Source organism: Schistocerca gregaria, chromosome 2, assembly GCF_023897955.1.
Source record: "Schistocerca gregaria isolate iqSchGreg1 chromosome 2, iqSchGreg1.2, whole genome shotgun sequence".
Classification (NCBI taxonomy): Eukaryota; Metazoa; Arthropoda; class Insecta; order Orthoptera; family Acrididae; genus Schistocerca; species Schistocerca gregaria.
In genome coordinates, this window is record NC_064921.1 from 619414588 (window position 1) to 619664839 (window position 250252).

The 250252-nt window shown below is 41.1% G+C and overlaps 2 protein-coding genes across 2 annotated transcripts in view; both read left to right on the top strand.

The window, feature by feature from the left end:
- Window positions 1–2668: 2668 nt before the first annotated feature.
- On the top strand, window positions 2669–112161 carry LOC126334598 (sialin-like). The gene is made up of 10 exons (XM_049996991.1): window positions 2669–2840; window positions 35842–36083; window positions 51657–51887; window positions 63479–63563; window positions 68769–68989; window positions 71738–71884; window positions 76631–76763; window positions 85888–86043; window positions 94200–94285; window positions 111430–112161. The coding sequence occupies exons 1-10, from the start codon at window positions 2828–2830 to the stop codon at window positions 111658–111660; spliced, it is 1545 nt and encodes a 514-aa protein (XP_049852948.1). The 5' UTR covers window positions 2669–2827; the 3' UTR covers window positions 111661–112161.
- Window positions 112162–173459: 61298 nt separating this feature from the next.
- The window catches only part of LOC126334599 (odorant receptor Or2-like), a 119426-nt gene continuing 42633 nt past the window's right edge, over window positions 173460–250252 (top strand). Inside the window, exons 1-5 of the mRNA XM_049996992.1 lie at window positions 173460–173768; window positions 178918–179318; window positions 198557–198664; window positions 211431–211530; window positions 230703–230807. Coding sequence (XP_049852949.1) covers window positions 173460–173768; window positions 178918–179318; window positions 198557–198664; window positions 211431–211530; window positions 230703–230807 — 1023 coding nt within the window. The remainder of the gene's footprint in view (window positions 173769–178917; window positions 179319–198556; window positions 198665–211430; window positions 211531–230702; window positions 230808–250252) is intronic.

Here is a 250252-nt window from a genome sequence, read left to right on the forward strand (position 1 = left end):
AACCAGTCAATGGAAAGGTTGAGAAGTGAAATCCATGACGGTAAGCGTTTAAGAAACAAATAGTTTCTGTCAGGAGTGCAATGTTCCTACGATGTGGTTTCCTAACTCTGCCGCGAGAGTTTACGTTAAGTTAGACACAAGTGGACATTTCTAGTAATAATGTAACTGGAAAGTAAAAATGTCCACAACATGAAAAACTCTCGAGATTTCTTTAACATTTCACCTTCTCTACTCCGCAATCAGAGGTAGATATGATCAAATACACAGCCAGCTGGTTTGGATACTGATAATGGAAAAGGCAAGGTCATCACCATAATGTGGTTACTAAGAGAAAAAACTGCTGATTACCAGACTTTGTGCCAAAATCCTCTGTTAAATTCGAGACCCCCTACAGTGCTTTCTGCGTTCTTTTCACATCAGTACATAATTAAAGATCAGCTTGTCGTTAATGTGTGCGGCCTGTATTTATACCATTGTTTAGTCAACATTCCTGAATAGCATCTAAAAGTTTAGTCTCCGAGCTCGCCTTTACTTGCATAATGCAAAACGTCCGAGGTAGTCGATCCATAACTTTTAAACAGTGTAAAACTCTCATGAATATGCCAGACGGATATTCAGCTGAAATATCGTGAAAAGATGTCATCCGGCTGCAAAGCCGAAACCTCACGAAAAATATTTCAACATTTTTATTTGATAATTTTTCGCACTGTCCATTGGAAATGCCAAAGATTCGGGTAATTTAAATGAAACATCATTGTTTCCAATGTAATTATAAGTCTTTGGAGTCAATTGCGGCGATTAGAACGCATAAAAGTAGTTACTTACTGTCAGTTGACATGAAAACGCTAGTACTTCCTTAGTACCTAAATGTTAACATCACCAACGAAAAATTATTAGAAATTGTTGTCTAATTTAAATTAATTTTGGCACTGTTTCGGTTCCCAGAACGAATTGTCACTCTGACCTCTTGTTGAGGAGCGTGCACTAGTGTGGAACTCTCCGGGACATTAAAACAGGGTACTGAACCGGAATTCGAACATACTACTGGTCAGTAGCCATTATTTATTCCGGTTTCGTTGGAACAAGCTGTGTGGTGTGGTGGAGCGGGATGTGAGTTCGAGATCAGCCTGAAGATGCCTAAGTAAGGCGAAACGCGTAGTTGATAAATAAAAAAATAAAACTGCAACCAAGATCTTTTTCAGCTAATACTATTAATAACACTGGTTTGCTGATTCATGAAACAGATGGACTGGAAGAATTTCCAGTAAAATAAATGCAGGAGAATATCTAATAACGAATAAGAAAACAGGAGTTCGGGAGAGCAGTGTAATGAGCTCATTACCGTAGCCAAGATAGACAAATGCCAATTCCCACCACATTAATGCAAATTTAGATGCCTTCTAAATCCGTTGACAATAAGGAGACTGAAAGGATGTATGATGAGATAAAAGAAATGACTGAGACAGCGAAGGGAGGCGAAAATTTAAGTGCGCTGGATGAATAGAATACAGTAGCAGGAAAATGTCGAGGGGAAGAAATAGTAAGAGAACTTGGACTGGGGAAAAGTGTGGAAGAGGAAACCGCCTGGTAGAATTTTGCACAAAGAATAATTTAATCATTGCAAGGAACTGGTTTAAGAGTCGTGAAAGAAAGTTGTACACCTGAAAGACACTTGGAGACATCGGAAGATTTATATAACGCAATGGAAACTAAAGCCTTCTGTGCTGTTTATGCTTCTGCTAATATTCGTTCTGTTTATGATGTTTTTACACGAGTATATTCGAAGATTGGAACCAGCAAGGCCGAGAGAAAATTTGACAGACAATTTGAGGAAACTTCAGCTGTTTATTTTTACTTTACATGTCGGTGTCTTAATTTTTCGCGTGTGCTTTCACATTAATCATGTTGAATAGCAACATCAGGAGTAAGTCTATTTATATCACCTGCCTCATTTACTCATGTATCGAAATAATCAATTCCACTCCCGAATAGTGATTCGAGGAATGAAAAAAAATCAATAAATTTTTTTCGTAGGTGTTCCATGCCTTCAGTTTCTTCTTGACTTACTTTGTGTACATCGTGTCATCCAGGAAGCTTTACAGAGGTACTGGAATTTTAGTCCTGTTGCTGATTGTTTTTTGAACATACCAGTTACTTTGTACAGAATGTTCTCATCATACTTATTTTGATCAGATTTCTTACGTTTTGTTGGTACAGCAAACGGCAGTTTTCTGTTCCTTTTGGTGTTTACCGAATTGACAGTAAATCGGGCAGTGTAGTCCTCGGTGTTGTTCGAATAATTTACGTAGTCTACATTCAGCAGATGCTGCAAATTAACCCTAAGGCCATTGGAAGAAGGGAGATTGAACTTTTAGCTTCCCGGCGACATCGGGAAAGGGGTGCAATCCAATTTTCATGCAGGTGGGAAAAGCGGCTGAACGAGCCTGCCATTCCTGCAAAGCCTTTTAGTGAAACCGCAGAAAAGATAAATAAGGATGACTTGACTGGGTTTGACACCTGCTACTCCCAAAGAGAGCCCAATGTCTTAGGCAGTACTCCACTTGGCAAGGCTTTTCATCACTAGAGAAGGGTGCGAAGCCGCCCGCGTTTGTGCATATCTGTCTAGGCCGTGGCTGACGGGCTGTGATCCCGGTTATTTATGGCGACTACTTAAGGAATAATGTTCAACGGAAGAGAACAGACCCTTGCAAATCATTTCTAGAGATTAGACACGAGCGTGCCACTTTGCTTTGCCACTGGATGTTCGTCTTCAGTTCTGGCTCCCCACTGTTCAGTTCATCTTGCAAGCTGAGAGGCTCATCGCACCATGGCGTCCGAAGGTACGATCGTCAGTCGGATTCCTCTTCGCTTTCTTCCTGTAATGGAATAGTTTAAAGACTGTTAGGTTATAACTCATCCACATCGCTAAATTTGTGAGGTTTATCGACTGTGGAACCTAAAATAAGATTCTTTCCTCTGGAATCTGCAAGAAGGAACTGTCCGCCCAGTTGCAGCAAAACAAGAGTAGTAAGGCTGTAATCTAAGTGGAGCTGGTCGCAATGAAGACTTCGTCAAACGGGTAGAGCAGTAAAAGGGAAAATAAAGATTTCAGTTGGCTACATCATAACTCGTTTTGCAGATTGATCTTAAGGGGACGATATATACCTAACAAATAATTTCCATTGGTCCCTTATGTTTACATAGCATTTTGTCTCATGGTACAGTATATTTTTTATATAATATTTCCCGTTTTATCACGAGTCATCCATGTGTTTCAACCTGTCCTTCACCGTTCGTCTCTGCATACCTGTTACAGTAACAAACACTGCAATGATGAAAGTCTTTTATGGACTCAACAAGTCGTTGGGAGTTCCCTGCAGAAATATTGAGCCGTACTGCCTTTATAGCCGTTAATAATTCCGAAAGTGTTGCCGGTGCAGATTTTGCGCACAAACTAGCCTCTAGATTACCTCCCATAAATACTCGATGGGATTCAGGATGGGCTGCATGGGTGACAAATCATTCGCTCGAGGGGTCTGTCCAGAATGTTCTTCAAACCAATCGCGAACAATTGTGGCGCATTGTCATCTATAAAAATTCCTTCGTTGTGTGGGAACATGAAGGCCATGAACGACTGTAAATGGTCCCGAAGCAGGCGAAAATAGCCATTTGCAGTCAATGATCGGTTCAGTTGGACCATAGGTCCCAGTCCATTCCATGTAAACACAGCCCGCACCATTATGGAGCGGCCACCAGATTGCACAGTGCCTTGTTGACAACTTGGAGTCTGCGCCACACCCGAACCATACCGTTAGCTCTTACCATCTAAAATCGGGATTAATCTGACGAGGCCATGGTTTTCCAGCCGTCTAGCGGCCAACCGATGTGGTCACGGTTAGCTGGCAGTTCTGACGTAAAACTGCTCTTGCCTTGTTTAGCAGCGTACAGACGATATTTTGTTGGATGTTTGATTATAACTCTCCTACCTTCTAGATTTTGACATCAGCCGTCTGGCTTTCAGTCTTCCCTTTGATTTTAGTATCTTTTAAGATGTTTCATAATTACTGCTGTTTCTTTCATAGGGAAATGATTCTTTGTTCCACCACACTCTGACCCTATTGCTCGAGCATACATCCCCTCCAGTTCAGCCGTTTAGTCCTACTATGTGAAAATGCACAATATCTTTTGTACAGGACACATATTTTTAAGTGTCTGTCATCCATCTACTCTTTCTTCTGACAAATAGCATCAGTTTTTTCTACGACTTTCTCTTGTACAACCTGTTTAGATGTCACTCCCATTCACTGTGACTTTGTTTCTTGTCCCTCTTGTTGAATTTACTAAAATAACTGCGCTGCTAGCTTTTCATCTGATCTCTACATTCCAGAATTGTCTTCTTTCATTCTTTCATTGATAAGTTCGTGTATTTCGAGGGGTACCCGTGACGTTTAATGACAGATATACATGTCTATTCATATTTGAGTGGGAGGTTTAATGCTGTTAGAAAAGAAAAACATACCATTTCAATCCTGAATGTCTTATTTCTGAAAGGTATTCGTGAAAGAAATGTGCAGTAAAATGAGTAATTTAACAAAAAAAATACTTTCTCATACTTCATGCATCGTTATATTTGTCAGTGGTCTGAGATTAAACTCGTGATTACATTTCACACAATTATTGTGAATCAGCATAATTTTAAGCAAAATCGGTTTTCTGCTGGGGCAATACTGCCATTGGAATTCCCATCAGTGATGATACTCTCAGGCGTCAGTAATAACAACATACGTTTGCGCTGTTTACTGAAGTTAACATGTCAATAAGATCATAGTGAAATAAACACGAAATACGTTCAATTGTTGGCATACTCTTTTTTTCATTTGCCCATAGAGGTGATACTGTTTTCAACCAAAACTTCATTTTGTGCCACTGAAAATTTTTAAAAACGGTTAGTTATGTATAATGAGTCATGGAAACCATTGTATGGATGAGAAGTAAACGTTTCTAGTTGAATTTTCACCTTATGATTAAATCATACCTTGATCATACTTCTTAATTCTAACAACTGGAATTAATTCCGTTGGCATTTGTCTGTAAATATTGTTGAGAGAAAAGCTTTTTTATTCATTACGGTGCATGTCCAGTTCAACGTGAAAAAATACTGGCGACGTCCAAGCTGCAAATAGCACAGACATAGTATAAATCGTTTCCGCTTGTTATTGCATATGACTACGAATAATTTTTCTAGATGAAATGGAAGTAATCTGAAATGCAAAATATCAATAGGATATAACAGAGAGAGGCCTATAGTGCACGAACTTACCAAGTACCGGTACACTAAGGTAAACAGAAATGTGAATTATCCCGTAAGAGAACAGTAACCAAACAAAATATTTGTGGCAGTTTTTATAGAAACAATTCAATTATTCCGGCGAACACGAATTAGCTTTTTATGATATTTCCTTGCATCACAATAAACATCTGTGACAATGGAGTGCGCATACATAGTTTAGTTAATACGTCTCCTCTGGAGCGCAGAGTTGTAACATCTTGTATAATTATGTAACAGGGATTGTATGTAGTACGTATGTTAGATAAGCTGTACTTGTGGCGTACTCACAATAAATGGACACTCAGTGTTGGCATCCCTGATGGTCGTGTATTTTCAAAGAGATGCAATTATAAGAGTGAATAATGATAGAAGACGTAATGCTGCACAAAAAAATCTCATGATCCCACGAACAGGTGTATTGTTTACCTGACAGTGTGACTCACTAATCAAAGAGACCTTTTGTACTTATTGTGTTCAACGGAGGGATATTGACAGTGAAAAACGTGTGATGATGTATTCGATTTGCTGCTGTCCCTAGCAGTTAAGTCGTATTATGCTCATTCTGCAACTGAAAATTTGCATAGGAAGACTGAAGATACCAGAATTTCATCATGCTGAAACGTGCTGTTTTATTACATGTACTTGGCACTACACATTGATTTATTTGTTTGTTCTTTGACAATTTATTGTATGAATTTCGTGCAGTAGAAAGGCGTGAACTTCGAATAGTATTCATCGTTGTACAAATATTGGTACCAGAAGTACCGTGTTAACCCAGCGCTGCTTCAGTAAAGAACGGGAACAATAATAATGGGCTGAGTGTTATTCCCCATCGGTCTTAAAAGCTGCTTAGGCGACAAACGCATGAATACAACACTCCCTTACGGATATTACTCTGATTTGTATTTCTCTGAGATCATTAACAACTAAGGCAGTAAATATTTGTTATATCGTTGACAATTTTGAGACAAAACAGTTTCCTGTAAATATGTATCCAATTTCCAGCCACGTATACGGTTACATCTTTTTATACACGGTTATAAAAAGCATCCAAATAACTTACAGATGTCATTATTAACTGAGAAACAAACGTATAAAATTCATCATTTGAAATTAAAGCTTTCATAAATTCCACTACTGAGTTCAGTTCATATTTTGGTTCTCTCAGTACAGACAAATATTTATCATTTTGACATTTTAGCACAGGGGAGAGTGCTATCATTAATGCTAACGGCCATTTAGTGTGTTTTGATTGTTTCAACTTTGGATTTTATTCATCTCTCTAATACAAAAGTCTAATCGTGTATGGTCCAGTGTCTTTCGTAGCCAAGGTTAGTCATCGTCTTGGCCACCTTTTAGGAAATATTATCTTCTAGCTGTCTAACTATTTAACAAATCACATTGTTATTTAATACCTTTACAAATTACGTATTCATTTGTTATGATTACATTTTAGTTTCTGATTCATCTTACTCTTTGTTAATTACCTATTATCGCTCCAAATGAAAGAAATACGTAAATATTGTTATTATTAATTTTTCTTTTTTTGTGTGTTATAACAGTTTAATGCTGATGATTTTAATAACTGGCAATCGTATTTCCCTAATGGTAAATTTTATGGTGTCCATCATTGGAGGTAAAAAATAATAGGTCTAGGGATTAACAGTGTGGACAAATAACCAATTATAAAAGTGAGTGCAGGCGATTTCGTCCTTCGGCATCAGCTGCTGGTACAGACGTGCGGAGTCAATCACGTAATGCATTTTCTGTGGGTCGAAGTCTTCACAACTTGGAATTTAGAGATCAGTGCCTGTCTCTTGAAAAATATTTTGCCATGTAGACACATATTTCTGGCTGTCAAGACAGGGTCCGTGATACTCCGTTTTGGGCACTGCCCTTCTAGCCATCGTCATTTGCTCAGTGGCACTACCCGGTCACTTTGTACGCATTGCGCCCAAATTTTAACTGTTCACCACTTCTTGTTGGAATACCCCTTTTTTAACAATTTAAGTTCCACTTTGGGTTTGCCGTCTGATTTATCAGCCGTTTTAGCGAATGACGCGGGGGTTGTCGACCGCGATTTACTTTTTATCAGCCGAATAAATGTGGTGAAGGCCATTTAATTTTTAGTTTTGGACCTCCATTTTTATATGTTTTTTTAGCCCTTTCTCTACGTGCCTGTTTTTAGCTGTCTCCTGTTCTGTCATTGGGACTGACGTATAGTTGTTGCCCTCCTCTCTGTGTTCGTATTCTATAGTTTTGACTTGGACGCGTATGACCCCAGTTGTTTTTGCGCCCTAAAACAAAACAAAACAAAACAGTGGGGAGTTTGACTGCCAGTCGCGAAAGATAGGCTTCGAAAAATAATGAGGTTTAAACTTGCTGTTGTATGAAACTGTGAAAATTTTAACCTTGAATTCCATGTTATCTTAGGAATGAGTGGTTGAATCTTTGAAAATTTTGTGCTCTCGTCATCTGAGAGGTTTTCCAGGATCGATACCATTCAGCAAATATCTTTTAGGTTAGAGTAGTTACAAAGCGTGAGGCCGAGATAGACATACAAGAGAGGTATTCCTTCCGTGATTCTACCCTTCGCTAACTTGCCAAAAGCTTCGTTCTCTATGGTTCGGGAATGTTCTTTGAGCCAGAAAGATTTATATGGAGAACTTTTATTGCTACTTCTGTTAAACTGGCGTTCTTAGAAAGCGTCATTATCAGTCACAGTTGAGGAAAAGTTAACGGGTGAAATTGAGCTGAACTCAGTAACAGGACAGGAGTTCTCATTTGCTGAGCATGCTCTTGAAGAAGGCCACAGTAATACACAATCACAACTTTAATTCCTAGCAGCCTAAGTGCAATCTATGGTTAAGTAACGAAGGATCATCAGGTGCCTTACGACCTTCCGAGAGCAGTTCTTAAATTCACCAAAATTTCGAAAGATTTCCTGTCCAGTGGTCAGAGCGCCCTTTAACAATGTAGACACACCAGTGCATTTAACCCGTCTTTCAAATACTGGTCACCAAGCCGTGCTCCAAGAGGTATAAAACTGATGTCTACTTTGGCCGCTGCTAACCCAACGTCAACGTTACCAGAACATTTCGGTACCATCGCGTACAATCCGGTGGTCCGCTTGTCGTGCAGTGCGCTGCCGCACAATAGGGAAGTGCCGCAGATTCACACAACCAACTAACATAACGAGCTCATTGCGAGTGGTACACCACCCTCCATAGGCGTTCTATTAAGGCTACTTCTTTTTGGCGATTTCAGTAATTTTTGCTTTAACTCGCACAATTTTAAACTGTAATCAGTAATTTTACCCTATACTGCAACCCTTTTCTTCTTCCCGGCAACGTTTTTCAACGACAAGGGGTCCTTATCCGTCCACATCTGAGTTTAATGCAGTACTTTACTCAAGCTAAACTTTCCCACTCTGCATATAACCTTTTGTGTCTATGACGAATTAATTGCTCATTCAGACTTTAAATTTAGCTCTTAGGCCGTTTCGGTATCTTGCTGAACCCATAAAAACAATGCTCAAGTTGTTAGTTTCCCTCAGTTTCCTTTATCAACTAATTTAAAGAGTTTAGCTGTTTTAGAGTATTTTAAATTATTTAAATTTCAAAGCACGTGCCACCTCCCTCAGCTAAACAGCAGTTAGCCCGTTCCAGCTTCTCCAAACTGTTTATAGAAGAGAGCTGATTCGTTCCCTTAAACGTCAAGCAAGGGAGATTAAATTAACACACTGTTAGTTCTATAGACCAATGGTGATGAGGTCCTCGAGGATACAGAGAAAGATAGACAGTGAAACGTTATGCAACATCTGCACAAGGACATAAAGTCCCACCAGCGCGCACCTTGTTTATAGCCTGCCAACCATAACATCCAGATGTTTGTCAGGCTGTCATTTGTCAGTGAATTAACTGTGAGATCTTGAATTAGCAACTGAGACAACGTACCGTAATAGAACTCCTTCGTATCTATTTTATTCTAGAGTCGGTTTCCCTCACACTGTGATAATAGCATTATAATAATCAGTTTTTAATCGCGTCCTGAACTTCGGTAGCCATTTGTTCTTGGGACTGATGATTATGTCGAAGTGTATTTCATATTATCGGCGCTAATATAGGAATTAACTGCCTGTGTAACTGCATAAGCTCTAACACACAATAGTCAAACAATAGTGATGTAGGTTTTACAGCGGTAAGCCAAGCCGTCATTGCAGACATATGTTGCGACTGAGGGAGTTGGAGTTACTTTATGTGCAGGAGGCCGAGCATGGAGTGTGGAAGGGTGGTCCACACTATGCACAGATACATGAGTGACACAGGGGTATCTGTGATAACGTGTGTTTGCCTTGATAAGTAACAGGGCTATGAGGTTGTGTCAGTGTGTCTGACTGAGCATGGAGTGTGGAAGAGTGGCCCACACTACGCACAGATGCATTAGTGACACAGGGGTATCTGTAATAGCGTGTGTTTGCCTATATAAGCAACAGGGTTATAAGGTTGTCTCAGTATGTCAGACTGATGTCGGGCATCAGCGCGAGGTGCAAGGAGTTGCTTCTGAGCCCCGTCAGCGAGCTGTGACATCGGAGCTGCAGGTCAATGAGCGGCAGCCGTGTTGTGGAGGCGGCAGTGTGGGGACAGCTGAACGCCGGCCGTCCCTGTTTCTGCGGTACAGTGCGGCCATTACACCTCAGCGCCCTCACAGGCATCACGTCATGCTCTCAGGCGAGGATAGTCGACTATGTGGTACAGGACGTCGGTTGTTGTGAGTACGTCGGTTGTTGTGAGGACCATGGTTTGACCAAGACTGCAGTAGATGTTCACGAGTTGGCCAGGTGGCTGTGCAAATGCGCAACACCTGGACAGTGTGCGGATGACAGCTTGCCGATCATCCGCGGCTGACCGTCAGTGGGAGGGGTGCTGGCAGAATGCCAGTCTTCCCCTCATCTGCGATGTCCCAGCAGGCAGCAACTTCAGACCATGGCTATGGTTTTCATCAAGTTGGCTGCATCTCAATGTTGAAGTCAGCAAGCGAATGACAGGCGGACCATCAACAGTCAGCTTGTCGTGGTTTCACTCAAACTCAATAGATCATCATTCTATCTCTTCTGGCAACACGTACAGAATGGTGGCACGACCAGATGTTTCTTTGACCTCCGAAAGCTCTGTCATTTGAAGAGCCGAGCCCACGCCCATGACCCGGTGGCTGGGGGTGCATGATCGAACTGGCCCTCGATAATATAAATAAATGTCGTGTAACTAGGGCCTCCCGTCTGTAGACCTTTCGCTGGGTGCAAGTCTTTCGATCTGACGCCACTTCGGCGACTTGCGCGTCGATGGGGATGAAATAATGATAATTAGGACTACACAATACTCAGTCCCTGAGGAGAGAAAATCTCCGACCCAGCCGGAAATCGAACCCGGGCCCTTAGGACTGACATTCTGTCGCACTGACCACACGGCTACCGGGGGTCGACGGCCCGCGATTATTGGTGTCGTCAGTGTTACTTGCCTCTGCGTGTGGTGGTTCAATAATTATTCTGGCTCGCCGAACTCGGGACTTTCAGCAACGTTTGACTATAGCAATGGCGCTCTGGCGCTTGAAGTTAGAGAGTGCTACTTCATACTGTCCTGCTACGTCGTATTGTGGCGTTTACGCTTTTGCTATTCTCGTTGAGGGGACTGTGTGGCAATGCTCACCTGGTGCCCTGTCTTCCGCTACATGGACAGTACGCCGTGTGGACATTCCAAGTGCCACACTGACCCCGAGCTGGCTTCCTCCGCTCTGAGCTTGTTTGGTAGAACTTAAAAAAATTAAGCTATACACTCTGCGGCGCAACGCTCCTCAAATGGTTCAAATGGCTCTGAGAACTATGGGACTTAACATTTGAGGTCATCAGTCCCATAGAACTTAGAACTACTTAAACGTAACTAACCTAAGGACATCACACACATCCATGCCCGAGGCAGGATTCGAACCTGCGACCGTAGGGGTCGCGCGGTTCCAGACTGTAGCGCCTAGAACCGCTCGGCCAACATTCCTCCGTTCTTCCAATAATTTCGTCCCAAAGTTTGCCTTTGATCATTCTCTGCAGAGATTTACATATACACGGTGAACATTAATATAACCGACAAACTGCAGGGGCGGTTTACTGTCTGAGAATAGAGAAAAAAGGTCCTACGAAGATATATTCCGAAATGCATCGTTGACACGGTAGATGACGCTGACGAATGACACTTCCTCGACGATGTGTCGTGTGTTTCAGGCTATGTAACTGACGCAGCTAACTGCAGGCAGCAGAATCGTCCGGTATTCTTATGGAGAGCAAACCGAGATGGTGTTTGTATACAGGCAATCAGATGGAAACGGTCGAGAAACAGCACCTAGACAAGTACCCTCATGGACACCAACCCCACCAGGCAACATTTAAAGCCCATTTCTAGCGTTTGTGTCATCACGGGTCCTTACAGACAAACGAACGAGCAGGGAGGCTGCGGACTGTGCGTCCACCAGATTTGGAGGACCGGGTTCTAGAAGGTACTGAGACGATCAAGCTCCAGGCAGGTGGCCCGCCAACATGATGTAAGCCAAAGTACGATTATGTGTACCCCACTTGACATTGCATCCCTTGGAGGCCACTTTGAACGCATGTTTTGAGGTGGATGCGATACAGTTCTGAACTGTTTTCTGGGACGATTTGTTGTCGTCGCACACACACCGTCCATTTCCGTACACATGTTCACAGGACTTCTTTTCCTCCATTTCCAGTCACGAATACGTCCCTGTATTTCGTCGGTTTTATTAATGTTCACCCTGTATAATTGCACACTGTATTCACTCACTAATATTTTTGCTCATATGATCTGACCAATATGGATCTTTTTTGTTTCCTAATTCTATAGCATATAGTTTTGGTTTACTGAACCCATTTCACAGTTACACTATATTATTCTTATTTCCGTTACTATGTCCCGTCAGAAATTTACAATTTTCCTTATTCTATGCTCCCGGGTTATGTCAGTTAACCATTCAACAGATACCTTATATGTCAGCAGGTCCAGAGAATAGATACTTCTACACCTGAGACAAATGTAAAGTACGCAAGCCCACCCGGTTAAGGGCGCGGTCTAACGTACTGCTTTCCGGGCAGTAAAGCGTGCCGGCCCCCGGCACGGATCCGCCCGGCGGATTAGTGTCGAGGTTCGGTGTGCTGGCCCGTCTGTGGACGGTTTTTAAGGCTGCTTTCCATCTGCCTCGGCGAATGCGGGCTGATTCCTCTTATTCCACCTCAGTTACACTGTCGACGATTGGTGTTTCCACGTACGCATACACTAAAATTACCACGCAAACACTTGGGTTTACACTCGTCTGGTGTGTGACGTTCCCGGAGGGGGGCGGGGGGGGGGGGGGGGAGGGAAGGTGGGGGGGGGGGGAGGTTCCACTGGGGCAGAACCGCACAAAAACCCTGGGTTCGGTGTGGGGCGGCTGTGGGGTGAGTTGACTGCCGTAACTTGTTGTGGGGTTGTGAACCGCTATTCATGTAGATGTAGAGGTAGATTCAGAACTACAATCGAGACAGTCTAAAAAGATCCCTGCCAGCTTGCAGCGCTGTTGCCTACTTTCAACTGCGAAGCACCAATGGCTGCAGGCGGAAACAGTCTATAGAGCTCAGGCAACATTGTGGCGATGTCATAAGATGTTTACAAAATCGCGTAACATTATTGGTTAGCCTTCTGTGGGCGCGGTGTTTTTCGCAACGAGATCGGGCACGGTGTATCAAATTTATCATATCGCTTATTCACCTGATTATTTATTAAATTTCACGAACAAAACACACAATAAATTAAATAGTCTTTAAAGAAAGACAGAGAAGACAAAAGAGCACAACAGCAATAGAAATAGTTTTCATTCAGATTTCTTTTCGTCAGTGTTGGACTGTGGTAACAAATGATAACATCGCCTTTTTTTCACTTGCTTCTTTATTACATTTCACTAATTATCTCATTATAAATGACAAATATCTTTACAGAAAGGCAAAGATGACATTGTAACACAATAACAATGGTACCATTACTTATTCAGTTGCGTTATCGTCACTTTTGGACTGTAGTAACATATGAGGATTTTTACCCCAGTCAGAACAAAAAAAGTTCAATGTGCATCAAACAGATTAGTTTTTGACACATTTTACAACAATATTTTGTATCTCTTTTTCTTACTGTGCAGGTATTACACGCTTTCCTCTTGCTTACAGTTGTTTTTTTCTCCTCTTCTGCTTTCGTCTTCTGCTTCACCTTCACACGTTGGCCTATAATGTTATAGCCTCAGTTGAAGATCTCTGTGAACTTCTATGGTGTCCAAACTTCTTCGAACCAAGTGAGGTAGAACTAATGCGTGAGATAGTTGTTTCAGGAATCCTTTTCTTCTGATACAATTCTCATGGTTGGCACAATAGATGACTTGTGCATTGATTCCACTCATATTAATCACTGCAAAAAATATAACCGTGGGTCTATGGCGCACGTTTGTTGCAACGTTGTACGAAGAGGTCAACTTACCTGTAGTGCCGACTCCACCTTTGGTGCTATTATACATTGTTACAGTCGATGGCTTTAATTGATCTCCATTGTCAGCATCTACTGAACTATCGTCATGCAAACTTGATGCTGGGATCATACACTTCCCCATTTTAGAAACTTAGGAAACTAGAGTACATCCTTTCTTGAAGCCAAAAAGTGAACTGTTGGCAGCTCTTCGTTTATTGGTAGCAAAAACTCCGGAGGAATCTCACGCCTGTTTTTCTTCATAGCTCCACCAAAAGAAAGATTTCACCTTCGTAACTCTTCTATCAAGCCAGTACTAGTAAACCAGTTGCCTGCGGTTACATTTCGACCTGACTGATAAAGAGGTTCACATAGTCACAGAACAACGTTGGAAGGTTTATTGCTTACGTGATTTAATCGTTCTGGTTGCAACCCAGCGTATATTCCCAAATTATACAGGTAAAATACTTGGGAATCCACAAGAGCATATATCTTAATCCCATATTTGTTTGGTTTGCTGGGTATATATTGGTGAAAGCTGCACCTTCCAGGTTCTCATCTACTGTAACATTGTCTCCGAGGGTTTAGGATTTCTGCCAGTTATGTACAAATACAGAAAACATTTCCCGAATCTCTGTTATCTGGTCTAATCGTCTCCTTTCTTCGCGAGTTGCGCGCTTGTCAAATCTAAGACACTGCAAAATGAATTTGAAACGTTTTATGTTGATTACGAGGCGAAATTTCTCAATGTCATCCCCATCAGTTCCCCACAGATCCTCTAAGCTCTGTCCCTTACTTTTGTTTACTCCAGCTAAAAATAAGAGACCGATGAAGGCTTTCAATTCAGTAATGTCTATTTGTTTTAAATCTCTCTCACGCTGTAAAGAAGCTTTGACGCTCTCCATGTACTGATTTGTACACAAAACTATAACAGGCAAAATTTCGTCATCTATGAGGCAATTCCAGGATTCCAAAGACGTTCTCGCTGCTTTTGCCACACCTATAGGTCCAGGTAACTTCCGAATAATATTGTGGGCCCTGAATCGTACTCTGTGCGATGGTGGAACTTTATTCCATTTTGTCTCTTTGTCCATTCTAATATAGTTATGGCCGTTTTCATCAAGTACATCCTCGTCATCTTCACTGTCTTCTTCCTCTGTTTCTGAATCTTACGGCCGGACTTCAACTATGTCATCATCATCTGTGTCCACTTCGTCTTCAAAATCCTCTTGAAATTTATTGTCATCCTCTTGGAATAGCATCTTTTGGATTTATGCGACATGATTTGGGTCTAGGAGGTTATATGTCTTACTGTAGCTTGCCATCGTGAAGTATATCCCACCTAAAATTCCTATAGAAAACGCAATCGGGCGCGGTGTATCAATTTGATACTTGATACTCAGACAACTAAACGCTACTAAAAGAATGTAAGTGCATTTTGCATTCTAAATTAGCTTTCTACTACTTACTAAGTCATGTTGGTAATCAAAGAAATTACCTGTCGAAATGTAACGGGAACAGGCGCGGTATATCAAACGGAGCAATCAGCAGATATCTCGACAAGAGAGCAGTCGCGTTAATACTGGAGCACACAACAATGGGAAGTGGTCGGAGAAGGGAAGCTACCAGCGGGAAGGCGCCAGTGCTGCCAGATGGAAGGGTAAGGAAATTCAGAGAAGCTACTGCAACTGTCAGAAATCAACTTACGCCGACTTCTCAGTGTTAACAGACTATGGAATGAATTACAACACTGTTACGCTGCAGCCAACAATAGCTACCTGACAGCACTATCTGTTGGGTAACGTCGGCTGCAGTAAAGAACAGGTGACTACCAGCTGCAGTCTTCCGACGTCCGCCGATTCAGAACTATGGAGCTTATCGGCCAACTTAAGAGTTGACACACTTCATATATTTCAATACTTTTCTGACACGTTCACCAACACGACAACAACAAAAATCTGCGAATCTAACTAATACAACAAACAAAACTACGAAGTCCTCACTATTGTCTGAATACACCTTGTACACCAATTTCTAGATTTCCCAGTTATCTTTCAAAAAACAATGTAGCCTGGAACGAGTCCCCAGGTGGAGCTGGCAAACCACAGGAAGTTGACTAAGGCAAGACTGAAAGAGAGAGATCCTAAAAAGTACGCTGGTACTCAAGATGGAAGGACTAAAAGGAACAGCATTCCTTTCATCTACATGCTCGTACAGACATAGTTTGCAGACTAGTGTTTGATGAAATATTGGTGATTATGAGTGCACGTTTCGATTTTATTTTGTGTAAATTAAATTCTGAAACTAATTTCACGACATACATACTTTTCAAATTTTTGGAAATAGGCTTTCCGAAGGCAATATTTTTCTGAACTGTAGTTTCTTGAACGTTATGCTAAAGCAATGCGCCATACATTGACTGAAACCAATATTTGTTTCAGCTACATCCATAACCACATGATTATCGTATTTTGCAATTCACACTTGAGTGTTTGGAAGAGGGTTCAAAGAACCGTTTCTTACCATAGTTCCACTCTCGAATAGATGTAGGGGAATTGAACACCTAACCCCATGCGTGTAAGCTCTGGTTTTTCTTATTTCAATACGGTAACCGTTCCTCTCCATGCAGGTAGGAGCCAGCAAAACAGTTTCGCATTCAGAGAAGATTGGTGACTGAAATTTCATGGAAAAATCTCGTTGCAAAGCTCCATAAAATCTCTGAACTGTCTGCAACTTTCTGCCACAATATTTCGGCGCAGTCTGGACCCTGCCGGCACACGCGTGATGTATCCAGTTGGCACTGCGCTGCTTGAGCGCATGCGCTTCTGTTCGCTAATCGATGCGCTGCGCTGCGTGCCCTTGGTGCTGAAAGCTCGCCTCGTCGATATCAAATCGATTGTCTCCTTATGTTAAAATAGTACAACGATGCAGGCTACGCAAAGCTCGAAGTTTTTCTACGACACGATACTATGCAGAGTTTAACTGGAACCCGCCGTCTCGATGGATAAGGGACTCAAGATAGTCGCATTTCCTCTGATTCGCTAGTGATGGAGTTCCATAAGCTTGACGTATGGTCCACAGCTTTTGTTTCACTGTATTTCATCAAATGACCAGTGGAAATATAGTGTTGGGTGAAGGTGGATTTATGGCTTGGAGTTGGCGAGTATGACACCGATGTTCTACAATGCCATCCTGCATAGTGCGCGTCGCTTTCCCTAAGATCTACCGCATTCGTACGGAATCTGTAAACATTTGCATTGCGCAGCTCCAAGTCTTCTTTAGCAGATCCCAGTAGCTCCGAGATTTTGGAAGGAGGCCAAAAGACAGCTTTAACTTTATGTCTCCTTAATATTCTGGCTATTTTTGCTGAAACATTTCGCGTATACGGTATATAAGCGGTCGTTTTGAAGGCCTCATTCTCTTGCTTGTTCTGTCATTTGTACGTCTGCAGCTCTTTTTGTACTGGCTGTGACGAATGTTCATTATTCATGAATATAGTTTACAGGTGGTCCGGTTCCGTTTGCAGATATTGGCGTCCGAGATGGTATATGCTCAGTGAATGCCCATCGGTTATGCTGAATGGTGGTAGTAGCTCGGAGATAGATACATGTGTGGGCGGCTTTCGAAACACCGAATGCCCAATGTCATCTCCCGTAAGTCGCACCTAGACGTCTAAAAACAGCAAGCAACTATCTTTCATGTTTTTTATGTCTGGAGTTCACATGTTGAAGGAACTCTCGGAGATTGTCCAAACCATGAGACCAAACCATAAAAGTGTCGTTAACGTATCGCCAATATGCTGTTGGTTTTACAATTTCCGTAAATGGATTGGCCAGCCGGGTAGACAAAGGACTCCCCACGGCAACACCATCAGATCGTTCAAAAACGACGAGCGTTCTAAAAATCTTAATTCACCTAGCCCATACCATGTCGGATGCTGATAATCTGCAAAAGGAAGTGGACCACCTGCAAACTGTCTTCCTGGGCAGTAAATGTTCATCTCAGCAAGTACAGAGAGCTCTACAGACGTACGAACGGAAGGACAAGCAAGAGGATGAGGCCTTCAAAATGACTGCTTGTCTACACATTTTGGAAATATTTCGGAAGAAATAGGCATCGTAATATTAAGAATATAGGAAGTTACAGCAATCTTAAGTCCTCCTTCCAAAATCTTGGCACTAATGGGATCTATTAAAAAGACTTAAAGAGTCGCGCAAGGCAGGTATTTGCGAGATTCCGTGGCCGTGCTGCATACGTTGCGTAAAAAAACGATGCGCTCAGTGCAGGATCGCATTGTATAACGTCAGCGGCATACTCGTCTCCTCCGAGCCAATACGAGGGCAACCATTAATTACGTGAGCTCAAAATGAGGCGAGGGGTGTGTCATGAAAAATGCCACCAAATATCATTTATAGTGGAGGGGGAATGAGGGGACGAAAATCTCACGTTAATCTTTTAATCAGAGAATATAAATTATTCATTATTATAACAGATAACATTTTGTTTTATATAATTAATTCCGAGCATAGACAGTCTTTATGGCCTCTCTGAACTGAACTGAATGCTTTACACGTCTACTTGCCCGGGATTCTCCGATTTGAAACAAGTGCTAGATTTCATACCGGAAGTACTCTGCTGCCCCGGTTGAAATCACTGAGAGTCAGTCGTGGTATTCTGCACCGGATATAAAGCCGATGTCATTGTGTTCCAAATGAATTTCATCTACATCTACATCTTCATGTATACTCTGCAAATCACACTTACTTGGATGGCAGAGGGTTCTTTATTATTACAAGCTCGAATAATGCGCGGAAAAACAAATACCTACACTATGGGATCAAAAGTAAACATACGTTTATCATATTAGGTGCATGATGCTGCCATGTACTGCCAGGTACTCCATATCATCGACCTCAGCAGCCATTAGACATCGTGAGAGAGCAGAATGGGACGCTCCACGGACATCGAACGTGGTCGGGTGATTGGGTGTCACTTGTGTCATACGTCTGTGCGCAAGATTTCCACACTCCTAAACATCCCTAGGCCCACTGTTTACTATGTGATAGTGAAGTGGAAACGTGAAGGGACACGTACAGCACAAAAACGTACAGACTGACCTCTGTTGACTGACAGAGAGCGCCGACAGTTGAATAGGGTGGTAACGTGTAATAGGCAGACATTTATCCAGACCACTACACAGGAATTCCAAACTGCATCAGAATCCACTACAATACTATGACAGTTATGCGGGAGGTGAGAAAACTTTGTTATCATGGTCGAGCGGCTGCTCACAAGCCATACATCAAACCGGTTAATGCCAAATGACGCCTCGCTTGGTGTAAGGAGCGTAAACATCGGACGGCTGAACAGTGGAAAAACGTTGTATGGAGTGAAGAATCACGGTACACAAAGTGGCGATCCGATGGCCTGGTGTGGGTACATCATCTGCCAGCGTGTGTAGTGCCAACAGTAAAATTCGGGGGCGCTTGTGTTAAGGTGCGGTCGTGTTTTTCAAGGAGGGGCTTGCACCCCTTGTTGTTTTGGGTGGCACTATCACAACACAGGCCTACAATGATGTTTTAAGCACCTTCTTGCTTCTCACTGTTGAAGAGCAATTCGGGGATGGCTATTGCATCTTTCAACACGATCGAGCACCGGCCTGTGGCGAAGTGGTTACACGACAATAACATCCCTGTAATGGAATGGCCTGCACAGAGTCCTGACCTGAATCCTATAGAACACATTTGGGATGTTTTGGAACGCTGACTTCATGCCCGGCTTCACCAACTGACACCGATACCTTTCCTTAGTGCAGCACTCCGTGAAGAATGGACTGCCATTCCCCACGAAACCTTCCAGCACCTAATTAAACGTGTGCCTGCGAGAATGGATGCTGTCATGAAGGGTAAGGGTTAGCCAACACCATAGTGAATTCCAGCATTACCCATGGAGGGGGCTATGTGTAAGTCATTTTCAGCCAGGTGTCCGCATACTTTTGATCAGTGGTGTATATCTTTCCGTGCCAGCTCTGATTTCCTTTATTTCATAATGATGATCGTTTTTCCCTTTGGCCTCAACAAAATATTTTCGCATTCGGAGGAGAAAGTTGGTAACTGAAATATTGTGAGAAGGTTCCGCCGCAAAGAAAAACACCTTTGTTTTAGTGATGTTCACCCCAAATCCTGTATAATTTCAGTGACATGCAAAACGTGCTGCCCTTCTTTGAACTTTTTCGATGTACTCCGTCAATCTTGTCTGGTGAGGATCCCACACCACCCATATCGCGCAGCAGTACTTCAAAAGAGGACGGACAAGCGCAGTGTATACAGTCTCTTTGGCAGACCTGTTACATTTTTTAGGTGTTCTGCCAACAGAAGGCAGTCTTTGGTTTGCCTTACCCACAACATTCCCTATGTGTTTTTTCCAATTTAAATTGTGGTTTCTAAGTAGCTGGTTGAAGTTTCGGCCTTTAGATTTGACTGATTTATCATGTAATAGAAGTTTAACGGATACGTCTTAGCACTCATGTGAATGACCTCACACTTTTCCTTATTTAGGATCAATTGCCAATTTTTGTACAATTAAGCTATCTTTTCTAAATCGATTTGCTGAATTTGTTTTGATCTTCTGATTAGTTCAAATGGTTCAAATGGCTCTGAGCACTATGGGACTTAACTTCTGAGGTCATCAGTCCCCTAGAACTTAGAACTACTTAAACCTAACTAACCTAAGGACATCACACACACCCATGCCCGAGCAGGATTCGAACCTGCGACGGTAGCGGTTGCACGGTTCCAGACTGTAGCGCATAGAACCGCTCGTCACCCAGGCCGGCTTCTGATTAGTTTACTAGACGATAAACGACAGCATCATCTACAAACAACCTAAGATGGCTGTTCAAATTATCTCCTAAATTGTTTATTTAGGTAAGGAGCAGCAGAAGGCCTATAACACTACCTTGGGAACACCAGAAATCACATCTATTTTACTCGACGACTTTCCTCCAGTTACTATGAACTGTGTCCTTTCTGAAAGGAAATCACGAATCCAGACATATAACTGAGACGATTTTCTATAAGCCCGAAATTTCACTACAAGCCGCTTTTGTGGTACAGTGTCAAAAGCGTTTTGGATATCTAGAAAAACATAATCGATTTTTTAAAAGTAATTCATAATGTTCGAACACAATATATGTTCAAAAATCCTGCTGCATATCTATATCAATGATACGGACCTGAAATTTAGTGGATTACTCCTACTGCCTTTCAGGAACACTGGAGTGACCTATGCAACTTTCCAGTCTTTGGGTGCGGATGTTTCTTATGTTAACAGTCGTATATGATTGTTGAGTATGGAGCTACTGCATCGGCATACTCTAAAACGAACTTAATTGGTATGCAGTCTGGACCAGAAGACTTGCTTTTATTACGTGATTTAACCCTTTAATACATAGTGTAGCTGATCAGCTACAGACTTCATTTCTCCGATGTTTCCTATACTGAGCAACATTTTGTAACAAATTCGTTATGTAGTTCAGTGTACACAAACTACTGGAGCTGCTAGTAGTTCTTCATAGCGATCGTAAATGGCAGGATGAACTGAACCAATTCGACAATCAGCTGCGTGGATGTACTGCTGTGTGTTTTGGCGGAAAGTAGAGACTTTGTTTGGTGTTTTTGCACTGATGTGTGGGTTTTAAAATTACTTTTTTATTTTGAAAACGTAAGTAGATATGGTGTAGACAATTAATTCGAGTGTCTTTACGATAGATTTGAAATTAGGTCTGTTTTTGTGTTTGTGGCAATTGTCTACAATAACGCTTTGTTAATTTAATTAAAATGCTTTTCAATACTTTTTTCGTAATGTAGGCACTATAAACTAAATGTGGTAATTTTTACAGCTTGAAATAAAAAATCGCGCATTTTAGGGTTAAATTGCTTCACTACTCCGAGGATATTTACTTCTAAGTTACTCATGTTGGCAGCTGTTCTTGACCCGAATTCTGGATTGTTTACTTCGCCTTCGTTGGTGAAGGAATTTCGAAACTTTTTTAAAAAGGGCATATGTTAAACGGCAAGCTGGAAAGTCGAATGAGACGCACGAGCAAGAAGTTAATCATCTGTGGAAGGTGGAAGGAAGATACGCTGAAGTTCACTGACAAAAATTCTCTTATTAACCTTATAAATCAAGACATTGAAAAGTTGCCTAATCATACAGTTCATAGGAATGTACAAACAATGGTGTCTTTCATCAGCAAAGATAGTAAAGGTTTAGTGATATTTAATGTGTAACATACCAATAAAACATCAGTTTCTTAGGGACCCAACAAAACCGTTAATAGACTTTTGGGGACGCTTTCTTGTTTGTCTGTCTGTCCATCCGAATACTACTCAGAATTGGCGTATTTAAAATAAAAAGTGTTTTTAATCACATGTTAAAATCACTGTTTAAAGCATTTTAGGGGGCACCAAATTCATGTACTTGAAGGGAAAAAATCTTCTTTTACAAAGCGCCTACCATTACGTTGGTCTATTGATTGTTCATATGATTTTGAAACGCATCCCTGATGATTTCTAAACATTTTTGAACACATTATGAGTTGATTTCTGAACGAATCATAAATTGATTTTTGAATGCGTGCATAGTGTACGCAAGGGGAATCCCCACGTACCAAGAAATAAAGAACTTAACGCGCAGAGGACAGGGCTCTAAGAGCTGAGCTGAATAAACCCGAACGCGTGAAAACCAATCGTTGTTTGTTTATGTGATTGACTGGTATGCGAACGATCAGCCTTGTTATAGTTACTAGCGAAATCCATAGATTCAGACTACCAGAGTGGAAATAAACGACTAACAGGAGTAACAGGTAAGAAAGATGACGTATCATCTTTTCAGTGTATCCAAAAAAATGAAATTATGGCATAAAATTTTTGCCAGATCTCTACACTACTAAGCGCCTGTTGTAGAGTCCCCGGTTAGCATCTACATAGTTTTATCCCCGGAATAGTGCGGAAAACGCGTTGTACCAACGTGTGTAACGCCTAACCGGAGAATAAACGTGGCCGTCGAATGGCGCTAGCTGCGCAGCATTTGTGCACCGCCGCCGTCAGTGTCAGCCAGTTTGCCGTGGCATACGGAGCTCCATCGCAGTCTTTAACACTGGTAGCATGCCGCAACAGCGTGGACGTGAACCGTATGTGCAGTTGACGGACTTTAAGCGAGGGCATATAGTGGGCATGCGGGAGGCCGGGTGGACGTACCGCCGAATTGCTCAACACGTGGGGCGTGAGGTCTCCACAGTACATCGATGTTGTCGCCAGTGGTCGGCGGAAGGTGCACGTGCCCGTCGACCTGGGACCGGACCGCAGCGACGCACGGATGCACGCCAAGACAGTAGGATCCTACCAGTGCCGTAGCGGACCCCACCGCTATTTCCCAGCAAATTAGGGACACTGTTGTTCCTTGGGGTATCGGCGAGGACCATTCGCAACCGTCTCCATGAAGCTGGGCTACAGTCCCGCACACCGTTAGGCCGTCTTCCGCTGACGCCCCAACATCGTGCAGCCCGCCTCCAGTGGTGTCGCGACAGGCGTGATTGGAGGGACGAATGGAGACGTGTCGTCTTCAGCGATGAGAGTCGCTTCTGCCTTGGTGCCAATGATGGTCGTATGCGTGTTTGGCGCCTTGCAGGTGAGCGCCACAATCAGGACTGCATACGACGGAGGCACACAGGGCCAACACCCGGCATCATGGTGTGGGGAGCGATCTCCTACACTGGTCGTACACCTCTGGTGATCGTCGAGGGGACACTGAATAGTGCACGGTACATCCAAACCGTCATCGAACCCATCGTTCTACCATTCCTAGGCCGGCAAGGGAACTTGCTGTTCCAACAGGACAATGCACGTCCGCATGTATCCCGTGCCACCTAACGTGTGCTAGAAGGTGTAAGTCAACTACCCTGGCCAGCAAGATCTCTGGATCTGTCCCCCATTGAGCATGTTTGGGACTGGATGAAGCGTCGTCTCACGCGGTCTGCACGTCCAGCACGAACGCTGGTCCAACTGAGGCGCCAGGTGGAAATGGCATGGCAAGCCGTTCCACAGGACTACATCCAGCATCTCTACGATCGTCTCCATGGGAGAATAGCAGCCTGCATTGCTGCGAAAGGTGGATATACACTGTACTAGTGCCGACATTGTGCATGCTCTGTTGCCTGTGTCTATGTGCCTGTGGTTCTGTCAGTGTGATCATGTGATGTATCTGACCCCAGGAATGTGTCAATAAAGTTTCCCCTTCCTGGGACAATGAATTCGTGGTGTTCTTATTTCAATTTCCAGGAGTGTAGGAATAGTTACAGAATTAGTTGTGACAAAATTGTTTGTTAGAGCGAGGAAGGAGAAGAAACGGGGACATCACATAAACTATATGGAAAAATATGACGAATCCAAATTTATATAAAAATTTCGTACTACTAATGTTGCTTTCGGATCTCGTGCTTGAGGAACTGGAGCATAAGAGTGAAATGTAAAACTATTTCCCAATCTAAAACTTTTTGCTTGTAATAGGCCTAATGGGCACTTGATATTGGCACTACTTGATTTATTCTGTCGTGCTATTTGTGTAAATTAAGTTGATAAAAAAACGACCGTTTGTGCCAAAATAGTGTCGCGTATTTGGCTTGTGTTACATTTGCTGCAGTATTAGAAAGGCCTATTTCGTTTTATTTAGCAGACAGTGACAAAATAGACGTAATCAAATCGAGAAACCACATCACTCTCGGGTACTATTCATATTAATAGCTTTTTCAGTATTAGACAATGGCATTTTGATTTTTCACGTAGCAAAACGTTTGACGAACTGTGATGAAGTAATAGATTCTGTCGCTGGAAGGAAGGCACGCCGTGTAAAGCTGTAGCAAGATTAGAGAGAGAGAAAAAAAATGCTGGGGCCTGAGGATTGAAGAAATGTGTACAGTCTTGATTGTCTTTACTGGTTTTATGTTTCCTGTATTTAATTTATGTCAAACAAAAGAGAAAGTTATTAGTTAATAGGCAATAAAGAGTGCAGATGTGAAGAGTTCTTATTCTCCTGGTGTCGCAAATAATCCCACACATTATTAATTTTTTTTTTTTTTTTTTTTAAGCGGAGGGCGGGGGGGGGGGGGGGGGGCTAGGATGTCAGACCGGCCAACTGGGAGTAGGAGAGGCGCCACAGGACATTTTAATTTCCTCTCTCCTGAATGTAGGTAGATGACTTTCATCACTAAATATACACGCTTGAATTCCACAGAGCGAAGTACAGTGATGTGCGATAGAAGAATGCTGTGTGAAATGGGTGGCACGTGCTATCTCTCGAGTGAGAAGGGGTGGGGGCGCCACTATCAAAGTTTTTGCACCAGTTCGGAAATATCATAGACCCGGGGCTGATAAATGCCACACTTAACTTACTTACTATCAAATGCATGACACTTTCTTTCCCATTTCTCTATAATATAAAATGAACCGCACATCTTTTAACTTTTTCGGTGTCCACCATCAGTCCTGTCTGGTAAGAACCATGCAGCAGTACTTGGCTTGGCTTGTTTTAGGGAAGGAGACCAGACAGCGAGCTCATCGGTCTCATCGGATTAGGGAAGGACGGGGAAGATTAGATTAGATTAGATTAGTTTTTCGTTCCATAGATCCGTGTTGAAGAGATCCTTGTGGATGTGGAACATGTCACTTTTTTTTAAGCTGAAATGACAATACTAATAGTATAAATATATACAACACATCATTTGTTTCTATTAAAAAATTCGTCAATGGAGTAGGAGGAGTTGGCCACTAGTAAGTCTTTCAGGCTCCTTTTAAACTGATCTTTATTTGTTACTAAATTATTTATGTTTGCTGGCAAATTATTGAAGATGAGTGTTCCTGAGTAGTGGACCCCTTTTTGAACTAAAGTAAGTGCTTTTAAGTCCTTGTGCAGATCATTTTTGTTCCTGGTAGTGTATGTATGAACTGAACTGTTTGTTGGAAAAAGAGATATATTATTTAGGTCAAATTTCGTTAGGGAGTAAATATACTGAGAGGTAGTAGTTAGTATACCCAGTTCTTTGAAGAGGTTTCTGCAAGACGTCCGTGAGTTTACTGCACAAATAATACGCATTACATGCTTTTGGACTCTGAAAACTTTTGTTTGACTTGAAGAGTTACCCAGAATATTATATCATATGACATTATGGAATGAAAGTATGCAAGCTTTGTCACTTTTATGTCCCCTACATCTGCTAACACTCGAATTGCGAATACAGATTTGTTAAGGCATTTCTGCAGTTCTGTGGTGTGCTCCTCCCAACTGATTTTATTATCAAGTTGTAATACCAGGAATATAAGACTGTCAACCTCTTCTATCTGCTCTTCTTCATACTTTATGAATATGCTGGGTGGAAACCTCTTACAGGTTCTGAATTGCATGTAGTGAGTCTTTTCGAAGTTTAATGTTAATGAGTTGGCTTTAAACCATTTATTAATATCCATGAAAATATCATTAGCAGATCTTTCTAGAACTACAATCGACATACTATTTATTGCAATACTTGTGTCATCTGCAAACAAAACGAACTCTGCTTCTGGTAGTGTAACTGATGAGAGATCATTAATGTACACAAGAAAAAGCAATGGCCCTAAGATGGATCCTTATGGGACACCACATGTAATTTCTTCCCATTCTGATGATGACTGATGACTTAATTCACTAGTCCCTTGCACTGACACCCTTTGTTTCCTGTTAGCAAGGTATGACTTGAACCATTTTGCAGCACAGCCCGTGACACCATAGAATTCTAATTTACTTAAAAGGATGTTGTGGTTTACACAATCGAATGCATTTGATAAATCACAGAAAATACTTGTTATTTAATGAATTAAGTACATTTTCACTGTAGGTGTACATAGCCTTTTCGATATCAGAACCCCTTCAGAAATCCAAACTGTGTTCTTGATAATATGTTATTTGTGATCAGATGCTTGAGAAGCTGCCTGTACATTACTTTTTCTAAAAATTTTGAGAATGCTGGCAAAAGTGAAATTGGTCTGTAGTTTGATGGCATCTCTTTATCCCCTTTCTTGAATAGAGGCTTAACATCTGCATATTTCAGCCAGTCAGGAAATGTCCCAGTTATAATCGACTGGTTACACAAGTAACTTAGAATTGTACTAAACTCACAAGAACATGCCTTAATTAACTTTGTTGATATTTCACCGTAACCACTAGAATGCTTTGTTTTTAAAGATTTTATTATGGAAGTTATTTCTTTTGGTGAAGTGAGTGACATATTCATGTACCTGAAGCTATTTGTAAAGGCTAGTTTCAGATATTCAAGGGCATTATTTACTGATCCTGACAATCCCATTCTATCAGTAACGGATATAAAGTACTTGTTAAATAGATTTGCCACACTATGCCCATCGGTTACTAATGTGTCATCTACCCTTAGTGCTATTTGCTACTGTTCCTTTTTGGTTCTACCAGTCTCCTCTTTCACTATATCCCAAATTGTTTTTATTTTGTTCCCTGTCATTGCTATCTTCTTCTCGTAGTGTGTTTGTTTAGATGTCTGAATTACTTTTTTAAATATTTTACAGTATTTCTTGTATTTAGCTAAATCATCAGCATTGGAGCTATCCTTGGTCGACAGATTTATTTTCCTTTTTCTCTTACAGGAAATCTTTATTCCTTGTGTGATCCATGGTTTTATTATAGACTTCTGTTTAATTTGAGTAACTTTTAGAGGAAAACAGTTTTCAAACATGGTACTGACATTGTTCATGAATGTGTTATATTTTTTATTCATGTCATGAGCACGATAAACATCTTTCCAGTTCATATCTTTGAGCAGTTTTCTAAAACACTCAATTTTTGGTTGATGGAATACTCCCCTGTACTCAGATTTAGTAGTCTTGATAATCTGCTTAGAATTTTCATCTAAAACAAGGAGCTGCATGTCATGATCTGGCAGTCCATGTATTACAGGTTGTATGATATGATTTTGTTCCTTTGATTTGTCTATAAAAATGTTATCAATGGCTGTCCTTGAGGATTTAGTGATCCTAGTTGGAAAGTTTACAGTGCGAGTTAGATTGAAAGACAACATTACTAACTGCAGTAAATGTTTACTGGAAGATTGAATTAGAAAATCTCTATTAAAGTCACCAGCAATCAAAATTTCTTTGTTTCTTACTGTTAAATAACCCAAAAGAGCTTCTAGATGATTTATGAATAGATTATAATTTCCTGCAGGTGCTTGGTAAATAGTTACTATTATATAGGATGTGTTATGGAATTCTACTTCTGTTGCACATGCTTCTAGATGCTGCTCTAAACAGAATTTATTGATGTCAATGTTCTCGAATTTATGGCAGTTTTTAATAAATGTGGCAACTCCTCCTCCATCCATATCTACTCTGCAGAAGTAGGAAGCTAGCTTAAATCCTGAAATGTCTAACATATGTATACCAGTGGTCACTTGATGTTCAGAGAGGCAGATTATGTCAATTTGGTTAGATGAATTCATTTCATCAATAAAAATGAGTAGTTCATCAAGTCAGCCGTGCCCTTTCAAAGGAACCATCCAAGCATTTGCCTGGAGTGATTTAGGGAAATAACGGAAAACCTAAATCAGGATGGCCGGACGGGGGATTGAACCATCATCCTCTCGAATGCAAGTCCAGTGTGCTAGCCACTGCGCCACCTCGCTCGGGGCAGCAGTACTCCAGAAGAAGATGGACAAGCGTGGTGTTGGCAGTCTTTTTATTAGTGTTTTGCGTCTCCTAAGTATCTGCTAATGAATTGCAGTGTTTGGTTCTCCTTCCCCGCAACATTTTCTGCCTGTGTCCATTTTAAGTTGTTCATAATTGTAATCCCTAGGCATTTAGCTGCACTGACAACTCTTGAATGTTTGTGATTTATTATGTAAAAGGAATTTAATGAATTTTTTTAGCACTAGTGTGAAGGACCTCATACGTTTTATTGTTTAGAGTCGGATGCCATTTTTCGCACCATGCAGATATCTTGTGTACATAATTTAAAATTTGTTCTGATCTTCTGATGTCTTTCCTAAATGGTAAAAGACATCATCTGCAGAAAACCTAAGAGGATCGCTCAACTTGTTTCCAAAACCGTTTAAAATAAATTAATATCAATAGAGGGCCTCTAACTCCTTCATGGGCAAACCCAGAATCACCTCTCTGACAGGAAGTCACAAATCGAGATACACATCTGAGACGATACTCGAAACACGCAGTTTGATTATAAGATGCCTGTGAGAAACAGTGTCCAAAACCTACTGGAAATCTAGATGTATGGAATAAACTTGAGATCCTCCTTCCATAGCTAACATTACTTTTAGTGCATAAAAAGCCAGTTATATTTCAAAAGAAACATTTTCTGAATACGTGTTGTTTATGTGTCATTGTATGATACTGTAGGGCCTGTATTGTTCAGAAACATGATACAGAGACTGCAGCCATTACGAAATACATAAAATGTGTTCACAGTTGCGAATATGGACAGCCACCAGTTGTATAACAGAATGACGACAACGAAAATTTGTGGCGGACCAGAACTGAAACTATATATAATTGAATGTCGCTTTCTCGGTGTTGGCAGATAAATACAATGTTGCGGTGCCCGCGTTGTTCAGAAGTATGATGCAATGTTCCTTTGGACATGCATACACTGCGGCAACTACAGCTGTTTGAGTCATGGGAGCTGTGCACACAAGCAACTTTTGCTTACTTAATTACAACCCTGTATTTTGAGCCAGCATCTTTGTTCTCGTAGTTCAATGTCTGCACTAGCTCTACTAGTCTGGTCTCTTTACCCGAGAGCTTCCATCTTGTTCTCATAGTTCAATCTCTGTACCGCAAACCTGCCATCTTGCTCTGCTGGTTCGATCTCGAGATCTCCTGCTCCTCCAGCTTTGTACCTATAATTCTGTCTCTGACCTCCTGTTCCATCATTTTTGTTCTCATTGTCCGATCTACATACGCAATGACTTGGTTATATGTAATTTGACACTGTCGGCTTTTGCTTACTTTGCCTAATTTCATTCCATAATGTCATATGGTATAATATTTTGGGGTACCTAACTCTTCAAGTCAAACAAAAGTCTAAAGAGTCCAAAAGTGTGTAACACGTATTATTTGTGGAGTAAATTAACGGACGCCCTGCAGAAACCTCTTTGAAGAACTGGGTATACTAACTACTGCCTCTCAGTATATTTACTCCTTAATGAAATTTGTCCTAAATAATATATCTCTTTTTCCAACAAACATACAATACCAAGAACAAAAATGATCTGCACAAGGACTTAAAAGCACATAATTTAGTTCAAAAAGGGGTCCACTACTCAGGAGCACTCGTCTTCAATAATTTTCCAGCAAACATAAAAAATTTAGTTGCAAATAAAGATCAGTTTAAAAGGAGCCTGAAATACTTACTAATGGCCAACTTCTTCTACACTATTGACGAATTTTTTAATAGAAACAAATGATGAATTGTATACACTCATACAATTAGTTTTGTTATTTCAGCTTAAAAAAAAGAAAGAAAAAGACACGTTCCACATCCACGAGGATCTCCTCAGCATGGATCTATGGAATGAAAAATTAATGTAATCTAATTTAATCCTATTCTTCAAGATATTTCATAATGTGCAAGAACGGGATACAGTAGGTTTGGAAGCCCTATTGGAAACTGTACATAGTATGGATCAAATTATATGATTTATCATCATTAAATAAATATTATAAGTGCTAAATGGTTCTGTGATGTTTTCAGACTAGTTCTCAAGCTCACAAGCTCGCCCCTAACCATCTTAGATGAACTAAAGGTTAGAGATAAGATTAGATTAGATTGGTACTTGTTCCGTAGATCATGAATACAGCACTTCATAATGATGTTGAATGTGTCAGGTTAATAAAAGGTGTCTATACAAGATATTACATTACACAAAATATTACATGACACTCCATATTTTTAATTTTTTTGTGTGGGGGTTGGGAAATTACCCACTTACTATATACAAAAATTCATCAGAATAGAAGGAGCTGCCAGTAAGAAATTCTTTTAATTTCCTTTTAAATGCTATATGGCTATCTGTTAGACTTTTGATGCTATTAGGTAAGTGACCAAAGACTTTTGTGGCAGCATAATTTACCCCCTTCTGAGCCAAAGTTAGATTTAACCTTGAGTAGTGAAGATCATCCTTTCTCCTAGTGTTGTAGCCATGTACACTGCTATTACTTCTGAATTCGTTCGGATTGTTAATAACAAATTTCATAAGTGAATATATATATTGTGAGGCTACAGTGAAGATTTCTAGCTCTTTAAATAAGTGTCTGCAGGATGATCTTGGATGAGCTCCAGCAATTATTCTGATTACACACTTTTGTGCAATGAACACTCTTTTACTCAATGATGAGTTACCCCAGAATATGATGCCATATGAAAGCAAAGAATGAAAATAGGCGTGGTAAGCTAATTTACTCAGATGTATATCGCCAAAATTTGCAATGACCCTAATAGCATAAGTAGCCGAACTCAAATGTTTCGGCAGATCCTCAGTGTGTTTTCGCCAGTTCAACTCCTCATCAATGCATACACCTAGAAATTTTGAATATTCTACCTTAGCTACCGATTTCTGATTGAAGTCTATATTTATTAATGGTGTCATTCCAATTACTGTGTGGAACTGTATATGCTGTGTCTTGTCAAAGTTTAATGGGAGCCCATTTGTAGAGAACTACTTGATGATTTTCTGTAAAACATCGTTTACAATTTCACCAGTTAATTCTTGTCTGTTGGGTGTGATAGCTATAGTTGAATCATCAGCAAAAAGTACCAGCTTTGCATCTTCGTGAATATAGAATGGCAAGTCATTAATATATATTAAGAACAGCAGAGGACCCAAGACCGAACCTTGCGGCATGCCATTCTTGATTGTTCCCCAGTTTGAGAAATCTCCAGTTTTTGCATATTGTATGAAATGTTTATTTCAACTTTCTGCACTCTTCCAGTTAGGTATGATTTAAACCATTTGAACAGTGTCCCATTCATACCACAGTACTTTGGCTTATCTAGAAGTATTCCATGATTTACACCATCAAAAGCCTTTGATAGATCACAAAAAATCCCAACAGTTGAAAAACCCTTCTGGAAACCAAACTGACATTTTGTTAAAACTTTATTTCTACAAAGGTGTGAAGCTACTCTACAATACATTACTTTTTCAAGAATTTTGGATAAGGCAGTCAGAAGAGAGATTGGGAGGTAGTTTTTGACATCAGACGTATCTCCTTTTTTATGCAGTGGTTTAACAGTGGCATACTTCAGACTATCTGGGAAAATACCCTGCTTCAGAGAGCTATTACATATGTGCCTAAAACTAATATACCATCTGCCAGAGTCCGATGAACAAGTTGCAGTGTTTTTTAGAAGTTTTCATTAATGCTTCACCTAGCCGAGAACCATTTTAAGGGGGAAGAAGATAATGTGTTATGTTCCACACTAGAAAAATATAATTGAAGTTATTGGCTAGCTTTATATTAGCTGTGCTTTGTGAAAGTTTCAACATAGCTTTATGTTTGAACAGGCATGGCTTGTGGTTGCCATATTGAGAAAATGTGTGATATTTACTGATTGCAACTATGGTGCCAGGGCTTTCTAAAATATTTACAAGTTATATCTCATATTCTTTTCATAATCAGCTATTAAATAATACTAAGAGCTAACTCCAAGATAAATCTACTTCTTGTTTAGCTGCTGTTGTCGCATTTCCCAACACTTTTGCATAAGGAACCACACAAAAAATGACATGTTCTCAAGACAACTTTAATGTACTGTATCACTTAAATTACATATTTTCATAAGGCACAAGTACAACTATGAAAAACACCAAATACAACATGTTACTTTCATAAACACATAGATCAACAAGGTGGCTGCACGATTTGCTTCTGTCAACCAGTCACATAACAGGGCCTGAGATGACACAAAAATATCACTATTTGATCATGCAAAATGATAAATGCTGCAGATTCTTCCTCATTTTCTAGTAGGAACTGGGTATAGAATTATTTTACCACTTTATCAAATGAATGGTCACTGAATGTAGTTATTCGATGAAGTTTAAACACTGCATATAACTTTTCTGTTGAAAGACGCAAAATGTCGAGATCACCACACTTAGATATTGTTGAGAATATTGTAACTGAATGTTACTATTAACACAACCCAAATATCCACAGCAGCAGAAAACATGTTTGCTGACATTGTTCAATAAACTGGGTGGCCACTGGATGCTTGAACTATCAATTGATACACTTATTTGACAGGGCAGCACTATAACAGATACTTGGCAACAAAATAAGGAATTATCAATAACATTCCTTTAGAGTGTGTTACAAAAGGTATTTAAATTTGGTGTGGCTTGATGTGTGGCACTTCCATGTCCTTTACCTAATGCAATGAAGCCTAAATAACTTTGCAGTCTCTTGGCAGTCTATGATATTGTTGCTACAACTAAAAGTAATATGGTGGACACTCTTGTATAGTACTAGTTCTTCATAAATAGTAATTACAAAGTCAGAATGTTGTATTCAGAAAACTGTACAGAGCTGGCTGCATGTTCTGAACTGAACTGTCTGACTGGTAGACCAAAACTGTGTGAATTTCTGCAGCGTGTCCTGTCTTGAGCCTGTCAGTGGAAGGATTTCCATCTCTGCCTGTATAAGGTGGAAGTAATGTAGTGCATGGCAGACAGCAATCCCATTGGCAGCTGGCAGCACTATCGTGAATAAGTACACTGCATAGATGGACATATTGTGGAAGCAGAAAGTGGTCAGAGCTTGTGAGCGCAGTCTGGAGGCCTCTGCTTGTTACTGAGAGACTCCAGGCAAGTGGTCGTGCCTGTGTGGTGGTGGTCTCTCATGGCATCTGCTGTGTAACTTGAAGCCTGGTACACAACATACACTATGTAAACATCATTTTTAAGTTTGGCTTATTCTCAGGAAACAGTTCATATGTTATTACTTTTTTCCACTGTCCCAGTTTAGTTGAGTGTAAACAGTATATTTCATTACTTCTGCCCACACTTCAAATGACATCATTTGTATGCAGGGAACTCCTGACAAACTCAAAAGCACTTGTTTCTCATTTCAATGAAGTGATTTTCTCTTGGGCTATATGGAACTATTTTATGGTGCAAGATGCCTTATTGGAAACTCAAACTATCAACCTCTTGATTGATTTGTGACACATTCTACATCTTAGCAAGACACTCATAATGTGGATCCGTAGAATGAAAAATGAACAACTTAAAAAAACAGAATTACTACTCTAATTTCTTATCAATCATTGAATCTATATCCTGCATGAATGTAACACAGCCTCTTTAAAAAATCTTTTCAAACACTAAGCTGCATTCTATTTGCGCTTAATGAAATGCTTTGTTCTCCATAACTGTATTGTCTTTAAACATCAACAGTAACATCATTTCCCATGTAAATCTGTGTGTACAAGCACATCAACTGATTGTAATTTTGTATGACTGGGTGGAATTATTTGGTAGCACTGGAAATATGGAAATGTTGTTAGGCTGGAGCCTCCCGTCGGGCAGACCGTTCACCTAGTGCAAGTCTTTTGAGTTGATGCAACTTCAGTGACTTGCATGGTGGTGGGGATAAGATGATGATGATAATGACAACACAACACCCAGTCCCTGAGCGGACAAAATCTCCGACCCAGCTTGGTATCGAACCCGGGCTCCTTGACATGACAGTCTGTGGCGCTGACCACTCAGCTATCGAGGCAGACTGGTAGCACTGGATGAAAATGGTAGTATGTGCACTTTACCAATAATACAGTATTTACACAGAAAGATGTGATCTTTGAAATACATCTTGGAATTTGGAAACTCGTTTAATTTCTTTGGTATTCTGGTGTAAGTACCCTTATTTCACATGAAACAAGGAGAGATTCAAAAGCATCAGTGTTTCAGCAGCACTTATTATTTGAGATAATATTAAATTTCGGGTCTGATATGTCTCTCTCTCTCCTTATACTCTTTACAAATGTACATATCTTATTATCAGACAGATGTTTCATACCTTTATGAAGGGCTGCACCAAAGGGGATCAGGTTATGTGCTACCTATTGCACATTTAAAACCTTGTTTATGTGTTTCTCCTTCCACTACTTTTCAGTGTAATTCTAAATACTAGTGCTCCAAATTCAATAGCAGTAATACACATCCTATCACCAGTATGAACAGATTAAGTCTCTGGAAATTCTTCATACATTAGTGAACCATGAACACGGACTGGCTTTGCATATCAGTATATATATACATTGATAATTGTGAAAAGAAAACAATCATTTATATGCTATATGGACAGAAGCTACTTACATATTGTGTTATTAACATGAACTTTAATTCTTAAATCTAAATAATAAAATGATTTGCAGCAAGAGTGATTAATAAGAATTGATTTTAATTTACATTTGGTAACAGTAATGCATACCTGGTGGAACAATTCATAAAATAAGGGAAAGGCAACCACTTCCCTACATCAGATCGATGCTTGGAGCACAGTAACATGTAACCGAAAACAGCATTTACTGTGTGTGTGTAAGTCACATGTATTTGTTTATGATTACATAATTAATTTTGCAACATATAATTCTTTATGGAAGACAGACAGAGCATGAATGAACAACATTTTCTCATAAAAGTGCATCAGTGTTCTGTTGTATGGTAGCTTCTGAAAGAAGTTGAAAATAATACATAAAGTGAAAAATGTACAGGATTAGAAATTGTTTTGTTTGTTTAGTAATGTAAGAATGTTGTTCATTGTTTGTGGATTCTCAATAAACAGGTATGTCATGCAATACAGGCTGATATTGAATTAATTTTTTCAGGGTGCAGTATCAATGCCAGGACAGTTCTTTGGTATTTGATATTTATTGGTACAGCAGTTAATTACATGATCCGCACCAACATCAACATTGCTATAGTAGACATGGTAATGAGGCGGCCATCAAATCCTCTGAGTAATGCTACTAATATTGTCAGTGAATGTTTCAACCATGATGACGTATCTGGTTCAGAATCTGCATCAAACAGCAGCAGCTCTTCACCAAACAAAATTGATGATGGACATGTGAGTACACCACTCGTATTTCATATTCTATTTACATCAAATGCTACTAGCTCTACAGGAAAAACACAGAATGAGTCACCTAAGTTATTTGTCTGTAGGCTCTTCTGATGGGCTGAAGATATCGTTTTCAGTATTAAATATCCCATGGGAAACAAGTCAGCATTGCTGCCTGATGGTGCAGGGTGATTAGCTTTATTCCAAGAGATCACATAAGATGCTGTGACACGGAACATGATTACTACTGTTTTTTAGTAAAAACTGCAAAGTTAGGATGAAAAGAAGCAGTGGTGGTGGGATGTGAACTGTAAATGTGATATCCTGTCAAAAAGCATCCACAACTGTACATTTATTTGCATTTTCCCATTTGTTTGGCTTCATGTCACATTAACTAGTAAGCAAGTGCTCAGTAAATAATGTGCCACTTGTAACAACAGCATTACTGATTGATTATTTTGATATCAAATCTGTTGTGATAAGCTGTGCTGTAGTAATGGATTGTGTGTCGCACAATGAGAATTTTTTGCTATTCCTTTCTACAAAGATTGATTAATTATGTCTTTAATTAGCTGCAAGCTATTTGAAATGAGTAGCTACAGAGTATCTAAATTGTAACTCTTGACAAATGGATCTGTTTTCGGACTGTGGTTTTACTGGCTGTTAGCTTTCACCAGTAGTGTATGGGTTTCACTACTACAAGGTATGTGAGAAAAGTAAAGAGATTGACTTTTTATGTATCAAATGTTTTACTTTTTTCAAACAATAATATTGTCCCCTTTGGCATCTATATACTGGTGGAGCAATTTTTCGCTTTGTTGGTAACAGCACTGAAAGGCTTCAGTTGGGAGGTCCTTTAACCTGTTGATCACATTCTATTGAATATCTCTGGATTCCTAAAATGATGTCCTTTTATCCAATTTCTCAATTTTGGGAAAAGAAAATAGTCAATGAGGTGAATAGGGGGACTGTGGAACAATGAGAATGCCTTTTGGGGGGCAAAAATACTGTGATGGAAGAGGCTAGCTGAACTGGGGCATTGTCGTGATACAGCATCCACTTGAAAGTTTCTTTGAGTTTTCTGCCAGATCCCAAAATCAACTTTATTAAAATTTCAGTGATCCAACTGTTCATCATCTTTAGGAAAATGTTGCTGCTGCTGAGACCTGCTGAAAACAGATACCAAGGCTGCAGATCGTCATCCTATATAATCCTCCATATCATACATAGTGCATGCACCACTCATTACAGTTGCTGACCTCCAAGATGGAACAGGTGGCACCACCCTTAATGGAACACTGGCAGCAATGGCGTATCACACTGAAGGACTGTTTTCCAACACACAGGCTGGATCCACCAAAAAAACATTCTGTTTTGATGCGAGCTAGTACAGAGGTCCATGTTCTGCTAAGAAAAAAGCCAGTGTCTGTATTACACAAGTTGTCTGACAATCTAATTTGAATTGCTCTTTATAAACACTGTCCCAAAAACTGGAACTGTCGAACAATCTAGAAGTGTTGGAAACTATCATCGTCTTGTCAAATTTTGTTTTCCTGTAACCAGTTTTTACGGCTGTTTTAGCCTCATATGATGATGATGTTTCATGCACCAGTCCTGAACAGTGTGAATTAAATGACCAATGTTGCCTGCCCACATTGACATAAAATTTTATATATGCCAGGCTTCCTAACCCCAAATCATCTTTCACAGAGCAAAGTAGTGCCCTAATCTTGAAAGGTGGATGGAACACACTCTAAATGTTAAAACTCCTTAAATTCTTCCAGTCTTAAACAATATGCCACCAGAATAAGGAATAATGGCCACAGATCTGAGGTCCTCGTAGTGCGCCACCAAGGATGGTCCAAAGTCCACAGCATGTATCATCTGGCCTCGTGGACGTGATGCTCTCAACATGTTTTCTTCAGCTATCTTCATTCCAGCATTAAATTTGCCATGGAGATTGAAGGTGATGGAATGCTTCCATTTTTGACATCATGGCTAACAAAAAACATAATGGTACTCCAAATCATCTTTCACAGAGCAAAGTAGTGCCCTAATCTTGAAAGGTGGATGGAACACACTCTAAATGTTAAAACTCCTTAAATTCTTCCAGTCTTAAACAATATGCCACCAGAATAAGGAATAATGGCCACAGATCTGAGGTCCTCGTAGTGCGCCACCAAGGATGGTCCAAAGTCCACAGCATGTATCATCTGGCCTCGTGGACGTGATGCTCTCAACATGTTTTCTTCAGCTATCTTCATTCCAGCATTAAATTTGCCATGGAGATTGAAGGTGATGGAATGCTTCCATTTTTGACATCATGGCTAACAAAAAACATAATGGTACTTTTGGACACAGGGTTTATTGAAAGCAGGCACACATCAAACAGTATCTGCATGCCATCCAACGAACCAATGCAATGGCATCTTTAGGACTCTGGTACACAGAGCATATGCCATTTGTGATGCAGACAGTTTCACCCAAGAACTTGCACACTGGATGGCTGTTTTTGAGGAAAATGGACACTCTGAGAAGCAGATTTGTCAGGCTACAGAGTTTGGACCATCCCCAGAGGTGCACGAAGAGGAGCACAGATCTCTCACCTTTATTCCTTATGTTAGGGTCATATCATTTAAGACTGGAAAAAGTTTAAGAAGTTTTAAAATTAAGATTATGTTCCATCCACCTTTCAAGATTAGGGCACTACTTGGCTCTGTGAAAGATGACCTGGGTCTGAAAAAGCCTGACATATATAAAATTTTGTGTCAAGGTAGGAAGGCTTTCATCAACCATCCATTTTCACAGTTAAGGAAAGGTGAATGGAACATTGCCATTATACGAGGCTACAACAACTGTAAAAATCAGTTGTAGCACAAATTGCTTAAATGAGGGACACGGGATGACATTTGACAAGACTATGATAGTTGCCCATACTTCAAGTTTTTGGGGCAGTGTTTATAAAGAGGCAACTGAAATTAGGTTGGCAGACAACTTGACAAGGCATGGCTTTCCTCTTAGCAGGTCATGGAACTCTGAACTAGCCTGCATCAAAACAGAAAGTTCTTCAGTGTGGTCAGCCTGAGTGTTTGAAAAAAGTCTTTGAGTGTAATATATAATTGCCACTTGTGTTCTACTAAGGGTAGCACCACCTGTCCAGTCTTGGAGGGGAGCAACTGCAATGAGTGTTGCATGCACCGTATACAGTGTGGGCACTGTGTATGGTGCAGAAGCCTATATAGGATGACACTCTGCAGCATTTGTATCAATTTTCAGTGGACTCAGCAGCAGCAGAAGCAGCATTCTTATGGATGTGGCGAACAGCTGGATAGCCAGAATATTGAATCAAGTTGATTGTAGGATACAGTAGCAAGCCTGAAGAAACTTCAAGACTTGTTACGCCAGGAAAGTCTATGAAGTGACATAAAGTACATCGATGGGGAGAAAATGGTGAAACTTGTACAGAAGTTGGATAAGCTTTGGAGAAAGAAAGGAAAGCTGTTCAATATACTTACTGTATTACTGATATGCCATGATAAAGGTATTATTCATAACTTTGCTAGATTTGTTCTGTTTATTAATAGTTAGAAGGCTAATAGGATTAGAACATGCCAGTCAAGAACTGATAAGAGAATGGATTTGTTTTATCCATAGACTGCTGGATATTATTTCCAAAGATCTATTTTTACTTATATTTGGAATTGTCATTGCAGCTTTCAAGAAATGTGTGGGAGTGGATACATTGTTCCACTTGGTCACTATTGGATTGGGCACATACGAATGCCATTACCAGTCGGTCCTCCAAATTTGAATGGCTTCTTTTTCATACTACAGCATCAGAAGGGGATAAATGTCAACTTCGTATGGTTAATCTTTCTAATAAGGTATTCAATGGGCCCACTGTGGTGGTGTTGGAGAAAGGTTGGCAGACAAATTGATTAATGAAAACAGTGGCTTTCCTCTTAGCAGGAAGTAGGACTCTGTACTAGCCTGTATCGAAACAGAATGTTTCTCGGTGAAGCCAGCCCAGTGTTTGAAAATAGTCCTTGAGTGCAATATACCATAGCCACTGGTATTCTACTAAGGGAAGCGCCACCTGCCCAGTCTTGAAGGGCAGTATCTGTGATGAGCAGCGTGTGCGCTGTGTACAGTAGGGACCCGTATATAGGATTATGATCTGCAGCCTGGTATCAGTTTTCAGTGGGACTCTGCAGCATCAGCATTCTCCTGAAGATGGCAAACAGTTGGATCACTGAAATATTGAATTAAGTTGTTTCTTGGATCTGGCAGCCAAACCGAAGAGACTTTCAAGACTTATGCCAGGAAATCTTATGAAGTCACAGCATCCCACTTATTTGCAATGTCCAGCCTCATTCGATTCACCCTTTTTCCAAGCCTTTCTAGGACATCTTTGTAAAACATTTGATTGACAGTTTGATCTGGAGGAACAATCTCACAAAAGCATGCACCTGTTCGACATTTATGTCAGTTTTAAAATTGAAGACTCCTTGAGTGACTTTCATCTTTGACGTGTTCTTGGCCTTCCAAAAATTGTTTTTGAAATTGACAAAATTGTGCTCTTGATAAAGAATGTTCCCCATAGGCCTACTTCAACTTTTCAAAGTTAAAGCTCTTGTATTACCCAAGTTTAACAGAAAACTTGATGGCATAACATTTCTCTAAATTCCACTGTTACATTTTTGTAACACACATCAAAAACACAACTTCACTGATAGCGGTATCAAAAATCACACATTGGCTACACAGAACTGAAACTTGGACTGAGCATCTGGAAGGAAGAAAAACACTGGTCTACACAGGCAGAACAACACAGCATTGTCAGATCACTCGCGGTATTGGCAGTCTCATTACTTTTGTCCCACAACTCGTAATTATACTTGATGTTATTATTTGAGTGCACATGTTCTTCAATTATTATTCATGTAGAGCTTCCTCATTATGGTATATATCATACTGCAGCATTTATTCATTTGTTTATTTGAGGTGACACGTACCTGTACTGATTAGAAGGGATTTAACTCCAAAGTTGTACTTACTGATGCAGTGAAGCAGAATAATAGTTCCAGCAGGAATTCAATGAGTGAAGGCTGAAGGATACACTGTCTGATCAAAAGTATCTGGGATCTCCTGTGTAATGTGGAACTGACCACTAGATTTCACAAGAGGCAGAGTTGCCAGTATAAAAGCAGAGTTGCCAGTATAAAAGCAGGTTTTGCCAGTAGAGAAGCAGTAACAACAGAATGGATCAGTCAGCAGAACTCAGCGATTTCTAACGTGAAGTATTCATTGGATACCAACTGAGTTATTAGTCTGTAAGGGACATTTCAATCTTTCTGTAGCTTTCCAAGTTCACTGATGGTGATTCAGTGCCAGTGAAGTGGAAATGCAGAGCAACAATCACAGCTGAAATGAAACCAGACTGTCCTTATGGACTGACAGACAGGATTGGTTGTAAATTATTGCATAAGTCCTGACTCATATATGTTCAGTGCAAAACGACACTTGAGGTGGTGTGAAGAGTAGCTCCACTGGATAGTGGATACTGGAGTGATGAATCATGCTATAACTTGCGGTAGCCCAATGGAAGGGTTTGGGTTTAGTGAATACCTGGAGAATGTTACCTGCCATCATGTGTAGGGTCAACAGTGGAGTAAAAAGGAGGTTGCATTATGGTGTGGGGGTGCTTTTCATAATTAGGGTGAGGTCCCATTATTGCACTTATGAAAACACTAAATGTGGAAGGCTATTCTGTGTACAGTAGAGGAACAACTCAGAGACTATGATTGTTTGTATGAGTGTGGCGATGCAGCCTTCAAAGCAGGATTTGTGAGGCAATGTTTTGTGGACAATAACTGGCTTGCCCAGAGTCCCAACCTGAACCCGATGTAACACCTCTGGGTGACTTAAATGCAGACTTAACTTCCAACACCAGTATCCAATTGACAAAATTGTGCTCTTGATAAGGAATGTTCCCCATAGGCCTACGTCAACTTTTCAAAGTTACAGCTCTTGTATTACCCTGGTTTTGGGTCTTTAGGTAGAACAGGTGGCAGTTCCTCTGCAGACATTCAGACACTTCACTGAAATTCGAGTTCAAGCAATCATAAAAGTGAAGGGTAGGCATACCCTATTTTAACGTCTACTGATGAATATCCAAGTGCTTTCAATCAAGTAGAGTATTATCAGCTTAACAAATGTATGGTCATGATTATCTTAGTCACCGTCAAATTTATTAGTTAACTGAAAATAATTTCCCTCTCTTGTCAGATCACTATTTTCATTAGGTGACACACTCACTAAGGATAGTAAAATTAGGATGCATTTAATGTCTTGACCAATTATATTCCATATTGTTGAAACTGATTTGACCTAAGTGCCGCCTTACAGCTTCAGTTTCATTTATTATTTTTAGACCTTCTTTAATTCGTTTCACCTTGTAGTTAGTTTTTTTTTTATTCCTAGCTTTTACCAGTTTGTCTGTTTAAGTTATCTTAATAAAAACAGTATAGTTATCTTTAAAATTTGCAGGAGAGAATACTTTGATCTGTTTGGTTTATATGTAATGGTATTTACTGTACGTACCATTAAATCCTTCCATATCCATGTCATTCGTCCTCTAAAATTTTTGTACTCTCATTTTTTATTCATTTCAGCAAATACTGAATATAGCTTACAGTATGTAAATGAGCTTTCAAAAACTTATGTATTTGTTACTGTTCCTCTCCAGCCGTATGCTACTTCTGTTTAAAATCACCAACCATGATATGTCTAATTTTGTGCTTGCTTCCTCCAGGAATCTATCTTGATATTAATCATTTTCATTGTATATGATCATTTTTGTCTTTTTTTCTTACATGAAAATGACTGATTATTTGTGTAGAAGTCTTATTTTCTTTCCTTCTGAGGCTCCATATTACTTTACATATAGTGGTATTTAGATCTATATGATTTTTTAGTTCTCTGTGGTCAAAATTCCTCTAGATCTTATCAGAAAATATATTATTTAAGTTTGAAAAAACAAACTGCACTTTTATTCTACTAATCAAAATAAACACAAATTAGAATAAAAAAGCAGTTTATTTGTTTTTCAGCCTCAAATATGAAAGTGTTCTACCAGGAAGTGATGGATAAATCCATCAATGTATAGTAAATATTTCCTCTGAAAGAGATCTATGGTCAGTCACCTCCAGGCTGTACTGTATGGCATAGCAGTGCCAGACAATCTGGCAAGTCACATGGGACACCTCAGGTCTCACTTGTTTTGCCCAAGGGCTCTGCTTACTTGCTTGGAGCCCCTTAGGCAGGTAGCACTCAGAGCTAGAAAGGAAGTCAACGTGCACTTGGTATGTCTGCCAGAGGGGCCTCATCTGAGATGTGGAGTTGGTCTTGCCTGTGGATATTGAGCATGCAGGATGCAGTCATCTGCACAAGCAAAGCCCGCAATTTGCAGTGTTGTGTCGAGAGTTGATCAGGGTCCTATGGTTTAGAGTTGAGTAGAGGGTCGCAACCACAGGCTTCATCAACTCTGTGATTGTCTTGGCTGCAGATTTCTAGACCTGCATTATTGTGTGGGGATTTGTAGGACTTACTTTGACAGGTCAGGAGTCCACTATACAAAAGTAGCAGCTACTAAGATAGCAGAGTACCTGTGAAGTGCACATGAGGGTTTTTTAGGCTAGACAGTAGTTTGATGTGCTTTGATGAACACTTGCCTGTCAATTCACAGCAAGTGAAGTCAGATGACGTTCAGAATAAAGACATTTTGACTGTCAAAATTTTAACAGTAAACTGTCAGGAATGTTTTCACACTCACATTATTCTTGGGACCAAGGTCCAGGTGAAACCTGAAGTGGATAGCTTGAGATATTTAGCAAGTCATGGAATATATACCAGAAAGACAGATTACAGACCATTGGAGGGCCAGTGTCCATTCCAGTTGACAAAAATATAGTCTCTTTTGAGGTCGAAGTTGAATGTGACAATGATATTATCTGGTCATGTGTAATAGGTGCAAGTTAAACCAAGTTAATTGTCACAGTTTCTTACCAGTGTCCCGACTACACTGTGACAGTTCTAGAGTCATTCAAAGAAAGTCTATGGTCATAATAAAACAGAAAGAAACTTCCACATGGGAAAAATATATTAAAAACAAAGATTCCAAGACTTACCAAGCGGGAAAGCGCCGGCAGACAGGCACATGAACAAAACACACAAACACACACACAGAATTATGAGCTTTTGCAACTGGCAGTTGCTTCGTCAGGAAGGAAGGAAGGAGAGGGAAAAATGAAAGGATGTGGGTTTTAAGGGAGAGGGTAAGGAGTCACTCCAATCCTGGGAGCGGAAAGACTTCCCTTAGGGGAAAAAAAGGACAGGTGTACACTCGCACAGACACACACACACACACACACATATCCATCCGCACATACACAGACACAAGCGGACATATTTAAAGGCAAAGAGTAAGGGCAGAGATGTCAGTCGAGGCGGAAGTACAGAGGCAAAGAAGTTGTTGAAAGATAGGTGAGGTATGAGTGGCGGCAACTTGAAATTAGCGGAGGTTGAGGCCTGGCGGATATCGAGAAGAGAGGATATACTGAAGGGCGAGTTCCCATCTCCGGAGTTCGGATAGGTTGGTGTTGGTGGGAAGTATCCAGATAACTCGGACGGTGTAACACTGTGCCAAGATGTGCTGGCCGTGCACCAAGGCATGTTTAGCCACAGGGTGATCCTCATTACCAACAAACACTGTCTGCCTGTGTCCATTCATGCGAATGGACAGTTTGTTGCTGGTCATTCCCACATAGAAAGCATCACAGTGCAGGCAGGTCAGTTGGTAAATCACGTGGGTGCTTTCACATGTGGCTCTCCCTTTGATCGTGTACACCTTCCGGGTTACAGGACTGGAGTAGGTGGTGGTGGGAGGGTGCATAGGACAGGTTTTACACCGGGGGCGGTTGCAAGGGTAGGAGCCAGAGGGGAGGGGAGGTGGTTTGGGGATTTCGTAGGGATGAACCAAGAGGTTACGAAGGTTAGGTGGACGGCGGAAAGACACTCTTGGTGGAGTGGGGAGGATTTCATGAAGGATGGATCTCATTTCGGGGCAGGATTTTAGGAAGTCGTATCCCTGCTGGAGAGCCACATTCAAGGTCTGATCCAGTCCCGGGAAGTATTCTGTTACAAGTGGGGCACTTTTGGGGTTCTTCTGTGAGAGGTTCTGGGTTTGAGGGGATGAGGAAGTGGCTCTGGTTATCTGCTTCTGTACCAGTTTGGGAGGGTAGTTGCGGGATGCGAAAGCTGTTTTCAGGTTGTTGGTGTAATGGTCGAGGGATTCAGGACTGGAGCAGATTCGTTTGCCACGAAGGCCTAGGCTGTAGGGAAGGGACCGTTTGATATGGAATGGGTGGCAGCTGTCATAATGGAGGTACTGTTGCTTGTTGGTGGGTTTGATGTGGACGGATGTGTGCAGCTGGCCATTGGACAGATGGAGGTCAACGTCTAGGAAAGTGGCATGGGATTTGGAGTAGGACCAGGTGAATCTGATGGAACCAAAGGAGTTGAGGTTGGAGAGGAAATTCTGGAGTTGTTCTTCACTGTGAGTCCAGATCATGAAGATGTCATCAATAAATCTGTACCAAACTTTGGGTTGGCAGGCTTGGGTAACCAAGAAGGCTTCCTCTAAGCGACCTATAAATCAAACGGTCTCTTCCCTACAGCCTAGGCCTTCGTGGCAAACGAATCTGCTCCAGTCCTGAATCCCTCGACCATTACACCAACAACCTGAAAACAGCTTTCGCATCCCGCAACTACCCTCCCAAACTGGTACAGAAGCAGATAACCAGAGCCACTTCCTCATCCCCTCAAACCCAGAACCTCTCACAGAAGAACCCCAAAAGTGCCCCACTTGTAACAGAATACTTCCCGGGACTGGATCAGACCTTGAATGTGGCTCTCCAGCAGGGATACGACTTCCTAAAATCCTGCCCCGAAATGAGATCCATCCTTCATGAAATCCTCCCCACTCCACCAAGAGTGTCTTTCCGCCGTCCACCTAACCTTCGTAACCTCTTGGTTCATCCCTATGAAATCCCCAAACCACCTCCCCTACCCTCTGGCTCCTACCCTTGCAACCGCCCCCGGTGTAAAACCTGTCCTATGCACCCTCCCACCACCACCTACTCCAGTCCTGTAACCCGGAAGGTGTACACGATCAAAGGGAGAGCCACATGTGAAAGCACCCACGTGATTTACCAACTGACCTGCCTGCACTGTGATGCTTTCTATGTGGGAATGACCAGCAACAAACTGTCCATTCGCATGAATGGACACAGGCAGACAGTGTTTGTTGGTAATGAGGATCACCCTGTGGCTAAACATGCCTTGGTGCACGGCCAGCACATCTTGGCACAGTGTTACACCGTCCGAGTTATCTGGATACTTCCCACCAACACCAACCTATCCGAACTCCGGAGATGGGAACTCGCCCTTCAGTATATCCTCTCTTCTCGATATCCGCCAGGCCTCAACCTCCGCTAATTTCAAGTTGCCGCCACTCATACCTCACCTATCTTTCAACAACTTCTTTGCCTCTGTACTTCCGCCTCGACTGACATCTCTGCCCTTACTCTTTGCCTTTAAATATGTCCGCTTGTGTCTGTGTATGTGCGGATGGATATGTGTGTGTGTGTGTGTGTGTGTCTGTGCGAGTGTACACCTGTCCTTTTTTTCCCCTAAGGGAAGTCTTTCCGCTCCCAGGATTGGAGTGACTCCTTACCCTCTCCCTTAAAACCCACATCCTTTCATTTTTCCCTCTCCTTCCTTCCTTCCTGACGAAGCAACTGCCAGTTGCAAAAGCTCGTAATTCTGTGTGTGTGTTTGTGTGTTTTGTTCATGTGCCTGTCTGCCGGCGCTTTCCCGCTTGGTAAGTCTTGGAATCTTTGTTTTTAATATAAAGTCTATGGTCCGTAGCACATAAATACTCAGATCATGCAATACTAGCTGAAGGCGATTTTAACTACTGAATATAGACTGGGATGTGTATGCATTCATTGCAGAGATTACGGAAAGACAGTCATGAAAAATACTTTCAACACATTTTTTGGAAAACTGTCTAACGGGCATGTGAGAACCATTATTTACATCTACATCTGCACTCTGTAAGCCACCCTGCATCGTATTTTGGAGGGTACTTCTCATGCCAAGGTCAGTTCCCTCTTTTCCTGTTCCAGTTGTGAATGATTTGCAGGAAAAAGATTGTTAGTAAGCCTCCATGTGACCCCAAATCTCTCAAATTTTACCTTCATGCTCTTTTAGCAAGATACATGTCTGAGTCCAAGCAATATATTAGTTGACTCTTCTAGGAACATAAAATTTGGAACTTTAACACTGAACCGCACCATGATGCAGCAGAACTCCTCTCTTGCAGTGTCTGACACTGTATTTGACTGAGAATCTCTGTGATGCTTCTACACTTTCTAAATGAATCTGTAATGAAATGCACTGCTCTTCTTTGGCTTTTTTCTGTTTTGTCTATCAGTTATGTTTGTTATGGATTGTAGACTGCTGAGCAAAATATTGATATTGGCTGAATGAGCATTTTGCAAGCTGCCTCCTTGGTGGGTTTACTACATTTTGCATGGATTCTTCCAGTGAATCTCAGTCTGACATCTGTCTAACCTGTGATTAGTTTCTTACCTGCGATTAGTTTTATATGGTTGTTCCTCTTTAAATCACTTCATATGGGTATGCCTAGATATTTTATGAATATGATGGTGTGAGTGATTGTTTTGCAATCATATAATCATGCAATAATAAGTCTTTCTGCCTGATGTGCACAATATGTTACATTCATTTATGCTGAGAGTCAACTGTCAATCCCTTTGCTTAGCAAAGATCTTCTGCAAGTCTTCCTGCATTTTGCTACAATTTTCTAGCATTATAATGTTTCTGCAAACAACAGCATTAACTGCTAAAAGTCTCATGGGACTTGCACCTTCATTCACAATGTCATTTATGTACAGGATGAATCACCTAAAACTTGCACCACAGATTTTGTGGAAATGGAAAGTACTATTGATGTGTGGTTTTCACAGAATGGATTGGTAGTCAGGGGCTCATATTTTTAGCCAATCAATGGATTATAAGAATACTTAGAAAGTGTATTTTTGTGCAATCATACACTTTTTGAAAGAAGCAATGTGTATTGACAGTAACAACTTAAAAGTATGGTAAATCAGAAGTCAGTGGTGTTTGTTGCAGAAGTCTAGTGCAAGTTGTTTATGAGATATCATATTTTGAAAAGTTTCTGTACCAACACTTGTCTGTGCCATTCACCCTGCGTAGTGGTAGGTATGATGTTGTTATGTTTGCTGGCAATGTGCTTGTGTGTTCCTTGAGTGCATTGTGACTCGCTAGTCAGTTAGTGTGTGGCATTTCAAATACTAGGTCATGAGAGGACAATGGGATGTACCGTGGGCATTAAGGATACTCCAGATGTATCATGTATCTTGTTTAGCAATGAAGCCATATTTACCAATCATTTTCAATTAAACTACCAAAACATGTACTGTTGGTCTGTTGACAATACCCACTGGCCATATCAAGTAGAATGTCAGCACCTATGCAGTGTAGATGTATTGTTCGCGATAGTGAACCATCAGCTCACAGGCCCATTTTTCATAGACAGAATGGTGAATGTGCCCAAGCATTGTAGCCTCCTGACAGACCATATTCCATGGATGTCAGAAGAAGTTACTCTGCAGACTAGGAGGAAACCTGTGGAACCAACATGATGCCTGTACAGCTCATAGTGCATAAGGTACTATGGCATGTCTTCACAGATCACTGGATTGGGTGCAGAGGATATGTACCTTGGCCAGCCTATTCCCAGGATTTTACACCTTTTTTCTATGGAGAAAGCTGAAAGGACATACCAACTAAACTGAATGATGCCATTGCTGGTGGGCATTTCGAACACAAACTGTGGTGATCAGTTGTCATATTACTCTTCAGAATCCACATAGCTAGTATATGCACTTTTGTAGTTCTTTTGTGTGCTACGACAGGTATTGTACAAGCATTGGTGTGGGAACTTTACAAAATATGATATCTCATAAATGACTCGCAGTAGAATCCTGTAACAAATGCCACTGTCATTCATATTTATCCTAGTTTTAGTTTATTAATGTCAATAGGCATTGTTCCACTTAAAAAAGTGTATGTTTGTAAAAAAATACTCTTTCTAAGTATTATAACAACCTATTGACTGGCTAACAAGCCCATGACTGTCAACCCATTCTGTGAAAATTGCACTTCAATAGCACTTTCCATTTCCACAATGAGTGTGATCCAAATTTTAGGTGACTCACCCTACCTATTGTGAATAGTAAAGGTTCATTGGGATTCATCCAAAGTTACTTTTACATTTGAAGATTTCTCTCCACCGAGAATGACATGGTGTGTTGTGTTTACTAGAAAATCTTCAATCCATTGGCCCAGCTGATCTAACATTCTATATGCTCGTTCTGTTCATTAGGCAGAAGTGAGAAATTACACTTTTAAAAAAATTAAAAAAAAAAAACACTGTCTAGGGCATCTCCAGACACATAGTTGCTGATCATCAGGGCTCAGTTCAACGTGAGACTCATCACTCAAGACAATTCTACTCCATTCAGTGACATACCAGGTCGAAGATGTGTCTGGAGACACCCCAAATGGTGGTGGGGCACCAACCTGCAACCTGACTGTTACTTGCCCTACAGCCCAAAAACCAGGATTGATGGTCTTGAGTACAACTTCTTTTTGTGGCAGGACCCCTTCTGTAGTCATCAGCAGCATCTTTACAGCACAGCAGTACGATATTCTACACATCATTTTGTTGCCCCTTCTGGAAAGCCATCCTGGGCTTACATTTCAGCCAGCACATGGCGAGAGTGTCTACTGTATCTCTTGGTGCTTGCCAAATCCTACCTTGCCCAGCAATTTCACTGTGTAGCTTCCCAATTGAGAATGTTTGGAGCATTGTGGGCAGGGCCTACCAATTATATCAAAATTCAGATGATCTAACACCCCAATTGGACAAAAATTGGCTCAGTATCCCTCAGGATGACATCCAACAAGTCAGTCAATCAATGCTAAGCCAAATAACTGCTTGTATGAGGGCTAGAGCTGGACCAATGTGTTATTGACTTGCTCAATTTGTGTAGATCTTTCTCTTGAATAAATTGTCCAATTTTTCTGAAATTGTAATCATTTGTTTGTGTATACATCTACATCACATGTCCTGATTTCCATCCAATTTGGATAATTCTTTCATGGTGTCTCTTTATTTTTGTCTTACAAGTGTCAACAAACAGAGCATCAACCTGCATTGATTTTTAGAAAGCACATTTAGTATTTTGGCCTCCCTGTCATCCTCCATTTCAGTGCCATTATGGCCACAGTGTGCCTGAACAGATGACTTTCATCTGTTTCACTGATCTAAAGTAATACCAAAACATTTCAGGTTTTTCTATCAAATTGGTAGACAGAATTTTACTTTCTAATTCATTAAACATTTCACAAATGTTCTCCTTACAGTAATTTTGGTTTCATTCAGTTTTTGTTCATCTGTGAGGCTTTGTCTGTGTTTAAATTTTTCAGTGAAATTCTCTTTGCTTCCTTAGCAGTTTTGTAACGGAGCTGTCAAAAAATGGAGGGTCTTTCTCATCCCTCAAAACTGTGCTGGGCACATATCTTTCTAAGGAGTATTGACAATTCTCTTGAATTTTGTCCATTGATGCTCAATGTTGTCAGTGCTGAAGATGAAATATTCATGTTGACTACTCAGGCAATCTCAAATCTGTTTCTTGTTATTCTTACTAAGCAGAAATATCTTCTTATCTTTCTCTTTGTTCATATTTACACTCACATTCAGTGATTCTGTAATGGCCTTATGGTTGGTGAACCCATGTTCAATGATAACTGAGTCTAAAAGTTTAGGTCTGTTGATAACCAGGGGATCTGATATGTTATTTTCATCAGTTGGTTCTCTGTTTAGCTGCTGAAGGCTTTTAGAACAATTTCACACGATTCCCTGCTCCTAATACCTTTCTCAATCGCTTGTGGCTGCCTGTCTATAGCCAGTAAATTGAAATCTGCCTAATACTATAACATGACTAGCAAATTTTTCATGATACATCGTCCAAGTTTCTTCTTAAATATTCCATCATTACTGATAATGCAGCAAGGGGGGAGGGTCTGTAAAAGCATCTGATGACCACTTTTCAATGAAATGAAAGAAAAGAGACAAGAAATAAAACAAAAGGAAGAACTTGAACTAGAACAAATATTCACATTGGTGACATTTTCACTTGCTTGAAAATGAACGTTTGTCCAGCAAGTTCAAGATTCAGCATTTTCTTGCACATCTAATCACACAACTATTTTAGTGTTACTTTTATATAATAATGTGGAATGATAAATAGATATTATGTTGTGCATACTTTCATAGGATTATTCATTTATGAGTATTATTTGATATAAAGCTCTCATGACAGCAAATCAACTCTTATTTTTCAGACTCGATATGATTGGGATGAGTATCAGCAAGGCATGATCCTTGGGGGCTTTTTTTCTTGTTACTGGTCATCTCAAGTTCTTGGTGGAGTCTTAGCCCAAAAATTTGGAACAAAGAAAGTGTTTGGGCTGTGCACATTGGCTATTTGCCTACTTTCTATATTGATTCCAGTGGCTGCAACCATTGATTATAGAGCTGTTGTAGTAATCAGATGCATGCAGGGATATTTTGGGGTAAGTAAAATAACCATTACCATATATGATATTACCTACTTTTTTACCAGGGTACCAGATCTGCTAAATGATTATCCAAGATAATTTTCTACTGCATACATGAAGATAAACTTGACACTGATTTTTAATGTTAATATATTTAATTATAATTAATATTAACTGATTAATGCTATAATCTGCCATAAATTTAATTTTTAATTTCTGCTGCACCTTTATCACATCTACGAGAGCCATTGAATATAATTCATTCTAGGTAATATAAAATGTAAAAAGAAGCTATAATCTAAAATACAGATAAATGCACAAATATTGTATGACTTTTGATATTAACAACCATTTTATTATTTGGCATGGGAAAAAACATTCATTCACCATCGAGGGGAAGTGTTGAACTGTAGACAGACACATAAAAAAGATCTTTAGCATTGTGAAACCTTGCTACAATTTCCATCTTATATTTATTTGTTTTTCTGTAATACAAGTAATACATATACCCTAAGTAAATTCAGTTGTTAAATTCTTATCTGTGTTGCTGTATTTAACTAAACTTTGTAATTCAATGTGCAGACAAGACTGGAACAAAATCAAATCAGGAAATATCATTTTACCCCCAGGGGGTGATTACCACCAGGCTGGGAACCACTGATCTAGAGGAATTATTTGTAACCACTCAGAATGCTAACCCTCTCACTTGGTTCAGATTCACTAATGACATCTTGATGATCTGGACCAAGGGTATGGACACCCTGTCCACTTTTATCCAGAACCTCAAAACCTTCTGCCCCATCCACTTTCCCTGGTCCTCCCCAGCCACCTTCCTTGATGTTGAGCTCCCTCTCAAGGATGGCTACATCAGTACCTCTATCCACATCTGAACTACCAACTGTAATGGGGAAACCTTGGCACCCCAAAATTGCCAACAATGGTTTTAATGGAAAGACTGGATCCCAGGGTTTTATATTGTCAGTAACATTTATTGAACACAAAATGATTAACCCATGAAAAGTCCCAAAATTAAAACAAACAATGAACGTTACATGAAAATATAAAGGTTCTTTAAACTCAAACAAAGTCTGCAATTCTAGAACAATTCAACAATATAAGTGTCCAGGTATAAAAATAATAATTTAATTTAAAGGAACTTCAAAATTTGTAAATTTGTTTAAATGACTTTAACAATAACTCATTTTAGTGGGAAAGAGATCAGTAAGTGACACTCCATTTCACATGAACCAATGAACAACAATTTTAGAAATCAACAAATGTTCGAATGAACAATGACTATTCCCAAAATTTATTTACAATAGATAACAAACCCATAGAAAGAACAGGAGGATGGCAGTAAAGGCAAGAACTCGATCCAGGAAAATGAGGGGATTACAACCCCTGTAATTAAAATAGTTTTGAACAATATGTGATAATTGGCATTAGGGGGGCATGTGACCCCCATACTCTTAGTGAATACCACGGATGAAATTCTTCATGCACACCAACATTTTTAAGAAACTATGAATGTTTTCCCTTTTAGAATTGTAAAAATTACAACCACAGTAAAAAAAAATATACCAGTCTCAATATACAGCCTGAAGGTATTGGTAATATACAAAATTAAAACCCTTTACTTAAGAGTTTAGTGATCGTGTGGAGAGCACAAGCTATTAAAGCAAACATTCCAAAATAGTGCCAATGACTTTGAGGGGTAGTGAAAAACGAATGAAACTTATTTTGTATATGAATTCTGTGCACAGAGTGTCCTCTGATAACACCATCACACACAACAGTAGACACAGTTAATGCCTCACTAACGCAACTGCTCAACAAACACTGGAGGAAAAAAAACAGTGTACCGATAGACTACGGGCAAGTGAAACTAGGATCACAAGCCTCAACCAGTTTTAAACACTCACAGTTGTGCACAACAGTACAAGGCTCCCAAGCAATCAAGTTTAGCACAGATACCTGTAGTTCTGAGCATGCTTTAGTTCCAGACACTAGGACAAAATTTGAAACAAAAAATCTTACCAGCATTATCTGATACAAGATTTGTGCACTGTTTGAAACCACAACCCAACAATAGGTTGCCCAAAAATTCCTTAACAACCAGTGAATTAATCAGCCACAAAACCAACAATACTCATCTTCTTGCACACTGCACCTGCCAGAGGCAACATCTGTCTATTAACAGCCTGACATCTCTGGAGTGGGGCATTTAACAAAAGCATTCTACAGATTGCTCTAAAGTCAAGATACCACTGATAATCCAACATGAAATGCTGTCATCTGAATGAAGCAAGTTGCACACAAACACAGGGTGGCATCTGACCTACAACTGATCTAATATGTACACAATGCTTGGTGTCCTAGTACCCCTACCTGCTTCCCACATTTCATGGCAACTGCCGTTTGGACAGGGCTCATGCTTCACTGGACAATAACACATTAAATGGCCACCATCACTACATCGGTAACAAAATCTGGCTTTAGACTGATCGAGCAAGGTGCTTCGAGACTCCCTCACATTGGCATAATGACAAGAAACAAACTCATCAAGTTTCTCATGGCTTTCATCAGCAAATTACAACCCTTCAATGGTAGGCACCAGGCCATGCAGTTCCACTAGAGTTGTCAGCTGTGCTACAAAAAATCACTTATGAGTGGTCCTCCAGTTTCATATCCTCCAAGATATTCTGTATGATCTCAACTTTGGTAACCTGAAGTTCTAAGGCAGAAATAGTCACATGAAACCCTTAAACAGTATCAGCCAAATGTTCCTGAGATGATTGCACACACCAGAATCCTAATGTTCAAACTCAATTTTAATATGAGGAGGCAATTTAAGCTGGATAACCCATTCCCTCAAATTGTGCAGGAATCCCTGGCTTTGTAATATGTCAGAGACACCATACCCCACAAACCCCAAGTTAAGAGATACAGCAGTTGGATGATAAGCTGCTGTGAAATACATTAGGCATAGCTTGATATTTGAAACAAACAGTTAACCACAAGAAAAAACTTGACATGCACAAGAAGCTCAATAGAAGGTTCAGTAATTCCTTGCTATAAATGAACAAAGCAGTTAGGTAACCTAGTATATTCTCCAACAATTTACCTACACACCATCCCCTCTCCTAATTGATCAATGGTCGGTGACAAGTGATTAACAATCCCAGCCTGATCTTTGCTCGCTGCTGTCCCTCATCTAACGTGAGGATACCCACGGCTACCTGTAATGCTTAATCTGATGAAGCAGTTGGTCAACTAAACTAATCTCCTCAATATTTAATTGCAGTTATTTCAAATCTGTGAGATGATTATCCCAATACATAAGTTGGGCCTGCACTCAATACAGTGGGTTGACTACCTTCAAGAAATGCTACAATGTGGCACAGCTCGACAAGGACTGAGGAACAAACGTCAGTTGCTGAACCTATTTCACCAATGCTGTCAGTCAGACTTGTGGCTCAAGGCTTCATTGAGAACAAGACATATATGAGTTGCCAGATTAGCCACACTTGTTCCACCAGGTTGCCAGCTTATCTTGAGCTCCATCTGCAGTTGGTCACACTCAAGAAAAGATATACCTAGGCGTGTTATGGTCTCCATAATGCAAAGTATATTTCTAAAACAGTAAAATAATAAATAGAATCTTCTACAATGTAATGAGTACAATTCAGAAAGCATTAAACAGTAGCTCAAGATATCTACAAGGAAAAGGAGGACCCCCTCCTCACTGAGCAAACAGACTCAGAGACAACCATCTGTAATGGGGAAATATCAGCACCCTAAAACCACCAATAATAATTTTAATGGAACGACTGGACACCATGGTTTTGGATTGTCATTAACATTTATTGCACACAAAATGATTTATTCACAAAAAGTTTCAGAATTAGGATGAACAATGAACTTAACATTAAAATATAAAGACTCTCTAAACTCAAACAAAGTTTACAATTTTGAAACAACAATTTGATAATATACACTTTCAGATAAAAAACAAAAAGGAACTTTTTCTTTGAATGACATTAACAATAACCACATAGTGGGCAAAGGACCTGTAAGCAACACTCCATTTTACATGAACTATTTAATAACAATTTAAGCAAGTAAGAAATTGTCAAATGAATAATGACAACTACCAGAATTTATTTAAAACAGATAGCAAGCCCAATGAACCATGAACCTTGTGGTCGGGTGTCCTACATGACTCAGCAATACAGATAGCCATACCACAGCTACAACAAAAACAGAAGTGTATGTTTTGAGAAGCTAGACAAGTGTGTGGTTCCTAGGGGTAGCAGCCTTTTCAATAGTTGCAGGGAAACAGTTTGGATTATTGACTGATCTGGCCTTGCTATGCTGTTACTGCAAATAGCTGAAATCATGGAGAAACTACAGTCCTAATTTTTCCGGAGGGCATGCAGCTCTATCATATGGTTAAATGATGATGGCGTCTTCTAGGGTAAAATAGTCCCCCATTCAGATCTCTGGGCTGGGACTACTCATGAGGACATTGTTATCAGGAGAAAGAAAACTGGCATTCTATGGGTTGGAGCGTGGAATGTCAGATCCATTAATTAGGCAGGTAAGTTAGAAAATTTAAAAATGATAATGGATAGTTTGATACTAGATGTAGTGGGAATTAGTGAAGTTTGGTGGCAGGAGGGATAGGACTTCTGGTCAGGTGAATACAATTATATAAATACAAGGTCAAATAGGGGTAATGCATGAGTGAGTTTAACAATGCAAACAAAAATAGGAATACAGGTAAGCTACTATGAACAACGTTATTGGAGCCAGGATAGACATGAAGCCCATGCGTACCACAGTGGTACAAGCTTATCTGCCAACTAGCTTGGCACATGATGAAGAGATTGGAGAAATGTAAGATGACGTTAGAGACATTATTCAGATAGTTAAAGGAGGCAAAAATTTAATTGTGATGGGGTACTGGAATTCAATAGTAGAAAAAGGAAGAGAAGGAAAAATAGTAAGTGAATATGGACTAGGGGCAAGGAATGAAATAGGAAGCCACCTGGTAGAATTTTGCACAGAGCATAATTTAATCAACACTAACACTTGGTTTAAGAATCATAAAAGTAGGTTGTACATGTGGAAGAGTCCTGGAGACACTGAAGATTTCACATTGATTGTATAATGATTAGACAGAGATTTAGGAACCATATTTTAAATTGTAAGACATTTCCAGGGGCAGATGTGGACTCTGCCCAGAATTTATTGGTTATGAACTGTAGATTAAAACTGAAGAAATTGAAAAAAGATAGGAAATTAAGGAGATGGGACCTGGATAAGTTGAAAGATTCGAAATTGTTAAGAGTTTCAAAGGGAGTATTAGGCAACAGTTGACTAAAGCAGGGGAAAGGAATACATTAGAAGATGAATGGGACCTTTAGGAGATAAAATGATGAAAGCAGCAAAGATAAAATAGGTAAAATGACAAGGCATAGTGGAAATCCTTGGATAACACAAGAGATATTGAATTTAATTGATGAAAGGAGAAAATTTCAAAATCCAGCAAATAAACAGGCAAAAAAGCATGCAAAAGTTTAAAAAATGAGATTAACAGCAAGTGGAGAAAAGCTGAGCAGGGATGCCTAGAGGATAAAAGCAAGGATTTATAAGCATATTTTACTAGGGGAAAGATAAATACCACCTACAGGAGAATTGAAGAGGCCTTTGGTGAAAGGAGAGGTAGCTGTATGAATATAAAGAGCATAGATGGTAAAACAGTTCTAAGCAAAGAAGGAAAAGCTGAAAGGTGGAAGGAGTATATGGAGTGCCTGCAGAGGGGAGATGAACATGAAAGCAATATTATAGAAAGGGAAGAGGACTAGATTAAGATGTGATACTGAGAAGAATTTGACAAATGTCCAAAAATTCTAAGTTGAGACAAGACACTGGGGGTAGACGACATTGTGTCAGAACTACTGATAGCCCTGGGAGAGGCAGCCATGACAAAACTCTTACACCTGTTGTGCAAGGTATATGAGACAGGCGAAATACCCTCAGACTTGAAGAAGAATGCAATAATTCCAATTTCAAAGAAAGCAATTGCTGACAGGTGTGAAAATTACTGAACTATAAGTTTAATAATTAATGGTTGTAAAATACAAACATGAATTCTTTACAGAAGAATGGAAAAATGGACAGAAGCTGACCTCGGGGAAGATCAATTTGGATTTTAGTGAAATGTAGGAACACATGATACTGACCCTACAACTTATCTTAGAAGATAGGTTAAGGATGAGCCAACCTACATTTATAGGATTTGTAGACTTGGAGAAAACTTTTGACAATGTTGACTGGAATACTCTCTTTGAAATTCTGAAAGTATCAGAGATGAAATACAGGGAGAAAAGGGCTATTTATAACTTGTATAGAATCCAGGAAACCAAAAACATTTTGAATAGGAGTTTACGTTCAGGGAGAACTGTATAAAACCCATCTTCCGACTAAAGACAACAACAACAAGCCAAAAGGGGTGCAACAATACTTATAATAATTTGCCCCTAGAAAGAACAGGATGATGGTAGTAAAGGGCAAGAACTCAATCCAGGGAAATGAGGGGATCACAACCCCTGCTTAATAAATTAATTGTGAACAATACATGATAATCACCATTAGCTGGGATAACAGACCTCCATCCTCTTAGTAAATATCATGGGTGAAGTTCTTCAAGCACACCAACATTTTTAGGAAAGTGTTAACATATGAACCTATTTTCTTTTATAAATTTAAAAAGTACAACCACACTAAAAAATATACCAGTCCCAATGTACAACCTGAAGGTATGGTAAAATACAAAATTAAAACCCTCTTCTTTAATACAGAATTTTGTGACCATGTGGAGAGCACAAGCTATTATAGCAAACATTCCAAAATTGTGTCAAAGACTTTGAGGGGTAGTACAAAATGAATACAACTTATCTTGTGTATGAATTCTATGCACAGAGAGGACTCCAATACATTGTTGCACATAGTCTATACTCACAATTAATGCCTCACTTGTGTGACAAATAGAGGGACAAGTAGAATACCAGTAGACTATGGGCATGCAAAGTGAGGATCACAAGCCAAAACCAAGCTCAAACACTCATGCCTTGTATAGCAGTACAAGGCCCACAAGCAATCAAGTTTAGAGTAGATACCTGGATTACAGAGTTTGCATTAGTAAATATTAAATTATGTATACCCCAAGTCCGTATACATCAAACTAAATTAACACAACTAAGCCCATAACACACCAAAGAATCACTATGCAATGACACAATTTCAACTGAGTGTAGAGAATACAAATTACAAACATATAGAGGGTTACAGCCAAATCAAGGGAACAAGAAATTTAGATCTTAAAACACCTTGGTCAAAACCACATCAGAATTGCCGTAAAACAAGGTTCCTAACATTGAATTGTAGATCTACCTTACAGTCGTTGCCCTCCAGAAAATATCTGGTGGAATACAACTCTGTCAGCAATACACAGTGCTGCCTGTAACAGACTGAGAGAGGTTAAGACACCAAATATCCACAATGATCACAGATTTTCAAGGTAAACCCTAATGCGGATAGCTTGAGTTACTATTCAGCACCATTCTGAAATTAATGGAATGAAACACTGGTCCAGACAGTAAATTATAAGTACGAATTCAGAGTTCAGGAGCAAACAGCAAACTGCACTTGCAACAACTTCAGGATAAACACACCTGCAGATTACAGGCCAGAAAACATGTTCAAATAAAATTTAAGCACAGAAAAATCATGTTAAAACATTTCCAGGATTCCACGTCTGACAGCATAAATCCTCCAGTTGACTGATAAGTGAACCAGGTCCACACTGAAATAGCCATAAATGGCCCCCATGCACCTTGGCTCCACATTTAGTCCATAACACACCACAAGTACAGCCAATGGTGGCCAAATCAATGACCACCTCACAAGACACTTGCTAGGCTCATACTTCTCTCACCTTTCTCCAGTGACCACTTTCCTCTCCACCAGAGCACACAACCTCCCGCTCAAGCTGCGACTGATGATCAAAGATCAAAACAGAGGTTAACATTCCTCTCACGACTCAGTATCACCCAAGACTGGAGCAACTGAATCATGTCCTTTGTCACAATTCTGGCTACCTCTTGCCATGCCCTGAAACAAGAAAGTGTCCTCACTATCCTCCTCACCCGTTCTACTATGGTATTCTGCCATCCACCTCATGCAGGTTAGGCATTTTAACTGCACTGCCACAACATATACATTCCCAATGAAAAACACACACTCTTTTGAGATTGTGCAGGCAGCAAATGAATGCCTTATGGATCATCCCCAGCTTGTGGTTCAATCACCACCAAGGGGACAGAATTCTCTTTAGTCCTTAACCTGCTGTCGATATCATGATTCTTCACTTTCAGACATGTCAATGGCCTCTGAGCAGCCAGCCACACTGCATCAGCATAAGCAGTGTGGTCTCCCATATTGTCCCAACTGTTTCACGACTCCCTAACTTGTAAACCGTCCAGATTACTGGGCACACTGCACCCATTATGGAAGGCAACTCCATGCCTGGCCTTGCCTCTCTCATCATTTATCTGTTGTCTCCAATGTTCTCCTGCTGGATGCAGAGATGGATATCCACCAAGTTCTCATCCTGACTACTTTATGCCAGGATGTCCTGGAAGTCCCTAATTGGGCACATTGGGGTACGTCACCTGTGAAAGCCCTTGCCTGGCAACATGCCTAATGGCCAGTACTGAACAAAGATGTGGAGGTTATGGTGTGCAACTGTTCTGCATGTGCCCAACATCAGACTACTCCACCTCAGTCTTTCAGCCCCTGGCTCACACCCTGTCATCTCTGGACTTTGCTGGTTCGTTTTTGGGCTCTCTGTCGATCGTTGTCATGGATGCTTTTTCCAACTACCCATAAGTGATTAGCATAGCATACATTGCCACCACATTGAATGTGTTTATCCAGGTTCTTGCCATTGACAATGGGTCACAATTCACAGTGAAGGCCTCTGTATAGTTCTGCAATGCCAATAGCATCAGACCCCTGTTTAGCCTAGTTTTCACCTATCCCCTACTGGTGAGGTGGGCTGATGGTGTGAACATTAAACAACTAATGTTGAAAGCATTGGGCACATCCACCACCCCAGTGGCACTGATGGTGTCCCTGAGCAATTACAGGACCACCCTCCCTTGTCCATGACCACAGCCCGTGGAGTGCCTCTGTGGGTAACAGCCACATACTCTCCTCCATCTCCTGGCACCACCGCCCTCAGATGCTGGATCCAGTATGCTGGTAGATACCCCCCACCCTCCCCCCTCAAGAGTTCAGCAGTCTGGGCACATTCATATGGAACGAAATCTTCACGGATGCCAATTACAGTGGTTGCCACCCATGGGTTGCATCTTTTGGTAATTGATACTCCAAGAGGTTTGGAGTGTTGACACACTAACTAGTTCCATACCCACAACTGACTGCACCACCGTTGGTGGGTCACTTGGAGTTGGAGTGGCTGCACTAGCAAATTTGTCTTCCACATGGGTACACTTTGTACTCAGGGCGCTGTTGGCTGTTCCAGTGGATGCAAGTGGGGAGGTAAGGCCCTCACTGCAGCATTCCTCCACTCAACAGTTATTTCCCTTACTGCCATTTTGCAGCACATTGCCTGATGACCTGCATTCCTTCTCCTAGCTGACACACTACTCTGCTAGGATATGAACTATACCAGCAGTTCACCTTCCAAAACATCACCTAGGGTGCTTCAGGCCCTGCACATCCATGTTGGGGGGGGGGGGGGGGAGGGGGGGGGATTTGGCATCCCAGCCTGACAAGCTTGAAAGCCCACCAGAACACTTGGACCTAGACTACAGCTCCTCGGCAGCACTGCTAAAAATTGTGAGTGCCGCTCTGACCACCTGCTGTGTGTGGACCACATCCCCCCACACTAACTTACCAGTGCTTGTGGCCACACTATAAAGCTAGCAGCACAGGGGCCTGGAGCTCAGTCATGTTCTGACTGCACTCTCATATTGTTCATGTTACTTATCATTGTTTGGTTCCTGATATTGCTATGTCTAGGGTCTTAGTTTGGTTCAGTCTCTGCACTTGTTATTCCACCATGTTGTCTTATTTGGCTGTCCATCACTGTTGTTGTCTTTCCATGTTTTTGGCAATTCATTGTCAGCACCCTCAGTCAGTTGGTCAGTGTCTCCTGGTAATGTCCGATTGTGATATACTGTCAGTGGCTCAGAAGGGAGTTCAACATGCAGCAATGAAAATTTCTGATCATTTGCCCAATAATATAAAATATCTGAAAGGTAGCAAAGCAAGTTTTAAATATAACCTAAAATAATTTCTTCTGGAACTCCTTTCATCCCATTGATGAATTTCTATTTAAAATTAGCAGCTGATAAAAAGAAAAAAAATCTTTAAGTGCAGTTGCATGAATAGGATTATAAAATAATATGTTCATAATGTTAACACTAATCATGTATACATATCCTGAAACCTGACTTTTCCCACATCATTTTGAGAAAATAATCATTCAAATGACCTATGGACCATGTAACTAACTAACCAACTGACTAACTAACCCACTCAATCTATGCACAATCCTTGTCCATCCTATTCCACCAATGCATCGAACCCTTGCCCCATGTCTCATATCCTTGTCATGTACCTAAATGCAGGACCTGTCCCATACATCCTCCCTGTACCACCTATCGCCATCCTGTCACAGGCGTCTCTATCAGGACCATCTGTGAGAGAGGTCATGTGATCTATCAACTTAGTTGCAACCAGTGTGCTATATGCTATGTGGGCACGACCATTAATGAACTGTCTGTCCACATGAACAGCCACTTACAAACGGTGGCCAAGAGGCAATTGGACCACTCAACTTCAAAGACAGCTTCACAGCCTGTGCCATCTGTATTACTCCTGCCAATACCAGCTTTTCTGAATTGCAGCGTATCCTTTGGTCTCATACTGTACCTGCATGGTAGTTTCCCCTTCTCTACTTCTCTCCTCTCCTCCTCCCCCCCCTCCCCACCCTACATGCACACACATCCACCACCACCACTAAAACTAACAGCCCACTATCCTGTCCCCACCATACAGCATGCCCCTTCCCACTCCCACAGGCAGCACTAGTATTTTTCCCCATCCTTCTCCTGCTATCCCTCCCTTTTCATTTCCCATATGTGCCCTGTACCCCACAACCTACCCAAACCAAGATGGCTTTCTCACCTCGCCGCTAGGCGTTAGTGATCAGAGATGAAAGTGGCTTTGTGTGTGTATGAGTTTTGAATGTGTGTGCATTTTGTTTTGTCCACATCTGATGAACAAGTTATTCCAGTAGCTGAATCATAGCTAGCTCTCTTTTCTCAATGTGCCTGCGTGCCACTCAGAGCCTCCTCTATGTGGTGAGCAGCAGTCTATTGCATTTTCATATTTCTGTAATGTTTCCAAATGGGAATCTTAACCAGAGTCTTACCTTTATGAAACAAAATAGCCTTAAAAATTCTGATCAAACTGCTTGTTTAATGACCACTTCTGTTCTTGGATTTTAGGGCCATGCACTACCTTCATTGCACTGCATGACTGCTAACTGGATACCTCCAAATGAAAGAAGCAAGTTTGTCACTGCGTATGTAGGTATGTTAAAATTTCTACATATTTTTTATAGTTATGGTAGCTGATTACTTGAGTCATCTGCTATTTATCCCAGTCTTGTAGGGAACGATATGGATAGGAATTAAATATGTCTTAAGTGGGAAAACAAACTTAGTTTATTTAAATGTGGTGCCATACCCTCACAGTAATTTTTCCTAAGTAGTAAGCCATATCTGTATGAAGTTCTGCACAACTATTCTTGCATCTGACTCCTCTTCCCTCTCCCACTGCCACACCCACCCCTAGGCACATAGTAAGTCGTACACATACTAAATTTGGTTATAACTGGTGCTAGCACTCCAGAGTTTTGCTTCACATGTTACCCCTTCTTAGTGCCACCATCACCCTTAGGGGTTAAATGCATCAGGACTGTCACCTGTTAGTGCAGTAACCCCAGACACCATGGGTTTGATGCTAATGTTATTTGTTTATAATTATTTTATATCTCACTACCGTACCTATGTATCTGGATGCTAAGTGTGTCTTATTACATCCCTATTTTTTCCATTTGGTATGTGTTATATATTTCAAGTTTGGGTGAATTTTCTCCAGGAGCTCCAGAGCTAAACACACATTGTCAGTACTTTGCTAGTCTCCTCCTCGCTCTCACAAATAGATGTAGCTTATCCCTACACTATTTTCTCCTGCGAAGTATGCGTAGTAAGCTGTATGTTTACCAAGTTTGGTCATTACAGTATTGCTCCAGACATCCAAACACACACACACACACACAAAGAGAGAGAGAGAGAGAGAGAGAGAGAGAGAGAGAGAGAGAGAGAGAGAGAGAGAGAGAGAGAGAGAGAGAGAGAGTTCTCTGTGGAAAATCCTTGGGAAATTCTCTCATGTTCCATATCAGTTTCTTTCATTGTTAAATTAAACTGTTAATAGAAATGCATATGTTAAATGCTGTGCAAATTTTTCTTGAATTACACAAATTTTAGAGGAGTCTTATAAGAACACTGTTCCTAAATTTCAGAATTGTTTGTACTTTCGTCAGGGAGAAAGGAGCGACAGGTTTAGGGAAGTTGGCAAGGAAGGGCAGGTCATGCAAACTCAAGATTGAGAGGGACCCAGCTGGTGTGAGCACAAGATGAAGGTTAGGAATAGTATTTTCATTTTTAAATGTGTCTCTTGGCAGTACTTGATTTTGCCCCCTTAAGATAAGGCAAGGTCAGCAATTCTGACTCCAACTAATTTTTCTGTTTCCTCTAGTGAATTATGAATTCTTCAGTTGATACAAATTTTAAAGGTACAAATTTATGCCCCAGTATATTTGGTGTGATGTCTAGGAAGTGGCGGCTGTATGCCATAGCAATGAAGTGGTATCTTTGTGCCATTTGATTATAAGAAATCAGGACCATAAGCTGGCTGGATGAGGGTCAACAGAATGGCAGAAAGGAGCTACTGTGTTTGGATGTGCCCATGGCCACATTGTAAGTCAAGTTGCCTTATTTTTTGGTATATTGTTGTATACCCTTCAGTGATATCTACGAAGTACTTTGTACCACTCATAGTAATGTAAAAACAGTAGCCGTTAAGAAGATCATACCTGACATTGACCAGAAATAGCTGTCACACTTTGTCAATAACAGTCAGTTTTGAACCAGAAAGAGATTGCTGCTGCCAGTGATTACAGGTTCATCTCAACCAGTTTCCAAGTGAATATTGCAGAGGAAACTAAATACAATGGTCTTTTGGCATCAGGTACTTTGCAAAAGGCCGTTATTCTCAGTGGCACATAAAATCACATGTCATTGATTAACCAAATAACATAGATACTGACAGTAGCTGGTTGGAGGTGTATGTAGTTTGATGAGTCACAATTTTGACTCTTTTCAGTTTATGCAAGGTGTAGGGTGTACTGACAGCCTATGAGGCAGTTAATCGATAATATGTGGAGGACTTAGTTCATGCTGGAAGTAGTTCTGTGATGTTATGGGGGAGCAGGGGTTTAAAAACACAGTTTGGATCCATTCATTCAGAGTACCATGAAGGTGAACTAGAATGTTTGTTTCAACATTTTCAGCAACTGAGTGTGTCTCTTTCTTCTACAGCCTAATGATGAGTATGGACACTCTGATGTTACGAGATGACAACTGCAGTGTTCACATGGCCGCACACAAAAGTTTCTAGTTTGGCAAACACTGAGACACCCCACTGCAGCTCAACTGGCTTTCCAAATCATCTAGTCTTAATGCCATAGGTAATGTGTGGGACTATCTGGAACAGCAAATGAAATAAAGCAATCAACATCCTTGCAGTTTGGTAGCTCTGTGTGGCCTAATCATGAAAGAGTGGCCTCAACTGGATAGGGCATACCTGATGAAACTTGTGGACTCTCCCTCAGCCCCCACAAACTGAGGCCATTGTCATGGACAGAGGTAGTGCTACACAATATTAACATGATGTTTTGTTGTGATGACTAGTTTTTTGAGTGATATTCTTAGCAAATCCAAATTTTTATGGTATGTGTACTTCTGCATTAGTAGGAACTACAATGACAGGAGGCAGTTTGTCTAGATCAAAAATAAAAACTCTTCCTTCACAGAGATTGGTACTCATGTTCCCCATGGCTCTATCAATGGATCCATGTTTTTCAATACTGATGCCCCATTTCATAGATCAGACCATCAATGTTCTACTGATGACACATTAACTAACATTAGAACATCTAACTGTAGATAAGCATACACAGGAATTACTCAGACTTCCACTCCACCAATTCTTCTAAAATAGATTACTCCATACTCCAGTGAAAACACAACAACTTGTTTTAGGGTTATCCAAGGGGATAAAAATATATCTTTCAAACTTTTGCAATGCATATTGATTTCAAACTTAATTGGGCTGAAGTTTACAATGTGCCTGGAAGAAGACACACTACAACCCTATAAACTGCAGAAATTTAGACATGGAGTTTGTAAGAACTGCCTTAGAGCCAAAACACTGATGAGCCAAAATATTATGACCATTTGCTTAATAGTCTGTTGGCCCATCTCTGGAAACCAATACAGCAGTGATTCTGTATGGCATAGATTTGAATAGTAGGTCCAAGAAGTAAGTGGCACCAGGTATTTATACAAAAGTTATACAATTCTTGTAAATTATGGGACAGTAGTTCTTGGGCACAGAGTTGGCATCTGAAGCTTGCTAGGTGGGTTCCATCAGGCTAAGATCAGGGGAATTTGGTGGCCAAGGCATCAGGGTGAGCTCACTATCGTTCTTGACAAACCACCGTAGCATGAGTCTGGCTTTGTGAGTAGGGCAGGTATTCTTCTGGAAGATGCCATCACTGTTGGGGAAGGTGTCTAGCATGAAGTAATGCAGGTAGTCCACAATAATATTCAAGCAGTCTGCAGCAGTCAGGGTGCTTTTAGTGAGACATGGAAGCCCAGATGAATGACCCTTAAAAAAAATACTTTCCTCAGCAGCCTGTGTCCATGCTGTGGTCTTTGTTTCGAGCAGCTATTCACTTCAATGAAGGCATATCCAAACGTGACCATCAATCTAGTGAAACAAGAAATGTTATTCATCCAACATAGCAACACATTTCCATTGACTCATAGTCCAATCTCTATGATCTGGTGCCCACTGCAATTGTAACTAATTATGTACCTCGATTAACATGGGAGCACATATGGGTTGTCTGCTGTGGAGCACCACGTTCAGCAGTGTCCACTGAGTAGTGTGCTCTGAAACACTTGTGCCTGCATCAGCACTGTATTCTGTCACCATACTTCCCACAGATTGCCATCTATTCTGCTTTACAGAATGGGCAACTCTCCAACCTTCATGTTCTGTGAAGAGACATAGTTGTCCAGCACACTGTCACCTTTTAGTTGTTTTGCTATCCACAGATGCTCACAACAGTAGGCAGCAAATGGGTAAGCAGCTTCATGCTTTCTAAGATGCTTAGTTCCACATGTTCTGCTCTGCTTATATAGTGTCCTTACTGTATCATGTGCTTGCAAAGTCACAAGACAGCATTCAGATTCATAGTGGGTAAATTCATGATGTTTTTCCTCATGAGATTATTTTGGGCTCTTCCAGTCACATATTTCATGTGGGCTTCTAGTTTGGGAATACACTGCTCACATTACCAGCATTTTAAAAATACAAAAATGTAAAGTTTAAGTCTTGACCCAGGCAGTACTGTTTCCATCTATTTTTAGTAGACTCAGGCTACTGATTGTTGTAAATCTGTACATTGACACCTGTCTCTCTCTCAAAATAATTTTGTGAAATCCAATGTCATGGAACAGATTTGTGACTACAGTATCAGAACAAGGCAAGCCACAGTATTCAAAGGGACACTTGCAAAAAAGTGGGAATTCATGCAAAGTGAATTATCCTGAAACCCATATCGAAATTGCCATACCATTAAAATCTCTCTCAGATTAAGTAATTCTGTTTTATAATGTAAAAGAATTCTATGAACATAACAATGCTGATATCAGTTTTCAGGTTACCACAATAACTAAAGCCGTGGCCTCACTCATTCTTCCAGTATAAAGCAGAGTACAGTAATTCAGTTTCGGAGGAGCAAAAAGAGACATAAGAAATATTTTATGAAATTATTCCTGTTGCTTGAGCTCCACTTTAATATTTTGACTCTTCAAGTAACTGATTTACGGGACTGCGACAGTTTTTGTTGTGGTGTTTGCATAACGGTTACACTTCATGGCACTGTTCCAGGAATCAAGTGTGAGTCAATAATTCTGAACTCAGTGCAAGGATTGAACCAGTGACTTTGGTAACTTTGTGACAACACAGATACTGATTTCTTAGATTTGTTCCAAATGGCATTAAACTGCAAGAAATACCTGAATGTCTAAAGGGTATAATACACATCAGAGGCTGTTGCCAGTATAGCAGCAAATAGAATAATTAACTCTCACTGCTATCAGGATGCTCACAGTTGCATAAGAATCTAAATTAAATGTATCAAATGCAGCTCCCTCTAATTGCATCATGGTAAGCTTGTTAGTGCCAAACTGCTACTTCCTTGCACTGTTACTCCCTACCCAAACACTTACTATTACAAGTTTTACAGAACATAACTTCTAGGTCATCAGCAATTTATCTGTTCATTTTACCTATTTAACCTTTTAATTATTTTAATTTCTGATTACTTTTTTTAGTGATTTGTATCTTGTAGATAGCTGCATAAATAATTGTTTGTTGCAGGTAGCTCTGTGGGGGCTGCTCTTACCTACCCTGTGTGTGGTCTCCTCATTGCGTGGTTTGGTTGGCCTGCTGCATTCTACAGCACAGGGGGACTAGGGATAGTATGGTTTGTAGCCTGGATGTTCCTTACGTATGACACACCTGCCAAACATCCACGTATTAGTGAAGATGAGAGAGAATATATAGCAACAAGTTTAGGGAAGACTATTGTCAAGAGAAAAGTGAGTGTATTTTGTTCATGAAAGTAAGAGACAAACCATATTAGATTTCAAGTAAGAAAATGTCTTTTATTTCTGTTTTATTTGACACTAGCCCATTATTTGGTGGTTTGCAATTAATTATCTATTCCATTGTCAGATTAGATAGTAAAAGGAATGAAATCCATTCATAGTATAAATACAAGTTTAGTTTGCCTATGTATTTTTAACAGATAAATACTGCAACAAATTATAAAGTAAAATATTTTACAAATCCATTTAGGTTTACCTCCAGGGTTTCCCAGATAATGAGTGAAATGTGTACAAAGTTTCTTTAAACTGCTCAACCTACTATGTTTTATATGTCATTACACAGACACCTTTGTGGGTAAATTGCAGTCAGGACTGTCAATAATCAGCCTTGTAACCACAGTAACTATGGATCCAACACTAACTCTGACTTCATTTAGTATTTTGATAGACTACCTCCTTTCCACCCCTTCTAGAATAGCTAGGGGTGTGCTACTCTCACAGTATTTTTCCTACATAGGAGCTCATATATGTACTAAATTTGATTAAAATTGTTCCATGTTTGCAAAATAATGTTTGTATGTCACTCCCTTGTATCAATTCTCACTCCCACCTCTAGGAATGTTAGGTGTGTACTAATCCCACTTTTTTTCAGCCAGCTAAGCAACAATAAAACTGTGGATTTGGTATTAATGTAGTTCATTTTTGGTTATTTTTAAATTTCATCTCATTTGCATCCTCACCCCACCTGAAGGGTGCTAGGATGTCTTACCTCACTAATATATTTTTCTAAATAGTAATTCTAGTAGGTACAAAGTTAGGTTGAAATTGTTCAACTTTACAAATTGGGTGGCTTGGGCTGTCTGACCTATCCTGTTATTGTCTGTTACTGCTAATAACGTGTAGTTTGGTGGTGTAGGCCATCACAAGAGATTGCATACTAAGTTACCACAATAAACATGTGTGGGCAGATGCAAATCTCAAGCAATAATGGAGATGAGGCATCAGGGTCATTTCAGGATTTGTGTATGGGCAAGAAATGTTGGTGAAACACTCACAGAGCCATGCACTTTGCCAAACAGATTAACAAATTTTTGCACAGTGAATTACCAGTACAACTTTAAAATGTTACCCCTGTAGAAAGACAATGACTATAGTTTATGCACAATGGGGCACCATCTCACTTTCCATGTACCATATGGCAGTATCTCACCTCAGTGATTCAACAGTGGCAGATAGGTTGAGGAGACCCCTAGCAAGACCTTCCCATCCAGTGGACCTGAATTCACTGGTTTTCCGGCTGTGGAGACATTTAAAGGTATATGTGTATACCCAACCCATTGACAATGTGCAGAAATTGCAGAAGTGTGTGACCAATTCATGTGAAGCAATTTCAACTGAAGACAGGCATATTTGAAAGAGTACACGATTCACTGTGAAGAAGGGCTGAAGGATGTGTCAGGGAGCATGGTAACTACTTGCACCTTTGCACCACTGCCTGGCTTGTGTATTTCTGTGTAACAGACAGATAGGATTAAAAGGACAGATGGTTTCATATCTCTACAGGATAAGAACAGTGTGGACAGATGGTAATTAGATTGTATTAAGTGTGTAGGATGTAATATGTATATGAGGTCTGGCTAAAAAAAAAAAAAAAAAAAAAAAAAAAAAAAGCCAGATTAGGAATATAAAATTCTTTATTTTTACTTGTTCGTAACCTTTACATTGTCTCCTTCAAACTACCCCCACCCCCAGCCAATACACAGCTCCATGTGAATTTTCCACTGTTCAGAGCAGTGTTTGTAGTTATCTTCTGAAAGCACATTCATGGTCTCCGTTGATTTTTCTGTAATGGCTTTAACTGTAACAAATCTTGTTGTTTCAATACAGATTTTGCTTCATAAACAGAAAAATGTTACTTAAAGCAAGATCTGCTGAGTAGAGCAGATGTTGCAGCACAGGGATCCCACGCTCATCCAAAAACAACTTGGCAGGCATTAGGTCCTTGGACACCATTTTTGCAGAAACTTCCCTCCTGTGAAAGTGTTCATATAAACTCTGTCAAACTATTTTCGTCAGTTCTTGCAATACCAGAAACTGCACAAATACTCAACTGATGGTCTTTTCAGATTAAGCCTTCTGTTTTTTCCAATGTTTTCATCCTTTGTCGACACTGAAGGTCACCCTAAACATGACTCATCTTCAGTCTTTTCTCATCCGTCTCTGAACCATATAAATTAAAGTGCATGAAAAATATTTATTGCTGAACCCTTGTTTCAGTAAAGAATGAGCTTCAATGGCAGGATTCCCAGATTTTTCTCAAAATTTCACATTAATCTGTTACTCTTTCCAAATTTTTCTGATGGTTGTGGATAGATAGTCTGACTCAAATGAAGGCCATGGCTTGACTGAGGGGTCAGCAGGTGAATGGGTGGTGGAAATGGTAAGAGGAGATGTCACATGACTTGTCAGTGAAGCGTCTAACCTTGAAGTTTGCGCTGCTTGACTACTTAAAAATTAGTCCAGCTATTTTTTAGACAGTCCAGCTATTTATAGAGATCATAATATGGAAAAAAAGTAGGATGGTGTCAAAATAGTTAAAACACTAAGTGAAATAAAAGAGAAAATGGTTTTTGAAAATACACATGAAGAAATATTATGATCTTATTTTATTACAGTTTTTAAAGATTTGTATAATCTGTTTGGACCTTTTAGTTATATATAGCATTATTTCCCTTGCAGCCACCAATTCCATGGGGTAAAATTCTAACATCAAAAGCCTTCATGATGTGTGTTATTGCTCACTGGTCCATTAATTGCGGGCAGTTCACTTTGTTGACTCATGCACCCATATTCTTCAAATACATCTATGGGTGGGATGTAAAGAAGGTAAGTACAACATTACCCATACAACAAGTTTCACAAAATGAACAGAACTGCTGGAAATCAGATGTAAATAGAATATGCTGCCTGTAAAGACTGTTAGTTGACTATTATTATACAGTTCTATCATTAGATTTCTCATAAAAACTGAGTGAGAGTGAGTCAATATATTTAGCCATTTATTAAGAATGAGCCACTCTGGTGCTTGTTATTTTTTATGAAACTTGAAATCAACAGCAATAAGTTCTACATTTTGTCATCAGCCTTTGTTGTCTATTGAGGAAATTTGCCTTATTTCCAGTATTTAGCTGTTGTAAATTAGACACACAATGAAAGATATCAAATATCTTGTGAAAACCAACCTAGAAAATTCAGGACACCTCATATCAGATTAGTATCTATGAACACTGTATAGCCTTCTTGGTATAACTCCTATTGACATTATGAATATGAATTTATACCAACAAGAGCTTACCAAGTACTTGTACGGTTTCAAGAGACCTAGAAAAAGCTGAATGGAATGTGTTAGTAAATAAATAAAAATGCCACTGCCAATGCAGGAAAATGTTTCCTAAATTAATTAACAAATAAATAATTTGTTGAATTTTTCTGCTAAATTATACTCCCACTTCCAAGGAGGTATACGTCACATGTTTCCTGGGTAATGTACTCAATTCTCAGTGTGTTGAATGTGCAAGGTAAGAGGCAACTGCCTCATGTCTCAAATCCAGGACATTCCAGCAGAGGAAGAAAATGGATAGAAAATGAGACAGTTCAGGTGACACTGAGATGGCAGCCATACCTTCCAAATATACTGGCAAGGAGTTAATTGCTCCTCACAGGAGAAAAACAACACTGTTCATAGAGGCCAGCACTTTCTGAAAACAGTTGATATTAGAACAGTTATTCTTGCCTAAACTGTGCATAAAATATGTTGATAACAATTTGGTCAGAGATGTACACTGCTCTCTCATTTCATCCACAACTAAAATTGGAAGAATCATAAATATGTGCTATAATAAGAAGCCCAGTGTACCACTCCCACATTAGGATTTAATAAGTAGAGATAGAAGTGAAATTAAGGCTTTATCTTTAAGACAATCTTGTTTTTCTGTCACACTTGCAGTCAGTTGATGATAGTTTCCAGCAAGCAGGAGCCCATATAGCGGAAAGCTCTAATAATGTCAGACATCAATATGGGGCTTGGAAGTCAGCTACAAAATTAGAATCATGGAATGCCGCAAAAATATTTAGTCAGTTTAATATTGGGATGCATAGTCATTAGTAGTTTGTTCTTAAAGAATCTGTGACATGTTTGTTCATACATGGGTGAGTCAAATGAAAACCTTAAATTTGTAATAACAAATCGAAATTTGGCACCGTTATACTGTTAGTTGGTGTGTGTGCTACAAACAGCATAATGGCCTGTGGGTGGCAGCATAGTGCAGATGCACACATACTGTCACAGTATCAGTATAAAGATGGCCGCCTCACTTGCCACTTGCACCAGGGAAGAACTTTCTGTTATTTGGTTTTTGCTTAATGAAGGTATGAAACCTATTGAAATTCATCGACAAATGAAGGTTCAGTATGGTGATGCATGTTTGTCACAGCAGCAAGTCTACGAATGGAGTAGGAGGTTCACAAAAGGTGTGACTTCAGTGGAAGACGCTCCTCATCCAGGTTAGGCACAACAAGTTGTGTCTCCACAGAACATTGTAGCAGTTGAAGCTATAGTGAAGGAAAACTGCCAAGTGACACTGAATGACATTGCAGCATGTTAACAGATTAGTCATGGGTCAGCACCCCGCATTGTGCATGATGTGCTCCAGTTTCACAAAGTGCCTGCAGGATGGGTGCCATGGCAGCTGACTCCTGAAATGAGAGAACAACGTGTTGATGCTTGTGAAGAACTTCTTCGGTGCTTTGAACGAGAAAGTGATGGCTTCCTTGCAAGAATCATTACTGGGGACAAAATCTGGGTTCACTTCCACCAACCGGAAACAAAGAGAGCAAGCAAGGAATGGCGCCATTGCTCATCATCAAAACCAAAGAAGTTTCGAACAGAACCGTCAGCAGGGAAGCTTATGCTGACTCTCTTTTGGAACAAAAAAGCATCATTTTTTAGCATTACATGTCTCAAGGGACCACTGTCACCAGTGCATCATACACAGATCCCCTAAAAATCACCTGCGGCCTGCAATCAAATCAAACTGATATGGACATGGATTGCTGTCAGTAGGTGTCCTTTTGCAACATGACAATGCAAGGCCCCACACTGCCCGTACAACAGTTGCAACAATCACAGGCTTACATTTTGAGTGTCTTCCTAATCCACCATACTCAACAGGCCTTGCTCCAAGTGATTTCTGTATGTTTAGACCACTCAAAGACGAAATGGGAGGAAAGAAGTTCCGTTCTGATGAAGAGGTGCACCAAGCGGTGCATGAGTGGTTGCGTGGACTACCAAAAGAATTTTTTTCTAAATGAATTTATCCACTTTGTAAGTGCTAGAGGACTTGCATTGAGCGTGGGTTAGATTATGTTGAAAAGTGGGTACAGCTTTGTACAACTTCTGCACAATAAATAATTTTTTAAAATATATTTAAGGTTTTCATTTGACTCACCCTCATATAATGGTCATCCGTTTAGTCTTTGATAACAGTGGAAAGTGAGGAGTGAGAATATCATGATATTGTTACCTAAAATGATAAGAACTAGGAAAATGGTTTCTCTACTAACAATGAAAATGAAGACGATCACAGTGAAAGTGCTCCATATTTAAAATCCATTAGGCACTACTTTATCTAGTAGATATAATTCACCAAGAAGTCTACAAATCTATATACTGTTATTTGTATGGTCTGTGATAAATCATGATCTATTTAAAATCCAATAAACTGCAGTTTGGAAAGAACTGCACAGTAAGGATGAGGTGATATAGAGAACCAAATTTGATGAGTTATTAAACTCACTAATAGCTGAAAGAACATGACTGCTAAATAACAAGCCACCATGCCTCGGATCATGTGCTCCAGCAACACTGCTTCTTGGAAGTCTTAACTTGTCCTTTTTCATGTACTATTAAATGAATATCTTCATGCAGGATGCAAGGGAGGGAACAGCAATTCTGAGTGTTATTCAAGCTACCAACCTCCAAATATCACTTGGCACAATTATCTGCTCTAGATATAAAACAAAAAAAGTCATATTAACTATCTATGCTCTGAGAATGAAAGAAGGAAAACAATCCACAGCTGAAGATGAAAGTAATAAAACTCTAAATATAATAAGGAAATACAATGCCTGATGAAAAAAGTGGAGCACTCAGAATGGGGATGTAAACAATATGAAACTCCGAAACACAGTTTTAATCTGCCAGGAAGTTTCATATCAGGGCATACTCCACTGCAGAGTGAAAATCTCATTCAGGAAACATCCCCAAGGCTGTGGCTAAGCCATGTCTCTGCAATATCCTTTCTTTCAGGAGTTCTGCAAGGTTCGCAGGAGAGCTTCTGTAAAGTTTGGAAGGTAGGAGGCAAGATATTGGCAGAAGTAAAGCTCTGAGGATGGGGAGTGAGTCGTGCTTGGGTAGCTCAGTTGGTAGAGCACTTGCCCGCGAAAGGCAGAGGTCCCAAGTTCGAGTCTCATTCCGGCACACAGTTTTAATTTGCCAGGAAGTTTCATATCAGCACACACTCTGCTGCAGAGCGAAAATCTCATTCTGAATATGAAACTCCATTGGCTGAGAAAAAATATGATTCAGTGATTATAAAATTGAGACATATATATTAAAAACAAAGATTCCAAGACTTACCAAGCGGGAAAGATAGGCACAATAAAATAACACACAAACACACACCCAAAATTTCTAGCTTTCGCAACCAACGGTTGCTTCTTCAGGAAAGACGAAAGGATGTGGGTTTTAAGGGAGAGGGTAAGGAGTCATTCCAATCCCGGGAGTGGAAAGACTTTCCTTAGGGGGAAAAAAGGATAGGTATATACTCGCGCGCGCACACACACACACACACACACACACACACACACACACACACACACACACACGTCCATCCATACATATACAGACACAAACAGACATATTTAAAGGCCCCTTCAAGTCTTCTGCCTGAATAAGGAACCACAGGCTCTGAAAGCTTGCGTAATTATAACTTACTTTTATGTGTGTATCTGTCACCGCTTGGTGAGTAGATTTTTTATCCATCCAATTAAAAAAAAATGTTCTTGATGGGAGACACAGATGTGAAGGGATTATTATGTGCCTGGTGCACAGTACAGCAAGCTTTCCTTGTGGTGGTTAGACATAGTTGATTGGAAACTCTGTCAGGTGATGATAATGCTATCTAACACTAGTATGCAGTGTCTCCAGTCCTTCACAGCCTTCAGTTAAGATGTAATGTTATATCATGCCTCTTAGATACCCTATGAAGCTTACTGAGAATGCTAAATACAAACTTTGGTGGCTGTGCTGTGTCACAGAGCATTACATCTCTACAATCATTCACCTACCCACAAATGGTGTTTACATGTTCTAATTTACAATGGCATCTGACCATGGCTTCTGGGTGCTTCACTTTTTGTCAGGCAGTGCATTTTATTTTTATGCTTCTCGCAATTTTGAATATATAGTTTTATGTAAAAATAAGTGTGCTCTTCATTTTTTATATCTATGTATTAAGGAAATAATTGTTGCTTTCAGTTTGTAGTTGTGGATGGCACTACCATCTGTTGCAGGCTGGTGTTCTCTCTGGAGTGCCTCATGCTTGCAGGATGATGTTTGCATTCCTTATTTCTGCCATCTGTGATTACATGTTAGTAAAAGAAGTTACTTCAAGGACAAATGTACGAAAATTTGCAAATTTTGTCTGTAAGTGTCATTTTTCTGCTAATAACATAAATGATAACTGTGTATAACAGTGAAAATCCACCCAAAATAAATGTAACTTTTCTTACATAATCTCTTCCACTTAAAATTTACTTGCAGATTAAAAAATTTTCTACACCAATTATTTGAGAACCTGTAAATTTGGTGTATAAGCACAAAGTTTTTCTTTGATACTATCAGTGGCTTTTTATAACAGTGAAAAGTCTATACAGATTACACTACACTGAATGGATTTAATAGCTTCTGAGCTTTGAATTCAACCAATTTCTACTTAAAACCACTGAGTGTGAGAAGAGGTATATGTACTCCCTTTCACTGCTTGAATCTGAAAGCATTAAAAATGATTGATAAGTTTGGAAGATGGAACAGTAATAGATTTTGATCACAGTACTCTATGATTCACTCTAACTGCTTTACCTCTGTCATTACAGTACAGTGTGCATTCTAGTTCTAAGGCCTCCAATTTTTTTTCTGATTAACTACTCACCCTAAATCGATGAAACTGGCGTTACTTCTCAACGTAATCGCCCTGCAGACGTACACATTTTTCACAACGCTGACGCCATGATTCCATGGTAGCAGCGAAGGCTTCTTTAGGAGTCTGTTTTGACCACTGGAAAATCGCTGAGGCAATAGCAGCACAGCTGGTGAATGTGCGGCCATGGAGAGTGTCTTTCATTGTTGGAAAAAGCCAAAAGTCAGTAGGAGCCAGGTCAGGTGAGTAGGGAGCATGAGGAATCACTTCAAAGTTGTTATCACGAAGAAACTGTTGCGTAACGTTAGCTCGATGTGAGGGTGCGTTGTCTTGGTGAAAAAGCACACGCGCAGCCCTTCCCGGACGTTTTTTTTTTGCAGTGCAGGAAGGAATTTGTTCTTCAAAACATTTTTGTAGGATGCACCGTGTTACCGTAGTGCCATTTGGAACACAATGGATAAGGATTACACCCTCGCTGTCCCAGAACATGGACACCATCATTTTTTCAGCACTGGCGGTTACCCGAAATTTTTTTGGTGGCGGTGAATCCGTGTGCTTCCATTGAGCTTTGTTTCTGGATTTAAAAATGGCATCCATGTCTCATCCATTGTTACAACTGATGAAAAGAAAGTCCCATTCATGCTGTCATTGCGCGTCAACATTGCTTGGCAACATGCCACACGGGCAGCCATGTGGTCATCCGTCAGCATTCGTGGCATCCACCTGGATGACACTTTTTACATTTTCAGGTCATCATGCAGGATTGTGTGCACAGAACCCACAGAAATGCCAACTCTGGAGGCGATCTGTTCAACAGTCATTCGGCGATCCCCCAAAACAGTTCTCTCCATTTTCTCAATCATGTCATCAGACCGGCTTGTGCGAGCCTGAGGTTGTTTCGGTTTGTTGTCACATGATGTTCTGCCTTCATTAAACTGTCACACCCACGAACGCACTTTCGACACATCCATAACTCCATCACCACATGTCTCCTTCAACTGTCGATGAATTTCAATTGGTTTTACACCACGCAAATTCAGAAAACAAATGATTGCAAGCTGTTCAAGTAAGGAAAACGTCGCCATTTTCAGTATTTAAAGCAGTTCTCATTCTCGCCGCTGACAGTAAAATTCCATCTGTTGTATGGTGCTGCCATCTCTGGGACATATTGACAATGAACGTGGCCTCATTTTTAAACAATGCGCATGTTTCTATCTCTTTCCAGTCTGGAGAAAAAAAATCGGAGGCCTTAGAACTTGAATGCACCTCGTATATAGCTTAGGATGAGTTAGAATATGTATTGCTAATTAATTCATTATTAAAATGCAACATTTTTCATTAATTTATTTGATTTATATATTTTAGTACCATAAAACCTTACACTATTTTCTTAAGGACCAAATAAAGAAAATGCTTTTCTTTCATCTGGAAGTAAAATATTAGTTATACAGAACTGAAATAGGAAACTTGTATATGCCATGTAGTTCCATACATAACAAATATATACAACCACTTGCTTGATGAAAGATCCACACCAAAAGACTGGATAGTTGCACAGGTCACACCAGTATTCAAGAAAGGTGGTTGAGGTAATCCACTAAATTACAGGTCCATATCATTAATGTTGATATACAGCAGAATTGTGGAACATATATTGTGTCAAACATTATGAATTACCCCAAAGAAAATGATCTATTTGCACATAGTCAACATAGATGCAGAAAACATCATTCTTGGAAAACACAACTAACTCTTTACTCACACAGTGTTGAGCGCTATTGAGTCCGTATTTCTAGATGTCCACAAGGTTTTTGACACTGTACCTCACAAGCGGCTTGTAATCAGATTGCATGCGTATGGAATATCATCTCAGTTATGTGATTGGATTCATGATTTCCTGTCAGGGAGGTCACAGTCCTTAGTAATTGATGGAAAGTCATCAACTAAAACAGAAATGATTTCTGGAATTCTCCAAGGTTGTGTTGTAAGCCCTCTGCTGTTCCTTATCAATATAAATGATTTGGGAGATAATCTGAGCAGCTGTCTTACATTGTTTGCAGATGATGCTGTCATTTGTCATCAAGTAAAGTCATCAGAAGATCAAAAGAAATTGCCAAATGATTTAGAAAAGATACCTGTATTGTGCAAAAATTGGCAATTGACCCTAAATAATGAAAAGTGTGTGGTCATCCATATGAGTGCTGAAAGGAATACATTAAACTTCAGTACCATGATAAATCAGTCAAATTTAAAGGCCGTAAATTCAACTAAATACCTAGGAATTGCAATTACAATCAACAAAAGAACACAGAAAATGTTGTGGGGAAGGTGAACCAAAGACTGTTATTTATTGGCAGAACACTTAGAAGATGCAACAGATCTACTAAAGAAGCTGCCTACACTATACTTGTCCATCCTCTTTTGAGTACTGCTGTGTGGTGTAGGATCCAGATAGGATTATCAGAGTGTATCAAGAAAGTTCAAAGAAGAATACCATGTTTTGTATTATCGTGAAAGAGTGGAGAGAGTATCACTGACATGATACAGGAATTGGAGTGGACATCTTTAAAACAAAGTTGTTTTTTGCTGCAGCAGAAGCTTCTCATGAAGTTTCAATCACAGATTTTCTCCTCCGAATGCAAAAATATTTTGTTGATACCAACCTACATAGAGAGAAGCAAACATCATAATAAAATACAATAACTCAGAGCTAAATATAAAGGTGTTAGTTTTTTCCTTATGCTCTTCAAGATTGGAATAATAGAGAATCTATTGTGAAAGTGGTTAGATGAACCCTCTGCCAGTTACTTAAGTGTGATTTGCAGAGTATCCCTGTAGATGTAGATAGACATATTGCTCCAACCAATCAGAGTGTCTTTGCTTATGCTGCTCACCTTGGCTGTCTTTGTTGCTTCCATTGCCCTTATGACAATGTACATTTCCATGTATCTTGATGTGAACTCATTGATCAATGAGTTCACATCAAGGTGCATAGAAATATACTGTCATAAGGGCGTTAGGTTTTTTAAAATTTTTTTATACAAATGCCCAAATATACTGTAGAAACTACAAGAGTGCTCTACCTACCATAATGTTTGACACTGATTGCTTTCTACTAGACCAACAACTGACCAGACAGGCCACAAGTAATCTAACCACAAGTAAAACTCTTCTCAAGTGACCAAATGTGAGATTATCAATACCCACTGATTCAAGTTAATTTTAATTGTCTGCATCATGCTGTACATCAATGGCTTTACTGTGCCATATTCCATGGAATAATTATCATTATTTATTACCTGTCTAACATCATGTTCCTACATTATCTCCTCTGTACTTTAGTTGCAGTAACCTCCTGACAACAACCAGTATTTCCTTACCAAATGTTGTAATTAGATTCAGAGTAGTAGAACACCAAACTACTTCTACATCCACAAGCACAGTCTTATCAGTTACTTTGTTCATGACTGTTTTCCTCTGACTTCTCTCTAATTCACAGCTCAGGATTTATTTTTATCTTTGAGTCATCATGCCGATAGATTCTGCAGTATAATTTGGTAAATAATTTCTCCATGTCTTCTTGAACTGAAATCCATTGCCTCCAGTCAACCACATCAGTTTTATTTCTGTGTTAGGTCATTATACAAAATGTTGGTCTGACTTTGTTTTGCACAGAGTTTGTTTTCATAACTTCTCACATTTACTCCTATATATTTCTTTCATTGCTACATATTTTCATATTCCATTATATGAGTCACTATCTTAGGTGCTAGTTGATCCATCTTTTCCTTAATCCCTTGACTTTTCAATTTCTTATTTCCTCTAAATATTAATATATGAATAAAACTGCCACAGATCATATGTTAGTAGTAGTTTATCCTGTAGTGAAATAGAAGTGGATAGTTCCCGTGAATTATTATGGGTGGAGGTTACACTCAACAACCGAGCTAGGTTAATAATTGGCTCCTTTTACCGACCTCCCAACTCAGCAGCATTAGGGGCAGAACAACTGAGAGAAAATCTGGAATACATTTCACATTAATTTCCTCAGCATGTTATAGTCTTAGATGGAGATTTCAATTTACCAGATATAGACTGGGACACTCAGATGTTTAGGACGGGTGGTAGGGACAGAGCATTGAGTGACATTATGCTGAGTGCACTATCTGAAAATTACCTTTAACAAATAAACAGAGAACCGACTCAAGATAACATCTTGGACCTACTTATAACAAACAGATCCAAACTTTTCGACTCTGTAAGCGCAGAACAGGGAATCAGTGATCATAAGGCCGTTGCAGCATCCCTGAATATGGAAGTAAATAGGAATATAAAAAAGGGATGAAGGTTTATCTGTTTAGCAAGAGTAATGAGGCAGATTTCAGACTACCTAACAGATCAAAATAAAAATTTCTGTTCTGACACTGACAATGTTGAGTGTTTCTGGAAAAAGTTCAAGGCAATCATAAAATGTGTTTTAGACTGGTACGTACTGAGTAAAACTGTGAGGGATGGGAAAGCCCCACCGTGGTTCAACAACAAGGTTAGGGAACTACTGCGAAAGCAAAGAGAGCTTCACTGCAAATTTAAACACTGCCAAAACCTTTCAGACAAACAGAAGCTAAACGATGTCAAAGTTAGCATAAGGAGGGCTATGCGTGAAGCGTTCAGTGAATTCTAAAGTAAAATTCTATGTACTGACTTGACAGAAAATCCTAGGAAGTTCTGGTCTTACATTAAATAAGTAAGTGGATCGAAACAGCATATCCAGACACTACAGAATGATAATGGCATTGAAACAGAGGATAACATGCGTAAAGCTGAAATACTAAACACCTTTTTCCAAAGCTGTTTCACACAGGAAGACTTCTCTAAATCATCGCACGAACGAAAAAATGGCTGACATTGAAATAAGTGTTCAAGGAATAGAAAAGCAGCAGAAATCACTCGACAGAGGAAAGTCCACTGGACCTGACGGGGTACCAATTCGATTCTACACAGAGTACACGAAGGAACTTGCCCCCCTTCTAACAGCTGTGTACCACAAGTCTCTAGAGTCGAGGAAGGTTCCAAATGATTGGAAAACAGCACAGGTAGTCCCAGTCTTCAAGAAGGGTCGTCAAGCAGATGTGCAAAACTCTAGGCCTATATCTCTGACATTGATCTGTTGTAGAATTTTAGAACATGTTTTTTGCTCGCATATCATGCATTTCTGTAAACCCAGAATCTACTATGTAGGAATCAACATGGATTCTGGAAACAGCGATCGTGTGAGACCCAACTCGCTTTATTTGTTCATGAGACCCAGAAAATATTAGTACAGGCTCCCAGGTAGATGCCATTTTCCTTGACTTTTGGAAGGTGTTCAATACAGTTCTGCACTGTCACCTGACAAACAAAGTAAGAGCCTAAAGAATATCAGACCATGAGTGGCTGCATTAAAGAGTTTTTAGCAAACAGAACACAGCATGTTGTTCTCAATGGAGAGACGTCTACAGACATTAAAGTAACCTCTGGCATGCCACAGGGGAGTGTTATGGGACCATTGCTTTTCACAAAACCTAATAGATAGTGTCGGAAGTTCCGTGCGGCTTTTCACAGATGATGCTGTAGTATACAGAGAAGTTGCAGCATTAGAAAATTGTAGCAAAATGCAGGAAGCTCTGCAGTGGATAGGCACTTGGTGCAGGGAGTGGCAACTGACCCTTAACATAGACAAATGTAAAGTATTGTGAATACATAGAAAGAAGGATCCTTTATTGTATGATTATACGATAGTGGAACAAACACTGGTAGCAGTTACTTCTGTATAATATCTGGGAGTATGGGTACAGAACGATTTGAAGTGGAATGATCATATAAAATTAATTGTTGGTAAGGCAGGTGCCAGGTTGAGATTCATTGGGAGAGTCCTTAGAAAATGTAGTCCATCAACAAAGTAGGTGGCTTACAAAACACTCGTTCAACCTGTACTTGAGTATTGCTCATCAGTGTGGGATCCATATAAGGTCAGGTAGACAGAGGAGACAGAGAAGATCCAAAGAAGAGTGCCATGTTTCGTCACAGGGTTATTTAGTAAGTGTGATAGCATTACGGAGATGTTTAGCAGACTCAAGTGGCAGACTCTGTAAGAGAGGCGCTCTGCATCACGGTGTAGCTTGCTGTCCAGGTTTCAAGAGGGTGCGTTTCTGGATGAGGTATCGAATATATTGCTTCCCCCTACTTATACCTCCCAAGGAAATCATGAATGTAAAATTAGAAAGATTCGAGTATGCATGAAGGCTTTCCGGGAGTAGTTCTTCCCACGAACCATACGCAATTGGAACAGGAAAGGGAGGTAATGGCAGTGGCATGTAAAATGACTGTTTGGTGGCTTGCAGAGTGCAAATGTAGCTGTAGATGTAGATGTAATTTGATTTACTGATTTGTTCTTATCAGATATGAACATCGTCTAATATTTTGTGCTGTTGTGGCTACATATTAGATAAGCACATACAAAGTGTGTTGATTAGTGCTTTAAACCTTTAATGTGTTGCCATGTCAATAAATATCTTAAGATGCCCATGTCTGAATAGCAAAACTAGTCACTAAATCAAGTAATATGAAACTTGTGGTGGTTTTATTTGTACATTAATTACAATTGTCCCTAAGTTCCTGCCCATGATGTCAGCATTTGCTAAGTCTTCTAAGTATTTTGTGTCTTTTTTCAAAGCTAACTGCTTTTGAAGGAAAATGATCTCTACTGACAACCATCTGTAAATTTAAAAAATGGTGCTGTTTACCCATTTTGTCACAGCAATTTATTTTTCTGATGTCCATAAATTTACAATTTTTTAACTTAGTTGTAAATACCTTTTCACTATAATTTGCCACTTTCATTCCTACATACTTCCTTCAGCCACACTGAAAGAGAGCCAACTTGGACCACTTGTGCCATTGTTTGCTTGTTGTGGTGGAACTGTTTGATGTGCAGTAAGCAGATATTGCATTGATTTGTTAACTGCTTAATGAAAGGTGAACGTATGCCAAAAAATTTACAAAAACACTTCCAAAATTACCCAGGAATGATATTTAACTAGAATGATATTTATATGTGAGCTATGCCCTTGCATAGTTGGTAACTGAAGTCAACCACACAACAAGCATACTTATTATTCCAACACATATAGAGCTGCAGGCTCTTAGGCATTTCCTTAATGGAGAAATCGCTGCATGAGACTAGATTGAACCCTACTTCTCATCAGTAGCCTCTCAGCTATATTCATAATTCTTCTTTATTTGTGAGACATAAACATATTTGTAAGAGATTCCTTCCACCTCAACAGTAATGGATTCTTGGCCAAAACAGTCACTGTTGCCATTAGGATATTATTGTTGTTAAGGTCTTCAGTCTGAATACTGGTTTGATGCAGCTCACCATGCTTCCATTGTGGCATTACTGACACAAAATAAAACTCTTCTTTTTGTTCAAGGAAGTCTGCAGTATCTCAGATGCATTCTCTCTTCATTTGTTTTCATGTGCACTAGAATAACAAAAAATGTTTTGTCTCAATCTATCCGTTTATAATCTTATTTTTGATACACAGTCGGTATTTTACAAACATCTTACAAAAATATTCTCTGTCAGTATATTGCTTCTGCCTAATCCTTCTTGTTAGTACACAACAGTCAGTAGATTCAATCACTTTAACAAGACTCAAATAAACAAGCAAACTTAATTTGGACAATATCTGTATTTACCCAACATTACCCCTCATCAGATGCTATCATGAAATTAAGGTGTAATTGTGTGACATTCATCAATCAAATTTACATCCATGAGTTTTTTTCTGCATTCTTTTATTATCTCTGTTCATCACCCTATTTCAGTTTATTATACTATAAACACTGACTGTATAAAAATGGAAGTAGATATGTTCAGCTTTGTTATAAATCATATATCTCCTTTGCTGTGATGCTGAAGAAAAAGTGATATGAGAAACAAAGTGAAATGTAAACTTTGTTTCTGTAAACTCCAGAATGTGTTGATCAGCTTTCTGTTAGACAGACAAGAAAGTGAAGAAAAGAGTAAGACATTTCCAAATAGCAACATGATATGCCAGTTTATATTATTTCAAATATTATGTTATTTGACAGATATTTATGTAAAAACATTTTATGTCATAGATAACAATCTAAAGTTAAATGCTAAACAGACTTAAATGATATAGTACTTTTAATGATGCCATTCAAATTACATATTAAAGAATGAAATAGGAATAGTTTTTGTTTTGTCAGAGCATAATATTTAATTTTGTATTTTGAGTTTTTCTCGTTTTCCTTTCCTGGTAATTCTGCTAACGAAAAGTTTATGGTACAATAATGAAAGATGTAAGTAATTCCAATATTGTGTTGGTATCAGGATCAACAACTCAATATGTTTGTAATTTATTAAGTAAGGTTTCGATCAGAGTTGTCAATAACATTTTTATTAGTGGCTAGTTTTGAACTCTTGTTATTTGGAAACTGTTACGAATATTAGAAGATACAATTTTACTAACAAAACATGAAGTACAACATTTCCAAACATTTTGTATTTTTTAAGCCTCAGTTGCTACTAAATGTTGCCAAAATTATGTGTCCTTGTTTCAGCCTGTGCTTGCCAGGGAATTATGATGCTGGCCCTGGCATTTTGTGGATGTAATGCAATTGCTGCAGTTATTTGCATTGCAGCTGCCACAGGCTTTAGTGGTGGACAAAGTTCTGGACCACTTGCTACCTATGTTGACCTATCTCCCAACTATGCAAGTAAGTAATATAACAATTCATACAGTAAACGTCGCACCACCTTAAGACTTATCAATAGACACTACATAGCGAACACATATCTGCCATGCTAGTGAGTTCTCAATGACTAATCTACATCACTTTTAGCAACAGTGCCTAACTCAAGTGTCAGAAACCAGTATATTTGTTTGTCACTCAGTGCTTTAGAATTTTACGATAGACGATTCATTCTAAGTTGCCTGCTTTTTCATGACTTTGATGTCTAGAAGTCACACAGGTACAATTCACACTATCACATCATTACTCTGTTCCAGCAGGCCATGTGTGGTTCTCTATGAGCCTCCTCCATCCTGCTTCTTTGATTAATACTTATAGTTCTTATACAAATGGAAGAAAAAATGGGATTCTACACTCCACGGATTATTTGTTCATTAGGGACAGAGTACAAGTTCACACTAAATAAGGATATGGAAGGAAATCATCTGTGGCCTTTTCATAGGAACCATCATAACATTTAGCTTTTGGTACTTACGGAAGCTATGGAATTTTTTTTTCCGGGTGACTGGATGATAATTAAAACCACTATTCTACATCTACATCTACATTTATACTCCGCAAGCCACCCAACGGTGTGTGGCGGAGGACACTTTATGTGCCACTGTCACTACCTCCCTTTCCTGTTCCAGTCGCGTATGGTTCGCAGGAAGAATGACTGTCTGAAAGCCTCCGTGCGTGCTCCAATCTCTCTAATTTTACATTCGTAATCTCCTCGGGAGGTATAAGTAGGGGGAAGCAAAATATTTGATAACTCATCCAGAAACTCACCCTCTCGAAACCTGGCAAGCAAGCTACACCGCGATGCAGAGCACCTCTCTTGCAGAGTCTGCCACTTGAGTTTGTTAAACATCTCCGTAATGCTATCACGGTTACCAAATAACCCTGTGACGAAACGCGCCGCTCTTCTTTGGATCTTCTCTATCTCCTCCATCAACCCGATCTGGTATGGATCCCACACTAATGAGCAATACTCAAGTATAGGTCGAGCGAGTGTTTTGTAAGCCACCTCCTTTGTTGATGGACTACATTTTCTAAGGACTCTCCCAATGAATCTCAACCTGGTACCCGCCTTACCAACAATTAATTTTATATGATCATTCCACTTCAAATCGTTCTGTACCCATACTCCCACATATTTTACAGAAGTAACTGCTACCAGTATTTGTTACGCTATCATATAATCATACAATAAAGGATCCTTCTTTCTATGTATTCGCAATACATTACATTTGTCTATGTTAAGGGTCAGTTGCCACTCCCTGCACCAAGTGCCTATCCACTGCAGATCTTCCTGCATTTCGCTACAATTTTCTAATGCTGCAACTTCTCTGTATACTACAGCATCATCCGCGAAAAGCCGCATGGAACTTCCGACACTATCTACTAGGTCATTTATATATATTGTGAAAAGCAATGGTCTCATAACACTCCCCTGTGGCACGCCAGAGGTTACTTTAACGTCTGTAGACGTCTCTCCATTGATAACAACAAGCTGTGTTTTGTTTGCTAAAAACTCTTCAATCCAGCCACACAGCTGGTCTGATATTCCGTAGGCTCTTACTTTCTTTATCAGGCGACAGTGCGGAACTGTATCGAATGCCTTCTGGAAGTCAAGAAAAATAGTATCTACCTGGGAGCCTGTATCTAATATTTTCTGGGTCTCATGAACAAATAAAGCGAGTTGGGTCTCACACGATCGCTGTTTCCGGAATCCATGTTGATTCCTACAGAGTAGATTCTTGGTTTCCAAAAACGACGTGATACTCGAGCAAAAAACATGTTCTAAAATTCTACAACAGATCAATGTCAGAGATATAGGTCTATAGTTTTGCGCATCTGCTCGACGACCATTCTTGAAGAGTGGGACTACCTGTGCTCTTTTCCAATCATTTGGAACCTCTCATTCCTCTATAGACTTGCGGTACACGGCTGTTAGAAGGGGGGCAAGTTCTTTCGTGTACTCTGTGTAGAATTGAATTGGTATACCATGAGGCCCAGTGCACTTTCCTTTGTTGACTCATTCCAATTGCCTTTCTATTCCTTGGACACTTATTTCGATTCTGCCTTATGTGAGTTCAGTGCCTTAGCACTGTTCCAGCTCATGTTGTCTAGTTCATGTATTTGACACCAGCTCATGCCTCTATTTTTTATGCCCTTAAAGATTTGCATCTCCAACACATTATGAGGTGTTCATCATTGTATCTTCCCAGAATGAAAGTTTGGGACAGGCTACTTTCTTTACATGGTGATACTACTGTAATTGTTTTACTTCATAGGCCTTCAGCATACTTCGTCCTGAACTACATGTTGCCAGAGATCTTCATTTTTTTATTTTAACTAGTGTTGACTTTTCTAGGTATCAACATTTAGTTGGCTATGGACAACTCTTTTCTGTTTTAGTTATTACTATTGCCTCCAAACCATACCTCAGTATAATTATAAATAAACATTTTGTACATGCAAAACTCTATTATCTCAATATATATATTATCTCAATATAATATACTACATGTTAGAATTTGGAAACTTTTTGTATTCTGTTGCCAGAGTCGTGGCATATTATATTATCTGAAGAGACAATACTACTTATATAGAGAAAGGTATATGCAATTTCTGGCTCTTCAACTGAATTTCTTAGATGACTTTCCATATAGAAGGCAAGCAATTAGAGTCTTCTCAAGCCTGTCCATAATCCAGTGAAATAACAGTATTTCGTTCTTGAGGTACTCAGGAGTTGTTATTATGACTGGGAGTTATACTTTAGGCACTCCATACAAAATCTGGAAGCCAGTCTGAAAACCAGTAACATTTATTTAACTGTATTTCTCAAAACAAAGTTGCTCATTTCATAGGCAAGAAAACAGTCTGAGGAAAGATATTATACACACAAAGAGATATGCTCATAACTGATAACAGGTATTACACATTTATTAAATTGTTTACATTTCTAAGGAAAAAGTAGATGTAGGGTGTTATAGGCTGCAGATATTACAGACTGCAGTTTCTCTAAGTAGGAACATTCAGATTTGGCAATTTTACTTAATTGAAAACATTTTTCAGTGTTAAAATGACTCATTAGCGACCAACAACACAGAACTGCATTGGTTATTCAAATCAGATTGCTATATGAAAAGGGAGAAGACACAACACAAGAAACACACACTGCAATAGAGAGGTTGGAATGGGTTGTACTGAAAGTTTTTTCCCCAGGAGATTATCAAGTGTTATGGGTTTGCTGATATTTACTACACATATTAAAATATTATTTCACTGATTGCATTCTACTTTATATATTAAAGAGTTATCTGCAAGTGATAGGAAAATAGTTTTTTGAGTAGGAAATTATACATTATTGTGTTAACATTTATTTTAATGTATTGAGTGTGTCCATGATTGTTGATCAAGCTATCTACATCTGCATACATACTCTGCAATGGACCATATGGCGCATGGTGGAGGGTCCCCTTGCCGCTCTTACTCATTTCCTTTCCTATTCCTCTTGTGGAGGAAGAAACAACTGTCTATGTGCCTTCATATCAGGCCTAATTCCTTGTCTTGTATCTTAATCTCCTTTAGACAAAATGTATGTTGGTGGCAGTAGAATTCTTCTGCAGTCAGCTTCAAATGCCAGCTCTCTAAATTTTCACAATAGTGTTCTTTGAAAAGAATGCCCCTTCCCTCCAGTGATTCCTGTATAAGCTCCCAAAGCAATACTTGTGTGTTGTTTGAAACTACTGATAACAAATCTAGCAGCCCATATCTGAATTGCTTGTATGTTTTCCTTTAATACAATCTTGTACAGATCGCCTACAAGTCAGTCCTAATGTGCTCTCCTTCACAAATGAACCAAACCTTTCCAAAATTATCCCAATGAATCAAAGTCAACCATTTGCCTTCCCTACCACAATCTTCACATGCTCATTCCATTTCACATCACTTTGCTGTATTACATCCAGATATTTAAACAATATGATGTGTCAAGCAGGACACTAGTAATATGTATCTGAAAATTATGCATTTGTTTTTCTACTCACTCATATTATCTTACATTTTTCTACATTTAGAACTAGTTGTCATTCAGCACATTAATCAGTAAATTTGTGTAAGTCATCTTGTATCCTCCTACAGTCACTCAACTTCAACACCTTTCCATACACCATAACATTATTAGCAAACAACAACAGATTCAAAAATGGTTCAAATGGCTCTGAGCACTATGGGACTTAACTTCTCAGGTCATCAGTCCCCTAGAACTTAGAACTACTTAAACCTAACTAACCTAAGGACATCACAGACATCCATGCCCGAGACAGGATTCGAACCTGCGACAGCAGCCCTATCCCAGTTCCTTGGAGGACTCTTGACAATACGCTTGTCTCTGATGAGCACTGATCATTGAGGGTGATGAACTCGGTTCTATTACTCAAGAAGTCTTTGAACCACTCACATATCTTGGAACCTATTCCATATACTTCTGCCTTCGTTAACAGCCTGCAGTGGGGTACCATGTCAAATGCTTTTTGGAAATCTAGGAGTGTCAAATCTGCCTGTAGCTGTTCATCTGTAGTTCACAGGATAAAAAGGTAAGCTGAATTTCACACAAGTAGTGGTTTCTAAAGAAGTGCTTGTTTATGGACACAAGCATATCTGTCCTGGAGAAAATTTAACACATTTGAACTGAGACTATTTTCAAGTATTCTGCAGCAAGCCAATGTTAAAAATATTGGTCTGTAATTTTTTGGGGCTGTTCTTTTATACTTCTTATATACAGGAGTCACCTGAACTTTTTCCTAGGTGCTTGGGACTTTGTGCTAGTTGAGATATTCATGATAAATGCAAGCTAAGTGGCCAGTGCTGTAGAATACTCTTTGGAAAACCGAACTGGGATTCCATCCATGCCTTGTGACTTACTTGTTTTCAACACTCTCAGTTGTTTCTCTACACCAGGGATGGTTACTACTATGTTGTCCATATGGTACTGTATGCAACGGTCAAAGACTGGTATTTTTCTATGATTCTCCTGTGTGAGCAATTTCATAAACATGAAATTTAAAACTTCAGCTTTCATTCTGATATCTTCAACTGCCACACCAGACCGGTCAATGAGTGACTGGTTGGAAACCTCTTAGCAGTTTGTCATAGGACCAAATTTTCTTGGGCTCTCAGACAGAACTTTTGTGAACAGTTGTAATTGTTGTATGCTTTGTGCAGGGGCCTTTTTACAGATGCAAGAATCTCTTCTAACATTAGCCTGCCTTTATTTGCATGTTCTCTTTTTGACCAAGGGTGCACTGCCTTTGCTTCCTACTCATTTTCCAAATTTTGTTGTTAAATCACAGTAGGTCTTTTTCATCCTTTATCTACTTACTGGCTACATACTTCTCCAGAGCATGATTTTCAATCTGTTTAAACTTTGGCCATAATTCCTCTATGTACGTTATATTGGAAATAAATCCTCTTTCTAGTAGAACCACTCTCCTAACCTTTGTGTCTGATTTATTAACTTTTGTAACCACAGTTGCTATGATGACATCATGATCACTAATCCCTGTCTATATAATGACACCATTGGTAAGGTCTGGGGTGTTTGTAGCTACATGGTCTAAGATATGTCAATTGCAGTTGGGCTGTCGAACTAGCTGCTAGAATTGTCACAGTAGAATTAGGTGGCCAGTGAAAACATCCGACAATTAACTTATATCTAAAAACAAAGATGCTGTAACTTACCAAACGAAAGCGTTGTTATGTTGATAGAGACAATAACAAACACAAACACACACACAAATTTCAAAAGTAGGGGCCTATTGCTTCTGCATATACCAGCCTAAAGTCTGGCTCCTCCTCAATTACAAATCACAGAGTTTTGGAAGGCAAGTGTACATCATTTGCTTTGTTAGCTTATTGATTTAACTTAAGACTTGCCACATCATACAACAGGATAGTATTGTAGAAATTATTCACTGCGGAATACATACCACTCACAGAATTGATATCTTCAATCAGCATCATCATTGATTAGGGCATGTAATAATGCATGCTTATACGACTTCAGATGTAATGTCTTAAACTTCTATTGGAAAATTGTAGTTCCTTAGAAACAGTTCTTGCAGATTTCTTGGGCTATTGAATGAATGTCTGTGCAACATGCTGCAGATTTTTAAGTATTCTGCAGCAAGCCAATGTTAAAAATATTGGTCAGTAATTTTTTGGGGCTGTTCTTTTATCCTTCTTATATACAGGAGTCACCTGCACTTTTTCCTAGTTGCTTGGGACTTTGTGCTGGTTGAGATATTCATGATAAATGCAAGCTAAGTAAGTGGTCAGTGCTGTAGTGGTTACTAATTTTGGGCAGCCACTGTGTGGTAAGTCAGCTACAGAACCTCACATTGAACCTCCAGTTTAATTAGTAGATAGCTTGCTGGCATGATGGCTGTGTATGAACGTATTTTTCAATGAAACAGTGTCTTAAATCTTCATAATCTCAATAACATTTTGACACCTGTGTTCTGTAGACAATTTTCTGTTTATAACATGCACTTTATGCACTAATAGTGAATGCACAAAAGATGTCAAGGCCCAGTGTGTCACTTTTCAATAAAAAACTAGTTCTGCAATAACTCTTTAAACAAATTTCACTGCAGGCAGGTTTGGTGATTTTCCATTGTAGATGATTTTACTTAATTACTGAACTAAAATTTAATCATGGACAGAAATGCACAATTGTTAACTGACTTTTTCTGCACCCATTCTGTTGTCATGGTGACTCAGGGCTTTAAAATGTCTAAAAACTTGTGCAAATGAATTTACATGTGGCAACATAGTCAACACTTTATACAGACATATTTTACGTAAATAGTTTTGTAAAATGCAGAGTTTTTCTATGCTAAACTTTGTAAGATGAAACTTTTTAACAACAAATATTTCAATTTGCAAGTTTTCATTAAAAGTAAACTGCCAATGTAATTGTCTACAATAATGGTATCTATAATGCTACAGCTTTATCATTTTACACAAAACATACTGTTCCAATATGTCCTGAAGACTAGTAAATTGAAGAATGTTTACATTATAAAGAAGCTAGTTAGCTGCATTTATTAAAACTGCATTTAATTACTTTTCTTTGTACTGTGATTGTTACTCTTCATGTTGTTATACAATGATTGGTGCAAGTTGAAAATTAGAACATGATCATACATATCTACTTCCATAGTGAAATTGTGGTCTTTGTGATGTGTATTGATCATGTGTGTCATATTGTTTAATAAGTGAATATCAGTCTGTTACATTACACAGGTAAAGACTGTCATAATAAAACACAATAAAATTTGCAAGTGACAAAAGTTCACTGCATAACATCATGAAGTCTTGTTGTTTGGAATTTGGTGTATTAATATTTTACAATTTGTAATATGGTGCATAGACGAAAATTTTACATGAAGAATGACAATTTTATGAATGTTGAGTGTTGGAAAATTACACAATAATGACTCTTTGCTTCTCTATCATTTGAAAGTTATCTTACGTACTGGAATATCTAGCATAATGGCAAGAGAAATGACGAAAGCACTAGATAGAAGTTCATAAATTACGTGGTTCATGTCATAAACAGAGAGGTGTTCTGAGGAATTTTCTAATAAATTGTGATTAGTCAGACTGATGGTTGCTTATTTAGTGCTACTGTAAATTTTTAGTATTTGTTTCACTTCCTGAACGTTTCTGAAATATTAAAATTTGGTGAGCTACCAGACTGCATATTTTACAGATAGGTAACAATTCAGTGCAAAGTAAACAAAGAAAATGTTGAAAATTTTTACTGGCAAACTATACATGAGAGTGACAATTTGTGTTACAGTAATGTCATACAGAGAGGGAAAAGTCTTTACAAGTTGAACTACTTCGTCAAAGCTTAAAAACGCGTACATGCAGTTTTTTGTATATTTTCCACATACATCCATAGTTATCTATAGATCTATCTCTCTTTCAGACTAAGTACTTATACATTGGTAATTACATTCAACTATTATAACTGGTTTATGTTTTATTATTTCAATCAGATTAATTTTTTCAGTTGTGATGAAGTCACATTTGGCACTATAATTTCTCTGTACTCTGCTTTTTAGGTGTAACATATGGCATAAGCAACATGGTTAGTGCTACTCCAGGATTTTTAGCACCAATAATTGTCAGTACACTTACGTACCAGAATGTAAGTACTTTATAACAAATAAAATCTTCTACATATCTGTAGCTTCCTTGTACAAAAACAGAGGAAGATTAGAAATTAATGCTTTAGTATGATGAAGGAGTAGGAGCTTAGCATTAATACAAGGTATGTCCAGAAAGTAAGTATCATTATGGGGGAAAAATACATGAAGACTTTTTTGATTCATACCAAAATTTACTTTTACAAGAGAGAGTATTTCTTAAACTACTTTTCTGTATAGTTGCCACCACTGTTCAGACATAGGTCACAGCAGGGAACCAACTCCTCTATGCCCTCTTCATAGGAAGGTGCCGCCAATGAAGACAGCCTCTGCCGAACAATGTTTCTACATTGCCATTGCTGTCAAAGTGCCTTCCTCCAAAATCATGCTTCAAGTTCAAGAACAAGTTGTTTTCAGAATATGGGAGAGTGTGGCGAGTGATTAAAATGTTCCCAACCCAATTATTGAATAAGGTTCCAAGTGACACCAGTAGAATGGGGACAAGCATTTTCATGAAATTACACAATGTCTTAACTGAGTATTCCACACCTTTTGTTCTGAACTGCATGCCAAAATTTTCTTAATATTTTTCATTATCATACCATATTAACGGTTTCACGTGTGGGAAGGAGCTGAACAAGCAGAATGCCCTGTATGCCCAAGAACACAGTGCACATGATTTTTTTGCTGATAATGTTGTTTTGAATTTTGTTTTTTGGAGGATCATGAGTTCCTCCAGTCCATCAATTTTGATTATGGAGTGACATGTCAAACCCAAGTTTCATCATCAATCACTATTCTGTTTAAGAATTCATCTCCTTCATGACTGTACTGATTAATAAATGCCGAAGCACTGCCAACCCTTGCTTTATAAACACCTATAAGCATTTTTGGAACCCAATGGGAACACAATTTGCAAAAATTTAAATGATTTGTGACAATCTCATGCAAAACAGTTTTTCAAATTTATGGAAACTCATCACAAGGCATTCTTATTGTGAACCATTTGTTTTCATGAATTTTCTCATTCACTTTCTGAAACAAAACATCACTGATAACAGAAGATCGTTCACTCCATGATTTGTCCTGAACATTGGTTCATCCATCATTGGACTGCCTCGCCCACTTTCTCACCATTCCATCAGTCATTACATTTCTGTCATAAATCTGTGAAAGTTACCAATGCATTTCAGTGGAATATTTCCTGAATGGCTGAAATATGCTGAAGTTAAGCCAGTGTTAAAGAAAGGAGATAAAGGAATAGCATCAAAATTCCGTCCAATTTCACTTTTGCCAGCATTCTCAAAAATTTTAGAAAAGGTAATGTACAACGACTTTATATCCATCTTATCATAAATAACATACTGTCAAAGTCGCAGTTCAGATTTCTAAAGGGTTGTGATATTGAGTAGGCTATCTACGCTTACAGTGAAAATGTGCTTAATTCTTTAGACAAAAAATTGCAGGCAACAGGTATATTTTGTGATCTGGCAAATGCATTTGACTGTGTAAATCACAATATTCTTGTAAGTAAATTAGAATATTATGGTGTAACAGGAAATGCTGCAAAATGATTCAAATCTTATATCTCTGGCAGGAAACAAAAGGGTGTTATTAGGAAAGAGACATGTATTAAGCTATCAGGCATCATCCAACTGGGAACTAATTATATGTGGGGTGCCACAAGGTTCCATCTTACGGCCCTTACTTTTTCTTGTGTATATCAATGACCTTTCATCAGTAACATTACCAGATGCCAGTTTGTTTTGTTTGCCGATGATAAGAACTTGCAGTAAGTAGCAAATCAAGTGAAGTCTTAGAAAGATCGGCTAGTAAAATATTTTTGGACATTAACCACTGGTTCCTAGCCAATTATTTGTCACTAAACTTTGAAAAAACACACTACATGTAGTTCAGAACTTGTAAGGGGTGTCCTGCGAGTATGTGCCTAACATACGATGAGAAGCAGATAGAAGAAGTGGACAGTGTTAAATTCTTGGGATTACAGCTTGATAATAAATTCAACTGGCAGGAGCACACCACAGAACTACTGGAGCATCTTAACAAATTTCTATTTGAAATGCGAATTGTGTCAGACATAGGAGATATAAAAATGAAAAAGCTGGCATACTATGCTTCATTTCATTCCATGATGTCAAATGGGATTTTTTTGGGGTTATTCATGAAGCAAAGCTGAAGTTCTCCAGGCAAAAAAATGAGCAATAAAAGTTATATGTAGAGTGAACTCAAGAACATCCTGCAGAAGCATGTTTAGGGAACCAGGGATGCTAACTACTGCTTCCCAATATATTTATTCTTTAATGAAGTTTGTCATTAAAAATATATCACTTTTTCAAACCAACAGCTCAATTCATGGAATCAATACCAGAAATAAAATCACTTACTCTTGTACTAAAAGGTGTGCATTGCATTATTCAGGAACACACATTTTCAATAACTTGCCAGCAGCCATAAAAACCTTAACAACCAATGAAATTCAGTCTAAGAGAAGTCTAAAGGAGTTATTGGTGGCCAACTCCTACTACTCCATTGAAGAATAGTGCACGCGTTCATTAAAAAAATGACGTTAATTCTACTTGGGACCTGTAGAAGGTACATTAGCTTATTTGTTTCAGTTGTAAATATTTGTCATGTATTATTGTTCTCTGACATGTTCTACATCCTGGAGGACCTCCTCACTACGGATCAATTGGAATGAAAGTAAATCTAATCTAATCTAATCAGCTGTTCTGCATTCAAAGACTGTATTACAGAACACACTTCACACTAAGCTGGCTCGGAGATTGTCTTAAACATTTGGAACGATCACTAACAAATGTAAACACAACACAGTCTGGTTGTAGTGGCATCAGTGGAAAGACAGTGAACCAGAGAGATGAGTGTGAATGAGTGCAACTGTTACACTAGTGCTGCGGTGATGGAGGAATGAAATGGTACTTATTTTCCCGACATGCCTCATATCTTCTTTTTTTCATGTTCTGATCAAGAGCCAGTTCATATCTATAGGATGATAGTAGTGATAAAAAACACAACTCCATTGCTATTGTGCTTTATTTGACTTGATTGGTTTTTGGATTTGGGCAGCTGCATTATCAGGTTGTTATAATTAATTAATTAATTAATTCAGTCGTCATATTCTATTGATCCCATCAAGGAGGAGGACCTACAAGGATGTGGGTAGTCAAAGACATCATAGGAACTTAATCTGTTTAGTGTATTAACAACGAACTATCACTACACTGCTTAATTATATTCATGGTTGTGCTGTCTAAATTTAATGCAGTAAATTAGTATGAAAGCTGCTACTTTGGAAAAAAAGCTGATCTTTATGTGCTGTTAATATCTTAACAATTACCTGATTACAATGGTACTTTCCAAACCAAATTATTTTACATCTATATATCCTGAATGCTATTTATAGTACATTATTACTTGTCTTTTAACTTTGTTAATACTGCTACTTAACATGTAAGTAACAGAAATTTTGATTCCCTGAATCTAGATATTTAGACGATTTGTAGAAATATGAGATATGGTTTTAATTTTCTTTTGAACTGGTAAGAATTCCCAAATTCTCACTTTATGTTAGACAGGAGCTTGTTGAATGTTTTACCAGCAGACTACACAACTCCATTCTGAACCCTGGACAAGGAAGCAAGTTAATATGAAAATTATTTTTGTGACATGAATTGTGATGTGTAAGTTACAGTCAGTTGAAACTGATGTCTTATTATCAGCAACAAAAACCATTAAGGAGTAAATGTATTGGGGGTCAGTGGAAGAATTACAGGATCATAAAAAAGGCTTCTGCAAGATAAATGATTGTCTGCTTTACACAATATTCTCACTGTTATAACCTTTAATCACCAATAATTACGTGGATATTCAAACAAACTCACTTAGAAACAATAGCTGGTTACATGATAACAACTCAGTATCATGCGGCCGGCGCCGTTCGTAGCTAGGTGGCGCTTCCGCACTCAGCCGAGTTGCGGAGTGCCTCTATCACCGTTTGTGCATACTGTCGTGGCGGCACTGTTAAATGTCGTGGCACTGTCACAACACTCACTGCTCTCTTCTTCTACACAAACACTTTATGTATCTACTTTATTTACTTATGATTTACTTTATTTACTTACAATACCACCTCAAAAACTCTGCACCCTGCTCACTTCCCACTTTGGAGTACCACTGTTCACCACCTCTACAACAACCTCCAAACCTCCCCCATGTCCCCTTGTAGCTGACAAACGCTGTCTCACAGACTTACTACATTTACCCCACCCTCCAAAACTCCCTCCCACCACCACACATAACCCAGAACCTAAACAGACCCGAAACACTTATGAAACTTTCCTCCAGAAGCCTTAGCCCCAAGAGAAATATCAATCCTTTCCAAAGGTCCCATCTTTCTCCCCATTCCTAAATTCAATCATGCAAGACTTGGTAAAGACCTTCTCTCCTTCTTCTGGATCCTTTATCGTCACCAACCGTACCAATCAAACTCAACCAAAGACCAATGTTGAACCCTGCCTGACTCAGTTCACTCCTCCATCCAACTGTGATCCACCCCACTGCCCCCAAATCACCCCCTGTTAACTTTCCAGAATTGATTAATCACAAACTTTTGCCTCACCATCATTCCCCAAATCCTTTAGCGTGCATACTAACCTGACATCTGCAGAGGAACTGCAGTTCACCATCTACAAAATGATCACAACCTTATACCTGCAGACAGAGGCTCCACCACTGTTGTTTTGAGCTGCAAGGATTACCTGACAGTAGGACTCTGCCAGTTGTCAGATACATCCACCTTCAAATCTTGCCATGGTGACCCCATTCCAGAAATCCAGCAGGATCTCCAGACCCTCCTCAAATCCTTAGGTCCATCCTAGAACCTCTCTGTGGAGTCCATCTCTCTGCTCACCCCTGTCATTCTCTGCACTTCTACCTTCTACATGCTTCTTAAAGTCCATAAATCCAACCACCCAGGCTGCCCCATTGTGTGCCTCCACTAAGAGAATCTCTGCTCTCGTATACCAACACCTTCAACCTGTTACCCAGAACTTACTCTCCCATATAAAAGATACCTACCATGTCCTCCACAAACTCTCCACAGTTCCTGTCCCTTTACCACATGGTACCTTTACACCTCCCTTGACACTAACATCCCTAATGCCCATTGCCTTACCGCTATTGAACACTATCTTTCCCATTGCCCAACTGATTCTATACCAACAACCTCCTTCCTAGCCGCCATGAACAACTATATCCTCACCCACAATTACATGTCCTTGGAAGGTGATACCTATAAACAAATCTGGGGTACGGCTATGGCCACCTGCATGGCACCATCCTATGCCAACCTATTCATGGTCCATCTGGAGGAATCCTTCCTAAACACCAAAAATCCTAAACCCCTTACCAGATTCACTAATGACATCTTTGTGATCTGGATCGAGGGTTAGGGCACCCTATCCAAGAGCTTCTCCCCCATTTGCTTCACCTGGCCCTATTCAGCCAAATGTTGACCTCCATCTCAGAGGTGATTACATCAGCACCTCTGTCCTTATCAAACCTACTAACCACTAGCAATACTTCCACTTTGACAGCTGACACCCATTCCGTACCAAGATGCTCCTACCATGCAGCCTAGCCAGTATGGTCATCACATTTGCAGCTACAAACGGCCTCTCTCAAAATGTACTGAGGGTCTCACTGAAGCCTTCACAGATTGTAATTATCCTTCCAACCTTGCACAAAAACAAATCTCCCCTGACTTATCTTTCCAGTCTCCTGCCTCCTCCTAAAGTCTCACCGTCTGGCCACGAAGGAGCATTCACTCGAAATTCAGTAAAATCCAGGACTGGAGCAACAGAATTACATTCTCCATCATGGTTTTGACTACCTCTCATCATGTCCTGAAATGAGAAATATCCTGTCCACTATCATTCCCACCCTTCCTGCAGTGGTATTCCACCATCCACCAAATTTACACAATATCCTTATCCAACCCTACACAACCCCCTCTCCCAACCCCTTATCTCATGGCTCATATCTCTGTTATAGACCTAGATGCAAAACTTGTCCCATACATCCTCCCACCACCACCTACTCCAGTCCAGTCACACACATCACCTATCCCATCAAAGGCAGGGCTACCTGTGAAACCAGTCATTTGATCTACAAGCTAAGCTGCAACGTCTGTGCTGCATTCTATGTGGGCACAATGACCAGCAAGCTGTCTGTCTACATCAATGCCCACCGACAAACTGTGGCCAAGAAACAAGTGGACCACCGTGTTGCTGAGACATGCCACCCAACACAACATCTTTCATTTCAGTGACTGCTTTACAGCCTTTTTGCCATTTGGATCCTTCACACTAAACATCAGCTTTCCTGAATGGCGCAGTTGGGAACTCTCCCTGCAGTATATCTTATGTTCCCGTAACCCTCCTGGCCTCAGCTTTCTTTAGTCACTGTTCTCACCCATCCAGCCCCTTCCCTGTTCCCATTGCAGCACTACACAGTCCTCATTCCACCATCACACCCAGTCTTTTTACTTCTCTCCTTTTTCGCCCTCCCACTTCTCCCCTGCCCTCTGTCTAACCTCTTGACTGCACCTATTGCTCTACCCTCTCTCCACCTCATCGCTGTGCACTCCCCTGCAGCACTTCACTGTCCTCCACCCCTACCCTACTACCCTCCCCCTCCCCGCCTCAGCCTTCTCCTTATCCCACCCAGGTGTATGCACACCTGTTGTCTATTTTCGACAAAGGCCTTGTTGACTGAAAGCTTATTTGTGACAGTCTTTCTATCTGCTACTCAGCATCTCTGCTATATGGCATCTAGCAACCTTCCTTTTCATAATATCATTACTTTATTTACTTCAGGTGTATAGTCCCAGAAGACAAATTCATAAGGCAACATAGAGTGAACATATCCAATGTAAGCCAATACTCATGTCTTTCAACAAGCAAAATGGGAGATGCTCCTAAGGCCATAACATGCTGAACTGTGCTTCTTGATTAGTTTGTCCACACTTTTGACTTGATTTTAACTTATTATCCAGATGGACTATAGTGAATTCAAGATACTGCACATCATACAGTGTATGTCTATTAGTTTCCACTTATGGTGTTAAAAAGTGATTATTGTTTGCTTGAAACTGAATGATATGAGTCTTTGAGAGGTTAATACTTCAACTGTTTTCTAGCTGCGACCACTTGCAGGCCTGTCCAGCTATCGTCTGAACTGTTTCAGTCAGGGTTGAACTTGGACCCTTGATTAGTATATTTGTCAGCAAACATTACAGTTTTTAACTGCCATTTAAAGTTGTTGGAAGATAATTTAGTAGGTTAGAAATAATAATGGCCGCAGTGCTAACCCCTGTGGTACCTCACGTGTTATGTTCCTCCAGTTTGAAGTTATTTTTGTGCCTGAGATTGATTCTGGTAACAAAGGAAAGATTCTGTCTCTGCAGGAGACATTTTAGTTTGCTAAATCAAATTATGTGACCCACACAATCAAACACATTGCCAAGGTCACAGAATATATCATCAGGTTAATGTTTCTTGTCTAGCTGTGTCAACACTTCATTCATGAGGCCTTGTACTGCTTTTTGTGTCAAGAACTCTTTATGAAAGCCAAACTGAATTCTGCTTAGTAAAATGAGTCAGTATTCTATCATAGGCCACTTTTCCAAATGCTTTTGAAAAAACAGGGAGGAGTCGTATAGGCCTGTAATTAGAGGTGATTTACGTATCTCCAGTTTTGTAAATAGGTGTTACTAGAGCTTATACGAGTATGTCATGTAGTATGCCATGAGTCATTGATTGATTACAAAAATAGCTTAAGGGTAATCCTATAAAGTTAGCACAAAATTTTAATATTCTGCTAGAAATACCATCATAGCCAGCAGAATTACTACTTTTAGTGACCTAATGCATTTGTAATGTCCTTAGTGATTTTATTTTTGAAATTACACATATCAAAAAAAGTTTTGCATCAGCCCAGTTCCCAGAACTCCTGAAGATCGACATTGACTGTGGGTATTGTATCACAGACACAGTCCCTTTGACTGTTCAGAGATGTTACAAAACCTGCCCAAAGATGAAAACAACCATGCATGGACAGTGCCTAGATTTCAATACCACAGTTTGATCATGCCCGCATTGTTACTTTGTGCCAGGAAGGGCTCTCAACAAGGAAAGTGTCCAGGCATCTCGGAGTGAACCAAAGTGATGTTATTTGGGTATGGAGGAGATAAGGAGAGACAGTAACTTTTGATGACATGCCTCGTTCAGGCCACCCAAGCCGTACTACTGCAGTGGATGACCGCTACCAATGGATTATGGCTCGGAGGAACCCTGACAGCAACGCCACCCTGTTGAATAATGCTTTTTGTGCAGCCACAGAACGTTGTGCACAAACTGTGCACAATAGGTCGCATGATGTGCAACTTCACTCCCGACGTCCATGGCGAGGTCCATCTTCGCAATCACGACACCATGCAGTGCAGTACAGATGGGCCCAACAACATGGTGAATGTACTGCTCAGGATTGGCATCAGGTTCTCTTCACTGAAGAGTGTCACATATGTCTTCAACCAGACAATCTTTGGAGACCTAATTGGAGGCAACCTGGTCAGGCTGAACGTCTTAGACAAACTGTCCAGCAAGTGCAGGAAGGTAGAGGTTCCCTGCTGTTTTGGGGTGGCATTATGTGGGACCGATGTGCACAGCTGGTAGTCATGGAAGGCACCATTACGGCTGTACAATATGTGAATGCCATCCTCCAACTGATAGTGCAACCATATCAGCAGCATATTGGCGATGCATTCGTCTTCATGGATGACAGTTCTCCCCCCATCGTGCACATCTTGTGAATGACTTCCTTCAGGCTAACGACATCACTCAACTAGAGTGCCCAGCGTGTTCTGCAGACATGAACCCGTCAAACTTGACCGGGATGAATTGAAAAGGGCTGTTGGATGGTGTGACCCACCAACCACTCTGAGGGATCTATGCTGAATTGCTGTTGAGGAGTGGAACAATCTGGACCAACAGTCCCTTGATGAACTTGTGAATAGTATGCCGCAACGAATACAGGTATGCATCAATGCAAGAGGATGTGCTATTGGGTATTAGAGGTATTGGTGTGTACAGCAGTCTGGACCACCACCTCTGAAGGTCTCACTGTATGGTGGTACAACAGGCAATGTGTGGTTTTCATGAGTAATAAAAAGGGCAGAAAATAATGTTTATGTTGATCTCTATTCCAGTTTTCTGTACAGGTTCCAGAACTCTCGGAACCAAGGTGATGCAAAACTTTTTTGAGGTGTGCAATATGTGCTGGTGATATATTCAGTGTCTGTGCCAGTAAAACTAAGGCATTTTTATTCCATAGTTTATTACTGGGGATAGTGTTTGCAGCACTTGTGAGGAAATGGTCATTAAATTTGATGATCAGTGATTTGAAACTGTCACAATTCCTGTCACTGCTTTTGTTAAATTGTGTATTTGTTTTATGGAGGAAAAGAAAGACTTGGTGTAAGATCTTATCATAACAGACTTACGGCCTTCAACTATTCATTCATGATAATGGCCCTAATCAAGATTCTAACCAATTATGTTCAAGAAATTGCTTATCACAGTAGTGCTGTGATTTTTATTGCAACTTTGCATAAGACCATTTGGACAATGGTACGAAAAGATATTAGCCATGGCCTTATTGATGTGATTAAGAAAGCTATAGAAAACCTTAATAAAAATAGCTAATCATGAATTTCCAGCACACTAGTCTTCAACATGATTCTTGTGTCTTAATAATTATACTACCCTACTCAGCTGTGGACAAGAATTGAAAACCTGATAAGTTTCCTATGCCACCAAGTATCTGGCCAACTAATTTGTCTTATCTACCTAAATGCTTCAGCTACCCAGTATCTATCTGAATTATTTTACTGTCTTTAAACAGAACAGATGTGAAACTCATGAGATATACTTGAGTATCTCAGTTGCCCAAAAATCTGGGTTTGTACCCCAGGAAAGCTGATATCTGTATGATAAACATATAATACTGAGCAGACATGCCTATAATGCTCTATGGCAGTTTGAAGTCATGGGATGTTATGCAAAGATATTCAAAAATTTCCTGGAGCATGTTTAATCTACTTTACATCAGCAATAAATTACAAAAAACTCTCACAGGAGCAGTCCTGGGAAGGTGCAAAATACTGAATGACACAGTACATGTACAAAAAAAACTCAGATCTATCTAATGTTAGTGACACACATCTATTCCTTCACAAAATATTGCACAATTGCAAGACTGAAGAAAATTGTATGAAAAAAGGAGATAAAATAATTATATTAGAAGAGGTGAATGTATGAGGGCTGTTCAAAAAGAAAGGTGACTTTTCAAATTGCGTGGGCAATGTACAGGTCATTATAAATCTTTTTTTTTTTTTTTTTTTTTTTTTTTTTTTTTTTTTTTTTTTTTTTTTTTATGCTGGTGCCCATGTCCCGAACATATGTTCACAGTTTCAAGTGTACAGTGTACTTCATTTGTTTTTGAGAGATAGAAAGGTTAAATGTGTTTTAGTGTGCTTGACAGTTTTCAGTTATTATAAAAAATGGAGCAAAGAATTTGCATCTAATTTTGTGTGAAAAATGGAATCAAGTGCTCTAAAACACTTGAGATGTTGACAGTGGCATATGGTGAGTCTGCTCTAAGTAAAAAAATATGTTTACAAGTGGTACACACTGTTTCAAGAAGGCTGAGAAGACACAAGTGATGAACCTAGCTCTGGGCATCCTAGCACATCAACAACAGATGATAATGTCAAAGCTGTGAAGAAAATTGTTTTGGAAAACTGTCGAATTACTGTAAGAGAAATAGCTGAGGATGTTGGCATATGGATCAGCTCATCTCATGCAATTTTTTTGGGTGTTTGGGAACGAGACGTGTGTCACCCTAATGTGTTCCAAAATTTCTCAATTTTGATCAGAAGAAGCATAGCATGAGCATCACTCAGGAGTTCCTGAATGACATCAATGATGATCCTGACTTGCTCAAAAGAGCCATAACTGTTGACAAAACATGGGTTTACAGTTATGATGTCAAAACCAAACCCCAATCATTCCAATGGAAGCATCCCGGAGGGCCAAGATGTCATGTTCAATCAAACATCAAAGTTTTGCTCACTGTTTCTTTCAATTGTCATGGTGCAGTGCATCATTAATTTTTGCCTCAAGGTCGTACGGTCAATAAGGGGTATTACCTTGATGTTATGTCCCTTTTGCAAGAAGCAATATGCAAAAAATGTCCGGAATTGTGGAAAAACAATTCATGGCTTTTGCATCACCACAATGCACCCACTCATTCATCATTGCTGTGAGAGATTTTTTGGTGAAAAAAACCATGACAGTTATGCCTCAGCCACCATATTCACCGGATTTGGCCCCTGCGACTTTTTCCTAATCCCAAAACTGAAGAGACCTATGAAAGGATGAAGATTTTCAATGATTTAGGAAATAAAAACTGCATAGCTGGAAGTACTCAAGGGTGAACCAAAAAGTGCTTATGAGAAGTGCTTCAAGGATTAGAAGAAGCATTGGAACAAGTCTATTCTGTTTGAGGAGGATTACTTGAAGGGAAAAACATGAATATTGATGAATAAATAAATATTTTTTCATAAAAATATAAAGTCACTGTACTTTTTGAACACACCTCGTATAGAGAACTCTCCAATGACAGAAACCTACAGTTGCAGGAAAGTTTCCAGACAGATATCTTGCCTTGCTAATAGAAGGAATTTGCTCTCCACCAGTGCGATATTTCTTTTGAGAGCTTTTGAGTCTTTCGTCAACATTATGTTCTGAAAACTTTAGTTGCATAGATCATAAGTAAATGAAGTCTGACCATACTCACTGTTGCCTTATCACCAGAGAAAAATTAATAAGTCAGTTGTCTCAATAAACCATGCATAATGATGTAACTACAATTCCATGGATAATTTGGATGATGTTTGGAGGAATTATATTTTGGGAAACAGGCTGCATTTTAATTCACTGCCAAGTTCAAACTGCTCAGTTCCTTGATTGCCATTGTCAGGAAGCTATTCATCCTCACCAAGGATGGAAAGTAAATGAAACCACATAAAGAAAGTAAAGCATGATAATTTACCCAGGAGACAATGGAACGGCACAAAGACCTTATCATACAGTATGTGTATGGGCTCTTAGGAAAAGTATTAGTTCTTGTGAGACACTTCTCAGCAAGAACATAATTATCAGACTCGGAATATAAAATACTGTTGTAGTAATTTTGTATGATTTCTCTATATGATGTAGAAACTGATTTTCACTTCATATAATTATGAAAAATGCTGGTGCTCAGATGACCAAAAATTGGAAATGAGCATAAAGGATACAAAAACCACAAATAAACATTATTTCAGATGAGCTCATCAGTTACCTTGTGAACTTTTAGTATATTGAATGAAATAATTTTGTAAGTTCATTTTCTTTTCCTCATGCATGCCACTGAATGGGTCCACTGGAAGCAGTCCAGCATAGAGATGATTACAGTTTGCATCCCTCTTCAATAATTTTCAGAATGGTTTGAAGAACCTCACTGAATTTTTATAGGCTGGAGATCCTTTTTTTTTAAGAACATGTTGGAACACATGAAGTTTGATGGATTTTTGCAGTGCTGAATGCAGTTTAAACCAATCACACACTTGGTAATGAATATGCCTGAAATATTGATGACCACTAGAAAACTAGCTGAGTACATGAGTTGACATAGAAGAACTGTACATCTTGGGGACATCCAGTATAAAGTTTCTGAGTGTGCTCTGTAGCATGACTCAAAGGACTTGAATGTCTGCTACACACATGAACTACTTGGCCCTGTGTGCCTTGGTCGTATGCAGTCCTGATTGTGGCGCTCACCTGCACGGCGCCAAACACGCATACGACCATCATTGGCACCAAGGCAGAAGCGACTCTCATCGCTGAAGACGACACGTCTCCATTCGTCCCTCCATTCATGCCTGTCGCGACACCACTGGAGGCGGGCTGCACGATGTTGGGGTGTGAGCGGAAGACGGCCTAACGGTGTGTGGGAACGTAGCCCAGCTTCATGGAGACGGTTGCGAATGGTCCTCGCCCATACCCCAGGAGCAACAGTGTCCCTAATTTGCTGGGAAGTGGCGGTGTGGTCCCCTACGGCACTGCGTAGGATCCTACGGTCTTGGCGTGCATCCGTGCGTCGTTGCGGTCCGGTCCCAGGTCGACGGGCACATGCACCTTCCACCAACCACTGGCGACAACATCGATGTACTGTGGAGACCTCACGCCCCACGTGTTGAGCAATTCGGCAGTACATCCACCCGGCCTCCCGCATGCCCACTATACGCCCTCACTCAAAGTCCATCAACTGCACATACGGTTCACGTCCACGCTGTCGCGGCATGCTACCAGTGTTAAAGACTGCGATGGAGCTCCGTATGCCATGGCAAACTGGCTGACACTGACGGCGGCGGTGCACAAATGCTGCGCAGCTAGTGCCATTCACAAATGCTGCGCAGCTAGTGCCATTCAACGGCCAACACCGCGGTTCCTGGTGTGTCCGCTGTGCCGTGCGTGTGATCATTGCTTCTACAGCCCTCTCGCAGTGTCCGGAGCAAGTATGGTGGGTCTGACACACCGGTGTCAATGTGTTCTTTTTTCCATTTCCAGAAGTGAACATTACCACACCTGGAATGCTATTTGTTGAACAACGCAAAAACAGGGGAAATACGTGGATTGTATATTTTATCTAATATCAAAGAACTTATAGGCTAAACACAAGAGGTCAAAGTACCTCAACCATTTCAGTGCCTACAGTCCTACGAAAAATACAACAATCTATAATCATTACAGAAATTTGGAGAATCTACCTGAAAGTAAAAAATGAAAACACTTCTAGGAAGTGACACTATATACATTGCCACTTCACCTAATGCAAAATATCCATATTACTTTTGAAACAAATTGGAGAATCTCATAATGAATGTTAGATTAGGGATGATCCAAGGTAAGTAAGATGATTCTTTGAAATCTGTTAGGAAAATTATATTATTGTATTCAGAGCGAAATGTATGTATATTGGAACTTAATTAGTGGCAACACTGCTGTGGAGACCCTATGCAATGAAATCTACTATTGTCGCTGATAGCACACGTTGTTGACATACCTACCTTATCTCCGAGCAAATGGACTCTCCCGTCCCACGTCACCGGCGTGCGCCCAATCGAGGGAAAAAACAGTCACTTGTGAGCGAGCGGTCTAACTTAACGGTGTCACTATGTTTTCGGAACAGGAACAATGGAGTTGAATCAGGATTGAATGTGCCAGAAGTCATACAGCACGACAGTGTCATCAAGGTCTTCAAGAGGCATGTGGGGAATCGGCATTGCCACACAGAACAGTGGCACATTGGGTACAAGTCAAACGTAGGTCGGCAAACTGTGTCAGACATGAATTGGGCAGGTCGTCCTAGTGTCTCTGAAGAAGAAGTGCATGCTGTTGCCGCGTTAGTGGACAATGATCGACGCCATACAATTCGTGAGCTCGCCAACGAAACCGGATTAGCGCATACGACTGTGCTACGCATCCTGAAGGGACGCCTGGGCATGCGAAAAATTTCATCACGATGGGGCATGACTTGACGGAAATATAGAAATGGATGCGTTACGACGCTGCTCAGTCGTACTTTGGAGCGCTATGACCCCTAAGGAGAGGCTTTCTCACACCGTATCGTAACCTGGATGAGATATGGACCACATTGTACGAGCCAAAACTGAAATGGCACCCAATGAATGGCGTTATTGTGAGTCCACCCAATGAATGGCGTTATTGTGAGTCGTCGCGTAAGTCGGAAGTCAACCAAACACAAAAAGCTTAACAAAAATGGCAGTAGTTATACACATGACTGTCCATTATACACTCCTGGAAATTGAAATAAGAACACCGTGAATTCATTGTCCCAGGAAGGGGAAACTGTATTGACACATTCCTGGGGTCAGATAGAACACATGATCACACTGACAGAACCACAGGCACATAGACACAGGCAACAGAGCATGCACAATGTTGGCACTAGTACAGTGTATATCCACCTTTCGCAGCAATGCAGGCTGCTATTCTCCCATGGAGACGATCGTAGAGATGCTGGATGTAGTCCTGTGGAATGGCTTGCCATGCCATTTCCACCTGGCGCCTCAGTTGGACCAGCGTTCGTGCTGGACGTGCAGACCGCGTGAGACGACGCTTCATCCAGTCCCAAACATGCTCAATGGGGGACAGATCCGGAGATCTTGCTGGCCAGGGTAGTTGACTTACACCTTCAAGAGCACATTGGGTGGCACGGGATACAAGCGGACGTGCATTGTCCTGTTGGAACAGCAAGTTCCCTTGCCGGTCTAGGAATGGTAGAACGATGGATTCGATGACGGTTTGGATGTACCGTGCACTATTCAGTGTCCCCTCGACGATCACCAGAGGTGTACGGTCAGTGTAGGAGATCGCTCCCCACACCATGATGCCGGGTGTTGGCCCTGTGTGCCTCGGTCGTATGCAGTCCTGATTGTGGCGCTCACCTGCTCGGCGCCAAACACGCATACGACCATCATTGGCACCAAGGCAGAAGCGACTCTCATCGTTGAAGACGACACGTCTCCATTCATGCCTGTCGCGACACCACTGGAGGCGGGCTGCACGATGTTGGGGCGTGAGCGGAAGACGGCCTAGTGTCCCTAATTTGCTGGGAAGTGGCGGTGCGGTCCCCTACAGCACTGCGTAGGATCCTAAGGTCTTGGCGTGCATCCATGCGTCGCTGCGGTCCGGTCCCAGGTCGACGGGCACGTGCACCTTCCGCCGACCACTGGCGACAACATCGATGTACTGTGGAGACCTCACGCCCCACGTGTTGAGCAATTCAGCGGTACGTCCACCCGGCCTCCCGCATGCCCACTATACGCCCTCACTCAAAGTCCATCAACTGCACATACGGTTCACGTCCACGATGTCGCGGCATGCTACCAGTGTTAAAGACTGCAATGGAGCTCCGTATGCCACGGCAAACTGGCTGACACTGACGGCGGCGGTGCACAAATGCTGCGCAGCTAGTGCCATTCGACGGCCAACACCGCGGTTCCTGGTGTGTCCGCTGTGCCGTGCGTGTGATCATTGCTTGTACAGCCCTCTCGCAGTGTCCGGAGCAAGTATGGTGGGTCTGACACACCGGTGTCAATGTGTTCTTTTTTCCATTTCCAGGAGTGTATAAACAAAGTTGATGTGAACTACCAAACAAAAGCGCTGGCAGGTCGATAGATACACAAACATACACACAAAATTCAAGCTTTCGCAACCAACAGTTCCTTCTTCAGGAAAGAGGGAAGAGAGGGAAAGACGAAAGGATGTGGGTTTTAAGGGAGAGGGTAAGGAGTCATTCCAATCCCGGGAGTGGAAAGACTTACCTTAAATTTTTTCCCCCGTGGAATGTTTCCCCCTCTATATATATATATATATATATATATATATATATATATATATATATATATATATATATATATATATATATATATATATAACAGAAAGAAACTTCCACATGGGAAAAATATATTAAAAATAAAGATTATTTTTAATATATATATATATATATATATATATATATATCTGAAATTTGATTCTGAATTTCCTTTAATTTTTTTCTCAGTACTTTTCAGACCTGTGAAATTACTACTAATACTAAATCAAGACTCCCCATGTGCTACCTATTTCTAAAATACCTGCAACCATAATTTGTCTTGTCCTAAGGTAATTAATACCATTGCTTTTTCTCTTTCTATCATACCAGAGTAACTGCTTCTTTATGTGCATACACTACATCTCTTTAACTTCTTATTTGAGTGACTCATATTTCGGTTTCCAATTTGTTTCTAGTTCTTGTAATTGTCTTAATCTTCATCTGAAGATGACATAGAAAGCCTGATTGATATACAGGTATATATATTAAGTATTATTCTGTAATATTTAGTGTTGTAATGCGAAAATGTATTTTTTATGCATTGCAGCAAACATTTGGTCAGTGGCAGAAGGTGTGGCTGCTGATTGCAATAATCTTGATGATAGCTGGAGTCCTTGCCCTTTTCCTTACTGATGCCACACTTCAGCCTTGGAACACACCTGAGACAGAAGGAGCTGAGCTGAAAAACCTTGACAATCAGTATGATGAGAAAGGGAATCCAATAAATGATGTAAATGTTATTGTGAAAGAAAGGAAAGCTAGTTTAATTGTTGACTGAACATTTGACCTATAACAATTCCGTGAAAAACTGAGGACTGTTTTTCAATATTGAATTGTAACCTGTGGTAATTATATTGTAGCATGCCAGTTTTCTGCACTGTGCATTACTGTACTATATCCATGAGCACAAGACAGCAAATATTTCCTTTTTTGAGGAAAATGTTTTGTTTTGTATCATCTGTAATGTTTAGGTGCTTACAATAATCATGTGTAAAATGCATCAGTATTGTTTGTTTGTTAGTGTTCAATGTGTCATACTCATTCAGTTTTAAAGGTGTAAGATACCCATGTTCCTACAGTGCTTAGTTCTTTGTTATATGGATAAATACATGTCCTTATTAATGGCTCTCAATACAGATAATTATCAGTTTATTGTTAGTAATATAAATTTTCTATACTGTAATTGTGTGCATGTATTTTATCCTGACCCTTTCATGCCTAACATAATGAAAGGTACAATAAATACGGCAGCACACCCATGAAACATGTGTAACATACAGTGCTGAATGTTTTGTTTATTGCAGAGTGTCAAAATCAAACACTTCCAACAGCTTCTTCATAACTTTCTAGTTGTTTGAGGGGTTAATGCTTGTCTGTAAACAGATTTCTGCCTATTATAAATCCTTAAAGGCTTTTCTACAATAAATTTGTGAAGTGAGGAGTGCAATATCAGAGTAATTCCACATACAGCTTGATTTGTAGCATTTTTACTTTTAATATAGGTACACATTTTCTTATAGGAAATACTTTTGTTGATAATGATGGAGCAACATTTGAGAAATGTCTCTGCCATAACCTGAATAGATGGTCTTCTTTACTTGTCTAATCATCTCTATCCTCACATCACTATTTGGTGTACATTTGAAATATTTTACCAGTTTCAAGTGAAAATTGGCAGTCAGATTTTTTGCTGATGATTGACTTGCAGAAAAAGTTGAACTTGTATTGCTGATGTTACTGTATCGAAATTATATCAGATTTGTCAATTGACTGCACCTACAGCTTTCTCATTCCCATTTCCCTAACTGAAGAGACTTCCCTTAACCTTGCGAGCATTCAAAATCACTGAAGTTTTTGTTCTTACTACAATTTTTTATCTTTACTATTGTAGATGTAGAATAGTTATTTATCACAGTGCAAGATTCTGTTTGATGTGCTAGAAGCCAAAGTGGCACTTTCACATACGGTAACGGTACCCTAATGTGCGAGCAATCAGGTGTGTGTCTATATATATATATATATATATATATATATATATTAAAAATAAAGATTCCAAGACTTACCAAGCGGGAAAGCGCCGGCAGACAGGCACATGAACAAAACACACAAACACACACACAGAATTACAAGCTTTCGCAACTGGCAGTTGCTTCGTCAGGAAGGAAGGAAGGAGAGGGAAAAATGAAAGGGTGTGGGTTTTAAGGGAGAGGGTAAGGAGCCATTCCAATCCCGGGAGCGGAAAGACTTCCCTTAGGGGAAAAAAAGGACAGGTATACACTCGCACACACACACATATCCATCCGCACATACACAGACACAAGCAGACATATATAAATATGTCTGCTTGTGTCTGTGTATGTGCGGATGGATATGTGTGTGTGTGCGAGTGTATACCTGTCCTTTTTTTCCCCTAAGGGAAGTCTTTCCGCTCCCGGGATTGGAATGGCTCCTTACCCTCTCCCTTAAAACCCACACCCTTTCATTTTTCCCTCTCCTTCCTTCCTTCCTGACGAAGCAACTGCCAGTTGCGAAAGCTTGTAATTCTGTGTGTGTGTTTGTGTGTTTTGTTCATGTGCCTGTCTGCCGGCGCTTTCCCGCTTGGTAAGTCTTGGAATCTTTATTTTTAATATATTTTTCCCATGTGGAAGTTTCTTTCTGTTTTATTTATATATATATATATATATATATATATATATATATATATATATATATATGTGTGTGTGTGTGTGTGTGTGTGTGTGCGTTTATACATGTGCGGATGTGATGTGCAAGTGAGTGGGTGGATAGTTGGGTGGGTGGCAGGGAGGGCTGGTGCGTGCACGCATGCATGTGCTGAGTCTGCCTCAAGCACTACCAAAGGATCTTAGAAATATGTACTACTATACATATATTAAAAACAAAGATTCCAAGACTTACCAAGCGGGAAAGCGCCGGCAGACAGGCACATTAACAAAACACACACACACTTCCTGAAGAAGCAACCATCGGTTGCGAAAGCTTGCAATTCTGTGTGTGTGTTTGTGTGTTTTGTTAATGTGCCTGTCTGCCGGCGCTTTCCCGCTTGGTAAGTCTTGGAATCTTTGTTTTTAATATATTTTTCCCATGTGGAAGTTTCTTTCTATTTTATTTACTACTATACATACTTGTACATAATAACACACAGATTCAGTAAAATCACAGAATTCTGATTAGTGCTATTTTGTATCAAAAGGTGAAACTCCAATTAGACAAAAATAAAGAACAGATAGTTACAGCTATAATCAGGACAGTATGTCACTATGTTATTTCATCCAAAACACTCACAGCTTTATTTATTTTAAAGGCCTAAAACAATTCTTGGCACAGTTCTATACCAATTGCTTCATTATGCTGTACATTACAGACTAACTGCTAAAAATAAATGCTCTTTCATGTCATGGATTATTATTTTTTGAAAAAGACAAACTGTCTGCATTCTTCTTTGACAGCAGGTATACATGTAATTAAACAGATTGGCATTTGATAATACAATGACCTTAGTAAGGGAGTGAACATAAATAATGAACACTTTATTTTATGAAGTACCAGAAGTGAGAATACCTTAACTCCCACATATGTAAGATGCAACAACATACAGATTTATTCATCAGAGTTAGTTGTCTTTAAGAAGGATGAATACTCTGTTGATGGTCAAGCATTAGAGAATGCTAACACTTCAGTTTTGACAAATATGGTGGTGAAAGTAACAAGGCCTTGTGAGAGGAATCATGCCTCAGTTTATCTGCAGTTGTTTGGGAAAACTGTTGAGAACATATAAGAAGCTTTTCAGATCATGGCTTACAGATCTTCTGCTACAAGTGTCCTAGCACCTCTGCATCTCAGTTCATTTAAAATGAAGTACAATGACAGAATGGTGATACTAAGAATAAGCCTTTTTAAAGTATACTTTCTATAAAGTACTAGAAGTATGGTTCATTTAGGAAATGATAAATTTAGTTCCATACATGAGAGGGCATGATCTTTAAGTATTACTTTTGTGAAACTGTTTTTCATAAATAGATTTGGTACGTAGCTCACAGCTATAATGTGGTACTCTGATGCTTAGCTCAGATTTGGCAAATAATGTATAGGGCAATAGCCATAGCCTTGCTGAAGGAACTCCGCATCATTCATGTGGGGTGATTAAGTGAAATTACAAGTACGATGGGAGAGCTAGACCTTCCATCTTCTGATCTAGTAATGACACCGATAATGTACTCTCACTTCATTTATCTGTCATGGTCTTTAGATGTGAATATGGAAGAGTTATCAAAATCTAAGTCTGTATACTGTACTAACAATTAATTATTCCCAAATTGCTAACTTATTTTGTGCTTGTAGAAACTAAACAGAATACAATAAACTTGGTTATGTAATACTGCTAAACTAGCTTCTTCTTCCAGCTGAATAATTAATTTATAAATTTACAAAAAAGAAATTATGCACTATATAATTGTGCTAAATTTGATGGATTCAGCTCCAGAAATGTGTGTCTTGTGCATTTCAAGGTACACTGCAAATACATGTAGGACAGCATTCAAGTGTTTAATAAAATGTAATGATTTGACATGGAAAGTTCTGGCAGAAAGCAAATAATTCACCAGTAAGGTAACAACACACTAAATAGTAGTGGCTTGAAATCATTGACAGGCACACAAATATGACTGAAAACTGTGTTAGCTTTTGCAGGAAGCCTTCCCCTGCCCCCCCCCCCCCCCCCCCACACACACACACCTCCCTCCCTTCCACAACACACAAACATATGGTTTGCCATTGTGCCAGCTGCATACACAATTCTGCAACTGCAGTTCTATGGGGAGACTGAAGTGATAAGTTGGATAAGTTGTATCGGATGAAGATATGGACATGTATGGGACAGCAATGCAGGGAGGGGGGTGGGGTGGGGGGGGGGGGGGGGGGGAGGGAAGCAGCAGGTTGAGAGGACAGGAATGGAATGTTGAACACTAGTACCAGTGAATTTGTGCAGCACATGATGATGACAAGGAGAACTAGATTTGGAGTGGGTGAAAGAATGTAGGAAGGAGAGACTGTGCGGAAGATGACACGCAGGACGAATGAAGTTAGTGAGCTTGAGCTTTAATACAATTGAACTAAATTGGCAACTATGCTCAGTTCAGATGTGAAAGGATCCTCAGTTCAGATGTGAAAGGATCATGATCACAAACCCAGAGGAAATACAAATACAAAAAAATTGCAGATATTTATTTAACAATAAATTACAAATAAATCTGTTACAACAAACAAATGTATCATATCGTAGTTTAGAAAATGTACAGCAAATTCAAGTGGAAATGGTATTGCAGAAGCAATGGACAGCATAGCCTTCACAAGCAAATTATGCCTATGGCCTTCCCGATAGCTGCATTCACAAATACATTGGCAAATACAAGGCTCAGGAGAAATGTAAAACACACACATAAAATCTTTACAGAACATAGCACTAACAGAGGAAGTGGTCAATAATACCACAGTTGAAAAAATGGGAAACTGTTTTAAAAGGAACAAAACTTACTCAGCCAATCTTTCCTTAATTTTTAAAAAAATCTACATTTTGTAAAACATAGCAATGAGTAAATGAACCACATAATACTAACTAAAAGAACTCCATGCAAAACTGCTGTTACTTTTAAAGAAAAATTAAAATTATTTAAACAGGAAAATCCTATTAAAACAGATCTTAAAATACTAAGGTTAAACAACTTTGAAACCTATTAGCTCTTATTATTGGCTCACAATAATCAGCCAATCCAAACCAACCAGAATTTACAGTCTACTTAGAATATTTTGGCAAGACTTACTTCAAAGCGCAGTCATGAAGAAACCATTTAATTCTAATTGTTACAGGAAAACTAATGATACTAGAATGGGAGAGCCAGCAAATGAACAGTTTAAAACATTACACTAAGCAAACCACATAATGAAACACAAGGTAGTTTTTTTTCCATTCTTAAAACATAGATCAAATTCCTAGACATATGTGTCTGTTTTGTGCTCATTCAGTATGCAGAACTTGAAGGAAAACTCATGGACCACAACATCAAGAAAACAAATGAACCACTTGTCCCAACACAAGCCAAAACTCTTTACTTGCAAACAGAATCCTCAACATTTCACACACTGAATTGTTGCTTGTTCTCCACTGTAAACTCCATCAGTTACATATCAGGAAACATCCATAGTCTGCAAGTAGCAGAGGCAATGCCTGGAAGTTCTGTATGATCTGCCCAATTACACACAAATAACACCTCTATTAATGGACCACATTCACCAACTGTACACTATAGCTACCATGGTTGGTCCCCTCGAAGGTGCACTGTGTCAACTATCAAATGACAACTATGTGTCCATTAGCTAGAGTGGTGCCGCACAGACCACACCAGCTTTTTCCTCATATGAAGACGACAACAACTGACTACCCAGAGAAGGCAGTGCTCACAAAGCTCCTCATAGACAAGACACTGGCATCCAGAACAGTCCCAGAGACTCCTTCCTCAGTTGGCCCACAAGCGAACATTTATCTCGACTCATGTGACCCAACTGCCTCCTAGCATGCTGCTGGTGTAGCACAGCCTTGAAAATGGCTGCAGATCTTTTTGTATAGTAGAGGATTGGCTCATTTAGATTCATGGGGCAGGTTGGAGGCAGCTGTCAGTAATTGGGTTCACAGAGACCAGGAGGATTGGGTGAACAAAAGATGTGTTGCAAGAATAATTCGTATCTATAGAGTTCAGAAAACCTAGTGCTAAGGTATTGGATCGAGACTGCATGATTGATGAAAGAGCCACTGAAGTCAAGTGCTTTGTGCTGAGCAGCATGTTCCACCACTGGGTGGTCAACTCTGCTCTTGACCTTAGTTTGGTGGTGACCATTCATTCAAGTGCACAGTTGATCAATGCTCAGCCCATATAATATGTTGTATAGAAACTGCAGTGAAGTTGGTATATGACATGGCTGCTTTCACTAGTGTTCCAGCCCCAGATAGGACAGGATAAGCCTGTGATGGGTCAGGAGTAGGATGAGTTAGGTGGATGAATCGGACAGATCTTTCATTTGGGTCTTCCACAGGAATATGAGAATGTAACAAGGAGTTGGAAACGGGTGTGGCAGAGGGATGGACCAGGGTATTGCATAGTCTGGGTAGGTGGTGTGAGCAGGATTTTGTGTGGGATGTTCCTCATTTCCAGACATGACAATAGATAATTCCAGTGCTCACAGAGGATATATTCAGTTGCTCCAGCTAGGGATGCTATTTAGTGCAGAGGAGAGTTCCAGTTTGCAGTTGGTTGTTTGGAGCGGTAAGAATACTTGGGGTGTGTGAGGATATCACATGAGAAATGCCCAGGGACTAGAAATAATTAATAGTGTCTAAGTGAGGCATCCAGTATACTGGGCAAGGAAATTCTTGTCATTGCAGGTGTGCCACCATCAGGTGCCCTAACAATATGGGAGTGATCTTTTGGTGTGGAAGGAATGATATCTGTCAAAATGTACATACTATTCATGTTTAGTGGGGCTGATATGGACAGAAGTGTGGAGCCATCAGAAATGTGGAGATTCACCTCCAGGAAGGTGGCATGATGGGCTGTGGGAATGAGGTGGAGGCTGTGGAGGACTGATGATAGAGTGTCTTGGCACTGGGTATAGATCATGAAAATATCATCAGTGAACCTGAACCACACAAGCGCTTTGCTGTTTTGGGAAGCTAGGAAGGTTTTATCTACATGTTTCATAATCAGATTGGCACAGAAGGGAGCCATGTGGTGCCCATGGGTGTGCTGCAGATTCATTTGCATATCTTCCCTTCAAAGGTGACATAGTCATATTTGAGGGTGTAATTAGTTAGACGATAAAGGATTAGGTCATGGGGCTGGAGTCAGAAGGATGTTGGGAGAGAATGTTCAATGTTCAAGACCTTGGGCATGGGGGATATTGGTATATACAAAGATAAGATCAACAGTGATGAGTAGGGCTGCAGGAGGTAGTGGAGTAGGGATTTTTGAAATCTGTGAAGGAAGGATTAGTATGGGTCATTGGTATAAGTTTTAAGTGGATCTGAGAGAAATATTCTGAGATTAGGCTAAGGATTTGAGTAGGCATTGGAGGTCATATTGGGCTTTTTGAGACTGTATTGCTATGGCAGGAGTCACAGGAGGAAGAGTAATGCATTTAGGGATGTCAGATAATAACTATGATTTATTTTATTTATTTTGACAGGATGGGCTTTTGTCTGCATGAAAGATATTTTAATATGGGGGTGTCTTGAGGTTGTGGGTGGCTGTTCTTTCCACCACTCAGAGATTTAAGTTCTTGGGGAGGAATCTGGGGAATGATAGTGGGGTCAGGTTGAAGGTAAGGAATTTCTGGAATGCAGCTATGTGGTGGTTAAGTGAGAGAGAAGGAGAGTCACAGTTGCATAGTGGTATGTACTAGGGGGGGCAAGGTTCAATGACAGGATTAGACTGGCTGCGGTTGGAGGCACTGGTAGCAAAAAAGTGTTTCCATTGCAGAGATTATGAGAAGGGTAATACATCTTTGACAGGCCCAACATGACTGAACTTTGGTGTCATGCTGAAGGCATGGCCTTTACATGTCTCTGAACCTTTTCTAGGGCTGAGGTTTTTGGTGTATTGATTGGCTACAGTGCGGTCTACTGGGAGTGTGATATGTGTTGATAGCTCATTGTGCACCATGGTGATAATAAGATGTCAATAAATTTGATTACTTTTAGAGTTGCTGATGCTGTCTGGATTGTTCTCCAAAGTATTTGAGACTAGCGGTTTTAATTGGTGAAATATGGTGTAGGTAGTAACAGTATCTTATGGAGGGAACAGAGCTGGTTCAGAGATGCATGCAGCATGAAAATTTGTTTCTATACTTCAGGTTAGTCAGGGATAGGGATTTGGTAGAATCTGAAAATTTAAGGGTCATTGTGAAAGAAGTTGTACTCCCACAAAATGAATTCCTGCTCTTGGCAACCAACAAGTCAATCAATTGCCCACAGCCTAGCCACACATGTTAAAGAAGTGAATCAATTTCTTTGATTGCTCTAATCCATCCCCACCCCATTACCATCAGGATCCCTACTTGTCATTGTTGATTCCACCTTCCTATGCACCAACATCCTCATGCCCATGGCCTTGGTGCTATCAAATGCTATCTCTCCCAATATCCTATGGGTTCCAAACTCACAACCTCTTCCCTTGTACATCAGATTACATTCAAACATATAACTACTTCATCTTTGAGGGGAAAATACAAAAAAATATCTGTGGCAAGGACATGGGCACCTCCATTGCTCCTTCCTATGTCAAATGGTTCAAATGGCTCTGAGCACTATGGGATTTAACATCTGAGGTCATCAGTCCCCTAGAACTTGGAACTACTTAAACCTAACTAACCTAAGGACATCACACACATCCATGCCTGAGGCAGGATTCAAACCTGCGACCATAGCGGTCACGCAGTTCCAGACTGAATTGCATAGAACCCCTCAGCCACGCTGGCCGGCCCTTCCTATGTCAATTTGAGTGTGAACCAATTGGAGGAAATTTTTCTTGCCTCCCAAAACTGCAAAGCCCTTTTCTGATTCAGGTTCACTGATGCCATCTTCATGATCTGAACACAGGGACAAGGCCCTCTATCCTCATTCCTCCACAGCCTCAACCCTTTCTCTTCTGCTTGCTTATCTTTCTCCTCCTCCTCCTTCCTGGATGTGAACTTTCACATCTCCGATGACTTCATCCTTACTTCTGCCCATATCAACCCCAAAAACCATTAACAGTGTGTGTATTTTGGCAGCTGTCATTCCTTCCACGCCAAAAAATCACTCCCATGTGGTCTGGCCACCTATAGGTGATACATCTACAGTAACAAGAATTCCCTTGTTCCAGTAATCTGCAAGTCTCATTATGAACTTCACAGAATGGCACAGACTTCCCAATCTAGTCGTAGACAGTACATCATATCCTCATAGACTTCTAATCCTCCCACACCCTATAGAACCTTTAATAAAGGAGCACTCCTCTGAACTACTATTATTCCATGCAGGAACAACTTAACCAGAACCTCCATAACCCTTGACTCTCTATAACTGTGCCCAGAAATGAACAACACACATTCATTTTCATATCTCCTAAAATGTTAGTCCGCTGATAAATGAATCTACACAGTGTCCTGGTCCATCCCTGTGCCACAGCCACTCCCAGTCACTTGTAATATGTGTCTTTTCCCTGACGCAGATCCAAGTGAAAGGCCTGCCTGATTCACCCATCCAGCACATCCTACTCCAGTGAGAGACTTAGCCTATTCATCTACATCTACATGACTACTCTGCAATTCACATTTAAGTGCTTGGCAGAGGGTTCATCGAACCACAATCATACCATCTCTCTACTATTAAACTCCCGAACAATGAAACGCAACCTTTGGCTCGCCATCCCCACAATATTATCTATGTGGTCCTTCCAACTGAAGTTGTTCGTAATTTTAACACCCAGGTACTTAGTTGAATTGACAGCCTTGAGAATTGTACTATTTATCAAGTAATTGAATTCCAACGGATTTCTTTTGGAACTCATGTGGATCACCTCACACTTTTCGTTATTTAGCGTCAACTGCCACCTGCCACACCATACAGCAATCTTTTCTAAATCGCTTTGCAACTGATACTGGTCTTCAGATGACCTTATTAGACAGTAAATTACAGCATCATCTGTGAACAACCTAAGAGAACTGCTCAGATTGTCACCCAGGTCATTTATATAGATCAGGAACAGCAGAGGTCCCAGGACGCTTCCCTGGGGAACACCTGATATCACTTCAGTTTTACTTGATGATTTGCCATCTATTACTACAAACTGCGACCTTCCTGACAGGAAATCACGAATCCAGTCGCACAACTGAGACGATTCCCCATATGTCTGCAGCTTGATTAGAAGTCGCTTGTGAGGAACAGTGTCAAAAGCTTTCTGGAAATGTAGAAATATGGAATCAACTTGAGATCCCTTGTCGATAGCGGCCATTACTTCGTGCGATTAAAGAGCTAGCTGCGTTGCACAAGAGCGATGTTTTCTGAAGCCATGCTGATTACATGTCAATAGATCGTTCCCTTCGAGGTGATTCATAATGTTTGAATACAGTATATGCTCCAAAACCCTACTGCAAACCGACGTCAATGATATAGGTCTGTAGTTAGATGGATTACTCCTACTACCCTCCTTAAACACTGGTGCGACCTGCGCAATTTTCCAATCTGTAGGTACAGATCTATCGGTGAGCGAGCGGTTGTATATGAGTGCTAAGTAGGGAGCTATTCTATCAGCGTAATCTGAAAGGAACCTAATCGGCATACAATCTGGACCTGAAGACTTGCCTGTATTAAGCGATTTGAGTTGTTTCGCAACCCCTAAGGTATCTACTTCTAAGAAACTCATGCTAGCAGATGTTCGTGTTTCAAATTCTGGAATATTCCATTCGTCTTCCCTGGTGAAGGAATTTCGGAAAACTGTGTTCAATAACTTCGCTTTAGCGGCACAGTCGTCGCTGACAGTACCATTGGCACTGCGCAGCGAAGGTATTGACTGCGTCTTGCCGCTTGTGTACTTTACATACGACCAGAATTTCTTCGGATTTTCTACCAAATTTCAAGACAATGTTTTGTTGTGGAACCTATTAAAGGCATCTCGCATCGAAGTCCATGCCAAATTTTGCGCGTCTGTAAATTTTAGACAATCTTCGGGATTTTGTGTTCTTCTGAACTTCGCATGCTTTTTCCGTTGCCTCTGCAACAGCGTTCGGACCATTTTGTGTACCACGGGTGATCCGTTCCATGTCTTACCAATTTATGAGGTATGAATCTCTCAATTGCTGTTGCTACTATATCTTTGAATTTGAGCCACATCTCGTCTACATTTGCATAGTCAGTTCGGAAGCAATGGAGATTATCTTTTAGGGAGGCTTCTAGTGACACTTTATCCGCTTTTTTTCCATCAGAAGTAGGGCCACTTATGCATGCAGCCATGTTCTATACCAACTCAGATGCAATTTCTGCATATCATATTATGTAGATATGAGCACCAACCAACTGTGCACTGAAATGAATAGTCACTACCAAACTGTCGCCAAGAGCAGAGTTGACCACCATGTAAGGGAACACATTGCTGAACACAATGTGCTTGATTTCAATGGCTCTTCCATAACCTGTTCCATTTGTCCCCTCAGCACCAGTTTTTTCTAAACTACATAGATGAGAGTTACCCTTGCAACATATACTTGGTTCCCATAATCTTCCTGGCCTCAGTCTCCACTAACACTATGCCCCTCACCCATCTCCATCCTGCCTCAGGACCCTAACTGCACATCATCTTTCCCACAGTCTTCTCTTCCTCTGTTCTTTCACCCCCTCCAATTTTGGAACATATATTGTGTTTAAACATTATGAATTACCTCAAGGAAAAATGTCTATTGATACACAGTCAACGTGGGTTTAGAAAACATCGTTCCTCTGAAACAACTAGCTCTTTACTTGCATGAAGTGTTGAGTGCTACTGACAAGGGATTTCAGATTGATTCCGTATTTCTGCATTTCTGGAAGGTTTTTGACACTGTACCACACAAGCAGCTTCTAGTGAAATTGCGTGATTATGGTATATCGTCTCAGTTATGTGGCTGGATTCATGATTTCCTGTCAGAGAGATCACAGTTCATAGTAATTGATGGCAAGTCATTGAGTAAAACAGAAGTGATTTCTGGTATTCCCCAAGGTAATATTATAGGCCCTTTGCTGTTACTTATCTATATAAACAAATTGTGAGATAATCTCAGCAGTTCTCTTAGGTTGTTTGCAGTCATCAGAAGATCAAAACAAATTTCAAAAAGATTTAGAAAAGATATCTCTATGGTGCAAAAATTGACAATTCACCGTAAATAACAAAAAGTGTGAGGTCATCGACATGAGTGCTAAAAGAATCCATTAAACTTTGTTTACACGATAAATCAATCAAATTTAAAGGCCATAAATTGAACTAAATACCTAGGAATTAAAATTACGAACAACTTAAATTGAAAGGAACACGTAGAAAATGCTGTGGGGAAGGCTAACCAAAGACTGTGTTTTATTGACAGGACACTTAGAAAATGTAACACATCTACTAATGAGACTGCCTACACTATGCTTGTCCATCCTCTTTTAGAATACTGCTGCATGGTGTGGGGTCCTTACCAGATAGGACTGACAGAGTACACTGAAAATATTCTAAGTGGGGCAGCACATTTTGTACTATCATGAAAGGGTAGAGAGTTTCACTGAAGTGATACAGGATTTGGTTGGAATTAAAACAAAGGCATTTTTCGTTGTGGCAGAATCTTCTCACGAAATTCCAATCACCAATCCTCTGAATATTTTGTTGGCACCTACCTACATATGGAGAAGTGATCACCACGATAAAATAAGGGGGAATCAGAGCTCGTACGTAAAGATATAGGTCTTTGTTCTTTCTGCTCACTATATGAGATTGGAATAATAGATAATTGTGAACGTGGTTCAATGAGCCCTCTGCCAAGCACTTAAATGTAATTTATAGGGTATCCATGTAGATGTAGATATAGATGCATTCCATGTTATCATCATCACTGTGTGCTGCATAAGCTCAGTGGTGCTGGTGTCTTGCAATTTATCTTGTGCACCAACTGGCTCTCCCTCCCTCATTTCTATACCATACACCTTCTGCCTCTCCCTTTGTCATTTCTATGCTGTACAATTGCTGCCTCCTTCCGAGCCATCAGCTATACTTCCCTGACTTCAGCTACATTTCTCCTACTACTTGCCTCCTTTCTCTCTTTGCCAACTTCACCCAACAAGATTCCTCACCCCAGTCTACCTGTAGCGTGTGTGTGTGTGTGTGTGTGTGTGTGTGTGTGTGTGTGTGTGTGTGTGTGTGTAATAAAAATAGTTTTCATCATTGCAATTATCTCAGTATTGGAAACATATATTCAGTTCACTAAGTCTCAGTTTCAACACTGTTGCTTTCAAAAAGTGAATTCAAAATACCTATGTTAATTATACTTACCTCCACCACTAATATGTGCTTCATCAGAACAACTAGATATTCTAGTTTGTATTATGACGACTCAGGAGACTTTCATAGCTTACAAAAATCCTTAGAATGACACACTCAGAATTAAAGAAACTTTTAAAACTATAATTTAACACTGCAGGATAATTGGCTGCAACTTGGTGCAGAAAAGGATTATCACAAATTTATTCCACCAAGTGCTGATTAACAAGTTTGGCATCTAATGAATGCTTCTACAAAAACTGCAAAAAACTGAATTATTGTCTTAAGGAACTTGGTATCAGATCAAAGATGCTTGTCCAAATATTGCACTGGACACACTCAGAAACTGTTTCAGTTATGAGTGCCCAATTGAGAAATTCTTTGGCATCCACTGTACAGTTCAAGTCTTGTTTCGAGTGACTTTCAACTGTTTCCAGAGTTGAATAAGTTTTTGATTAAAATGGGAATGAATCTAATAAATTACAATGATATTAGATTTTAATGATAATTGTTGTATAATATCCAAAGTCCAAGAAGTATCTGGATATCACATAATTATGCGAGAAAGTACTGTAACTAAATGTATGTTGTAAGCCTTCACCCATACAAGGATATAATCCTTTAAAATGTTCTAGATGGTATTTATAATGAGAATTATTTGCACCAGTGACAGTCACACTAAATGAATTTACTTTAATGATAATAACCTTTATAAGATTACTTACTTGGTTGTAGATTATTCTTTCTTCAGGAGCACTATTATGTCTGAGTCTCTTACTGAAGGATGTTTGAGATCTCTAATTAGTGAGAAAAATAAACACAACAACATGGACTTCACTTTCACTAATTAACAAGTTTATTTTTATTATAACTCAATGGAGTGATGACCAGTTCCTAACAATTAACAGCAGTTTAATTATTACTTAGCCAGTAACTCTTTTGTGATCAGACCATTTCAGTTTTCTTTGTAACAATTTTTCAGGACAATCAAACTAAGTAACCTTATAATTTTCCATTTGTCATAAGTTAGCTGCAAATTATTTAACTAGTTCATTACTAAAGTCTCACCTTAACAACTTGCATGTAATACTCTTCTAGTGTACACTTATTACTTGTAACACTGTCATAAAATAATCTGCTAAGTGAAGTTCATGTGCCAGTAACAGTAAATATAATTGTTATTCAAACAATAGTTAAAAAGGAGTAACAACACTATCAGTAGTTCTTGCATGAATGCAATCCATTATTTACAGTACAAATGTTAATTGTACACTGACCGAATGTGGGCTGTAGTACACTTTACTATATAAAATGAGCCACAAATTTTCATTGAGATGTTAAAAGTGTGTCTCTTGGATGCCACATACTTTATATGTAAGTACCAGTACTGAAGCAAACTTTCATGTAGATGTTAACTGGTTAATTACCAGATATGGATTATTACATATGATAACAAAATGAGAGTCACAGAGATGTTAGCAAAGTTCTAGTCAGATGAAGACAAAATTTTTGGGTGGGTTGGAGTGTATAAAGACTGACAGAATGATATTTTGTCATTTTGGTAACTATGCACAATAGAGGCCCAATGTAACTTGGTGATAGGGGGACAAGCTTTACTTCCAAGTTACGGTGTACCCTTGGTATATTGAGAGTGAGCCATATAATGACAAACTACACATGGAAAGTTAGGAAGAACACATAATGCAATATTGTACATGCCATACTACACTGTATTTAAATTTAAAGAACATTAGAAGTAAAAAATTTCATAAACTTACCAAATAGGTACAGGAATTAGACGAACTTCACTAACATGTCAACCAAACAATAGCATGAGTTTCAGTATAGTACATAAAGCACACTACAAATAAAGTATGATAATTTACAAGAGTGCCTGCAAGCTGCAGTACATCATTATTATACTGTTTTAAAGAAGTCAGTTAGATTTGTTTGGCAGGTCATTTCACGCACTGTCTTTTGTGCACATTGTTTTATGCTCATCAGGTGCAACAACTACATTTGGTTTGGTTCACATTGTCACTTCATCCATGTTACCCAATATTTCATGTGTACTGATAACACCATCTACACTTCTTATACAGCTTCTCATCCTCAACCGCTTCACTACTCTCACTTCAGACAGCATCAATAATGACCAAGTCATCATTTTTTTTGAGTCATCAGTCTTGCTGGATGTACTCCAGTCTTTGCCTTCCTCTATAGTTTTTATCTTCTACAGCTTTCTCCAGTACCATGGAAATTGCTCCCTGATGTCTCAACAAATGTCCTGCCATCCTGTCCCTTCTTCTTGTCAATGTTTTCCATATATTCTTTTCCTCACCAATTCTGCAGAGAACCTCCTCATTCTTTACCCTATCAGTCCTCCTAAATTTCGATAGTCTTCTGTAGCACTACATCTCAAATGCCTCATTTCTCTTCTGTTCCAGTTTTCTCACAGTTCATGTTTTATTACCATACAATGCTCTGTTCCAAATATACATTCTCAGAAAATTCTTCCTCGATGTGTGGTTTATATTTGATACTAGTAGGCGTCTCTTTGTCACAAATGCCCTTTCTACCAGAGATAGTCTGGTTTTTATGTCCTCCTTGCTTTGTCTGTCTTGGAATAGGTTAGGTTAGGTTGAGCCTTAAATGCTTGTAAGATGCCCTGATCCACTGGCTGAATTAATGCCACTGTGTTGTGTTTTTTGACAAAAGCAAAGTTTTTATTTTTCCATCTTCTGATTGAAACACACCCGAAGGTGGATGAGCTGGACAGTGATCAAGGATTAGGAATGCTGCTTCTCACAGCTTAAATGATCATAGGTGCTTTCTCAATGTTGGAAAAATCTCTTTGTGAAATCAATTGATGAAAAGTCATGTGTGTGTTCTGCCACCACTTGGTAAACACGAATAATAAAGATACATGAAATGTAGTTTGAATAGTAATTTGACAATTTTTGGTAAACATTATGCAAGCATTGCCTGCTTGGTTGGACACAACTGAAGAAATATGGGAAAATGTGCTTTGTCTCAAGGAATAGAATGATAGTACGTAGAGTGTGATTCCACCTTGCTATGTTTCACCTTAAGTATTTGCTATTAGTTGGCTTAATAAAGCTCACTTGTGTAAGTGACTAAGATGAAGTAATCAAACATACTTTTTGAACAAATGAAAAAAAGCAAATAGATGATAGCCACACAAAATCTTAGTTTAGAACAACTCCTGAATAGTAAATCTACTGGCAATAACACACACTATGAAGTACAGTTAAAGAGACTAAAGTCAGGGTGTTTGTTTGATAATACTATGATACAGTGATGAATTACTTTGTGTTTAGTTATAATGTTCTTCTTGAAGCAAAATGTTTACTTTGTACTTAGTTATAATGTTCTTCATATAGCAAAATTTTTAACATGTCAATTGTGGTAAAAGCCTACATGACCTACATTTAAAAAAATTGGAGGCTGCAACATTTACACTTAATAATGAACACAAATGATATATTAGTCACTGCATAGGCTTTCTGATCAGACTCAGCTTCTGTCCTGAAGAGGGCAGACAGATAATTCACCAAAATATTGAGTCATTATTTTAGAATTGGGCAGCAAAGCTGAGGATGCCACCAATGTTACATATTTGCTAATGAGAGATATTAGTCAAGCACATGGCAATGAAATATTCATAATGATATTTAATAAGGATGGCTTCTAAAAATATAAAACAAACTACTCTATTTAAGGCACAATGAAAGTCAGTGCTGTGTCCTGAATGTTATTTTCACAATGGATACAAGAAACAACACACAGACAGTTAACAGTGTGTAAGTCATATCCAACCAAACACTAAGGAGAAATGTTCAAAATGATTAACAAGTTACACTACATATGTAGAAATATGTCAAAACATCTACAGCGAAATTGAGATTAAAAGTTAAAAATAAATACCCGCTGAAATGCTGCTGTTAAGCACGTGAATGTAAGTAAACACACACATACACAGAGATAATGAGAGGAGAAAAGAACATTAGAGTGACATAACATTTTTCATTTGCAAGAGAAAAATTGTCCTAGATGTATGCCCAAAAAATGATGGTATATGTCTTCATAATTTTGGCCAGCTAATATTGTATATTTTCCCATTGACCACTACATAAACTAACTCAAACTGAATTGCATGTGGCATTCAAGGAAATTAAAAAAAAAAACAAAATTTTAGTCCAACATAAATGTGTAGATTTCAAGAATATTTCATAGTTGTAATGTCTTATGGAGTATGTTATGAGAAAGAATCCTTCACTATGGAGTGGAATCTAACAAAAATTCTTGACAGAAATTATATTAGTGTGGTCATTTCAGTGTTGTAAAGAAAATGGTAAACACCTCCTCTTTCTGCTTCCTCCCTCCAGGGTAATCAACCACCGTGAATTGAGCCAAGATGAAATCCCAACGTGTGTGCTGAAAAAAATGCATACATGGTACCAAAGCTCCACTAACAGAAATCATAAATGAATCTTTTAAAACTGGTTGCGTACCTGACTATCTAGAGCATGCCAAAATCTTACCAGTTCTCAAGAGAGGTTATGTAGAAAACATTGAGAACTACAGACCAATAGCCCTATTGTCATGCTTTTCCAAAGTGATAGAAACAATAATGAAAAACAGGCTTATGAGCTAAGTAAATTCAACCTCCTCTGCAATGACCAGCATGGTTTCCGGCCTGGTAGAGGTACAGAATCTGCAATAGCACAATTTACAAAAACAGTTTTAGAAGCACTAGATGAGAATAGCTATGTAACTGGCCTTTTCCTAGATCTGTCTAAGGAATTTGATACAGTTGACCACCATAAGCTGTCACATAAGTTAGAGGCACTAGGAATAAGGGGAGTGGTTCTCAAATGGTTTCGTTCATATCTAGAAAACAGAGTACAGTCGGAAGTGTACTGGACCCAGTATTGTTTCCAGTATATATAAATGATTTCCCACAGCATATCAGCCATAGAGAAAAGACATTGTTTGCTGAGGACAGCAACATAGTAATCACCAGTAAGACACCAGCACAAATGCTGGAAAATGTGCTCAGGGATGTTCACAAATGGTCTCAGGAAAACAAAGTAACTCTCAATAAAAAGAAAACAAATACAATATGCTTTAGAATGAACAGAAAACAGAATCCCTTAAACTTAAAACTAGATAACATCTCTATAGATGATGTACCTACAACAAAATTCTTACGGTTGCACATTGACAGCCAAACAAAGTGGAATGAACAGGCTATGAAACTCCCGAAAAAGATATCCACAACATGTTATGTACTTAGAGTTCTTGTATCAACATGCAGTAATGAATGTTCGAGAACTGTATACTTTAGTTATATGCATTCAGTAATCAGTTATGGTATCATTTTCTTGGGAAACAGTGCTCAGAATTTACAAAGAGTATTTAAAATGCAAAAGAGAGCAGTAAGAATTATAATGAAAAGCAGTAAGTGGGCCCACTGCAGAGAACTTTTCAAAATGTTACAAATTCTAACTTTTCCTTGTGAATTTATATTCCAAACCATAGTGTACATAAAGAAAAATATAGAAAATTATAGCACAAATAGCAGTTTTGATAACTATAGTACAAGAACAAGTCACTGTCTTCACCTAGACAGGAAGAATAAACATAAGACTCAAAATAGCTTCTTGTATGAAGGTGTAAAATTATTTAATAAACTGCCGCAGAAAATAAAAGAAACAGATAACATGTATTGCTTTAGGGAAAAATCTTAAATTGTTTTTGCAGGAACACTGCTTTTACACTATATTCCTTAGTACAAAATGACTGTAAATAACATTTGTTTCACAATATTTAACCATATGTAACATTTTGATAACGAGCAAAAATGATTTTAAATAATTCATCTGTCACAATGTTTAATGAGATGTAACAGCAAACTGTATAAATATGTGCACAAACTGACAACATCCATGCATTTTAAAATGTCCACGGATGGCTAAATAAATAAATAAATAAATAAGCTTTCAAAAATATTTGATAAATTAATGCTTTTTACTTATAAATCATTTACATCTACTGCTGTAATTCGTGTGCCTCTTTATGAAATGTCGCTCAATACCACTGCCTGTTTTGTCATTTCCGTTCTATTTGAAAATGATGTATGAGATGTAGTTCTATTGATTTCAGTGTCATAGTCGACCCCCCATGAACCATGGACCTTGCCATTGGTGGGGACGCTTGCGTGCCTCAGCGATACAGATAGCCGTACCGTAGGTACAACCACAATGGAGGGGTATTTGTTGAGAGGCCAGACAAACGTGTGGTTCCTGAAGAGGGGCAGCAGCCTTTTCAGTAGTTGCAGGGGCAACAGTCTGGATGATTGACTGACCTGGCCTTGTAATAATAACCAAAACGGCCTTGCGGTGCTGGTACTGCGAACGGCTGAAAGCAAGGGGAAACTATGGCCGTAATCTTTCCCGAGGGCATGCAGCTTTACTGTATAATTAAATGATGATGGCGTCCTCTTGGGTAAAATATCCCGGAGGTAAAATAGTCCCCCATTCGGATCTCCAGGCGGGGACTACTCAAGAGGATGTCGTTATCAGGAGAAAGAAAACTGGCGTTCTATGGATCGGAGCATGGAATGTCAGATCCCTTAATCGGGCAGGTAGGTTAGAAAATTTAGAAAGGGAAATGGATAGGTTAAAGTTAGATATAGTGGTAATTATTGAAGTTCGGTGGCAGAGGAACAAGACTTCTGGACAGGTGACTACAGGGTTATAAACACAAAATCAAATAGGGGTAATGCAGGAGTAGGTTTAACAATGAATAGGAAAATAGGAATGCGGGTAAGCTACTACAAACAGCATAGTGAATGCATTATTGTGGCAAAGATAGATACAAAGCCCACACCTACTACAGTAGTACAAGTTTATATGCCAACTAGCTCTGCAGATGAGGAAGAAATTGAAGAAATATATGATCAAATAAAAGAAATTATTCAGATAGTGAAGGGAGATGAAAATTTAATAGTCATGGGTGACTGGAATACGGTAGTAGGAAAAGGGAGAGAAGGAAATGTAGTTGGTGACTATGGATTGGGGGTAAGAAATGAAAGAGGAAGCCGCCTGGTAGAATTTAGCACAGAGCACAACTTAATCATAGGTAACACTTGGTTCAAGAATCATAAAAGAAGGCTGTATACATGGAAGAAGCCTGGAGATACTAAAAGGTATCAGATAGATTATATAATGGTAAGACAGAGATTTAGAAACCAGGTTTTAAATTGTAAGACATTTCCAGGGGCAGATGTGGACTCTGACCACAATCTATTGGTTATGACCTGTAGATTAAAACTGAAGAAACTGCAAAAAGGTGGAAATTTAAGGAGATGGGACATGGATAACTTAAAAGAACCAGAGGTTGTACAGAGTTTCAGGGAGAGCATAAGGGAGCAATTGACAGGAATGGGGGAAAGAAATACAGTAGAAGAAGAATGGGTAGCTTTGAGGGATGAAGTAGTGATGGCAGCAGAGGATCAAGTAGGTAAAAAGACAAGGGCTAGTAGAAATCCTTGGGTAACAGAAGAAATATTGAATTTAATTGATGAAAGGAGAAAATATAAAAATGCAGTAAACGAAGCAGGCAAAAAGGAATACAGACGTCTCAAAAATGAGATCGACAGGAAATGCAAAATGGCTAAGCAGGGTTGGCTAGAGGACAAATGTAAGGATGTAGAGGCTCATCTCACTAGGGGTAAGATAGATACTGCCTACAGGAAAATTAAAGAGACCTTTGGAGATAAGAGAACCACTTGTATGAACATCAAGAGCTCAGATGGAAACCCAGTTCTAAGCACAGAAGAGAAAGCAGAAAGGTGGAAGGAGTATATAGAGGGTCTACACAAGGCCGATATACTTGAGGACAATATTATGGAATTGGAAGAGGATGTAGATGAAGATGAAATGGGAGATACGATACTGCGTGTAGAGTTTGACAGAGCACTGAAAGACCTGAGTTGAAACAAGGCCCCCAGAGTAGACAACATTCCATTGGAACTACTGACGGCCTCGGGAGAGCCAATCCTGACAAAACTCTAACATCTGGTGAGCAAGATGTATGAGACAGGCGAAATACCCTCAGACTTCAAGAAGAATATAATAATTCCAATCCTAAAGAAAGCAGGTGTTGACAGATGTGAAAATTACCGAACTATCAGTTTAATAAGTCACAGCTGCAAAATACTAACACAAATTCTTTACAGATGAATGGAAAAACTAGTAGAAGCCTACCTCGGGGAAGATCAGTTTGGCTTCCGTAGAAATGTTGGAACACGTGAGGCAATACTGACCCTACGACTTATCTTAGAAGAAAGACTAAGGAAAGGCAAACCTACGTTTCTAGCATTTGTAGACATAGAGAAAGCTTTTGATAATGTCGACTGGAATACTCTCTTTCAAATTCTGAAGGTGGCAGGGGTAAAATACAGGGATCGAAAGGCTATTTACAATTTGTACAGAAACCAGATGGCAGTCATAAGAGTCGAGGGGCATGAAAGGGACGCAGTGGTTGGGAAAGGAGTGAGACAGGGTTGTAGCCTCTCCCCGATGTTATTCAATCTGTATATTGAGCAAGCAGTAAAGGAAACAAAAGAAAAGTTTGGAGTAGGTATTAAAATCCATGGAGAAGAAATAAAAACTTTGAGGTTCGCTGATGACATCGTAATTCTGTCAGAGATAGCAAAGCACTTGGAAGAGCAGTTGAACGGAATGGATAGTGTCTTGAAAGGAGGATATAAAATGAACATCAACAAAAGCAAAATGAGGATAATGGACTGTAGTCGAATTAAGTCGGGTGATGCTGAAGGAATTAGATTAGGAAATGAGACACTTAAAGTAGTAAAGGAGTTTTGCTATTTGGGGAGCAAAATAACTGATGATGGTCGAAGTAGAGAGGACATAAAATGTAGACTGGCAATGGCAAGGAAAGCGTTTCTGAAGAAGAGAAATTTGTTAACATCGAGTATAGATGTAAGTGTCAGGAAGTCATTTCTGAAAGTATTTGTATGGAGTGTAGCCATGTATGGAAGTGAAACATGGACGATAAATAGTTTGGACAAGAAGAGAATGGAAGCTTTCGAAATGTGGTGCTACAGAAGAATGCTGAAGATTAAATTGGTAGATCACATAACTAATGAGGAAGTATTGAATAGGATTGGGGAGAAGAGAAGTTTGTGGCACAACTTGACCAGAAGAAGGTATCGGTTGGTAGGACATGTTCTGAGGCATCAAGGGATCACCAATTTAGTATTGGAGGGCAGCGTGGAGGGTAAAAATCGTAGAGGGAGACCAAGAGATGAATACACTAAGCAGATTCAGAAGGATGTAGGTTGCAGTAGGTACTGGGAGATGAAGAAGCTTGCACAGGATAGAGTAGCATGGAGAGCTGCATCAAACCAGTCTCAGGACTGAAGACCACAACAACAACATCTATGAAGATGGTCCATTTTAGTTTGTTCTGGATGCATAAGTCTACTATTTAATATTTTACTGATATTCCTGTTTGCAGTGATTGGTTGCTAATCCTATAATTGAACAATAATGGCTCTTTTCTACCTATTTCCCCACAAAATGCTGTTCTGTTTATGTAGAGGCTATATTGCCAGTCCTTGTACCACATTTCTATACTTTTCAAATATTTCTGTTTTGTTAATGTTGATGCAGGTACTTTGTAGGTGTCTTTTTGAAACTGTAAGAATTAGTGATTTCCCTCATTATAGAGCTCACTCTCCAATATGTTATGCTGGTGACACAATGCAACTTGCCACATATGAGAACATTTCAATTTTGAATTAGAGAAGAAAATAATCATTTTCTTCTGCTTTGAACTGGTTTACCACTAATAAACTCCTACATAATCCAAGAAAAATGCAACACCTCCTGCTGTGCTTGTCAAAGGGTACAGAAACTAAACACATAAAACTCTTAAAAATCCATGTTAACTCCCAATTTGAATGAGGGGAAAACGTCAGCCATGAATGAAAAACCAAGATGCAAATGTTAATATGTTCATAAATATTGTCTCTATTAGACAGTATTTAAATATGGGTGCATATATTTACAATTTAAGTCCTCTAATCACAGTAAAAAGGGGACAATAGTGTCCACATAAGCTGAGAGAGGCTGTAAAAATGTAACTGTAATGGCTCAAAATATGATTTTTTTTTACTCTTTTCATTTGGCCAATATCTGTTTCAGGAATGTTGGAGCATCTTTAACTGTCTTGCATTTGCAGATTTTTAACATTTGTTATAAGTTTTGTTTTTCCTGCAGTAATTCTTAAGCCAGTTCCGCTGGCTATTTCTTCCAAGAAATTTATTTATGTTATAGCAGATCCCACATTTTCAGAAAGTTCACATTTACAGAAAGTATAGCAAAATCATCTGCAAATGCAAATTTTGACCTTTTTGCTTCCTCTTCCTAACCTTACCAGCAAAATGTTAAGTTCAGTAAGTTTTTAATTTCAAATTCTCACTGTTTTCTCTAACACACTATTAAAAAAAATGGGGATAGGCCATCACCTTGTTGTACGCCTTTTTATTTTGAAAGGCTGTGAAATTTCTCTAATAAATTTTACTTTACAGACTGTATCTGTAAGTGTTTCATGGAATAGGTTTGCCAGTTTAGACTTTACGCCAAATTCTTGAATAATTTTATCTATAGTTTCTGTGTCAACAGAATAAAAAACCTTTTGAAATGCACAAACATAATACAATATCCTTTGAATTAAGTAATCTGTGGCAGATTGTTGTTGTTGTTGTGGTCTTCAGTCCTGAGACTGGTTTGATGCAGCTCTCCATGCTACTCTATCCTGTGCAAACTTCTTCATCTCCCAGTACTTACTGCAACCTACATCCTTCTGAATCTGCTTATTTATTCATCTCTTGGTCTCCCTCTACGATTTTTACCCTCCACACTGCCCTCCAAAGCTAAATTTGTGATCCCCTGATGCCTCAGAACATGTCCTACCAACCGGTTGCTTCTTCTTGTCAAGTTCTGCCACAAATTCCTCTTCTCCCCAATTGTATTCAATACCTTAGTTATGTGATCTACCCATCTAATCTTCAGCATTCTTCTGTAGCATCACAGTTCAAAATTTTCTATTCTCTTCTTGTCCAAACTATTTATAATGGCAGTCTAGCTTCAGTTTATTGGGGAAAATTTTGGAGAACTGTGGTTCATCTGCAAAGTAGACCTCATATTAAACACTAGTACAACCCATTCAAGCATTTGGGATCCCCACCAGGTCAGATTAAAATAAGACATCAAATCAAATCATAGATGTGCTGCTAGATTTGTTGACAGTAGGATTGATCAAAACTTGAGTATTATGGAAACGCTTTGTGAATCCAGGTGGGAATCCCTGGAGGGAAGACAACATTTTTTTCATGGGAGACATTGAGAAAGTTTAGAGAACTGTTATTTGAAGCAGACTGCAGAATGATTCAACTGCTAGCATCAGAAATTTTGTGTAAGGAGCATGAAGATAAGATAAAAGAAATTAGGGCTTGTCTGAAGTTATACACGTGTTGCAAAAGGAACAGGAAATGATGTGACTAGTAGTGGTACAAGTCACCCTCCACTGTGCACCATATGGTGGCTTGTGGAATATGTATGTAGATGTAGGCGCAGATGGAAGCACCATAGCTGTGTCGTTCGCAAGTCATGACTGGACAGACTGTCACTGTTAAGAGGTTAATATTATACAAGGATTATATACAAGCAAAAATTAGCGTAGTATGCATAATAATACAAGAGCAGAAAAGTGTTAAGTATTGTACTTAATGACATATAGAATGATAATTTTATAACTTCATTTCATATAGTAGTGCACTATTTAGGCAGTTCAGTTTGCTATTTCACTGTCAAAGAACTCATTCTAACTGTACTGTGAGTTTTGGTGTAGACTGCGCGGGATCTTTCCTCGGCATTTTATCGCGGGATCTTTCCTCGGCATTTTATGAATTCTAAGGACAGCATTTCAGTACAGAGATGGCTGAATGTTTTAATAGAGACTGCTGGAATAACAGGCCATAGTTGCTATGGCTGCGAAACAGTGAATAACATACCATTAGCAGATACTGTTCAGTAATCATGTTTCATTTTCCTCATGACAGTTTGTCACACCATATGCAGTGTGTTCTTTCCAAGTGAGTTTGCTGTCCACCATGAATCCCAGAAGTTTCACAGCCACTACACAGTTTGAGTATTCTTTACCACTGAGTCTACATGCCAATTTTTGTGTTTTTTTCCTTCATTGATTTGTGAACGACAAACCATCCCTTTGACATGTCAAACAATGCATCTGCTTCTTCTTGAGCCTTGCTAGCATTGATACCTTTCAAGTGTAGAGTTGTGTTATCCATACATTACAAGAAATGTCCATGAGAGCTTAAATATTTACAAAAATTAGGAACAGGAGAGGGCCAGTTACTAATCTCTGTGGCATATCATATTCCAATGTCTGTTCACATTGCAGTGCTCCCTTGGCTGATGGCAATCTGCTTTCTGCTTTCCAAATAAGATTTGAGGGTCGGCAGAACACTGCCTCTAACTCCATATCGACTGAGCTTATTTAGGATGGCTTTATGAGGAATGCAGTCAAACACCTTACTAAGATCCCAGAGTGTCAGTGCAACAGATTCTTTTTCTTCAAAAGTATGCTTTATCCTAGTAACCAGTTTTAGTGCAACTGTTATAGATTTGCATTTCTGGAAGCCATGCCAAGCATCTGTGAAATTAATTTCAAAGTAATTAGAGATTTGATCTTACATAGCAATCTTAAAGAGTTTGGTGAAGACTGAAATCATGAGACTGGACTGAAACTCTCCACCTCTCCTGGGTCACAATTTTTATTTACTGGATCTGTCTGTGCAAGTTTCAGAAAGCTCAGAAATGTACCACCAGAACGACAGTTATTATTTAGCATAATTAATGGTTCAGCAGTTTCATAGATGATTTTCTTGAGGACATTAGTGGGCATCCCATATATATTCCTGGTTATTAGAGGGCTTATAAGATTTTTACAATTATTATTATTATTATTATTATTATTATTATTATTATTATTATTATTAATTCCCTCCAGTTCATCAAGATGTACCTTTTTTCATTCTTACAGTAGTGGCAAGATCCATAGTCAGGACTGGGATTGCAGTTTTAGCTTTTCCCAGACTTTTAATAAAATAATTGGAAAGATTATCTGGACTACACAAGCTTAAGAGAGAAGTGGTTTTCTTCTCATGTCCGTTGTTTAGGTACGAGGCTGCATGGGCTGTGAACTCCTTCAATGAACCTATCATTGCGTTTACTTTTGGCTGCTTCTACATCCTTTCTATACGGTCTTTTTGACTCAAAATATTTGCTGTAAAACATTTCCTTTGCTGTTGGCATAGTGGTACCACTCTCACTTCCAGTGAGTTCAGGCCTCTCGAGTTCACTACCGTACTTTATACCAGTTTTTCCTGACTAATTTAGTTCGAAGTGGCCATAACAAAATTCAGGAGCATAATCATAACAAAACCTTAGCATTCATACTGCTGTGTTGGGTAGAGTGAATAATCAGCTTTCTATAACTTTCATCTTTTTAGTAAGACTGTAATGGATTTAATTTATCACTACTACCACTTAGGGATATGACTGCAAGGGAGGGGAAAAAAACCAGTGTGCACTCCGTGTGCATACTGTGGGGAGTCATTCCAGATGTGGAAAGGGTCCTTCCGGATGCCATGAAGGGTACAGGGTGCATCCATCTGCAGGTGGTCGCTCATGTTGGCAGCAATGATGTGCGTCGCTATGGATCGGAGGAAATCCTCTCTGGCTTCCGGCGGCTATCTGATTTGGTGAAGACTGCCAGTCTTGCTAGCGGGATGAAAGCAGAGCTCACCATCTGCAGCATCGTCGACAGGACTGACTGCAGACTTTGGTACAGAGCCTAGTGGAGGGTCTGAATCAGAGGCTGAGACGGTTCTGCGACTATGTGGGCTGCAGATTCCTCGACTTCCGCCATAGGGTGGTAGGGTTTCGGGTTCTGTTGGATAGGTCAGGAGTCCACTAAACACAGCAGGCAGCTACATGAGTAGCAGGGGGATGTGTGGCATGGACTGGGCGTTTTTTTTAGGTTAGATGGCCTCGGGCAAGTACAGAAAGAACAACAGCCTCAAAGGGTGTGGGGCAAAGTCAAGACATGCGGGGACCAAGCAGCAATCGGTATTGTAATTGTAAACTGTTGAAGCTGCGTTGGTAAAGTACTGGAACTTCAAGCGCAGATAGAAAGCACTGAAGCTGAAATTGTTATAGGTACAGAAAGGTGGCTGAAGCCAGAGATAAATTCTGTCGAAATTTTTACAAAGGCACTGACAGTGTTTAGAAAGGATAGATTGTATGCAACCAGTGGTGAAGTGTTTGTCGCTGTTAGTAGTAGTTTATCTTGTAGTGAAATAGAAGGGGATAGTTCCTGTGAATTATTATGGGTGGAGGTTCTACTTAACAACCGAACTAAGTTAATAATTGGCTCCTTTTACTGACCTCCCAACTCAGCAGCATTAGTGGCAGAACAACTGAGAGAAAATCTGAACTAAATTTCATATAAATTTTCTCAGCATGTTATAGTCTTAGGTAGAGATTTCAATTTACCAGATATAGACTGGGACACTAATATGTTTAGGACAGGTGGTAGGGACAGAGCATCGAGTAACATTATACTGAGTGTACTATCCAAAAATTACATTCAGCAATTAAACAGAGAACTGACTTGTGGAGATAACATCTTGGACCTACTAATAACAAACAGATTCGAACCTTTCGACTCTGTAAGCGCAGAACAGGGAATCAGTGATCATAAGGCCATTGCAGCATCCCTGAATATGGAAGTAAATAGGAATATAAAAAAAAGGGAGGAAGGTTTATCTGTTTAGCAAGAGTAATAGGAGGCCGATTTCAGACTACCTAACAGATCAAAACGAAAATTTCTGTTCTGACACTGACAATATTGAGTATTTTTGGAAAAAGTTCAAGGCAATCGTAAAATGCGTTTGAGACAGGTACGTGCAGAGTAAAATTGTGAGGGATGGGAAAAACGCACTGTGGTTCAACAACAAAGTTACGAAACTACTGTGAAAGCAAAGAGAGATTCACTGCAAATTTAAATGCAGCCAAAACCTCTCAGACAAACAGAAGCTAAATGATGTCAAAGTTAGCGTAAGGAGGGCTAAGCATGAAGCGTTCAATGAATTCGAAAGTAAAATTCTTTGTACTGACTTAACAGAAAATCCTAGGAAGTTCTGGTCTTATGTTAAATCAGTAAGTGGATTAGAACAGCATATCCGGACACTCTGGGATGATAATGGCATTGAAACAGAGGATGACACGCATAAAGCTGAAATACTAAACACCTTTTTCCAAAGCTGTTTCACAGAGGAAGACCGCACTGCAGTTCCTTCTCTAAATCCTCACATGAACGAAAAAATGGCTGACATTCAAATAAGTGCCCAAGGAACAGAAAAGCAACTGAAATCACTCAACAGTGGAAAGTCCATTGGACCTGATGGGATACCAATTTGATTCCACACAGAGCATGCAAAAGAACTTGCTCCCTTCTAACAGCTGTGTACCGCAAGTCCCTAGAGGAATGGAAGGTTCCAAATGATTGGAAAAGAGCACAGCTAGTTCCAGTTTTCAAGAAGAGTTGTCGAGCAGATACACAAAACTATAGACCTATATCTCAGACATCGATCTGTTGTAGAATTTTAGAACACATTTTTTGCTCGTGTATCATGTTATTTCTGGAAACCAAGAATCTACTCTGTAGGAATCAACATGGATTCCGGACACAGCGATTGTGTGAGACTCAACCTGCTTTATTTGTTCATGAGACCCAGAAAATACTAGATACAGGCTCCTAGGTAGATGCTATTTTCCTTGACTTCTGAAAAGCATTTGATACAGTTGTGCACTGTTGCCTGATAAACAAAGTAAGAGACTACGGAATATCAGACCAGGTGTGTGGCAGCATTAGAAAATTGCAGCGAAATGCAGGAAGATCTGCAGCGGATAGTCACTCGGTGCAGGGAGTGGCAACTTACCCTAACATAGACAAATATAATGTATTGTGAATACATAGAAAGAAGGATTCTTTAGTGTATTATTGTATGATAGCAGAACAAACACAGGTAGCAGTTACTTCTGTAAAGTATCTGGGAGTATGCGTACAGAATGATGTGAAGTGGAATGATCACATAAAATTAATTCTTGGTAAGGCAGGTGCCAGGTTGAGATTCATTGAGAGATTCCTTAGAAAATGTAGTCCATCAACAAAGGAGGTGGCTTACAAAACACTCGTTCAACCTATACTTGAGTATTGCTCATCAGGGGGGTCATACCAGGTCGGTTTGACAGAGGAGATAGAGAAGATCTAAAGTAGCGCAGCGCATTTAGCCACCGGGTTATTTGGTATGGGTGATAGTGTTATTATGGAGATGCTTAGCAAACTCAAGTGGCAGACTCAGCAAGAGAGGCGCTCTGCATCGCGGTGTAGTTTGCTGTCCATGTTTCGAGAGGATGCATTTCTGGATGAGGTATCGAATATATTGGTTCCTCCTACTTATACCTGCCAAGGAGATCACAAATGTAAAATTAGAGAGATTCGAGCGTGCACGGAGGCTTTCCGGCAGTCATTCTTCCCGCGAACCATACGCGACTGGAACAGGAAAGGGAGGTAATGACAGTGGCACTTAAAGTGCCCTCTGCCACACACCGTTGGGTGGCTTGCGGAATATAGATGTAGATGTAGATGTACTACTACTACTACTACTACTAATAATAATAATAATAATAATAATAATAATGTTGCAGAAGTAATACTCATTTCATACAAGTGGGGCAACAACAAAAGTTCCCGCAAATTTTATCATGCCTACTGTTGGAACTGACTTTCAATGATTTACAGCCAAAACATTTTTGTATTTATTAAAGGAAAGCAACTGCCCTTCATAATAAAGGAGGGATGTGTATAATATAATGGAGGGAATTGTGGACATTTGATACTGTTGAGCTATAAGATAATGTTTATCATGGAAAAAAATGGAACCTACAATTGGGCATATTAGAATTTTTTATTTTGTGCTTTTATTTTATTTTTTAATCAATAATTTACCATTAATGAAATTTGTCTCTTTCTATTTTTTAGTTACAAAGAATACCTTCAGAAAGATTCCTATTTAGTTAGTTTGCATTGCAGATATAAATTATAAGTGTTCTCCATTTGCAGAAAACTTTTTGTATTGTCTTGGAATAGATCCACAATAGTGATAGGACAAGTTTCACAAAATATTTGAAGTAAGATTTATTCATCCCTGAAGCAAATGGTAAACCTGACAAGTTTCATTTCATTGGCTTCAGTTTTACAGAGGACTTTAACTATGGCATAAATTGCTGTTGTCCAGTTTTTTCACTGTTTTGTGCATATACAGTTGAAAACTTTAAATGGTTCAAATGGCTCTGAGCACTATGGGATTTAACATCTGAGGTCATCAGTCCCCTAGAACTTAGAACTACTTAAACCTAACTAACCTAAGGACATCACACACGTCCATGCCCAAGGCAGGATTCGAACCTGCGACCGTAGTGGTCGCCTGGTTAAAGACTGAAGTGCCTAGAACTGCTAGGCCACACCGGCCAGCAAAACTTTAATTATCCCACACAATCTTAAGATCTCACACATTTGACACTACTTATTTATAACATTGTCTAAGTTATATATTACTTTAATTGTACCATAAATGTTATCCATTGCTGTTATTTTTGTAACAGAAATACTTCACGCACCTGTAGGTAGAATCTTATAAATTTCATGTCTATGCCGAATGGGAAGATTGGCCTGCTGCTTAGTTCTTGGTACCTTCAGCCAAATCTTAGAAAACTGGGATTTTATGAGTTTATTATAGTCTTCTCCATTCAGTACTATGCTGTGAAATTATTTTTTGGTATCATTATACTGAATCAATGAAATTATGTAGACTGAAAAGAAAGCAATTAGAATAATCCTGTACAAACAGCAAAGTGAAACCTATAAACCACTCTAAAAAATTAAACATAGTACCTGTCCATAGTCAATATAGATTTGAACCGTTCTGTTTATTAAACTAAACATCAATTGACTGTACAGGAATCCAGACAGTCACCACCACGGCAAACAGTCAAAAAAATTGTCAAGACTAGTTCCCCATTCTATTAAACTGTATAATAATAGTTTTAAAGTATGGGAATCAAACTGTGGTGGTGGTTGTTAGTGTTTAACATCCCGTCGACAACGAGGTCATTAGAGACGGAGCGCAAGCTCGGGTTAGGGAAGGATTGGGAAGGAAATCGGCCGTGCCCGTTCAAAGGAACCATCCCGGCATTTGCCTGAAACGATTTAGGGAAATCACGGAAAACCTAAATCAGGATGGCCGGAGACGGGATTGAACCGTCGTCCTCCCGAATGCGAGTCCAGTGTGCTAACCACTGCGCCACCTCGCTCGGTCAAACTGTACTACCATCTCCAAAAAGAAGTAGAAAATACTCTTTGCTTTTATAGCATACAAGACTTTCTTGAATAAGATCTGTCATAAATTATATTATATATTTTGATTATCTTTCAAAACTGCTGTTTTATTAGAAATAATCTATTATCCATTACAGTAATGAACTTTTGCTGTTTGATTATGACCAGCATTATTACAGAACTTTTTATTATATTATTATGAATACATATACAATATATCTTCAGTGTGATGTACATTGTAAAAAAACAATATAGTGTCTTTATATGTTCTCATAGCATCTTTTTGACTTGTCCCATATGTCAGTATACTATGGTCATCATAAGAAAAAAACCAATGTAAACATTACCCCATGTATTCTTCCACATTTGCTGGAATCTCACTGGATTTCATTTCATGTGGACTTGATACCAAGACGTCTCGAGTACAGTCATGTACAGTAATAAGACATCTCTGACCAGCCCGCTGGTCCAGCTAACCTGCAGTTAAGACATTAAAAGAGAGATTAGCTGAGAAACCAATGTAGCGTCATACATCATCCCACGACCACTGCATACTTCAGAGGGGACAAGACAGGAAATCACAACGCAATCTTGTTCTTAGTTAACATAATAAGAGTGATGAAAATTCCTAACTTAAGCACAGGTCACTTTTTCTGAGTGAGCTATGTATGACACAAAAATGTATTACAGGGATATCACCATATAGTTAAATATTGAAACTACCAAATGTATTACTTACTTCAGTCAATAGGTAACCTCTGAACTCCTTCCATATCTGAATCCGGGAAGTACATTACAGTACTGGAACTATCTTGAGCTGTGTTGATAACAAGTTGATCAACACAGAATTCCTGAAGCCATCAAAGCACCACATTTTCTCTTCTTTTCACATGCCGTTCTGTATTGCATCAGCATTTGGCACTGACATGTGACAAAGCTTCACGCATTAATTCTAGTACATCTGGCAGCTTAAATGCCCTGTTATTTCTTGTGACAAATCCCTTAACTTGGCTCCAGATCAGTTCTTTTGGGATCATATTAAAGTGATATGGTGGCATCTGTTAAAATGCAGCATTTTTATGGTGTGCTAGGTGCTGTGAAATTTATTGTTTCCCATGTTTCTACGAGATTTATCAATCTGGTTCATGTGGGACCACATTTGTGGTATAAAACATAGTCTAAATAAAGAATACCGGCGTTTAATTTGTTGTATATTCTTGAATTAAATAATCTTCATGAACAATATTTTATAAAATATCAGTAATTAACAATTTACACACTGCCGGGGAAAGAATTAGTACATTTGGAAAAACGAAGTCAGTTTTGATCCAATGATGGCATATGCCATCAGGGGGAGATTAGATGTACTGATAAGGTATCAACATCATCTGCCAACAGATAATGTATTGGCATAGCTACCAGGGCACTGTCTGTGTCTACCCTTTAATAGAGAATAAGCCCAGATGTGTCAATGCAAATTACTGCAAACTAGTTATTAGTGGTGGGAGTACCAGCATGCACACCTATAGCCTATCCTCCACTCACATCATGGCTCGAATGACGCTGAGGATCGCTTGAAAGATGGAATGGTGCACTGTGGCCTTCAGCAACGAAAGCAGATTCTGCATGCACATAAGTGATGAATGTTTGTGTGTATGTCTGAGATCTGATGAGCACTGTCACGTAGAGAGCATTCATCCGAGACACACAGGCCCCATCCCAAGCATAATTGTCTGGCGTGTGATAAGCTACAATTGTCGTTCACCTTTGATGTTTCTGGAGGAGACACTAACCAGTGCTCGGTAGGTGCATGATGTTGTTAGTCCCATTCTATTGCCGTTCTTGGAACAGGAAGATGATGTGTTGTACCAGCAGGATAATTCTTGCCTACACGTTGTTGTTGTTGTAGTCCTCAGTCCTGAGACTGGTTTGATGCAGCTCTCCATGCTTCTCTATCCTGTGCAAGCTTCTTCATCACCCAGTACCTACTGCAACCTACATCCTTCTGAATCTGCTTAGTGTATTCATCTCTTGGTCTCCCTCTACGATTTTAGCCCTCCACGCTGCCCTCCAATGCTAAATTTGCGATCCCTTGATGCCTCAGAAGATGTCCTGCCAGCCGATCCCTTCTTCTAGTCAAGTTGTGCCACAAACTCCTCTTCTCCCCAATTCTATTCAATACCTCCTCATTAGTTATGTGACCTACCCACCTAAACTTCAACATTCTTCTGTAGCACGACATTTTGAAAGCTTCTATTCTCTTCTTGTCCAAACTATTTATCGTCCATGTTTCACTTCCATACATGGCTACACTCCATACAATAACTTTCAGAAACGACTTCCTGACACTTAAATCTATACTCGATGTTAACAAATTTCTCTTCTTGAGAAACGCTTTCCTTGCCATTGCCAGTCTACATTTTATATCCTGTCTACTTTGGCCATCATCAGTTATTTTGCTCCCCAAATAGCAAAACTCCTTTACTATTTTAAGTGTCTCAGTTCCTAATCTAATTCCCTCAGCATCACCCGAGTTAATTTGACTACATTTCATTATCCTTGTTTTGCTTTTGTTGATGTTCATCTTATACCCTCCTTTCAAGAAACTGTCCACTCCATTCAGCTGCTCTTCCAAGTCCTTTGCTGTCTCTGACAGAATTACAATGGCATCGGCGAACCTCAAAGTTTTTATTTCTTCTCCATGGATTTTAATACCTACTCCGATTTTTTCTTTTGTTTCCTTTACTGCTTGCTCAATATACAGATTGAATAACGTTGGGGACAGGCTACATTCCTGTCTCACTCCCTTCCCAACCACTGCTTCCCTTTCATGCCCCTCAACTCTTATAACTGCCATCTGGTTTCTGTACAAATTGTAAATAGCCTTCCGCTCCCTGTATTTTACCCCTGCCACCTTTAGAATTTGAAAGAGAGTATTCCAGTCAACATTGCCAAAAGCTTTCTCCAAGTCTACAAATGCCTGAAATGTAGGTTTGCCTTTCCTTAATTTTTCTTCTAAGGTAAATCGTAGGGTCAGTATTGCCTCACGTGTTCCAACATTCTTACAGAATCCAAACTGACCTTCCCCGAGGTCGGCTTCTACTAGTTTCTCCATTCGTCTGTGAAGAATTCGCGTTAGTATTTTGCAGCTGTGACTTATTAAACTGATAGTTCTGTAATTTTCACATCTGTCAACACCTGCTTTCTTTGGGATTGGAATTATTCAAATGGTTCAAATGGCTCTGAGCACTATGCGACTTAACTTCTGAGGTCATCAGTAGCCTAGAACTTAGAACTAATTAAACCTAACTAACCTAAGGACGTCAGACATATCCATGCCCGAGGCAAGATTCGAACCTGCGACCGTAGCTTGGAATTATTATATTCTTTTTGAAGTCTGAGGGAATTTCGCCTATCTTATACATCTTGCTCACAGATGGTAGAGTTTTGTCAGGACTGGGTCTCTCAAGGCTGTCAGTAGTTCTAATGGAATTTTGTCTACTCCCGGTGCCTTGTTTCGACTTAGGTCTTCCAGTGCACATGAAACTCAACGTGGCTCTGCAAGACATGCAGCTAATTCCCTGGCCAGCCTGATCTCCGGACTCATCTCCAATTGAGCACATGTGGGCTACAATGAAACGAGAAGTGACTCGTGCAAGTTGTCAGTCGACAACTCGTACAGAACTACACGAACAGGCCGAGCAGACGTGGCATAACGTATCGAAGGACAATATTTACCATCTATATGGCCGACTGGATGCCAGAGTTGGTGCTTGCACTGACACGCATAAGAGGTTACACCATGTGCCAATATGGGAGTTTCAGCATGATTCGATACCTGGTCCCTCAGATCTGGTTGTGCTATTGATCTATAAATACAGTAATTTCATATACTTCATGTGCACTGTTGCAACAATAAATCTTGAGCATACTGGAATCACCTAAAAGGGAGAACTAATTTTTTCCAAAAGTGTATTTGCAATGAAAACTGGAATTTTGTGTGCAATATTTAATTAGAAACAAGAAGACATGTGAACGGAAAAAGGGAAATCAAAGCGATATTTGAACCATTAAGAACAACTTGTTCTTCGCCACTTTTAACGGTGTTCTATGCACATGTTTCAAACGGAGCAAGAAGGAGCGTCAGCCATTTTCACACAGGATATTAACAGCGCGACTATCAGAAGACAACAGCATAAAGGCTGCGACTGCACACAAATTTTGTAATTTAAACTGCATAGCTAAAGCATGATTAAACAAAATGTTGATGGCTCTTAATACATTAGAATATCTTAAAGATTCATTTACCGTAACTTAGTGATAAGATACCTTAATACATAAGGAGGACCTACTTCCTAGTGCGTTAACGTTATCCTTGTACCTGTGCTACGGCTTCTGATCAGTCATGGCGCCTATATTTGTTTACATCAGGTTTATTGTTATGGCGAACGAATTAACTGTCCCGCAATCGTGTTAACATACTATACTGGATCTTTTTGTCAACTTACGTACAATATGTTACATTTGTTTACGATAGGCGTAAACTGTCAGTTCCTGCACCTTACTATTCTGAAGCGTCAAGACTTCTCGTGAAACAACAACATAACCCACGAAAAGCCTCATGAAACTTCCGAATTTATCCTCTACGTCATTTGTATACATTGTGAAAAGTTATGGTACTGTAACACTCCCTTGGAGTACAACCAAAGTTACTGGTACGTCTGAATATTTTTCTCCGTCGTGTATGACTTGCTGTACTCTGCTAGAAATTCCTCAGTCCAATCATACTAGTCTCATATTTCAAAAGCTCATATTTTTTCACTAAGTTGCAGAGCGGAACAATATCAGAACAGTAGCAGACGTCTTCTAGAAGTCAAGCAGCACGGCATCGACTGCAGTTCCGATACATACTGCTTGCTGGACCTATTGTATGAACGGAGCGACTGGTTTTCAAACGATCGTTGGTTTCGGAGCCCATGTTTACGCCTACAGAAAAGATTTTCGCTCTCCTGAAATGCTACAACACGTGAGCTTACATGCTCCAAAACTGTACAACAGACCGACGCTAGAGATATAGGCCTATAGTTTTGTGTGTCTGTTCGATGAGCGTTCTTGAAAACCGGAGTGACCCGCTTTTTTCTCCAGTCATGGAAATGCTTCACTCATCCAGAGACCTACTGTACACTGCTGCGAAAAGAGCAGCAAGTTCTTTGGCATACTCTGTGTTCATTCACAGGACTTAATTCATTCAACGATTCAGTAACTTCTCTACAGTTATCGTGCGAAAAGATACTCAGGCTGTTCTGATCTTCGCTTCTGGCCAGTCGTCCTTGGGAGATTTGGAAATTTGTGGCAAGTTACCATGGGACCAAACTGCTGAGGTCATCCGTCCCTAGACTTAGACACTACTTAATATAACTTAAACTAACTTAACCTATGGACAACGCACACACCCATGCCCGAGGGAGGACTCGAACCTCCGACGGGGGGAGCCGCACGCACCGTGGCAAGACGCCCTAAGCCGCGCAGCCCTTCGGAGATCTCTGGCGACACCATACGGAACTGCCCGTTTGTTCCACTGTTATCCACGTTCCCTTCTCTGTAAGTTTTCACGAAGTTTGTTTTTACCTATTGAAAACTAAGCGAGAAAAATATGGTATGATTTTTCTTCAATATTACAACATCTTCCCTAGAGATAGAAAGAAAAATATTTTGCGTTATCCTGCAGCAAACTTATAAAAGAAATTATAAACAAGGAAGATACTGCTAGATACTCGTAGACGCCTCACTCCAAATTCGTTGTAAAAATATCATAAGTAAATTTTTGCAACGATTCGTACAGCACTACATTTCAGAATCTCCCATTTCAGGACATATGTTCGTTGAACTGTTTTGTGCATCGAACGGTACTGTCAATGCTGCTGCTTTGGGACACTTTTGATACCTCCAATTAATCTAGTTTCTTACTATGCACATCCTCTCGATCAATATATCAGGGTTTTGAAAGAAGTCACCATTGTTTGCCAACAGTCCAAGGACACACTTTGTATCCTTCGGCCACAGATGAAACGGCCTTCAGGACACTGAGGTGCCATATTGGCATAGCGTAGAGACGGCGTAGAATTCAATGTAGATTTTTGTTATTGTGTTGCTACATGTGTGTAGAAATTGTCAGCTTGACTGACGGAATGGTTTGTTTATACCGATTCTGAAAGTAATAGTACTGTGTATGTTTCGTAGATATGAAGTTATTGGAATATGTTGCAGTTATAAAACTATTTGTTTGATTGTTATAAGGCAACGCAAATTCATCAAAAATCGGAAGATTTATATAAACAGTTTGCTCCTTCATCATCGACAATTAAAAGAATGGATGACTGAAATGAGCCTGGTCGTCCTTCTTTAGAAAGCCATCCAAGTGAAAAACATCCCAAACACCAATGAAAACATCGAGAAAGTACACATGATGATATTGGACGATAGGCGATTAAAATTATATCAAAATATCTTAGTCTGTAGGTATATCAGACGAGAGAGTACTGTAGAACTCAGTTGAAGAATTAAATATGAGCGTTGTTCATGAAGGGCGTTGCATTTGTTGAAATAGGAACAAATGTAAACGTGAGATGAGTTTCTCTTAAACATTCGGGCATTTTTAACGAGATCCAATCGATTTTCTGTGCCAATGTATTCCTGAGTTGGGGCTTCGGCCCTCCCTTTATGCACTACAAAAAGGAAAAAGATAAAACAGCACGCACGCTAGAAAAACTGCGGCTGGCGTTTTCTGGGTGGAAAAGGGATTAATTTTATTGGTTATCTTGGGAACTGGCGAATATTTTCGTAGTATTGTGGACCACTAGACGGTAAAAAAGTGAAAAGGTATTTGAGTTGCTGAAGAAAAGGATAATGAACATGGCCGCGAAGTGCTCTACCTGGAAGGGGACAACGTCGAAAAAGAAATGATTTTTTATCGAAGTAACTAATTCTCTCACTGTCAGACCGACAACTTTTTACCTTTCCCTCTTAGGTTCAGAACCCTTACAAGAGATACATAATTGTCAAGTAGTTCGCTTCTCCATAAGAGCGCCATGTACGAATTGTTGGGGTCGGCGGAAAAAAAGGCTAAACCACAACAGCGTATTGGAGTTGCTGCGTGTTGCACACTGGAGTCCAAAACTTAAAGAATAAAAGTAACTACTCTCGAGTGATGTGTCACTGCAGATAACATAGCTCGATGAACCTTGGACCTTACATAGAAAAAACTGCCACAGTGTAGTACAGAGGGTAGCTGAAAGAAATACGCGAAGAGCTGAACAGAAATGACACTTTTATTAAAACACAACAATCACACCAAAGTTATCATCCCCATGCCACATCACGCATCCTCACACCATAACATCTCGACCACTATAACGACCGTGTTCGACAATGCTGGACACGCCCTCACATGGCAAGAGGCGGGAATACGTAATGTACCCAGGAACATTGCCGAGTATATCGTTTTTGTGGTTCAGGTGTTGTAATGTGGGCAGGCATAATGTTTCTTGGGCGTACTGACCTCCGTGTCTTTGAACATCGTACACTCACCGATGAAATTTATTGTGACACTGGACTCCTTCCCCATGTCTGACTTGTCAGCTGTGCATTAGGTCTGACGTCAGCTTTATTAATGGCAGTGAGGGAGTGCAGCGAACAGCGAAGGTGGAGGAACTGTTGGAACGAGAAGAAATTTGGCGGATGGACTGGCCTGCCCATTCCGACGTCTTAAATGCCATCGTGAACGTGTGGCATACGTTGGAGAGACGTACTGCAGAACATCAAATGGTTCAAATGGCTCTGAGCACTATGGGACGTAACATCTGAGGCCATCAGCCCCCTAGACTTAGAACTACTTAAACCCAACTAACATAAGGACATCACACACATCGATGCCCGAGGCAGGATTCTAACCTGCGACTGTAGCAGCAGCGCGGTTCCGGACTGAAGCCCCTAGAACGGCTCGGTCAGAACGGCGGGCTGCAGAACGTCCACATGCACTAAGGACAATACAGCAGTTGCCAACCGCGCTTGTGGCAGAATGGAAAGCCCTATCACAACAAGTCCTTCCCAATCTTGTGCCCAGCATGGGAGCACGTTGTCGAGCTTACATCGTCGTCTGTGGTGATTGCACACCCTATTAAAAGCTGTGTCTTACCGTTTGTAATGCCCAATTAACCATAATGAATGGTGATGACTTCCATGTAAGTACTGTCTTTGGATGAAAGTGTAATTTATGTTCGTCTCATTGAGTATTTTTTCAGTTACCTTCTGTACTAAACTATAGCAGTTCTTCCTTTACGTATAATCAAGATTTTGTTTAGTTTTTGTTGCTAGGCAGTGACACATCACGCTAAAGTTTTTCACATCAGCGTACACATGATTAAATTCAGAGACAAAAGCATAAATAGAACAAGATCCAACAAATTCTACAGCAGATCCCTTCAGTTGTTTGGCTTTATACATAATACGAGGGTGGTTTGAAAAGTTCTCGGAATCACCACGAGAGGTCAGAGCTACCGCAACGAGTTGTTCACGTGATATTCTTTGGACCGTTGCCTATAAACACGTGCCACGTCAATGCTCTTGGAAGAGAGCTGTGGTGGTGACGTGGCTCTGTTGTTGTTCCCACGTAGCGATTTGCGAAGATGGACAAAAAATCGAGATTCGAGCAGTGATTAAGTACTTCGTAAAGAAAGGTATGAAAGCAAAGGACATTCGTGCCGATTTCCAGAAAACACTTTGGGACTCTGCTCCTTCATATTCAGCTATTGCCAAGTAGACAAATGAATTGAAATTTGGTTGGGAGAGCTTAGATGATGATCTGCGCAGTGGTCGGCCATGATGTGTCATTACCCCAGAAATCACTGTAATAGTGCACAAAATGGACATAGAGGATCGCCGATTGAGAGTGTGTGAAATTGCTCACGTTTGCCAGATGTCATCTGAAAGGGTATACCACATTTTAACTGAAGAATTAGAAATGAAAAAAATTATCTTCAAGGTGGGTGCTGCGACTCTTGATGCTGCATCACATTTTAACTGAAGAATTAGAAATGAAAATATTATTTGCAAGGTGGGTGCCGCGACTCTTTATGCTGGATCAAAAACGCATGAGAATGGACATACTGGAACTATGTTCGACCTGTTTTAAGAGAAACGAACTACATTCGGTTTGTAACCACAGATGAAACTTGGGTGCACCCCAGAGACGAAACAACAAAGCAGTGGAAAGATGTTGATTCTCCGCCACCAAAGAAAGCAAATATGATTCCTTCTGCAGGAAACGTCATGACATCTGGGATGAGAAGGGGATTCTGTTTGTAGATTATCTCCCCACTGGGCAAACAATTACTGGAGAATACTATGCTAACCTGCTAGACAAATTGCAACAAAAGATACGCGAAAAAAGGCCAGGTTCAGCAAGGAAGAAAGTAATCTTCCATCCAGACAATGCGCGCCGCACACATGAGCCGTCGCCATGGCAAAATTACACGAACTAAGGTACGAATTGTTGCCACACCCGCCTTATTCACCTGATACGGCTCTGTCAGACTTCCATCTCTTCCCAAAACAAAAAAGAATTCTTGGTGGACGAAGATTCACTTCAAACGATGAATTGATAGCCAGAGTTAACAACTATTTTGAATTCCTGGAGGAAACTCATTTTCGACGTGGGATCAAGGTACTGGAACATCGTTGGACCAAGTTCGTTAATCTACAAGGAGACACATTGAAACATAAAAAAATGTTTCAGTGATGTAAGTACTTTTTTCTATTCCGTTCCGAGAACTTTTCAAACCACCCCCTTATTATTTGTGATATCTGTAATATGCATAGTAATAACGGCGACACTGTCACCTTTCTATCGAAACTCGTTTTGAGTTCTTTTACAGAAGAAAACTCGTTTTCACGCAAAGTCTTAACTGTCAAACAGCTTAAGTAAACGAACTGTTAGAGTTCTGGAATAAAATGGGTGTGTGCAGAGTAAATAATTTCTCCGCAGCTCGTAACTTATCTTCCCAAAGCACTCTTCGCAGGTGAGCAATCGCGGTGGTCCGGTGCGGCGGCATTAAACTTGCAGCGGCGGTCTGGCGGAGTTCTTTGTGCGGCTGGAAGCTCTGCCATAATTAGGAGCCACGGGAGCTCCACTCGCCGCGGCCTCGTAGCATATGCACAGACGGAGGTCACGTCACTCCTGTGGAGGAACCAACCGCCCAGGCTACGCCACCCGCACTCAAGTCAGCTGCCACTGTCATTGCAGTACTGCCATTGCTCCTGCTCATCTCTCCAGTAAATATCTTTAAAACATTCACATGTAATATTCGTCTTTTTTCTTGATTACATCCTTTAGTGATACCAACAGGTTTGTAACTCGTTCGTGTACCTTTCATATCCGACATGTCTCGTTTTATAAAGTATGTTAATATGAATATGCCTTAGGAAACAACCATTTTTTCTCCTTATAACGGCTCTTCTTCTTGAGGATTTGGTTTGATTTGTACTTGGCTTCGGCTAAAACTCGGCGACAGTTGGTAGAGTGTTGAGATCGTTATCAAGTTACGAAGACGACGTTACACAAAATAACAGTGCTGAGCCGAAATGTCGACGTGCGTGAGATATTTACTTCACCAAGTGTCGTAATTAATCGTTCGTAATCGATGTTTAACTGATTAATGATGAAATATTAATGATAAAACCAATACAGTCACATCCACAACAAATTCCCTACAAGCTGGTCGTAATTTCAAGTATATAAGAAATCGTAACAGTGGGCTTTTTATTTGAGTCAAAGATTCTACACGAGCGCTGAGCGCTACAGTCTAATATTATTGCTGCGCGTAATTATTAGCGGGAGTTTCATGTCAATAATTTGATAGAATTTTAAATCACAAATGCACGACTTGGCACGAGAGGGGGTTTTATTGCACAATATCAGTCACTTCCTAACCGAGCCTTGAGAAGAAAACTTTCCCAGGTGTTGTGAGGGATTTAAATTATATGCTTCGGACCTATCACTGAAGTTCCATAAACCACTGGCTATTATGAATGAAAATTGTCTATCAGTGTTCGTAGCCTAAATCACTGTCTAAGTAATGTTTAGTTCAATTATCTAGTTAAAAGTTCACTTTATTCTAGTAGGTAAAACTCCTCCGTTCGAATTCTAATGCCGTGATCTTTGAAGTCAGAAGATCGTATTACTGCGTCATAACAGCTAGCAATTATTCAATCTCAAAAACAATCTAAGCGCGCCTACATGTACGAGCATTCAAATATATGACCAGCTTCGGCTAACTCTCGTAACGTAGTGACAATGCATTGAATTATACTTAGTCATTACTCACGATTCCCAAAGAGTACTCACACGGAATATTCTTTGGGATCGTTGGTTCTACTTTGCGAATGTTAATTTATTCTAATTTTGCATTTTATTATGATTTTGATTTTCATTTTACTAAAATTTAATCTTTCTTTCCTAGATTGCTAAATTGTCAAGTCTTAGGTTCCTGATTTAATTACTTGTTATTGTCCTAATAATAGTGATAAATGGAATTTCCTTCGCTTATTCACTTTTCTGGGGATTTGGGAGTTGGGGGGAGGAGGGGGGGATCTTTGGGGTATTGGGAGCTAATTTTTGATTTTTATTTCTCGTCCGAGGAAGTGGCATTACATCCTTAAAGCCAAAAAATGTTTCAGTGAAGTCTTATCATCGTCAATGAGTTAATTTATTTTCTTAGTATCACACACTGATATTTATATGAGTATCTACCATTTGTAGTACAGCTGACAGTTTGCTCCAGTTGTCATTCGTAAATGCTTGGCATGGCATGGCGCTGTGACGTTCACGTTATGGTTGACACTCGTCTTGACCAGTGGCGAATCTTTTCCGGCTTAGCCTACCCAAAAATTTGCAGAAAACTTGCGATTAGATTTAGAATATAACAATGCATTGAAAACAGTACAAGTTTGTTATGTATGTTACTACTGTTTCATTCAAACCGTCCATGAGTTGACAGCTCGCTGCGTTATGCATGCTATCAAGTTCAACAGTCCACTGGAGGCTTCTAGAAACAGTCTCTTGCTTCCAAGCAGCAGGGAGCAAGGCAGCAGGCAGTTACGTGTGTCTTAGGAGCGTGGAATTGGGGCTTGCCTCAGCTGTGAAATTGTGTGTTATTTCGTGCGCTGTTCAGTCCTGGTTTAACAAAACTTGTTTTAGTGGCACAACTCATGAGTGTATGTGATTAACTGATTATATTATGGCTTGTGTAGAGGAAACACTTGTGTCTTTATTCTCCGAATTAGATGACAAACGACTTTCAAGTTGGACTAACGAAACAAAGTGCGCTTGTAAAGAAAGCCATTCACACCACGCTTAAACATTAAAATAATTTATGGGAAACGAAACAGAATATGTCGATTTTCTTGGTGTAAAAAGTATCCTTGGCTTTAGGTTGCTCAGTGACAAATGAATTGAATTGGTACACATGTATTTTATTTTGCGGGTCTGGGATAGAAACATATTGCACGCCAGCTACTTTCGGAGTATGTGTGACAAAATATTTACACAGAAAAGCCAAAAATCACCATACTTCAAGAAGGCACCTTGAAAATCAAGAGAGTTTTCGGTGGACGAGTGGAATATAAAATTTCTTTTGGAGCCAAACTTCTAGTCATAAAAAATAATACGATGGTGACATAAAAAGGATACGTAATCAGGATACTTATTGATATTTGTTTCTCGGGCAAGTTAGTGTTTGAATTCACAAGAGACTTCGAAGACGAAACTTCGGACAACAAAGGGGATTATCTTGAATTATTGAAACTTCTGTCTACACAGGAACAGTTTAATCGTGATAGCTTGCAGAGCACTTCTGGGTTGAAAGAAATATCAAGCACAGTTCAAAACGAATTTACTGAATCAGTTACCAATGTCGTTCATGACTTGATTAAAGAAGAGTTAGTCATGTGAGTTTGTTGGAGTACAAGCAGATGAAACCCCTGGATGTTTCTTGTAATTCACAAATGAGTATCAAAATGGTTCAATTGGCTCGAGCACTATGGGATTTAACATCTGAGGTCATCAATCCCCTAGAACTTAGAACTACTTAAACCTAACTAACCTAAGGACATCACACACATCCATGCCCGAGGTAGGATTCGAACCTGCGACCGTAGCGGTCGCGCGGTTCCAGACTGAAGCGCCTAGAACCGGCCGGCCAAATGAGTATCATTCTCGAGTTTTGTACACGAGACGGTCCCACAGAAATATTTATTGGTTTTCACAATGTTTCTAGTGACAAAAACTACTAAGGATTTTTCAGAAGTTTTATCAAGTGCACTTGATGATTGGGGAGTTACTGGCAAAATAGTGAGCCAAACACATAATGCAGCCTCAGAAATGGCAGGTAAACATGGAAGTGTCCAAAATTTTGGTAAAGAAAAATGAATACGAGCTATGTTTTTGTTCTGTTATGCTTATAAACTTAATCTGATGTCGTTACATTGTCCTAAAAATATGGAAAAAGTTAGTCTTTTGATTTACAATCTTGTAGCATTCAATTAATTTTTATCAAGTCCTCAACGCGAGCACAACTCTTAGAAAATCAAGGATTCAGAATGTCTCAAACATGTACTACACTCTGGAGTTTCAACTCATGAGCTGTTCAGACATCATAGAGGGTGACAGTAATTGAACTATATGAGAGATACGTAAATTAGTTGCAAACTGCAGCGTGCACACACTTTATTCAGCATGCGAACATCACTTCAGATATTCGGATTTAGGTTATGACATGTTGGATATGCCTGACACCATTGACGATGATGTGGCGCAGGCGAATAACGGAATTCTGCGTGACGCACTGAAGTGTCGGAACATCGATGCTGTCGATGACCTCCTGAATGGCTGTTTTCAGTTCAGCAATGGTTGTGGGGTTATTGCTGAGCGCCTTGCCTTTAATAAAGCCCCACAAAAAGGAGTCTCATGTGTTCAGATCCGGAGAATATGGCGGCCAATCGAGGCCCATGCCAGTGGCCTCTGGGTACCTCAGAGCCAGAATGAGGTCCCCAAAGTGCTCCACCAGGACATCAGGACATTAAACACTCTCCTGCTCTGATGGCGTCGAGCTCCGTCTTGCATGAACCACATCTTGTCGAAATCAGGGTCACTTTGGATAATGGGGATGCAATCATCTTCCAAAACTTTCATGTACCGTTCGGTAGTCACCATGCCATCAAGGAATATCGCATCGATTATTCAGTGACTGGATATTGCACACCACACAGTTACCCACTGAAGATAAAGAGACTTCTCGATCGCGAAATGCGCCAATTTTTCTTATTGGCGAACGCATCCAAATGAAAGTGGGCTTTGTCGCTAAACCAAACCATATTCACATACTAATTCCCATCATGTCCCGGGGCAAACTGTTCAGAAATTGTGACGATTTTATATCATACAGTTCAATAACTGTTACCCTGTATCTTAAATACCAACAAAGGAAAGCTATTCTCCAAAATATCATCACAGATAATGAAGATTGATATACAGAGTCGTCAAACAGTACTTCTGCCTTGCTTAGCATTCTTTATAAAACTCAGTTGCTTTTCCTCCTTTGCCTTTACCAAAAAATATTTGTATATGTTGACCTTCTCTATGCGCTTCTTCAACACAAATTTGTCTGTGAGATTAGTTTGTGTATTGCTGAAGTCAGAAACCCCATCAGTATGTTAAAGGACATGAGATCAGGAAACATTGTGACCTCTTGTATTGAAAGCTGTAACAAGAAATTTCACAGTAAAATAAGTCTTAGTGAGCCCGACTTGGGTCCCTTAAGACGTTATTTTATGATGTCTTAGATAATATGACAGTGCAAATGGAAATTAATTTTGGTGACCTTAGAATATTCAGTTTTTAGAGTTGCTCGATAAGAACCATTTCGAAATTATAAATCAATTTTCCCAAGAATAAACCGGAACTGTGTTGTCACAATGTACCCATTCTTCCACAAAGAACGACTTGAACATAAGTTAGGAAACATTTGTATTAACCTACATAAATATTTAACACCTGTAGACCGTCTTAAATGAATAATGGACAATGATCTTAAAAAATATTTACAACGAAGTGACGAAGCTTATCATATTCGTTCTTACTTCCCTGTCGCTACGGCTTTTTCTAAAAGAAGCATTAACACCCTTAAAAGCATTAGAAACTGCCTTTGCATTTCAATGACAAGTGATAGATTACGTTCTCTATGCACAATTACCATAGAAAAAACAAAAAATACCTGGTTAAACAACTTACAAGTAATCAGAAATTTAAACATAACGTGACTGAAAACGTTGTTACCAAGAAGAATTGACGCATGGAATTCTTGTGTACTAAGATATAGGCCTAAGGTAAGCCTACCCACTAATAATCCATTAGCTTCGCCACTGCCACTGACGATAGTAAAACTTCACCGAAACATGGTTGAGCGTTAAAGAAGAATAACTAGTGTTTGCTCAAGGCAGAACCATATCTTGACAATAACTTATTTGAAAGCATACGGCACAAAAAGTGAATTCAATCATCATCATCATCATTTAAGAAAGATGAAATTTCAACACCAAGACAGGCATTTCCGAACAACAAACTGGAGCTAAATATCAAATGTACTGTAAATGACACACAGTAAAACATAAACATATCATACTAAGAAAATAAATTAATCTACTGATAATGGTCAGACTTCAGCGAAATATGTTTTGCTGCTAAAGAAGAAGAATTTGTGTTTGCTTAAGGCACAACCATTTCTCCATAATTGTACATGTGAACGCATACACGGACAAAATTGAGCACTACTACAAGATGGATGTTTGGTTTTTATTGCTGAAAACGCAAAGTTTCACAGCTACGTCTTCAATGCAGCAAGATTTCATTGTTGTTAAATATTTGCAGTCTAAGCACAAGTAGACAAAAAAATTAGATGACACGTTTTCCCGTCATTTGACTATTTAATTGGACGTAATAATGGTTGCTATTTTAGTTTTAAATTTCATTCCATTACTTGATGCTCATATTCGGCCCAATACACACTTTTTTTGCAGTCATATGCCAGCGGTTTACTGTATATGGGACAGAGAAATTCCAACTGGAAATATTTGGGACGGAATGTCTAGCTGCCTTACAACCAAGGGAAACCTCCCTCAAGCTTCAGTTGCAACTGGACGATTGCACCTATATTTAATTGACTTCTGATACAACATCGTCCAAAGAAAAACAAGAAGGCCTAGCGTGAAATCAGTGACTTGCTCTACATGAGAAGTGTATCAATCGGGATAATTTACGGTTTTTTGTTTCGTATTTTATACGCTCCATCGTCTTCTTCAAAACATACAAAGTGGGCTGTTCAAGAGCTGGCCCAGATTAGCGTCCGGCTTTGCAACCATTTTATTAGTGGAGCAGAGTGAACTGAGACTATTTTGTACAGGATTTTCAATTCCGGCATCTGTCTTAACAATAAAAAAGAAATTTTCCAAAAGCCTTAGTTGGAACCGAGGATTTGAAGCTATGTGCAATTTACCTGTGGGATTATACGCCCCAGTCAATATTATGACGGCCTAGTGACTATTGATGTATGTATTTTGAAAGGCAATAGGGGAATGATCAATATGTGCAGTATAACCACTACTCCGTTACAACATTAAATATTTTTTTTCCTTCGCCATTGAAAAGGGAGACCTCGTGCATTATAGAATCTATTTTTTTTCCAGAGAAACGCCAAGGGAGCTGGTAGTGGAGCAGAGGGGTTCCCCATTGGGAATGAATATGAGGGGACTGCCAGTTGCAGCATTTGGCTTACAACCAAGACAAACCTCCATACAATCTTGGTCGATACAGGGGGTTTGGAATTATTGTAGATAAATACTAAAAACATGTGAGCATTTGTTAGTAATGCATGTATATATGCACGAGTATGTGAAACTGTGGACCTGTAGTTTATGCGATTATTAGAATTTGTCAGTCTCTGCTTCAAGAGGTTGTGGAGGCTGTTTGAAATCTGGCTCATTAGAGCGCCAAGGTTCTTTTCAAGCAAATACCAAGCAAGCTGGAAGTGGGGCAGTAGAGTTCCCAATTCGAAATAAATCAGAAGGGATTATTAGTACCGACATTTGCAACCAAGGGAAATCCTTGAAAAATCTTGATCGGAATCAGAATGTTGCAGTTAACTTTAAATTATATTTGTGACAATGTAGTCGATTGTATCATACAACTGTTATGGCAGATGGTTGCAGACGAACCTGCTGTCTGAAAATGGTAAAGCCGGCAATGACTGTCAACTAAGTACACCTGGAACTATAAACGGGATTCCGTGAAGAAAAGCGCCAATTAGAAGCGTGACATAGTGCACTCAGTAAACGGCATTAATACACGTTGCGCGGAGCGTTGCACTTCTTAATTAATTAAAATGTACTCTTGAAGACGACAACAACAATTAGAAATTAAAATGGGGTTAGCAGCACCATTTGCAAGAATGGTAACACATTTTTACAGACCCAATTTTTATTGCCACATTATGTCCAGTTAGGGCAATAATTGAATAAATATAAGATTATCAAAGTTCAAACTTTGAGATGTAACAGTACACAACATACACTATATGAGTATACAATACGTACAAGGTGATTCACGTGTCTCTACCGCTGTCGTTTTGTGCAACCCGCAATGTTGTATGTGGGCTTTATAAAATAGCGCGTTTCATTTTCTCTCGCTCGCTACGCGCGAACTACTAGTTTCATAGGAAAAACGAACAGGACGTTTTTGTAGAAAATGTAATGTAGTTTAATTTTGTACAGGGATCCCCGTCCTATAACATGATGCCCAACTATTAGTGCCCCATAAATTTAGTTTAAAACAGTGATCATATGGATAATAGTACTCAGCACTGATTCGCATAATGATCTTGAGTATTTACAAAGTATTTTTTCAAGTCATACAAGGAAAGTTACCTTGCAACGCACCTCCACCCCCACACTCATCCCTCACCAGTCAGCATGTCTAGTGTGTTGTTTGTGGCACTCCCTCCTACCACTGTACAAAAATTTCCGCCTATACGAACTACACTTCTGGAAATTGAAATAAGAACACCGTGAATTCATTGTCCCAGGAAGGGGAAACTTTATTGACACATTCCTGGGGTCTGATACATCACATGATCACACTGACAGAACCACAGCCACATAGACACAGGCAACAGAGCATGCACAATGTCGGCACTAGTACAGTGTATATCCACCTTTCGCAGCAATGCAGGCTGCTATTCTCCCATGGAGACGATCGTAGCGTTCGTGCTGGACGTGCAAACCGCGTGAGACGACGCTTCATCCAGTCCCAAACATGCTCAATGGGGGACAGATCCGGAGATCTTGCTGGCCAGGGTAGTTGACTTACACCTTCTAGAGCACGTTGGGTGGCACGGGATAGATGCGGACGTGCATTGTCCTGTTGGAACAGCAAGTTCCCTTGCCGGTCTAGGAATGGTAGAACGATGGGTTCGATGACGGTTTGGATGTACCGTGCACTATTCAGTGTCCCCTCGACGATCACCAGAGGTGTACGGCCAGTGTAGGAGATCGCTCCCCACACCATGATGCCGGGTGTTGGCCCTGTGTGCCTCGGTCGTATGCAGTCCTGATTGTGGCGCTCACCTGCACGGCGCCAAACACGCATACGACCATCATTGGCAGCAAGGCAGAAGCGAATCTCATCGCTGAAGACGACACGTCTCCATTCGTCCCTCCATTCACGCCTGTCGCGACACCACTGGAGGCGGGCTGCACGATGTTGGGGCGTGAGCGGAAGACGGCCTAACGGTGTGCGGGACCGTAGCCCAGCTTCATGGAGACGGTTGCGAATGGTCCTCGCCGATACCCCAGGAGCAACAGTGTCCCTAATTTGCTGGGAAGTGGCGGTGCGGTCCCCTACGGCACTGCGTAAAATCCTACGGTCTTGGCGTGCATCCGTGCGTCGCTGCGGTCCGGTCCCAGGTCGACGGGCACGTGCACCTTCCGCCGACCACTGGCGACAACATCGATGTACTGTGGAGACCTCACGCCCCACGTGTTGAGCAATTCGGCGGTACGTCCACCCGGCCTCCCGCATGCCCACTATACGCCCTCGCTCAAAGTCCGTCAACTGCACATACGGTTCACGTCCACGCTGTCGCGGCATGCTACCAGTGTTAAAGACTGCGATGGAGCTCCGTATGCCACGGCAAACTGGCTGACACTGACGGCGGCGGTGCACAAATGCTGCGCAGCTAGCGCCATTCGACGGCCAACACCGCGGTTCCTGGTGTGTCCGCTGTGCCGTGCGTGTGATCATTGCTTGTACAGCCTTCTCGCAGTGTCCGGAGCAAGTATGGTGGGTCTGACACACCGGTGTCAATGTGTTCTTTTTTCCGTTTCCAGGAGTGCATTTCCGATGTTAGACCTTTTTTAGTCTCTATTGATTGAGCTATTACGCCATAACCGTAGTCGACTATTTCGTTAACATTATTAATTCAAACGTGCCCGTGTGGGTTATGAAAAAAAAAACTTATGTAAAAGTTACGCTGAAATTATTTAAGTTGACAATTCGATTCAAACTTTATCTTCCAAGTGCAGCAGACAGAAGGCCTGATGAATACAACGGTGTAATTATTTGCACACGCTGTTAAAATTGACCAAATTTTAGGTAAGATTTACGCACTCGTCAGTTTTACAATTTGTCACTGCTCGACTAAGCTGGTGGCGTAATAAGACCGTCAATGAAAACCAAATGAGGTCGAATGTGGGACCGAATTCGTGCAGTCGCAAATTTTTGTACAGTTGTAGGAGGGACTGTCATGGGAAACATACTAGAAATCCTGACCGATGGGGGCTGAGTGTGGGAGTGCGGTGCGTTTTACACTTTTTTCTTAAATAACTCTTGACACAAGACACACTCCTCCCTTTCCGAAAATTCTTGTCTGCAAATTGTTAACACACCTTACCCTGTTAAGAGAGTCATACAAGTGTTAGAGTATCTTCCTTTTTTTGTAGCTAGTTTAATACTTGGAATGAGGAAAAAGCGATAGTTTTGCAGTTTTTTTCCTAATGATGTACAGAATATTTTTTTTCTTTAGGTATAGACAGAAGTGATTTATTACCTGGAACAGTGCTAGACCCGTGAGGCAAGATATATTTTTAAAAAATCCTCTTGTCAACCCTTTGCTTATTTTGTACATACAGTCCAGTCATTCAAGAAAGTAAATTCGAAAAGTAAAAGCAAAAAAATCAGTTGTACATAAGTAAGGTTTTTGAGAAGTGTAGTTTGGGAGCATCTTTAGCAGCCATACGAAAATTACAGATGTAAACAGAGCAGAATAATTGCATAATTTATCTTGCAGGGAAGGAATAGTAGACACAAAGTGTAGTGACGTTACCGTTTTATGGGTATATGGTTTTTTGGGAATATTATGTGATGTACTGTTGCAGCCCCTGATAGCTGGCGGGCACGGGGTATTACCTTTTTGGTTCTAGCAACAGAGTTGTTAAATTATTGCGAGTCAGCTCTCTTGGTGAAACCCGCCAGCACAGTGGTAACGCACTGTTCTTGCAGTACAGTTAAGGGGATTTCTCCAACGGCGTTGCCAAGAAAATTACTAGAAGTGGCACACGGACACAACAGGTGCACTCTATCTTGTATAAGTAGTTGTCATTTTAGTAGCAGTTTGATTCGCTTCCCAGCAGTTCTACCAGGCCTTGGGGACTATTCAGGATGAGGAGACCACATGGAACCGCCAGCAGCAATCACGAACTCAGGTCTCCTTTCCAGTACCAACTTCCAGCATTAAGTCCTGTCCATTCAGCGGGTCATTATAAGCTATTCCACAAGCAAGCCAATCTCCTGCCCTGGCGGCAGTGGATCATATCCCATGTACAGCAGCCACCTTTTGCCATAGTGGACAGCCCGCCACCATGCTGTACGCCAACGGCCATTGGTACACAGTCTTTAATCACAGAGCTAGCTACCATAGCAAGAGTCCTGACTACGTTCTTGCACCACTGACGAGAGGTCTTACGCACATTGGTGGTAGTGTCATGCTAGGTAGGAATACAGGTGTTTCAGAACAACTTATGAAAAGTACAACAAACTATTCAAATGGCATACATTTTGCCACCGAAATAAATATTAGGTTTCTGATGCAATTGAAGAGGTTCCTGGTGTGAATCATACTATCAATTTTTTAACAAGCTGTGTACGTTGCACCACCAGTCTCCAGACAATCAATATGAACTGCAGAGATGGTGCTAATGTCATGCTAGGTAGGAATTCAAGTGTTTTAGAACGACTTAGGAAAAAGTACAACAAACTATTCAAATGACATACTTTGTTCCACCGAACTAAATCAGATGTTGCTGATGCAATTGAAGAGGTTACTGGTGTGAATCATATTATCATTTTTTTCAACAAGCGGGATACGTTGAGCTATCTATCTCCTAACAATCAATGTGAACTATCAGCTATTGGACAAGAGTTAGTTACGGAACATAAGAAGATATCTAATATATTCTCAGAGCACCGGGTGGCCCCAAGTCCTACCAGACTTTGAATGTTTATTCAAATAATGTTCGAATGACCAAACTAGGAGATAAAGTGTTAGGGAAGAGTTCAATGGAATGCATAAAACACTATCAAGCCCCGAGTTCAAGTGCATTACATTGCTTTCTGATGTTCTTGAAGAGATTAGTACCCTCTCACAGTACCTCCAAAAGGGCAGTACTAATATTTCCTCACCATAGAGGACAATTAAGATGTTAATTAGAGCCACTGAACAACTGAAGAAAACACTAGATGCTTTCATAAAGATAGCAGAGAAAGCTATTTGAGAAGTCCACTTCAAAAGCGTTTCACTGATTCCCAGAAGAGAACCAAGCAAAATGACTACGCAGACTAACAGAAAACAATGCTGTCAGAGCCTTAGCAAAAATTTGAGGCAGAGGCTAATTTCGAATGACAATGGAGAATTCAGATGCTTCATTAAAGAGCCTGATATTTTTGACAGTAGAAATTGGCCCTATGAGGGTGGGGGCCAATGTCTAGAAGGGGGGAAAATCTAAGAAAAATGTGTGATCGTTTTCTTCTTTCTCTCCCAAACGTGAGAGAAGGTCTCACAGACTCTATATACAACAGTGGAAACCTGAAAAGCTGAACCCAATTTTTGTTTGTGTTGATACGCCCCTTGTGAAAGAGGCTTCAGCACAATGAACTTAGTTACGACAAAATTGCGGAATTCGTCTTCTGTTTGCCATCGCTCGTCTTTAATGTTTATTTCAATTGTGATAGCTGCGCTACACTTTTGAAATTCCGATGATTGCGTTAAAGTATACATGTGCACATGTATACATGTGCATGTGCACATGAGTGCTAGTCCAACTAATGGAATCTATGTGAGTTCGTCCAATATGTTTGTTATGAATACAGCAATGCTCAACACCACCTACAAGTTTAATTACCTAATCTTGCTACTGTACTGTATATGCACACTGAGAAAAAAATTGAATTTACTGTCCTTTCTGACGTTGTATTAATGTCCTGCAGTCTATTTTAATATTTCGTCACTTTTAATATTTGTGTTAGCTAGTTCATACATATTTCACGTCTGTAGACCTTTTGAAGGCTGTCTGGTAACATGCAAGAGGTAGCCTCATGTCCCTAATCTTGTTAGGTATAGTGAACTCATTAGCAAATAAATAAAGAAGTAGGATGCACACGAATATTTACGCATCAATTGTTAATCTGATCCTGACAAGAAGTGACTGACTTGTGACGTTTGTTCTTTTGTTTCTAGTGCGTTTCAATCTCTGTCCTAAAGCGTAGAGTGGATTGTTGGCGGCCCGAAAAATAGTAAAGCCTAGTTTTTTCTTCTCAGTTATTACCAGCCATGCTAGAAATAGGTCAGAGAGAGGGATTTACAGCTTCAAATTTTGCTTTACACTCAAGACAAGCATCCTGATAACCATAGAGATATTTTTAAATTTTTCTGGGATGAAGTGAAATGATCGTATGACATTTATTGGTTAGGAACCCCCTTCGGGGTTCGGCCACCGTATTGCCAGTCTTTTTAGTTGACGCCACTTCGGCGACTTGCGTGTCAATGATAATGAAAATGATGATGAAGGACACACAGCACCCAGTGACACGCCGGGAATCCAACCCGGGCCCCCTTGCGTGGTAGGCGGTAACGCTACCGCTGCGGTACGGAGGCGGACTTACTGGGATAATATATCATAGTCAAAAACAAATATGAAGGTGTAGTATGCATTTGATATCTGTTTATGTATGTACGTGAGAGAGTAAAGGCAATGATATGTTCGTCACGTGCAGCGTACCTTCCGACGATCTACATCTACATGACTGCTCTGTAATTCTTCGAACCACTTTCAGCCTGTTTTCCGACCGTCTCGCTCCCGAATATCACTTGGGAAAACAAAACACCTCACTCTTAATGAGGAAGATTTCATTTCTCTTGTTTTATGACGATGCCCAGTTCTCTGTATATAGGTGGCGGTTAACAAAACACTTTCGCATTCGGATAAGAGTTCTCGTGATTGAAATTTCGTGAAAAGATCTCGCCGCAACGGAAACGACTTTGTTTTAATGATTGCTGCCCGAACTCGCTTATCTTACTCATAATACTCTGTTCCCCATTTCGCAGTAATACAAAACGAGATGCTCTTCATTGAACTTTTTTTATGTCCTCCGTCAGTCCCGTCCGGTAAGGATCCCATACTGCATAGTAATGCTTGAGCAGAGGGCGGACAAACGTAGTGTAGGCAGTCTCTTCAGCAGACATGATGCATCTTGCAAGTGTTCTGCCAGTAAAAGGCATTCTTTGGTTCTTTTTCCACTTAACATTTTCTGTACGATGGTTCCGATTAAGTTGCTGGCAATTATTATCCGTAGGTATTTGTTGAATTACTTGTGTGACTTAATGTGTAACCGAAATTTAACAAATATTTTTAGCACTCATGCGGAAAAACTCACTTTTTGTTGTCGAGGGTCAACTGATACTTTTTACACCATGCAGATACCTTATCTAAATCATTTACAATTATTTGTGATTTTCTATTGACGCTACTAGACCAAAATAAGTCGTACTTAACTAGACGGTAAACGACATCATCATCATCTGTACACAACCTAAAGCCCCGCACCGCGTACAAGCCTGCGGGACAGAGCAGCGCAGAACTGCACCGAACAGAGCAGATTATTCGTAGGTTCAATAGTGTGCGCTCGGCCGTTAGTAAAAACGGATAACGAGGAACTCGACCCAAACAAATCTGCGCACAAACGAACCATTTCCTTTGATGTACCGACACTGCCAGTAACTTCGTTGCTGCGCAGAGCGGCGCGGTTTGAGCCCACTACGGCAGCGCTGCGCCTAACATGTATTCTCGGTTTTGCGGTGCGCGGCCGTTGTGAACTCGGCTTAACCCTCTTCATCGCTGTTACGTTCGCCAGATGCTGGTGCATGTACTAAGAGACGGCGTTACGGCTGCTATGAATCAGTTTTCATCGAATTTTTCGAAAACTATTAGATGAAAAACTTTGATTTTTGCACATCTTACATTCTGACACCTTCACTCGATAAAAAGCGAATTTATTTTCGCTGTCATACCTACTGCGCTGCATCAAATTAAGTGAAACACTGCAAGGGTTTTGCAGAGGTAAAAATGCATTGCGTATTAAGTTTGCGTATGATGTATTTTAAGTCATACAGTGCAGTGAATGAAGTGTAGGTCAGATACCAAAGTTTTATTTCAAACTGAGATCAGAACGATTTCTCATTTCGTTCTCGAGTTATTGGGTTTTATATTAGACGAACGGTTTTGCGCAACTCGTCCATTCACGTCTTAAAACTCGCCCATTCACGTCCTTGCACGTCGCAAATCAGGCAAACTCACGCGGTCATAACAATCGTCATATCTCATAAATGATTCGAGATATCGGAATGAAGTTTTTTTGCAAATGACGGAACGCAATGCGGCACACACGTTGAGTGATAAATACTCGAAACATTTTGATTCGCCAAAATATGGAAGTAGTTTCTCCTCAGCAGTGAGAGGTCGGTGGCTCAGTGCATGCACGTTCCATAGCTCTGTCACTGCAGAAAAACGCACGCACCGTGGGTATACACTTCCACAGCACTTAGGAACAGTGTGGCATAATATACGAGGCTTGTCAAAAAAGTAAGTTCCGATCGGTCGGGAAAAGGAAACCACAGTGAAAACCAGAATCGTTTTATTTGCAACAGTGAGGTACACCTTCCACCTACCTCTCTACATAGTCGCCGCTCCAACTTCGAGTTTAGTCGTAGTGTTGTGTCAGTTTTCAAATATCCTCGTCATAGAAATCAGCCACCTGTGCTTCGATCCAGTTACCTGCACAGGTCTGCAGCTCGTCGTCTGTGGAAAAATTTTGTCTTCATAGCCAGCGGTTCTTGTGAGTAGAGATGAGACTCAGGGGGGCCAATTACGGACTATATTGTGACTGATCAAACACTTCTCGTCGGAAACGAGAATTGGCATGAAGAAGGAACTGCTCGACAGTTGTGTTATGTGGGCTGCATGAGACAGGCGAAATCTCTAACCAGACCCTCATACTTGGCGGGAGACGCTATTCCCTTCGCATCTTTACGTGCTCACTGTTCACTCAGAACTGGAAAGAGCGAGGCGACACGATTGACGGGCATACTAGAGTCACTGACCAGCACACCTGTGCAAAGTTTTACGGGATTTTCCCAGTGGTTTCCACTTCGCGAACGATCGGAACTTACTTTCCTGACAACTCTCGTGCATGTCCACAGCAGCGGACGGGTCAGAGCGCTGCACAGCATGTCCCCTAATTATTTGAATAGATTAAGGACATCAGATGGCCTATAATGCTTCCTAGGGGAAATCCAGATATCACTTCCGTTCTACTAGATGAGTGCTCTTGTATTACTACGAAGTGTCACCTTTCTGACACGAAACAGCGAATCGAGTTGCACGTTTGAGGCGATAGTCAATAGGCACGCAATTGGAAGATGCTTCTGAGGAATGGGTAGAAATAAGCATGACATTCCCTGTCGATACCATTCATTATTTCGTGTAATGAAAAGGGTGGGAGACTTACGAAGGTCCCGAATTCAGTAGTTCTACATCTACATCTACATCCATACTCCGCAAGCCACCGGACGGTGTGTGGAGGAGGGTACCTGGAGTACCTCTATCGGTTCTCCCTTCTATTACAGTCTCGTATTGTTAGTGGAAAGAAAGATTGTCGGTATGCCTCTGTGTGGGCTCTAATCTCTCTGATTTTATCCTCATGGTCTCTTCGCGAGAGATACGTATGAGGTAGCAATATACTGCTTGACTGCTCGGTGAAGGTATGTTCTCGAAACTTGAACAAAAGCCCGTACCGAGCTACTGAGCGTCCCTCTTGCAGAGTCTTCCACTGGAGTTTATGTATCATCACCGTAACGCTTTCGCGATTACTAAATGATCATGTAACGAAGCGCGCTGCTCTCTGTTGGAACTTCTGTATCTCTTCTATCAACCCTATGTGGTACAGATTCCACACCGGTGAGCAATATTCAAGCAGTGGGCAAACAAATGTACTGTAACCTATTTCCTTTGTTTTCGGGTTGCATTTCCTTAGGATTCTTCCAATGAATCTCAGTTTGGCATCTGCTTTACCGACGGTTAATTTTATATGATCATTCCATTCCATCACTCCTAATGCCTACTCCCAGATGATTTATGGAATTAGCTGCCTCCAGTTGCTGACCTGCTATATTGTAGTTAAATGATAAAGGATCTTTCTTTCTATGTATTCGCAGCACATTACACTTGTCTACATTGAGATTCAATTGCAATTCCCTGCACCATGCGTCAATTCGTTGCAGATCCCCCTGCATTTCAGAACAATTTTCCATTGTTACAATCTCTCGATATACTACAGCATCATCCGTAAAAAGCCTCAGTGAACTTCCGATGTTATCCACAAGGTCATTTATATACACTCCTGGTAATGGAAAAAAGAACACATTGACACCGGTGTGTCAGACCCACCATACTTGCTCCGGACACTGCGAGAGGGCTGTACAAGCAATGATCACACCACGGCACAGCGGACACACCAGGAACCGCGGTGTTGGCCGTCGAATGGCGCTAGCTGCGCAGCATTTGTGCACCGCCGCCGTCAGTGTCAGCCAGTTTGCCGTGGCATACGGAGCTCCATCGCAGTCTTCAACACTGGTAGCATGCCGCGACAGCGTGGACGTGAACCGTATGTGCAGTTGACGGACTTTGAGCGAGGGCGTAAAGTGGGCATGCGGGAGGCCGGGTGGACGTACCGCCGAATTGCTCAACACGTGGGGCGTGAGGTCTCCACAGTACATCGATGTTGTCGCCAGTGGTCGGCGGAAGGTGCACGTGCCCGTCGACCTGGGACCGGACCGCAGCGACGCACGGATGCACGCCAAGACCGTAGGATCCTACGCAGTGCCGTAGGGGACCGCACCGCCACTTCCCAGCAAATTAGGGACACTGTTGCTCCTGGGGTATCGGCGAGGACCATTCGCAACCGTCTCCATGAAGGTGGGCTACGGTCCCGCACACCGTTAGGCCGTCTTCCGCTCACGCCCCAACATCGTGCAGCCCGCCTCCAGTGGTGTCGCGACAGGCGTGAATGGAGGGACGAATGGAGACGTGTCGTCTTCAGCGATGAGATTCGCTTCTGCCTTGGTGCCAATGATGGTCGTATGCGTGTTTGGCGCCGTGCAGGTGAGCGCCACAATCAGGACTGCATACGACCGAGGCACACAGGGCCAACACCCGGCATCATGGTGTGGGGAGTGATCTCCTACACTGGCCGTACACCTCTGGTGATCGTCGAGGGGACACTGAATAGTGCACGGTACATCCAAACCGTCATCGAACCCATCGTTCTACCATTCCTAGACCGGCAAGGGAACTTGCTGTTCCAACAGGACAATGCACGTCCGCATGTATCCCGTGCCACCCAACGTGCTCTAGAAGGTGTAAGTCAACTACCCTGGCCAGCAAGATCTCCGGATCTGTCCCCCATTGAGTATGTTTGGGACTGGATGAAGCGTCGTCTCACGCGGTCTGCACGTCCAGCACGAACGCTGGTCCAACTGAGGCGCCAGGTGGAAATGGCATGGCAAGCCGTTCCACAGGACTACATCCAGCATCTCTACGATCGTCTCCATGGGAGAATAGCGGCCTGCATTGCTGCGAAAGGTGGATATACACTGTACTAGTGCCGACATTGTGCATGCTCTGTTGCCTGTGTCTATGTGCCTGTGGTTCTGTCAGTGTGATCATGTGATGTATCTGACCCCAGGATTGTGTGAATAAAGTTTCCCCTTCCTGGGACAATGAATTCACGGTGTTCTTATTTCAATTTCCAGGAGTGTATATTGTGAATAGCAACGGTCCTAGGACACTCCCCTGCGGCACACCTGAAATCAGTCTTACTTCGTAAGACTTCTCTCCATTGAGAATGACATGCTGCGTTCTGTTATCTAGAAACTCTTCAATTCAATCACACAATTAGTCTGATAGTCCACATGATCTTACTTTGTCCATTAAACGACTGTGGGGAACCGTATCAAACGCCTTTTGGAAGTCAAGAAACACAGCATCTACTTGGGAACCCGTGTCTATGGCCCTCTGAGTCTCGTGGATGAATAGCGCGAGCTGGGTTTCACACGACCGTCCTTTTCGAAACCCATGCTGATTCCTACAGAGCAGAATTCTAGTGTCCAGAAAAGTCATTATACTCGAACATAATTCTACAACTGATCGACGTTAGAGATATAGGTCTATAGTTCTGCACATCTGCTCGACGCCCCTTCTTGAAAACGGGTATGACCTGTGCCCTTTTCGAATCTTTTGGAATGCCACGCTCTTCTAGAGACCTACGGTACACCGCTGCAAGAAGGGGGGCAAGTTCCTTCGTGTATTCTCTGTAAAATCAAACTGGTACCCCATCAGGTTCAGCGGCCTTTCCCCTTTTGAGCGATTTTGTTTTTCTATTTCTCTATTTCGATAGCTGCCATTTTGTCATCTGTGCGACAATCTAGAGAAGGAAATACAGTGCAGTATTCCTCTGTGAAACAGCTACGGAAAAAGACATTTAGTATTTCGGCCTTTAGTCTGTCATCCTCTGTTTCAGTACCATTTTGGTCACAGAGTGTCTCGACCTTTTGTTTTGATTTACCTACCGCTTTGACATGAGACCAAAATTTCTTAGGATATGCTGCCAAGTCAGTACATAGAACTTTACTTTCGAATTCGTTGAACGCCTCTCGCGTAGCCCTCCTCACACTACAGTTTGCTTCGTGTAACTTTTGTTAGTCTGCAAGGCTTTCGCTATGTTTATGTTTGCTGTGAATTTCCTTTTGCTTCCGTAGCAGTTTTCTAAGTTAGTTGTTGTACCACGGTGGCTCTTTTCCATCTCTTACGCTCTTGCTTGGCACATACTCATCTAACGCATATTGTACGATGGTTTTGAACTTTGTCCACTGATCCTCAACACTATCTGTACTTGAGATAAAACTTTTGTGTTGAGCCGTCAAGTACTCTGAAATCTGCTTTTTGTCACTTTTGCTAAAGAGAAAAATCTTGCTACCTTTCTTAATATTTCTATTTGCGGCTGAAATCATCGATGCTGTAACCGCTTTATGATCGCTGATTCCCTGTTCTGTTGATACACAGTGCCCTAGCAGATGGTTGGTACAGGTTGAGAGAACACTCGACAGGTGTGATGGTCGAGAGGGAGGCAGACTGGGAGCGGAGGCGGATGCGCGGCCTGCGGCTGGTGGTGCGCGCGCTGTGGCTGGTGGGCGCCTGGCCGCCGGGGGCGGCAGCTGGGGGCGGCGGGGGCGGGCGGCGGCTGTACGCGCTGTACGTGGCGGCCGCCACGGCGCTCATGGCCTCCTACCCCGTGTGCGCGCTCTGCGTCATGGCCGAGACGCGCGCCGACATTCAGGTCACCGCCGTGCTCGTCGGCGTCACCTCCTCCTACGTGGGCGCCGTCTTCAAGATGCTCACGCTCTTCCTCAAGCGCTCACAGGTACGAAAGCAGCCAGTTCCTTCGCCTGCAAAAATAGTCCACAAGCAATTGTACAGGGCGTGACGGAGGGCATTTCGTGCATGTATTAGTGATTTTCTGTCCTATTCTATCCGCATCTTGAGCGAGGAGCACCCTAATTGGCATCTACACCAATATTCTATAAACCATTGTGAAGAGCGTGGCAGAGATTGCTTCCCATTGTACCACATTGTTAGAGTTTCTCCCCGTTCCAAACGAGGACCTTAATGGGCTAGGCGCATAAGTGTCTTTACACCCTTTTCCATCAGATGCCGATTCAATTCCTCCATCTTTGAATTATCCACCATGAAAATTTCAGCACGATATCTTTCACGTATAGCGAGAAATACATTTCAGAAAGTAGTGGATGTCAGTCAACTTTCAGCTTCTTTGCCTCCAAGTTGTTGGCGATTCTTACGGAGTGCTTGTAGAGAAAGTGTTGCTGCAAATTGTATTCGAAAATGAGTGAAATATATTAAGCAGAGTAAAAAAAAAATTTAAAGACACTAAGAAAAGAAGAAGGTGGCAATAGTTATAGAAATAAGAAAGAGATTATTGTAACACAAAAAATTTCACTCTGTTATTCCTTGCTGTCGAAAGGAGTGTAGTCAGCTGTGACTACTGATGTCGATGAAACTGTGTTTCATCTGTTTTATACTTAAACTGATAAAGCTCAAGCTTCCGTCAACCGAACGAATCAGATCTGCATTCACAATACTCGGTCGACCGCTTTTCTCTTCATCACAGACACTGATTTGCCCATTTTTAGAAAATCGGTTCCACTGTCTTACATCACCTTTAGTCATTATCTTAGGCCCATGAACTTCATATACTTCGTGATGGATTTCACTAGCTTTACAGTTTTTGCCTCAAGAAACCTTATTACAGAACGTATCTCACAACTGCGGGACTTGTCATTTCGGCTTACATTTCGAATGCACGTGGATAGGAGAGGAACAAAGACACGACCTTCTTTCTCCGTTGCTCACAGCGTATTGATTCAAGGTGCATTCCATTGTAAGAGCGGAGCCACTGCCTCTATTATACACATGCTATACGAAAATGGAAGTTATTATGTTGGTCCATAAGTTTGTAGCTTTTTTCCGTAAGTTCAATAAACACAAAGATACATGTAACAGAGACTTTAGCCATCAATGATACATTCTCCATCACTATTTTCAACAGTCTGCCAACGATGGGGTAACTTTTCGATTTTGCGACTGTAGAAATCACGTGGTTTTGAGGCGAAGAACTCGTCGAGCCATGTTTGGAGCGCATTTTCATCCGGAAAGGAGGATCCTTGAAGGTTGTTCGATAGAGTGTGGTAAAGGTTGAAATCTGAGGGCGCAAGATTATGTGAATAAGCAGGGTGCGAAATGACTTCCCAACCAAACTCATGTATATTGTTTGTTTGTCACACTAGCAAAGTGCGGGTGGGCGTTATAGTAGAATAGCATCACTTCACGCAGTCTTCCTGATCGTTATTCTTCGATTGCGTTCCAAGACGTCTCAGTTGTAGACAATAAATGTCAGCAGTGATGGTTACACAGCAATTCGTAGTACAGTACTCCACCTCTGTTCAGCCAGATGCATAACATCCTTTTTCATGGATGCGCACAAGTCTTTGTACGGGTAGTTGCAGCTTTGTTTAGGCTCAATCATTGCTTCCTTTTCCTTATGTTAGCATAAAGATACCATTTCTCGTCAGCAGAAATAAATGATACGAATTGTCAGTGTTGTTCACGAGTCAATTGATGACGAGCAAGCAGAGATGTACAGTACATATGACCACCCGCTGATTTTTGTGATCTTGGCTCAGGGCATGCGGTACCCATACCTGCGACTTTTGAACCTTCTCCATTGCTTGCAAATGTCGCGAGATGATGGAATGATCACATCTGCCAGTTCTCGAGTACAATGACGTGGATTATTTTCAATTAATGCTTTTAAACGATCTGCATTGAACCCCGAAGCCTTTCCTGAACGTGATGAGTGACTGTCAAAACGTTCCTGCTTAAAATGAGAAAACAATTTTCTTGCCGTGCCCTGTTCAATGGCATTTATCCCCATACGCGGCCCAAATGTTTCTCGTCGCCACCGCTGCTGTCACCTCGTTATTGAACTCGAACAGAAGAATATGTCGGGAATGTTCCGATTTCTCCACTCGGCACTCCATTTTGTATCGTCCACAGCTCCATTCACTACCCCAAATGACAAAATAACAATATACAGGATGTATCAAAAAGTATAATCCGATTTAAAAAAATCATAACTATTATGTTATTTGGGATGTGTGAGCGAAGAACGTACTGTTGCAAAGAGCAAACTCTAGAGTTTCATATTGTTCCCGCTAGGTAGCAGCAGAGTGCACTCACTTCTGTTCTAGTTAATATGTTGTCGGGACAACAGAAAGCGTTTTGTTTTCTACGTTTTGCGCACTGTGGGTCATTAATAACTGTTCAACGTGACTTTCTTACTAGGTATGTCGTGGATCCTCCTACACCACAGAGAATTAGACAATGGCATGAACAATTCCGAGAAACAGGTTGTTTGTGTAACGGCAAATCGCCGGGTCGTTCCTGAGTGCCTGGCACAGACGTCGAACGCATCCGCCATTGTTTCACAAGGAGTCCGTGGAAATCCGTTCGCAGTGCAGCTCAAGAGCTCAACATGCCCCGAAATCTGTCTGGCTTGTGTTGCGTTGAAGTACACACAAGAAACCAGACAAAACTCAGCTACTGCAAGCTCTTCATGAAGGTGACAAACGACAATATGTGGAGGTCTGTAATTACGTTCTTGGTAAGATGGAGGATGACAGTTTTTCTCCATGCGTGGTGTTTGGTGACGAGGCAACATTCTATTTAAGCGGTAAGGTGAACTGTCATAATGTGAGAATATGGGGTACAGAATAACAACATGAAGGTGTACAACATGAGAGGGACTCTCCAAAATTTAATGTGTTTTGTGCAGTTTCACGGGAAAAGACATATGGTCCATTTTTATTTGCCGAGAACAGTTACAGGAAGCACTTATCTCGATATTCTCGAAAATCTTCTTTTCGCACAGTTGGAGACTGATTCAAACGACTTAATTTACCAACAGGATGGGGCACCGCCAAACTGGCACCTGGAAGTGTGGTAATTTTTAAATCAAAGGATTACTGAACGATGGATCAGTGGCATTATACCAAATGATTCACCCTTAGATTACCAGCCTCTATACAATACAGGGTGTTTATAAATGAATAACGGGTTTTTGACGCTGTATAATATTTATTAGATTAAACTTACAGTTATAAATGATGTGTCAAATTAAAGAGCAACTCAAACAGTTATACCAAGAACCTTATACATGTTCAATGTGAGCACCAGTTGTCACACGGCACACATCAAGTCTATAGCCGAGTTCTTCCGAAACGTTGATAAGTGTGTCTCGATGCACCTTGATACACTAGAGCATGGGGAAGAAGATGAGCCAGAGAACTTCATTTTCCAGCAAGATGGCGCGCCACCTCACTGGCGTAGCGGAGTACCTGACTGGTTGAACTTCACTGTACCCAAGCGCTGGATTCACTCGACCTAACGGCATGCGATTTTTTCCTTTGGGGCCTCATCGAGGATCGTGCGTACGTGCCTCCGCTACCACCAGACCTCCCTGAATTAAGAACAGGGATTGAAATAGCAGTTGCTACAATCACTGAAGACACACTTATCAACGTTTTGGAAGAACTCTGCTATATATTTGATGTGTGCCGTGTGACAAATGGTGCTCACATTGAACATTTATAAGGTTCTTGGTAAAAATGTTTGAGTTGCTCTTTCATTTGACATATCATTTGTAACTGTAAGTTTAATATATTAAATAATACGAAGCGTTAAAACCCCGGTATTGATTTATAAACACGCTGTATTTTAATACACTATTTGCCATTAAAGCATTGCTGCTCGCGTTGGTCGAGATCCAATGACTGTTAGCAGAATACGGAATCGGTGGGTTCAGGAGGGTAATACAGAACGCCGTGCTGGGTCCCAACGGCCTCGTATCACTAGCAGTCGAGATGACAGGCATCTTATCCTCATGGCTGTAACGGATCGTGCAGCCACGTCTCGATCCCTGAGTCAACAGATGGGCACGTTTGCAAGACAACAACCATCTGCACGAACAGTTCCACGACATTTACAGCAGCATGGACTACCAGCTCGGAGACCATGGCCGCGGTTACCCTTGACGCTGAATCACAGACAGGAGCGCCTGCGATGGTGTACTAAACGACGAACCATGGAGCACGAATGGCAAAACGTCATTTTTTCGGATAAATCCAGGTTCTGTTTACAGCATCATGATGGTCGCCTCCGTGTTTGGCGACATCGCGGTGAACGCACATTGGAAGCGTGTATTCGTTACCGCCATATTGGCGTATCACCCGGCGTGATAATATGGAGTGCCATTGGTTACACGTCTCGGTCATCTCTTGTTCGCACTGACGGCACTTTGAGCAGTGGACTTTACATTTCAGATGTGTTACGACCCGTGGCTCTACCCTTCATTCGATCCCCGCGAAACCCTACATTTCAGCAAGATATTGCACGACCTCATGTTGCAGGTCCTCTACGGGCCTTTCTGGATACAGAAAATGTTCGACTGCTGCCGTGGCCAGTACATTCTCCAGATCTCTCACCAATTGAAAACGTCTGGTCAATGGGTGCCGAGCAACGGGCTCGTCACAATACGCCAGTCACTACTCTTGATGAACTTTGGTATCGTGTTGAAGCTGCATGGACAGCTGTACCTGTACACACCATCCAAGCCATCAATGCCCAGGCGTATCAAGGCCGTTATTACGGAAGAGGTGGTTATTCTGGGTACTGATTTCTCAGGATCTATGCGCCCAACTTGCGTGAAAATGTAATCACATGCCAGTTCTAGTATAATATATTTGTCCAATGAATACCCGTTTATCATCTACATTTCTTCTTGGTGTAGCAATTTTAATGGCCAGTAGTGTATAATCACGATAACCGTGGTTAGTACAGTACCTTTTTCTTTCCCTTGGATCAGTGTGTGCTATGCCAGTTAAATGTCTGCTGATCCCCGTAGACAGATGTCCTGTGAGCAGCTCGCCTGCCCCCAGGTGTGCCGGCTGGTGCAGTCCGTAGAGCGTGAGTTCCCGCGGTCGCCGCTGCTGGCGGGGGAGGCGCAGCGAGCGGTGGCGGCGTCCGCCGGCGACCACGGCGCGCGCCTCACGGCGTCCTTCGTGGCGCTGTGCTGCTTCTCGGTCTTCAACTGGAGCCTCGGCCCCATCGTGATGCGCCTGCTGGGGGCGGAGCGCGCGCTCACTCTCTGCCTGCCGTGGTTCCCCTCCTACGAGCCGGCCAGCCCCTCCTTCCAGCTGCTGTACGGCTACCAGGTGCTCTCGCTGGTGCTGGTGGCGCTGTGGGTGGGAGCGCTCGACGCCTTCCTGCTCGTGCTGCTCGTCTACGCGGCGGGACAGCTGCGCGTCCTCAACTGCACGCTGCTCCACATGGGCGCTTGGTCAGTGCGCACCACACGTCGTGCACTTTCTTACGATCTCGCCTCGAATCTCCCATTTACGAGGTGCGTCAATAAAGTAATGAGACTGCTTTTCTTTGCAAGATGTGGTAAGCCTGCAGGCTTGCGCAGGCACAATATCTTTGACCTTGCTCTATAAGCTGCTTCTAGTCCGAGCGGCACATCGATACAACTGCTCAGTCACGAGTTGTGCTGTAGTAAGTTAACACATAGAATGAAATTTTCACTCTACAGCGGAGTGTGCGCTGATATGAAACTTCCTGGCAGATTAAAACTGTGCGCCGGACCGAGACTCGAACTCGGGACCTTTGCCTCTTGCGGGCATGTGCTCTAGTTCTGCAAGGTTCGCAGGAGAGCTTCTGTAAAGTTTGGAATGTAGGAGACGAGGTACTGGCAGTAGTAAAGCTATGAGGACGGGGCGTGTGTCGTGCTTGGGTAGCTCAGTTGGTACAGCACTTGCCCGCGAAAGGCAATGGTCCCGAGTTCGAGTCTCGGTCCGGCACATAGTTTTAATCTGCCACGAAGTTTCATATCAGCGCACACTCCGCTGCAGAGTGAAAATCTCATTCTGGAAAAATCCCCCAGGCTGTGGCTAAGCCATGTCTCGGCAATATCCTTTCTTTCAGGAGTGCTAGTTCTGCAAGGTTCGCAGGAGAGCTTCTGTAAAGTTTGGAAGGTAGGAGACGAGATGCTGGCAGAAGTAAAGCTGTGAGGAGCGGGCGTGAGTCGTGCTTCGGTAGCTCAGTTGGTAGAGCGCTTCCTCGCAAAAGGCAAAGGTCCCCAGTTCGAGTCTCGGTCGGGCACACAGTTTTAATCTGCCAGGAAGTTTCAAGTTAACATATGTTTGTTCCTCTCGTCAGGGAATCGGAACCGCATAGTATTGCGCAACGGTATGCCATTTCTTTTTGCGTTAAATTGGATGAAAACGCGGTGACAACTTACGGTAAACTTCAGAAGGCTTTTGGAGAGGAGGTTAGCCGCGCGGGATTAGCCGAGCGTCCTGGGCGCTGCAGTCATGGACTGTGCGGCTGGTCCCGGAGGAGGTTCGAGCCCTCCCTCGGGCATGGCTGTGTGTGTGTGCGTGTGTGTGTGTTTTTGTCCTCAGGATAATTTCGGTTAATTAGTGTGTTCGCTTAGGGACTGATGACCTTAGCAGTTAAGTCTCATAAGATTTCAAACACGTTTGAACATTTTTTTGGAGAGGAGGTTACGTCAAGAGCTCAAGTTTTTTATTGGCATAAAATGTTTAGTGAACGCAGACCGAATGTGGAAGATGAAGACCGCAGTGGACGACCATCAACCTCACGGACGGACGGCCAGGGCCAAGGGAATTGTTCATAAAGAGTGGATGCCTCATGGACAAACAGTTAATCAATATTACTACAAAGAAATTTTAGAAAGACTTCGTAAAAGAATTCTTCCTGTCCGTGCCAACATTGCTGTTAATTGGATTGTGCATCACGATAATGCGCCGTCCAATACTGCTGTCAGTACAGCTATTTTTTTACCTCAAAACAAATTTCAGTACTACCACAGCCATCTTATTCACCAGATATCGCTCCGTGCGACATTTTCTGTTTCCAAGAGTCAAAACTGCGGTCAAGGGACACCATTTTCAAACAGCACAAGATGTCCAAAGAGCTGTGACGAGGGTCTTGGAGGATATTACAGAAGATGAGTTCCAGAAATGTTACCATCAATAGCAGAAGCGCTGGAAGAAGTGTGTGCAATTAGAAGGGAACTAATTTGAAGGAGACAACACTAAACGCCCCCTCCCCCCCCCCCCCCCCCCTCCGCCGACCCATCTTCCTCCGATTCTTTAAGGAATTCAACTATGTTTAAATGTCTGATTACTTTACAAATTAAGCTTACCGGACGAAAAACTAGCCTAGTGTGCACGAACAGGTGAATTGTTAAGCCTTCGCGGATGGTGCAGCGATCGAGTCTCGTGCTCAGCAGCGCGCGCAGTTCACCTCGCCAGCAGCGCGGTCGGTGCGGCGAATTGCTGATCGAAGGGGCCTAGTTCGATTCCCGTCCAGGACGGAGAATTTTTCCCCTCGGGAACCGGTGTTACCGTGTGTAGTTCTTACTTTCCTGTTGTCATCATTGACATTGCAGTAGGGTTTTGGAAAATATACTTTATTCGAACATTATGAAGTACCTCAAAGAAAACGATTTATTGACACATAGTCAGCACAGTTTCAGTAAATATAGTTCTTGTGAAAGACAACTAGCTCTTTATACTCATGAAGTATTAAGTGCTATCGACAAGGGATGTCAAATTGATTCTATATTTTTAGATTTCTGGAAGGCTTTCGACACCGTTCCTCACAAGTCTCTTCTATCCAAAATGCATGCCTAGTGAGTATCGCCTCAGTTGTGCGACTGGATTCGTGATTTCCTGTCAGAAAGGTCACAATTCGTAGTAATAGACGGAAAGTCATCGAGTGAAGCAGAAGTAATATCCGGCGTTCCCCAAGGAAGTTTTATAGGCACTCTATTGTCCCTGGTCTATATTAACGACATAGGAGACAATCTGAGTAGCCGTCTTAGATTGTTTGCAGATGATGCTGTCATTTACCGTCTTGTAAAGTCATCAGCTGATCAAAACGGCTTGAAAAGGATTTAGATAAGATATCTGCATGGTGCGAAAAGTGGCGATTGACCCTGAATGAAGAAAAGTGTGAAGTTAACCACATGAGTGTTAAAAGAAATACGCTAACTTTCGATTAAGCGAGAAGTCACACATATCTGAAGGCTGTAAATTCAACTAAATACTTAGGCTAGCGAGTACTATTACAAATAACCTAAATTGGAACGATCACAGAGATAATACTGTATTGTGGGCAGAGCAAACCGAAGACTGCGATTCACTGGCAGAACACTTACAAGGTGCAACAGATCTACTAAAGAGACTGCTTTCACCACGCGTGTCCGCCCTATTCTGGAGTATTGCTGTGCGGTGTGGGATCCGCATCAGGTGGGACTGACGGATGACATCGAAAAAGCACAAAGAAGGGTAGCTCGCTTTGTATTGTCGCGAAACAGGGAAGATAATGTCACAGACATGCTACGTGAATTGGAGTGGCAATCATTAAAACAAAGGCGTTTTTCGTTGCGGCGGGATCTTCTCATGAAATTTCAGTCACCAGTTTCCTCCTCCGATTCCGAAAACATTCTGTTGGCACTCACTTACATAGGGAAGAAGGATCATCACGATGAAATAAGAGAAATCAGAGCTCGCACAGAAAAATTTAAGTGAACGTTTTTCCCGCGTGCCGTTAGAGAGTGGAACGGTAGAGAGACAGGTTGACGATGGTTCATTGAACCCTCTGTCAGGCACTTTACTGTGAATAGCAGAGTAATCACGTAGAGATATAGACATTATTATTGAGATGGCTGAATGGGCACGGCCCGAAAGTCAAACTGAAAAAGGAAATAAAGAAATAACCGCGAGTGCACTGTCTCTGAGTGAGCATAAGGCAGTGGCGATTAGTGCGACATTTGTGTTTCAAAGCGGACATTGTGCGTACACATGCGTAAATGTAAGGTCGTGACAGAGTGGCAAAGAGGGGCAGTCGTGTTTGACTGTGCCCGAGGCCAAAAGGTACGGTGTGTGACGCTGGATATGTTGTTGTTTCGCGGTGGACTATTCAAGGCATTCCGAGTAGCGGCAGCGAATCAAGACGTCAGAATTGTGGTCGGGAAAAGTACTGACTCAGAGGGAACAGAGATGGGTTACACGGTATGTGAACAAGAATATTTTCTAAACCCGACACGGCAGTAAGTTAAAATCTATCCCAAACTGTTAGCGAGAGAACATAGCCACAGGGACAGCATGCAACGAACGTATGGAGTCAGTCCCTCCACATGAGGCCATTGGTCGTCCTACGTTTCAAAGACGGTAGCAGCCAAAGTTCATCCCCATCCTATTACATCTCGACTGGCCTTCAGAATCACCCGACTTGAAACCGACAGAGAATCTGTGGCGCATGTTGTGAGAGCTGGAAAAACGCCGACATTAGCCTATCCGAAATTTGATGATATTTGCAAGACGAAATCCTTAGCGAGTGGCTTAACCTGGATACGACGCACCTGCACAACCATGTGGACTCACTTGCTGACCGAATCCAGGCGGCTGTCAAGTCCAGGTTCGAAATAACACGGCATTAAATCACACTTGCAATGTTTCCTCGAGTGGTGACAAATATTTATCCGTTGATCTTATGCTTAAAGATCTTTGGTTGTCGCTAAATACTCTAATTACCGAACACTGGATGAGTGTGCTCTGGGTAATTCGAGCTTCGTTTTTGTTTTTTCATACATCTCAGTGTTTACGACGCCATATCTCCTAATCTATGAGTCACACAATAATATAGTTCTTCAGATACATTCAATGGTGTATGTAGATACTGCCTACAAAATGAACTAGCACTAAAGAAATAATAAACTGAAGCGTCATGTCTGATGTTGAAAGTTTACTAGGCGAATAGCGAAAATGTTTTCTTTTCGTTATCCTATGGGGGGTGTCAGCAAGAAGAAGTTTCGAAAAGTTTTTAAATTATATGCGAAGTTTGTTGCAAGTCGCGGAGTGCTCTCATTCTCAAATACTAGATGAATGTATTTGCAGTTCGCTTTGAAAGATTGTAATAATCATTTCAAATTGCTACTGACTTTCGCACTTAGCGCAGATATTATTTTGCGTGTTATAAAAAAATCTGTGCAAAGAAAGCACACGACGAAAAAGAACCACAACAGTTAACGTTAGCGGCCGTAAGTGTCGTCTGCTGAGCGATGTGCCAAATCGGTAGATGCGCGGTCAGCGCAGCGGATGGCTCAGCGAGGGTCCCGTTTTCGATTCCTCTTCGGGTAGGAGTTTCCTCCACTCTGGGACTGGATGATGTGTTGTCCTTACGCTAGTATCGTCATTACTGACATGCCACTGTTGAGGTGGCTGAATAGGCAGGGCCCGAAACCAATAAATTGAAAAGAAAAAGGAGGCACGGCCAAGCTCTTTCTCTGGTTGGCTGTTGCTGCGCCACCTTCTTTGTGAACGATTAGCTGTCAGTCACCTTGTTATTTTGATTAGGGTATAATTTCTGAATTCTCTGTAGTATCAATGCGTTTAGTGGAAAATAAACGCTCTCCGAACGTTTCTGTTCACTGCGTCATCACTGATTGGAAAGGGACAATGCTGAATGACCGGTATAACTTGATAAAACAGCTTGTAGAAGCGCTTAGTAACGTAGCTGGGTAGAAAGGGCGTGGACTCACCTGCATGCTCTTCAGTTAGTAGAGAAACTACACAGGTTGTCGCTAAAGTAATGACTCATTTTCAGGAAGCACGTTTCATACAGAAAACATATATCTACACAACAATGGCACAAGAGAAGCATTAGATATCATTAAATTGCACTGTGGGCATCCTGAATGTCAACAGAATGAGAGCAACTTTCTGACGTAGCCTAGTACATGTTCGGTAGTTGATCAGGTGCGTTGCTATTAACCGCCTCCACGATACGATGATGCAGCTGACGCTGATTTTAACTCTGTATACATGAATCTTGATTTAACCCGACGCGAAAACATCTAAGGGGGTGAGATCAGGCGATTTCGGAGCTCACATAGGGGTGAACCTCTATCGATCCACCGTCCAAGGAACGCGTGAATAAGGTAACCACGATCCAGCGTCCAGGGAACACGCGATTGGGATAATCGCAAACAATGAAACTAAATGGGGATGAACTTTGTCCTGCAGGTAGATGAACGAAATTCAGAATTCTATCAGTTCTATCAGACTCCAATTGCGATTGCAAACAAAGCTCAAGCAAGTCAAAGTAACTGGCACTTGTTAAAAAAAAAAAAAAAAAAAAAAAAAAAAAAAAAGGAAATCTTAACATTGCTCACGCGTAGACATACGTTCAGTTTCCGGGTTTTACTCGCCAATCCCTGGATCTCATGAGGATTGTTGTCGGCCCATATCCGGCAGTTGTGACGACTCACAAAATCACATGTGTGAAACGTGGTCTCGTCTGAGCATAAGAGGCTGTCTAACACGCTTTCATTTTCCACGGCCTCCAAAAGGTGAGCACACATTTCGATACAGCAGCATAATCTTCCTCGTCCCGGTGATGCTGTATCTGGATGCGATACTCCGTCATATTCTGCATAAAACTTAGTACGCCAGACAGTGGATCGCGGTATGTTCAACCACGGGTTAGTCGACAAACGGAAGCGCGTGGGCTCCTTTCAATGATCTCCGTAATTCTCCGAACTGCGTCATCAGATGTTGGTCGTCTTCCTGGACGTTTCTCATTAAGGAAACTTCTTCGTCTGAATTTGTTGACAAGGAGACTGATAGTAGCCCTTGTTGGTGGCTCTTTCCATGTCTTCGACGGTGCAACTCACGCACCTCCTCGAATTTATAACCACCAGATTTCCATGAAACAATGGCTACTCCTTCTTCTGCAGAGAGTATCTCAGAAATTTGTGAGAGAGCAAATGATTACAACAACGGTCTCATAAAAATGAATCGTTGCTTTAGGAACACCTTCTTTTTTGAGGCTGATAGGAACATACCATTTCCTTTTGTTGCTACTATCAGTTTATAAAAATTAAGGTTATAGTTCAACATCCAGTATACATCGGTGTCGTAGGATTTGCAGTACCATTCACCATACTTGTGGGCAAAAAATTCGGGGAAAATTGCAATTTGGTGTGATGAATCGCAGCTCTCTTTAAATGTGGGAAACTGCAAGACGTTGCTGTAACAGAAAGAAAGAACCCCGAAAGTATCAGACTACAAGATTAGTGTTAACATCTCGAGCACATAACATCGTGTGTATTTAGAAACGATATGAAATGCAACCATCACATACAATCGGTACTAGGGAAAGCGAATGGAGAGTTGTGGGATAATGCAGTGGGCTGTAAAGAAAATTGTGTACAACATGCTAATGCTAGTAATACTAGGCTTTGTATATGAAAAATCCCGGTATCAATAGGTAAAAACGGCGTACTACATGAGGGCGTACTGAAAAGTAATCCCTCCAAATTTTTTATGTGGTGACCCTTAAAGTTATTTAAATACAACAAACTTTATTAACATTACACAGGCACTACGGGCCATTAAAATTGCTACACCAAAAAGAAATGCAGATGATAAACTGGTATTCATTGGACAAATATATTATACTAGAACTGACATGCGATCATATTTTCACGCGATTTGGGTGCATAGATCCTGACAAATCAGTTCCTAGAACAACCACCTATGGCCGTAATAACGGCTTTGATACGCCTTGGCATTGAGTCAAACAGAGCTTGGATAGCGTGTACAGGTACAGCTGCCCATGCAGCTTCAACACGATACACGATACTCAGAGACTTATATAAGTGAACAATTAAGTAGCTACTTGTCAGAAAGAAATTCTGAAGATAGGAACTAATTGTTCGAAATATGTAAACAACTAAATGAAAAGATGTCTTATGAAGCAAAAAGTGAAACAAAAATGGCTGTACAAATAGATGTGTGGATCTGTAAAACTGACAGTAAATTGGAGTTAGTAAAAAATCAGATTGTTGATTTGAACAGTGATTTTAATGTTACTGAAGAGAAAGCAGGATTTGGCAGTTCGTCTAACACCACTGAACAGTATTTTTCTCCTATTGATGCTAATTTCATAGTGTGGCGATAGTTTTTCGACCTGACCAGGACAAGCATATACATCCACTGGATTTCTGGAATGATTTTGAGGATGTGTTGTGGCGTGGGAGGTCTGAGAGTGAAATCTGGTTATTTATTTTATTCGAAGAGCTTTCTCAGGTGATGCTTTAGGTGTTGTGATGTTTCAGGGTAAAACGCTCTCTGAGTTTAAAGTAGCATAATAAAGAGAATGAGGTACTCAGAGAATTCTGAAGTGGAAAAAAGTTTGCTCCAGGCCTCGAATCAGTCAAAGAATTCGCGGGAAGGCGCTTTCACGTCTGTCACATTTGATAGAAGAGATGTAACAGGAAAATTATTGTATGGCCTTAGAAAGTAAACTGCCATGGATTCATCAAAAGAGTAATCTTTCTACACCAAGGACTAAACAGATAAAATTATTATTTGGAAAAAGTGAAGAGCAAATAAATAACACTAGGCATATCGACAGAACGTCATTAACAGAAGTAATCAAAGTATAAGTGCAAATGCTTGATATTTAGAAATATGCAATACAAACATTAAACATTGTGGCAAGAGAAGCAGAAGTTCAAGTCAGGAGACACCTCAATTTCCAATTTTTGACGAGGAAAAACAGAGGAATTCTGAATCTTCATGACAGACAAGGGAGCAGTATGATATTAGTCCGATATCAATTCCCAATGAGGGTAGTTTATATCGAGAGGAAAACTGGCCCGTGTTATGAGGCAACTGGCACTCACAGCATAGATATTAAAATAGTCTCAAAGATTAATTAGCAAGGGTACACAAGCAGAAAATTTTGATTGCATGTCAGTAGCGTCCAGTGATACAGAGATTTTATTTGAAAATACCTATAACATGCTTCACAGTAAGTGGGATAAACAATAAAATGAAAACATCATGAAAAGTAGGATGGGGGCTCCAGAAATATTGTCCGAAACGTGCCAAGTTGACAATGAGAAGGAAGAGGAGGAGGAAGAAAATGTATTCATAGTTGACAATTTAGGAAAACTAAAGGCTACGGTATCTCTTAATGGAGTAAATTTAGTGATGGTGTCAATGAGACAAGTAATGTTATGAAAACAGTAGGCAGTGATAAGTTGCTGAAGGAGGCAGAACTGGTAGAACACTGGGAAAATACAGCCAGTTCAAAAAGGAGATTGTAACCAATCATTCATGTGACCCATTCATTTTAGAATATTGTTCAAGTGTGTGGGACCATGTATACAGAGAAGGGCAACATGAATGGTCACAGGATTATTTCATCCATGGGAAAGTGTCACAGAGATGTTGAAGGAACGCCACCGACAGACTTTTGAGGATAGATGTTAACTATCCAGAGAAAGCTTACTTACAAAGTCTCAAGAACCGGATTTCAATGATGACTCTAGGGCTAAACGACAACCTCCTACACATCGATCCCACAGGGATCATGAGGACAATATTAGATCAACTACAGCGCTCCATATGTGAATGGAACGGAGAAAACTGCAATAACTAGTTCAGTAGGTCATACCCTCTATCATGCACTTCACAGTGGTTTGCATAGATACAGATGCAGATGCAGATGTCGATGTGGATGTGAGGACAGAATATAAGATTTGTAGTATCGTGACGAAAGAACTTTATTGCACTAAGGTAAGCGGTAATTTTATGGAAGAATGTGTAGATACACAGTATCAGAAAACTGAGAAAATGATTGAGTGTGTTGATTTAAAGTTAAATGACTGGCACGACAAACGCAGAAGGAATAAAAGTGGAAAATCCTGTTCATATAAAAGTTATTACGACCGGTAGACGTCATTTGAGCCGAAGGTTGATGGAGCAGAATTTTTTTTGATAAACACGTGTATAATGAAGAAATAATTCATTAGAAAGTGAGCAGGTCTGTGATAGAATGTATCAGTAATTAAGGTAGATTACCTTTTAGTAAGTGGAAGCGAAACATAGGAACGTATGCATTTACATTAAAGACCATTCAGAGTAATAGAAAAGCCATATGCTAATACCTATCACTTTGAATATTCAAAGAGAAAAAATGGTTGGGGTTTATGAATGAATAGGCTCATGATCAACGGCATGAGGATGCCGAAGGCAATGAAAACAACTGCATTAAAGACACGTAAATTGTATCCACAGGGCATGCGGCCTGTAATCGAAGAAGTGTCATGATGATCTCTCCATTGGCAAAAGATTACGGAATAGTCCCCCATTCGGACCTCCGGGAGGAGACTGCCAAGGGGGAGGTTACCATTAGAAAAAGATTGATTAATCAACGAATGGATAACGTTCTACGAGTCGGGGTGTGGAATGTCAGAATCTTGAACGTGGTAGAGAAACTAGAAAATCTGAAAAGGGAAATGCAAAGGCTCAATCTAGATATAGTAGTGAAGTGAAGTGGAAAGAAGACAGGGATTTCTAGTCAGAAGAGTATAGGGTAATATCAACAGCAGCAGAAAATGGTATAACGGGTGTAGGATTTGTTATGAATATGAAGGTAGGGCAGCGAGTGTGTTACTGTGAACAGTTCAGTGACAGGGTTGTTCTTATCAGAATCGACAGCAAACCAACACCGACAACGATAGTTTAGGCATACATGCCGACATCACAAGCTAAAGATGAAGAGACAGAGGGTATTGGAAGGGTAATACAGTATGTAAATGGGGGTGAAAATCTAATAATCATGGGGGACTGGAATGCAGTTTTACGGAGGGGGCGGGGGAGGAGTAGAAGAAAAGAAAAGGTTACAGGAGAGTAATACCGAATACTCTGTTTAAGAATCACAAGAGGAGGAGGTGACACGGGAAGATTTCTGTTAGATTACATCATGGTCAGACAGAGATTCCGAAATCAGATACGGATTGTAAGGTGTAACCAGGAGCAGGTATAGACTCAGATCACAATATAGTAGTGATGAAGAATAGGCTGAAGTTCAAGACATTAGTCAGGAAGAATCAATACGCAAAGAAGTGGGATACGGAAGTACTAAGGAATGACGAGGTACAGTTGAAGTTCTCTAAGGTTATAGGTACAGCAACAAAGAGTAGTTCAGTACACAGTACAGTTGAAGAGGAATGGACATCTCTAAAAAGGACCAGGACAGAAGTTGGGAAGAAAAACATAGGTACAAAGAAGGTAAACGTTAAGAAACCATGGGTAATTGAAGAAACACTTCAATTGATCTGTGAAAGGAGGACGTACAAAAATGTTCCGCGAAACTCAGGAATACAGAAATACAAGTCGCTGAGGAATGAAATAAATAGGAAGTGCAGGGAAGGTAAGACGAAATGGCTGCAGAAAAAATGTGAAGACATCGACAAGGAAATGATAGTCGGAAAGACCGACGCAGCATACAGGAAAGTCCAAACAACCTTCGGTGGCATTAAAAGCAAGGGTGATAACATTAAGAGTGCAACGGGAATTCTACTGTTAAATGCAGATGAGAGAGCGGATAGGTGGAAATAATTCATAGAAAGCCTTTATGAGGGGCAAGATTTGTCAGATGTGATAGAAGAAGAAACATGAGTCAATTTAGAAGAGATAGGGGATCCAGTATTAGAATCAGAATTTAAAAGAGTTTTGGAGGACTTAAGATCAAATAAAGGAGAAGGGACAGATAACACTCCACCAGAGTTTCTAAAATCATTGGGAGATGTGGCAACAAAACGACTATTCATGTTGGTGTGTAGAATGTATGAGTCTGGCGACATTTGACAATGAGCGAAGTATCGACAATATACCCTGCTGACGCCTGTGGCTCTGGAAATAGAAATATCTGTACCATTCTTATGACTTGATATACTCTTCCCTTTGATATCACATAGTCATTTCCTTTGCACGTGCCAGAACACAAACACATACTTCATAAGCCTGATGCTCAAGGCAAACCAATCATGTATCCCGTACTACTAAGTATGATACGTCATTGCTGGCGATACGAAATAATACTGACCGAAAATCTACGATGGGTGGACATATCTCATACGTTTTTTTCTACGAATGCTACCACTGTGTCTTAGAAAGAGAAACATAATCGTCTTACAAAGCGCCAGATGTTAAAAAAAACACAAGAATATTACTATCACAAGCAGTCCTGGTCCTATCCTTGTTAAATTCTATACTGGCTTTATAAATTGAAGTGTGGCATTACCTCCAAATGAATTGGTTTTTCCAGACAAATATAGCGGCACTGAATATAGATGGTGTCGTAGGAGTGTGTATTATAAGACCAGCAGTGCGGTTACACGTAGCCCACGATGGAACCTCGTGGTAAAATCACTGAATTTCGGAAGTAATTCTGCTAAGGAATGTGGTATGAAACTGCTATTTGCGACACCCTCATTTCGCTGCTAGATATTTCCCCACTATATGTAACGTATTCTGTCTAGATACCATGTCAGAGGTTCCACTATATATCCACCGGATTATAGGCGATGGTTGATTGACAAGGATCACAAACTGTAGATGGTGTGCTGATTGAGGTCATAAGAAATGTACACAGGCTTCTCAGATCTCTAGTGTTACGCTGTCCACTAGAAATGATGTCTGTGACTTGGATCAAGTCTTTCCATTCAATCACATACCTGCGTTGGATCCTATGGAGAAGTCCTTTAATGATTACAGCTACTAGTGAATAATATTTCTGGCACTCTCATATCTCGAAACGAGTCACCTTTCACGAACCTGTCTGCCACATCAAAATTCCAACGTTGTTTTAGGTAGTCCCTACGCATCTTTCAACTGCTGCCATTTCTGCAGCTTTGTGATGTGATCGTTCCAATTTAAGTTGGAACTGAGCAGAAGTCAGAGAGAGCCATATCCACCACCTTCTGAAACCCGTGTAGAAAAAGAGTGACCTGAGTTAGTGCAACAGGACCGTGTTTTGACCATTCGGTGGAAATGGGAACAAGCTGTCGTAGCTCTGCCAACAGTGTGCAACGTGTAAGGTCAGCGCCAAACGAAGCCTGCTCCTGCAGCACTAGATTGTATAAAATACAGTATGGGAACTAGGAGAAGGCCGAGGATTTCGCTACTGCATTGTGGTTCATCCCCAAGCTACATACAGACACCACAGTCAGAAGCAGATCCGCGTCTCTCAGGGCCAATTTACGTCTATCAGCCCAACATGCTATCTTTGTTATTCTGTACCATCCAACAGAGAAAAATTACGAGCTATAAAAGCTCAACTACCTTCATCCGACAGAGAACACGATAAGATTTTTACCGCTTCTCTCTCCTTCCATATATAAAAAAAAATACTGTCTGCGTGTCAGCATCGAGCACAAAATGGTCCAAATGGCTCTGAGCACTATAGGACTTAACTTATGAGGTCATCAGTCCCCTAGAACTTAGAACTACTTAAACCTAACTAGCCTAAGGACATCACACACATCCATGCCCGAGGCAGGATTCGAACCTGCGACTGTTGCGGTCGCGCGGTCCCAGACTGTAGCGCCTAGAACCGCCCGGCCACCCACATATGACGACCCTATTAAATATACGGAACAGTGTAAAGGTGCATTGCCTGTACTGCAGGACGATGACCGTATCCCATAAACTATACTATAAGTCGCAAGAGACCCTCTCTGTAACCCTGTACCGTTGTTTGAAACGTTTTTTTCTACTGTAACACGCTTTGTAAACTGCCATATATTTTGGTTTTATTTCCTTAGGTTAGTTAGGTTTAAGTAGTTCTAAGTTCTAGGGGACTGATGACCTCAGAAGTTAAGTCCTATAGTGCTCAGAGCCATTTGGACCATTTTGTGCTCGATGCTGGTACGCAGACAGTATTTTTTTTATATATGTAACACGCTTTGTAAATTGCCACATATTTTGTTTTTTCCGCCACGCCTTGGAGGTCTGTGTCAGGTTCTAAACTGACATTAACATGTTCTGATACATCGCCTCTCACAGAAAACTAGCCGTCACATGGTGCAAATCATGTTGTTACTGCTGCTATCATAACACACCACACACACTGGATGATCTTAAAAGACCGATACAACATAAGGAAACTGGAAGGCATTGGCGGCATTGTGGAGTTTTCAAACTGCAGTCTGAAGGTGATTGACGACCTCTATATTTAAACTCATCTGTCACAGACGGAATAGCTGATGGCTCTGCATTCCATTTCAGCTGATTCCTCATATTGCAGTCATGTACGCGATCACTGTTTCGATGCTAGCAACCTCCAGAGGATGTCACCCATCCACAAAACTCATTCCCCAACTCAAACAAGCGCTGTCAGTCAATCATATGTGATAACCAACAAGGCGCCAATGCACGGATGAGATGGAAAAGACACGGCTGGAGTACTGTAATAACAAGCATCACAGTTGATAGTGCGAACATTTTTACCAATTTTATAGTAATTTCAACACCGGCTAATGATGTGACAGCATGTTTCCCCAATTTCAATATCACAGCTAAATCGCCCCTTCTCTACTTTTCGAGCATCATTGTGAATGCACATACACTCCTGGAAATTGAAATAAGAACACCGTGAATTCATTGTCCCAGGAAGGGAAAACTTTATTCACACAATCCTGGGGTCAGATACATCACATGATCACACTGACAGAACCACAGGCACATAGACACAGGCAACACAGCATGCACAATGTCTGCACTAGTACAGTGTATATCCACCTTTCGCAACAATGCAGGCTGCTATTCTCCCATGGAGACGATCGTAGAGATGCTGGATGTAGTCCTGTGGAACGGCTTGCCATGCCATTTCCACCTGGCCCCTCAGTTGGACCAGCGTTCGTGCTGGACGTGCAGACCGCGTGAGACGACGCTTCATCCAGTCCCAAACATACTCAATGGGGGACAGATCCGGAGATCTTGCTGGCCAGGGTAGTTGACTTACACCTTCTAGAGCACGTTGGGTGGCACGGGATACATGCGGACGTGCATTGTCCTGTTGGAACAGCAAGTTCCCTTCCCGGTCTAGGAATGGTAGAACGATGGGTTCGATGACGGTTTGGATGTACCGTGCACTATTCAGTGTCCCCTCGACGATCACCAGAGGTGTACGGCCAGTGTAGGAGATCGCTCCCCACACCATGATGTCGGGTGTTGGCCCTGTGTGCCTCGGTCGTATGCAGTCCTGATTGTGGCGCTCACCTGCATGGCGCCGAACACGCATACGACCATCATTGGCACCAAGGCAGAAGCGACTCTCATCGCTGAAGACGACACGTCTCCATTCGTCCCTCCATTCACGCCTGTCGCGACACCACTGGAGGCGGGCTGCACGATGTTGGGGCGTGAGCGGAAGACGGCCTAACGGTGTGCGGGACCGTAGCCCAACTTCATGGAGACGGTTGTGAATGGTCCTCGCCGATACCCCAGGAGCAACAGTGTCCCTAATTTGCTGGGAAGTGGCGGTGCGGTCCCCTACGGCACTGCGTAGGATCCTACGGTCTTGGCGTGCATCCGTGCGTCGCTGCGGTCCGGTCCCAGGTCGACGGGCACGTGCACCTTCCGCCGACCACTGGCGACAACATCGATGTACTGTGGAACCTCACGCCCCACGTGTTGAGCAATTCGGCGATACGTCCACCCGGCCTTCCGCATGCCCACTTTACGCCCTCGCTCAAAGTCCGTCAACTGCACATACGGTTCACGTCCACGCTGTCGCGGCATGCTACCAGTGTTAAAGACTGCGATGGAGCTCTGTATGCCACGGCAAACTGGCTGACACTGACGGCGGCGGTGCACAAATGCTGCGCAGCTAGCGCCATTCGACGGCCAACACCGCGGTTCCTGGTGTGTCCGCTGTGCCGTGCGTGTGACCATTGCTTGTACAGCCCTCTCGCAGTGTCCGGAGCAAGTATGGTGGGTCTGACACACCGGTGTCAATGTGTTCTTTTTTTCATTTCCAGGAGTATAGAAGACTGCGTATTATGTCCATTCAGTGTTAATTCTCGAACTCATAAATTTTCAAAGTATACCAGACAGCGCTCTACATATTTCTATCACCTCGAGCATAGTGTTTAATTTACGATCTATCTCTCTGTGTATGGGAGTCGCAGAGCATTCTCACTATCTCTGGGTAAAATTAGAGAGTGAAAGACCCTCCTCACACTGTCATTAAACAACCACCCTGCAGCACCTTTCTCGAATTAATCTGCAACCGACCAGAAGAAGACCGCTACACTCCACGTCTCGTGAATGAATAGAGATTTCCGAATCCTCACCCATCCAAGTGCACGAGATTATTGAGATGCGCCCATGTAGAGGAGCTTAGCGCTCAGTATCGATTTCTAGTAATAGGTTTCAAAGTGTCATGATGTAATAGCAGACGGTTAAGAAGAAGAAGAAATGAATGATTTTTATGCGCGATGGAGCTCCAGACGGATGGAGCTCGAGGCATTTTACATAAATCAACTACGCTATCAATTTTAATGTATTGTTCTAGTGTCTGGGATCAGTACGAGGAGGGTATTGGTAAGAGAGAACATAAACACACGCACTCCTAAGACTACAGGGTTCTACACTTAAAACAGCCTATAATGTTAGGTCGCTTGAGTTTCTGATCTATCAGTCGTCTGGAATGCAGCACTGTTAATATTCCAATGTAAGAAATATATTTCCAGCACATGACATACATCCTTCTTGTAGGTATCTATATGGTAACAAACTCTAAAACGAAAAAACTACTTCATTAACACAGTGACTCTATGTGATACATGCACAATATAGCTTTCCAGAGATGTACAGCGTCCACTGTTCACATCCAATAACGGTCAGAAATTATATTATGCCCACATCAGTCTTATATAAAATGATCATTAGTAACGCAGAATACTTCTTAGAAGGAAACAGATACACGTATAGCAGCAGCGTCCGACATGTGAAATTACAAGTCATGCCACCACTAACTCCATAAATAGCACTTCTGTCAAGCAGACGTATACACGGGGACTGCAGTGTCTCACATACACCTATCCCTAACTTAGTTATGAAACCGAAGTATCGATTTTACATCCAAGATGCAACAGGGGAATGGAGTACATTGCATAAATCTTTGTTCGTTTTGAGGAATTTGTCACGTTTCATCACACAAGAGATGGAACTCCTCCGATGACCGAGAGTTTTACTGTTAACGATCGCAAGTAGATACTGCTCTAAGACCCGCACAGGACACGCGGTTGAATACGAGTCGAACGCAGGCTATGTCACACAGCTGATGCATCCCGACAGAACATCACGAAAAAATGGTCAAATTCCTGCAACAACTTCTCCCTCCCTCTCTCTCTCTCTGGAATGCATCATCAATCTATCGTTAAATCGTACCTCGTTACAACTACATCTCAACCGACCACTCTACCCACGCTATGTCACCCTGTAATGCAGATGTAAGTAAGTTTTGAGGCAGATGGTCCTCTGTCTTCCTGAAAAGCGTCGAATACGGTAGTCACTGTTACCTCAATAGACATAGAGTAGAACGCTGCCTCAACTGAAAAAAAGTGACTGTTTCCCTGGTTCCCTTCGCTTCCATGCCGACGTTTACTCGGATGCCTCTTGCTATAGAATACTTGTTCCCATGTACAAATTGTTCTGCACCAACCAGAAGACACGCAAATGCTTCCTCAATTTCCCCGCATTTCAGTGTATACTTCCTCAATTTATACGTATTTTTCGCAATCCTATCGATTTTATGTAAGTTCTCCCACGAGATCATGACATAACCTCTCGTTACGTGTTCTAAAATTGCTTGTGATGTAGTACAGCTGCCAACACCTAGCGCAAATGCACTGAGCTGGATGCATTGTGCAGCACTGTACTCTGTTATATCCAGTCATCTCCACACCCCATATTCCACATTTGCCGAATGTCTGCTCTGTTTTCTGTATGTGAGTGTATGTGTATGCGTCGCGGATGGCTCCCATGAGCAGCTCCTCCTGCTGGTGGGCCCAACTTAGAACACAGAAGGCATCTCCCGACGTAACGCGTGGCTGGTCCACCTGCGAGCCCCATCCCAGATGCGATGTGTGGTGGATCCGCCTCTGAACATCGGTCTGGATGTATAGTGCGTGGCAGATCCACACTCGAACGATCACTCGGATGTGATATATTGTGGATCTGCATCCCAATATCGCTCCGTACATTGTGCGTGCCGGATCCACCTTCAAACCCTATCCTGGACGCGGCACATTATGGATCCGCGTCCCAACATCGCTCCAGATATAACGCTCGGCGGATCCACACTCGGACGCTAACTCGGGTCTGCTGTGGGCCCAGTCTAGTGCCTGCTAGAGAGCGCTGTTTTTCCGCGTTGGTCTATCGCGACGTGCCAGCGATTGTGGAGTCACCAGCGAGCTAAAATCGCCAAGTGACATGAACAGTTGCAGGCATTTCTCAGAAGACTATATTAGCCTCTGCCATACCCAAGAGAGATCTCCACAAGACCGTCAACACATCAACGAACACCCACGACAGCCACACATGTATTTCGTTTCTAACATAATTTGTATTTTATTCTTAGTATTTAACCCTGATCGTTTAGCAGGGAGGTACTTTGGTATACCAGTTTACACAAAACTGGATAAGTTTCACTCCTTCCAACAAATTTAACAGAGTAAAGTTTTGCAACAGACCTCGTCATTATTGTAATAAATTTATCATAGTGAATAGAAAGTAGTTTGTTAAAGCTGCAGAATATTAGTCAGTGTCGTCTACAAACAATTTTTCACACAGTAGAATTTGATGAGATAGAGTTGAATCGTGAGAATATTGACCCATATGTATCCTTTGGTTCCCCCGTGAAATTTATCGACCAAAAACATTCGAAGACAGTGTAATGATGAAGTAGCAATTACAGTACTGCCTCTAACCTGCGAAATTAACAGTCTCTTTCACTGGTGATGTATTCAGCTACCTAACAGCCGCCTCAATACACCATCAACGCCTATCTTTTAACATATGGTTTGTACAGTGTCATCTATGAGGGAGGAGGGACTGGTTAGTCCCAGCTGCCTGTGGTTTTGAACAACAGGGACATCTGAGAGGAGACAGCAAAACGTTATGCACCATTGCAACACATGCGCTGAAAACAACGGCTATCACTTTGAACAACTGTTAAGACATTAAATATTTGTGTTAGCCGTAACATGGTTAAGTCAATTAAAAGTGCATATTCAATTCTGACCATCAGTTCCTTACCTCAAAGAAGTCAAATGGTTCAAATGGCTCTGAGCACTATGGGACTTATCTTCTGAGGTCATCAGTCCCCTAGAACGTAGAACTACTTAAACCTAACTAACCTAAGGACATCACACACATTCATGCCCGAGGCAGAATTCGAACCTGCGACCGTAGCGGTCGCGCGGTTCCAGACTGTAGCGTCTAGAACCGCTCCGCCACCTCGGCCGGCTAAAAGAAGTCAGTTTAGGGCCACTTATCACTTGTGTAATGTTTACCCTAATGATTTGGGATATCCTGTAGTACTAGTTTTTGTTTTACAGTAACAAGTGTGAAGAAACCAACACGGTGCCATGAATTTAAGAGTTTCTGCCTCATATTCCAGCAGCGGCGACGATACTAGCGGGCAGAGACAGGTGAAGGACGTGCGCACGGAGGCAGAGGCCACTGCCATGCTGAGGGAATGCGCCAGGCACCACCTTCAAGTCTGCAGGTACGCAAGTAAACAACAAGAACCCATATTTGCAGCGATAAGCTATCTCACTTGTTTGGTGGAGATGCTGTACGTGGCAATCTCAATTAAAATTAGAAGATATTTTTAATGTATAAATGCATGGAAATGGAGGATTTTTGATCCAACAACGACTTCTATTCTGTGGACTCGCTTAATGCTGCTCGCCATTTATTAACATTGTAGCTTAGCGCCCGCTGCTGTATGGTGTGCATACATCTCTTTCTTTGTTTTTCTTTCATCCACTTTTTATCTTGTTCACAAACTGCAAAATATTCTAAACTCTTCACGCTAATTAAGACTGTAGAAGCACGGTTTTTTCCTTATTACTTCTGACCAGAAGTCCCACGTTTTTCTTAATGAAGTCTTTTGCTTGCTTGTGGTGATATTTGCAGAGAAACTCTCATCCCATAACACATGTTTCTTTATATCCAACCGAGAAGTGAAATACGAATTTTCATAGACTTAGCTTTAAATTATTTTAATATAACGAAATACTTTCTTAAAAATTTCATTCCCTATTTCACCCCGCTAAGGGTTGAATTTCCACAAACAATGAAACTCGTACATTTTTGTGATCTCATGAAATCGGGTGTATTGCCGGTGGTCTAAGTCTTCCCAACACAGTATTTTCTCGACATAATTCGGCGTCTTCATCAGGTGTTTCGCAGAAAAGACCTGATGAAGATGCCTAGTTACGACGTCGAAATAGTGTGTTGGGAAGATGCACACCACCGGCGGTACAGCTAATTCTATGAGATCACACCGAATCGACGGTAAAGTATAAGAAATTACACGCATATTTTTATTTCTAACAGCGACGCCAAATACAAATTTTCATAGATTTAGCTTCAAATTTCCTCGCTTAATGAAATAGCACAAAAAATTTTTCATCCCCATTTTCGCAACCTTACGAGTGGAATTTCGAAAAATTCCTTCCTAAACGAAGCCTACAGTAGAAGGCCGACACCCTCTCAGAATTGTAATTTTCTGTCCTTAGTGGTATGGGTTGGGCGTTGATATATCAGTGAATCAGTATGGCCCTGTTTCACCCCCTCAGGGGCTAAATTTCCAAAATCAGTGAAACACGTACTTTTTTCATTTCTAAGTGAGAAGTCAAATATCAGTTTTCAAAGATTTAGCTTTAAAAATGCTTACACTATGAAATATATTCACAAAACACTTCACCTCTCTTCCACTCACTTAGAGATTGAGTTTCCAAAAACAGTGAATTACGTATTTTTTTATTTCTAACAGAGAAGCCAAATACAAATTCTCATAGATGTAGCTTTAAAAATTTTTCCATAATGAAATATTTCCATAAAAACTTGCATCCCCTGTTTCACCCCCACAGGGCTTGAAATCCTAAATACAGTGCAACACTTGTTTTTTTTCTTTATAATCGTAAAGCCAAATTCAAATTTTCATATATTTAGCATTAAGAATCCTTACACAATAAAATATGTTCATAAAACATTTCATCCCATATTCCACCCCATTAGGGGGATGAATTTCCAAAAACTCTGAAACATGGATTTTTTTAATTTTTAAGTTGGAAGTCAAATATCACTTTCCATTGATGTAGCTTTAAAAATATTTTAGTAGTTCTTCGATAATGATTTATTTAAAAAAAACTATTCACCTACTATTTCACCGCCATAGGGGTAAAATTTCGAGAAAGTCTTAAGTAAGAATTTCTGTATTTCTGCCAGATAAACCAAATACCAATTTTCGTAGTCTACCTTCAAAATTGCCTTAGTAGCCACATATTTTCAAAAAATCCTTTCATCCTCTCTTTCACCCCCTTAGGGGTGAAATTTCGAAGAATTCCTTCTTAAACGATGCCTACAGAAGATCAACATCGTCTCCGTAATTCAAGTTTCCATCCTCAGCGATTTGGACTGGGCGATGATAAGTCAATCAGTCGGCACATCGCCTTTTATATACAGTATAGTGATCGTTTGGCTTTTTCAGCTCTATAAGTCTACTGTCCCCAACATCCTCGATGATAAACTTCGTATATTCTACATTTTAGCTGCCCCGCGATTCACTCTCTACACTGCTTCTTTACAAGGACTTCATTGATTGGAGCCACTGCACATGACTTACTTATCTCGTCTCCTTGTATGCGGTTTTCATGGATTTGTTTCTTCTACTAACTATTGCGTTATTGAACCACTTCGTGATTTATCTGTCTGCTTAATTTTTAAAACCCTCAGTATCTCCTGATTTAAAGTATGCTTACAGTTTCTTCTTCTCTGCTTGATTTCTCTATGTCTGATTTCTATATAAAACAGTTCTCAGAAACTTCTACTTCAAATCAGTTTAAATGTGTAATGTTGGTCATTCTCTTTTGTTGAAGAAAAATTACCTACCTTTTGTCACTTGTTTTTCAGAACTGTTTTGCTTCACCCATTTTCGGTAATCACGCCTTTTTTTTTGTGAAATCTTACGGGACGTAACTGCTGAGATCACCAGTCCCTAAGCTTACACAGTACTTAACCTAAAGTATCCTAAGGACAAACACACACACCCATGCCCGAGGGAGGACTCGAACCTCCGCCGGGACCAGCCGCACAGTCCATTTTTAAAATTGGCGTGTGTATCCGTTGCACTTTTATTTCTGTTTGGAATTTTATTTCATTTTCTTCTGTATACAAATTAAATAACATTTACATTAAGCTACAACACTTTCTTCTTAATACCAATTCGCCTCTTTATCTTCAGTTCTTAATATGCAAATGAAAATGTACTAAATCGTCACACAAATTGTTGGCAAGGTTCGAGGGTTAGACATACTTTTTGCGTTAAGCATTAAAATATACCTGTAATTGCTTATACCAGTACAGAAAGGGGGAACAACTCAAATGGAGTGCAGAAGACTTTATAGAGGACTATTCAGAAGTACATATGGGTTTTCAGAAGACGAAAACGACAACACATACAGAAAATAAGCACACATCAGTCGATAGAAGATCTCTCCAAGATTCTATTCTTAATACGATTCCTTCGTGTTCGTGACGAATGATTCCCGCACACGCTCCACTTCGTCTGCTAATGGTCCCGACTGGTCTTTTTTCTTCGCACCACATAGGCAGAAAGTTCCACGGAATGTGTTGTACCACCCACAGATTGTTTTGTTTGTCGGAGCTTTTACTTGATATTTGGCATGAAATCGTCACTGAACCGTCACAATTGACTAACATTTAGCGAATTCAAGTACATAAAAAGCACTCATCACTGCATTACACACAGTGAACATTAATAAAACCGACAAACTGCAGGGACGGGTACCTTAGTGGAAACGGAGGAAGACAGGTCCTATTAATATGTGTCCGGAAATGCTTCGCTGCCGCGGTAGATGGCGTTGACGAGTGGCAGTTTCTCTGACCACGTGCCGTGCGTTTCTTGGTGTTGCAGGCTGTGAGACTGACGTAGCGTACTGTAAGCAGCAGAATGGTGCGGTACTCATGTCGGGAACAAGCCGAGATGCCAAGCGGATGGACACCGTCGAGATACAGTACGGTCCTCCAAATCTAGTGTACGCACAGTCCACCGTCTCCGTGCACTTTTGTCTGTCTGAAAGGGCTCTTGATCACGCAAACGCCCAAAAAGGGCTTGAAATCTTGTGCGATGTGGTTGGGGCCTGTCAGGGTGTTCATTTTGGTACAAACTTGCTGCTTCTTGGTCGTTTCTATTTGCTTTACCGTACACAAACACCATTCTGTTTGTTTCCGACGTGAATACCGGACCGTTCTGCTGCTTACAGTACACTGCATCAATCACACAGCCTGCAATACACAGGGGACACGCGGCACATGGTAAGAGTAACTTTTATTCGTCAGAGCCATCCAACGTGGCAACGATGCATTTCTGGACTCATGTTCGTAGGTCCTCTTTTTCCTCGCCGGTCGGAGTGGCCGTGCGGTTCTAGGCGCTACAGTCTGGAACCGAGCGACCGCTACGGTCGCGGGTTCGAATCCTGCCTCGGGCACGGATGTGTATGATGTCTTTAGGTTAGTTAGGTTTAAGTAGTTCTAAGTTCTAGGCGACTGATGACCTCAGAAGTTAACTCGCATAGTGCTCAAAGCCATTTGAACCATTTTGAGTAGTTCTAAGTTCTAGGGGACTGATGACCTGGCAGCGAGACTCTTGTAACATGCGCTTGAACAAGGAAAAGTATATTCTGATATCCAGCTAAGCTGAGCAATTTTTTTGAAATTTCTGTTTCAGCTCAAATCTGAAAAACGTAATGTTTGTCTGCCTAGTTATTGAACTCAGCTAGTGGCTAATGGCGTACTTAAGGAGATTTCAGGCTGTGTGCACTGTCAGAAACCCACCTCCAATAACAGAAACTCAGTTGCACTAAAGAACGATCAAAACACGGCTCTTCTTAAAATAGCTCCTTGCGTGAGGTCTCGAACTATTTTTCAACACACAGTATCTATCTTATTTTACATTTTGTCGACTGTATGCTTTTGGTCTTAGATGATGTTTGGTACAAGCAGGATCAGGCTCCATGACCAGGCCATTATTATACAGTACGAGGTGTACCAAAATTAATCATCCGATTTTAAAAAATCATAACTATTACTTTATTTGAGATATGTGCGTGAACAACGTATTGTTGGAAAGAGCAAACACTTAAGTTTTACATGGTTCCCGCTAGGTAGCAGCAGTGTGCGCCCACTTCAATTCCTAGTACAAATGATGTCGGGACAAAAGAAAGCATTTTGTTTAAATGGCTCTGAGGACTATGGCACTTAATATCTGAGGTCATCAGTCCCCTAGAACTTAGAACTACTTAAACCTAACTAGCCTAAGGACGTCACACACATCCATGGCCGAGGCAGGTTTCGAACTTGCGACCGTAGCGATCGCGCAGTTACAGACTGAAGTGCCTAGAACCGCTCGGCCACCCGGCCGGCAAAGCGTTTTGTGTTTTGCACAGTGCGGGTGAGTCATAATTATTCAGTGTGACTTTCGTATTAGGTACGGTGTAGATCCTCCCACAGCACAGAGCGTTAGATGATGTCATGAACAATTCCGCGAAACAGGTTGTTTGTGTAAAGGCAAATCGCCGGATCGTCCCCGAGCGTCTGACACAGACGTCGAACGCATCGGCCATAGTTTCACAAGGAGTCCGTCGAAATAAGTTCGCCGTGCAGATCGATAGCTCAATATGCCCCGATGTCCGTCTGGTGCGTCTTGCGTCGACGTTCACACAAGAAGCCAAACAAGCTCTTCGTGAAGGTGACAAACGACAGTGTGTGGAGTTATGTAATTTCGTTCTTGGCAAGATGGAGGACGACAGTTTTCTTCCACACTTAGTGTTTAATGATGAGGCAACGTTTCATTTAAATGGAAAGATGATCCGTCCTAATGTAAGAATATGGGGTACGGACCAATCACATGAAGTTGTACAACATGAGAGCGACTCTCTAGAATTTAATGTGTTTTGTGCAGTTTCACAAGAAAAGGTGTATGGTCCATTTTTCTTTGCCAAGAACACTGTTACAAGAAGTACGTATCTCGATATGCTTGAGAACTTTCTTTTCCCACAGTTGGAGACTGATTCGAATGATTCATTTACCAACAGGACTGGGCACCGCCACACTACCATCTGGAAGAGGGGAAATTTTTAAATCATAGGATTAATGAACGATGGATCGGTCGCACTTGACCAAGCGATTCAGCCTTACATTACTGGCCTCCAAGGTCACCGGATCTGACTGTATGTGATTATTTCTTGTAGGGGTTTGTAAAAGAGTTTATTTATGTGCCTCCGTTACCAACAGCAATGAATGAACTGAGACATCGCATAACAGCAGCTGTGGAAGCTGCAACTCAAGACATGCTCGCTGCAGTGTGGGAACAATCTGAATATCGCATTGACATATGCCGTGCATTTCGGGGCAGGAGGGGAGAGGGTATATTGAACACCTATGAAAAGGTATGAAAAAAACGTTCTGAGTTTCCCGTTCATCAAAAACAGAATTCATTGTTTATGTCTACTAGTTTCAGAAATATAGACGAGCCAAATCGGATGATTCTTTCTCATACACCCGGTACATCTGATGCGTGGTATAAACAAATTGATAGGGAGTACGCAGGGCCTCTGATTCATTTGAGACATACGGGCAGAGCAGTGTAGCTTCGAACACCTCAAACTCATCGAAAATGTTTGCTGCTGCAACAAATAAGTGAGAGGGCTTATTTAACGAAGAATTATTTTGTAGTTGTTCAGTATTGTTGGGTTTAATATTTTAAAAGACGATTGGGGCCGAAGATGAATGAGCAAGTGGACGTAAAAAGCTTAGCTGGAAGAACCTATCGTATGAGTGTGTTATTAGGGTCAAGGTCGCTCGAGTAGCTCAAAGTTACTCGAGACGCAGGTCATCCGACAACTGCATATGCGGAAACGACAATATGTTGTACATTAAATGTCCTTCTTTAGAGTTGAATTACAACCCCTTAGCCCTAAGGTTGGTTGGCAGTATGATGGGTTCCCAGATGATTTCTCTACAAGGCTGTGTTCAGTTGGCAGTACGGTCGCCCTTCATTTATGACATTCATAAACTGGCCTCCGAATCTTATCTTCCTGCTCTTCTTCCTTCGCCTTTCCTCTAAGCAAAATTGGTACAGCATTGTGAGCGGCGCAGAAGATAATCAATGCTTTCTTTTATTTGCACTTTGTACCCTACTTTTTTTGTCATTTATTCTTTGCGAAACCTGTCTTTATCATGGTATCGGTCCATGGTATTCGTAGTGCACGCCGCCAGAACTATGTTTCAAAATGTTCGAATTTAATTATTTCGTTTTTCCCCATAGTCAGTGTCTCTGAGATGCTGCACTCCACAAGAAAGGTCTTATAAACAACTTCAGCAAATCTTTTCTCTTAGTTGCAGTTTCTATCAGAGGAGATAATGCCTGAATTCTTTTGCCTGGATAATTTTTATATCTCCCTTAGTGACCTGCGCTTTTTTAAATTCACATTCTTTGTGTTCGTCTATGAGAGAAGTTTGGGTTCTGTACAAATAATGGAGTGAGTAATTATGAATACTGTAAAGCAACTGTACTGGATAAATTACATACATAGTTGCAAGATTTAGAGAAAGAGATTAACAAGATAATAAGTGTAAAATCACTGCTGTGAACTGCAAAATGCTACTATAAAACACTTAGAAGAAACAAAGTGTTATTTCGTTCCTAAATTCGCAAGTACGTCTTTTTAAAACATGCGTGGAATCAAAGTGGTCAAATAACGGCAGCATTACAAGGGTAGTAGACGAACTGGTCTGCAAGTACGTTCTCTATTCGTCGCCTGTGTCCCTCTCGTCACAAACACGCAATTAAAACACGCGATCCAGGCAGGGACTCTCGAAGTGACAACCCAGCACGATCGCGACAGTGTATGGGCGATGGTGGAAGAGACGTCGAGCTCCAAGCCACCGCAGATCCTGTGCATGTCTTCAGTCGCCGCCGGCTCAGTACTGAGTGCCGAAAAACACATCGAAGAAACACAAATTTTCATATCAGGATAATAACCACAGGAGGTAGCTCCGCGGTCAGGCCCAGAGGGCCGCGAGATTCCCACCTGCCAACGTGTCAACATCTGCCACATGACATCATGCGGTAGCGGTGTTGAGGGGTATAGGGTCAGCACACCGGTCCCACGGCCGCTGTCGGCTTTGCAGGCCTTGGAGCCGCCAAGTTCTCACTGAAGTAGCTCCTCAGATGGCATCACTACATTAAGAGGACCCTCTCCAGCCCTTCCACAACAAAAATTCTTGGCAGTGCCGACAATTAGACTTAGGTTCTCCGCATGGCAATTAGCCATGCCGACAACTTGTTTTTCTTTATTTCTTTTTTATTTTAATTTAATTTCTTTTATTATTTATATAGACTTGGTTGTATTTTTTCCCTCTCTCTCTTCATACTTTCTTCTTCCTTTCAATTCTTTTCTTTTTTTTTCTTTCGAGACTGTGCGTGTCATCCTTACACAGAGATGTGTGTTATGTCCTTAGGTTAGTTAGGTTTAAGTAGTTCTAAGTTCTAGGGGACGGATGACCTCAGATGTTAAGTCCCATAGTGCTCAGAGCCATTTGAACCATTTTTTGAACCTTTCCTGTTCCACTCGCAAACACAGCGAGGGAAAAACAGCTGTTTATATGCCTCCACACGAGTCCTAATTTCTCTATCTCCGTAGTTCTTGCGCGAAATGCAATAGAATCGTTCTGCAATCAACTTCAAATTCCGGTTCTCTAATCTTACTCAACGGTGTTTTGCGAAAACAACGTCGTCTTTTCTGTATCGTTCGAATTTTAGCATATGTACCGCCGAAGCCAGTATTCTGCTCTTTAACGGCGGCCACATTGATTGTCTTACGAAAATAAATATACTGAGACAGAGTGTTAATCATAAGATAAATCATTTGATTTAAGACAACCCAAACTTCAGGTATTCAGTTGTGAACTAAAACTCTAAGCATATGATACTATTTACTGCCTGCCATCCATGTGGAGCACGTATTGGTTTCACCACGGACTTCTAGTGCTCAGCCACACAAATTGATATCATCAAAGTGTAGGGGCCTGAAGATGGTGTTGACGCAACTTCGAAACTAATAGCCAAATAAATATGAAACTCAAGTACAGCTGGAGGAGTTTGATTTTTAACAAAAATTGCACCACCTGATGTCCCACCATCATCCAACTTAAATATGGATGTACATAGTCTAAGCACATGGCCCCTATCTCTGAAGGTATCACATTCAAGTTAATATTATCATGAATCTCATGAATGAATTGACCTGATCCTGAATTAAAGGTGAATGAATCTCGCAAAGGATACATACTGAAATACCGCGATCTTCTCTTAGCCAGAACTCGAGAGCTCTTCCAGAGGACACCGGAACTGTCCAAGCGTTGTCCGTGCAATGAGACCCAGAGTACAGCATCTCCCATCTGAACTGTAACAACACGATGCCACTCAGCCAGTAAGCAGGCACTACTGGTTAATATTACGAGCACTAAAAAAGTACACAATTCTTGCCATGGAAAGTATACTCTTCAGAGTTTAATTAATGTCATAGACATTGGCGATATTACTGATATACCTGTTTAATTAAGGCTATCATCAACGCACATATATATATGCCCGTGATAGGCTCGTCGAGTAAGTCTGAGTCCCTTTGCCTGAGGACGCGGCGGTTTCCCCAGCGAAAAAGAAATTTTGCTACAAGCCTTTCTCACACCCGCATGGTTCTGTGGTACGCTAGGAAAATGTTCAACACTCTGTATTACCCTCCTATAAACAATGCACCCTACTCGAATCCTTTATGTTCCGCAGCCTAATGAAGACTGCACATGACCATTGTGTTATCAATTATATCGTTCCGTTACATTTCTAACCTGTTTATTAAGTTGGAGCAGCTCACATTTAAGAGGCCTAATACCACGGGGAATTATTAAAATGTCAATAGATCTGAGAAAAACAAAGTATCAGTAGAAACTGAATGTCTGACACGTATTCAAGGTAATCAGAAAAGATAATAAACTCCAAAACAATTATTTTTCTGGATGACCTCGGGGGTTGGTTGGTGTCACCCTGGAGGTGCACCCAGCTGGATGACTGTAGTTCAGGTTCTGGCAGCACTAGGTCTCGGAGCGGCCCACAGACCAGCATTTAGCGGAAGCGGTGGCTGCAGTAGTAGAGGATAAAGTGACCCACGTCGGCCTTTGGGTGGTGTGGAACACATCTCGGCGTCGGTAGCAGCCGAAGTCAACATACCGGTGTGTCTGGGCTGCGATTTACCAGCATTTGTTATGGTCGGATCCTGACTCTGGTCATATAGGGACTTAGTGTCCCAGCGCAGGACAAGGCATGAGGTAATTCGACTCAATGCTGTAGCTAATTGAGGTCTGCTCTACTAAATATTTGGACATTTGTGGTAAGGTCTTATGGGATCAAACTGCTAAGGTAATCGGTCCCTAAGCTTACGCACTACTTAAACTAACTTACGCTAAGGACAAGACACACAGCCATGCCCGAGGGAGGACTCGAACCTCCAATGTGGGGAGCTGCGCAGACTGTCGCAAGACGCCCTAGACCGCTCGGCTACCAAGCGCTACCTTGGAAATATACAGGCCCTGACAGCAGAATTTCATAGCCAGCTAGCTGGTCCACCTGGTCATGGGTTGTAAGGTCTGCTCGAAGGGGTGTTGGTGAAACAGATGGCACGCAGAGTCTTGAATAAATGTCTTTATATGAAATGTGCGATGTACTACTTGCTAACACAGATTAACAGAAGGAATTAGGTGGCGGTGGCAAGTTCCTATGGGACCTAATTGCTGAGGTCATCTGTCCCTAGGCTTACATACTACTTATCTAACTTAAACTAAGTTACGTTATGGAGAACGCACAAAGCCAAAGGAGGACTCGAACCTCCGGCGGGAGGGGGGGGGGGGAGGGGGGTGAACCATAGCAAGACGCCTAAGCTGGCTAAACAATCCAAAAACTTTTTTTTACCATGTGAGTAGGATATCTCCTATTGACAGTAGACCTCTCATATTTCTTTATTGTTATGGATAGCAATGTGCGGCTGTTTGCTGATGATGCTGTGGTGTACGGAAAAGTGCCGTCGTTGAGTGACTGTAGGTGGATACAAGATGACTTGGAAAAATGGTTCAAATGGCTCTGGGCACTATGGGACTTAACATCTATGGTCATCAGTCCCCTAGTACTTACAAGGGAAACTCCTCGTCGCATCCCCCTCAAATTCAGTTATAAGTTGGCACAGTGGATAGGCCTTGAAAAACGGAACACAGATCAATCGAGAAAACAGTAAGAAGTTGTGTGGAACTATGAAAAAAATAAGCAAAATATACAAACTGAGTAGTCCATGCGCAAAATAGGCAACATCAAGTACAGTGTGAGCTCAGGAGCGCCGTGGTCCCGAGGTTAGCGTGATCAACTGCGGAACGAGAGGTTCAAGCCTTCGCTTGAGTGAGAAGTTTGCTTTCTTTATTTTCGCAAAGTTATGATCTGTCCGTTCGTTCATTGATGTCTCTGTTCACTGTAATAAGTTTAGTGTCTGTGTTTTGCGACCGCACCGCAAAACCGTGCGATTAGTAGACGAAAGGACGTGCTTCTCCAATGGGAACCGAAAACATTTGATCGCAAGGTCATAGGTCAACCGATTCCTCCACAGGAAAACACGTCTCATATATATTCTATACAACACTGGTGACGGCATGTGCGTCACATGACAGGAATATGCTGTCTACCCACCTAACTTGTACACTCGGCGAATGGGTAAAAAGATTCTTCTACCTTACCCGGTTTAGGTTTTCTTGTGGATACATACTACGGCGCAATACCTCGCATCGGACGGACGGACAGATAATAATTGTCTGAAAACAAAAAAATTAACATTTCACTCGAGGGAAGACTTGAACCAAGGATCTCTCGTTCCGTAGCTGTTAACGCCAACCACGGGACCACGGCACTCCTGGGCTTACACTCTCCTTGACGTTGCCTATCTTGCGCATGGACTACTCAGTTTGTATATTTTGCTTATTTTTTTTATAGTTCCCCACAACTTCTTCCTGTTATCTCGATTGATCTGTGTTCAGTTTTTCAAGGCCTGTCCACTGTGCCAACTTATAACTAAATCTGAGGGGTGTGTGATGGGGAGGTTCCCTTGTTAGAACTACTTAAATCTAACCAACCTAAGGACATCACAAAACACCCAGTCACCACGAGGCAGAGAAAATCACTGACCCCGCCGGGAATCAAACCCGGGAACCTCAGCGCGGGAAGCGAGAACGCTACCGCACGACCACGAGCTGCGGACTGACTTGGACAGGATTTGTGATTGGTGTAAAGAATGGCAGCTAACTCTAAATAGAGATAAATGTAAATTAATGCAGATGAATAGGAAAAAGAATCCTGTAATGTTTGAATACTCCATTAGTAGTGTAGTGCTTGACACAGTCACGTCGATTAAATATTTGGGCGTAACATTGCAGAGCGATATGAAGTGGGACAGGCATGTAAGGCAGTTGTGGGGAAGGCGGATAGTCGTCTTCGGTTCATTGGTAGAATTTTGGGAAGATGTGGTTCATCTGTAAAGGAGACAGCTTATAAAACACTAATACAACCTATTCTTGAGTACTGCTCGAGCGTTTGGGATCCCATCAGGTCGGATTGAGGGAGGATATTAGAAGCAATTCAGAGGCGGGCTGCCAGATTTGTTAGTGGTAGGTTTGATCATCACGCGAGTGTTACGGAAATGCTTCAGGAACTCGGGTGAGAGTCTCTCGAGGAAAGGAGGCGTTCTTTTCGTGAATCGCTACTGAGCAAATTTAGAGAACCAGCATTTGAGGCCGACTGCAGTACAATTTTACTGCCGCCAACTTATATTTCGCGGAAAGACCACAAAGATAAGAGAGATTAGGGCTCGTACAGAGGCATATAGGCAGTCATGTTCCCCTCGTTCTGTTTGGGAGTGGAACAGGGAGAGAAGATGCTAGTTGCGGTACGAGTTACTTTTCGCCACGCACCGTATGGTGGATTGCGGAGTATGTATGCAGATGTAGATGTATATGGTTTCTCGCTAGATAATGTGCTAATCGAACACTGACCTTGAGTGAAGGAAGAGATACTAGGAGAGACCGGAAGTCTATTGCTCGAAGCCCTGTACCGACAATGATAGCTTTTTTCTCATTCCCGGTGTGCGTTGCAGGTTCGTGCAGAGCGTGGAAGAGGTGGCGGCGCCGGCGCTGACGCTGCAGCTGCTGGTCAGCACCTTCCTGCTGTGCATGTCCGCCTTCACCGCCACGCAGGTCAGTCCCCACCTGTCAACCGCCTACATTCTGCGAGCCACCTTGTGGTCTGCGGCTCCCAATTTGTGTACACTGTCATAAACCGCGAGGCTCTGAACTATCAACTGACATTTAGTCCCCGTGTGCAGGTGATAACCTTAGAGATGAGACACTAGCATCTGTGTAGAAGCTTCAACGTGATGCCAAATGCACAAGATTATGTTCCAAAGGGAAAATCATTCGCGATTGCTTATGAAGAGAAACAGCAGCGAGCAAGAAAATATTCCTCTTTTTTATAAACAAAGTTACTGAAAGCATTGTAAAATTATTGGCAAAGCATAGAGTTTAAACGATTTTTGAGTCTCGGAATATCGCCTTACACGATCACAAGAAGAACTAATACTTTGGACAGACGGGTAAAACACCCTTTATAGAGTGGAGATCACTAGAAAAAATTTCACGGGCGTTTTAGCACGGCACCGGATTATCACGTTGGCTTGTATGAAGATGCAATAGAAATTTATAGACTTAATACTTTTAACAGCAGGAAAAAAGGAATGAATTAAATAAAAGATTCGTGCTGGCTTCGCACAAAATCCTAGCGATCGATTATGTCACTCGTCGGCTGGTGCCACCTTAGGTACTGTGCTGCTCTCTCACCTCGTAATACTATTGTAAATTCGGAGCCCCTCTAGCTTTCTATCCAATTCCCAATGCTTCATCTCTGAGGATGTTCCCATAGAAGACCATAAAACCTTACGGAATAGTTTCATGCATCGAGCGCGTCCTCACAACCTGGAGCCGAAAGACAGAACTTCTCGATGTACTGAACAGACACGTCTAAAGAAAATCTGCAACTGCATCTAGATTCGTACCACAAGCTACCATACCCTGTTCAGCGAACTGTTACGTACTGCAGCGGTATTAGTTTTGCGCTTCCTATTCCGAACGTGAATCATTAGGAGAACGAACAACCATACTGGCCCAAATCTGAATTTACTGGCATGGTCAGCAAAGAACGTGTATTTTGTAGGAAATATTACGTCTTACCTCCTCTTCGAACATCTGCACTCTGATCCTGCAGACTAAGTCTCTCTCTGATTACACTACTTACTTCTAGATTCTCCACATACTAGAGATCGTGACCATTTCTGTAAAGATCTTATATCGACTAAATACACGATAAGACAAAAATATTAAAAAAGACGACGCACCACGAAGGTACTACATGAATTGGTCGGAAATCTGTAGATGTGATAACCATGTTCAGAAAAACTGAATGATTAGCTTCAGGAACTAAGCAAGTCAATAACGCACTGGTTCATCTCTGGCCCTTGTGCAAGCAGTTATTCGACTTGGCATTGACTGATAGTGTTGTTGGATGTCCTCCTAAATTATGTCGAGCTGGCAACTTAAATCGTCAAAATCCGGAGCTAGTTGGAGGGCCCTGCAGAGTGTATATCGGAGCGAACTGACCTACTTTTCTCTAATTTTTTCTTCTGCTTCCGTTAACTCGCTCTTTTAAGAAGATATACAAATATTCGTAATGGGTAAACATTAAAAACTTGAGAAATAACAGGCTAGAATTAATACAATTAATGTTAACTGACAGTGATTAACGTGGACCACAAACAACATAATACTCCTAATATCAGTCCACGGCCACAACAAAATGTTAACTTTGCGTCCAGAGTAATATACTGCCTTCCCTCCAGAGGAATATACTGCATTAATATTCAATCTATCTACAAACGCGTCTATGTAACCCAGTAGTCAGTACTGTATAAAAAACTTGTATGTTTGTGGTTCTTCTTTTTAATAACGACAATAATCGTTGCTATTGTGCAGAGTTGGGACATCATACGAGGATCATATCCCCATCATGGTTTATATTCTTGATGAGAAAAAAAATGGCTCTGAGCACTATGGCACTTAACTTCTGTGGTTATCAGTCCCCTAGAACTTAGAACTACTTAAACCTAACTAACCTAAGGACATCACACACATCCATGCCCGAGGCAGGATTCGAACCTGCGACCGTAGCGGTCGCGCAGTTCCAGACTGTAGCGCCGAGAACCGCTCGGCCACCCCGGCCGGCTTGATGAGAAAGGCTGCAGCCGTCATTAAGAAAGTGCACACATTTTTGCAACCAATAACAACGCCAAACCTAGGTACATACAACAAAAAATGTTTTGCATCATCCCAGTTCCCAGAACTCCTTGAAGATAAACGTTGACTGAGGATGATGTGTGACAGACACAGGCCCTTTGACTGTTCAGAGATGTCACTAAACCCGCCCAAAGATGTAAACAGCCATGCAAGAGCAGTGTCTATTAGACGAAGGGGGTCCGACAGCCGATCAGTTCCACTCATTCCACCAGGAAGGAGGTACACTGCTCGTGTTGTCTGTAGCTCAACCATGCCTAGCCGGTGAACACCGCGGTTCGATCGGGTTCGCATTGTTACTTAGTGTCAGGAAAGGCTCTCAACTAGGGAAGTCTCGAGGCGTCTCGGAGTAAACCAAAGCGATGTTGTTCGGACATGGAGGAGCTATAGAGAGACAGGAACTGTATATGACATGCCTCGCTCAGGCACTACTGAAGTGGATAGGCTCAAAAATGGTTCAAATGGCTCTGAGCACTATGGGACTTACCATCTGTGGTTATCAGTCCCCTAGAACTTAGAACTACTTAAACCTAACTAGCCTAAGGACATCACACACGCCGGCCGCGGTGGTCTCGCGGTTCTAGGTGCGCAGTCCGGAACCGTGCGACTGCTACGGTCGCAGGTTCGAATCCTGCCTCGGGCATGGATGTGTGTGATGTTCCTAGGTTAGTTAGGTTTAAGTCGTTCTAAGTTATAGGGGACTAATGACCACAGCAGTTGAGTCCCATAGTACTCAGAGCCATTTGAACCATTTTTTGACATCACACACATCCATGCCCGAGGCAGGATTCGAACGTGCGACCGTAGCGGTCGCGTAGTTCAAGACTGTAGCGCCTAGAACCGCTCGGCCACCCCGCAGCATCCGCGTGGTTCCGGACTGAAGCGCCTATAACCGCTCGGCCACAGTGGCCGGCCTGTATGCAGTCGACAGTTCATGCAGTACAGCTTTTGACGAAGGTTGTTGTGGAACAGATTAGTCGCCATTCCGTGTGTTAGCTATGTAGCTAAGTCGGTACCTCTGAAAAGTAAAAAAATGTCAATTTTTCTCAAAATGGCGGCTATTTGGAAAAAAGTAAGAAAAAGCGACTTGTCTGGGCATTCAAACATACATAAAAAAAATCTATACTTTCAAAACTGTTTAATCTTTATAGGTTCCGATCATAGCCAGTGCAGTTATCAACAAAAATAGTTAAGCGACGTCTGCGCCTTCTGCAAAATTCGAACGCCATGTTGCCAAGTTGAACGCTCTTTACATTCACTGTCTGTGCGAGTCCCATGAAGCTGTGATTGAAAATAATTGTACCCAAATTGTTTGCAATTTCGACTAATCTTTTACCGGAATAAAGCTGGAAAGCCATTCTGAAATTCTCAGAGAAGGCAGATGCTAACTTCTGGGTAAGCGGGCCGTGATATTGCAAAATAATAAATTACACTTCTTTTTTTGGTGATGTGATACGTTTGTGTTTTCGAAGAATTTGTGCAACTGGTTTATCCCTAAAACCGATAGCTACTGTCCACTGTTTGAGGCTACTAAATTCTTGCTGTAACTCTGCATCTTACAACGGTAATTTTCTTCTGGAATATAAAATTTTTTAAATATTACATTAACAGCTACATTTTTGTTTGTAGGCAATGGTGTGTGAATTGACAATGTAATCCGAAACTAGTTACCACAAATAAAAAATCTTGAACGGAACTGTGACAGAAACTGAAGAAAAAATAAAATGTTCTAAGCCAAGTAACATGTCCTTAATCCTACATTATGTTGGAACATCACAAGTATCCATATTATTAGACTGCTATTTTCTTCACACCATCAGCAAGCAACAACAGTGGCTTATTTTAACCGGAAATGAAGATATATTTTTAACTTATAAATATGTGGCTGTCATATATACGATATTTTATCGGCTGTTACATTACAGCTGTTTTCTGTATTCTCATTAAAATTACAATACTTTAACTTAATTATTTATCAATCAGAAGCTTATCTTTTTTTACAATATCCATTAATGGGATATCTAGATACGTTTCTGCACTGAAGTTTAACGCAATGTGTTCCTTTGTAAGGGAAGTTCCAACAAATGTAATTTTGTTAAATAAGGAGAAAATACTGAACCCATTACAGTGAATGCTAAGTATCTTACGTAAAAGACATTTAAGATAACACATTCCTCAAGAAAGTTTTTCTATAAATAAGGCAATAACTAATATTTTAGAACATTCGTTGGGAGGATGAAAGAATCTGCCAACCGCTGCGTAGCACAATTTCATTAGAACCCTTGACTGACATTTCGACAATTACAAAATTATATTCTTCGGAAGGAGATTGTAACACACAGAAATTACACTTTGGTTACAAAAGGTTCAAGTAAATCAGAAAATGCAGGATAAACTACTAAAATCCAAGAGTTCACACTTGCTTCTTACGTACTGCGTTGAAAAGGTAGATTAAAAAAAAAAGTTTGGTCCCTGTAAAGTAAATGTTCTCCTCATAACCAATAAAATACCAAGTCATGGTCATCAGATTAAACAGTATGACCTTCACGCATAAAACTTGCCAACTGACAAATGTACTAGGCTCTTAACCCTACGTTAAGAAACCCTTGCAAAATTTACGATTTCCCTAGGATATAAAATTGGATTTCTTGGACTTAATTTGGTACATAACATACAATTGGAGATTTAATAATGGGACTTAAGTAATGCATAGTCTATAAATTATGACTTCGTTTGAATAAAATGTGGAGCAGTAAACTTTATGATGGTTTAATAGCAGTGTAACGTTTTCCTTCCTTCTAGCGCTAAGTTAACTTCCGTATAGAGGGCACTGCGTGTGCGCTATGCGCAAAAAAGCATGTTGACAGGCTTACATAAAATGAACTGACAAAACAAAATTACTTCCCCTCCCTGCAAAAGCAGGATAGGTGGCGATATGTAATAGATCTAACGATAGTGTAGGTATACAGCTACGGTGCAGGTACAAATGTTTCGGAGCGTGCCATCCAGCGCTCATTTTCGAGCATGGGGTTCCTCAGCGGACGACACCAATGTCGACCCAACGACACAGTCAATTTCGACCGCAGTGGGCACGGATTCACAGAGATATGCCAGTGCGTCAATGGAAACGAATGTTCAGGCCGTGTGAATCATTTTCCTTGCTACACCAGGCCGTGTCCACATACTCAATAATTTGGCGAAATATGCTCCGCGTCACTGATGCAGGTTCGTGAGGGTAGTATTATACTACGGACCATGTTCATCTACGCTTCCACGGAACCTGCGACAGTAATAGAAGGCACCAGGCTAGCTGTGGACTATGTGAACATTATTGCGGACCTCATGCTTTGATGTCTTTCCTGACGGCGATAGAATCTTCCAACACGAGAACAGAATCATGTTGGAATGGTTTGAGGAGCATGACAGTAAATCGACTTTGATGTATTGGTCAAGATACTCACGTATCTGATCCAAATGAAACACACCTGAACCTTATCAGCCACCAGTTTCGCATCCACAAACCGATGACCTGTAATATACAGGAACTGCGTGACCTGTTCGTAGTAGTAACAGAATCATGGGTGCTGTTTCGTATTGTCTGATAAAGAACAGAAACAATTTCATTTGTTCTAACTCATATCTCTGGCGGTTCTTTTTTCTCAGTCGGGTTAACAATTCACTTATATGCTCTACACCTGTGGTGGACACTTTGTAGCAAACAACAATGGCGGTAAATTGGAGAAAGACACTAGTATCCATTTTTATGTTATCGTTATGGTGTATCATTTTAGTTCCTGTATGTGACATTCAATTCGGTAGTTAAAACATTAAAATAGATGCGGATACTGTTTTTCATTGTTTGCTAAATAAAAGAAAAAGTCCGTTTGTTCTAAATCTTGAACATGGCTATAAACAGCAACTGTAAAGCGATAGTCTTGGAGAGGATGAAAGACTCAGCCAACGAGTTGCGTGACGATGATGATAAGGTCCGACACTCCGAGGAGCGTTAGGGGACGATGCGTGAGACCCGCACCGCCGACCAGGCAAGGTCCTAGTGGAGGTTGTTTGCCACTGCCTTCCTTTGACCGTAATGGGGACGATGAAGACAACAGAACAATACCCAGTCATCTCGAAGCAGGAAAAATCCCTGACCCCGCCGGGAATCGAACCCGGGGCCCTGTGCGCGGGAAACGAGAACGCTACTGCAAGACCACGAGTTGCATTAGACGAATATATTAGAACCCTGGACCTAATTTCCAATAAGTATAAAATTATATTTTCCAGAAGAAGATTGTAACACCTAGATATTACACATTGCTTAGAAAACGTCCAAGTAAAAACAAATAGTATGTTGTTGTGGTCTTCAGTCCGGAGACTGGTTTGATGCAGCTCTCCATGCTACTTTATCCTGTGCAAGCTTCTTCATCTTCCAGTACCTACTGCAACCTACATCCTTCTGAATCTGCTGAGTGGTGTATTTCTCTCTTGGTCTCCCTCTACAATTTTTACCTTCCACGCTGCCCTCCAATGCTAAATTGGTGATCCCTTGATGCCTCAGAACATGTCCTACCAACCGATCCCTTCTTCTAGCCAGGTTTTGCTACAAACTCGTCTTCTCCTTAATTCTATTCAATACCTCCTCATTAGTTATGTGGTCTCCCCATCTAATCTTCAACTTCTTCTGTAGCACCACGTTTTGAAAGCTTCTATTCTCTTCTTGTCCGAACAATTTATCGTCCATGTTTCACTTCCATACACGCCTACACTCCATTCAAATATTTCAGAAACGACTTCCTGACATTTATATCTATACTTGACGTTAACAAATTTCCTTCTTCAGAAACGCTTTCCTTGCCATTGCCAGTCTACATTTTATATCCTCTCTACTTCGACCATCATCAGTTATTTTGCTCCCCAAATAGCAAAAGTCCTTTACTACTTTATGTGTCTCACTTTCTAATCTAATTCCATCAGAATCACCTGATTTAAATCGACTACATTCCATTATTCTCGTTTTGCTTTTGTTGATGTTCATCTTATATCCTCCTTTCAAAACACTGTCCACTCCGTTCAACTGCTCTTCCAGGCCCTTTGCTGTCTCTGACAGAATTACAATGTCATCGGCAAACCTCAAAGTTTTTATTTCTTCTCCATGGATTTTAATACCTACTCCGATTTTTTCTTTTGTTTCCTTTACTGCTTGCTCAATATACAGATAGAATAACATCGGGAAGAGGCTACAACCCCGTCTCACTCTCTTCCCAACCACTGATTCCCTTTCATGTCCCTTGACTCTTATAATTGCCATCTGGTTTCTGTACAAATTGTAAATAGCCTTTCGCTCTCTGTATTTTACCCCTGCCACCTTCAGAATTTGAAAGAGAGTATTCCAGTCAACATTGTCAAAAGCTTTCTCTAAGTCTACAAATGCTACAAACGTAGGTTTTGCCTATTTTCTAAGATAAGTCGTAGGGTTGGTATTGCCTCACGTGTTCCAATTTTTCCACGGAATCCAAACTGATCTTCCTCGAGGTCGGCTTCTACCAGTTTTTCCATTCGTCTGTAAAGAATTCGTGTTAGTTTTTTGCAGCCGTGACTTATTAAACTGATAGTTCGGTAATTTTCACATCTGTCAACACCAGCTTTCTTTGGGATTGGAATTATTATATTCTTCTTGAAGTCTGAAGGTGTTTCGCCTGTCTCATACATCTTGCTCACCACATGGTACAGTTCTGTCAGGACTGGCTCTCCCAAGGCCGTCAGTAGTTCTAATGGAATGGTGTCTACTCCCGGTGGCTTGTTTCTACTCAGGTCTTTCAGTGCTCTGTCAAACTCTTCACGTAGTATCGTATCTCCCATTTCATCTTCATCTACATCCTCTTCAATTTCCATAATATTGTCCTCAAGTACATCGCCCTTGTATAGACCCTCTACACACTCCTACCACCTTTCTGCTTTCCCTTCTTTGCTTAGAACTGGGTTTCCATCTGAGCTCTTGATATTCATACAAGTGGCTCTCTTTTCTCCAAAAGTCTCTTTAATTTTCCTGTAGGCAGTATCTATCTTACCCCTAGTAAGATAAACCTCTACATCCTTACATTTGTCCTCTAGTCATCCCTGCTTAGCCATTTTGCTCTTCCTGTTGATCTCATTTTTGTGACTTTTGTATTCCTTTCTGCCTGCTTCATTTACTGCATTTTTATATTTTCTCCTATCATCAATTAAATTCAATATTTCTTCTGTCACTCAAGGATTTCTACTAGCCCTCGTCTTTTTACCTACTTGGTCCTCTGCAGCCTTCACTACTTCATCCCTCAAAACTACCCGTCCTTCTTCTATCGTATTTCTTTCCCCCATTCTTGTCAATTGTTCCCTTATGGTCTCCCTGAAACTCTGTACAACCTCTGGTTTAGTCAGTTTATTCTGGTCCCATCTCCTTAAATTCCCACCTTTTTGCAGTTTCTTCAGTTTTAATCGACAGTTGAGAACCAATAGATCGTGGTCAGAATCCACATCTGCCCCTGGAAATGTCTTACAACTTAAAACCTGGTTCCTAAATCTCTGTCTTACCATTATATAATCTATCTGATACATCTTAGTATCTCCAGGATTCTTCCATGTATACAACCTTCTTTTATGACTCTTGAACCTAGTGTTAGCTATGATTAAATTATGCTCTGTGCAAAATTCTACCAGGCGGATTCGTCTTTCATTTCTTACCCCCAATCCATATTTACCTACTACGGTTCCTTCTCTTCTTTTTCCTACTATCGAATTCCAGTCAACCATGACTATTAAATTTTCGTCTCCCTTCACTACCTGAATAATTTCTGTTATCTCGTCATACATTTCATCATCATCTGCAGAGCTAGTTGGCATATAAACTTGTACTACTGTAGTAGGCATGGGCTTCGTGTCTATCTTGGCCACAATAATGCATTCACTATGCTGTTTGTAGTAGCTTACCCGCAATCCTATTTTTTATTCATTATTAAACGCAGTCCTGTATTACCCCTATTTGATTTTGTATTTATAACCTTGTATTCGGTTGACCAAAACTCTTTTTTCCTCCTGCCACCGAACTTCGCTAATTCCGACGATATCTAACTTTAACATATCCATTTCCCTTTTTAAATTTTCTGACCTACCTGCCCGATTAAGGGATCTGACATTCCACGCTCCGATCCGTAGAACGCCAGTTTTCTTTCTCCTGATAACGACGTCCTCCTGACTAGTCTCCGCCCGGAGATCCGAATGGGGGACTATTTTACCTCAGGAATATTCTACCCAAGAGGACGCTATCATTATTTAACCATACAATAAAGCTGCATGCCCTCGGGAAAAATTAAGGAAATAGTTACCTCTTGCTTTCAGCCGTTTGCAGTATCAACAGAGCAAGGCCGTTTTGGTTAGTGTTACAAGGCCAGATCAGTCAATCATCCAGACTGTTGCCCCTGCAACTACTGAAAAGGCTGTTGCCCCTCTTCAGGAACCAAATGTTTGTCTGGCCTCTCAACAGATACCCCTCCGTTGTGGTTGCACCTACGGTACGGCTATCTGTATCGTTGAGGCACGCAAGCCTCCCCACTAACGGCAAGGTCCATGGTTCATGGGGGGACAAATAGTATGTATGCAGCATAAACAAATAGAATCTACGACTACACACTTACTCGTTGCATACTACTCTGAAAATGAACGTTAGAAAAAAAGTCATGTGTCTCTTATCAAGTAAAAGTACCACAAAAACAATAAATTAACATGTCATGGTTATCGGGTGTAAATAGTACGAACTTCACTGATAAAACTTGCTAAGTGATTAACATACTAGGCTGTTAACCTTAGATTACTAAAGCCTACTGTATAAAACAAGACATTTTGTACTTCATTTGGTATGTAACATACCACTGGAGATCTAACAATGGTAGGTAATTGCACTGCTTGACAACTGATAAGGAACAAATGAGTCTTGCTAAGGAACGACTACCGTTTTCTGCGGAAGAACTGATAATTGCTACGGAACACCCGACTAATGACAGTAAAAGAAAATATAAAGGACGGGACGTGTTAAATGCAGCGTAAGCTTGTGCACGAACATTCTGCATGAAGTCAAATGGCTCTAAGCACTGTGGAACTTAACATCTGAGGGCATCAGTCCCCTAGACTTCTGTTGTCATTAGTCTCCTAGAACTTAGAACTACTTAAACCTAACTAACCGAAGAACATCACACATACCCATGCCCGATGCAGGATTCGAACCTGCGACGTAGCATCCGCGTGGTTCCGGACTGAAGCGCCTATAGCCGCTCGGCCACAGCGGCCGGTCTGTATGCAGTCGACAGTTCATGCAGTACTTCTTTCGACGAAGGTTGTTGTGGAACAGATTAGTCGCCATTCCGTGTGTTACGGCAATGTGTCTGCAAAACATACTTCGAGTGCTTACGATCGTGGACGAGCAGTTGGACGGCTCTAAGCCAGAAAAGTGGCACTATTGCGGCAAAAGTAGTGGGTATGTCTAAAAGTGTCATCTCGCGATTCAAAAAGGCTGTCGGAGGTGACAGTGCTGTGGTCGTAGAGGGATCGGTACGTAGCCCCAATGGCGAAAAGCAGCAGACATCTCTCTCCTGGGCAGATCGCTGCAGTTGCAACCTCTATCAGTACATTTGTCTCTCGCTGAGCCATTTCATAGCGATTAAACAGGCTGGTTTGTATACTCGGAAGCTTGTCACATTCATCCTACTTCAACCACACCATCGTCGAGAAAGAGTTCGTTGGCGTGGGGAACACGATGGCTGGGGTCAGCAAGAGTGGTCGTAGTGATGTCCCCCGACGAAACCGCTTCACTGAGGCAACTGTTTCTGGCCATCAGTTACTGTAGTGAGGGAGGGGAACACGTTACATACCTCAAAACGTTCATGAACATCTGCGGTATGGGTTAGACGTTATGGTTTGGGCAGACACCAAACACCTTGGCCGAAAATCGCTGCACATCTTTGGGCGAGGTATCGTTACAGCATAGCGGTATAGCAGAGAGATTATTCTGAATCACGTTGTTCTGTGTTGGAGGTGTCGTAGATCTCGCCTTTTTGTTTATGGACGACGATGGACGCCCACACAGGACCGCTGTGGTGTCGGACACACTGGGATATAAAGACGCTGAACGTATGGAATGGACTGCGTACTCCCTAGATCATGTCTGGAATGCTCTCGGCTGACGTGTTTCTCAATGAACACCCTCTCCACGAACCATGCAAGAACTGAAAACCGCGTTGAGAGAGGAGTGGGATAATATTCTCCAACGGCTCCTCAACAAACAGTTTGGTAGTTCACATAAATAACAGGTGCGAAACGTTCATTAGTGCCGGAGGAGGACATATTTCTTACTGAGAGTTCGATATCGACCTTTAGGTTAGGAGTCTGACCTGTGTCCAATATAAACGTTATTTATATCTTTCATCCTGCTTTCCCATGTGTTATAATTATACCAAATGGTTCAAATGGCTCTGAGCACTGTGGGACTTAACTTCTGAGATCATCAGTCCCCTAGAACTTAGAACTGCTTAAATCTAACTAAACCAAGGACATAGCGCCTAGAACCACTCGGCCACTCCGGCTGGCTAAATATACCACTATACCTCTATTACGTCTTTACGGTATTTATGCAGTCGTGTGATTATTTCTGTTCAATTTTGTCTCTGTTGCTTAGCAACTGTCTAGCAGTGTAACTAAAGCAAAACCTATAAATTATAAGTTGCTTTGAATAAAAGGTGGGGTAGTAAACTTCACGATGTTTTAGTGGCAATGTAACATTCTCCCCCCTCTGGTGTTCTAGAGTTAAATGCTGGTAACTTTCGTATAGAGGAGGACACTATATGTGTATCGCAGAAGCAATGCGCAATACAACACGTTGACTGGCTTGGGTAAAAAAATTAAAAAAATAGAATCTGCACTTGATTTGGCACTAATAATCCTCGCTAGTAGGTTATGTGTACATGACTGAAAATCATTGTAATCCTACCTTTAACAGTACAATCTAGTAATATTTTACAATTTAGTTGATGATGATAACATTATTTAAAAAACTCTTGACTCAAAATTCATTGTAACACAAAATTCAATAAAAACATAATTTCGCCAGATCAGCTATAGGCACGATGAGTAAATCTTACTTGTCTCGGAACAAATTCTGTTGCTTCAAGTAGATGGAATGTAGTAGCTAAAAAATAAATTCTAAATAGAAACTCTGGCGACGTAAAATAAAACTGTGGCATCTTAAAACAGCTATGCGAATTGAACGTCTTTCATTGTGGTATGGCAATCTTTAATTGCGGTATGGCAACTAGACTGTACTCTGAACATACAGGATGGACAGAAACAGTGAAAGTATTGTAACGGTGTTGTAGGGCAGGATGTGCTGAGAAATAACTCTTAAGAAAAAAATTCAATTCATTGTGTCGTTTCCGAGTTAATTAGCATTGAAGTTAGTCAATCAAACCGTTGCGCACGGAAAACTGAAGCGGCTCTTCGTTTGGTTTTCTAAAACGGAACGACAGAGCGATACAAAAATTGGACATGGGACGATAGTAAGGATCGAATCCGATCCAAAGGCTGAGTAGTCTTGTGTGCTATCATCTACGCGATGAGAACAACCGTCACTGATTGTATATGGTTAGACGGTGCCCAGACAGAAGAGCCCGTAGACGAAACAAGCAACGCAGATTCTCCGCCGCCTCAACGTGACGCGGCAGCCTGCGGACAGCTGATCATGGCCGTAAGCGTCTTAGGCAGTTCACGAAATGTGGCCTGCGTCCGCACACAGCGGGCACACAGCCTATCCATCCTACTATCTTATGAATCAAACAATGAAAACAAACAGAAAATTTTTAATATGTTACTTTCTAGACTCCTGGTGCTTCATCAACGGAGGCTGGTACCTGACTGAGTTGTGGTCAACAGTCACTGGCCGTCCAAAACAAACAAAATGATGACTACTGTGTTACAAAACGTGTGAATGCACACGTTACCGTTGCTAAAGCGCGATACTGCATCTCTCAAACACAAGAGCACGCGATGAATTTAAAAATTAAACTGTGCAAGCACTCAAAAACACGCAGAAGATAAGAATCAAACTATGAAAACAAACACAAAAGTAAAATATGAGCCTTGCTTTTCTCCTGGTGCTTCAACAACGGAGGCTGACGGCGGGCTATCAAGCACTATATGTTGCACTACATGTGCAGGGTACGGCCCTGTTGCCATACCAAAATGAAAGACGTCCAATACGTATGAATATTTTTAAGATATCGTCAGAGTTTTTATCTAGAATCTAAATAATTTTCTATTAGCTACTACATTTCGTCTACTTGAAGCAACAGCCTCTCTTCCTAAACAAGAAGATTTATCCACTGTACTTGTAATCGTGCTGACAAAGTTGTGTTTTTATAGAATTTTCTGTTATAGCGCATTTTAAGACAAGAGTTTTTAAATAATTCTCTTAGTATCATGTAATATGTAAAATACTTCATGTACAAGATTGCAATGTTAAAGGCAGACTTACGCTGTCACGTACTGTTTTTGTTATTTATTGGGCATAAGCTGTTCACCACGATTATTAGCCTCCAATAACGCCATTTTTTTTTGTCAATTCATCTTATGTAATTCTGTAAGCATGCTCTTTTGCGCAATTCTTGGGCAGCACCCACATAGTACCCTCTACACGCAAGTTACCTTAACATAACCCTAGAACATTAAAGGTCGGGAGGGGAGGGGGGGAGATACATTGCTATTAAACCATCGTAAAGTCTACGCATTTTATTGAAAGGAAGTGAAAATTAGTAGGTTATGGATTAAATACCGTTATTAGATCCCCAGTGATATGTTACATACCAAATTAAGTGCAAAGTGTCCTGTTTTATACCTCCTGCAATTCTAAATTTTATGAGGGTGTAGTAATCCAAGGTGAGAGCCTAGCACTTTAGGCAGTTGACAAGTTTTATTAGCGAATTTGACACCGTTCACATCTGATGACCATGACTTGCTATTTTATTGTTATTGGGGTGAACGTTTACTTGACAAGAGTCAAAGGGCTTTATTCTAACGTACCTTTTCAACACAATGTGTAATAAGTAAATGTGGACTTTTGGATTCCAGTAGTTAAATATGCAATTACTGTTTTTGTTTTACTTGAACCTTCTGTAACCAGTATGTTACGATCTCCTTCTGAAGTAATTTCATAATTATTGAAAACTGGGTCAACTCGTTGGTTGATTCTTTCATCGTCTCGAAGTCTGTCGCTTTACAGCTGCTGTTTCCAGACATGTTCAATATATAGAACAAATGCAATTTTTTCTGTTATTTAGCAAAGAACGGAAAATAGCATCCATGAGTTTTTTACTGTTTTAACTAACGAATTGAATGCCATTAACAGGACGTAAAATGATGCACCTATACCGATAACACAAAAATGGATACTAATGTCTTGCTCCAGTTTACCGCTATTGGTGTTTTGCTACAAGGTGTCCAGCGCAGATGTAGAACATATAACATCACTACTACTGCTCCGCTGTGCAGTGAAATTATTCAAAGCGAAAAAAACAAAACCGCTACGAAAAGACAGCATTAAAGCTGTTATTTTGAAATTTTGTTGTCTCTGCTTGTAAAAACATGTACACCTTCTGAAGATGGGTGTGTAAATATCTGACAGCAGTTTCACAAAATAAACAAGGTTGCTGCAGAACTTCCCATTAAAGATACACTAATGACCCAAAACATTGTGACCAAGGACTTAAAGGCATAATAGAGTGCTGGCAAGAGCGCCCGTACCTGGGACCGCCTCCCCACCTCCTCCCCCTTACCCATAGTTCTCAGGGAAAAGAAAAAATATGGCCAGTCAGTGTTTTTCTTTCAAGAAAAGGATTTAAAACTCGATATTACGCACGCTTTCAACAGGATCGGAACTGGCTATTTACAAATCGCTATTCGTCCTCCAAAATATTAAAAATTCTCCATATCCCAGGTCTCACCCCCCTGCCCTACCCCTATAAACCATCGTATGGGCGACCTTGAATACCTGGCATGGATTCCACAAACCTTTGGTATGTTACCGAAACGTGAGTCAGAAGAAATGATATTATTTCCTTCTTTCAACGAACAATGAAAATCAGTATCCATGATTTTGTTACTACTACGCAGCAGATCACGCAATTGCTGTACATTACAGGCCGTTGGTTTGTGGACGCGAAACTGGTGGCTGATACTGTCCAGATGTGTTTCATTCGGATCAGATACGCGAATATCGAGGCCAGTACATCAAAGTCAGTTTACTGTCGTGCTCCTCAAACCATTCCAGCAAGATTCTGTTCTCATGGCACAGACAGTTATCGTGCTGGAAGACACTGTCGCCGTCAGGGAACTGATCAAAGCATGAGGTCCACAACAATGTTCACGCAGTCCACAGTTAGCATGGAGCCTTCGATTACTGCCGCAGTACAGACTGATCTCACGAATCCTCGTCAGTGGTGCGGTGCATGTTTCGAGCAGCTGTTCGTGTACATGGCTGCATATCCGGACACGACCATCGACCTGGTGTAGCAAGAAAAATGATTCACACGGCCAGATCAACCGTTTCCATTGATGCACGGTCTAATATCTGTGAATCCGTGCCCACTGCAATCGAAATTTGCTGAGTCGTTGGGGCCGTTCGGTGCGGAGTCCCACGCTCGGAAAGGAATGCTGGATGACACGCTCCGAAACATTTGTACCTGTGCCACAGCTGTAGAGCTGCCCTATCGTTAGATCTATTACAAATCGCCAGCTATACTGGTTTACAGAGTGCGGGGGCCTACGGCTTCCATATGATCCACAAGTCCAACACTTTCTCCCCTTCACCATTCGTCAACCACTTTACGTACAGCTGTGTCCAAAATTAAAGGAACAAAGTGTTATTTACCCGTCCTGTGTGTAATTCACGATATAATCATACAAACTGTCAACAGATGTCGTTACGAAGTGTTCTACACGGAAGTTGGCATTCCGATCAACGGACAAACACGCCAGGATTGACGTCAGGGCACCTGTCAAGCTGGGTAGTGTTTGCAGGGTAGTCCCACATCCACAATGACTGTGTACACAGTCGCGGACGGTGCAGTATGGCACAGAGAAGTCGCTAACAGGCTCTCTGCTGTGGAGGGCCGTAGGAAGAAGCGAGCAGGTGAGTCCCAATCTGATGTGGTCCGATGGCTTAATGTGAACCGGTTTGTTGTTTCTCGGACGAAGCGATAGTTTATTGAGACCGAAACTGTATCCCGGAGAATAGGACAGCGCCCACCACGTCATCAAAAAGAGCGGACCGTTATTTGCCTGTAAGGTACCGCCTTCTACTGCACTGCAGTTGGTATCTGACCTCGCAGCATCCCCTGAACGCGTTGTACCGAGGCAAACGGTGTACAGACGGCTTCAGCAGAGTGGCCTTTGTTGTTGTTGTCTGTTTACCTCTGGCGTGTCTTCACAGAAGACAATGTCTAGATAGGAGCTGTCAACAAGCCACCTGGACGGTCGAACTTTGAGCCAATGTTCTTTTCACAGATGAGTCCCGATTTGGTCTGGAGATTGATTCTAGACGGAGTCGCATCTGGAGGGCACGTGGAACACGATTTGAGGACCCAAACATTGTGGAAAGAGACCGATATCGAGCAGGACCCCTAATGGTCTAGGCAGTATTATGTTGACCACTCGAACACCTCATCATGAAATTATACAGGAGAATCAGGAAGATTTAACTGCTCACAGATATCATGAGGGAATCTTGGGATTTCATACGCTGTTGTTACGATGTGCTGTCAGCCTAGAATTTGTTTTGAGGGATGATAATGCTCGACCTCATAGAACACGGGAGGCTGTTTTTTTTTTTTTTTTTTTTTTTTTTTTCAGAAGATATTGCACGCATGGCGTGGCCTGCTCGCTCTCCCGATTTGAGTCCCATACATCATATCTGGGATGCGCAAGGGAAACGGGCTTCATCATCCACCAACCACTCTCCAAGACTTGTGAGCAGCTCTGCAGGAAAAACGGGCGTTATTGCCTCAACATGACATTGATGACATCATTCACAGCATGTCCCGTCGTTACCATGCCTGTATTGTCCCCAGAATGTGTGTGTAAATCCGTTAAGTTGAAAAGAAAGAAAGAAAGAAAAAAACGAAGAACATTTTTTTCTATCGTCATGCATGTTGCAGTTGACTACGTTCTGTACTTTTTACACTCTTTCCACTTTACTATCACCTGTTTACACTGTTTTGTGGCAAAATAAAGGCAACTTTGCAAAATTTCCGCTTGTTGCTTCAATTTTGGACACCAGTGTAGATGCTCACCGAGGGCGCACGCGGCAGGCGAGCAGCTTCGTCGTTTCCGAGTTGCTAGTTTCCAGGTACGGGCCATTACAAACTGCACTTTGTGAAAGTCGCTTATGTCATTCTATGTCGCTGTTTGCGGCCCGTATCGTCCCTACCACGAATCCCCATTCACCTCTGCTCCGATAACGTACTTGCATTATTGCGTCATGAGCCCGCAACGCCACGAAGCGGTGCGCATGTGGTCATACATTGAGGTGACGAGAAGCCATGGGACAGCGATATGCGCACACACAGGTGGCCGTAGTATCGCGTACACAAGGTATAAAAGGGCAGCGCATTGGCGGAGCTGTGATTTGTACTCTGGTGATTCATATGAAAACGTTTCCGACATAATTATAGCCGCACAACGGGAATTAAAAGACTTTGAACGCGGAATGGTAGTTGGAGCTAAACTCATGGGAATTCAGTATTCCTTGATCTACAGTGAATACCAGATTTCAGGCATTATCTTTCACCACGGAAAACGCAGTGGCCGACAGCCTTCACGGCGGTGTTTGCGTAGAGCAGTCAGTGCTAACAGACAAGCAAACGGGCACGAAATAAAAGCAGAAATGAAAGTGCGGCGTACGAAGAACGTATCCGTTAGGACAGTGCAGCGAAATTTGGCGTTAATGAGCTGTGGCAGCAGGCGACCGACGCGAATGCCTTTGCTAACAGCGCGACATTGTCTGCAGCGCCTCTCTGCGGCTCGTTACCTTGTGAGATGAGTCCGGATTTCATTTGGTAAGGGCTGTTGGAAGGGATCGGACTCACTGACTCGTGGGCACAAGCTGTCGAAAAGGCACTGTGCAAGCTGGTGGTGGCTTGATAATGGTGTGGCCTGAGATTACATGGAATGGACTGGTGCTCTGGTCAAACTGAACTGATCATTGACTGGGAATGGTTATGCTCGAATTCCTGAAGACCATTTGCAGCCTTTCATGGATATTTATGTTACCAAACAAAGATGGAAATTTTTATGGGTGACTCGATTGGTACACCATTCTGGACATTGAGAGGTAATTATTTGGCTACCCAGATAGCCCGACATAAATCTCACCGAACTTTCATGGGGCATAATCTACAGGATATTTCGTGCATAAAATCCTGCACCAGTAAGATCTTCGTAATCGTGGGCGGCTATAGAGGCAGCATGGCTCAGTATTTCAGCAGGGAACTTCCAGCAATTTGTTGAGATCATGCCACGTAGAGCTACTGCACTACACAGGGCAAAAGGAGGTCCGACACAAAATTAGGAGGTATGCCATGAGTTTCGTCACGTTACTGTAATGTTGTGGCTGATCAATGTTTACCGCGTGGGATTAGCAGAGCGGTCTAAAGCGCTGCAGTCATGGACTGTGCGGCTGGTCCCGGCGGAGGTTCGAGTCCTCCCTCGGGCATCGGTGTGTGTGTGTGTGTGTGTGTGTGTGTGTGTGTGTGTGTGTGTGTTTGTCCTTAGGATAATTTAGGTTAAGTAGTGTGTAAGCTTAGGGACTGATGACCTTAGCAGTTAAGTCCCATAAGATTTCACACACGTTTGAACATTTGATCAATGCTTATTTTCGTATACGGCCACCAGCAGCCAGCAGATGCTATTGGTGCCAGTAAGCCTCGTCTCACGCAGAACGCGCTGTGCCGCAGATCCCCGTGGGCAGCCCGCTGCTGGCGCGGGTCGTCATCTACATGCTGACCGGCGCCTCGGAGCTGCTCATCTACTGCAAGTACTGCGATGACGTCATCTCAGAGGTGCGTGCAGCGCTGCAGGGTGCTCTGTCAGCTTCTTCTCAATCGTAAATAGCTCTGTGTTCTGTTTCCCTGAACTAATAGCGGTAATGACTTTCCTAACTCCTTCTGAAAAGCGCAAACAATGCGAGAATTAGACGATATGGCACACATACCAAAACACAATCTTTCAGTTTCCTTTGATATCGCACGCAGTACGACAGAGTGTTAGAACTTTATAATATATCAGTTGCCCACAATATTACTGCACTTTGGTATTAGAGCGCTGCAGTCGGGTTACCGTGAGTTAGCGCTTAGTCGGGACTGATAGTATAAGCACAGCTGACCTGGAAGCGTTGACAGTGCGACGGGCTTTCCTTACTCACCACTGCAATTGTTTACTGTAACGTCAACGCGTGTTCCCGATAACGACCACGTGAATTAATATCGTGGTTGAGTAAGAGAGGAACATAAATGTTTTGCCCACAATGGATGTATGAATCATCGTCCCTGCACCATTAAAATTAGTGTAAGAAACCGTAACCAGTCATTTCTAGTGTAATTTGTGTAGGATATAAAGAAGATCTTAAATGTTACCAGCTAGTTTACTCGTCGTTCGGGTGATAGGTAGAGGCAAAACTCAGATTTCTAAACGAACTTCTGTACCACATTGCGGCGGGGTGGGTTCGACTCTCACTAACCTTTAAGCGATGTCCACATTCCACATACTTGGACAGGTTTCAGGCTGTCTGCCCCTTCTCTCTGCGATGATAGATGTTGCTTTAGCCCACAAAACCAGAGCTGACGAAAATTCGACTAAATGCCTACCGTGCAAAGGCCCCATGACTCTAGTCCGTGGACAGTAGCTGAAAGTTACTTTAACTATAGGCATGCGGTCTAACGCAGTGCTTTCCGGGCGGGAAAGCGCGCCGATCCCCGGCAGGAATCCGCCCGGCGTATTGTAAAGGCTCGAGTTCCGGCGTGCCGGCCAGCCTGTGGATGGTTTTTAAGGCGGTTTTCCATCTGCCTCGGCGAATGCGGGCTGGTTTCCTTTATTCCGTCTGAGTTACACTACGTCGTTGATTGCTAGGCAAACACGTTCCCCACATACTCTACCATGCCAACATCCGGGGGTTACACTCGTCAGGTATGTGACGGACGTTCCACGGGGGGTCCACTGGGGGCCGAACCGCACAATAACCCTGGGTTCGGTGTGGGGCGGCGATGGGGTGAGTGGACTGCTGTAGCCTGTTGTGGGGTTGTGAACCACTGCGGGCTACGGCGGGGACGAAGCCTCTCCGTGGTTTCTAGGTGCCCAGTTCCATACAATACAATACAATACTTAAACTATGCAGTGTTCGGGATGCTTGCATGAATGGTTTGAAAAAAATGTCCTTTAGTTTGATTTATTGTCTTTAAGACAAGGGAAACGGCTATCAAGTCCGTATTTAATACCCGTCATCAATTATGCAATGTTACTGACTTGTCTCTGTTACAATTTCGCACTCGAAAGCAGCCAGAAGATATTTAGTCTGACCTGATATTGTGAACGTCCTAAACAGTCACTGGCCCACGACTACGTGCGAGTTAACACATTCAGTCGTTCAGTAGGTTTCTTGTAAAAAAAGCACTTTATTAATGGACTGAGATCCGCCTCGATTGCGAAAAAACACCTAGTGTTTACCTAGGTTTCGGTGTAGATAACTACATCTTCTTCAGAACAATAAACTCAAAAGTGTCTATAAAAACCAATGTCAATAATTAAAAGCTCAGCATAGCTATATATTTATAAAAGAAAAAGATGACACATAAAAGTACATGTGAACAAAGTCAAAAGAATAACTTAACTTAATGGTGTACACTCCACCTCACATCAGCAACCAAACGGTCGCTCGCTTACCAGCTAGACACGCTATCTATGCACATGCGCAAAAAATAGGAAGTTACTTAATGCGCATGCGCATAAAAATACGAGAAAGCCCGTATATTCTCAAACGTGGATCAACGTATACCAAAATTAAAATGGACATAACCCGAGACGAGCTAAATACAAGATAAAACCTAAAGATCTGCACACAGGGTTACTGTATCTCGGAAGAGTAACATACATGATTGCTGATTATGACAAAAAAAATTTTTTTAGAAGCTGTATGAATAGTCAGTAGTTACTCAAATGAGGGGGGGGGGGGGGGGGTTGAGGGGACGTAGTCAAAGACGTCGTGGAGATAAGGATATAGGGATAAAACGTGAGATGTTCACCGGGCTAAAACCACCTACATCGTAAAAAGAATAAAAAGATAAAAAGAAGATGAACAGCTTGGCCAACCGCGCTCGCCATATCATCAAAACTACGAGTGAAAAGAACGAAGTAACGGCGCAAAACCATCAAAATTTTTTTTTAAATTTCTTAGTAGGAGTTGGTCATTGAGGATATTGTCTCTATCATGTTGCAGATGCTTAAAGATCTGCATTTCTTCTAAGATATCTAATTTTAAGCCCTTGACCTCAGCATGAAGTAGCTCAATGTTAACTGGAGGGCTCGGCGCATGAGCCGCTTGCACAAGATGTTCCGCATAAGTAGAGCCTTTAGTACCGTCACCGCTTCGCGTAGGAATATGCTCTTTATATCTGAGACCCAGAGCTCGCCCTGTTTGCCCGATGTAAAATTTTGGACAATCCCCGCATGTAATTTTATATACTCCTGATTTGGAAAGTTTATCGCTCTTACTCTGCAAGGAGTGAATTAAATTCCTATGTAGACTGTTGTTAGTAGAATAGGCGATTCTGAAATTATGGGCTCTGATCCATTAATATATTAACAAATGATTGCTGACGCGCTGCAATGTTGAAGGTTCTTAAAAAAAGCACTTGCCATAATGTCTCGTAATTTGTACGAAACACGCCACGTGGAGTTTATGTACGACATGAAATGTACACACGCAAACATCTCCTAAAATAAGCTACTCACAAAGCTCAAACTTACACAAAATACTCAATACTGTAGCCGCTGAGAACGGATCAAACGTGCGAACTTCTTCATTGTGTACAAATTTGATCAACATGGATTAACATAGGTCTTTACCAGAAAACGGCTCCCGAGCGACTCTCTCGACTCATAGATCCGAGGCACAAAGCCCTACTCAAACGCGGGGGAATGCTAAATTCCTATTGGCCAGTATGTTAAGCAGCCAATCAGATAATCTCTACAAAATTCTTAATGTCAGCCAATCAGCTTACCACAAGTAATTTACATACATCAAAAAAAATTTGCATCACATAGGTTCCGAGAGTTCCGGTACCTCTATAGAAAATTGGAATATAGATCAATATCAACACCATTTCCGCCCTTTTTATTGCTCGCAAAAACCACACAATGCATGTTGTACCACCATACAGCGAGACCTTCAGATGTGGTGCTCCAGACTGCTGTATACACCGGTACCTATAATACCCAGAAGCACGTCCTCTTGAATTCATGCACGTCTGTATTCGTCGTGGCATACTATCCATGAGTTCATCAAGGCACTGTTGGTCCAGATTGTCTCACGTGTCAACGGCGATTCGGCCTAGATCATTGAGAGTAGTTGGTGGGTCACGTCGTCCATAAACAGCCCTTTTCAATCTATCTCAGGCACGTTTGATAGACTTCATGTCTGGAGAACATGATGCCCACTCTATTGGAGCGATCACGTTATCCTGAAGGACGCCATTCACAAGATGTGCACAATGGGGGCGCGAATTATAGTCCATGAAAACGAATGCCTCTCCAATATGAGTGCACTGTCGGTCGGAGGATGGCATTCACGTATCGTACCGCCGTTTCGGCGCCTTCCATTACCACCAGCGGCGTACGTCGGTCCCACATAATGCCACCCCAAAACGGCAGGGAACCTCCACTTTGCTGCACTCGCTGGACAGTGTGTCTAAGGCTTTCAGCCTGACCGGGTTGCCTCCAAACATGTCTCCGACGATTGTCTGGTTGAAGGCATATGCGACACTCATCGGTGAAGAGAACGTGATGCCAATCCTGAGCGGGCCATTCGGCTTATTGTTGGGCCCATCTGTACCGTGCTGGATGGTGTCATGGTTGCAAAGATGGATATAGCCATGAGCATCAGGAGTGAAGTTGCGCATCATGCAGCCTATTGCGCACAGTTTGAGTCGTAACACGACGTGCTGTGGCTGCACGAAAGGCATTATTCAACATGGTGGCGTTGTTGTCAGGATTTCTCCGAACCATAATCCGTAGGTAGTAGTCATCTACTGCAGTAGTAGCTCTTGGGCGGGCTGAGCGAGGAATTTTATCGACAGTTCCTGTATCTCCTCCATTTCCGAACAACATCGCTTTGGTTCACTCCGAGACGTCTGTACACTTCCCTTGCTGAGATTCCTTCCTGGCACAAAGTAACAATACGAACGCTATCGAACCCGCGGTATTGACCGTCTAGGCGTGGTTGAAATACAGACCACACGAGCCGCGTAACTCCTTCCTGGTGGAATGACTGGAACTGATCGGCTGTCGGATCCCTCTGTCTAAGAGGTGCTGCTCGTGCATGGTTGTTTACATCTTTGGGCGGGTTTAGTGGGATCTCTGAACAGTCAAAGGGACTGTGTCTGTGATACAATATCCACATTCAACGTCTACTTTCAGGAGTTCTGGGGACTGGGGTGATGCAAAACTTTTTTGACGTGTGTAGATAGAAATAATATGCAATTCCTTTCTACAGAATAATCACTAATAAATTTAATACTCCATGCCCCTTCTAGCTGTCTTTTAGAGAGTCAAGCTCACTCGCACATACGTCATAAATTCCTCTATTGCACAACAACTCTCTCACGCATATATTTTTATAGTTTTAATATAATATCACATTCCCACTTTACATATGTCCTCTATTCACTCTCTCAGCCTCTCCAAAACACAGAACCGAAACACGATGAAATAATAATTTTTCAAAGTACTTTTAATTACATCAGAAATCAGTGGCAATTAAACTAAGGAAAATTCCAGAAAATTAGATTATATAAGCCAATCCACTTGCTTGTAGTTTCAATTGATGCTATAGATTAACACATTACAATCTCTAAGTCCGTTTCACAATGCCAGCACAGTTGTGGTGTGTTTTAGGTAAATTTTATATCTCCGAAAGTATTGAATTTGAAACTTCCTGGCAGATTAAAACTGTATGCCAGACGGAGACTCGAATTCGGGACCTGAGTCTCGGTCTGGCAAACAGTTTTAATCTGCCAGGAAGTTTCGTATCAGCGCCCACTCCGCTGCAGAGTGAAAATCTCATTCTAATACTGAAGTTACTGATTTGAAATTTTAACAAAATGGTTGTGTTATCTATAGAAGTTTGTAATCGACGTATGAAAAAATTCAGTTAATATTTAATAGTACTTCCTCAGATTCATGAAGAGTATGTGTAAAGTATTGCACGCAGCGATAAATACGTACAAGGTTCGCTCGGCGCAGCAACCGACACCACATGTGCCAGCATGAGAACTAAAATCTGTTCTCCTCCCGGCTCCACAGCAAGCTACGATTTCAGTGCAAAGTGACAACTCGTAATAATTTTCTATGTTACAATATGCAGCATTACAAAATAACTGGTGCCACACTAGTCCAGTGGCTCCCAACAGGTGGTCCGCGGACCCCCAGGGGTCCACAAGATGCTATTAGAATAAAAAAATATATAAAATATATTTCGTATGGTGACAGATTTTTCGTTTTGTCCACTTCCTGCATGAGCAGACCTTTAGCGAACGCTAACTTCTGCGTCTAGTGCCTTCCTTGAGGTAACTGACACTAGCACACTCTAACGCAAAACTAGAATTAGATAGAAGCAAATAGTTCTGCTGAGTGCCCTTAGACTGCGCGCGCTGCCTCTTAAGCTCAATATTTTTTCAATAATGAATATGTCAATGTTTTTTTTTCTAAGTACCAAAAATAGAAAACGTATAAAGACTCTTAACTCGGCTTTTTTAGGTACTTGATACTGTGATATGACAAAGTACCAATCATGCTCGATGAAAGGGACCCCGAGAAAATTTTGTTGGGAACCCCTGCACTAGTCTATCACTCGCTTGCAACGGACAGCAAGTCATGTGTTTAAATGTTTTAAAGTAACGTTTAGTAGACCCTTCCCTTTAATTGAAGGATTTACAAAAGAATAGTTCCTTGTCATGAGTCTTTTAGCTCTCGTCTTTCCAGCACTGATGTGGGTCCTATGTGATTACGGTAGCTAAGATTGAAGGCATCAGGAGAAAATTTTCGTAGCAGTGGAATTGTTCATAAACGGACGAAGTAATTACACCGTCCAGTCACATTAATGTCCACCTGTCAAAAGCCTGAATAAACACCTTTTGCAGGGTGTACCGCTGTTAGATGTGCAGGAAAAGAGTCAGTTAGGTTCTGGAGGGTATCGACAGGGATGTGGAGCCATGCTGATTCCAGTGCTGTGGTGTGCTGCGCTAGCTTTCTCTGCTGAGGATCCAAGCCGGGTACAGCCCGACCGAAGAGGTCCCACGGATTCTCGACTGGGTTAAAATCCTGGGAGTTTGGTTGCCAGGGGAGTACGGTACACTCATCGTTGTGCTTTTCGAGCCACGCAAGTATACTGCAAACGCTGCATAGATACCATTGAGCTGAGCAAGAATAAACAACTATGTAGGGGTAGACAGGGAAAGACGCGTACTTATTATGTTGATCCACCGTGCCTTCCGGAATGAAGATATTACCCAGAGAATGCCATGAAGACATTCCCCAGATCATAACGCTCCCTCCTCTTGTCTGGAACCTTGCGATGATTGTTGCAGGGCCATACACGTCAACGGTCATCTGTCCGATGGAGCATAAAACTGATTGAGCTGAAAAAGCCACCTGTCACCACTCTGCGGACGTCTCCTCGCGGTACTGGCTTGCAAATCCAAGCCTTCGTAGCCAATAAATAACAGGCAGTATGCGTGCATGGAACCGGCGCCAGCTGCGGAGGCCCATAAGCAGCAACTTTGCTGAACGGTCGTTGAAGAGACACTGTTGGCAGCCCCTTGGTTCATCAGGGTCGTCAGTTGCTCAACAGTTGCTCGTCTACTCGCCCGTACACATCTCTGCTGCCGTCGTTAACCCCTGTCATCTATGACCCGTGATGCACCACAGTTCTCTGGTGCCGGTTTTGGATAGAGCCATTTTGCATTCACGGTATACTTCAACCACGGAGGCACGCGGACGGTTTACAAACCACGCAGTTTCGGGAATGCTTGTACCCTTGACCCGAAAGCCAATGATCTTGCCGTTTTGGTCGTCAGATAAGTCACTCCGTTTCCGCATTATGCCATCGACTGTAGTGTTCCCGCGTTCCCCCGACACGTCTTGTGTGACTCACCCTGTATGAAGCGTAACACCCACTTTATTTCGTGAATGGTTCCAGATATCGAAACGAGATTTGCGTCAAATGACAGTACACTGAAGGACATATCGTGTGATATGTGACAAGTAGTCTTAGTGTTCCATCCATCGATATATTAAAGAAAATATGATCTTTTAAAATAGAATGATATAGATTTTTCATCAGCGAAAGCGCTTGGAAAGACGAATAGAATGATATAATGATTGTTAATGTTGAAGTTGTAACACTTCTGCAAAAGAATCCGAGATATTAGGTAAGTCGGCCGAAATCAGCTACTGCGTTGTAAACACGCTCATGCGAGACTACGTCGTCGCATTAAGCATTTCGACTGCCTACTTGTCTGCACTGCAGAAATAACAGGAGTTGTGGTCATTTCTGATTCAACATTCCTTGCATGGAGACATGTACACCAATAGTAGAAGTTAGACCAGCTACTTTTATACGGCGAATGGTGCGCGAGACGTATTGTCAACGAATGTAGGATCAGCCAGAGGAGTGTCATTCGCATCTTGCATCGTCATAAAATCCACCATTATCATCTGTCACCACATCAGGTACTCGGAGGACGGGATTTAGAAAGTCGCATAGACTTTTTTTGGTTTGCTCTGCATCGTGTGGGAAACGACACTACATTTTTACAATGTGTGCTCTTTACCGACGAAGCACCGTTTACGAACCACGGTAATGCAGCCGCAAATGTAAGCAACATTCACTACAGGGCAGCTGAAAATACACCCTGGTTACGTCAGGTCCAACAACAACGAGCGTGAAACGTAAACTTATGCTGCGGCGTCAAAGAAAATTGCATTGTGGGACGTTACTTCATCCCAGGAACGTCCAATAAAAATATTTATACATTCTTTCTACGAACTGTTCTTCTAGAAAACGTTTGTAGAGAAACGACTGTGTATGTGATTTGTACCTGACGGCTGCCCAGCTCACTCTCTCCGCGTTGCAACTCGATTACTGAATGTAAATTTTCCTGGCCGTTGAATGGAATGGAATGCTGCAGTACAACACCTGGCCAGGTCCCTTCATGTGATTACTCTTGATTTCTTTCTGTTGGGACCTCTCAAACATGTAGTCTACAGTGAAGCCCCAACTACGTTAGACGATAAGTGACGTCAAATCGCCACAGCTTGCAAAGGGCATATCTTCCAATGTACTTTCATCTGTTCATCTATCTCTCGAACGTACATCGAAAATGTATTTTGCGATCGATGGTAAATAATTTTAGCACATATTTAAGTAAAGTGTAAAACTAAGTTTCGTTAAGAAAAGCATTTATTTTGTGGTGACATATCATCAGTCATTCTGAATAAACTGTTTAATTTATTTAAATTGTATTCAATGTAATTACTATTTTGAGTAGTATTAATAGACACATTTGTCTCCAGACAAAGACAGGCCAGCTATCTTTTTTCAGAAGTAAGGAGGTTAATACAGCAGTTCTCTTTTTCCGTTGAATGGTGCTGTTCATCATTATGAAATATAAGTGACCGTCGTTTCTGTTTTGGCGTTAGCAAGCAGCAACGGAGAGAGTCTAAATGGAAAATTGCTTGACGAGACTGTGATTGTTTGGAAATGTACACACATTTGAAATAATTTTCCTAAGCCCCATCTCATGCGCCAGAAGTAGCATATGCCGTAGTTCCAAACACAAAAATCATAGCTAAGCCTGTATCAGCGTCATATAAGAAATGAGGTCTTATCTTAGTAGCAAAAAAAAAAAAAAAAAAAAAAAACTCAAATGGCTCTGAGCATTATGGGACTTAACATCTTTGGTCATCAGTCCCCTAGAACTTAGAGCTACTTAAACCTAACTAACCTAAGGACATCACACACATCCATGCCCGAGGCAGGATTCGAACCTGCGACCGTAGCAGTCGCGCGGTTCCGGACTGCGCGCCTAGAACCGCGAGACCACCGCGGCTGGCTGTCTTAGTAGCACATGACTGTCTTGCTATACAGGGTGTTACAAAAAGGCACGGCCAAACTTTCAGGAAAAATTCCTCAGACAAATAAAAAAAAATGTTATGTGGATATGTGTCTGGAAACGCTTAATTTCCATGTTAGAGCCCATTTTAGTTTCGTCAGTATGTACGGTACTTCCTCGATTCACCGCCAGTTGGCCCAATTGCTTGTGTTGACATGCAAATTATTGCTCTACAGTACTAGCATCAAGCACATCAGTACGTAGCATCAACAGGTTAGTGTTCATTACGAACGTGGTTTTGCAGTCACTGCAATGTTTACAAATGCTGATTGACAGATGTCCATTTGATGTATGGATTAGCAAGGGGCAATGGCCGTGGCGCGGTACGTTTGTATCGAGGCAGATTTCCAGAACGAAGATGTCCCGACAGGAAGACTTTCGAAGCAATTAATCGGCGTCTTAAGGAGCACGGAACATTCCAGCCTATGACTCGCGACTGGGGAAGACCTAGAACGACGAGGACACCTGCAATGGACGAGGCAATTCTTCGTGCAGTTGACGATAACCCTAATGTCAGCGTCAGAGAAGTAGCTGCTGTACAATGTAACGTTGATCACGTCACTGTATGGAGAGTGCTACGGGAGAACCAGTTGTTTCCGTACCATGTACAGCGTGTGCAGGCACTATCAGCAGCTGATTGGCCTCCACGGGTACACCTCTGCGCATGGTTCATCCAACAATGTGTCAATCCTCATTTCAGTGCAAATGTTCTCTTTACGGATGAGGCTTCATTCCAACGTGATCAAATTGTAAATTTTCACAATCAACATGTGTGGGCTGACGAGAATCCGCACGCAATTGTGCAATCACGTCATCAACGCAGATTTTCTGTGAACATTTGGGCAGGCATTGTTGGCGATGTCTTGATTGGGCCCCATGTTCTTCCACCTACGCTCAATGAAGCGCGTTATCATGAGTTCATACGGGATACTCCAACTGTGTTGCTAGAACATGTGCCTTTACAAGTGCGACACAGCATGTGGTTCATGCACGATGGAGCTCCTGCATATTTCAGTCGAAGTGTTCATACGTTTCTCAACAACAGATTCGGTGACCAATGGAATGGTAGAGGTGGACCAATTCTGTGGCTTCCACGCTCTCCTGACCTCAACCCTCTTGACTTTCATTTATGGGGGCATTTGAAAGCTCTTGTCTACGCAACCCCGGTACCAAATGTAGAGACTCTTCGTGCTCGTATTGTGGACGGCTGTGATACAATACGCCATTCTCCAGGGCTGCATCAGCACTTCAGGGATTCCATGCGACGGAGGGTGTATGCATGTATCCTCGCTAACGGAGGACATTTTGAACATTTCCTGTAACAAAGTGTTTGAAGTCACGGTGGTACGTTCTGTTGCTGTGTGTTTCCATTCCATGATTAATGTGATTTGAAGAGAAGAAATAAAATGAGCTCTAACATGGAAAGTAAGCGTTTCCGGACACATGTCCACATAACATATTTTCTTTCTTTGTGTGTGAGGAATGTTTCCTGAAAGTTTGGCCGTACCTTTTTGTAACACCCTGTATATAACTCCCACAAGAGCTCTGCCTGGCGGTTTTTACATCGCAATAGCTGACTCTGGTCACATTGATTTTGATTTCTCAAATTCATTTGAGAAGAGTTTCAATCCCAACATCAGCAAACATTATGTCATTGAACTTGTCTTTTCAAGCGCTTTCGGATGCCTTTAAAAAAAATTATAAAATTCTGTTTAAAAAACCATACCTGCTTCAATATCTCAACGGATACGAGAGTTAAGACACTTTATTGCATACCAAAGTACACATGCCTTAGCGTACTATCATTTACTAAAAACCTCTCTTCCATACAGGGAATCGCTCACGAAATAAAAGGGGTATTATCTCCTAGGTTATGTGATCACGGCCTCCCGTCGGGTAGACCGTTCGCCTGGTGCAAGTCTTTCGATTTGACGCCATTTCGGCAACTTGCGCGTCGAATCTCTTAGGTGACTCACCCTGTCTACCCTACAATGCTAGTGCTATTACCTTCCGTCTGTGAGTGGCTATTACACATTGACGTCAAACAAAGGGGGTGGCCACGTTAACATGACTCGGCCGTGTATTTATACTGTTCCATCAAGCGATAAGTGGTCACCGCAAATGATCGACACTGTTTTGCACATGCACCATATTGGATTCAATGAGATCACTGACGTTTTCCTGCAAGTTACGTTGTCAATATTTATCTCTGCGAAGTATTTTTTATGCTTGAACCCGCAACTGCCATAAATTTCTGAAAGAAATAATCTTCCTGCGTGAAGCTGTTATGTTCGAACTAGACATTTATTTCATGTCATTTGCTATTAGTTAATGTTTCTACTTATGAATCATGTGGCGGCAAGAGTAATAACGAAAATAATGGGTGGCTTCGAACAAAAAATTAATAATAAGAGAGAGAGAGAGAGCGAGAGAGAGAAAGATTGAGAGAGAGAGAGAGAGAGAGAGAGAGAGAGAGAGAGAGAGAGAGAGAGAAACAAAATACACGCATTCGCTATTTACAAGTTATAAAAACTGAATTATATACTTACAGCACAACATGGTCCATAAAGACGTATGGGAAGAACTGAATGTAGCTAAACAAGTACGTCGAAGTCTGAGGGTGACTCACACCTCGGTCCTCGACTTACTCCCTCACTCGTTGCACATCGTCCATAAACTGAGTCTTATGCGAGTGGGCATCGTGGTAAGTACTACAGTATTTCCGCCAACTAGCGACGAGGGCATCCTACCAGTGGGCAGAGATATGAGGATGCAATCGAATTGTCGCCTCCGTGAAGGGCTGAACAAGGACACTTGGGAAGTTCGGCCGCCGGGTTGCAAGTTTTCAGTTGACGTCATAATGTGCGGCTTGCACGTCAGAATGATGTCAACACAACAGCCAGTCCCCGAGCGGAGAAAATCTCCGACCCGGCCGGGAATCGAACCAGTGTGTCATTAAAGAAATAATGTAGTGCTAGTTAATTATTTCCATTGCTACTGTGCGTTATTTTCTTTGCTTTTTATAGCCTGCGCTGTTCAAGTTAAGTACATTTACAGGAGAAGCTCTATTCTTCTACGTAACTGCCTTGAGCAAATTGTAAATCGAAAATCATTAACTCCATTTCTGAATAATTCTTCGTTTTCTTAGGTTTATTCGTTTCGATTTCAAGGGCTGTACACAGAAGCGGAATTTCAGAATCCCGTGAGGGCCCTGGTTGTCACTGTACGGTACTGCGCACCCGGGCACTAGGGAGCTCCAGTGGGGCGGAGCGAGTGACAAACAACCAGAAGTTCAGAAGCTGTACTTTCAGAAGGTCATAGCTGCGTTCTGTCAGAATTAAGACACAAATTTTCGCGTGCGATCGATTGAAGGGGCTCATGTCTTGCTTGTGTGCTTTTTTTACTGCTCAAAATATGTCAGATTAGTGATGTTTCCTTGTTATATGGTGTAACCTCCCAAAAGAAAAAAAAATATAATTATATCATTTACATTCTGCGTAACCTACCAACAGATAAATTCCGAAACCTCCCAACAGTAAAAATATAATAATGTATAATTCACATTCATCGTAACCTCCCAATAAATGAATTCCGTAACCTACCAATAATACAATGTGACTAATCTCTCAATAAAATTGTGACTCACTTATAACCTTTCAATAATTGACTGTTAATTTAAACTGGTAAATTTTGGACGTCGGTAGCGCTGCGTCATGGTCCTGAAAGATGATTCTGAATAAAAATGAAAGTTCTTACCTCAATAAGGTCGCCGGATAACGCGTATATATCTGCTCCTATAAGAAATTTTTCTGGTACAGCTCAGTGCAATGCTAGCCAATAGATGTGTCATGTATAAAAAGAAACAACTGATTTGTCTTTACAATAATCAGGATGATCATGGATTGGAGAAATTAGTAAAATCCTCGAGTTGAATGATTGCCAAAACTTAATTTTTATAAGAAAGATTATTATTAAGAGATTTCTTTTTAAAACCATTTACATGGGACTTGATATAACAATACTACATATGCGCGAGGCTGCTTTTACCTTATACTACAACGCTCAGGCACCGCCATCGCTCCACACGACCGGCCCAGCGAACTCCATACATCAGACTGTTCGCTACTACTTACTCCTACTGCTACAGACACTGCTCTTACTGCATACAACACTGCTCTCTGGTCTGAGATTCTCTTATAGCTTACATATCGCAGGCAGTGCTCGAGCAATCCATCGAAATTACATCTGCTCGAGTGCGCTAGCAACAATCATGGACCTCTTACAATGGGCAGAGCCTTCGGTTTCTCGGTCGTTTTAAATAAGCGCACACCGCCGTCGTCAAATCAGTTTGAATACAATACAGGGTGGACAAGAACTCCTCGTACCCCTTAGTATCGAATGCTAATTGACATTAATCTGTTTTAGCAGAAGTACTTACTAATGTAATGGCCGCCATCGACAGGGGATCTCAGGTTGATTCCGTATTTCTGGATTTCCGGAAAGCTTTTGACACCGTTCCTCACAAGCGACTTCTAATCAAGCTGCGGAGCTATGGGGTATCGTCTCAGTTGTGCGACTGGATTCCTGATTTCCTGTCAGGAAGGTCGCACTTCGTAGTAATAGACGGCAAATCATCGAGTAAAACTGAAGTGATATCAGGTGTTCCCCAGGAAAGCGTCCTGGGACCTCTGCTGTTCCTGATCTATATAAATGAGCTGGGTGACAATCTTAGCAGTTCTCTTCGGTTGTTCTCAGATGATGCTGTAATGTACCGTCTAGTAAGGTCATCAGAAGACCAGTATCAGTTGCAAAGCGATTTAGAAAAGATTGCTGTATGGTGTGGCAGGTGGAAGTTGACGCTAAATAACGAAAAGTGCGAGGTGATCCACATGAGATCCAAAAGAAATCCGTTGGAATTCGATTACTCGATAAATAGTACAGTTCTCAAGGCTGTCAATTCAACTAAGTACCTGGGTGTAAAAATTACGAACAACTTCAGTTGGAAAGACCACATAGGTAATATCGTGGGGAAGGCGAGCCAAAGGTTGCGTTCCATTGGCAGGAGACTTAGAAGATGCAACAAGTCCACTAAGGAGACAGCTTACACTATACTCGTTCGTCCTCTGTTAGAATGTTGCTGCGCGGTGTGGGATCCTTACCAGGTGGGATTGACGGAGGACATCGAAAGGGTGCAAAAAAGGGCAGCTCGTTTTGTATTATCGCGTAATAGGGGAGAGAGTGTCGCAGATATGATACGCGAGTTGGGATGGAAGTCATTAAAGCAAAGACGTTTTTCGGCGAGATCTATTTACGAAATTTCAGTCACCAACTTTCTCTTCCGAATGCGAAAATATGTAGTTGAGCCCAACCTACATAGGTAGGAATGATCATCAAAATAAAATAAGAGAAATCAGAGCTCGAACAAAAAGGTTTAGGTGTTCGTTTTTCCCGCGCGCTGTTCGGGAATGGAATGGTAGAGAGATAGTATGATTGTGGTTCGATGAACCCTCTGCCAAGCACTTAAATGTGAATTGCAGAGTAGTCATGTAGATGTAGATGTAGATGTAATAAGTGTCCAGTATACACGTAACGTGTATCCACAGGACATGTGGCCTGTAGTCGAAGAAGTGTCATGATGATCTCTCCATTGGCAAAAGATTTCGGAATAGTCCCCCATTCGAATCTCCGGGAGGGGACTGCCAAAGGGGAGGTTACTATGAGAAAAAGATTGAATAATCATCGAAAGGATAATGTTCTAAGAGTCGGGGCGTGGAATGTCAGAAGCTTGAACGTGATAGGGAAACTAGAAAATCTGAAAAGGGAAATGCAAAGGCTCAATCTAGATATAGTAGGGGTCAGTGAAGTGAAGTGGAAGGAAGACAAAGATTTCTGGTCAGATGAGTATCGGGTAATACCAACAGCAGCAGAAAATGGTATAACAGGTGTAGGATTCGTTATGAATAGGAAGGTAGGGCAGAGGGTGTATTACTGTGAACAGTTCAGTGACCGGGTTGTTCTAATCAGAATCGACAGCAGACCAACACCGACAACGATAGTTCAGGTATACATGCCGACGTCGCAATCTGAAGATGAACAGATAGAGAAAGTGTATGAGGATATTGAAAGGGTAATGCAGTATGTAAAGGGGGACGAAAATCTAATAGTCATGGGCGACTGGAATGCAGTTGTAGGGGAAGGAGTAGAAGAAAAGGTTACAGGAGAATATGGGCTTGGGACAAGGAATGAAAGAGGAGAAAGACTAATTAGTTCTGTAACAAGATTCAGCTAGTAATAGCGAATACCCTGTTCAAGAATCACAAGAGGAGGAGGTATACTTGGAAACGGCCGGGAGATACGAGAAGATTTCAATTAGATTACATCATGGTCAGACAGAGATTCCGAAATCAGATACTGGATTGTAAGGCGTACCCAGGAGCAGATATAGACTCAGATCACAATATAGTAGTGATGAAGAGTAGGCTGAAATTCAAGACATTAGTCAGGAAGAATCAATACGCAAAGAAGTGGGATACGGAAGTTCTAAGGAATGACGAGATACGTTTGAAGTTCTGTAACGCTGTAGATACAGAAATAAGGAATAGCGCAGTAGGCAGCACAGTTGAAGAGGAATGGACGTCTCTAAAAAGGGCCATCATAGAAGTTGGGAAGGAAAACATAGGTACAAAGAAGGTAGCTGCGAATAAACCATGGGTAACAGAAGAAATACTTCAGTTGATTGATGAAAGGAGGAAGTACAAACATGTTACGGGAAAATCAGGAATACAGAAATACAAGTCGCTGAGGAATGAAATAAATAGGAAGTGCAGGGAAGCAAAGACGAAATGGATGCAGGAAAAATGTGAAGACATCGAAAAAGATATGATTGTCGGAAGGACAGACTCAGCATACAGGAAAGTCAAAACAATCTTTGGTGACATTAAAAGCAACGGTGGTAACATTAAGAGTGCAACGGGAATTCCACTGTTAAATGCAGAGGAGAGAGCAGATAGGTGGAAAGAATACATTGAAAGCCTCTATGAGGGTGAAGATTTGTCTGATGTGATAGAAGAAGAAACAGGAGTCGATTTACAAGAGATAGGGGATCCAGTATTAGAATCGGAATTTAAAAGAGCTTTGGAGGGCTTACCGTCAAATAAGGCAGAAGGGATAGATAAGATTCCATCAGAATTTCTAAAATCATCAGGGGAAGTGGCAACAAAACGACTATTCACGTTGGTGTGTAGAATATATGAGTCTGGCGACATACCATCTGACTTTCGGAAAAGCATCATCCACATAATTCCGAAGACGGCAAGAGCTGGCAAGAGCTGGCAAGAGCTGGCAAGTGCGAGAATTATCGCACAATCACCTTAACAGCTCATGCATCGAAGCTGCTTACAAGAATAATATACAGAAGAATGGAAAAGAAAATTGAGAATGAGCTAGGTGACGATCAGTTTGGCTTTAGGAAAAGTAAAGGCACGATAGAGGCAATTCTGACGTTACGGCTAATAATGGAAGCAAGGCTAAAGAAAAATCAAGACACGTTCATAGGATTTGTCGACCGGGAAAAAGCGTTCGACAATATAAAATGGTGCAAGCTGTTCAAGATTCTGAAAAAAGTAGGGGTAAGCTATATGGAGAGACGGGTGATATACAATATGTACAACAACCAAGAGGGAAAAATAAGAGTGGATGATCAAGAACGAAGTGTTCGTATTAAGAAGGGAGTAAGACAAGGCTGTAGCCTTTCGCCCCTACTCTTCAATCTGTACATCGAGGAAGGAATTATGGAAATAAAAGAAAGGTTCAGGAGTGGAATTAAAATACAAGGTGAAAGGATATCAATGATACGATTCGCTAATAACATTGCTATCCTGAAGAAAGTGAAGAAGAATTAAATGATCTGTTGAACGGAATGAACAGTCTAATGTGTACACAATATGGTTTGAGAGTAAATCGGAGAAAGACGAAGGTAATGAGAAGTAGTAGAAATGAGAACAGCGAGAAACTTAACATCAGGATTGATGGTCACGAAGTCAATGAAGTTAAAGAATTCTGCTTCCTAGGCAGTAAAATAACCAATGACGGACGGAGCAAGGAGGACATCAAAAGCAGACTCGCTATGGCTAAAAAGGCATTTCTGGCCAAGAGAAGTCTACTAATATCAAATACCGGCCTTAATTTGAGGAAGAAATTTCTGAGGATGTACGTCTGGAGTACAGCATTGTATGGTATTGAAACATGGACTGTGGGAAAACCGGAACAGAAGAGAATCGAAGCATTTGAGATGTGGTGCTATAGACGAATGTTGAAAATTAGGTGGACTGATAAGGTAAGGAATGAGAAGGTTCTACGCAGAATCGGTGAGGAAAGGAATATGTGGAAAACACTGATAAGGAGAAGGGACAGGATGATAGGACATCTGCTAAGACATGAGGGAATGACTTCCATGGTACTAGAGGGAGCTGTAGAGGGCAAAAACTGTAGAGGAAGACAGGGATTGGAATACGTCAAGCAAATAATTGAGGACGTAGGTTGCAAGAGCTACTCTGAGATGAAGAGGTTAGCACAGGAAAGGAATTCGTGGCGGGCCGCATCAAACCAGTCAGTAGACTGATGACCAGTATGTCCCCCATAATGCTGTAAACGCATTTCGATATCTCCATATTCTTTCTGACGTATTTTTGGGCATGTCCGGTTTATAGTGCGAAATGCTTGCTCAACAACATTGCGCAGTTCTTCTTCTGTAGTATAACAACTTAGAGATAAAGGCGCCATAACGGGTTGCCAGGTGTGTTGAGGTCAGGACTTCTTGGTGGCCATTTCAACAGAGCTAGTGTTGCTCATGAGCCACGACCTACCCCTGGCCCAGGAAGAGTTCATTTAGGACCTCTTACACTGCAAGAGCATAGTGAGGAGGCGCTCCATCTTGCTGCAGTCATATGCGTTCTTTGAGGCTCCTTTTCTCAAACTGAGGTATTCAAATTTTTTGTAACACGTGTAAATAAATTGCGGTATTCACGGGGTGGTATCAAGTATCGATACTATCCACTGGCGTCCCACAGTTGGTAACGCAACGCACGTTTCCGTCAGATGCCGATAGCAGTCGTGCGGCATCCAGTGGAACCAGTGGAGCACCACTGCTGAGCCATGCCCCCAGCGACTCCATACCTCGAGCGCCCTCTGCCGCAACAATACAGGATGGTCGACGGCAGCCACGCGGTCCATTCACAACGGAGCGCAGCCCAGTCGTACTGGAGGGGCCACCGAGACGCAGCCCAGTCACTGTCACTCGTCCATTAGTTACGGGAGCCTCCCCCTATCACGCTCCTTTTGCCATTGCTTCAGCCGGACTTTATTGCTTCAAGCTCATTTGTAAGTAGTCATTGTACTCTTGGTGAAAGTTAACAGCTAAGTAAAGCTTCTCGTTACTACACTACTGGCCATTAAAATTGGTACACCAATAAGAAATGCAGATGATAACGGGTATTCATTTAACAAATATATTAGACTAGAACTGATATGTGATTACATTTTCACGCAATTTGGGTGCATAGATTCTGAGAAATCAGTATCCAGAACAACCACCTCTGGCCGTAATAACGGCCTTGATACGCCTGGGAATTGAGTCAAACAGAGCTTGGATGGCGTGTACAGGTACAGCTGCCCATGCAGCTTCAACACGACATCACAGTTCATCAAGAGTAGTGACTGGCATATGGTGACGAGCCAGTTGCTCGGCCACCATTGACCAGACGTTTACAATTGGTGAGAGATCTGGAGAATGTGCAGGCCAGGGCAGCAGTCGAACATTTTCTGTATCCAGAAAGGCCCGTATGGGACCTGCAACATGCTGTCGTGCATTATCCTGCTGAAATGTAGGGTTTCGCAGGGATCGAATGCAGGGTAGAGCCACGGGTCGTAACACATCTGAAATGTAACGTCCACTGTTCAAAGTGCCGTCAATGCGAAAAAGAGGTGACCGAGACGTGTAACCAATGGCACCCCATACCATCACGCTGGATTATACGCCAGTATGGCGATGACGAATACACGCTTCC

Bases quoted from the DNA above. Each gene is read 5' to 3' on its own strand.
- LOC126334598 (XM_049996991.1), top strand. The intron at 51,888-63,478 runs GTAAGTAAAATA...CTTGGATTTTAG, and splicing joins GCATGCAGGGATATTTTGGG to GGCCATGCACTACCTTCATT. The intron at 71,885-76,630 runs GTAAGTACAACA...CATCTGTTGCAG, and splicing joins ATGGGTGGGATGTAAAGAAG to GCTGGTGTTCTCTCTGGAGT.